Consider the following 288,358-nt stretch of genomic DNA (forward strand, 5'->3'; position numbering starts at 1 on the left):
CTGTGTCAAACATCCAGCAAAGATTTCTTCAGCAAATGGTCTTGTGAGAAAAAAGCCTTTTTTCTTCTAAATATATTTGAAAAGGTGCCATCAAAGGTGTGATAACAAGGTGTGAAACATTTGCATGTATGCCACTTTACCTTTTACAAGGTAGTCAGAAAAAAAAAAAAGCTTCTTGCAAATGCTCCAAGTTCAGTGAAACTATGCTATAGATCCCGCCAGTTGCCTGCTACAAGGTTAAAGGTAGCTTGATCTCCCGTGTAGACATTAGTGTCCTACAAATTTATGGCCAAAAATTCGAGATATAACAGCTGTTAATGAATATGTTAATTATATCCGAAGGATGGTGGCTAATGTGTGTTTTTTTTCCAAATCAATATTTCTCTTATTTAAAGAACAGAAAGAAAAACAACATAAAGTTAGGGTCCATGATTTTCGGACTGAATGCAGTAGCTATATTGTTTTCTGTCTGATGCATCTTCTTTACCTCATCTCCCTCTGTCCTCCTGTCTTTCCTCATTAGAAAAAAATAAAGCACACATATTAAGACTATATAGTTTCAACATAAATGTTTCCCTGTGTATTTCTCACAACAGCTAATGTCATCTTTTTCTGTGTAGCCAGGAAGAGCAGAATGTCATTGAATCTGTTTTTAAATGATGGGTAACTGAATATAGGATACAAGAGAGTGAGAAGCGATTTGTCAGGGGAGTTGAGTCTGTGGATCTGCAAAAGAGGCTTCTTGCATAAAAAATAATGGGAAGTTTAGTATCAGTCTCCAAAAGGAATATTATGCAAGGTAGTAAACTCCTGAGAGAAGAAACACTTGTGTCTTTTTTCAGTAGACAGACTGTATATCCCATAATCTTCATCTATATGTTCAGAAGGGCATATGCTGTGCTTTTTTTGTGTACATGGAAAGCCTTAGTTTTATTGAATACCTGCTGGCAAGTGCTGTTTGAGTTAACTTCTGCTAAGCTCTACACAGCAAGACTCTCTTAAGTGACAGCAGTTACCGAAAATTCTGCTTTAGAGGTACAAAAATGAAGCCCTATTTCTCACTGCATACACTAGTGGGATTTTTCACCTACCAGAGCCTCTGGTTGATTTATTTTTGGTGGGGTTTTTTTGTGGGTTTTTTTTTGTGGGGTTTTTTTTTGTGGTTTTTTTTTTTCCTGTTACCTTGCCTGCTACTTCTTTAATTCTAACAGAAAAAAAAAATAGAAAATATTTACTTTATCAGAAATGTAGGATCATAATATGGTCTGACGTTGTATAAATATGTTGATCCTCTGTTGGGGCTACCAGAAAACAAATGCTAGTAGCAACTTAACAGTAGGAGATGTCATGTTCAACACTCAAGATCTAGGTGACAGCCAGCAGCCCAGAGCTGCACTGCTGTTGAATTGGTAATCTCCAAATGGTGATACTGGAGAGCATTTCCCAGCACACAAGGGTGGTGATATCTCCCACCATGCTTCTGTGCTAAGGGAGACCAGGACATGCACTGGCTTCTTATCAGATCCTGCTTTCTGTAAGGTGGAAATGCTAATAAGGATGCTGAAAACCAAACCCTGATGTATTCTGTCTAAACATACTTGCCATGCGCTTTCAACATGTCTTCAACAACTACACTGATATAGAAGGAAGGCATATGGGCACTGGGGAAACTGCTTTCCAGTAGCAATTATTCTCCTCTTTTCATTGTAGAGATGCAGACTCTGTGGCTCTTTTGTTTGCATCCTGCTTCCTTCATTATCATTAATGATAAAAGACAGCTCAGAATGACATAGGCAGTCAGAAACCACAGATGTGATATTGTGAAAGCCCCAGTCATCAAACATGCACAAGCATTAGCCGGAAGCATGGTGCAGAAGCAGAGGTTAGGGCAAAGTTATTAAAGCTGTTCTCAGTACCTCGTGTATGGCCTGGGAAATGCTGATTGGGAAATCATCTTTGATGTCGTGACAATTAAATTGAGGAACAAAAATGAAAAAGTGTGCTACATGAAATGCTTTTTACATCATCCTTGGCTAATAAAGCATCTCACAGTGCCAAAAGAAATTGTACTCATCTAATACAAATGTGTAATGCACTGTGTGCAGAGAATACAGACAATTTGAATCCTTAATATTCTCTTTCAGAGGACAGGAAAATTTACAAAAAATGAAAGAAGTAAGTCTTCTCTGCATGCATCTTTTCACTCTGCTATTTTATAGTTAATGTTTTTGTCACCTACTCTAAGCTTTCATTATGCTTTGTGTTCTATACAGTGCCAGTAACTATGCGGTCTCATTGCAAGGTAAAAGAAAGTCGAGAAAAATGGTGAATGCATTAATAGACAATCTATTACTGATTTTGTTCAGCCTTGAACTCTGATTGTTTGAAATGTCAGCATCAGAAGAAACATATCCACTTGCTTATGTATGTGAAACTTTTCTTTAGAATGTAGCCTAATTGTTTCTTTCCTGACAAATTTCATATACATGCACTTTTAATCACACAACAAATTCAACAGTGCAATTATCTTTGTGACTTTTACAAAGTTCTCTCATGTACTGAAGAGAGAGAATGAATAGCAAGCCAGAAGGAATTATATAGAGAGACTTCCATCAAGGTTTTCTGGTGATGTTATAAACAAATAAAATGAACATCAAAGTGCCAGAAACCTGAGTCAAAATTGTAGACCCACGCTTCAAAGGAAACCTTGTAAAAAATTAATACGTGAATGTAAAATTAATAGCGCTCATTTTAAAAATGATGCAAAGGAGTGTGTTCTTAAAATGTGCCTGACTGCTTGTCTTTAATGTTGGAGAGGAAGGAATCTTCCATTATTTCCCTCTTGCAAAGTAAATCTGTTTTGATGCTCTTTGGTTTGGAGACATATTTGTGAGTACTTTCAGCAGTTTAACATTCTGTAGGGTTGCTAGCCCTCTAATCCATACTCTCCAAATTATTTTTGGCCAGGCTGAGTTAAAGCCTATAATCACAGGGCACCAACTGTTCTTGTGGTTGCAATGCAAGTGCAAAAGAGATTGCATATGGCCGTAGGATGATATGCAGAAAAAGTGTCCCTTAAAACCACATGAATATATGAGCTTTAGGGATATTTTCAGCTTTTCTCAAACACAGTCAAGCAGTGAGGTAGAGACTGGACTAAGAAGGAACTACGGCACTGAGAGGGGTGGATGGGGCTGGGCCAAGGTTTCCCCAGTGGAATTTCTGAGCTGCTGCAGCCTGGCCGTGCCTGAGCCTACAAAAGATGGCAAAGCTAAGAGGTGTCCCTGAGAGGCCACATTAGGGTTGATGCAGGTGCTTTCTTTCTCAACTGCTGCTCATGCAACAGCCTCACGCAAAATGTCTGTTTATCCTCAGATAACCTCTGAGCACCATCCCTCTTTAAAACTTAATTCAGTCCAAAGTGATGAATGGAGTTTGGTTGCTATCCCGAAGGATAAAAATCAATGAGGAAACAAAGACTAACAATTTGCCATGCTGAAGCCCCCAAAAAACCTTTCATCCCTTAGCATGATGCATTGAAAGTGACAACCATTCCTCATATTAGCATCTGCAGACTATAATTATCCATGTAATCTAACAGCTGGGGTAGAGGTTTTGTGACGCTTTGGGCTGCAGGATGCTTTGGAAGGCTGAAGAGTGCTTACTAATAATAGGAGCTCGAAGAAGTTCCATGGCTCTCCTTGTGACAAGGCCCCTTCTCTCTTGCCCAGAGCTGATGGCAGGGCACCGAGAGGCCAGTGCTGAAGCCCTCTGCGACTGCCCTTTTCCTTCTGCTGCCTGGTGTCCTGCCATTCCCCAATGAATCAGGCCGCCTGTTTTTTGTTGTCTGAGAGGCCTTTTCCTCTTCATGCTGTGAAGGGAAGCCTGCTTTGTCCTTTTTGGCATTTCCAGCCCCAGGATCTGCAGCTGGGACTAGGCAGCAGGGAAGAGGTGAAGAAAGTGAGCCGGGACTGCAGCCTGCAGGGAGAAAAGAGAGCGGTTGGCTTCACAACCTTGCAGAGTGCCTTCTGAGAAAGAGAAATGGGATTGCCAGCCCCCTGCCTGGACCATAAGGGCCAGAACAGTTCCTGGGTTTAATTTATTTTACCCATTAGCTGCCTGTGGTGGCTTAAGCAGAACTGCAGCTACAAAAGGGAAGTCCACAGAGTTATTGCCCCTTAAATCATCTTTCCCTGTCATGTGTTTACAAACAGTCCTTGCTGCCATTGACACAGCTATCACACTGAATTCAAGGTTTTCCTGTGTGAAGTGTTAAAACAGGAAGGAATTCAAAAGCCCCTGAATGCTTTCCATGCTGAGGCACTATGCATGGCTGGCATGTCCAAAGGCTTTAACCCCTTGTAAAACCTTGGTCTAACAAGTGCAAAGGCACAAATTTGCCTGGTTTAAATTGGGGAGAGCCGTGGTAGTAGGAGTATCCACAGTTTGCACCACTCACCACATCCATGGGCTGCGTGGCAGGTTGGAGAAGGTTTAAGGAGACCACCACAGTACAGTGACATAGCAAAGAATCAGAATAAGAAGATTTATTAATGGGTGTCAGAAACGACTGCCCCCATTAGGGCAGTCAAGAAACACTCCCAACAACTGACCACAGATCCAGGACAGCAGGGCATCCCTGTTCATTGCAGGGGAGTTGGACTAGATGACCTTTAAAGGTCCCTTCCAACTCCAAGGATTCTATGATTCTGTGATAATTTTAATTCCCTGGGATTTAACTCTAACCACTCTTTTCCAAGGAAGGGCTCCTACAGAAGGGCTGGTTTGTGTAGCAATGGGAAGAATGGAGAAGGTAGTGATGTACCTTTTCACAACAAGCACCAAATCTGGCCAGAGTATGCCCAATGTGCCCTGTGTCAGCAGACTGGTGGTGGGAGAATCTCTCAGATGGCGAGTGATGCAGGAAGTGCAATGAAGGGAGGGCATCTTTGCCCTAACTGAACCGTTCTATATTCCTTCATGTTAGCTGTGGTGTATCAATACCTTGTTAGAAATTTGAGTCTAAAAATGGAGCCCCAAATAGTTGTTTTGAGTGAGAGGCATATCAAATATATCTTCTCCCCTCCTCCCCACCTCCCCCAGTTTTATTAAACAACTTAATAGCTAGATCTTCACACAAACAGGTTTAGGATTGTCAAAGTCTGAGTACTGTTGACTCTCCTGGATATGTTTAATTTTCCTCTCTAAGATTTTCTTTGGAAATAAGCTCCTATATTCTCTCATGGTGTGGAAATAGTTTTAGAGGTAAAGCAGGTGGTGTGTTGCTTCCTCTATGGGCTAAAAGCAAGTGCTGCTCCTCAGATTTGGGTTGGAGGAGAATCTCTCTCAAAGTCAAGAATCCCTTCTTGACTTTGGAAGAAGTCCACAAGGGACAGCAGCTTGGGTCAGGGCTGTAGGGGTGACAAGGTAAGGAACAGACAGAGCTGAGGGGGGGGGTAACATACCCCTCAACTGGTTATACCTTAAGGGGAATATATACCACACATCCTCGTGCTGGGATCTGCTGGCTGCCCACTTTTTCAGTTATTGATGCAGCAAGAAGGGGCAGGCTCTCCAACTTCCTGCTTTCTCAGCTGACACAGAAGAGAGGGACAGCTTTCCCTGAAAGTAAGCACCAGCAGTGACATGCATCTATTCTGTCTGCTATTGAGTCACAAACGTCTTTTGTATAGAAACAAGTGGGAAGTGAGGAGCACTGTTCAAATGCTGCTTTCTCTCCTTGCACTGGCCATAGGGTGCCTGTGCTATTTTGGGGACAACAGTTACTCTTTGTCCTCAGTTCTGCTTGCTATGGCCAAGCTGAGAAGGAGATTTGCCTAACGGAGAGCTGAACAGTGAGTCAGCACTGGAGTCAAGGAATAACCCTGGGAGCATTGCATCCTGGTTTCCTTCCCTCAACCCTACATAATATCCCAGAGAATTTTGAAGTCAGAGGTGCAACATGAAGCCCTGGGAAAATTAATAAGCAATTTCTGTAATGGCCAATTTTTTATAGTACTGAAACTGCCAACTGAGACCTCAGAAGACAAGGGGATATTCCAACTGAGCAGGATATCAGTTAAATTAACTTCTCCCCCCATCTGCTGTGCTCGCCTAGTTCCAAGATATTTTACCAAGAAAACAAGAACCAGATCACATGAGTGTTTTCCATCTAGATTTTGTCTAAGCTAAAGACATTAAAGAAATCTTCAGGGAAAATAAAGAGACGAGGAAAATTGGCTCTCTCTTCCCACTTTCTGCTTTAATGGAAGGGTTTGCAAGGAAATGAAACTTCAGGCTATAGTTCTTAATCCCAAGACCCATAGCAAGCTGTCACTCTGCGTTTTCCCATGGAATTAGGTAAACAGAGTATACTTGGCCTTTAATAAATGAGAAAATGAACACATGAAAGAGCACTTGATCAGAAGTGACAATAGAAAGCGCAGAATGATCCAGAGGAATAAATAAAACTGTGAAATTTTATAATAATATTCCCTAAAGATATTACAAATTCTTTTCTCACTGTTGTACAGGTTCCCTGAATACATTCTTCCGGAGCTTGAACTGTGTTCCTTCAACATTTCTACTGCTCTTAATCAAGACAAGGAAACCACCTCAAAATACAACTGGAAGATACTTTAAGAAGTTGTTCTCTCATGTTTTCTTTCAAGGTGAGTACAAATGTATGTTTTGAGAAGCCTAATTAAAGCTAACTGCCAATGAAGAAATGATGGGCTTGCTTGTTTCAGCCATCCCTAGGGGTATGCCCTTCCCAACTGAATTAAGTTGCCACTGTGTTTCACTAATGTGCATCTGATGCTTAATGAATTGGGGTGTTATTACCCCTGGTTAGAAGTGGTATAAAATTGAGTCCAAGGCCTTTCCATTCATTTTGCTAATTATTCTCTGCATTCATTGTACTCAGATGAAATGATGACAGACTCCCTGTTGTGCAGGATTTGGACACTTCACACTTGGAACAAAAATTGAACTGATGATCTCTACAGCATTATTGTCACATTTGTGAGTTTTTGTGCCAGGAAGCAATAAGCTGTGAACTGCTCTATTTCCAGTCTCTCATCCCTCTGGGGATGGGAAGGAAAACCCTTTCTTTGTATGTCCTTCTTCAGTTTCATATCTAGATCATTTTGGCACACAGTCCTAAATTAGAGGACCAAATACCAGATCAAGAGTTAACAGTCACCTCTTCAGCCTGTGTTTTTCCAGAAATGCCCAACATTTGTGTGAGTGTGTGTAAGTGTACACAAACAGGCTGAAAACATACAATATATACTCACATCTGCATGTTACAGGTAATAAAGGCACGTTGCTGAGATGCATTAAATTCTGGTGTTAGAAGACAGCAACTTGAAGAAATTTGTGGTTGTCATAAAACTTGAGATATTTATGTGAAATATTTCTATTTTGAAGAAAGATTTCAGAACATTCAGATTAAAAGTTTTTTTGTCAAAAATCTCCCAAAGATAACAAAAGGGAAACTTATGAGTCTGGTGTAGAACTGAACAAACTGAAGGCATCTTATACATGAACTTGGAATTCGATCTTACTTATCTTCCTTGGATATGTGAAGTAAACAAACGGTTTGCTTCATTAAGTGTCTTGTCTGGCTGATGGCTGCAGCACTAGCATATGAAAGAGACTGTGTAAGCTAGGGGACTAAATTTATTCTTCAGCTGTGCTCTAGTAATGAAGACAATGTTGGTAGCAATAACATCTGTGTTATGTGGCAGAGGCAGCATAAAAAATGGCCGTAAACTTCACAAACTGCAAAAACTAGGGAAGTGTTAAACATTTGCATTCCTATTTTGTGATAATATGCCTGTGTTCTTGAAAGAAATAAACTATAATTCCAGAATTTAGAAACCAGACATAATTCCATAGCCGCCCAGAACCTCATAATCTTGGCCAGTATTAACCAAGACATGGACTTCAGGGTAATTATTCCTGGAAAACTTTGGAAAGCAAAACATAAATCCAAATGATTTTTAAAATAGTGGCTTCTAATCCTGGAGTTGAAGAGCTCACTTTGGTATATTAAGACTGAATCTTAGGATTCTGTTTTAGGATTAGTAAGTTTGGAGGTAATTTGGGGGAGGAAATCTTAATGGGATCCACATACTCTTAGCACTGGCCCATGTGTGCTTCCCCCAGAACATGACTGGCTCTTGACAGCCCCAGACATGCACCAGACATGTGCAATCTGCTTTTGGGTTCAAGTGGCATTGACAACCATGAGAAGACAGGCTGGCCACGGGAGTGTGGGACTTAGTCTTAGAAAATCTTTTTGCTGCAAAAACAATTTTGTAGCCTAAGTGCAAGCTGTTCATTGTTTTTTCTGCTGTATGTTAGGAAGATGCAGGCAAAGATGTGGACACGGGGACACGTCATGCCCACTCACTGATTTGCAATCTTAGAACCAAAGTGTTCCAACGTGAAACAGCCGGAGTCCTCAGGGTGTAGCCATGTACCAAATTTTAAGAAAATGTTTCTTAAAACAGTCACTACACTTCACTTTTCAAGTAAAAAATGCTTAGACAGCTTGCTAAACTGAGACTGAAACTGCTGGATGTTATTTGTATGTCTGCTAAATGCCTTCCAAACTGTTGCTACTCTAAAAAAAAATGAAAATAGAAATCACATAGAGCTGTTCTTCTATGAAAATTATTACAGCTTCTCGAGCCAGACACATGCTTGGCACATTTAGACTGTGTTTATTCAAAGCCACCAAAATAAATGTAGTGTTTACGAAACAAGGGCTACATACACTAGCCACTGAGATTAAACCATTCATAGTAACAATGTCCAACAAACAAGTACATGATAATTTTATTGATAAAACTGCACTCAATTACCTTGCACACCATGGTTGCACTGTACTTACCACTTGACAAGATACAATGTGGCAACTTCTTCCTATGAAAAAGACTGTAGAAGTAAATGTAAAAAAAATGCTGCAGGATTCGTTGAGCAGACAAGGTAGTTAGCTAGCTATATTCTGTATGATTTTTGTATCGTGGGATTTATATCTTCCGTGGACTAGCTGCTAAAACATTCTTCATTGGGATGTTAACAAAATCTTCCTGAGGGGCAAAGTAATACAACAAACAAACAGATTCAAGGAAGAGGGAGAAAGTTTTCCCAGCAGGAGCCACTTCAGAGTCCAGAGTTGCTCAGTGGTGAGTGCATTTACAAGGGAAGTGGTATTACTCCACCAGGCATGCAAATACAATTTGCCAGGCATGCAAATATCGTTCTCTCATGTGCTTTTGCATAGTTTCCACCAGGCTGTTGTGCTAGTCAGGGACATGAGACATCCCCCCACCATGTCCCCCAATGTATACGTTGACATATATTCTCTCATGGAGTCTCATGTTTTATAAGACACCCTCGGATACATGATAAAGGACTGGAAATGTTTCTCCTTGCATCAATAGGTGTCCCTCATTGTCAGCAGTGAGCAAGACCAGAGCTTGTGGGAATATTTGGCAGCTTGTTCAAAACTACATGTTTACATCAGATACAAAGATTTGAATTGCAGTATTAGAAGCAACATTTGACCGAAGTGCCTGGAGTTGGAATCACTGATAAAAGCAAGAGTGTCGCCTGTTTATTTTCCTGTTGAGAACATCTTGTGGGCTTTCTTGCTCTGTTGATAGTTATGAATGTGTTGCGTCTTTGAATGGAGAACATGGGCCTGGGACTCTTCATTAGAGAGGAATGATATACAGTATGCAGATGCCTTACATGACATTTCTTGACTGAGAAAGGTTCAGTACTCTTGGAATGAGGCCCTGCATACATGTTACCAAAGCTATCCCAGTACTCAAATGAGGAATCCAAACTTAAAGGAATTTTAGATAGCTCATTCACCCTTAATTAGTTTGCATCCATTAAAGACATAATACAGTGTAACTTGCTGACCAAACATGAAAGGCAACAAATTAGTTAATTGAGAGAGAGCAATCCAGTGCCTAATCTGTCTTCAGTAGCCAAGGCATCTGCTCCTCAAGGAGAGTTGCACCCAGAGGGGCTGAGGGGTTATCACCAAACTGACCCCATGCACCCTCTGGCAACAAAGGCAGTAAACAGCCTGCTGTGCTGCATGGATCCTGCCATGAGCCAACTCTGGTGTGCTTCCTTTGCCCTCCTATGCCCACCCCAGATGCACACCTGCTTCCACAGCCTACATGTCTGAAAGACCCTTGGTCCAAGCAGCAGACATTCCCTTGCTAATGTCCCTCCTCCCTCAAAGCCCCTTTTTGCCCCTCATTCTCCATCCCACTCCACCATTTGTGGGAGCTGGGAAGTGAGAAATGCAGTTGAGCAACAGGATTGCATCCAGCCTGCATGGGACTGGAGCAGCTGTCTTTTTCCCGGGCTCTGAGAATTTCTCCGTATATCCTGCTTCCAGTTGTTTAGCTGTCAGGGCTGCTCAACTCCTGATGCCTTTTACTTAGAATTTCTCTGGAACTTGTTCTCCTAATGACATGTACATCCCTCAGTTCAGGAGGGTCTGATGAGACTTATCATCTTCATTTCTGGGGCACCATGCAGATATCTAAGATAGAGAATTTTCTTTGGAAAAGCTCAACTTTTAATTGCTAAAAAAAAAAATAAAAAAGAAAAGCATTTATTAAAAAAAAAAAAACAGACATGAAAATCTTTTGTTACTTTTACCAGCTAATCCAGTGAGAAGAAGAAAATACTGCTAGTTTTATTCCTTTTCTTGTTAGAGTTCTAAGAATCTGAATACTTGTACTGAATGCTAGCCAATTGCTTTCCTTTGAATCTAAAATGATTGAAATAGCAACCGTGACTTTCAGCTAACTCAGAGTAGCATCACTAAGCTTTAGCCAAGTCTGCTCTATAGCTCTTCTCTAGCAAAAGGGAACTGTAACTATTGCAAGAACAGTGCTCACATGCCATTTTTTTTTTCAGTTTTGCTGCCAGAAATATCGCAGTTAAGTTTCAAACATCTGCAGTCATTCCTGAAAGGCTTGTGATGCTGAAATGCTCAGCGGTTTTCCAAGTCAAGTCTGCAAATCCTGGAAAACTTGAAACTCATTTTAAAATTAGTTTACTAAGGCTTAACTTGCATTTGAGCCTACTTCCAAGCTTCTTCAGCTTCTCCTAAGAACAGAATATCATCTTTGCCAGTTAACATGTTTTAACGCTGAACTAACTTGCTTTCATTGTGACTGACATAATATAAATTTCTTTAGATTAGGTAATGTAGACAGCGGTAGACACAATTTTTCCAATAAGGAAGTCGTGGCTTGAAAATTCCTTTTTAGTATAATGTATCTGCCCAATATGATATTAGATTGCCTGAACACTGAATGAAATCATCATAGTCAAATGGGAAATAAAAGAGGCCTAGACCAGGTCCATTACATTATAGAAAAGTTATGTTATACTGCTCTCGAGCAGAAAGATATGACAGTTTGAACAGTTTGGGGAGTGGGTTTGGAATGTCATTGAACAGACACTTTATTATTTTAAAGGTGTTTTTTTTTCCATTTCCTCATTCTGATGCCTAAGTATACAAGCTTCTTTATCCACATGCTTTTGCCTCACTTGGAGAGGAAAATCATTTGGGCTTGTTTATACCTGTGTGTTCCTAGCAACTTATGGCAGTGCATGCCATTACCCTTCATTAGTGTGACGAATACTGAGAGCAGTGTGTACGCTCAAAATTCTTTGCAGTGTTTCAGACGTTAACATAAACCAGCAAGTTGGACTGTCTGCTGCTCTGAGAACGTACAACAGTTTGCATGGTCACTTGTGCACATACAAATTCAGAGTTCAGCTGAAAACAAGTCCAAGTATCATAATGCCTGCTTCATGCACGCAAAGTGCATTTTAACAGCCTTTGTGTTAGTTACTGCATATGTCTAGCAGCTGGAAGCGAGAGACTGGGAAACTCAAACTGTACCAAAGAGCCATAAGGGAGTGCTTGAGGAATACTTTATAAGTGAACAGCAGAAATAAAATTATAAGTAGAAACCACAGTTACTCTAACACTAACCCCTATCTCAGCACCACACAGAGCCCCCATTAGCTATCCTCTGTGCTTGGCTTTTCTTTCACCCCTGACTTTTGACGTCAATAAGAGATCAATTGCTGTTCATCTCACTGGGATTCTAATATAGACTAGATTCCAAAGGGGCCGCATGAAAGCACTTTTTTTTACAATATTCTGTCCCATACAGATTGGTTTGTTTTGTTTCTTCTCCTATGGAAATAAGCATCATGTAAAGATGGAAACTATCTACTTTTTGTCTTGTTCCCGGATGCTATTAGATGATGTGCTTGTTGGGAGATGTCAGAGATAGAGCTTCCAAAGACCAATAACATTTTTATATACTCTGTGAAAGTAAGTGATGAGGTTAGGAAAGAAGTCTAATTTGGTGTAACATCAAGCGTTAGACTGTATTCACAGTTAGACTTCATTCATAGTTCCAGACTGCATTTTCTTAGGCCTTAAAGTTACTCCACCACAAGACTCAAATCTGTAGAACAAGAATTCAGATTAATTCCCTTAAATACACAGATAAGCAAGTTCAGAACCAATGTAGAGCTGAAATATATTACAGAAATCTCCCCTGAAAGGTAGGTGGAATTCTTATCGGACCATTTGTTTCATACGGTAAAAGATATACGCAGACATGTTAGTAACAAAACCAAAGATTTTACTACCACTAAATTCCTGGTAAAGTAGAAGAGTGAACTAGTAGAAAGGTTGAAATTCATTTCCATCTTCATTGTACACCATCAACAGAATTGTTTATTAAGATAGCAGGACTGCCAGAGAACAGCCTCTTGTAAGATAATATTTACGAAAGCTATAATCATGTAGGTGATACCTAATCGTACATGATTACCTAGTCTGGTTGGGAATTGAATGAGGTCAGTGAAAAACAACTGAATTATCACAGTTGGAAGTAATTTTGGATCAAGCCATCATGTGTTGATTTGGTCTAAATTAAATAGAATTGAATTATAACAAGTTTGGGATTTCAGACAGAAAAACTGAGAAAGTAAGGGTACAGGTCAGTGAAAACACCTGGACTGGAAAAAAACATTCAGTTTAATTATCTCAAGGATAAGAAAACTATCAGGACTTTTTTGGGAAAAAAAAATCCAAGTAGAAATCTGAGATTAAATAACACAAACACAGAAAATAGAAAACTATAAAATAATATAGAAATACAAATTATAGAATTGTGTACTGAAATGTGTATGATTATATTATCTGGCATAGTATTCTTATTTTTGATATTTAATATTGACTGATATTTAATAAAGTAAGAAAACCATATAATGTTAGTAAGAGTCATTGAGAGAGCATAGAGAATAGTTGCCCTCTAAAAATGATTTAATATTGGCTTGTTCAAATAGATTTCAGAATCTTGTCAACAGACACATCCTGCATGCTTCCGCATATTAACACACTGGATGGCATTAACACAAAAATAAAAAAAGAAAAGCACTGTCAGTAGGAAATGATTGCTCTAGACCAGAAATAACGTGAGCTGGTATGCTGGGCTAACCAATCACTGAAATTGCAGGAGGAAAAGAACCCAGTTCCATAGAAAGTAGCTCTCAATACACTTATAACAAAGACTGCATGATCTATTTCTCTCTAAACTCTTTTTCCTTAGTAGTAGAGAAAAAAGAGATGGTGTTCCAGCCCCCCATTTTGAGGTAAGTATGTTTGCTCATTAGCTAGCACTGTTGAGTCACCTGGCGATCCCACCTGATTTCAATGATGCAATAATGTGGCGTTCATAAGGAACAGAAGGGAGGCTGGGGGGGCTTTCTTTGTGGGGGAGGCATTTCAACTTTTGGGGAGTGTGTGGCTATTGGATAGAAGATAGAGTAGGTGAGTTTGGCTGGGTGATAGCTTTTTTTTCTTTTTTTTTTTCAAAGCTTTCCTGAAATAGATGGTAATGCTTGTCTTAATGTCTTCTTGTTTGGGTGCTGTAGTGGTTTGAAAAATGTTAAGATCAATTGAACTAATTGTGTAAAGTATTTCATAAATGATAACTGAAGTCTGTTTTAAAGAGTTGAAGCTGTCTTAAAATATAAAAGTAAAAAATAAAAACTTGGGTGTCCTTCATTTTATTTCTAACATGCTTTGAAAATAGCTAAACATCTATTTGTGTAAAACTAGATTATTTTTCTAGATGCAGAAACTATTGAAGCTTGCTGCAGCCCTTCCACAGTTAAAGCTGTGACTTCAGTTTTGACTGAAGGTTGTTTTCAGCTACTTTTGGTATTCATATCTCAGTTCAAACAGGGTCCTAACTGATGTGTCTGGGTGGAATTAATTTGATAAGGAAGATGGATAGATATGAAATTCCTGAAGCGCAGCTATAGAAAGGAATTTTATCAGTGGGCTCTAAAGCACCTCTCTTGTAAAACTATGTATACGTGGCTATCTCATGGAAGCGCTGATACCCCTATAAGGTGTAACATTATGCAATGGTGATGTGGAGGGGTGGATTTCTGTGCCCAGGTTGCTGTAGCGCTGTGCTCCTGTTATGGGTTTTGCTGTAGCAAATGGCTAACAAACTGTTTCTGTGCTTGGGGAGTGGGAGGAGCAAGGAGAACTCCTGCTAGGGTGTTAGGGCAGCTCCTAGACAGAAGTCTCTTTCCTCAAATAAAACTGTATGGGCAGTCTGCTCCAGGGTGGGCTGAAACCTTGAGGGGAGAGGAAAGCAAAATTAGTTCTCTCTCTTCAATTGCAAGCTGCATAGGTTACACCTTCACTTAAAAGTTTAACATAGATAGCCTTACTGGGCAGATCAGCCTCTGAATTCAAGCAGCTGTGGTGTTGCTGACCAGCTTCCTTCAAGCTGTGTTCCTTACTTTTCTCTCTCCCCACCACTGCTTCCTCACAACAGGATAAGCAATGTGGCATTTTCAGGATTGCAGACCTGCAGGGTAAATACTGGTGGAGGTGAACTGACAAGTTTCTGGTGAGTGTTTGAAGACAGGAAAAAAAAAATTGTGCCAGTAAGTTGTCTTTAGAAAGCTGCTTTTTTTTTCTCAAGAAATGGCTCTGTAAGTAGGAAACCTGCAAGTGAATGTGAGTGAAGAGGTGCTAGCAAAGCTGACTGATATCCTGTCTCATGTACAGTGGTGTCTGAGCTTCTCAAAGGAAAGCCACAGCTCAATGAAAGGCCATGTCTCTGCCCTAAAATGCCTGCAAAAGGGAGGGGAAGAGAGGACAGGAGGATGCTGAAGCTGTCTGTAATTCATGCAAGTTCAAAGCTTCTTTGCGTAGAAAGAGGTGGCTATCCACCATGCATCCTAAATATGACAAAATCATAATGAGGCTCAAAAGACACAAGTCTATTCTTTGTTTTCAAATAAAAAAGATCTGATGGTGAAACAGAATGGGGAGCGATTGATGGCATTAATAAACTGATCCTACTAGGGTAATTGTAGCTGGAAGAAGTATATATCAAATAGACGAAGGGTAAGGTCCTACACTTCTCACAGCTCATAAGCTGGATGCCGTACTAAAGTCACTAGGACAAAGAACTTAGTAAAAAGCAGAAAGTACATGCAAAGCTGCTAGCACTTATACTTCATACAGAAGTATAAGTGCCAAGACAGGTGGAAAAAAAAACATGGTAATAAAGCAAATTTTTAATCTGATTCCCCATGAGGATGAAGAAATCCAACCTCTGTTCAGATCCTTGTATAGCCATCCATACTTTCTAAATAGCTGAAACATGCTAACAGATCGATCAAGAGAAATGGAATATATTAGAGCACTGCATAAACTCACAGGCTAAGCATGAGATTTAGTTTAATGAATGCAAGTTCAGCTTGTAATGCAGATGAGAATACTGATTATACTGTGATTACCATGCTTGAGTATTTCAGTGCATGTGTCTGCATCCAGCTGAAGTCTGAAATAGTTTTCTATCCATTTTGTAAGGGGTGCCCATGTTTTATTTAGAGGAGTGGTTAGAATCCTACTGTTATAGATAATAAGAGTGGAGTGGGGGATGGGAATAGAGATGTAAATGTCTTGATTCAGTTCAGAACCGTTCATGCTCTCCCACTCCTAAGTCTTCCTGGAACTAATGTTTCCTTCCTTCCACCCAACCGCAAAGCACTCTAAATGTGTTGTGCTTTCTATATGTTTATGGCTAGAGTTGAAGTTGGAAATTGTTCCGTTATCAATTATGTGAATAGACTTGAGCAAGGAGACAAAGGGACTGAATACCAAAGAACTGGGTGTATAGGAAGGCAGTGAAGAGGGGTGGGGGTGTTTACTGCAGGGGCTCTATCTTGTGTGTTATTTAACAGATCAGCTGTTGCAAAAGACAGCTTGCTGTCCTGAGCCACCCCTGTGGCTTGGCTGCACCCTTGCTTGGTGGGAGAAGGATGCACAGTCCAATTAAATGCAGAGGCTGTAGTCCAAGCTCCTTGTATCTGCTATGTGTGCTTTTATGGAGCTGACTCTTGCTACCGTTAGCACCCTTGATTGGCCTGGATGTGTTTTCTTCTTTGCAGGAAAACCACTTAGGCTGAGAGTAATTTACTTGTACTCTGTGGAGAAATGGTTTTAACTACCGCGTTGAATCTCTAAGGTGCAAGGCTTGGGAGGTCTGATGTGGATTGTCTTGACCTTATGTGGAAAGCGGCATGCTCTGTTGGCATGGGTGCCATGTGTTAAATATGCTGCATTTCTGCAGCGACAAAGGTGTGTTCTGAGGTGTCTTTATGTTGCTATGGTATCTGAAAGCCATGGGCCATTAGTCTGGTGACAGTTTGTGCCTGGATACTGCTGTGATTGATGCTCTATAAATACCTGAGAGGAAAGAGGGGAGAGAGAGGGAGGGATAGGCTGATAGAAATGACCTTATCCCAGGAGCTGGTCATCATGAGTATTAGACATAGAAGTTAAGGAGACTAAAAATTAATTTCTAATCAACTGCAAACTCAGCACAATAAAAAGAGGAACTAAAGTAGAAGCTCCCTTTCTTGCGTTATAACATCAGTTTATTAAGTAGCTGATTAAAATCTCCTACAGGACATGTAACGTCCTTGGGCGTATGGAGTACTTAGAGCATACAAAGGGAAAAGCCTGTCTGAGGCTTAAAGTGTTAGTTTAGGACTCAGGGCTTGATTACCTTCTCCCTGCAGACTTCTTATATCACTCTAGTCAAGTCGCTTCTGTTTCCCTTTCTAAAAAAAGGTAATTTACCTTTTCTCAGAGATACTGAGCGTGGAAATGTTGCTTTTCATAGCAAAAGTGCTTTGGCTACTATAATAAATTCAAATACTATGTCCAGAAGAAGATGCCTGCTAAGATAATAACTATCTGTGATAGACAAAACAGCATTTATCCCTCTCATGCTTGCTCTGCACTAGACATTTAGTGCCAATTGTGACCAGGATCTCAAAAAAAAGTCACTTTGTATCAGAAATGCAAGGACAGTGTTTCTGCTGGTTTCCTTTGTTCTGGAAAGTCCTCTCTGTAAGGGAAGGGCCTGTGGCTGAACAGACTCTGGGAGCATCTCCTTAAAATATGATAGCTGTTTAACTCCTCTATCCTCTCATTCTGAGATGGAAAATTTGAAACATGTTTTTGAGAAAAATGTATGGTGCATTGGTTAGGTTAAATTTAGGGTGAGAGCTTCTGGAATAGTTGCATCCAGGTCCTCTTGCAAAGGAATGGTTGTAAATTCAGTGTTTATTTTACACACTACCCTTTTCAGGCCATCTTTTTGTGAGGCACAGACGATAGGCTTTTTTTTTGTTATTAGAAAACGCTTCTGCAGAATATGTCAGTGATTCATAAAAGCTGAATATCATTGTCATGTCTACAATTTCATATGTGTCTAAAGGGAGGCTGATGCTGCTTAGTAAACCTTTACTCTTTGATATTTTGGTATTACTGCCAAAATATGCAGTGTTAATGATGGCTTGCTCTCTGTTAATGAACAGCTGGGAATACTGGTGTAGGGGAACTATTTGTTCAGGGCTTGAACTGATGATTGAGCACCTGGTGAAGGGGTGTGTCTGGCTGAGGGAGCACAGGCACATTGTTTGCACCTGTGCTACTCAGGTGACCAGAAGATGTAGACGCAGATTGGAGCCACCTTGGGCTCATATAAGTGCCAGGCACTGAAGGGAGAGTATTTCTTGGACCTAGGCTGCTTCCTGAGAAGGAGTGCTGCATAGCTAAAGAGCCCCTTCTCCAGTTGGGTGAGTTCCATTCTTCTTTCTGTATACGACTACTGGCCTACTTGCAAATACTTTGCCTGGCATTGCCAAGAACCTGTCAGAAGCAATTTTGCTTCTTCATAAGCATAATAATAACTGGGAAGTTAAATTCTATTCTGCTCTTGACTGCTTTGAATGTTGCTACTTGGGGTGTGTGTGTGTGTATGTTCAAGTGACCTGATTTGTTTCAGGTGTCATGTTGAGAAGTGAAAGGGCTCATGTTTCTGAAAGCATTACAATATATAAAATAGATTAACATGTAATTCACAGCGCTGTATTGGGAGCTGTCTTTTAGTCATATATATATATATAACCTAAGCATCTGATGTTTGATTTACATAGAAATATACAGCAATCAATGTACTGCATCTTGTGGCAGGTGCCTTCCGCTAAGCTTTGCTTTGATTTTTTGTTTTACCAATCAATTTTACAGTAAATGAACAAGCGTTTTTCTCTAGCATGTCTACACCACAAACTCAAAATAGGTTTTCAATCCAGATTAAGTAAGTTAGTCAAAAGCTTAGAAAGAATATGATCGCAGCATTGGTTTGTTGTTGTTTTGTTTGTTTCTCCTTCAGGCTATTATGTCTCTTTCTGTATCATGTAGACTGCAGTGTAGATAATTTCTACCTGGTTTGAAAGGGATCTGTTTGAGTTTGTCAGCTGTGTGTCACAATTACTTTCCATTTTGTCTCCATCAACTGTCTTAGAATAAGGCTACTTCTCAGACCAAGTGTCTTACCATTGTATCTTGTATTTATGCATTTGCTTTTTCTATGCTAATTTGATGTTTGGTAAATCATTTTTGGCAAACGCATTCTGTCAGTTTCTTACTAATGTTTGACTAAGTGCTTTCAGGTCATCTGTTTTTTTATGTTGGTAGTTGAGGATGTTGCATCCTTCTGTATTGAAGTAGCTGTGCTAATTTTTAAGATGAAATAAGTATATCTCATCTCTAGGTAAGGTCAGGATTTTATGAGACTTCAATCTCAGTAGGTGGTCTCTTAGGTCACATTATGGGTCACTTAGTGTTGCCTCTTGGAGGAAAAACAAAAAGCCTTTAGGATACAACTAGTTTCAGTTTAGGAAGTTACTGGATTATTTTTGAAGGGGATAGAGTGATAATCCTGTCATAAACAAGAGGAGAATCTGTCTGCTTATAATGTTCTGCTTTTAGCTAACAGTGATTAGCCAAAAAGGTAGATGAAAGCACTCAACTTCTGAGATAGACATATGTGTTCCTCAATACTACAAAGAGGAAAGCCTTGCAGAAACTTCTGTCTGAAATTCTATTCTGTTTTTGCTTGAGAGCTGGGTATAAAAGTATGTGCTTTCTTTAGCATTCATTTGTATAAGGAGAGCAGAGGATCTTGTCAGGGATAAGGTTTATCACCTGTGTTGTGTCTTGGCTCAATGCTGTTGGAAAATGATGTAGCTTTTGTGCTCCATCTTGTTCACCTTTTGTGGAAGCTTCTACTACTGCATCTTTGCTTCTGGGAGTCTCTCTTTCTTCCTCTGTTACTGAGAACTGGGTGCCACTGACAAGTTCTCTCCAAAGAAGAAATCATTTAGGGAATGCTGTCAGAGGTCATGTTGATAAGGAGACTTTTGTGTTCTTCGTAGGTATCTCCTGGCTTTGGCATGTAGGGAGGGTTGTGTCCTGTCCTGTGAAGGCTCCTTGGTAGCCTCAGCATGGCAGGTGGCTATGATTCATCCATTGCTGAAGGACGTTTTTGTACAGGTGGGCAAGTCATGCATTGCTCTTCACAGAAAGCCAGTAATTTCCTTTGCTATGCATGCATCAAAGTGCTATAAAGAAGCACTAGGAAAGTCAGAATTCTCATGGAATAAATGTGATACCTGAGCTTTTCTCAGGTAATGTTCACCCTGACTTTCTAGGCCAGGTGAGAGATAGTCAAGGGATCTGTGCTGTGAATGTGGTGTGGGTGGGATATCTAGGGCAGTCCTCAGGCTCAAGTTCATGTTAATATACCTGCAGCTAAAGGAGTCTATTTTCAAGGCTGAAATTCCTCAAAACACTTAGTAAAATGCTTCTTATTGTGAAATATGAGATTTGGTATACCAGTTCTACTGCCCTAAATCCAGAGGAGAATAAATGTTGAAGCAACCATATCTTATTATAAATTCAATTCTAGCTGAGTATTGGCTTGACTCCTCATGAAGTTGCCAGAAAATTTGCAGGGTAATTTTCTGTTTATCTCAAAACCACCAACCAAACCCAGACTGAATTTTCCCCATGTAAAAGACATGCACTGCTGATCAAAGGGAAAATTTTGAATATGATTATGCTTTGCTTGTATTGAGTGGTACTAACCATATAGGCTGTAGCTACATGGGGGGAGGGCAATAGAATACATTGAGGTCTGTATTTTTATTAGGTAATAACCTGCATTGGATCATGTCATATATGGGTATCGCTGTCTTTCTAGTGATGAGTTTCAGTGTGTAATTGCACAGTGGAGGAAGGAATAGGCTACAGAGGGGCTACTACTCTAGTCAGTCTATCAACTCAGTTTTCCTGGGGCTCTCTCCTCAGTCAGCAAAATTTAAGGTTCCCTAAATCTCCTGTTGGAGGCTGATCACTTCAAGAACCCATAAGCAAACTGAAAAGCTTTCAAAATTAATACTAGAGGAGGACCCCACATTTGTCTATGCTATGCACCTCTCTGACAGAGACCAGCATTCCTTCTTTCCTTGTATTTCTGCTCCTTTCCCTATATGTGTTAAATCTGGTTCTGATGGCTGAAACTAGGTATAGCCACAGTGAGTGAACTTGCATGCTTCATAAAGAGCTCTTTTTTTTTTAAACTTTCAATGACCTTGTCTCTGAACTCCAGCAGCCATCAGTGGTATTTTAAATACAATAACATTTGTGGAAATATCCTTAGGCAGAATGGGCAGAAAACATGCAATACCAAGTAAGAAGACTTGACAGTGGGTGCAAACTTACTTTTTTTGGCTATCCTGCGGCAGTCTGGAACTTTGCATGCATATGATCCATTGCTAATGCTGATGATGCAATCAGCTTCATCAGATCACAAGGACCAGAGAACAATTTAACATGTCATGAACTGCTATAATTTTAAGTAACATAATACTTATCTGTTGGCCTCCAAGATACCATCAGTTTTAAAAGTTGTAAGAAGGTATTGCATCAGATCTAAAAATGTGTTGCCTAATTTAATTTCATGACTAGAAACTAAAGCAGTAGGTATGTGACTATTTTTATTTGCTAATTGCCTAACACCCTTTTGGAATTGTGCTCTGTGCTTTATTTGGGTAACACAGACTGCGATTAATGAGCCTGTTAGCTCCAGATTTAAGTTTGTCTGGAGGCGGGATGCTCAAGTTGGCACTGAACTTTTAAAAGTGTTTAAAAGGTTTTAAAAGTGAAAGCAACCAGTAGGCAATACAGAGTAAGGTGGTCCTAAACACATATTCAGTGAATGCTTATTCTTTCTGTTGCTTTGTAAATTGGGCGATTCTGAATTACTGTATTTGCCTGTGCAAATGGAGAGGTAACGAACATGTTTTCTGCTGTTTTGTGTGCTGAGTGATGCCTTACAGCTAGGAAAAGATAGCTTAATTAAGGCTGCCTGTGCATGGCATTCCCTGTGTTTAGTGTTTTGCCAGCTTGCAGGAAGGAGCTGTGGTTTCTTGCCAGATCAAACATCACAGCAGAATATCAGTTTCCATCAGCATAAAATGTTTTGTGTTTTCTTGGCCTCTACCATTTTGAAAATTATACTCCTTAGCACTTTAAATATTGGCATCATCATTTCTTTGCTTATGAGGACTGGCTTTTAATAAGTCTAGCTGGTGACTTGTGTGTTCTCTAATAAGGAAGACTGTAAAATCTCTGCCAGCCACCTGAACTGCCAGCAGTACTGTAACCCACTGGCTCTACATATGTGATGTCTGTTTCATTGTTGTCACAAAATCACTGTGGTCTCTGTGGCAGTCCAAATCACCTTGGTTGATGGGGCACTGAAGCAGATGGGCTGTGCTTACATGTTTCATTCTGGCAGCTGAGGTGTGGTAGAGGTAACTCCTTGAGAAATATCACAACAACCAACCACTGCAGTGGGGACAAATATCTTCAGTCATCACTGATACATCTGATAGCGTGCTTCTAGAAGGGAGAAAAAACTGCCCATCACACACTTGAGTTTCATCATATTCTCAGTTATGTTCTGGCCTTGGGATAGGTCTTCAATATTCATTGGCTGGCTTTTTTCCCTTCCTCTTGGAGTCTATCTGTTTTGCAGCCTGTATATAAACTCTGCTGAGAGTAGTCTCCAAAGGCTGTTACTGGAATGGGGAAGTATGACAGAATAAAGCCTTTTTATTTTATATACTCCAGTCCTCAAAGCTTTAAACTTTGAATCATCAGTTTCAAACCCAGCTGGTTTTCATGCTTTTCTGTAAGATGGTTTTGCCAAAATACCAACAATGGTCTCAACTGTTGGTTTGGCACAGCTGTGTTCACAGTGGTCTTCAGAAACCAACTGCAATATTTAGAAAAATGCCCAAGAAACTTGAGCCTGTTAAATATTTTTGTACAAGGCATGACATTGAAAAGATTGTGCTCTGTTTTTCTGTTTCTTAACTGTGGGAATTTCCAGTCTTCAATGACGGTTTCTCTTATTACTGTTTATAAAATAACATGTAAGTCAGCAGAAACAGTCAATCCTATTTTAGTAGTTTTAATAATGAAATGATTTTAGTCAATCCTATAGTTTCATAGAAGCTACAAAGGAGTTTCTTATTACAAAACTGCTTGTTCATTCAAGTGGAAAGCAATCTGATTCTGTTTAGCCAAACTGGACTTGCATCTAACAGAAAAAAAGAACAAATCACACGTAGCAGGGGTTCTCACACCCAGCCAAAATGTATTTGCCCCCAGTGTTTCCTCAACTTGACCCTATTGTTGTCCTTCTGGAAGCCCCAGGCCACTCATCTGGGAAACATTTGAATTATAACCCTGGTCATCCCAGCGTCATTGAAATAGTGCAGATTGATCTCTCCCAAGCTTGGAGGGCCATGAGCTTTGTCTTCCAAGTATTTAGAGATCAACTATCAAAATGGAGTAAGCCCTGCAATGCTTCTTATTATGTAGATATAAAGGATGGAGTGAAGCTGGTATCTGGATACTGAAAGAAGTCCTGTGACCACCAACCTCTAAAAGGCTTTTAGCCTCCAGAAGAAAGTGATATTTAGGAAGGAATGAGACTATTGCATGGCCTGCATTGTTCTGTTTTTCTGGATCTTTCACATCTCTTAGCCAGTTAGAGGTTACCTTCATGCTAAATTTAGTTGTAGTTGGTTCTGTGTTTTACTTCTGAGTATGTTACAGAAGTGTCCACAGCCAGTAGACTAAGCTCTTAGTTGGCAAACCAGCAGTTACTCCACTTCTATTTCATTTGACCCATTCTCTTTATGCTGAGTGAAACCATGCTAGATTATTCCTGCTAAGTGAGATGATGTGCTACATTCAGACAATTTCTTATCTTGAAAATTCTTTTCACAAATACTTTGTTTCCAGTCTGCCCCTCAAGTAGTCATCTTGCTTCTGATGGCCTCTAGAGTCTTTCGGCTGCTTATGCCAAGCTATACTGACTGGGCTTCATCTCCTATGCAAATAGGGGAAAATGCCATTAGTTTCCTAGGCATGCCTCACTCTGGCTAATTAGGCCTATTCTGTATAGTGGAGGGTGCCCGTTAATTGGTCTCTTCTAATCAGTGGCTGTCAGGGGAGTGCTTGGTAATAGTATGAGCCATAGCCAGAACCTTATCCCACATTTGGGGGTTTCTTCTGCAACTGCTGCAGCAGACTGACAAGTTATTTGAAAGATAAATATTTGAAACAAATGCATGGAAAGGTCAGCTGAAAGAATTCAACTGAGCTGTAAAGCTACCACTTCAGGGAATAGAGAGAAAATGACCTCCTTTGCTGTGGTGGTTGTGCTGAAATATTGCCAAGCCTTGAAATATTCACATGATTGGTTGGCTGCCAAAAATTTGTTATTCATGAAATGCTGAGTGTATACAAGCTTGTAGAGCTATTAGAGATCCTAATGAACTACAATAGAGACTTGCTTTGCAAAAGGCAGAGGAAGTGGCTTGTCCTTCCAGCTCCTTTGTTTTGGTGGAGATCTGCAAGAGTGGCAAGTGAGAACTAAGTGGCTTTATTTGGGTTGAGGGACTGGCTGACATTGGTTGCTCATGTGCACAGAAAGGTATTTGCCATGCAGACAAGCCCTTCTCTCATCTCATTCAATGATGTTATTACTTTGCCTGAGTACCTGTGCACTAGTAGTGGTCCCCACTTCAGACCAAGTTGCGTGTTTGATTTTGGATTAGTGATCAATGCAGTGCTCCCTTCCCTGAATTCCCCCCTCTCTTGGCTTTGCACATCTGACAAAGATGACAAAGCACTTGATTAGATGGAGAATCGTGTTCTGCTGCTCTGTCACTCATTTTTGGCTTATTCAGCTAAGTAGCTTACTGCTTTACTTGTAATTGCAAGGCAAGCACCATTAACAAGCTACTTGCTTTCTCAAAATGAGGCTCTGCTCCATGTGTTATCATTCACATACTTTCTGATCACCAGAGCCAAAAGGTTTCTTTTATCATTGGTCTTCTATCCTTTTTTGTTTTGCCCTTCTTTCAAAGCATTTACAGTTTAACCCTGATTTATTTTTTTCTCTCCCTATGGCATTAAATTGAGAACTGCAGGTGACCTCCTAGCCAAATGTTCAAACTATTCAGATCTCACTGTGAGAAGTCTTTGCCTGAATTTCCTCCATGTTCTGGCCATTAAGCTAATGCTAAAAAAGGATCTGGAAAGTAGTCTGATATTTATGGTTGGAGTCTTGGCAAAATTTCTGAGAGAGAAACCAAATGGCAGCTTGAGGGTTCTGCTTTACAAAAATGTTAACAGACCGTGGGTTTTATTCATTGTCTTTCCCCCTTCTTACTTGAAAGGTCAGGGCTCTTCAGTTTCTCACACCTTGGATACATATCACTATCACAAGGATTAAATGTTGTTCTTGGGGTGCTGCATACCTCTCAAGTAATTTAATAGTTTCTAGGATAATCCTTGCTATAAAGGTTGGAAGAGAATATAAGCCACATGTAATAAGAATTTATTGAACTGCGTAAGTAGAATAATGTATCCCCAAAAACATAACAGAATCTATACAAGATTTTCACTGAAGGAATGTCAGTCTTATTAAATTAATTGGAAAAAACTTGACTTTTTGAAAACACACTGAAAATATTTCAGTGACCTTTCCCATGAGCTCTGCGCTGTACAATACTGTTAAATGCCCACTTTAGTATGTCGGAGGATAAAGGCTATTTTCTTATGGTATGCTAGTGCTATATTTGAACATGCTGTATTTAAAATAATAAAACATATCTACTAAAAACAAATATACTAAAAAGCCATTAGTTGCTCTGTATTGTTGCAAGATAGTAAAACTGCAGCACAGGAGTGCAGTTTCAGTTTCCTGAGCAGGGATGGTTTCTTCATTTGCTAACTGTCCTGGATAATACTTGAGACTATTCTAAATTCTGAATGACAAGCCATTAGGACTGAAGCTTAAGTTCTGGAGAAATACATACATATATTTCAATTTGCTGGGAAAGATGCTGTGTGTTTGTGACCTTAACTTGGGCAGCACTTCGTGGCTACCTGCACTTCTGTTGTGAAATCAGGGCAGAAGTCCCTCTGACACACAAAAGGAATAGCTTGTCTTCGCTTTTTGCTGGCTCTCCAACACAAGCTAATTGGAAGCGTCTTGTTTGCGGCTGCCTGGCTTAATGTTCTCTCCGTCAGCGTGGGGCTTGGGCTCTGCAGGGGATTTGTCGGGCTTCAGCTGACCCCTGGTGGCGACTGTGCGTCAGACTGAAGCTGGTGGGTCCTCCCGAGGCTCGGGGAGGTGCTTCACTTTCTTGATGCATGTTCTGTCCTGCTTCTGCAAAGCCATACAGAAGGTGGGAAAGATGTGTATGTGTTGTATGCATATTACAAAGATATGGGTGATCCTACTGCTGGATGTCCATGTGCAGCTATAGTTCTCTCTGTCCTCGGAAGGGTGCAAAAATCTGCCAGAAGGAAGGAAAGGCAGTTGCTCTCTGTCTTCCTAATGACAAAAAATTACTTCAGAAAAATGTCATTGACCAATGGAATGGGCTGCCCGGGGAGATGGTGGAGTCAGTGTCCCTGGAGGTGTTCAAGAAACAGGGATATATGGCACTGGGGGAACATGGGTTGTGGGGAAATAGGTGGTAGGTGGATGCTTGGACTAATGATTTTAGAGGTCTTTTCCAACCTTAATGATTCTATGACATCTGCCCCTTGGTTGCTTGCACCGAGAGCCTCAGTGATGTCAAGAGAAATCAAATATTTTGGGAGATGCACTTGGGCTAGGAAGGAAAGAGAAGAAATGATGATGATGGTGGGAAATAATTCCACTTCTGTAACTATTTCTATGGCAGATATAGTTTGGTAAATACCCTCTAGCAAATCTTTGAAAGGGGGCTTTCATCTGCAGCGATAATTACTCTGTTCTAAAATCCCTTACATTTCTGAGGATGTGTTTATTTAAAGCCATGAGGAAAAAGTTAGTTCCAAACTTTTTAATGTTACTCCAGTTAATAGGTGTGTGAGAGAAGTATGCAGCCATAAAAAGAGCAATAAAAGCATCTGTGCGCAGCATGCGTACTTTGGGGCGGTGTTGTCCTGGGACTGGTCTAAGATGATCGTGAAGCCAAATTTCAGATCCAAGCAAAACTGAGAGCCCTGAACTTCTGTCTGGCAGCTGGGCGGTGTTATGAAGTCAGTTGTATTTAATTGCATACTGTAGTTATCTGTAACCGTGACAACCATTCCCAACAACAATAAATTATTCCACTTAGAGGTCTGGGAGCCAATTAAGTTTGTATGTTAAAGTCATACAGTATAAGGGCTTCGGTGGAGGGGAAAGTCAGACCTCAAAAGCTATGGAGAAAGCAGCCACCTCCTGTTGCTGGGGAGAGCTGGCCTGAAGATCAGGTTTCTTATTTGAGGAGATTAGTTTGTTCTGCCACACATAGGCTCCCAAGGTCTTGAGCTGGAGTTACCTGCACATAAAAGAGTGACTAATGTGGCAAAAAGACTTAAGTATTTAAGTCTCTTTAACATAATCTCCATTAATTTTTATGGATTAAGGAATTCTGTGTTAATGCAGTCACAGAGGCTTTTGAACTTCTGGTTTGCTAATTGGTGGATAGAAAATAATTCCTTTTGTATGTCCAGATAACTGTGGACTGTTAGCAAATTAAGGAATTAGAGAAAACTCTGCTTAATGCTGTAGTTGTTGTCCTCTTGATAAACACATAGTAAGCAATGAAGAATTAGAAAAAATACCTAGAAATAGTTGACAGACTTTCACTGTGAAAATTGCCAACTCATCTAAGCCAAGAAGGTCAGAAAGAATGCTGTCAGATGTGAACCTGCACTCTGTCCTGAAAAATGACTCTTCAGAGTAGTCAGTCAAAAGGATGCAGAAAACAAGAAGCTTCATTGAGGTTACAGTCCTATGGCAACAACAATAAAAATAAATTAATCAGGCAAGTCATCTTGTAACTCTGGATATTTCAAGATGCCTTTGCAGTATTTGCTTCATCTGCAAGATTCTCCTGGCCAGAAGGTGGGGTTAAGGATACTTGTTTGCATGGGAAAGTGCATTTATGCAGTGTAGGGAAGGCTGCAGTGAGGAAGGAAGCCCTGTTGCAAATGGGCATGAGTAAGATGGTGGACTTCTTTCTAAAAGGTGCTGGAACATCATGTGTCCTAAGTTCAGCCTCTCTGAAACAGGACTCCAAATACTGTGCCTGCAGGGAAACATAATGTTGCTCAATAATTTCCGGGGAGTGCAGTGGGTGGGAGTGGGCACAAATCCCTCTCCATCCCATGTAATTCACTTAAGCTCTTAGGTGGGGAATTGATGTCTGAATTTATTTCTCCTTATCATTGCTGTATTATTTTCATTTGCTGCTGCCAACAGCAGCATAGAAAAAATGCTGAACCAGCAGCTGGCAACCTCCAATCCGTATGTTTTTATTGGTATAAAAATAGTGACTAGAAATCAGTGCTTTCCAGGATCAGAGATGTTCACTTCCTGAGATTTAAGACAGCATGCTTATTGTTTTAACTACACATTCCTTGTGCTTTACCTCTCCTGTTAAATCTATTTCAATCATTCCAGCCCTTGTCTCTGCTTTACTGAAGCAAACTTCGTAAACAAGTTAGAATCATAGAATCATAGAACGGCTTGGGTTGAAAAGGACCTCAAAGATCATCCAGTTTCAACCTCCCTGCTGTGGGCAGGGTCGCCAACCACTAGACCAGGCTGCCCAGAGCCACGTCCAGTCTGGCCTTGAATGCCTCCAGGGACGGGGCATCCACAACCTCCCTGGGCAACCTGTTCCAGTGAGTCACCACCCTCTGTGTGAAAAACTTCCTCCTAATACCTAACCTAAGTCTCCCCTGTCTCAGTTTAAAACCATTCCCCCTTGTCCTATCGCTATCCACCCTCACAAACAATCGATCCCCCTCCTGTTTATACGCTCCCTTCAAGTATTGGAAGGCCACAATGAGGTCTCCCTGGAGCCTTCTCTTCTCCAAACTAAACAAGCCCGGTTCCCTCAACCTTTCCTCATAGGAGAGGTGCTCCAGCCCTCTGATCGTCTTGGTTGCCCTCCTCTGCACTCGTTCCAAGAGCTCCACGTCCTTCTTGTGCTGGGGGCCCCAGGCCTGGACACAGTACTCCAGATGGGGCCTCACAAGAGCCGAGTAGAGGGGGACCACCACCTCCCTCTCCCTGCTGACCACTCCTCTTTTAATGCAGCCCAGAACATAGTTGGCTCTCCAGGCTGCCAATGCACACTGCTGCCTCATGTCCAGCTTCTCATCCACCAGGACCCCCAAGTCCCTCTCCGCAGGGCTGCTTTCAAGTACTTCTTCCCCCAGTTTGTATAAATACCTGAGATTGCCCTGGCCCAAGTGCAGCACCCTGCACTTGACCTTGTTGAACCTCATTAGGTTCTCATGGGCCCACTTGTCCAGCCTGTCCAGGTCCCTCTGGATGGCTTCCCTTCCTTCCAGTGTATCGACTGCAATGCTCAGCTTGATGTCATCTGCAAACTTGCTGAGGGTACACTCAATTCCATCGTCTATGTCATTGATAAAGACATTGAAGAGCACCGGTCCCAGGACTGAGCCTTGGGGACACCACTCGTGACCAGCCTCCACCCTGACATAGAACCATTTAGTTAGGTAAGCATGTGTTCTAAGGAAATCACAGTATTTGGAGAACATAAGTAAGCACTGATGGATATTTTCTGTTTGTTTTAATGTGAACTACATATGAAGGGTAGAAACCGTACATTACAATGTGAAACATCTGTCACATGGTAGACTTCCAACAGCAAAATGACACAGCAGGATTTTGCTCAGCCTAGCCTATTGCATTGGAATGGCTCAGCTGCATCAGTTCAGTGCTCTGCCTATGCTGTTGCTGGCACAGCCAACAAACGTTTTGCTGTCCTGCTCCTCGGGCACAGGCTCTGTGCATTGCTTTGTTCTTAATGGGTAACTCCTCTTAAAAAAAAGAGGACCTACCCAGCACTGCAGCAATTGTCTTCAAAATTTCCCTTTCCAGGAAACTGTCCATCCTTCAGCATCGTCTAAACATCCTGCTTGCTCTTGCAGTAGCTAGCTTGTAAAAAGAAAAAAAAATTGTCCTGCTGCTCTCTCTGTTCTTCCTGCCTCCTTCCTTTTACACATATACACATTCTTACTAGGAAAGATTCTGAGACTGTTTCCTGTGTTCATGCATACTCTAGGCAAGGATCTGCAAGACTCATGGACGCTTTCTTGTCTCTCCTCTGAAATAAAGATATCATATGGGAATTGTTGGAAGGTGTCAATGACTGTATTGCAGTACATCTCCTGGACACTTGGCTGTAGGATATGGTGAATCTGGGTGCCTAGGCACTATATACTGTGAACACATGCAGCTGATGTTCCTATGGCAGTAGAGTGATGCTGAGGTGACACCAGCAGTAGCTGTGCCCCCTGCCTGAGGAGTGACATCCCCAGGGCTGTGGGGCCTAGTGGGCAGAGGGACTGACCAGGGAGTCTGTGACAGCTCCAGGCGTGGCAAATAGTGAGCCAGGTTCAAAGCTCAACCAGGGAGCCTAGTGTGGGGCAAAAGGAGATGGGGCAGGTCTGCTGTCAGTGGAGGGGCTTCACCAGGGCACGGTGTGATTTTAATCAATGGCAGAATCCACTTTGCTCAGCGTAAGAGCCTCTGATGCAGTTTGCACCTCTGCTTGCATATGTAGTTAGTGAAAAACATGTTTTTCAGGATGTGAAACCTTTAAAAAAGTTGATGTGAATTTATGTAATGATGGTAAACATGCATAAGCAATACTGTTTTCTCCTCTGGTACCTAGGGAATTGTAATGGTGGGGGTGTCAGGTTCAGTACAACAAATGCAAACAAATTGGAGACAAACCTTCTAAAATTACCCATGACAAATTACACAAAGGAACTCAATTTTTGTTTTGCAGCTGTTTATGGATGTTAAGTCTGGTTAATTTTACCTAGTTGTTACTTTATCTGGCTGGCTTTTTAATCTGTCTATTCTGTAATAGAGAACCATGATTTCTGCCTTATTCCAGTTTTCTGACATTGGAGGCTATGTAGAAATAAGTAAAATAAAAATGTGATGTGACACCCTAGTATGAAATTGCACAATTTACTGTCAGTTTACAAAGCTGTTGTCCCCAGATGCCCAAAGGGACAGAGATGCCTCTGCTCTGCAGGGTTCAAGGGCTTTTCTGCATCCTTCCATCCTATCGTAGGACCAGTGTTTCTACCCTTCCTCTGAGGGAATGATTCTAGCAAGCAGAGGGGTCACAGAGCAGAGGGCAACTAGCTGCTGTTAAATTGCTAATGCAAAGTATACATCCATGTCTGCAAGGGAATTTCAGTATACATGCACAGCATTTCTGAATTTTTTTTTGAGTGGGGAGAGAGCTTCTACTTAAAGCTGCCTTCACTTCCCCGTGTTTAAGACCTTTCTTTCATCCTGTTTTGTTGTGAAATGGCTTTCATCCATCCATTTCTTGTTCCAGGAATTGCCAAGTTAATGCTTAAAAACTAAGCGTCCCAACAACCAGGCACATAGCATTATTAATTGCAGAGCTTTAATTTTGTCATAATACTCTTCAAACACCCAGCTTTAGCTTAGAGTTGAACTCTATGAAGTCAGCCAAAAAATGTTAATAGGGTTAGCAGACTTGTTTCCATTGTCTGCATCTGGCTTTGGACGAGCCTTAGAGTGGGTGGGAGGTTAACGCTGCATCAGCAGCAAGCTAGTATGACCTCCTCCTAATGCAGTGCTCTTTCAGTATATCTCGCTAATATTAATTTTCAAAACATTTAAGATGAATGGCTGCTTTGATAGGCATTATTCCCAAAATGTGGAATGCGAAAGACAGTTAATTCTTATCTGAGAAATACTGAATTACTTGACATAATGTTGCCAATGAATTTCCAGAAAAACAACTTTTACACTGAAAAATGTGAATAACCTGAATGGAACTCAGAGAAAAGCCATGCATATGGTCAGGAAGGCTGGAAGGACTTTCTGAGGCAGAATATTATGCTTTTGCTGAGTGATAGCTAAGGAAAGACATGACCGCTATACAAACAATGGAAAAAGACAAAGGAAGACGACCTCTCACTCTAGGAAGATCAAGTCAAGAAAACAAAGTTATGCTCTTCTGATTTGTGAGAGCTATTTCTCAGGTGTTTTTTCTGAGACGGGCTTAAGGTTGAGGTAGAGGTATTTATATGGGACTTGTGCAATTTTCTGGGATTAAGTTCCTTAGAAATAGTTAATAAGATATAAAGCTAAGTTGTAGCTATGCAAAATACACTAATATTTGTCATGTTCTGAAATGAATGCATTACATAGAAAAATCATACTCAAAAGATGGTGGCTTAGTCTTTTGAAGGTATAAACCCTCATCCTTCCATATGACTAATTTAAGAATTTTTTTTCAGCTATTATGTAGAGTCCACCGTTTTCTTGTGGGGAGAAAACTGATAAGCCTTAGGTCTTATCTGACACCTTCTCTCCAAGAGGATATGAGCTGAAAGATGTGGGGTATGTGTGTTGGCTATTAGAAAATTGGGACTCTCCTTAGAAATGGTGAGCAACTGCTAGATGTCAGTGAAGGGAAGGAAGCAATTCAGACTGGTCATCTTAAGGAGTATTTACCCCTGAACTGTCATGTTTTGAGACTTCTTAACTTATGTGGGCATTTTGGCTATTTCACTGTTGCACAGTTTTTATAAATTCTGTCTCCTGCATTTTTCTGTGTTCTGCTCATGAATAGCACTGGGATTCTGCCTTTGGTAGGAACAGCATTTTTTATCACCAACATCAGTGCATCAGCGCAAGATCAAATAGCAAGGTTAAAAGGGAAGAGGGAAGGAAAAAATAAAAAAACAGAAACATTTTTTTACTTTACTGGAATAATAAGTTCACAAATCATGATATAAGAAACATCTTATTTATGTAAATGAGATCATGCTTTACCAAGCCTGTATGGTTCCTTGGAATGGCTCCTTGATGGTGTGATCTGAGCTGTGCATATAAAAATTCAGATGGAAGCTTGATTATCTGTAGAGACACTGGAGAGAGAATCATGTTGGGGTCTCTTCCACATCTTCATCTGCTCCCAAAGACTCTGGGACCCAGAGAAGGTCTTGCATCAAATAAGAACTGGAAAACAGATTAATTTATGCAAGGTTAAATGCTACAGCTTCACCTAGTACCGTAATGCTTGGGGTGAAGATGAATTTGGGTTGCTTGTTTGGCATTTTCATTTGTTGACTGTTCTTCCAGGACTTACAACTCAACTGCAAATGCATTGCTTGTATCTGAAACTTGGCAAATGAATCTTAAATCCTGTGGAAATTAGTTTACATAAATTCCTAACACTAGAATTGCTTGGCAGTCTCTTAACCCTCTGGCCATCCACTAAAATAATTACATAAACGAAAACCCAAAGCACAGTGGTTCCAGATGTTTCTTTGTACTCAGATGGGAGGAAAAAGATTTGTGATTTTAAATGAATTTAGAGATAATTTTTCTGGGAAACGTTTTCATTCAGAGCTTATTAGTGTTTGAACATTCATGCCAGCAGGCCGTAGCTGCAGCAATGCTACTTTAAATGTTGTATAGCTTGCACTCCTGAATTCCAGCTTCAGCTGGAGCTGCACAGAACTTTGTGAAGCAAGTCTGATCTTGCTTGGCTCTGTTCCATTGCGGCCTTGAAACACACCCAGGTGTGCAAACCAGACCTACCACTGCTCACTCACACTAGGATTTGTAGTGGGAAGTCAGGCATGTGAAAGTGGTCTTTCAGTGAAATCGAAAGATGGGGTAAGAGTATAACTTAGTATTTGATGCTTCTGTCACCAAAATGCACCTCAGTATTGTCTCCTGCGGTTTTTTTTGGTGCAAGTAGACCTCTCTTGTATGCCAGCTTTGTCCTAAAATAAAACGAAGCATGTTAATAAGCTACACTAAACTTCTACCTTCTAGAAGAGTTTTCTTAGTTCTTGTTGCTTTTAATTAAAGGTTTTCTACCATTTATCTTCACTTTCTGCTCTCTGTTCTTCTCTTCAGTGAAAACTGACTTTCCCATACAGGATAAAGTTAAGAGGACTGTTTTGTTTTTTTGTTTGTTTGTTTGTTTGTTTTTGTCAGAACTAAAGGGGCCAAAAAGTGGGTGTTAACCTGGACTGTCCTCAGTGGAACTGCATTGTGGCCTTACCAGGCAGACATCCCACAAGTTGAAGATCTGTTTGCAGCTGATGTGCTTCTGAAACCCACATTCAGTTTCATCACTGGGCTTCATAGGTGCTCTTGTGCAGACAAATGTCCCCAGCTCTTGTTTCCAGCTTCTCCCTGCTCTGTTTGTTACTTTTGCTCAGGGAAAAATGAGTACTAGGCTTCCCCACTTCATCTTCCTAAATCTCTTTATGAGTGGTATCAGGCAATTAGCATACAGTGTGATCCCACCCACTGCTTAGTGTTTTGCTTAATTTTGAGGCAATACCCCCTCTTTAAAACCTCTCCTAAAGTATACTTTAGGAGAACTTGAGCCTCTGAAAGATCTGGATAATTGAATCTTGTTCTGCTAGTGCAAGCGGCTTGTTATGGTGTAGCTTTTCAAATCTGCTTATGTGGAAGAATAGCTAGACAAGAACAGTTCTCATGAATTTGCAGGAACACCTGTTTTATGGTATTTGTATCTGAGTCAAAGCTAACTGCTTTACAGTCGAATAAAAGCTTTAATAGAGAAGGAATGCATTTTCATGAAGACTTGTAAATACAAGTGACTCCTCTATTGCTGCAATATTAAAGTTTAGTACATTTGTTTGGGTGATGATGGAGAGGAGGGTGAGTAAAGCTTTTTTCTTCAGCAGGCAATGGCCAAAGATTGTGTCAATCATCGAACAGTTTTCTCTGACAAAACTGCTGGTGTTTGACTTATTTGCTGTTCTGCAATAAGTCTCCACCCATCTCTTCTTAGCATTGGTATAGGCCATCAATTACAAAATGCATGCACTAATAACGTCTGGATTCAAAATAGCTACTTTTAATTTATTCTGTAAAGCAGTATGTTGTACTGTAAAACTCTTAATTCTGCTTAAGCACAACTACACAAAGGAACTGCTAATTGCATAAAATATGTAATGACATTTGAAAAGCTAAACCATTGAAGTTTTACGCACACACAAAAGTATGAAGATACTGGTATAAAAAGTCAGAGCATAAATACCCTGAGTTGCCTCCTGGACCTTTTAATTTCTTTTAAAAAGTGAAATCCAAGGGCTGCAGCTCCCAGTGCAGCAGAAGAGCCTTCAGTCAGAGCCAGGACGTGGATGCCACCTAGTGGGGTTTGGAAGCTGGGAACAAGGAGAGGTGATGCCTTGATTCAGCACGTATTATGCAGCCCTGAATTATTTTCATGTTAGTTCTCCTAGCTGCACTCTGACCTAAAGGCACTGACTTTCCTTACACATGCTGTATTAGTAAAACTACATGAGGTTTTGGATAGCTGCTGTAGGTAGCTCTAATACTTGAGGAAGCAATGGTAAATCATCATTAAGTCCGGTAGATACTTCACATGGATCAATGAACCCTGCCTTACTCAGTAACATTTACTATTCTGATTAAAAAATGAGCAAGTATTTTAAATGAAATATGGGATTTATTCACTTTACGCACTGCATTATGTGTTGTTGGTCTTGTTTTTTTTCTTAAGGTACCCTTGAGAAGGATTTTGCTACAACTTAGTGTCTAGGTTGTTTTATTTACTGTTCTCTTGGCAAAGTTGTTAAAAGAGAGGGGACAGGGTCTTTGAGTCACGTAAAATATTCAAGAATAATTGAGAAATTCACTTTCAGGGCCATGTAGAAAGGCTGCAGACTCTAGTGTAGAAAGATCATTCACCAAAATTCCTGGAGAAGGCTACCCAAGGCACTGACTTGTCTATCAGTATGCCTGCAGGAAGGAAAGGGAATACAAGAGGTATTTTTCACCAGCAAAGAATAAATTAGGAGAAAAATAAGGTGACTGGAGGAAGAAGTTAACTCCTGCAGCTAAGTTAGCCAGTGCCTACTCAACAAAAGATCAAGTCATGACTCTTGTGTGCAAGTGTTTGTACTACCCCCAGAGACTACTGTTAGGTATCTCTAGTCCCTAAGCACGATCAGGATACTGCTTGCTAGTGGAGGGACTCTTAGGATACTATCACAGCTGTATATATAATATGTATATACATTATATATGTATATATAATAATGCAAATAACATGTACTGATTGCTCAGGGAAGTGATGTCCTTCTTCCAACCCATCTGGAGCTGTGACCTTCTCATCAGACCAGGTGCAAGAAATGAAATTTAGCTGTAACTGAATTGGCTTGGAAGCCAGCTCTACATCCCAAGGCTTCTGGATTCTACAGAGAATATGGGCCACCATTCAGAGGTCATAAAGAGATGTCATCTCACTCTTCTTAGCCATAAATCTCTACAAGGGCAGAGCTGTCCTCACCTTGGGATAACTATGGGACATGATATGGGTCCACCAGAGCTGTCCCAAAACACATGCTTGCCCTCTGCTCATGAACTCTCTTTGGAGGTCTCAGGTTATCTGATATTAAAGCAATGTGGTGGCTCTGAAAACTAAACTGTAGAACTATGGCAGGGCTGTGGTAGACAGAGGACCCAGTTCCATCTCCTGTAGCAGCTCATGAAATCTAACTGCTATTCCTGATGCATCAGATCCGTATGTTCTTTGCTTTTTTTAATGTCTGGAAATGCCATCATATTCAGGATTATACTATTATAAAGTGCTTTTTCATCTGTTTGGTTTTTCTTATTTGCCAAGAATTCCCCCCCAAAAATATGATCCTGGACAACATAACTAGTTAATTTCAGTGGCATGGAGGTTTGTCTTCATCAAATGCAAGAACTTACTTGTAAAGCTATGGGAGACTTTCTTATGGTTCCTTCTACCATTTGTTAGAGTTCACAAGATGATTTGCAGTCCAAGTGACGTTTTCTATTCCAATGCTAAAATATCAAAGTAAATTGCAAGTGAAGGAGACAGTGAATTAATACAGCACATGGTTCTGTCCTCTACTCCTACCTCACCTAGATCTGTTATTCCTGCTGTTCTCCCTTGCCGGGCCAGCACGTGGGCAGGAACACGTGCAAAACCTGAAGTGAAGAGGTGACAATGGCTTTGGCAGTATTAGGCTGTGTGTCAGCCACTGTTTGCCATCAAAAAACCTGGTGAGGGTCCTGTAGTTAAAAGCAAACGAAAACAACAATAACAAAACATTGCTACTGATATCTATCATTCTCAGACTAAAGTGGGAGCACAGAAGTCTCCTACTGAAGCAAAAAATAAAGTAACAGAAGGAAGACTTGTGAATTGCAGAGATTGCTAGCATCAGCAATCACTTTGATTAAAAATGTTTTACAAAGTGCTTTTTTGCTAAGCCACCACTGCCTCTTTAGTGTTTTCTAGGGTCATAGACTTAGGGGGAGTTCTTCAGCCTGTACTCTCATTTGGCTAGTGTTCCCACAAAAGTGTGGGTTCTAGAAATGCATAACAGGCTGCATTTGAACTTTCTAGTCAGGTAATGAAGCGTGAAATGCTTGTGCCTAATTCACAGTGCCACTAGAGGGCACAAACGTACTCCGATTTTGATAATTTTAGGCATTACTACTGCCACCATAACAACAGCATGAAACAGTATGTCATTAAGAACACACTGTCATCTGCCTTTTCGGTAAATTTGGCGCAGCAGTCATCTTGAAGCATAAATATTCTATAAATTGCTCCGAAAATAATGCCTCCTATTTATATCCTTGGAAACTACAACAGCTACAAAGACCACAATAGCACTGTTTGATAGAGCAAATTGTCAGCTACAAAACACAGTTTTTTTCAGCATAGTCACCAGTGATGAACAAGATCCTGCATGCTGCGCTAGTTTAAAAAAAAGAAAAAAACTGCATCAGTGGTAGTGACCCACCATCACCACTACGGAAACACACCACCTACTGCCTAACAGTGCTTGCATCCACTGTTTGGTCCCTGTGAATGTTCAGCAAGCGTCAGTGAATGTCAGTGGGTGCCACTGTTTCTTCATGGAGTAATTTGATGATGCACCTTTGTGCAATAAGCACTTTCATGTCAGACACCATTGTGTCAAACTGCCCCTCTGCTGCCATCTGTCACATGGCACCAATATGTAATGGAATGTTGGTGGGAAGGTTCAACATCTACTGCCATACCACCGACGTCTGCCTCTGATGTCACAAGCCAACATAATACAGTAGGTGGCATTACTTTTGGAGCAGCCCTTGTATGTATCGGATCTAAATAGGAAGCCATCAAAAGGAGTCTGACCAAGTGAAGACTCTTGACCGGAAAGTGCTTTTGTGACCTTTAACTGCTGAATTTAAAAACTTCTGGGGCATCCCCAGGCTGAAATTTCTGTTCAGCAGATCAGACTGACAAAAATTTATTTATTTTTTCCACCTCAAAATAATGTGGGAGCAGGAATTTCAGCAAGAGATAGTTTGGATAAAAGCTATGTGCTGTAAGCACCTTCTGACAACTTCTGTGCCTAGGGAATGGCTCTTGCTGAAAGAACAAAGAACAGAAGACAACCTGCTGGGAGAAAGCTAAGGGTGCAAGATGGTGGTTTCCCTTGAAGGGATTATCTTCAGGTAGATGACCTCATCATAACAACATGACCTTCCTCAGAGTTATCTGCAGATTAGCTTTGGCGTGATCCCATGTCTTTATTTTGTAGCACAATGCATCAGTGACCAATGAGTCAAAGAATGGAAATGCTTTCACAGAGATGTAAAAGCTACAGGAATAGGACTGCTCTTTTTCCTGTAGAGACAGTCAAAATTTTATCAGTTCCCTCTGTGCTGGAAAACTTACTTTCACTTTAGAAGAGAAGTGACTGCTTTTCTCAAACCGTTGGAAATCACTTACCTCGAAGTCTTAGTTGTGTGGGTGTTTGGTTCAAAAAGTGAAAGCTCTCAGATTATTTGCTCCCCATTCCACCCAGGAATTTTACCTTGGATGAGAACAAGTTTCAGCTCATTGTGTTGAGTTCCTTTAAGTTTTTAAGTGATAGGACATTCTAGACATTGGATTAGAATTTTGTATGACAAATAAAGCAAACGATTATTTCTATTTTTCTCATGCTCTTGAATTTCTTTGTTGTATAACTTGTCATGCTCAGGTGTTCGTGTGATCTGAATCTAACTTTTCTATGGCTGAAGCTCTTCCTAAACAGAGGTGGTGGTTTCTAATGACCAAATAAGATTGCCAGTTAGCAGTTGTCTGTATTGATTCCCACGCTTTGGCATAACTACTTGGCTGATTTTAGTAATCTAATCCTTCACTTGATTTACTCCTAGGAGATGGTGGAAGCTACTGAAATTGACCTTTTTTGTGAATATGACAAAGGTTTCATAAATCAATCTCTAATGAAGGGTTACACTGAAACTAATGACTTTTTCTTCATTTACTTCGTCCTTCTTCAAAAGAGATTTGAGCAAAGAAATGCAAGTTATTAATTTAGCCTTTAAGGCTGGTTGACATCCACCCCTACATATGGTCTTCCTAAGATATGTCACTTAATTCCTTTATTGATAGATCCAAAGCCTTGTATTACCAGAATTTTTTCTCTAAAGAGTAAGATGCTTGTTTCTCAATGTTGCTTTTCATTTTTTATATATATATTTATATATATTTTAATGTATCATTGTTTTTTAATAAAGATTTTCACGGTCAATCTGCATCCCCAAGAGTTTGTTTTGTAGTACAACATAAACATCCCCTGGAGTTCTGCAAAGCAGACTCCATAATGTTGTGAGGTGATATTGCATGGGTTACTGAAGCTAAGTAAAATGGTCTGAGCTGTCTAAAGAGCTGAATGCCATAAAATAGTGTAGTCACGTGTTCAAAACAGGGTTGCAAAGCAGTACTAGTTAGTTGGCATCTATTATGATTAAGAAAGCTTCTTGTAGCTACTTTAAAATAACTTTGAAGATGCAGAGAAAAGCTTAATTTCTGGGGATGTCAATCACTTTGAGGTAGAGTAATTTAAGAAAAAACAGTATTAATCAGTGAAAACAAAATAACCTTTATCTCCATTCCACCTCTATGCTGCAGTTCATGACCACTGACCACTGTGGGTATGGGGCCCTGCTAAGGTGTGTGGGTTGGTGCCAGCAGTGAGCAGCAGCTCAGACAAGCTGGTTTATACCACTGGCCTTTGAGGTTACTTCTTCTGTTAAACACTAGATGAAAGCATTTATGGGTAAGGGAAGAAGAGATGGGACTTTCGTCCCTTCTGTCTACTCTGTGCTGTGGTCTTATGCCAAGGGGTAATGTTGCTGGGGAGCCTCCATTTTGCTTGATGTGTGTACCATGCGGGATACAAACCATCACCTGCCTTTGTGCCCAAACAACTGCATTTAAACTACTATTTTCACTGTAATGAGAGAGGTCTGGGCTTAGGCACTATCCCCTCTTCCCTGAAAGAGTTATTTTATTGACACCTGTCTGAGAACCTAGGGGAAGCTATGGGCCCCCACCTTCAGCTGGGCTCTGTGATTGCTGTTTGTTTCTCTCTAAACATGCTTTCTTGCTGGCTGCTGCATCAAAACCAATGACATGCATGCTATGCTGATGAAGCAGACTTGTTTTCTCTTTTGTATGTTTCAATCTGAGAAATAAGCAGCTATGTATATCTGAGTATATTAAACCCAGTTCCAAGAAATGTTATTTAAAAAAAATAATATTTTAATTTTGCATCCACCTTTGAAGTTTTATGGTACTCACATGACTTGTGCGTGTTCTTAGGCATTTAGAAATAACTTTTCCTTAAGTAATACATCTATTTTTTTAGTAAGTGGCAGTTAGGAATCAATCTAAGTAATATAATAAATAGGGTAATGGTTTTACATGGAAAAAATCTTTCAACTCATTTCTTTAGTGCCAGCTGTCCTGCCGCACTCCTTAAGCTTTATTGTATTTTGTTGCTGTGCCTTTCAAATTGCATGCTTCCAGCTATTTCAGGTTCCGTTAAGAATATTTTAGTCAAATACACAAGAGTTTAATCTAAAGCTCCCAAGCCATTAAAAATGTTCTGTAACACATTTTCGCAAGGTACGTAGTTATACATCCATGCAACATGTGAGGAGTCCTGCTGGTGGCTTTAGCTTTACAGGACACATGCTTGCCCTGTCCGTGGCCTTCCATTGTATTTCAGGCCAGGTCCTTTGCAGAGGTGGCAGTACGTGTCATGGTAAATCCCACAGATGATAGGTTCATGGCTTGTGGAGGCACTGGCCTCCCTGCAGGCATTTTCTTGATTAAGTGCGATGGCAGGTTTAAGGCAGAATGGCTGCCAGTGGGAGGTAGCTGATTGCACAGCTTCTAATTACAGGCTTTCCACTATACGGGGTAACTTGTGTCACGCATAAACCTGTCAGAATTCCTCTATGATACAAAATATGATGGAAAGTCAAGCTGACCAGCAGCAAAGGATTGAGATCGCTTACAATCATGTTTAGGTGAAAAGGTGGTGTCTTCTACAGCTGGTATGTGGCATGTACATGTTTAACAGGAAATTGTGCAGTACTACAGATGCCAAAAAGCAAAATGACACCTCAAACTGTTTTCCAGCATAAGGGCAATATCCATATTGTTCTGGTAGTGTCAATAAGCACCATGTGCAGGATAAGAAAGGGGTGTTTCAGTTATCACTGATTCTAAATTGAGTTTCTCTTGATGCTAAAAGACTAGGGGATATAGGTTTAGCTGGGACAGCTTTATTTCTCTTAGAAATCAGATTTAATGAGGCTAAAGTAATGTCACTCAATTCCATACTGTATCAGTGGTGATACTTACTTGCATGAGGATGTAATTTTAAATTAAAACTTGTAATTCTTTACGCATTATGACAGATGCTTCAGGAAACATACAGAGGAGACTGTACCCTATTCTAGAAGTGAGAATAAGTATGTGGTCTCTGATGGGCTCCCTACAGCTTTTCTTTCACCAGACTCTCAATCTTCAGTCTCTTTTAGTTTTTGCTTCAGCAAAATTCTTCCATAGTGCCTTCTGATACTCAACTGTAGGCCTTGCAAAACTTTTGTATTTATTAGTAAAGGATGAAAAGACTGGAAACTGTAGCTTCTTATTGCTAGTATGGTTTCTCGTCTCACTTTTAATAAATAAACTTCTCCCACTTTGGGAAATCTGATAAAAGATTTCAAGCACCCTTACCTTAGCTAATCAAAGTATAACACAAGAAGAACTTTTCTCTTTGTACTTTAGTAGTTCAACATCTGATCTTGAAACTAAGCCAGAACTGAAAGAGAAAATAATTGGCCACAACATTAGAAACAAAAGGAAGCTCATTCAGAGTTAATTTGACATTCTGAGGGAGCACTGTGCTTGAACACTTGCAGGATGAAATGGCAGTATAAGGTTCTGATAGCATCAAAAGAAAAGTGGTGCTTATCTCATGGCTATGCAGTTTTGTTTAATCCCTAGGAAGTTGCTTAGAATCTGTGCCCAACTTGATTAGTAAGACAGAGAACTCTAAAAGGGGAAATGAATGTGCAGTGCTCATGAATGGCATGAATCTATGTTGTCGAGCTTTGTGAAATATCTTGATGGGAAATAAAGCTGTATGTTTCTACATTGTCTTAATTAGTATCTCGTGTTTATAAAAGAAAGTTTATAAAATTAGCTGATTGTATTGAGTTCTTTGAATTATTAGACAGTGTGGAGTTTTCAGAGCTCCAGCGTTTAGATATCCTTTGTAAATGGTATGTAGCTTCCTAGGTCAAAACTACACAAGTCAGAATAAGAAATGACAGCAACAACAAAAATTTAAGCTTGTTATTTTTTGGGAGCACACTGTAGGCATTTTGTTTTGATTTCTTGTTTTTTAATTTCTTCTTATATTCCTGGTTCCAGGACCTATACCATCAGCTTTGTACTAGTGTCCACGAGATTGTTACTTTTAAATTGCAAAAAAACTTGAAGCGTTTAAATCCTCAGAGAAGGGAAGTTTGGTTTTTCAGGGTGCTTGTTCTTTTTTCTTCTCTTGAAACTTTCAGCAAAATTTGAAGAGATGAGTATCTCGGAGAATTCACAGCTATATCTATGCTTCAGCACTTCTACGCACGTACCTTTGGGGTATTCTGAGCAAAAGCTATAATCTGTTAAAGTGAAGGACCTTGGTATGTGGGGGAGAAAATAAATTCTCCACAAAAATTGGTTGGTTTAGTTCTGATATGGAGTAAGAAGCTAAAACTCTGCTAATGATGGTATAACTGCAATTACTTGTTTTGATGTCAGTCTGCAGGTGCTGGGATTTCTTTCTGGCAAAAAAAAAAAATCCTTTGATGTTAAAAATGGTGTTAAGATATCCACCTTTAATTCCCTCCTCCTCTTTTTTTGGTAATTTAGTGATCCATTGAAGCACACCATTTCACTGACAAGCTTCAGCCAGTAAGCAGCCACTCATTACTTTTGAGGCTTATGTTGCTTATTACTTTTTTTTTTACTTCCAATTTCTTGGTTCAGCACAATGATTTTCACATCTCTGTGGATTTACACTCAGTTTCCATTAATGTCATGTTAGCAAATATTAAAGCTATTGTTGTGCTGTGTTAGTCACTGTCTAACAAAAGTGTCACATCAATGCAGAATGATAGAATATCTATCAAGCACTCTTTCGTAAGGTGGAGTTATAAACCACCATATGCAGATCTCAGCGTCAAAATCTGATTTGAAACATGTTAATAGAAGTGGCCTTATTTTGGGAAAAGAATAAGAATCATCAGGGTTTATTTCTTCAAGCCCACAACTTTGACTATTCCATCTCTAATTCAGAAGACACACATTCTCATGGCCGGAGGGGATGTTTCCACTACGTTTCCACACAGGAGTGAGGATGATGAGGACTTGCCAGGGTTCCCACATGAGTGGTGAGGAGTGTCTTGGTGACCTCTGGCTCACACAGCCGCTGTGCACCCTCGCCTTCCCTGCTCTAGCTGCTACCAAGTGATTTATGTGATCTGATTTGCTGCTGTCAGTTACCTCTGATTTGTGAACAAGCTGGAATGAGCCTCAGGGAGAGGGTGGGAATGTGACAGAGGGATGCTTGAAAGAAAAGTTACATACCTCCACACACTGAAAGGCTAAACATATAATCTTCTGTAGTAGCTCTATAATTTTTCCCCTGCCTGGTCATCTGGTAGGAAGAAAAACTGTTAACTGATGACAGCCTTGAAACAAGCAGTTGGAGAGGCTTTTTTTTTTTTTTTTTCTGTTTGCAGGTAGGAGTTGTAGGAAAGGAGGGCATAAGGAAGGAGCAGTTAGCATTTCTGGCATGTGGAAGTAGTCACTGCTGGCAAAGAACAGATGGAAATGTTACGGGAAGACATCTGCTCTTAATAGAAACAATACAGCAGCATTTAGTTTTACATGAACTTGAAAATAAACAGGTAATTTACTCTCTTCTTCCTGATGACTCGCTTGAAATGCTTATGGGCTTTGCAAAACTATTTTGCTGGGACTTCTCAGGTCCCAGAAGGCACTGCTCCTGAGGAGAGGCCCTCCTTGCCTTGCTCCTCAAGGAAAGCTCTCAGGGTGTCCCAGGATGGCCTATGCCCTCTGCACTTCCTCTCATCTTGGTACTTGCAAATGGGAGCCTTGCCTCCATCCCTGCCAGCATCTTTGACTAAACCTTTCAGGCATCCATGTTGTGTTAAGGCTGACCCTTTCTGTACAAGGAGGACTCTTCCTGACCCTTAGCACTATCTGAAGGGCAGCTTTTGTAGGAAAAAAGGGTGGTAGCCATGAAGGCAGTCTTGAGCGCAAGACCACCAGCACTGGCATTACCAGCTCCCGTATGCCCTGTCTACACTGTTGTAAGTGCTCACCATAGCATGCTGCTAACCTGCCTACACAGTCCATAGAAGCATGGATGACAGTGTTGTGCAGTGCCAGAGAATAGAACTTGAACCCAAATGTCCAAGCCAGAGTTTCATAGCAAATACCAGACAGGTTAGGTTTTCTTATCTCCTACAGAAGGCCGTTCTTCCTGCATCTGTGATGTGAAGTGTGAGTAGCTCTGCACAAGTAAACACTGTAGGCAGATTAAATAAATAGTTGTAAGCAGAACACAATATTCTGGCATTTGTTAAAACACAGTACTAACAGAACTCAGTAAGTAGTTATCCTTCGTTAATGAAGAATGAAAGAAATGTTCTGTGTTGTGCTACTATTTTTAGTCATATTAGTCCCCATGAGAATTAGAGCTGTTTATTATCCATCCTGTTTTTATAATTGATGTTTCCAGTTCAAGCTGAGAGACAAAAGATGCCAGGTTTGGTTTTTTCCTTTTTTTCTTTCAACTTTGGCTTGGAGCAGCTGTATTGCTCCTCAGAAGTTTATGCAGTGGCAGTGTTTGTAAGCCAGCCAAAATTATCAGCTTTCACCGGGATTGTCACTGGGAGGGCCAGAGCACATTAGATGGGAATTTTCAAAGTTCATCTTGCAGACCAAAATGGACACTGACATGCCCAAGGACTGAAAAAGTTTGGCAACAGAATTGAATTGGCTCTGAATTGGAGAAATATGGAGAGACTCTCTAGCATCAGTTACAGATCAATTTTGGTGATGAGTGGCATTTATAACTCAGTCTACCCATGTCCTTTCCTTCTCATTTGGGACACACAGAGCAAGGCACAGCAAGACTCCATGCCATGTCTTTCTTGCTCATGCTCAAAGCCCAGTGAGCCATCAACAGCGCCCAGCCCTATGGTGGTAACTGGCCATGCTGCCACAGTCTTCTTCCTCTGGGTGATGGAGGCAATGCCCATGGGAAAAGCCCTGGTGTAGGTGGCACGAATACAACAGCAGTGTCCCTGCTGATAAGCCTGTGCAAATGCAAAATCTCGCTGTGCAACAGTGAGTTATTAAATATACAACACGAGTTGGGAGGGGAGGGGAAATGATCGAATGTCCAAGTGTTCCCAGGCAAGAGAGTAGGAAATCCTTGCTTTCTTCCACTTCAAATGAACTCTGGACAGAAAAGTTGTAATTATCTAAGCAACTTTAAGGAGATGAGTGAGTAAGTTTCTATAGAAACAGCACGGATGTTAAACATACGCAGTTACACAGTTCGTAGAATCACAGAATGGCTTGGGTTGGAAGGGCTGCCGAGGATCATAGAGTTCCAGCCCCCCTGCCACAGGCAGGGCCACCAACCTCCAGAGAGTTCAGGTGTTGCCTTCTGTCAGTTTTTGTGTATTCTTTGTAACTTAATTAGAGTTCATAATTACTTTAAACAAAAATGCTTTGAACACTTTTGTCTGGCACATTCTTTTGCACTTTTCCTTCAGACTGTAAACCCTTGTGTTGTGCTGCAGTTTCACTGCCAAGGTAGCAGCCAAAGTTGTAAGAACCTCTACTGAAACTCATTTTAGGTTACTATATTGATAGCCAGTGTTCAGTCTGTTTGGAACTCATTTCTTATTCTGACAGTTAGTAGTATGTGTAAATATTTTATGGAGTGGCCCAGTGGGATCTAGGAGAATTTATGAGTTACTATGTGCCATAAAACTTGTCCACTAATTCATAAATAATCTTCTGAGCAAACAGGAGAGAGGGAGGGAAACCTTGACTGAAACCTGGAAGAAAATCGTAAAGCCCTCCTAGTGGTGTGTGCCAGCTTACCCCTTGCCTGTCCCATGTTGCAGCTGGGCATGGCAACTGTGACAGTTGCAGATGCTACCTGCAGACCTCCTGGTGGCACCATCCCTTTGTCTGGTGCACCCAGCACTCGCTGGGATGGATTGCGTGCTCTCTGCCGCAGAAGGCATTGCACTGACTGTGGCTGCTTCCCTGGCTGTATGTACACTGTGGCTGAGCCAATTCTAAAAAGTACAGATCTAGTTTGAAACAAAACCCAACTTTCCCTGAGGTCAACTTTGCTGTTTATGAAGCAGTTAAAGTCTTGAGAGCACTTTCCAGGAGACATTTAAGACCTAGAGTCTCTTCTGAGGGACTGGGGCTGTACATGCTCACCATTGCAGAGCCTTCAGTTTGCATGCATGAGTACAGCCACTGACACCGGCACAAACTGCCTGCAGGATGAGAGCTTAGCGTGAGGCACTCTGTGGTAAAAGATACAGGCAAAAATGCTAGGAAAGTAAGAAAAAGACCCATGTTATTTTTCCGCTATTGCTGGAATTGTGGCCTGCACTTATTACAATTCATCTAAGAGGAAACAAGGTTTTGATGTTTCTGATATTTTTATTTTATTTTTTGACTGTTTTTTCTTATAGTTGGTGAATAGAGGTATGGAGGAAGCTCTAGGAGGCATGAACGAAGCACCCAAAATGGGGCCAGTTCCTTTCTTCCTCCCTTCTATTTAGTCCCCGCCAGTGATGGCAACACTTCAGAAGGGAAAGCTTGTATCCACTCAGTCCCCTACCACTTTCAGGATTTCCTTTTCACAGCCAGCCAAGTTTTTTGCTCTCTGTTGCATGCTCTTCGTGAGGAGGAAGATGTATGGCAAGGTTCAAAAGCCCAGGGCAGAGTTAGTACTTCCCCTGGTGCCTTCCTCCCTCTGCAAACCTTGGAGCAGCTCAGAAGCAAGAGAGGAGAGGTGGGGGGTTAATTTGGTTTATTGTTTAGGGTACGTTGCCTAATTTTAGGTGAATGGCCATTTGTTAATTAGCTGATGCGCATTTTGATATTGTAATTTGAATTACAGGTGACTCTGCCAAGATTAGTATCATAAAGTGAAATAAGGTAAATAAAAAGGGTTAAAAAAAGTCAGCCAGTCCAATTAAAATTGTGGCTGTCTGGAGCCATGGAAAAATGAAGCATAAACAGAGCCGCAAGATTTGCAGGGTGGAGCTGGCGTGGCAACAAGGTGTACAGGTATATACCTGTCTCTCTGATTTGGCCCAAACAACCCATAACGTGCCCCTTTCTGGGATCCGAGAACAAAAGTCAGGCTATCACTGCCGAGCTGAGGGAGAAGCAAACTCGCACAAAGTATCTGTTTTAACATTCCCCAGCTTCCCAAACAGCACCCATCTGAAGACTTCTAGCTTCTGTGCTTATCAGTTTATTGTCATGCTTGCTGGCAATTAGTGATCCGCTTCACCCCTTGCAAGCTCACATCACCGCTGAGCTAACCTGACAAGATAAACTCGGTGCTTAAAATTCCATTTCCAGTAATAGAAATGTACCCTGTCCTGTCATCTTTAAGCGGCCTTTTTTTTTTTTTTTTGAAGTTATACAAAATACCACCGCATTAGATTAAGCCTGGAAGGCATGTATTTAAAGGGAGAAACCTGTATTTCTGAGCAGTAGGACAGTTCAGAGTTTTGACATTGTAACGTTTTCAAAATAACTATTTTCTAAGGGTCTTACTCATTTACGTTATGACTTTGACACTCGGATTTTTTTTCTTGTCTTTCACAATTTTTTACTTTTTTCCACATCCTTTACTGCGTTTTGTGCAATTAAAGCTGGAATCGGTAAAAATACTTGCACACGTTTCATTATAAGCTTGTATATGGTCCTCCTCACGTGTTCGTATTAAGATCTTGCCTAAGTACCTCACAGAATCATAACCAAGATCTTTGTTCTTCAGGTTGGGTATTAGGAAAAATCTCTTCTCAGAGTGGTGATGCACAGGCTGCCCAGGGAGGTGGTGGAGCCGCCATCCCTGGAGGTGTTCAAAACCATGGAGATGTGGCACTGAGGGACATGGTCAGTGGGCATGGTGGGATTGGGTTGGGGATTGGACTGTGGATGATCTCAGTTGTCTTTTCCAACCTTAATGATTCTATGATTTGGTATTGCTGTGGGGACAGGGTGTTTCGTTGAGCCTGCAGCTCTTGAAAACTATTTAGATCTCACATCAATATGGCAATACCAGGTTTGCTCATTAGCAGCATTGTATTCTGGGACAATTTTAGAAAATAATTTCAAAGGAAATCTTCCTTGAACTTGTTGACATTTCAGCAGCATTCAGATCCCTGGATGGCAGCATTGGCTTAGCTGGAAACAAGCCTGAGTTACAGGGCTGGGAAGTGTCGCACACTCCTAAACATGCCTCAGCCTGCTTGCAGATGAGGGAGCTTGCTGAGTGACCCAGTGCCATCAGCAGCCCAGCAGCTGCTTCTCTGGGAGCCAGTGGCTTGATGTCCATGCTCTAAAGCACAGGCATCCATCATGTGATCCAGTAGTTTTCACTGTCTGAGATCTCTACAGCATTGTCAAAGCTCAACATCTGTCAGTCCCTTCTCGAAACAGGTATTTTCCATGTGATACTTCTATTGCTTTTCTGTATATTCACTGGGAAAATGAATGCTTATGAAAAACGTTATACTATATTCTCTTCCTCCTCATTTTAATTTGCTGCATGAACCAAGACAGCAAACACAAAAATGCTCGTAGAAAAAAGTATTTCATGTAGGTTAACTGTGGACTTACTTTTTTTTTTAAGAGGGCAGTCTGCCAAAGGGTGTCCACTATAAGCTTTTGTAGACGGTAGTTTTTCTACATAGAGCTGAGTTGACAGCTTTCCTCCTGGGATAATCACAATCTTCATTCTTCTGGGACAAAATTGCTTCTGACAGTATAAAACCCGGGACATCTTTGATGTGAGATCTGACTCAAACACATGAATGGTGAGACTACAGAGTCATCCCATTCAAGAGAAAAGGTTGGTGGTGGAAGTGGGATCAGAGGTGCCAGCTGAATTAATCACACTGGTAAAACGTGAGGAAGTATCAGTCCATAAAGCTGCCTAATAAATCTGAGTACACAGTGCTTGAAGGAAAGAGCCTTTGGACACTAAGCTGGGTGTCAGACCAGGGATGGGCACTCTGTGTGTGTAGTTCTGTCCTGTTGGTATACGCATGATGCGCCACATTAAATATTTTGAATGAGCATTTTTCAGAAAGCCCATCTGAATTTCTGGCACTTGTTGTCATAGTGCAATACCCAGGGGCATGTTGTTCTTCCTCTCTCTCTTCCTTGCCCTCATTTGAGATGAGGACCCTAGGAGCTGCTGTCTGGTGGTGAACCTGGAGGCTTTGCTCTGTTCCCTCAGCCTGCCTAGGGCTCATCTACGGATGGCAGAGTGTGGGGGGCCCAAGCATTAATGGATGGAACACCTCTCCTAGGAGGACAGGCTGAGAGACCTAGGATTGTACAGCCTGGAGAAGAGAAGGCTCTGGGGAGACCTGAGAGTGGCATTTCAGTATCTAAAGTGGAGCTATAGTAAAGAAGGGGATGCAATCTTTAGTGGTGCTGCTGTGATAGAACAAGAGGAAATGGTTTCAAACTAAAGGAGGGGAGATATAGAATGGATATAAGGAAGAAGTTTTTCACTGTAAGAGTGGTGAGGCATGGGAACAGGTTGCCTGGAGAGATGGTGGATGCCCGATCCCTGGAGATGTTCAAGGTCAGGGTGGACAGGGCTCTGAGCACCTGATGTAGCTGTAGGTGTCCCTGTTCATTGCAGCTGAGTTGGACTACATGGCCTTTAAGTGTCTCTTCCAACTCAAATGATTCTAGGACTCTAAATTGTTCCCACACACCTAGCAGTCCCAGAACGGTGTGTGAAGTTGGGGAAGGAACCCAGGAGGATGTAGTTCACAGTGTAGGGCACCTCTTTTATCCTCTCTGTAGGTGCTGTGTATACAAGGGCTGTGCAGCTCTTCTGTCTGTGGGTGACTGCAGGTTTGTTTCTGCAATGCTCAGCTGGTTGTATGATAAATGAAGGCACAGTTAAACTAGATGGGCACTGTGGCATCTAGCCCAGCAATGTTAATGGCTTACATTAACTTTGCCATAGATTTGAGCATCGTGTGATTTAAAGACTTGGGAAATAGACATGAATGCTTTAAACCAGAAGCCCAAAAGAGAAGGGATGTTACTGCTCCCTGAGACTGTAAGCAAAGAGCAAGGTGCAGCTGTTGAGAGGGTAGCAGAAGCAGAGCTTAATGGCAAACCCTTCCCTCCGCCAAGAGGCAGGTGATAGCAGGTGGCACCAGGTGGCACTCGCGCCCCGCCGATGGCCGTTGTCGGGCCCTGCCGAGCGCCGCCGGCTTTCCCCCTTCCTCCTCTGAGTGGTGGAACGAGAGGGTCAGCTTCACAGCTGGGCTGGGCCTGCAGCTGGGCTGCCGGGTTCCTCCTTCCTGCCCGTCCTGCAGCTGGAATGAGGTATCTAACAGCATGCAAGCTCTGAGATCTCCAGATTTTTGCATTTTGTTTTCTTTCTGCGCTCACATATTTTGTCATGCTACCCTGCATTTGAGCACACTTGCATCTCTACAAGACCTCTCCAGAAAAGTAATGGAGACAGAGGAAAAGCTAGCAGAAGTCACCCAGACTGACAGGACATGCACGGACATCGCTCCTCCCTCCAGTGTTACTGGAGCCAGTCTTGGAGCACAACCAATTTCCCAAAGAATGGCTGCTCCTCAAGCATGCTCGCTTCTTCATCCTTTGGCTTGCAGCAGCACAGTGCGTGCTCCCTGCTCTCCCAGCTCTAAGCACAAAGCAGCCCCTGTCTCCATGCTTCAGCACAGCATCTAAGCATGCAAGTCATTTCATCCCTGCAAAACACATGCTTACCTTTAATTATGTACTCAAACCAAAGACTTGTGAACTTGCATAATGTTCTTACTCTGGTCTGGTGTTGGACAGCACAGGAATTAACAAGGTGCTTAAAGTTAAATAGGTACTCACTGATTTTTTGGATCAGGACCTAAGGAGAAGATTGCTCCACCTGATCTTTAAAATTAGATTGTGTTTAATATAGAAGTCAGGATGTTTTCCCAAAGTTGCATCAATTTGCCATAAATAGGTCTGGGAGGTGATGTCCCTGTGGTCTCACCCAGGCCCCTTTGATCAGGCTTTTGTTGACTTCTATGAATTTACCTCATCAGGCCTGGGGTCCCTGCAGAGCAGAGGGGAGGACAGAGACAGCTGAGATCACACTCTATTTTTACCTGGCCTTCAGAATTGTGCCGATGAGAACTGGCAGTGAAGACTCACCAGCCTCATCTCCCATGGGTGGGAGAAAGCTGCAGGAGAACAGGAGGAGCGGCAGTACTGAGTTCTGCCTGGTGCAGGAAAATCATGTACTTGCTTACTGCCTCTCTTTAAACCTTGTGTCCCAAATGCAGTTGTAGAGTGCAAAAGGTGGCTTAAAGATGGCCCTCTTGTATGCACAGACAGAATGTGCTGTGTGTGGCTCGGCTGTGCACTGTGTTTGCTCCTAGGATTAGGTGAGACTGAGTGCTTGCAAGCTCTAAAATGAGACAGTGACTTTCATGTGAGAAGTGCTGAGAGCTGACCACTGCCTGTATGATGCGAGTCTGTAGCTGTACTCTGGCACAAAAACAGCTTTGGAAGAGCTTTTGGTTGGTTGGTTTTTTTCTTATAAAGGGTAGAATGAGTAAATCAGTGAATAAACTGAATTAGAACATAGCCATAAATTTGTACAGATTTACATGCCTCTGGATGGTAATATATCCACTCACTAGGGGGGAGGGGAAAGGAAGGAAAAAAATTGAGTTTGTTTTGGTTTAAGTGTCTGAGTGAGGTACTGGAATCATCTTAAAACATGCAAAGTACAGCTCAGTGAGGAATTCACACATAATTGTGCTCAAATGCTAGCTTTTTTTCTCCACGCAAAACATCTATCATCAAAAAGGGGAAACCATCTCATTTAATTTGCATTCCAGGTTACTAAGGAATTCTTTAGTTTGTTGCAGTAAGCCTGTGCAGTGTTTTGCTTAGCTACAGAAGCCAGAGGCAGATTGTATAATTCCCATTTCCTGGTTATATGACATACAAAAGTGAAGGGCCAGAACTTGGACAGGCACTAGTGAATGTGGAGTTCAAAGAGCTGTTCCTGAAGTAATGAGTGTGAAAGGACAGTGTCTCTGAGGACCAACCTGTTCCCACCTCCTGCCCTGATATTCTCCTGAAGGACACCTTCATTTACACCTCCAGTTCGTTGTATAATAAGGCTGAGATGTAGCTATATTTTTATTTATAGGAATGTGTTTGCCATGTCTTAAGTTGTAGTCAGTGCCTAAAGCAGTCTGTTTCTTATCCTCATCTTTCAGCTTCGAGACACTGAAGATGAGCAGAAGCTCCTCTCTGGGACCAATTGTAGAATTGTTTGAGTTGGAAAGGACCCTTAAAGATCTTCTAGTCCAAATCACCTCCAGTGAACATGGACACTTACAGCTACATCAGGTGCTCAGAGCCCCATCCAGCCTGACCTTGAGGGTCTCCAAGGGTGGGGCATCAAGTAGCTGTCTGGGCAGCCTGTTCCAGTGTCTCGCCACTCTTATTATTAAAAAAAAAAAAAAAAACAGCCTCTTGTCTCTAATCTAAATCTCCCTTGTTCCAGTTTGAAACCAGTTCCCTTTGTACTGTCGCAACAGACCTTACTAAAGAGTCTGTCCCCTTTCTTCTTATAACCCCTCCTTTAGATACGGAAAGGCCACTCTCAGGTCTCCCTGGAGCCTTCTCTTCTCCAGGCTGAACAACTCCAGCTCTCACAGCCTGTCCTTGTAGGAGAAGTGTTCTATCCCTGGGATCATTTTTGTGGCCCTCCTCTGGGTGCACTCCGTCAGGTCCATGTCTCTCCTGTCCTGAGGACTCCACATCTGGATGCAGTACTCCAGGTGAAGTCTCACCAGTACAGAGTAGAGGGGCAGGATCACCCCCTTTGTCCTGCTGGCCACACTTCTTTTGATGAGGCCTAGGATACGGTTGGCTTTCTGGGCTGTGAGAGCTCATTGCTGGCACACATCCATCTCGCCATTCACCAGTACTCTCAGATCCTTCTTGGCAGGGCTGTTTTCCATCCCTACATTCCCCAGCTTGTACTCATAGTGGAGACTGCCATTCCCTGGGTGCAGCACCTTGCATTTAACTTTGTTGAATCTCATGTGGTTCACCTGGGCTCCCTGCTAGAACCTGTCTAGGTCTATCTGGATGGCATCCTATCCCTTGGACACATCGACACCCTAGGACATTCTTCATCTTTTTGTCTGTGTTGCCTTCTGTGAGGAAAAAATATCTTCCCTTCTTCTTCCACAGCTGGCAAAAGCCATTTCTAGTTCCCTCTTTGTCCCAGGCACCCACATGGTAGCATATATCAGGCACCTAGGCATAACCTATCCCCTTGGCTGGGTGTAGGTGGTAGTTGCAGAGCAAATCCTCCCCTTGTTTCCCTATCTGTAACCAGCAAGAAGGAAACAGCTAATTTCTGTGCAGCTTTTCTTTGTTTCTTCACCTCTGCCAAAGTAAGTGCCAGCTCCACTGCTAAAGGTCATCCCAGTGGTGGCATGCAGGGAGCACTGAGCCTCACCACCTCTCTCCAACTGCTTTGTCCCCTCATCTGCCTACATGAAGCTAAACATTGAGAAGGCAGAGGCCTCTTGCCATGCAAGTGAAACAAGTTGGTCTCTTAAAAGCTTGTCTGTTTTGCTATTGGAAATGCATTATTTTATGAGTTCATAATTCTTTTTTCTTCCACCCCAAGTTTAATTAGCAAAGCATTGGTTGTCAGATACTCGTAGAAAACATATGCTTGGGCAGGGATTACAGACACGAGCTGAACTCTGATCTGTCAGATAGATGTTGCTTGGAGATGTCATATCCCCATTTTTCATTGTGTGGAGATGAGAATCCGACATACAACCATATGTAGTTTCGCATTTCTATCCTTTTGCAAAACCAGCGCTGTGTCTGGCAGCACAGCGAGTGAAGCATTAAGAGATAGAGGCCTGTGCCGGAAGCCCACATCCAAACAACTCTCAGCTCTGAAAATGCTCAGTGTTGGGTCTGGATCCAAACTTCATGGCTCAGGCCCGTCTCCATAAAGAATGAGAGGGAGAAATTAAACACCCTGTTCCTTTGACTGACTAAGATATTATATTTTGTAATCATAACAAAAAGCAGTGGGGCCAGACTACATCTTGGCTGTTCTTTGTCTATAGTACGAAAAGGCAAAAATCAGATGGGATGAGCAAAGCTTGGGCTGTAAGGCAAGTGCAGATGCCTCCTAAGATAGGAGCTCCTCATAGCTCATGGCTCTGCAAAATGGGTCAGAGATGCACAGTTAGTCTCATTTTGTGGCATCCTGGGTTAAGGATCTGCCAGACAGCTTCAGTATCAAAACAATTGGTGCCATTTGTTCCCTCAGCTTTTCCCCTTTTTTATAAACCACTTTGAAATCAAGCTTGTAGTTAAAATGTGTGCAAAGATATGATTATAGATGTGATATAGAGCAACCTTTCCCAAAATGCTGACATTTTCCTGTCAATACTCTGCAAGTTGGGCCTTCTGTACCATGACTCTTTAACTTATTTCAGCTGAATGCCCTTTCGCAAAAACACCAGTCCAGCAATGTTGCTTTGGCAGTTTTGCTTGGAAAGTGACCTCCACCTTGGAGATCTGTGAACTTTCAGTCTTGCAAAAAGGTGTTAAACTTGCTTCTGAAGTCTTGAGGTAATGAAACACTCAGGCACAAAATTACCTACAATTACAGTACTTGACAACACCAGAAATGACTTAAACAGATGGTTGGTGTTACCTCAGGCCCCAGCAAGCTGTGCTGGCACTGTACAACTGAACATCTTCCAGAGGCTTGTGCTGCTCTTCCAGCAGCTACTCTAATCCCCTCGGCACATTTGCTGCAGCTCCCCAGGTCTGACATTTCTAGGCTTGCTTACAAGCACAGAAACAGTGTTAGGTATAGAATCATGTGAGATGGAAAGAACCATTAAAGATCATCTAGCCCAATTCACCTGGAATGAATAGGACACCTACAGCTACATCAGGTTCACAGAGCCCCATCAAGCCTGACCTTGAGTGTCTCCAGAGATGGGGCATCAATCATCAATAAGGGCAACCTGTTCCAGTGCCTCACCACTCTTATAAAACAAACAAACAAACAAAATAAAAACAACAAACAACAAACAAAAAAAAACTTCCTTATATCCAATCTAAATATCCAGTCTAAATCTCCTCTCCTCTGTTCCAGTGTGAAATCCTTTGTCCTGTCACAACAGACCCTGCTAAAGAGTCTGTCCCCTTTCTTCTTATAACCCCTCCTTTAGATACGGAAAGGCCACTCTCAGGTCTCCCTAGAGCCTTCTCTTCTCCAGGCTGAACAACTCCAGCTCTCACAGCCTGTCCTTGTAGGAGAAGTGTTCTATCCCTGGGATCATTTTTGTGGCCCTCCTCTGGGTGCACTCCATCAGGTCCATGTCTCTCCTGTCCTGAGGACTCCACATCTGGATGCAGTACTCCAGGTGAGGTCTCACCAGTACAGAGTAGAGGGGCAGGATCACCCCCTTTGTCCTGCTGGCCACGCTTCTTTTGATGTGGCCTAGGATACGGTTGGTTTTCTGGACTGCGAGGGCACGTTGCTGGCTCATGTTCAGCTTGCCATCCACCAGTACACCCAGGTCCTTCATGGCAGGGCGGTGCTCCATCCTTACATTCCCCAGCTTGTGCTTATAGTGGGGTTTGGCACAACTCACTGGCTTGCCAGGGCTCTCTGGTTCTTCCTTCAAGCATAGGAGCTTCACCATGCTAATGGCATGGTTTCCTCATGCAGGGCATAAGTTTAAGGGGTGGGACAGTGGGTCTGATGTCTGCAGAAGTGTGGAGGTGCTCCCAAATTTTGTTACTGAAGATGTGCTCTTCAGCTGGTGTTACTGAGGAAAACAGACTATAATGCAGCTGCTTTGCAGTGTCTTGGCCCTTGCTGTTGTCCAAGGAGTCTCTTGATTTGGAGCTCCCAGATTTGCTGGAAAACACAGGGAATGCTTTCAGTCTGATATGTCCTGCAACGTGGGCTAAGCAACCTATTGCTGTGGAGATCAAAATGATTGTACTCCATGAAGGCTCTGCTTTGCAAATTTCCTCAGTGTATGAGGAAGCATTTGAGGTCTGCATGAGGAATGCCATGTGTTGGAGGCTTCCCTAACAACTGCATCAAGAGGGGGTTAGTCCCACTGGGACCAGCCCTGCTACTAGGCCCCACCACTGGAAGTAGATCCTGGCTGTAGGAAGAGGAGCTGTGGTGAAGGCCACCCAAACTCACCCTATCTTCAGACACATGGGGTCCAGCTGCAACCCTGGTCAGGCCTGACACCTTCCTCCCCACCTCACCTGATTTTCCATGTTGGCTGTTGCACTGTGTCTAGGAGAGGGTTCTGTTTCTTGTTCTTTCACAATACTAGTAGCACTTGGTTTAAATTTAATTTTTTTCTTTCCATCGAGCATTTTTTTGGCAGTGCCTTCTTTGCCCTTCAGCCGTTTTAAATGTTTATTTCTCATTTTGAACATGTTTGACAAAGACTTCACTTACACAATTCCTCCCTGAATAATTCCCTTTTTCCCTAGAGCCAATAAAGAGATTACAAAATGAGACACTGCACTTCTGTGCTGAGTATCTACATTGCCCATCTTGTTTTCCTACTCTAGAGAAAGAGTGCTGAGATACAAAATCACCAGAGGACACTCAGATATCAGTTCTTGCACACCGCCGTTTTTCCTTATGCAAGAACTCGCTTTTGGGGAAATTTTAGAAACATACGTGAACTGTCAGAATATGGTCCATACTTTTATTCTGTTCTGCTTGCCAGGGCTTTGAAGCATAGTTAGGAGCTATTCACAATACCTTCATAACACTGCTGTGTTTTCCACTCCAGGTGTTTATTTTGTAGTGCTGCTGCTGAGGCTTGCTGGCATTTTTGGGGCGCAGGGCTTCTGGTTGTACTGACCTGGTGGCTTTGCATGCTTGCTAAAGCAGCACTGATGGGAACAGAGCAAGCATAGGGCACTACCATGGCAGGAACACTTTCCAGTGAATAATGGGCATTAATGAGCACATGTGTGGAGTGCTTAGTGATTTAGCAGGGAGAAGAAATGTCTCAAGATTAAGCTGCTCTCAGACACGCAGTTGCTTAATGCACAGGCGTATATATTTCCCTGAGAAAACTGCAAGCCTTCCAGTTAATTATCTCATTCAAACAAGTCAGTGGTGACTAAATGACCAACTATGTTCTTTAAGTTCTTTACTTATATTTAATTAATGAGAGAAATGAATAGATCCAGAACAAACCCCAGAGAATAGGAAAAAGGGTTTTAACAGAGAGAAACAGTTTGGGTATTCAGGGTAAAATTATCTCCAGATTTGTTCCAAGCTTAATCTAGAATTAAAGCTGATAAATGGTTGGAAAAAAGCACAATTATTTTAATTTGCTACTTCTTAGTGTTGATAACAGTGAAATATTGGAGGGAACAGGCAGTCTTTGCCTTCACACTCATAACACCCTTCTACAAACACAGTACTACTTCACACTGACCCTGTAAGTCAATTTGAAATTTAATGTCATAACAATAACACAACAACTCCTCATAACAGCATCCAGAGTTTTCAAACGCAACCTGGGAAGAAGGCTGCTTTCTTTTCAACTGCCAACTTTACAAACTGGAGAGAGAGCCACAGCATAAGTGATGCATCTCAGGACTTTTAGATCTGCTACTGGGGCTGTGTATATGGAACAGACTTAATTCACTTAAATTCTGTATAAAGTTGGCAAAATTGTTCTGATTTGCAACTGTAGCCTGAGCCAATAACTCACTTTATGATAAGCAACTACTGCTTTTTATTTGTGCACAAATTTCTTGTCCATAACTGACTTAGATATACTCACTGACTGCTTTTTTATTTCTTCTGAGCGGAAATCTTCTTTTTGCCAGTCATGTGTACTTGAAATTTGCAGCTGTCTTGTTTGTTGCATTACAAATGTGGGCTGAAATAGTGCCGCTGGCAACGGTTCCTCTGAATTTCACTGGACCGGATTTTCCACCGTGGGATACTTTCGTTCTTCTGCCATTTATCTAACTAATTGCTATAATGAGATTTGCAAAGGGCAAGCATAAAAGTCAACAGTGAAGTCCAAAGTGAGCTGTTACCTGAAATTCACTTTCCATGAGAATTCTCGCGAAGAAGGCTGGAGAGCTGAAATGCACAGGGAAAATAAACACAAAAGGCCTGCAAACATCATTACGTCCAAACCTTTTTTGGAGTTCAAATTACCTTGCAAAGAAATATATTTTTTTTCAATATTATTTCAGCTCTGCAAACTTCATACTGTAAAACTGCCCATTGAAAAAAAAAAAAAAAAAAAAAAGGAAAATGAAATGTGTAGGTGACATGACAGAGTTTGCCAGACACTCAAGCGCACCTGAGAAAACGCACTGTAAGTCTGTTCTCCCTGAGCTCAGCCCCAGGAATGATTGCACCTGGTTTGTCACTTGCAGCAGCCCCATGAGGAAAGCTGTGTGTGGCTGTGTGGTTCCTGACCTGATTGCATTGTGATGCGATGCCTGCAGCCACCAGGAGTTGGGTGCTGATGACTTTTGCAAACCCAGCAACACCCGCTTGGTTTTCCTCAGAAAATATTCAGGACGTCTGCTTCTCTTGCTTCAGAATGCTTTGACTCTAAGTGATTGCATCGGCCACACCCTAGCCAGGAGGAAGCTCAGCCTTTTGTTGCACTCAACTTTGGCATCCACTTTTATCTCATCTTAAGTTTGAGTGCATTGAGCAGCTGGGCAGCTGTGCTGAACAGTAAAGAGACCATAAGCCTTGTATATATTTCAGTTTTAATGGTGTAATACTTTATTAGGACATTTATCAACTGCAGAACAAAAGTATTTCTCCTGTACAAAATAGTTTGCTGCTCAAGTTTGTTTGGCAATTGCTCCCTTGGACTACCATGTCCATCATTTTTGCAACAAACATGCTTGGCTCTAATTTAATGATTTCCTCTGTGAACTCTCACATGCCAGACAGGAAAACAGGTCATGTTCCCTGACTGCCTGTGCAGGCCTCTTCTCAAAGTCCCACTGCATCAAGGCACCTCAAATCACCCCAGCGGGTCTGTGGCAGGCATGAGGGAGACGAGCAGTGCCTGCAATGCTCCTTGGTGAGATAGCAAACTCCTCTTCTAGATCACAATAAAGATATCCATGTGACCTGATCTAAATCAGACTTGTAATCACCTGCTGAATCAGTGCTCTGTCAACAGCTCTTTACTTGTCTCTGATGCATGTACTCTGGTTTTGCGAAGCAGTAGTTGATCTGGGGACCTTGAGTAAGGGGGAAATCACTGGAGCAGAAAGCTGAAGTATACACAGTCAAGGTGTTTTCCTCTGTAAGTCCATGAGTCATAGAATAGAGGTAGTCACAAGATGCTCCAGGCAACTCCTTTTATTAGAAGTTGCACTCCAAATACCCATTTCCAGGAAGCAGCCTTGCACAAAGAATGAGCTTCAATAGCATTAGGAAATAGAGCTAATTCTTCCATTGTTCTTCCACTACAAAAAAATTGTACAGAAATCTGTGCAAAACCAGACATTACATTTTTCATCCCAAACTGAACAGTGTGTACATGCTCTGAGAAAAAAAGAAGAAAAAGAAAGAAAAAAAAAAAAAAAAAAATGCCTTGCTAGAGAATGCATGGCAAAGCTGAGTTCCAACACCTGCGCTGGTATTAGCCTTCTAGTTCACAGGTACTCCTTCAGAACCAGCACAGTGTATACAAATGTTCCTCGCGGCCTAGTAGGGTGGGCTTAAGTCTTTTGCACGCTGAATTTCGGTGTTGTTGGGGCTTCTTTCAATCACCAATACAGAATTACATGACAGGAGGGGTCATACAAATTCTCCATTCTATCAAAGGATGAGAGTGAACAGCCTCAAGATGCACTAGGGGAGGTTTAGGTTGGATATTAGGAATAATTTCTTCTCTAAAAGAGTGGAACAGGCTGTCCAGGGAGGTGGTATCAGTCGCTGTCCCTGGAGGCGTTCAGGAAATGTGGAAATGTAGCGGTGAGGGACATGGTTTAGTGGGTAATATTGATCGTAGGTGGATGGTTGGATGATGTGATCTTAAAGGTCTTTCCTAACCTTGATGATTCTAGTATCAGAGTGATTCTTCCTGATTAATTAGTATTAAATGTATTACAAATCTCAGTAGCTCTTTGAAAAAAAAAAAAAAGGAGATAGCGTATGTTCTTGTTGAGAAGTTGTGTAGTTAAAAGACTGTAAGTCAAATAATTCAGTTCTGGATAGGGAAGTGTCTCACTTCTTTTAGCTGCTATTGAGTAGTAGTAATGTTATTTGCCCTCAAGTCTTATGGGCATGATGGGAGGTGTGGGAGCCAATGCTTCTCAGACGGCAACTAGGAAGACCAAAGAATCTCCCTGCTAAAGCACACCTCTTGAACAGAAGCAGCCCATCTAATGCCCCTTGGCAACTGCAGATGTGGCACCCAGAAGCACTACAGTGCCATAGCATCATTTTCATTGGTATGCTGGCCAAACTGGAAAGTAAATAGCATTTCGTTTGACCTGAAAAATTTCCTTTTTTTGTCCTCAAACAAGACAGAAAGAAAGACACTACATCAGGTTAAAGAAAATGATAAATTCAACTCAAATTAGGCAGTTTATTTTCTATTTTTTATTGCTTTTTTTTCCCTAGTTTTTATTCTTGTTTTTATGTGTGCTTTCTCTCTATGTAATTCAGATAATCTTCATAATGAAATGTCTAGAATGGAAAAGTGAAAAATTGTGGTTTGAAATTTCCTACGTCTTTTTTCACTTGAAGAAACAAACAACAACAACAAAAAATTGTCTTTTTCTCACTGAAAAAGTTTAAAAGTTTAAATACTTACTCTTTTGTATTCAGTAATTTCTTTCCTTTGGAAACAAATAATGTCTTTCAGTAGGCATTTGCTATTGAAAAATTGCTGTTAGGAGAATTCAGAATCCTAGGACTTGAATCTGTCAGAAAAGCTTCAGGTTTTAAATTGTGAGATTTATGACAGTGCTAGTGACTTTCTTTCAGCAACATCTTACACTGCTGTTTGTGGTAAACTCGCCTAAAATCATTACTTGTTATAAGTTTAATATTGCTGATGTGCAGTTCACTTTCTTTTTTTTGAAAATCACCAGGTCTAGCTTTGCTCTTTACTATTTCATGAATTTTCCACATGGCCTCAAAAGTTTTGCAACATTAGGTTGTGGTTTTCCTTCTTTCTTACTGAGGAGGTTTTACTCAAATCATTTTTCTTCTGTGTATGCATAGCAGGCGGAAGATGGTTATTCAATTGAAATTCTAGCACATATATGAATTTAATGTTCAAATTCTCCATCATTCTCTTTCCACTGCCTCACTGCGGCTCCGTAATTACTTTTCCTGCCAGCTCCAGTGCTGCCTTGGATTTTCAGGAGCAGCATTTGCTCCTAACTCTTTGCACGCAGCTATCAACCATATTAAATACAACATCCTCAAGTTGACTTATCCGGTTGTACTTGTTGGAACAGTTCTATGGCATTTATTCAAGGGAGTAAGGAATTGCTTTTGCAATCATGGCTTGGCAAAGAGAGTACACTAGAAAAGGATGCCCAGATGAGAATGAATCTGTCAGATAAATTTTCTTCTTGCTCTTAATGCTGAATTTATTTTGTCAGCTTCTCAAGGAAGTGGAACATACAGATGTTTGATGCTTAGCTGGAAAGTGAAATTCATTTATATTCCTGAGATAAAAAGCTAGTCTGCTTCACTTCTTCTTACCATAGTCTGCTGACCAAACCTGGAGGACAGCAAGGTACCTCTTTGTCCTAGTAAAGCTGCCAAAGATTGGGTTTGAATGTTACCAAGAGCTGAAAGAGCATGGATATTTAATTGAAATAAAATATTTGAGCTTTTTGATATCCAAGACTAAATGACACGAGGATGAAAAAAATACATGACTTCCAATACCTGTTTGAATTAACTGGCTGCAGTGTTCCTTGGTGATTCCTGAGGAAAAGTCCCATGTTTCCTGGCAGTGCCTGCATTTAACTTCCCTGATGTGGAATGAAATCCATCCTAGGGCACCTGCACCCCTAACAGCTGTTCATGCCAACCTTCTGCTGGCTGCTTGTGCAGAAGTAACTTTAGCCTTACTGAATCAGTAAAAATAGATACCTTTCTTCTCTTCCCGTGGGAGGCATGCTCACTGAATTTTCTCTGGGTTGTGTACGTCTAAGTCTTTTTTCTCCCTGTCTCTCACATTATCTGTCACCTTCATCCTATCTCTTGTTGTATCTCTCCAGGAATTATTAGCTTTCCAGAACAAGATCTGGATACTTTTTTCCATTTCTTGTAGGGTACCTCTTGTGTTTTTGGGAGCTTTGCAAGTAATCAAGATGATTGCTGTCATGTTACCTTTCTGCTGGAGCAGCTGTGTTTACTTTGGGACGCTCCTTTGGGTATCTACTAAACAGTGCTTCTCTTTGGCATTGGTGTATGTTATCAAACCAGTGTGATTCCTGGAGGATGTCAGGGCTTTTAAAGGAGCTGGTTCCTAGGTAGAAGTGTTTCTGAGGGAGCAGGAAAATGGAGTAAGCTTCCTATAGGAAGAAGTTCTTGCTCAATGTTGATCTCCTTCATACTGTAGTGCAGTGTTCAGCCTCACTAATTCTTGCTCACAACTCTAAAATTAAACATTTGTTTGTGTGCTTGCTGCACCAGGGCCCAAGCTGCTAGTTGAAATTGATGCAGTAAATCATAACATTAGGAAAAACATATTATTCTGTGCATATTTCTCACTAATAATATATGCTTAGGGACCAAATAGGAAAGAAGAGATCATATTTCCTACCCCTTATCTGTGAAGGTCTTCACTAAGTTAAAATGACTAACATTTCCATATGGACTCCAGCTGTTGAATGCATAACTGAAATAAAGATACAGGACATAAATAACCAGCAAGATCATTTTCTAAAATGCAAACCATCAACATCCTAGATTGGTCATGGGATAGACCCTGCAAAGAAGAAAAAGCAGCATAGGAAGTTTCAAAAATAGATGTAAGAAGCAGCTTTTCCGTATACTGTCTGCTAGTGATTTTCCAGAGAGCTGGTGAGGCTGGGGTTCCCACAAGGCAGACAAGGCTTCATGCCACTGTACCTTCAGCAGACCCTGAAGAACCTGTCAAGTTCCAACAGTAAAAGAAAGCTAAAAACCAGAACGTGCACCACCCTCTCAAAGTCTTGATGGAAATGCTCAGCAGCTTGCAACACACCAAAGTTAAAATCATAGGAGTATGGTAGCTTTGCCAGGAATATTTTCTTATATCCTTCTGTGAAACCTAAATGCTTTCCAGATTCAGAGTCCTGCCCTTAGAACAGGAGACCTAAGTAATTTGAGCGTTTATAACAAGTACAGTTTCACAGCGTTACCCATGCAAACAAAGATCCAACTCAAATTAGGAGAAGGTATGGAGTTGCAGTGGATTTATGGATATTTTATTTGAATCCCCTTTCAGTTATAGAATCCTTTTATTTCTGTAGTTTATCATTGCAGATTTAGCACTGAATTGTATAAAATATTTTGATTTAAATCTTTATTGTGATTCTTCTAAAGTTATGATATCATCTTCTTTGCGTAACTCCTACATAACATTCAAAGTTGTGCAAATTGGATTGCGCACTCAAATTTGATGAATGGTAAACTTATTCTTTATATTGTCCTTTTGAAAAACAAAGCATTTGAATTACTTTATTCCTTTCCCAAATCTGTTTGGTTGCCTTATTTTTAAAAAGTTTAAACAAAAACTTCCAGCTGCCTGAGTGCATGTCTATTTTTAGAATGAGAGATTCAATCCCATTTCTATGTGGTAACTGATGCTTTAATTGTGACCACTGCATAAAGCACTTCAGATATGCAAATAGCAGGACAATGAGAAATGTAGCATTTGTCAGTGCTGCAAGGTTGCCTACAAGTGATAAATGAGTTTAGACAACAGTGATTGTGCTGTAGAAGAGAATACTTACTGTGGTAAAAGAAACTTGCATTTCCAAGGTCAATATTTTCCTGTATGCCCCATTCAGAACCTGAGAAAATCTTTTCTGCATACCCTCTAATTTAAAATTTGAAAGAAATGTTGACTGAAATAAATGTATTTTTATTGCATGCTGCTTTTGCATGTCAATCTCTTTCAGCAATACAAAGTGTTACCTTGATTGTCAGGTTCATTTTAGACCCTTCTGTCTTCAGTTAAGGAAACCTCCACTGTGTGGTTTGAGTTTGACTGGTTTTATTAATTTACTTGGTCACTTGTTTGGAAACAAGATCAATACTTTACAGAAACAAGCTGACATACATGATTAACAAAGTTATAGTGCCAAAAAATAGATTGCTAACTACTGAAATGGCATGCGGCTTTTTTGGAAGAAGAGATGTGTGTGCCTTGGCTGTAAAACATGTTCTCCTGACAATTCGTTTTTTTATACAGAAGGATTAAACATTACTTCATAACTGGCAGGTCCATGTCATGATTATCTTGAAGAAATCACCCCTTTGGTTACTGTGCCAAAGAACGTTGTGCTAATGAATCCTGGCTGGACAGATGGGGAGCAGTGAGAGCCTCTGATGGGACAGCCAGGTGCCTTGGCATCCTGTAGGCAAAACTGGGAAAGCTGTCACAACCAGTAGCTCAAGAAAGGTAGCTTCTTTTTTTTTTTTTTTTTTACTCCCAGAGGAAGAAGAGTGAAGGCAGCATGATAAACTGAATCGCTGAATTCTGCTATGTGCTGAGTAAGGCCTTTCTTGTTGAGTAATTAGAAAAACATGCGCAGAATGTTTTTCTCAGTGAGATTGAGCGATCAGAGTCAATGCATGCTTGGGACAGGCCTTCCTGCCACAGAAATCAGCCTGAGTTAGCCTTGCAAAACTGCAGCACAGCGATGTCCTCACTCACTCCAGTATTTTCATTGCACTGGGTGAATTCTTGGAGTGAAACCACTCAGGCTGGAGGCAATGTTCAGTTGCAGAATAATCCTTTTACTTAGAAAGCTGTCTCCCCTTCTTCCCAGGCATGATCCATGTACCACCGGCTCCCATCAATAACAGACCATAAAAGCTGCCCCAGTAATGGTAGTTACTTTATCAGAGTAATTCAGGACACCAACCACAACATCCTGCTTCAGAAAGAACCAGACTGTCCTATATGACAGTCTCATGCACAGATGTATACTTACACATTTATACATAGATACAAATATATTAGTTCTGGTTATTTAGCTGCTAATTGGATGATTAGCAAGGGTTAATGCGTTAAATGAATCCCTTGTGTAAGCACATTGTTTTTCATGAAGTTATACCAGAGGTAATTAGGCCCCTGCTCATTTCTCCCAGCTTTCCTATCTCATTAGAGACATAAAAGATCTCCCCAGCCCAATTAACCAATCTAGCTGGGAAAAGTGTAAATTTTGGAGGCCATTCTTTTCTCAGAGTTAGCTGTCTCCTCCTTAATTGTTATAAATTTATTAGTTACAGTAGTTTGTTTTGGAAGGTAAACAGAAATAAAACATTATGAAAAGTGATACAGTAGCACAGACCACAAGTATGTATAACTCTGTCTGTGGATTCCCATAAATGTCAATATTTGCATTAGATTACTGGTGTTCCTACTGAAGCGGCCAGCACAGTTCCAGTAATTCATTATTTTCCCTCTTGTTCTCCTCTGAGTATGAGCTACCTCCTACTGTTTGTTCATCTAACCCAATATGGTGGATTGCTCAAAACATATGAAATACTTTCACACTGAGATCAGAAAACAAAAAAATGATTTTCCTACAATCACAAGAAGCCACTTGAGGATTTTCAAACAGCTTGTTTGTGGCACCTGGAAAGCAGCCCTTTCACTAGCACAGATTGATAGTGACAGCTTAAATCCATCAAGATCCTGCCCATCACATCCAGTACACAGTAGAGTTGCCTGTGTCATATACATCTTGATGCCAGCTGGGCTGGATGTTTGTATCTGCACAAAGAGCAGGAAGGAAACTGCCCTACACAAGGCAGGAGGACTTTTAAAAATATGTTTTCACGATGAAGAAAACTTCACTCTTAAAAAAATAAAAAATAGTTACTGGAGAAATCAAGTTCTAGTTGCAGAATAGAAGTTCAAGACCTACTATTATTTCCTCTAAGGGATCCAACACTTTCCATTGAGAAGTATCTGGAAGATCTTCTTCCATCCAATCACATGCTAAAGCTCTGTGTACTTAACAGCTTATCAGTAAGACAGAAAATCTACACTGTCTCAGAGAAGGAAGGAATGATACTTGAATTATGCTTTTTCACCTTATTTCTCTTCCCCATTTGTGTTGTTGTTTTTTAATGAAATATAGACATAGCAGAAAAAAAAATGTCCAATTTTGTGGTACTACCATTAAAAGCTTTGGAATCAATGTTTAGTAATAGCAACCAACTGCACAAGAAACAATATTTTCTAGTAATATTGTGGTAGTAAGAGATGAAGAAGTAACTCTCAAACCTCTGCAGAGAGAGAGAACGAGATGGTTTACTGAAATAGTTATTTTTCACTTCAAGAAATAATCAGCTACAAACTCTGGAGTTCCAATATTGGTTCAATATGACATTAATATTTCTGGGAACGTGTAGATTGAAGTAACATTCAGAAACAGCAGATGTATACATTATATCATGTCTTAACATGTCAGGAATTAGCAGGGTAGATAGTCTGATCAAGTGATAGAAGAGTCATACACAAATCTCACTTAGACTTTACTCTTTACCACTAGGTTTCAGCTGCTGCAGAAAATGATGTCATGCATGTCCATCCTTGTGCTGCTCTTGTGTACCCTCTAATCAGTTTTTGATGTTATACAGTCAGCTCTACACACTCATTTCCTTGGTTACCCCGTGGCATCCCTAACATGGCAGATGTTTGCCTTCATTCTTGATTTGTCCCAGATGCCCCCATTTTATTTGCCAGGGGTACAGAGCTATGAAGCTCTTTAGTATCTCCTGACATTTGTTAAAAACCCATCCCATTTTGTATTTTTATTCCATTTAGCATTTTAGAGGCGTTTTCTTTCAAAATCTTAAGATGTCTGCATTCATGTTTCTGGGGGATGGCCAGGTTTCATATCCAGATGTTCAAATGGAAATAACATTTAAGACTTGTAGTTTGGTCTATAAGATGCTGATTTAGCCTTCAAGTTGAAGATTTTCAACAACCAAATCATGTTTAAACTGGTAAATACAGATGCCGCCCTGCCAATTTGTGACCTTATTTCCTTCTGGATATCCCCACGGGGTTGCGTGTTTCTGCCAAGGTATGTAAATTGACCTACAGGTATTCCCTTGCCCTCTAAAGTAATTCTTCAATTGAGAGTTGCTGGGGTTCTCATTCGACTGACTTTAGAAAACCGATTATGAGTCTCATCTGTTTGTGATTAAAAATAATTTGTTGTGATTACATAATGAAATATTGTTACTTTTGTAACTGTTTTATAACTGCTTTTATAACTGCTGTGCTGTAGTTTGTCTTCAAGATTTTTAGCTACTCAACACCTGGTGTGCTCCTAGCTCCCTTTCTCTTCTACCAGCTTAATGGAAAATATATGCAGCTACACTTGCTGCATTTCTTCCCTCTTGCTAAAAAGAGGCCAGAGGCATTAATAAGATGGCAATCCAAATTATTTCGGTTAACTTGCAAACCTGTGAGGGCTGCTCCCAAAGTAATGCTTCCTATTGTATTATCTTGGCACATGATATCAGATGCAGATGATGGTGGTATGGCAGCAGAGGTTGAACCCTCTTACCAATATTCTGTTACATTTTGTTGTCATGTGACAGATGGCAACACAGGGGTACTGTAACAAAATGGCATCTGACATAGAAGCGCATAAGAAGCCAAGGGGTGGAATTGCATTCCTCCATGTGGAATTTCTCCAACTTAAAAATAAAGTAAAGCTAGGCAAGAAAAAGTGAGGGGTCCAGGGGACAAAAAGAGAAATAGATAAAGAAATCATATATTCCTTGTAGTCAGATACGTTCTAAAAAGAGAGTTTTCAACTCGGGCTGAACTTCTTACTTGAGTACCCAGTACTACTGTTTAGTGTCTTGCCTGCAAAATAGCCTTTCACCCTCCACCAGTGGGAAAATGTTTTAGTTTATCAGTGTGATCATAGCTATGATGGGCCAGGCACCATGTTAAACAAAAATTACCACATTTTCAAAAACAAAATATTCATGAGCTCCAAAACTGTGGACTAAAACCAGTGTTCTTTTTTGCAATTGCTTTTGCGTCATTGCAAATACCTCAAAAAGCATCTTTCATTGAGTTTTAATTGAATACTTTATCGAAAAGTAGTTTTTTTAGGAACCATGTCACTGAAATATAAAAAAGAGAGAGTACTGACCAACTTTGACGCTTAATTGTTGAATTAATTGGGCTCCTAGTCAAGTCAATGAAAATAAACCAACACAGATATAAATTCAAACATGTTCTTTAGACTTTGCCACAATCTTGGTAGAAAAGATAAGAAAGTTTTCTGGCAAGAAAACTGAGCAAAGCCAACTCTGTTTAGAACTGCTGGGGTCTGCAAATCCTTTACTTGTCCTCTCTTCTCTTTCTCACCAAATGTAATTACAAACACTTCCACCCCAAGATCACAAAAGAATCTAAGCATCAAATATATTTTCTTGTAGCTCAGTCTACAGTTAAAAGCCTGTGTCTATAAAAAATGGAATTTCTCAAAAGCTATAGGTTTTAATGAAGTGGGAACAGGTTCTCATAAGCAAATCACCAGATTAGTGGGATGACCACTTATCTAACCCTGAATTCTCATCAAATCTGTGTGTCTACTGCCTGCATTTCAGAGCAGAAACATTGCAGTATCTGATGGTGAGACTTCTTTCTGACCTTTCTCCCTTGGTCTGTTAGTGTGTAAGATTTGGTTTCCCATTCAAACTATCGTTTTAGCAAGTTTACTAAATACTGGTGTTCCCAGAACACCATCACCTGAGCATACTGCTGCAGAGATACGTGCAGGGATTGTATGTGGCAAGGGATTATGTACCAAAAATGGATCTCTGTGTGCTTTCCTTTTATTTTCAGGTCTTCTCCTTGTCGACGTGCACAAAGAGATGAATAAGAGCCCCAGATCAGTTTTCATTATCATAATCCTTGTTTTATTCATTTCCATTACTCAAATCTTTGAGTGAACACATAGAGTATTTTTCTTACTTGTCATCTTAATATAAACTTTCCCAGGAACTTCACATCATTTTTGTTGCTCTCTTTGGATATTTGCAGTTGCTATGCAACTAAGATAAGGCAATCAAAACCAACCTATCCAGAATATTTTTTTTTTACCTAGGTGCATAGGAGTATATATAGATGTAGACAATATAGAGATATGAAAGCCATATATTCTGCATTATTTTGTTAAGATGCACAAAAGAAGTTATGCAGGCTCTGCACTGCAGCACATTGAAAGCTGTACAACTGTTTATCTGTTTCTGATCAGCTGGTGCTCTTGATTGTACACAGAAATACTGCTGCGAATCAGTGACACTTTTCCAGATCGTTACTGCTGGCATCCAAACCAGATTTTGGCTTGGTAGTGGCTCTTTTATATATAGTCTGTGTACCTGAAAAGTTGCAATTATGATTTTCAGGTTGTCTTGATTTTGCTCTAATCCACATTAGTCTTTTTTTGTCACAGAGATGCCAGCTCCAGTCCAATACCATCACAGTGGTACCCTCAGTGCCCGTAATGTATTAAAGACAGTGAACATTAGCCTTGCTTAGTTCATAGAATGATTTAGTTTTGAAAGGACCTTTAAAGATCATCCAGTTCCAACAGTTGCTGTGGACTGGTTGCCACCCACCAGCTCAGGCTGCCCAAGGCCCCTTCCAGCCTGGCCCTTGGCACCTCTAGGGAAGCAGCACCCACAGCTTCTCTGGGCAGCCTGGTGCCAGCACGTCACCACAGTCTGAGAAAAGAATTTCTTTCTAACATCTAACCTAAATCTCCCCTCTTTTAGTTTAAAAGCATTTCCTCTTGTTCTGTCACTATCAGACCATGTAAAAAGTTGGTCCCTCACCTGCTTGTAAGCTCCCTTCAAGTACTAGAAGGCTGCAATGAGATCTCCCTGGAGCCTTCTTTTCTCTAAACAAGCTCAACTCCCTCAGCCTTTCTTCATAGATGAGGTGCTCTAGCCCTTTGATCATCTTTGTGGCCCTCCTCTGGACCTGCTCCAGCAGCTCCATGAATCTGGTGGGAAAAAAAGCCCATGACTTTCTTAGGCTGATAGGCATCACCCACCCAGCTGCCATTTGAAAAAGCATGTGTCAAGGGCAGAAAACCAGCATATTCTCCACCCTTAGCCTTGAGATGGTGTAAGTGGGGATGTTGGGCAGTGATGGAGTCCCTCAGTTCCTCTGCATTCCCTGGCTTGGCCTGCAGAGCTGTAGGGTCTGGAGAGCTCTTTGCCTGCTCTCTTGCCGTGCTGAAGAGCCCCATGGCTCCCAGTGACTCATTAAAGCCCGAGTGTGTGTGTTATGTGGTTGCCCAGGCAACAAGATAATTGAAGTAATTACCTCCACAACTTCCCCCGTATATATGTGGCGCGTAAGTCTGCATGTCACTGGGCAACCCGAGGCATGCACATTGCAGCCGTCTTTTCTGGAAACCAGAAATGTGTTTCCAGCATGAGGAGTGCATGCTCTCACAAGGGTTCTCGTGTTTTTTTTCCCCGCTGCACCAGGCACAGCACTATTTCCAAGTCTGTCAGTTTTTGCCTTGGGTACTCCTCTGAGACTCATGGCAGATACAGCAGTCACAGGTCTGGTTCTCTCCTTACATTCAAATAAACATTCCTGTCCTGACTGGCAAAATCCTGTCTCTAGTTTCCACAGTACCTGCAAGGGCAGGGCTCTTACTGCTACTGCACAGACACTGATGCTATCAGCTAAACATGCTCCAAGAGAATACAGGAAAAATGAACTACAAAGCCCTACCCTGTTGATAAGAATAGCGGACGCCCAGAAAATGTCCAAATTAGCAGCCAGTAATGGAGATTGCTTCAGCAAAACATCTGGGTCTCATCTCCACCAATTACACTAACACATGTTTCTGCTCGTGCACGTTTGGTGAGGCTGGTTCTCCTGAAGGCGTGCAGCTAGTGGCGCAAACCAGAGCCAGACAGCTCCACGTGTCCCATCTGCTCCGCCACCCTCTACTCCTTGGCATCCCAGACCAATTGCATGGAGAAGCTTTTGCTTTGGGTTTGGTGCAACATTGATGGGCCTGAGCTGTGCACTTCTCTGGAACTTAGAGAATTAATTTGAGTCGTGACTTGAAGCAAATTTGAACATAGGCTTCCAGGAGTGTTAAAGCAGTATAGACAGAGTTTAATGGGCCAGACTCCAAGCTCTATAAATTTAACTATTCCCATATATCCAGCGTAAGTTACAAGTTGATTAAAACACATGTGAAATGATTCCTGTAGACTGATGCTTCACGGGTGGCTTTAGGCTGAGGAATGATCTGGTTTTGCTTTATATAGTGCCCTGTATCTCATTTTTATGGCTTGGAAGTTGTCTTTGAAAATCTCTGTGGCTGCTGATCTACAGGACCAGCTAAGCTGGCATTTCAGCTGGGAGGCAACAGGCAGATCACTGTACTCCCAATCACTTGGAGGTTGCAAAAAATGCAAACGATATGGCCTGAGAGAGAGAGAGTGCGAGAGAAAGAAAGAACCATCAGGAAAGAAGGTTTCCCTTGCTTTTTTGAACAAAAGTTTACTCTGGACTCAGACAAGTATATTAAAATTAATGACATAGATACTCTAGAATGCTTCTTCATCAATGGTAGCACAGCCATATTGATCCACTCTAGAAGAAATGGGAGGCTCTGGACAAATTTCCATATGCGTGCTGAGGCAGAAGAAATGGGCTGAAGGCCTCCAATGGAGATGGGTGTCCTTCCAGTTTGGAGATCCATGGGCTGTATGGGCAAACCTGGCAATGAAAGGAAGGCTCGCTCTTGTGCCATGCGATGGTTTCCCTCATCCTTGCCATTGTTAGCTGGAGGTCAGTCCCCACAGCACACAGCTTCTTCCACATCCCAGGATGCTCCCAGAATGCAACGTGCTGGGGCCATAGAGGGCCCTATATGAGTAGGCTCATGCACATCTACTGATGCAAGAGTGCAACCTCCTGTGAAGGAGTTGATTTCAGTTTTCATTTATGTACTCTGTGTAGGGCATGCATGAAAGACTAAGACTAATGAAGTACAAAGATGTCTTTTTTTTTTTAAATCATGTGGCATGATGTTATTACTATTGAATCAGACCTATGTAGTAAAATTTTTCCTGAAGAGGGAGTTATAATGACTTCAGTACTGTGTTTTCCTAAGAATGAATAAAAGGCAAGTGGTGGGTTTTGTGATTGCTCTGAGAAATTCCAAGCAATGCATTCCTAGGATTTAGCTGGGAAGCCAGAGGAGTGCATACTTGCCATTTATAAATCATATTACTTAAATTCCTTATTAACATACATAACTCACTATCTATCTCAATCAAGCATGCTGGACAATTTCCAGATAACCCAAACCAGATGGAGGGTTTGGACATTGCTTCAATTACTGAGACTCTGGAATTGGATACCTAACTCCACACCCTTTTTGTTTTGCATGATTTTTAGGCCTTAAAATCTGCTTTTAAGTCTTGAAGACCATGATGTGCCTAGTCTCAAGTAGGGATGCCTGCCACATAACATTGAACGTGTACTTAAAATTAGCAGAATGACAAGCACCTGTTGAATTAAATTCTTTGTGGTGGGGAGATATCATAGATGAACTGTGGAATTGTTGTGGGTGAGAAAGAACCTCATAGACTCACAGAATGTCTTGGGCTGGATGGAAATTATCTTAAAAGATCACCTAGTTCCAGCCTCTGTGTAGCATTGGGGGTAGACAGTGTTGCCACCCTCTAAGGAAAATTTTGTGGGCTGAGTTCCTGGTGTACATCCACAAAGCTACTTACATCCTTCTGCATCTCTTTTTCAACTCCTCAATTTTCACGTGCCCTAGAAATGAGAAGTTTGGCACCTGAATTGACAGGATGCTCTCCCTTGAGTAAGACTTAAAATATTTTGCCACACATGCACTGTTATCCCCAGAGGCTGACTCTCAGGGGAAGTGTTTTTGCTTCCTTGGATGGTGGTTCCCCCAGAGCTTGGATTACACCATCAAGAAGTGAGGATTGGGAATTGGTAGCTATTTTAGCACAGTGAGTGTTGAGAATCATAGAATGGCTTGGGTTGAAAAGGACCTCAAAGATCATCAAGTCTCAACCCCCCTGCCAAGTGCAGGGTCGCCAACCACTAGACCAGGCTGCCCAGAGCCACATCCAGTCTGGCCTTGAATGCCTCCAGGGACAGGGCATCCTAATCTGAAATAATTAATGTGTTCTTAAGATTGAGAAAAAAAGATTTCCCACTATTGTCCAGTAGCTTCATTTCACAGCCAAATGCTGTGATTTTTATCTCGATTGTCCCATTTCTTGTCTGAATAAACAGGCCTGATGGACTTCCTTCACCTTTTCTCTATGTGAGGAGCAAACAGGAAAGTTACCATCTGTTTAGCTTTCAGTTTAAGATGGCTAGTGCCATCCCAACTCAAGGGTCCACCCTTGCCACCCTCCTGACTCAGGGCCTTCATCTCCTCCACTTATTTTTTTTTTTTTTTTTTTTGAAACAAGAACAGAAAAAGTATATTCTTTGTAGCATTCTCTCATAACCTATTGTAATGTTGTAATGCTATAATGTCATGGAAAATACAGCAAAAATAGCAGAGCGGCACAATCCTAGGCTACAGCAAATTGGGAACAAGCCCAAATGCAGCAGCCATAGACTCAGAAACAAAGGAAGAAAAACTGCTTACCTTTAGAAGGCCTCAGGTACACAGGGCCCTCCAGTGAGATCACCTCACCTCCACTGCCAACCCTTAAATGAGGTCTGGGAACGGGTTGATCCTGGTTCCACCCCTTCCAGTCACTCAGGTGCATTGCATGCACTTGAGCTCCACTGGGTTGGCCCTGCCTTCCCACCAGGTGCTCAGTCACTGGTTCACGCCATAACTTAGCATTTCTGCTGCACCTATGGAGATAACAGACCTATTTTATGAGTTCCACACATGCACAAGTGCAGCTACAATCCAGCTTATATACTTAAAGTGAACTAAAAAGCATATTTCTATTCAAGGCATTTAAAATCTGGAGGTGTTTGTTTTGGGTTTGTTCTATTTTTGTGTTTGTTTTGTCCCAGGACCTTGAGGAAAAAGAAGCTCTTTTAGGAGTGTGTGGTTTTATATTATCTAAATTAAATGAATTTTTTTCTATCATATTAATGTTTATATAATATAACTCTTGCCAGTGCTGGAGGTAATGGGTGTTGCCGTTGTACAATATTTTGCATTCTTTGATATTTACGTTATTTATGAACATATTGGCCAAAATTCCAAACAAGTGCATAGTCGCACTGCTTCAAGCCTAACATGGAGTTTCTACCCTCTAATCCATATGAGAACAGAAGAAGGGAATAGTGAGCAGAGTCAACTTTCCTATGTGTGCTGAGGTTAGAGATCTAGATAGGATGCAGATGTGTAGGTCTCTTCAAGCTATTTCACAGCTACGGCACGCATGCAACCAGCCTTAGATTTTTCACAAAGTGCAGATAATTGTTGAACACCTGCCAAGCCATTATGTATATATGTATATAAGTGGAAATTTTTTTTTCCATGATCCTTTTCCTGGTCTTCTCTTTTGTAAGAGACTATGGCTCAGTTCTTGCAGTTACCTAGAGTGAAATCTAGGGCCTTGAAAATTGTAATTTTAAGGTATTGGTAATAGTATATCCTAATGATCCAAGCAATAACATTGCAAAAATTTTACATTAGCACAGCAAGTAAATCTTCTCTGGTCTTTGCCCAAGATGGGAGCTCTCCAGTCTCTCTTGTATCCTGATTCAAGGCAAGTGTTCCTCAGGGAGAACACAACTGAACCTCTAGCATCTTCTCTCCCTTGCATGAAAAAGGGTTTCACTTGGAATGAACTCCCCAAAATATTGCAGCTTTTTAATTTATACTTAATAATTTTTCAGCCTGATAAATACAATGTAGAACCGTGTCTCAAAAAAAGATTTCTCCTAAGACATCAACATACCCTCCTCAAAGGGTATGCATCTCCCTTAATTTTCATCATAGCACTTTTAGCCACTTTGCTTTGTGTCCCTGCTGGATGCAGAACTGCTAGAGGTTCATAAAAGTGAAAAATGGGGAGTGAAATATATTGTAAATTTAAACTTTCAATCCCAAATAAGGCTTAATTATGATTTCATTGAAAGTGACTTGCATAATAATTTCTTTCAGGTTCTAATGCTGTAAACCTGTCTCATGTAGCACGTATCCACATTTTCATTGACCATGCCAGGGACTCGCTTTACCACTCGAGCATGAAGACACGATTCTATAAAACCTGCCAATTGCTTGAAAGCTAAGTATCATTGCCTCAGTGCTAGGAGTATTCTCTGAAGTAAATACAAAGAAGTGTAGGGAATACTGAAGAAATGGAATCTATTTATCTAAGACAAAACTGGAAAATTTTTAAGGACATCTTTTCCAGGTACTGTCAAATAGCAATTGATGTCCTTACATAATTTGGACCAGAAATGATACACCATTAAAGAAAGCAAAGTGTGTGTCAGAGATAATTTCCTTTTTATTGTATGTTGTCATTCTGCCTCACTGCTTCAAATGTGATACATGTCATCACTAATAATTCCTGCATCCCACAGCATGTCTGTTTTTCCCTTTAATTCAGTGGTTAGATGAACCAGCCAAATTACACACAGTTGTGAGTTCCAGTGGGGAAATGGCTGGTATATGTGAGAGACGGATTTCACAGGTCAGGCCGGGAGGGGAGCAGCACTCCCAGCCCCACACCACATCCACTCCCTTGGGAGCCCAGTGGGGAACCACAGGGCCCTGTGGCCAAATGGCCACTGGCTCCCTTGCATGGGAATGGAAGTTCAAGCGATGGAGGCTGGGAGGGAGAGCTGGCCATCAAATGTTGTCTGAAGGCAGACCAGAGGATTTGTATGTAGTGACCTTAACTTGGGGAAATGGTGTGTGGTTTCCACTTGGAAACTCTTAATTAAATAGTCTGCCTAGGCTTGCGACTAGGTCTGTCTTTATCTGAATGTATGTTTTGTTTTAGTGGGGGTAGGCAGGAACACGCACTCCAGAATAATAATGTCTAACGTCGACTTTGCCAGCCCTGCAGTGAGGAAAGCAGAAGTGCAGAGATTCTGCTTGGCTTCCAGTTTTCCTGTTCCTGGTTTGAGCACTTAATTTATGCTGTTTATCTAGGAAGCCTGCTTTCCTTCACCTTTGGAAGGCAAAACACTTTGAAGGCAGGAAAGCAGCGATCCTCATGAATTAATTCACCCTGGGCCGGAGAGGCAGGGCTTTGTTTAAAGTCACAGTCCATCAAATAGGATTTGCATTCCCCTTGCATCCCTCTGCCTTCATTTTTTTTGTTTTAGTTTTCTTTCTTCCTCAGGGGCACTCACTGACTGAATTGTCTAAACACATTGACCACGACTGCCAAGTTATAAATACTTTTCTTTAGAGATGATAATCTAGATAAAGCAGTTGGCAAGCTGCCTTCAGAGGAGGAATATACAGCAGGGCAAGTTCCTAGCACTTTTATTTATCATCTGGAGTATCTAAATCATTATCATTAGACAAAGGCTTGGGCATTTCCAAGGAGCTGGGGACAGATGTGTGATTTATGCTGGCAAGGCATCCATGTGTCACCTCATCCTGCCCCAGCCCCAAGGTGGCGGGAGCCATAACCCCAAAACATGGGATGGCCACAGGCAGAGCTGCTGGGACTGGATGTGTGGCTCCCGGTGGTGCATCTCTGCTGCTGGTGGGGCTCACTGCCAGGTTGGGGGTGCTAGCACCTGGTAAATGGCGGACAGAGAGGGAAGCGCTTCCTTCTTCTTGGCCTTTGCTGCTCACACTATCTCCAGTGCCAAAGAACCATTTTCACCTAGTTCTCTAAAGGTGACTTTCATCAGATAAAAAAATAGATGTGGCAGGTTTACAAGTGTGTAAACATCTTGTTTTACAAACAGTAATATAAAAGCATGACTTGACCTGACAACTTTTCTTTAAGGAAAATATTCTCTGGCTCTAGTGATTCTGCTGTCATTGATTCCTGTTTTCAGAGACAAGAATGTGTTGCACAATGAATTAAAAATAAAGTAATCCTGAGGAAAGCAGGTTCCTTACAGCAAAGCTTTTATAAAGCATCACAGACACAGTTATTTTAAATTCTACAGTGTCTCTATCAGCACTTCCCTTCCTCCAAGCAATTTGGACCAGAATGACAGCAGCAATAATTGCAGGATGAGTCACTGGCTATATTGGAGGTGAGACATCATCGTAGTGGAAGGCCAAGAAACAGGGCTTAAAGATGGACTTGTTTTTATATTGCTTCTTTAAACACCAGCTGGGCAAGCCTTACAATAGTGCCATGAGGGTCACTAGGCATCACTGGTCTCGGGGTTCACTGGCACTGCTGTACCAGTTCTAGGTCTTCAGGGCACCTTCAGAAAATCACTCCCAGCCAGCTCCTATCAGACAAGATCGTAATTTCTGAGCTCATTTTTTTATTTCAATTTTATAATTTTATAATCAAATGAACACACTCTTTGTGTGCTTCTTATCAATTTGTTACATGAAATATATAGCAGGCTGTTAGCTATCAATTCTGACTAGAACATTTGGTGATCTTTCTTTGTGAAAATTAATCATGACAGATGTTTAACACTGCTTGAAGGAAATCATTTTTATGTAAGTATCTTTAATAACAATAGCTGTCATTGCATGATCAATGCAAAGTTGTGTTATGATACCCAGAAAACACCTGTATGATGGCATTTGCAAAGTACAAGTTCTTACAGCAGGTCACAACATAACCTCTGTGCCATAAACAGTGTCCAAATTCAGAAATGTGTATATGAAGATGGATGGTCCTGGAGTGGCATCCATGCAGTCTCAGAAAGCCAGATTTGATCTGGTTTGAGATAATGTAAGGGAGGAGGTGAACACAGCTTAAAACTGCTCTTGAGATTAAGATTCTGCTCCGGCCAGAAATTACCATCAGAATTTAGAAGAAGAGGAGAATGAAGCTGAAACTGGAGCCTGAATCATAGAGTCATAGAATGGTTGGGGCTTGAAGGGACCGTTAAGATCATCTAGTTCAATCCCCCTGCTATAGGCAGGGACGCCTCCCTCTAGACCAGGTTGCTCACAGCCCCATCCAGCCTGGCTTTGAATGCTTCCAGGCAGGTGGCATCCACAACCTCACTGGACAACCTGTTCCAGTGTCTCACCACCCTCACAGTAAAGAATTTCTTCCTGATATCTAGTCTAAATCTACCCTCTTCCAGTTTAAAACCATTTCCCCTTGTCCTGTCACTACATGCCCTTATAACAAGTCCCTCCCCAGCTTTCCTGTAGGCCCCCTTCAGGTACTGGAAGGCTGCTGTAAGGTCTTCTTCGAGCCTTTTCTTCTCCATGCTAAAGAGCCCCAGCTCTCGCAGCCTGTCCTTGTAGGGGAGGTGCTTCAGCCCTCTGATCATCTTTGTGACCCTCCTCTGGACCTGCTTCGACAACTCCCTGTCCTTCTTGTGTTAAGAGCACCAGAACTGGACGCAGTACTCCAGGTGAGGTCTCATGAGAGCAGAGTAGAGGCGGATAATCACCTCCCTCAACCTACCGGTCAGAATTCTCTTGTTTCAGCCCAGGATATGGTTGGCCTTCTGGGCTGCAAGTAAGCATTGCCATCATGTTGAATCTTTCATCAGTCAACACTCCCAAGTCCTTCTCCTCAGGGCTGCTCTCAAGCCATTCTCCACCCAACCTGTACCTGAGCCTGAGATTGCCCTGACCCAGATGCAGGACTTGCACTTGGCCTTTTTGAAGTTCATGAGGTTGGCATGCGCCCACCTCTCAAGCCTGTCCAGGTCCCTCTGGATGGCATCCCTTCCCCCTAGTGCGTCAGTTGCACCACTCTGCTTGGTGTTGCCTGCAAACTTGCTGAGGGTGCACTTGATCCCACTGTCCATGTCCCCTACTAAGATGTTAAATAGCACTGGTCCCAACACCAATCCCTGAGGTACGCCACTTGTCACCAGTCTCCACTTGGACTGTGAGCCGTTGACCGCAACTCTCTGAGTGCAGCCACCCAGCGAATTCCTTATCCAGCAAGTGATCCTTCCACCAAGTTCATTTTTCTCCAACTTGGTGACCAGGATGCCTTGCAGGACGGTGTCAGACACTCTGCACAAGTCCAGGTAGATGATGGCAGTTGTTCTTCCTTTATCCACTGATGCTGTAACTCATAAAAGGCCACCAAGTTTGTCAGGCATGGCTTGCCCTTGGTGAAGCCATGTTGGTTACCACCAATCATCTCATCTTTATTTTCCATATGCCTTAGTAGGGCCTTCAGGAGGATCTGCTCTATGATCTTGCCAGGCAGAGTTGAGACTGACTGGCCTGTAGTTCCCTGGATCTTTTTTTCTTTTCTTGAAAATGGGGTTTATGTTTCCCCTTTTCCAATCAGTGGGTACTTCACCAGACTGCCATGACCTTTCAAATATGATGGATAGCAGCTTGACAACTTCATCGGCCAGTTCCCTCAGAACCCGTGGATGGATCTCATCAGGTTCTATGCACTTGTGCATGTTCAGGTTCTTTAGATGGTCTTGAACCTGATCTTCACTTACAGCAGGCAGATCTACCTTCTCCAGGTTCTTACCATTGCATTCTGCTGCTTGAGTGGTGTGGCTAGAGCCCTTGCTGGTGAAGACTGAGGCAAAGAAGTCACTGAGCACCTCAGTTTTCTCTGTATCTCTCATGACCACATCTCCAGTTTCCTTCCTGAGAGGGCCCACATCCTCCCAGAACTTCATTTTATCACTGATATACCTGTAGAATTTCTTCTTGTTCCTCTTTATGTCCTTGGCTAGATTTAATTCTGTCTGGCTTTTAGCTTTCCTAAGCTGATCCCTGGCTGCTCGGACAATTTCTTTGTAGTCCTCCTAGGTAACCTGTTCCTGTTTCCACTCCCTATAGACTTTCTTTTTGAGCTTAAGGCCAGGAGCTCCTTGTTGATCCACAGAGGCCTCCTGACATTCTTGACTGCCTTCCTTTTTCTCAGGATGCACTGCTTCTGGCCTTGGAGGAGGTGGTCCTTGAATACCAACCAGATTTCTTGGGCCCCTCTTCCCTCTAGGGCTTTCTCCCATGTCACTCTCCCAAGGAGTTCCCTGAAGATTTCAAAGTCTGCTCTCCCAAAGTCCAGAGTAGCAAGCTTGCTGCACACCCTCTTTGACACCCTAAGGATTTTGAACTCCACCGTTCAAGTCAGGGCTTTTTGGGAGAGGGTCAAGAGGAGGATCATGAAGATGCTTGGAGGATGGGAGCACATCTCCTACAAAGACAGGCTGAGGGATCTGGGCTTGTTCAGCCATGAGAAGAGAAGGCTCCAAGGAGACCTCATTATGGCCTTCCAATATTTGAAGGGAGATTATAAACAGGAGGGAAATCAACTTCTTACATGGGTAGATAGTGATAGGACAAGGGGAAATTCTTTTAAACTAGAGGGAAGATTTAGGTGAGATGTTAAGGGGAAGTTGTTCATGGAGAAGATGGTGAGGCGTGGGCATATGCTTCCCAGAGAGGTTGTGGATGCTCCATCTCTGGAGGCATTCAAGGCCATATTGGATGGGGCCCTGGGCAGCCTGATCTAGTAGCTGCCAACCCTGCCCATAACAAGGAGGTTGTAACTGCGTGATCCTTGAGGTTCCTTCCAACCCAAGTCATTCTATGATTCTATAATTCTTTCAATCTTTTTGCAATCTTATCAAAAGATTAAAAAAAGCTATTCTACTGTCTGAAAACCCTACAGTGAGATATGGAAAGAAAATGCAGGAGCTAATGATGCAAGAACCCAGAGCAAGAAAGTAGAAAGGACAAGGGAATGAGCCGCCTGTTGCCATTCCTGCTAGAGATTAAATGACTAGTTCAAGGTCAGCAGTCCTGGCAAAATGAGTTTTGCTGGCCATTAAGGCTAGATGCTTTTGTGGCTTGCTAAGGAAGAGAAAGAGCAAGAGAATCCTGCTTTGCTCTTACCATGCATTCGTACATAGGAAGTTAGCATCATTCCTTCTTTGTCACAGAGCACTGTTGAGATTCAAGCTTTTCCCAGGGTGGAAACTGAGGAACGTTTATCAGATAAAGGAAGTGCAAGAGCAGGGAGCTGCAAGTACCTGGCACTTCCAGGGCTGCACTCCCTGGCACTGGGGCCCAAAAGGAGCAGCTGAGGAAGGTAACATGATCTATCTGTTGTATAAAGGGAGTGAGTGGAGCCGGGCAGCAAGAAGGGAGGGCTGAGCCCAAGAGGAGCATGCACCAACTAGCACCAGCACAGAAAACAGCTCTTGGAACTACTTCCATAAATTTTATTTTCCTTGAAGCATGCAACAGAAGTAGAGTGAGAAGAAGGGGAGAGAAAGGGGAGGGGGAGGGGCATGACTGGAAACGTGAGCAGAGCCACAAGCTGTTAGCACAACCTCCCAAATGTGCAGATAAGCAAGCATTTCCCACTGTGACACTGCTGCCCCCTGCAATGCCTACAGAACATCATCTGAATATCTGGCAGCTCTTCTCCTCCACCAGCCATCCCACAGCTTGCCTGTGGCTTGGAGTCAGTCTTGGAGAGCTCTGTACTGTGGAACAAATGAACAGGTCAAGCTAGAGGAAGAAGCAAGCGGGCAGATGCCTGCGGAATAGTGGGATGGGAAGCAAGCAGGGATCCCCCCAGCAGCAAAGCTCCTTCAATCCCAGCCTCCCCATATCATGGAGGAGCCCTGAGCCAGGCACAGGGAAGCATGGCTTCATGCCTTCTCCAGGAACAGAAGGAGACTCCAAAGGGTCTACCACCCAACCACCTGCACAGCCACAAAACTGGGGCCAACCACATTTGGCCTAGCACAGCCAGGAGAATGGCTCCTTCCTCACTTTCAAGTCCCAAAAATTGCAGAGAGGAGCCCTTATGCAAACTTTTGTCCTGTCCTTTGAAACCTTGCTCTGCTCCCTGCATTTCTGTGTTGAGGAAGTATTTCTTCATGTTAGGAAAATAGGGGTGGGAAGCAAACACATAAACGTGTCATTCATCATCAGATATTTCATGTTTTAATTTTGAGTACTTTAAGCAACAGTGAATGTAAACAAAACATTACTTCTTTTTAACCTGTAGTTATAGTGGCTAGATCGTTAACTCTTTGCTTATCTGTTATCATAACAACATGTGGTTAGTGGTATGGCAACTCCCAGGCAAGGAGCTTGAAGTCTGATTCCTACTGCCATCCTTGTTCCGCAAAAGTGTGAGGCGAGCAGAGGGGGTGAAGAGATTCCCCAGGATGGTGAAAAAAGCAGGATCCAAACCCTTTTGAATCAATGAAATCAGTTACATTGACTTTACCTGGGAATTTGGAGACAGCCTGAGTCAGAGTACGGAGAATCACAAACGCATCTACTGATGCCCTCAGCATTTGTCTTCTGGATTAAATCATTCTTTTCTTTTATTTAGGGGCAGGGAAAGGGGAAGGGAAAGGGAATGTAGGAGGTGCAGTTGCCAAGGCAGAGAACACGATTGGCTAAAGCATATAAAAGTGTTGAAGTGCTTTGTAATATAATAGTTCTAAGAAGTGCTGGGTGAGAGTATTTTGCATCTAATAAATGCATAAGAACACAATAATATTCACAGAGCCATAACTCCTTCCAGCATAGACTGAATGCAAAACACATCTGATGGCTCCCAGGCAGAGAGAAGCAACTGGTTGTTATTGAGGCCACAGTGGAAACCTCTCAGCACTGTACTGTAGTTCTAGATGAGAAAGCAAAGGAGCAAACCATGATGTGACTGATACCACAGCAAAATCTTAGCTCTGCTTGTAGTATCATAAACTCTTACTACAGGGCCACAATGATCTCTTGATTTTAGTACTGCATAGGTAAACCCCAGCCATTACATTTTAACAGATGAATGACCCTGGAAACCTAGGTGAATAGACTTTTGGCTAAGTTAGGGGAAGTTTTGGTCCAGAGGCAGACGCAAGCCTATTCCTGGCTATAGTAGTCCCAGTGTTCACAATACCACTCTCCAGCTGCCAGGGACCTGGGGCCCTGCTGTAGACCCCACTGCTGTACTGGGATTGCTATAGCTCTCAGAGTAACTTCAGCAGTGAAATAAATTGTTTTGTAAATGCTTAGGGGCTAAAAAGTCCAACAGTGTTGTGAACATGAGTGCAAAGAGAGGCAAAGTGGATAATGACATGTACATACTGAACTACTTGTTCCCTAATGTGTAGGACATGATGGGGTCTGGAACAAGGTACTCCAGAGTAAAAAGGAAAATGCAAACAGAAAGCATGCTGCATTAAAGTGAGAAGATAGAGTGTGTATTCATTGCTGCAAACAAACGGCAGTGCTGAAATGAAGCACCTCCTGTGTGATCTAATCAGGAGAGCATTGGGTAGAATCCTTGCAATTTGGGTGCAAGTCATTCTTCTGTTGGGTGACCTTGGAAAAGTCACGTTCTTCAAGTCTGTGCAGGACAGGAATAGTCACATCCTTTTCTAACTGAATTATTACCACACTAACTGAAAGAATGAATAATTGTGTCTGTTGTTTTGGTCTTGTCCCGTCATTTTTTTCAGTCAGTTCAGCTCTTGTATCAGCTCTCCTCTCACGTATGACACGCTGGACAGGCTTAATGAAATGTCATTTATGGAATGAAGTGGGATTAAATTTTACTTGTAGTTTAACAAGCACCCAACTCTATTGTCCAACTCTAATATCCACAGTGTCAACTTCTTAAAATTTACTTAGCATAAACAAACCATAGACTGTTGCTAAGGAAGATATTATAACATTGTAATAATCATAACAGTAAAGTGTTGTAACACTTCTCTGATGGAGGCATTGTTGACTTTTCAGATTTTCCTCAGATTTGTATGGATAACACTTAATTTGATTGCCTTACACAGAGCTTAGCACAATGCTTATCCTTTATTTTAAAACAATGCATAAAGATATTTGTCAAGGGCTATAGAAAATCCTGGAAGTGAAAAGAGCTCTCAGTGTTTGTGCTTGGTCCAAGCACACGACTGCATTAGCTTATGCCTGCTTACAGTCCTTTTCTGTAAAACACAGTTGTTAAAGTAGAATATAGCATTTGGTATCATTTTTTTCTTTTCTATTTGCCTAGCATAAATGAGTGTCAGCACAGCTGACTGAGGAATGACACATGCATTGCTTCCCGGTGCCAATTTGAGGTGGAATACTACTCAATACATTTCAGTTCAGTATTTTAATGCCACTGATGGTCACGACTGAAAACTTAAGAGAGGTTGTAGAGATTCTGAAGCTTCTTAAGTTTACCATTAAAAAGCATTTAATGTGTGTTTATTAATCACAGAATGCACTTCCTGCATTACCCAGCCCAGCCAGCTTTCTTGGTGCACAATTTTGTTGTATTTATTGCATATCCTCCAGGGCTGGGATTTAGTGTTTGGACGGCTAACAGGAACAGAATGTTTTTGTCTATGACTAATGTAATGACTAAGTGCAGGGCTCCAAATGGATCCCAGATCTACTGGGACAGCACAAAGCAGGATATGAAGATGATAACATCTGAAACCACTCTTAGTCTTAGTGAAAGGGGGACACAACTGTCTTTGTCAACACATCAAAAAGGTCTTTCTTACCAGAAAGCATTTCAAAGCTCTTACAGAGGTGAGGGTCAATTGAAAAGATATCCAAAGCTAGTAGTAATTTACTGTATTTTTAATGAACTTCCTGTGTACACTGATCTGTGAGTTGCTGGGGCATATATGCACCATACTGTGATAATGACAGGACAACAACATGACCTTTCATCTAAGTAAAATGAAAAAATAACAACCAAAAGCCTCAGTGACTGATGAAACAAGGGCTGACAAGGAAGTAGAAGAACATGGTTATTTATAGTTATTTCTACTTCTCACTATTTCTTCTCCCAGATTGTTCATGCAGATGAACCAGAGATCTGGGGTATTAATTTCTCTTTGTAGAAACATATTTACTAGTATCCTTTAGTCTGCTAGTGTTTCTCATCTCATGCTAAAAATGCCATGTGAAACATGGGGGCATTTTGAAATTCTTTTATATGTAATAAGAGTAAAAGAAAATAGTTTAAACCTTAGTTTACAATACTGATTGCAGGGTTTTTCTTTAATGGACAGGGAGTGCATTATCAGAAATTCACCACAGAACAGGGCGATCAAAAAACTTACCAGAAGCATGGCAAAAAGTGCAAATTCCTTAACTCCTACAGCCCACTTTTTCCATTCTTTCCCACACAATCACCCTCTAAATTAGGAAATCTGTAGGATGAATAGATGGGCTTGTATATAGTCACAGGACTATTTATAGGGATAGATCTTCCACGTGAACTTCAAAGAAAATTGATTGTTTAATATGTGTGTTGTACTGTAGGAAATCTACAGAAGTTTTAGACTTTCTAATGTTTCTCTAACTCAGAGACAAGCAGAAGATGCAGCTGCTTATCTAACAGGGAGTTTCATATCCTTTCTTGAATAATCTGACATGCAGGTTAGGCTGTTCTTGAGATTTTGTCAGATACTATTACCTTCTTGTGAAAGTATGTATATGGCTCTGTATTCCGCATAACCCAGGCTTGTGTAAGGATAAAATATTTAAAAATATGCAGTTGGGTTTTCTTTACCTTGGCGTTATTAAGCACAGAAATAACCACTCATGCTTGTGTTGAAGGAAAGTGTTTCTTTATGGGTTACTGAAATGAACTATTCAAAACCACCAAATCCTTCCAAAATATCCTTGCAGAGTTGTCAAAGTCAGTGAGACCTTGAGCTGTATTATCAACAACATGCTGTAAATGCTGCCAGAGACTGAGGGAAGTATGAGCTTGACACTAAGCCTATTCAGAAATGACTTAACCTTCTCTTAATTAATTAATGGACACTGTCAACTCGGGATGTTACCTTCCTATTTATGTTCTTTTCAATGCTCTCGCCCTTCCAGCAACAGGCCATTGTGTCTGTGTGTACCCATTAATGAAAGGAAGTACCACGAATATAGAAGCCGAAAGTCACTTGAATTCTTCTTCATGCATTTTCCTCTTGGTTGTAAGAGAACAGAGCAAATCCTGTGGGTGTTTCTGTTCCATGAGGTCCCATTTTCTTCTCTAGGACTTATCTGAGAAACAATAGTTTGAAAGATCACGTCTTGTAATTACCCACAGACCATAAGAACTCAGCTGTCATACTAGAAAACAAGCAAAGTGTCAGCACAAAGTAACAGGCAACATGCCACACTTGCTGAAAAATATGTTATCTGTATTAACATAACAACAGCAAATAATTCCTGTAATATTTTAAGTATTGCTTTTGAGAATTCAAGGGCTATTATCCATGGATCAAAAACTAATTTCTACATAGAAGCTAATTGCAAATTTTCCTTTGTTACTTATCACACCGAAAAAAAAATGCTACAGTGTTGACCATTGTCTTTCCCAGATTGTTAGCAATGAAATAATCTCTTCCAAAACAGATTTTTTTTTCTAATATTTGTGTCCCACACACAATGAAACCATGAGCTTTTGGTGTGATGGGAATGTGATAGTTTCTTTCTAAACTGGATTTTATGATCTGCTCACTAGGTAAAAAATGAAACTCATTCCAAAGGGGATCTTTAAATTGCAAATCACTCCTATGTGTGTACTTTAAGAACTCCAGAAAAAGAAAGCAATGTACAGAAATGTGCACCTTGTTCAGATGAGATTTCCTCCTCATATGGGATGGAGGTTTGTGGATTTTATTTGCTTGTTTGTGTATCTTACAAAGTTTTCCCATGAATCTAATATTCTTATATAATTTTCAATTGGGTATGTAGTTTTAGGATCTGAGCTTATATATTTGTATCTAAAAGAGTGGCTACATTTTTCAAAATGCTGAATACTGTGCCACTTTCAGACAACTCAGTTAAAGCACTCAGTGGTGCTAAAGTTTACTTTCATCTAGAGCTTGAACTAAACATGAACAAAACAAATTGACAGGTTTAATTAGTAATTACTAATATTTCACATAAGGTTGAAGCCCTTTCCTGCTTGGGCTTTGAGGCAAAAGTGATGACTATCAAGTTAATACTATACATATTACTGTATCCTTGCTGTTCAAAATCAGTGTTGGGTATCTCACATATGCAGTTGTTGGCAGGATCCCAACCTCTTTTGAGGATAGGCTACATTAAGCAAACTCATTCTGAACAGATTTTAAGGCCCCTGTTGAATTTGGGACAGGTCTTATTTTACATGACCTGATTTACCCAACCCTGCTTTCTTATTTGCATTATGTACTTGTCACACTACTATGTTTATAGAATCATAGAATCATTTGAGTTGATGCCATCTAGTTCAACTCCTCTGCGATGTACAGAGATGCCTACAGCTACATCAGGGTTCTCAGAGCCCCATCCAGCCTGACCTTGAATGTCTTCAGGGATGGGGCATCCACCACCTCTTTGAGATGTGCTGCCCTCTTGATACACAAAACTTTTTAAGATAAAAAAAAAAATTGATGGTTGTATACAATTATTTTCTGATTGTCTGATGCAATATCTAGTTCATTTTAAACTACAGAGTGCAGTACATCGCTTTTGTATACCATGGACATTTGGTCAAGTTTAGTGAAACGGGTCAGTACCTAGGATAAACCCTGTTTTTTCCTAATTAGTAATTTCAGAGATTGAAAATTAATTAAACACAAAGACAGAAGGCTGGTTTGGGCCTCTGCAACCATACAGGCTTGCAACTTACTTTGCAGTGTCTTAGTGATAGAAATACCTACCAAAGGGAAGTTGTTGGTCTGGGGAAAAAGACGGTATGTAGCATCAGTGGCTATTCTCTGAGTGAGTACCTGTTTTCTTCACTAGTTTTGAGTACACCTTAAACCTCCTGGAAATCTTTGTCACACCAATGTGGGTATGGACAAATTGGATGCTTTCAAAGTTATGAGAATTATATGCTGTACTTAGTGTTTGTATTGAACTACAATGCACTGATTTCTGTCTTACAGATCTGACAAGGAAGCAATAGATTGTCTTATGGGACATGGCTTAGGTAAAATTAAATGTGAGATATCTTCAGTGCATTGCCATCTTATTGCATCTTTCCTTCTAAGAAAAAGTCTTTGTTGAAAACATCTTAAATCAGCAAAATCTGTTCTCATTCCTAGCGTTTATGGTTTTGTTTCTCTTATCTCCTAATTCATCTCTAAAAAGGAGACTTCAACTCATGGTATAGAAAACTAGACATTGCAAAATACGTTCAGTGCCTACCAGTGCTATTGATTGTTTCAAGCAAGGAGTTTTCAGTGTTGCTGAAGTATAGGACACGTTGCTGCCAGAGGAAACACATTTTCATGGTAGATAATTTTAATTCCCTGAAAGAGATCTGCTCCAGAGAAATGTGTGAAATAGTTTTTAATTATTATTGCCAATAACATGAAATGTGTCACCTCAGAAGAGAGCAAATCAAACTGAACAGATGAGTGTCACCCCTTTGCAAGTAGCCTGCACTCTAGAAAAATGAGCTTCCACCAAGTCTATAAAATGTATAACAGACTTTTGAGACTTAATAGTTAAGTTGATGGCGGATAGCCAAAACTACCAGTGCAGTGGATTAGGAAAAAGTCTGCAAGTACAACTTGAGGTACGTGAAATCCATACACCATTTGGAGAGCAAAATAAAGACTACGCAGAAAACTATGCTGCCAGCTGAACAGGCTCCTATTTCGTTCATAGTCTCAACAGAGCAGCTTGGTGCAGTTAGAAAAATTCCTGTTCTACTGTGCTGTAGCCTAGCAAATGAGAATGTAGGAAAATTACAGTATCCTGTACCTAGTAGCCTTCTGTGTGTGGGTGAAAAAAACTCACCTTTCTGCTATTCTTCCCAGTTTCCATCATCTTTGCATCAAAACACTTCCTTCTTGCCTGTCCAACTCATATTTGTCTGATATCTTGTTAACCATGCCAAGGAGTATGTCTTAATAATACTTATCATGGAGGGTTACTGGCTGCTGCTTGACTCTGAATTGCCTTGGGATGCCTGAGACTGTAATTTTCTTTCTTGTTGGTATTCCTGGGTTGTATCTGCTACACCCCTGCTTCAGAAGAATTATCTACATGAGTTAGGCCACATGAAGACCACAGTGATTTCAATGTGCTCTGTTGATTTGACTCCCAAAATACCATTCCTTTGGGTGAAAAAAGTATTGAATATTTAAGGCAGTTATTCTAAAAGGAGACAATAACATGTCTCTATACCAAACTGTAATTATGAGAGATTCAGAAGATGTAACAGTGATAGTAACTCAAATGCTCTGCACTGACTCCCTTGAGATGCTAGAAACAGTATTGAAATCTCACTTTTGCCACTGTTGTTTATTGCCGAAATACACAGCCAGGGGAGGGGGAAATGTGCTGGCACCAAGCTCAGATGTGGACCCATGGCAGAGTAGTGTGGCCAAGCAGGTGTGGGTAACCTGCCCCATGGTGCTCATTGCTGGCAGCCCCCATTCCCATTAACAGAGGAATGGCTCGGTTTGTAAAGCAGACAATGAAGCCCAGGGAAGCAACATCAGGCAGCTTCATTTTACAGAGCACTCTGATATATTCCATATGGTGTGAGAGCAGTTTTTGACTCTTTATCTAGGCAAGATTGGATGGAGAAATTTGAAAGTGAGGAAACAGAAGGCAAAAGGAAAAGTCAGAAACCATCGTCTGGTTTCCAAAGAGGCTGAACACTATTTGGTTTGGCTTTCAGACATGGCAATTTAGCAACAGGAAATGTCAGCTCATTAGAGCCATCGCATGGCATCATATGATGATAGCAGTCATTCCCACTGGCTGGGGTCCAGCAGTCACCCTCAGTGGGGAAACAGCATGATTTGATATGAATGTCTCGATTTCATTTTTAAGACGGGATAGTTTAGTGGGCTAGTTGACTTGGCAGGCTGTTAACAGAATTAATTTGATTGCCTTGGCAGTGGTAGGAGGATACATGAAGGAAACCTTCTGGCTCTGCTGCCAGCATTTAATACCCAATGATTATCATATACCATCAAAATGGTACTGGACGAAGCATGTGTGAGGGCTTGTAACAACTTTACCAAAAATAGTAAGTGCCATTTGAAGCTGGCAAATGTGTACTCAAGAGAAAACAAGCTTTCCAGTTAAAGCCAGTTGGGACTTCACCCTGCAGGCCTGTTACTTTTCATGTTCCTGGACTGTAATTTTTCATCCATGCTCCAGTTGTGAAAGTGCTGCTTTGTATTATCTGCTGCTGAATTACATTAAAACCATGGCTGTCTGCTGTTGATGGAGGCCATTTCCACTGGAGGGTGGATACCTGCATTAGTGATAGGTGGATTTTCTGTTGAACGACTTGTAGTTTTGGCGTACAGTGTGGTATTTTGCTTGAAAACACACTCAGAATAATATGGCACAGGGAGCTATGCATTTTACATATGCAATCCTCACATCCCTGTTTGGAGTGAAAGAAAAATGTCACTTAGCATGTGACTTGTTTGTATAATTGCCATTTCTTTAGATACTTAGCATAATGCAGAGGATGTTCAAGAAGAAGCTATGTATCTAGCCGAGCTTAGCTCTGGGATTTAGTCCTCTGGAGCCAGCGGTGGCATTTCTGCCTTACTCCAAGTGGATAATGGTAAAACAGGCATGAGCATTTTTCATCCAAAGGACTGAAAGTGTTTAAAAGCATTCAGTAGAGCTGAATGCCTCTCCAAATTTAGAGTTGCAACTCAGTTTCCATGATCAGGCCAGCATTAGCTTCACATCCAAAACCAACATAAAATGAAATATCTATCTTGAAACTGGCGCAAGACCTGTGTCTGAAGAAGTTGTTTTCTGCTAGGTTTAAGGTGAAATGCAGTCAAGGGCCTCTGATTTTGAACACCAGGAGGGAGCTGTGCCAGATCTAACCCAACAGGCTGTTTGCCGAGCCAGCACAACACTGTTGCTAATGTGAAAGGGTCAAGGGCATTTTTTTCTGCAGTACGGGTCAGCTCCAAGAGCACCAGATCTGCCTGAGTGCTAGGAGGGTTGGTGGGTCCCAACGCATCTCCTAGCCCGCATTTTTAATTAAAAGTGCTGAGCAGTGTTATCATCAAGATTGCTTAATGCTTCCGATGAAACACACTAGTTTTGCAAAAGCCAGGATTTTCTTTTTCATGCATGTTTGATGAAAGAAGAGGGAGGTGTTTCTGAACCATTGCAGCTAATTTTGTTCATTTTTTTTCAGTTTGTTTCATTTTTGCACTTAAAAAAGTGATGATCATTATAGACTCTTTTAATTATTTGCTAAAGGTGTAGCAGTGTAGCAAAATCAAAACTATGGAATTTAAGGAATATCAAAATTTATGTATCTGTTGGGAAAAAAATGGGGGGAATGGAACTGGAACGGCAAACAAGTATACGACTGAGCTTATGTCTTCTTTGCTATCTGTTCCTGATGCTGGTTTTTAGTGGTGTTTGGTTTTAGAATTCATTCTACCATTTCCTGTCCTTTATGAGCCTTAACAGTCGCATTTTTGTTTTAGTGCTATATACATTTGCATTTTTTTTCTGGCAGACCGCAGCTTGCACATGTATGGGTACACTCATCCACACACACACATGGGAGCACAGAAAGCTCAGGAGCTCCTAGCAGAAATCATTACTAAACTAATATTCTAATGGCCATTTATGTGTAGTAGATATATATTTTATCCAGATAAATCATCTCTCCTGCAACAAGGAAGAAGACAGTTCTTCATCCAAGCATCACCAATTTATATCTGCAGTGTGGATTGTCTGCCTGAGCTCATACAGCTGCAACCATCTAAAGGACTTCTGGTACCTCGCACTAAATCACAATGATCTGCTTTTGTTGTTTACTACGCTATTGAAGGAGCCACAGTGTGATTAGCACACCACAGCACTGCTCGCGTGCTTGTCCTTCTGCACACCCGCAGGGGTAAACGGAAGGGGAAAATAAATGGAAAAACAGTGTGAGGTATGTTAATTTTAGACAGAGAAGGAAGGAAGGAAGAAGAATAGTAAGGAGGGGGGAGAAAAAGGGCTGATAGGAAATAGTGAGGTATTTATGTTTGACGTATTAACAAGCAGCAGTCAGGTTCCCCAAGAAATGTCACAGAAAGGTGTTTTCTTTTGAATGTCTTTGGGCTTGAGTCTCCTAGGATGTACTTTAAATGTATAAAAATAAAATAATAATAAAAATAAAACTAAGTTCAGAGCATGATGAGTCTGCCAGTGCAATGGTAACAGTATCAACCACAAGTTTATGCGAAGATAACTCAGAAATAAGTTAAATGCGGGTTGAGAGTCTGCACCTGGCCTCAGGGATGACTGCCATTATTTCTGTGGTTTTTCATTCACATTTTCCTAGGTTCTCTCATGCCTGTTTTCTCACACTCACATACAGAGCCCACACAACAGGGGAGCTGGCTGACTAACGGGTGATAGAGAGGAAACTGTGACAGTGAGTAAAGCGCTAGGCAGCACCAAGTGTGGGGAAAAAAGGGTGGAGGAAGAACGGTCTGAGTCGTAGCAATCAAAGAAATTACAGTAAATGTCAACGGGTGGAAATGTTCAGAAAACTGTAAGCATTGTGCAGTTACTCCCCAAGGGCACATGGATCAGGAGGGCATGGGGGTGCAGGGGGCTCATACCCAGCTTCTTCTGTCTTCCCAGGGATGGCTTTGGCACTCCTGAATGTGGCTCTGGTGTAACTCCACAGCTCGGCATTAAGCTCATTGACTCAAGCAGGTATTGGATGCGGTGAGGTGGCTGTTGTGCACAACATGTCACGCGTTGTTAAGGCTTGTGCTCTAATTAATTTGAAATTGCACAGACCAGGAGTGTTTAATTATGTCATTATTAACACATTAGGTTTGATGGGAATTGCTGGGCTTGGTTATGTCCAGTGTCCTTGGTTATGTCCAATGTCCAACAAGTTAATTTGACATAAGTGAATCAATACCTTTCCCAATGTCATGTTAAGTTAAGCATGCATCAAATAGCAAAAAAGGCTATTTTTTTTCTTTTTCTTGACGCTGACATGCCTTAGGTTGCTCTAAAAGGAAACGAAGGAATCCATTCCTACCCATAGCACATGAGATCAGATCATCTGAGGCTCTCTCTCCTTATTCAAGCTGAAATGCCCCTGACAATCTGTTATAGGGTTAGGCCACCGCTTAGTCTTTGAGAAGCATTCCTTCCTACAGACATGTTTTTAGGCATAAAATCTATTGAATGCTCCATTACAGTTTTGAAGTTCTGGTGCCTCCTGTATCCCTGTCATTAATCCTGAAAACAACTTCTAGAGCTGGAATTAACATTTTTAAGTGCATCTGCTGTCAAGGGGATGGACTGATGAAATCCACTAGCTGAGATCACAAGTGGGACAGCAACACAGCATACTGATATGTACAGCACTGACATCCCAACAAGCTCAACGGTTGCTCAGCTGAATCCATCTCCCTTGAAGAACTTTGCCATGACTTTAAAGGGAGCTCTGTGATGTGCAGAAGAAATATACAGCAGCCAATTTGCTCCTTTTGCACATCCAGGAGCCAGATGTTGGAGGCAGAACTCAGTGCACAGTGGGTAAATGCAGGGAGGGATCCCTGAGTTGCCTAGAGTGGACAATGCCAATCCTCCCTCCCTCTTGGAGATCACTATCTATAGTGTGGTGTGGGTTTTGATTTCTTTTTTTACAAGGGCAATTTTAAGCTCCCTGCTGCTCACTTACCGTGCTTTCTGCAAGATGGCTATGCTTGTATATCTTTGGTGTTTCTTACAATCAGTGTATTTGCATCCATACGGAATTCAAATATGTAGCATTCAAATGTAAATGTAACACCTCAGATTACCTATGTTCAAGGAGGGGCCAACCTGCGCTTAAAAGCAGGTCATCATTCCACACCTCACTCATTCGTATGGAATGATTTTACCCTGGGATTTGTGTGTTGACTTGCAAAGCTTTTGCTTTCTTCCTTTCCCATTCCAGAGATGACAAATGCTCTGAAAGCACAGCCCCACGCCCCCTAATACCAGGCTTGCCAAGTATGAACCATCACCCTCTTTCACTCACTTGTGGAGGGGAGAATATCATGCTGGAACCGACACTGCACCGGCTGGGAATAGGAAGAGATTTTTAAAACGTCCACACTTTCTTGGAAGCAGCACATTTTTTTTTCTCTTTGGCATGCTTATAGAGGACTTGATGTACTTGTAACCTGAGCTCTGGCAATTGTCAGAGCAAAAAGCAAACAGGAACACTCCGTTCCAGTGCATATTTTTCAAACATATTCAAAAGGCAAATGGTGCTGCAGAAAGCATATTTGCTGCTGAAATACAGATCATTCACTATGTCATGACTGCCCTGCTCCGAACACTTGCATGCAGTCTGAAGGATTCTTAGGATGGCTGAAGCCTGTTTTTCCTTTGCAGGATAAATATATAGGAAACAAGAAAATTCAAAATCAGGCAAGGGATGCTTTGCAATACTTCTTTTATTTAACAAGCACAAAGTTTCCTTCGTATCAGGTTGGATATTAGGAAAAACATCTCTGAAAGAGTGTTGAGGGGTAGAACAGGCTGTCCAGGGAGGTGGTGGGGTCACCGTCTCTGGAAGTGTTTAAGAGTGGTGGAGATGTGGCAATGAGGGACATGGTTAGTGGGCATGGTGGGATTGGGTTGGTGGTTGGACTGGATGATCTTAGAGTTCTTTTCTGACATTTATGATTCTAGGATTCTATGATATATGAAGAGGAAGTTACCCCCATTCATTCCTTTATAGGTCATCAAGTTTCATGGCTCTCTTTGGTGGATGTAGACTATATACTATAGGATTTTTTTTTGCTTGTTAAATATTTACAAGTGTATAGAGACTATTGTATTACTTTACAAATATTTTTAAGAACATAAGGTGATATCTATACCTGTTGCTTAAGAGAGTCACTTGGGTATAATGGTGCAAGGAGACCTAAAATGTATTTAGATGTCTAAGATTTGTATTTGTGTGAGCAGAGATCCCAGGATGGGAAGATTTTGAGTGCAATGCACTGCACAGTCATCCTGCCCTTAGCACCTGAGTCTGAGGGGATAGAGTGTCCTTTGGTGCCAGTGGAAGTTGCCTTGCTTTTGCCTTTTACCTCCTTTAGATCTCAAGATGGCTGAGTGCCTCTCCTGTTATTAAAATAGATTCATCCAAGGGATTCTTCTTTTCACTGACTGCTTTCTAGATGTTAGCTAGCCTCACGCTGGCTAGTTTTGATGATGGATAATATTGCCTCTGACCACATCAGTATATGTTTTTTTTCTTGTTGATAGATAATTTAGGCTTAGAAGTGCAGATTAGAATTGGTCCTTTCTGCTGGTTTTATTTGTTTGTTGGAAAAGTCATTTGAAAGGAAGGAATGGGGAGTGAGAGGCAGCCCTGAGACTGCCTGTGGAAGAAAGGACTGTGTCCAGTGCTTGCTTCCCTGGCTCCATCTGAGACTTTAAGACAATGAGCTGCTTCACTGCCTCTGCAGTTTCCTATACATGACATTTTACACCCACCAGGTACATGGCCAAAACCCTCAATTTCAAGACAATGATGAGTCAAATACAAACAGAACTCAGTATTTTTCCATTCCTGACCCTTCTCCACTGAGCATGTCTCTGAGTAGACAGCTGATGGAGGAGGATGGCTGTGTTCCTTTCCTTAGGCTGGTATAATCCAATCTGCCATTTTGACTCTCATTTCAGGAAAGTTTTATAGGATGCATCAAAACCTCTATGACATAATTAAAGAAAGTAAAAGTGTTTTTACACACCCCTACACACATACATATATATTTTTTATATATATCATTTCTTTTTGGTATAGTGTATACACTGAAGCTAATCCAGGACAATGTTCATTGGACTGCCAAACAGCTAACCATACTGCATAATGTCATTTTTAGGTTTTGTTGTTGTTTTGGTGTTTTTTTTTTTGCAAACGTGACTTAATTTGACATTTGATGGCAAATATTCTTAGTCTGTATTATCTGAGGTTATGTTACTACAAGACTGCATGGAAAGTAATGCAACAGCTAGTGGTTCAAGGCTGCATGCAACTACCTTTCCCAAGAGCATCTCTGAAGATGCTTCTTCATGTTTCTGGCACAGGAGTGCAATCTTCAGTGGCATGAGTGCAATAATAACCATCGTAATAATGCTACTTCCATAGAGCTGTAATAACAATTTTGTGGCTAATCCTTGTTTACATTTCCCTTTGTGGTGCTGTCTGGCAGGGATGCACAGCCAGGGGGGCAGGCACCACAACGGGGTCTTTCCGGCATGCACCATTATTTCCAGATCAGCAGTTTTCTTTTGACCTGCTCTAAACTCTGCCCTATTCAGAGGAATAATGTCCACAGGGGAGATACCTCCAGCACAGCTTTTAGTCCCTTTGTGATGCCTGTCCCAGATCCTTTTTTTTTTTCTTTCCTTTCCATCTTTTAAAATAAAGAAAACCTTTGGTATAGAAATGAAGCCAAGAGATTTATGTGACAGGGTTGATTAAACCCCAGCTGTGCCATTCAAATTTGGGTCCCAAAAAGACAGAACAATTTCCAAGGTGGGCAGCATGAGGCCTGCCCAAGGGACCAGTTTCTAGTTAGGGAGAGGAGTAGCATCTTCCTTCTTCATTGGGGCTAAAAAGCCACTAGGAGTTATTTCCATACAGCACAGGAAAATTTAATGGGAAGGGGACAGTGCTTGTCAGCAGCATGCTTATACTGATGGAAGCCCTAAAAGTTCATTGCAAAGTACAGGTATTGTGCTATTCCCAGTAGCTTCAGGAGACACCTAAATTCAGGAAATGTTTCAGAAGGAAAGTGTAGTATTGAATTGCTGAGCAATGATCAGCAGTCAAATAAGTTCTTGAAGCAACACCATTTGGGCCAGAATTAGAGTTCACTTGGGGGTTGGGTAGATCTACGTGCAGCTCCCACCAGCTGCTATGCCAGAAGATGTATAAGGCTTTTGGAAGGTGCTGCCCAGGGATAAGCCTAGCAACACCACTTGTCATGTAGCTTTGCTGCATTTCACTCCAAATATAAGTAAAATGAGTGTAACAGATAGCTTTTTCATCGTAGTGGTCTGAGATAATTTAGGATGTTCTAGCCTGCTGAAAACCTTTAATTAGCTTGTGAGGACAAGTTGCTGAGTCTGCTGCCTTGTTAGCTCTCCCAGGAAAATGGGACTGGCCTTCTAGAGACACTACTAGGGAAACATTTTTCCTTGTCTTTTTGAGAAAACTGATTTTTGCCCAAATGAGAAATTTCTGTTTCTGAAGCAATACTGTATTCTTTCCCACCTCAAGTACATCAGTTGAAAGATGGAGAAAATCAGAAAGCACCAGAAATACTCACACTGGACTTCGTGGAAGTGCTGGAGTGGCTGTCTCAGGATACTGTACTCCTCAGTGAGCCACAACATTGTGGCAACAGCCACAGGATGAGAAGCCCCAGTTATCCCTTAGGAGAGGCAGTCCAGCCAGAAAATCCTTCCCAGAGACCATGGCACTGGGAGGTTCTCACACTGTGCCCAAGGGAGCTGGCTTAGCTCTGCCAGTCAGTGTTTTTATGTTTTGTCAACACTTTTATGACATGGTATTTTAATGAAAAATATAGGCTGGTTTTGTATACAGAAGTTCAGGTCAAACAATCTTTTTCCCCTCATTTTGTTTCAAAAAATACGGAAAAAAAATCTTTAAGTTGCATCTACTAAGGCTTTTCTCAACAGCAAGAAGATCATATTGCAAAGAAGTCTGTGGAAAAATGCATAGTATTCAAGGGACTGTGACCTGTTCATTGTCATTAATAATTCTCCCGTTGCACACTAATACTGCTATGCCCCTTCCTGCAGTTTCACATTTGTTAGTTTGCTACCCATCTTTCAAGATGATGAATAAGTGAGAGTCACTCATGTGCCCTGAATCTGGAACATCACTGGCACTGCTCTCTGATGGTAGATGGGCTGGCAATTTACTACATCAACACAATGAATAAACATGGATGTTTCTCCAGCATAAACAGAATATTTTTTTCCAAGAAATACTCATTACCATTTTTTGAGTCAAAGTGAAATCAACATACTTGTTGGATTATCTTGTGAACAGAATAATCAGAGACTCCAGAAAATTGGGTCTTATTACTGACTCTGCTGATGAGTCATTCTGTAACCTGAAGTAAATTACTTACCACTTCTCTGCCTGTAACTCTCCATATAAACCGAAGAAAATCGAAGAAGATCAATATCCTTCCCCACCCTTCCCTATTGCTAAGTGCTTTAAAATATTCAGATGAGAGGCATTAGACCAGTGAAAACCATTGCACACCGGAAAATATTTCCACTGTTTCTAGTTTAGAGCAACTTGGGGGGACTGGTAGATGGGAAGCTGGACACGAGCCAGCAATGTGCCCGTATCCTGGGCTGCAGCAAAAGAAGCATGGCCAGCAGGACAAGGGAAATGATCCTGCTCCTCTACTCTGTGCTGGCGAGGCCTCATCTGGAGTACTGTGTTCAGATGTGGAGTCCTCAGTACAGGAGGGAGATGGACCTGCTGGAGTGCATCCAGAGGAGGGCCACAAAAAATGATTCGAGGCATTAAACACCTCTCCTACGAGGACAGGCTGAGAGAGCTGGGACTGTTCAGGCTGGAGAAAGGAAGGCTCCAGGGGGACCTGAGAGTGGCCTTTCATTATCTAAAGGGGGGCTACAAGAAGGAAGGGGACAGACTCTTTAGCAGGGTCTGTTGTGATAGAACAAAGCGAAATGGTTTCAAACTAAGGGAGGACAGACTGAGATTGGATATAAGGAAGATGTTTTTTACAATAAGGGTGGTGAGGCACTGGAACAGGTTGTCCAGAGGGGAGATGGATGCCCCATCCCTGGAGACACTCAAGGTCAGGCTGGATGGGGCTCTGAGCACCTGACGTAGCTGTAGATGTCCCTGTTCATTGCAGGGGAATTGGACTAGATGGTCATTAAGGGTCCCTTCCAGCTCAAATAATTCTATGACTCTAAGCTGCAAGAGGGAAGCAACAATTTGACACTATCACTTTGAAAAAAAGGGAAAGAAGCAAAGCTGCTTGAAGTAAAAAGGGATTTGTTTTATTTTGTTAATTGCAGTCATTTTGAAAAATGATACTTAGCCTGCCAGTGAAGTGCTAATTAATGTTAGGATGTGGTACACCATATAATAAAGGCTGCTGTTCAGGAATCCAAATGAAGAAGAAATTGTTCCGGAGATGTTGATGGGTAAACCAGATTGGTGTAGAGGTGGGACACAAGTAAGCTTGACTACATTTTTGCAAGCTGTTGTCTTGCTCTTGATGTTCATTATTAGATACTTCCCAGAGTGGGAAACCAAGAAAGAGAAAGCACCCCCCTTTTAGCTACCACTAACTTTCCTATTCAGAGCCTTAGCTATTTAGAAACAGATGACTTTAGGTTAGGAAGGACCTCTGAGTAGCATCATAAAAATTGTTATGTAATGAACCGTCATCATTTTAAAAATGTAATTAAGATTCCACTTCTCACAATGCAATTTTTATTTGGCAGTTTGCTCATTTGTCTGATTCTACATGCTACTGTGTAACTTTGGCCCCACATTAATGAAAAGCTTTGTACTCAGTTGAGAATTGCCTGCATTTGTCTTTAATTTCATCAGTTTTCTTCTCATTTTTTTTTGTTGTTCAGACAGAAACATGCCATGTAGTACCTTGTCCAGGGAGTAATTTTTGATTTCTCTCTACTCCTCAACTACTTAGGGGAATTTTCTTTGTCTATCGTAGAGGCTTCTGACTTTGCATTTGAGACTTTTGCCATGTAGATACATGGAGGAGCACTTTGCTGATACATGTTATTAATAATGTGCGGCACTTTGTGGCAGTACCCCCCATGATTGTCTTCCACAGTCATCCTTGACTTCACTGATGGCAATGGGTACCCCAGGAAAGCATGAACTTAAATTGAAGACTACTGAATTGATTTTTGTAACTAACAAAAGTTGGAGAAAGAAAATGTTTATTGCTCATGGATTGTATTGTTGCATACAAAGCTTCACAGCTTCCCGCGTAGCTTTTTCTTTCCCCTCTCTCTCTGCCGTTCACCTCCTTATGACATGAGGAGTGATGATCCTGCCACCGGTGGATACTCTGCTTGGAGCCAGTTCCTCTTCAATATGAATACTGAGTGAAATTAAGGTTTCTTATGTGGCAGGAAGAAATGCCCCTTGGACTGTTTCTTTCAGCAGTGCTGCCAAGCCTTTTTGTCTTGGGTAGCTGAGGATCAACTCTGGTCCTTCACTAGACTGCTTCCCTTGATCATGTCTAGCTGGGTGACTTCAGCTGAGCACAGGAGACATCTCAAGATCAGCCTCAACTCCCTTTTCTTCTATATCATATGGGAGGTTGAACACAAAGAAGGCATCTTTCTAGACAAACCAGAACAGTTCTGCAGGTAGTACTACTATAAGATCAAGCTTTTCAGCAGGTGTTCTTTCATTTCGGTATTCAAGAGAAAGTCTTCCAGCCACAAGGATGTTGATGAAACAACCTACCCAAATGGTACTGAGTTTAATGCTATGACTGAACTTGCTATTCCTGAGGGCTGACTCTTACAGGCTGCACTGGGAACAAAGCATGTTAATGCTTCTGCAAATGTGAGCTCAATAATTTAATGAATCGTTCCCAGTGGATGGAGCTCAGGCTCACCAACCACCACAAGATGTGTTTACTTCTATTATGAGTAAGAGCGGAATATCTTCTGTGCTGGAAGGAAAATAGGAAGAAGATATATTGAAATAGCTGGGAGTGCTTACACATTACTCAAAGCCAAAGGAAAGAGCTGAGGGTCAAAGGAAGGACACTGGGTCCAATCAAGGGTGTGTGTAGAGACAACTTTTTGCTGTCAGCTTGCCAATGTTAGTGTCACCGTGCTATCTGCAGTCTTCCTTCATTTCATTAATGAAGTGTCCAGCAGCGCACAGCTGCGTGAGGATACTGGAGAGACTGCTTCAAGTGAACAGTTCAGTACCTCAGCAAAGAGCAATGTTCTTGCAGCTGCAGTCACTTGGAAAGGAACAACAGCTTCCACACAGTTACATAATGATCACCAGCCATTATGGTGACAGCCCATGCCCCAGCATGGAACACTTTCAGCTGGGAGCTGAAGCTTATGTGTTTGATGCCCTCTGTGGCTTTCTGAATATACTATAGGGTGGCCACCATGGATTTTGACAGCACACTGCAGATATTTTTCTTCCAGTGTGATATGTAGGCAGATGAGAAAAAAGGTAAGGTACTGAAAAAACTTCTTGTGAGAATGTTTTACATGGAAAATACAGTTTTGATAAATGCAATTGTATTGTGATCAAAATTCCTACCATGCTGAAAATATGTAGTCTTGGAAGGAAGCAAAGCGATAATATCATTCTGACATATGGAGGTGTTACATAGTAGGTTGTATCATCTAAAAGATGCTTTCGTCTTTTCTAGAAATATTTTGGAATTCTCGTGCCATGACTTCCTTAACTCCCTTATCCAAAGTGATAAAAACTTTACAATACTAGAAAAAATTAATGGTTGATATAATTCATGCATTTCCCCCTCTACTCTGCCGTTTGTGAGGCCTTATCTGGAGTACTGTGTCCAGGCCTGGAGCCCCCAGAACAGGAAGGACATGGAGCTGTTGGAGCGGGTCCAGAGGAGGGCCACAAAGATGATCAGAGGGCTGGAGCACCTCTTCTACAGAAAAAAAAGGCTGAGAAAGCTGGGCTTTGAAAGCCCAGAGAGGCTGTGGATGCCCCATCCCTGGAGGCATTCCAGGCCAGTCCGTGGCAGGGGGCTGGAACTGGGTGATCTTTGAGGTTTCTTCCAACTCAAGTCACACTGTGATTCTATAACAATGCTATTGACTGATTTCTCTGTAGTCCTATAGCCCTGCTAACTTTAAGATCCACAGCTTAATAATTTTTACAACTGCACCATTTATAAGGCGTTGAGATAGCTTTTTTGGCAGTCCCAATATTCCACTGCTGCACTGTATTTCATGTGGAAAAGCAAAACTTTCCCAGATGTGCAATCACAAAATTTTGTGATTTTTGAGATTTACTTGACATGGCAAAAGCAAAAGTATACCAATGATAAACGACTGTGAAATTATTTGATCAGCACTGAACAGAGTACAGAAGTACTTTGTAGTTGTCACTGTTTTCAGTCTCCAAAGGATCATTAGCTATTTTAGACAATGTAAATGTCTGAACAAAACTCTCAAAAAACAGAACTTAGACAAGAGCTCCTTTTGTTTCCAAGGTATCTCTCCAATTCCCATACAAATTCAGCCCACTCCTGTATATATATTTAAGGAGGAGGGAGCTTCAGGGTGTTTGTATAATGAAGCTGGCAAGCAATCTTTCATTCAATCACAAAATTGTGCCCTTGTAGTATAAGCTATGAAAACAACTAATAAAATAATGTAGTGATTTGAACAGATATCTCATAAAAATAAATAAGCTTCACATCAACTCAGTAATGAAAGTAATCTTACTTTCAGACAGTGTCTTTTATCTTGAAGACTACCAGAGCCTCCACAGCTGCCAACACTTTGCACATGTCCAGCCATACATCACAGCCTGGCGAAAGGCACTCCTCTCTGCATGGAGGACAGCCAGCGCTCAGCACTGCAACCCACTGATGACAGGAGATCTCAAAGCTAGTTTAGGCATAGAAAATGCATGACTGTTATCCAAGCTGTTTCTCTGAAAGTGTATGCTGGTACAACCAGAGCCACTGCAGAAGCCGTACCTCATGCTGGGTCCTCTGCATTCAGAGCTCTGTCTTTGCACAAAGGCATTTTGAGTCTTCATTTGTATACAGCCTGTTGGGCTTCATAATTGCAGCCTGGATGTAAGGATTTCTCCTATTCTAGTGGGGTTTCTGATGGGCTTACAGTAGTCTGCAACTCATCACTAAGTCTAGAACTCAAAAGAAATCTGAAGAAATGCTTTACCTCAAGACTTTTTTTTCTTTTTTTTGCAATCAGAAGTGGGGATGTTGCCTATCCCTGTGTTAGATTATAGTCCTGAAGACCACATCCTGGAATAACACTATGACACAGCACCAGCATGTTTTTCCATCTCTATTTTTCCTCCTTTGAAAATGTGATTCAGAGCTCTCTTGGTTGACTGAGAGGAATATTTATCCAAACTCCTCATTCAGAGCGTAGATAGTGTCTGCTCAGTCACAATGGTGTACTCATCATACTTTGGTGAGCCTTGGCTTGGCATAAGTTTAATTTTACCAAGAACTGTGTTAGTGATCAATAATGATGCCTTAGGTTGCCTTTCAATGAGAAGTTTCATGTTCATAGCCAGGATATTCTCCTATTGCTACGTAAAACTTTCACAAGCACAATGAAATAAGAAATGAATTTTAGCATTTCCCTGCTTCTTTACCTTTGTCTGTTCTGTTTTCTGATTCTTTTCATCCTTCCAGTTTCATAACACAATCATGGGCACTTGTGTGAGGCCTTTGCAGTCTTGCTATAAACTGAGAGTTGGGGCATCAGACTCATTCCTCTACAGGAATGACCAAAAGGTGCTAAGGTTGGATGCATCTCTTAGACACAAATCCCATAGCCAGTTCTAGTGAAAGATACCATTTTATTCCTGTTCCTGCTCCTTCTGTGCAGTATTTTTCTTGTTCACCCTCATACAAAACACTTTTCCACTAGTGTTTTTTTTTTTGTTTTTTTTTTTTTAAAGTTAGTCTTGTGGAGAACAAATCATTTTGCTAGTTGCATCCACATACTGTGGGTAAAGATGAGCACAGCGGTGTAACTAAGTCTACTTGTTATCCTGTTGTAACTGTCTCAGAGGTAGACAATTTCCACAGGTTTAGGTTTTCTAAAACTTTATGTATGACAAAAGGGATCTTGTACAGGCATAAAGCAGCAACTTGATTTTTCCTAGAGCAGCTTGCCATTTAAAGCAGTTGTTGGCTTAATAAGTGAAATTGCTTAGGGCTATATGCATGCCATAATGATTGTATTTTGTAAGGAAAGACTGTACCTATGGGTCTCAAAGTTTCAGAGCCAAGACTAGTCATATTTGTGGTCTTTAAGTTGCAACCCCAAGCTATTCTCACCACCACAGATATGCAGTTGCTGATCACAGAATAGCACTGATTTTAAAGTAAACATCCACAGCAAAATTTAAATGACCTAGTCAAGTAATACAAAGAGTATAAGATTGACAAGGTATCTGCTATGTGAAATGTACTGCAGGCAGTAAATATCACCTATGCCCATAAGCAATTCTCTTCTTTAAGGAGGAATAATGATCTGGCATCTGTGCTTCCTGACTGAGGCTTCAGTTCTGAAATCTGCAACAACCCCCTCCCAAACGCCTCTGAAAATGACAACAATGGTATGCTAATGGATTGTAATTATATCACAGGACTCTTCTTTTTTTCAGTAGTATTTCTCTCAAGTGTAAACAGCTGTGCAGGGCTAAAATGGGAATTTTCATCTCTTATGTTTGTGCTAAGGCAGGTTTAACTTGAATTTTTGGGGGAATGGGCAGTGAGACAAAGAAATGCAATACCAGCAGGTCCAATTTCTAAGTTATCTTTGTCACCATCATAATTGGAGGGGGCAATTAAGGTTTTGTTGAACTGCAATCTTGATAACTTTTCCCAGTGCCACAGAGTTCAAACAACTGCCTAGCTTTACTGTACATCTCCTTTCTGACAAAGAAATAAATTGTATACAGTTCAGATGCATATGATTGGATAGTATTCTCTCAAGGTATGTATTCTGTGCAGTGTGATATAGGCTGTGGTCTATGTGTATTGCAGCATGAAATGTTGGGTGTTTGCATCATGCCTCAGACCTCTTACATGAGAGCTTTTTATTTGGAAGTGGTTTTCTTTCTGTTTGTGTCTTAGCCAGGCCAGGGAATGGCTGCAAAACATAAAAGTTGGAGATCATTTCCGTTCCTTGTTTCTACTGAAGTATATAAAATCACAGAACCATACAATTATTAAGGTTGGAAAGGAACACTAAGATTATCTAGTACAATATGCAAGATGTTGCTTTTTCACTGTAATGCTTCCATCCACTGCCCTTTTGTGTTGCCTTGTACAAGTATAACAAGACAGGATGGGAAACACTTCCTACCCAAACAACTGATGTGAAGTGCAGAAGAGCATTTTTCTCATTTTTTTCATGCCACTGGTTGGGGATGTGGTCATGGCAGGATCTGCCCATGGCAGCTCAGCACCTGAACTGCAAGGCCTTTCTTCTCTCAAAGATGGAAGGGAAATCCATAAACGCTAATAAAACATGAAACTTCTGCCTTTTGTTTTTTTAAATTTCTCTAGTGTATCTTGGAAGGCAATCTGATGAGCAGAAAGCACTTGGAACATGTCAGGTAGAAAGCAAAACACTCCCTCTTGCAGGACTGGTATGTTTTCTGATGTTCTTGTGGGTCTTTTTCCTTTTTTTTTTTTAAGGAAAAAGGAAAATTGTAACTTCCTTTACACCAGTACATTAGCATAATACGTTCCTGCCTTCAGGTACTGTATGTCATTGTTTTGAATACATTTTGACATCTCTCACACTTCCAGCACTCCAAAGATCCATGACAGAGCTGAATGAAAACTCTTTTTTTTTTTTTTTTTTTCTTTTTGACTTGGCAGGAGCAGTAAGAACACATAAAACCTGCCAGCTGTCAAGGATGTAAATGGTGATTTTGTTTCACTTTTTTAATGAATTAAAGCAGGACTGAAATCCGTCCAAAGGCAGCATGTTTGGCCTTGCAAGGAAAGAAAGAGATTTTTTTTTTCTCTTTTGGCACTTCTGCTCAATACAGTGTTTATTCTTGGTAGCATGGTATAAGACAGAGCTGCTCTGCTGAAAGAGCCATGGTCATCAGACTCAGACACCTTAGCAGGGACTTGTTCTTGAAAGAGTAAGCGTTCAGAGGATCAAAACCAAAAAGTGCAGTATTTCAATATGTGCACCTGAAAAATGCAGAACCCGTCGCTGTTTTGGCGGAGAGTGGCAGCAAATAGCTAGTAGAAATCATTTTGCATGTTAATTACACCACACTGGAGCTAAACTAACATTGTAGGGCATGTGTCTTTCCTCTTGAATATATGTGTGTGTTGCTGTCTTACTGATGCTGTGTTTTTGTTGGGTTTTTCTGCTTATTTTGAAGGGGGATATTTCATTTGTAGAGATGGCATTTGAATCATTCTGTAGCTCAGAGTGAGAATATTCTTTCTGGTTTTCTGCTCTCAAAATCTAAAACTGATATGAGCTGGAGCTTCTGGGAGGAGTTCTGAGTGTTCATACTTACTCTTTGTGATCTTGGCACCCCTCTCTGTGGATAAAAATGTTCCTGTTCCGAGTTTGTCCACATTGCATATCCTTAACCTAGATTTCCTGCTAATGAAAAGTCTGCCACAATGCTTGGTTGGAAAAATGGCGAATTTATGAGTTGGCTGCAATTTCTCTCCCATTTTCTTTCTTACCTTCTTCAGTTTTGCATTTGAAATAACTTTGGCCATCATTCATGACTCAATGTCATTGTGATTGTTATGTAGTAAGTGCTCGTATGAGGGCTGTAGTGAAAGTAATGCTTCCTATTTATTGGCCCACAACATCAGAGGTGTACATTGGTGGTATGGCAGTAGAGGCTGAACCTCCCACCCATATCCTGTTACATGCTGTTGTCGTGTGACAGACGGCAGCAGAGGGGCAGTCTGACACAATGGCATCTGACATGGAAGTGCTTATTAAGCAAAGGTGTGTGATTGAATTCCTCCACGCAGAAACAATGGCACCCACTGACATTAATTGACATCTGCTGAACATCTGTGGAAACCAATGAGTGGATGCGAGCACAGTGAGGTGGTGGGCGATGCATTTCAGCAGTGGTGACAGCGACAGTGGGCCACCTCTGCTGGTGCAGATTTGTATGAGTGCAGCATGCAGGCTTTTGCTCATTGCTGGTGAAAATGCACAGCTAATCATGATGGCTATGTTGAAAAATAGTGTTTTGCAGCTGAGAATTTGCTCTATCAAGTCATGTTATTGTGCTGTTTGCGTCTTTTGCAGTTTCCATGGAAAAAAAAATAGGAGGCATTTCTTTCAGAGTGATCTATGTATATCTTTTCATTTGGTTACTCAAATTGTACTTGTAGACACGCATCCATTCCTCTGATGAAGTCTTACTCTGTATCACATGTACACAAAAACACAGGGCACACCTTTCTATATAGCAATATATTCCCCTTCAAAGGGGAAAACATGGTAAAGTATTTGCTAAAAGTACTTTGTCTTCTACTCCAGAATTTCTGCCAAGGATTTTCAGATGATGTTCCATTCAAGAACTAGTTGATTTAAGATCACAGTTTCATAGCCCTTATGTTGATATCAGCTACCTCAATCCTTTAAAAACTGAACTGCAGTAATTTTAACACAAACAGGGAGAAATTGAGCCTGTTCTTTTCAGCAGTTCGCATCAGAATAATTTCATATTGACTGATATTCAATATCTGTTCTTGTGCCAGTGATCATCCGAGCAGCACAGTTCAGATTTGGAATTGTGTCAAACCCAGTGCAAATGCAGCTCAAATAATTTGGGCTGACCTGGTCTTTCATGTATTGCCAAAGAGGTTCCTGTGTGCCCACAAAGAGTAGATGAGCTCTTGCAAGGATTTGCAAACAGGCTTCATCTTATGCCTTGTGAACAAACCTATTAATTCAGTGTAACTCCTCATGGAAGTAAAGCCCAAGCTGCACTTCAGCCAGATGGTTCAGACAAAATAAAAGTGAAGAAATTTGTTTAGACAAAACAACAGTGAATCGTAACCGCTTCCCAAAACTCAAGATGAACCCGAATTTCTGAAGAAAAAGTGTAACTCTCTTTTGCTTCCCTTGCCTTTCTCTCAGCCTTCTAAAACCCTGGCACCTACTCATTTCAGCTGGAACAGAACAGCTCTTCTCAGATTTCCAGCCAGTCTTCAAGTAGGAAGTATAGAAAATGTTGCAGGAAAACTTAATCTTATGAGCTTTCCAGGAAGATTTTCGTAATAAAGTCTTATGCATCTGCTATTTACCAAGTCTTCTGAGAACCTTCTATCCCCAGCTTTAATATAAGTCTTGAAACAAAACATGTAATTATAGGATGAAAGGCTGCTAAACCCTACAGTCACTTCATTAAACTTCGTAGGATTGTAGGTGATCAGAAATATATTGAAATTCAGAACCCTCCTTCCTTTGTAGGAACAGAGACCTTCATTAACTGCAGCATGCCAGTTAATTGCAACACTTACATGAAAGGACAGAGAAGGGTAGCCCCATACAAAGAAAATGTGACAGCTCAGTAGTCACACATAAATTGAGTTATTCTCCTCGCTTAGGGGCAGTTGTACACTTTCATTAAAGATCCCGTTCCTGGAGACATTCAGAGCCAGGTTGGACAGGGTCCTGGGCAGCCTGATCTGGTGGTTGGCAACCCTGCCCATGGTAGGGGGTTAAAATTGGATGATCTTTAAGGTTTTTTCCAACACAAGCCATTCTGTGATTCAGTGCAGGTTTCGTGGGCTCTTACTGAGCATCACTTACCTCTGGCTGTGGAATGGGGAGAATCTAGGCACAGGTGGCAATGCAAGCAAAGGGAGATGAGAGGAATGAAATCCTCTCATGAAATCTCAAGGTCATGATCTTTTTACAGTGATGTCTGGGGGAGCTTCCACAGATTGCAAACCATGGAGAGGCAGAGCCAACTACATCCATACTCCTGAACCCCACATGTAGGAGCTGAGTGCTCACAGCCACCAAGGGAAGCTGTGAAGCAACGAAGTACAATTCCCTTCATAGAGGTGTATGAAAAAGGTTGTTAGGCACCTCAGTCTTGCTGGTTGGTGGTGCCCCAGGGCCAAGACCACCCTGTGCCCTCCATTGCCCCCAGCACTGCCTATTTTGCGACACAAACACACCATCCTGAGTTGAATGTTGTCAGTGGTAATTACTTACTCACCTGCTGAAGTGGTCATTTGTGCTGTATTATGAAAGTTTTAGGTTTCCCTATGTATTGGAGGCAAAAGGCCCGTGATTATGACACTTGGGTTGCCATTGTCAATGAAAACGAGGTGCATGACGGTTAGCCTTGCTTTCTTTCATGCGGCTGTGCCACTTACCCATGTTTAATCCTTTCTAATGAACACTTTGCTGATGCAAATCAGCTTCCCAATCTCTATTTAAAGCAAAATACTGAAAAATCTGTTGAGAGGCTGTGACTCTGTATGGTAGACTGTCTGAAATAAAAACTGCGCTATAAAGGGGAGCTCAAAATAACAGCGAGTTAAAGATAAACTTCTAATAAGCTCAGGGAGATGTTTCAGAGGAGAATGTTTCTGTACATTTTCATTTTGTTATTGTGAAAAGAAAAATAAACAAATCCTACTCCTTTCTCCAAGAATAGTTCAAAATAAAGGAATACCAAGACTGTTTTCAAGTAGAGCTTTCCTGCATTTCAGACTGTCTTTCTTTCTAAAGGCAGGAAAGAACACAAAGTAACACTGACTGTTTTGCCAGTTGGAAAGCATTTAGAAAGTGTGAGAATGTGGAGGGGAAAAAAAATCACATCCTTAAGCTTTGTCACTGTTTTTCAGCTGGAAAAATATTGGAAAGCAGAAAGACATTCCTTTTTCATATGTTCTTGCTTTGTTGAATGGTTCCACAGGAAAACTCTTATCTCCTAGGCAAGAGCGTCAACTGAGAGCAATCAGAGATTTCTAGCACTTGCTTTTCACATGGCTCAGTACCGTTTCTACACAGTGATTCATAAACAAGGCATTTATGAGGCTGGAAATTGACACCTAAGGACAAGCCACTAAAAAATAAAGGACAGTGGCAAGGTAGATCCTTTTGGCCACAATAATTCTCCTTTTTTGCTGTGAGCGAATTTTAAAAATGAGTTTTAAATAAGCACTTCCATACAAACATGAAACAAACATTTCTTACAAAACGGCAACATTTCAAATATTGTCAAGAGCAGAATAATGAGCAGCACATACGACAAGAGCGTATTTACAGCTTGAATAATTATTCACTGATTTGGGAGCTCAACTCTCAAACTCTAATAATTCTCACTTCACTGTTTTTCAGACTTTGCAAAGTTTGCCGGGAGGCTTAATTAATTAAAAGTTTCACACTGCTTAAAAATTATACTTCCTTAACCGATGACCTCCACTACCATCCAGCTTTGCTTGGTGACCCTTCCCACTCCCACTGGCAATTATCCTAATCAAATAGTGTTTGGGGTAGTCTGGAGAGCTGAGTGATTCAAATGCATTTTGCTTAAAATCTTTTGCCCAAACCACTTCTTGCAAACTATTGCACAGGGTGCTGTGCTTTCCCCTTACTCTACCAGGGGCTATTGCTTAAAAGATCCAGTTCCTGTAAAAACAATCATAGGTCAGAAACTGAAAGAGTGATGGAAAGACCCATTTTAGTCATGTATTTTTTGGCATGGAAGCACTGAAAGTGCATAATCTGTATAAATGTTAGCTTTCTAAATAAACATAACCTCTGATTGCATGAAAGTAGGGAATAAAGTTGAAACTTGTTCTCTCCATTAAGCAACCCTTCAAAACTTTCAATGCTTGTTTTGTTCTAAACAGACGTAAATCTTGACAAATAATGATCAACGAATGGCAACAATCACAGCGAAGCCAACACGGCTACCACAGGCTCTTCAACTTGTTCCTGTCTCCAGGTATGACTGTATTTTGCCCTCTGTACAACTTAGACTTCAGCACAGGGGATGGTGATGGGGTGGTGAGGTGTATGGGCACGTATGCATGTCATAGTTTTGTGCTGAGGTGATGTGTGTCCAGCACTGCTGTGCTGACAAGCAGTGCTGTGGATGGGGTTGAATTTCATCCGTTGCTACTTGTGGGATTTTTTTGATGATGTAAACTTCCTAATCTGAATCTGTGAAGGTTTTGGCAAAAGCTGGCTGTTGACAGTAGTCACTGTTCAGTAGTTTGTCCAGTTTTAACTCATCTCAAAGCTGCGGTAGTACAAGTAGGAATTCTTCTATTTCTGGTTGCTATTACGATTCATCATGATGTCACTCATAAATGTAAGGGTTTTTTTCTGTACAAAAAGGACAAATGGAGCATTCTGCTTATGTTATTAAAATAGTCTGGAAAGTAAAGAGGGAAAAAATAGAACTGGTCCACCTAACACGATTATAAAGAAACGTCTTTGAGTTATTAGTGCATAGAGTGTTTTTGAAAGAGGAATGTTACTCAAAAATGCCTTAAAATCCATATTAGCATATATTAAGGAAAGCAAAGCTTTGTGGATGAGAGGGCACAAAGGCACGATTTTCAGTGTTAAACTGTGGGATCCAGTCCACTTTTTCTCTCTGCTTTCTTAATGCATAGAGGTGACCTTGCACAACACAGAACAGCATTTCTAGGACAAAGTTTCTCAGTCTTACTAACTTTATAAAATCAAATAAATCAGAATGAATTCAGTACTTCCACTGGACAAAGTGTAACTAGCTGGTAAAGTACGCTGTCCCTCAAGAATAATGTCAGGCTGGCAGGAGACATAATTTGTGTACACCCAGCAATGGAAACTTATTTATTCTAGAAAAGCAGGATATTTCATTTCTAGTGTAGATGGGTTTTACATCACTCGGCAGTTTGTCAGAGGCAAAGATGCTATATATGGCTATTTTCTTAAAGAGCACTGAAACGATATACTGCTTGTCGCATAATGCTAGAACAATCCAGAGTTACACCTCCATTTTAAAATGGTTTTTTTGGGGGGCCTGGGCTGCAAAGGATTGCAGGAGCACAAATCTTAGCTGCTGAGCACAGATTTTTTTCTTCTTGGTGTGAAAAGACAGCAGAACCAAGCCAGGCAACGTGAGTTTAAGGATTGCAGAGCTGACTTAGGTGACTGTTCATAAACTGCCTACCAGAGATAAGCTTCATACTCCAAATAAACAAACACTAATATATATATATATATATGCATATATACACCTTGCTCACTCAAAAAGCCTTCCAAATAACTACAGTAAAGTTTCTGTCCCTTCAACACGATTGACATGCAAGAATCTGTTAATGTTCTGAAACAAGCACATCCTGATGAAGTTATCTAGTTAGTGGTCATGGAAGGTCATGTCTTACGTCTTCACTCCTTTATGAACACAGCGTTGGGTGGCTCTCCTCCCCCTTTCATGTCCACACATGATTTCACAGTTTATTAACTGTTTGGTGGCTTTTATTGTGCTATGGCTATTTTTGTTGAGTGCCATGCAAGCTTTGACGAAGTATGTCTTGATCTGCAACTGTGACAGAAGGGACGAGGGCAGAATGTGACCCGTGCTCTCTTCTTGTCACACAGAAGATGTTCAGAAAGAAAGGGATAAGGATTAGCAGATAGAGCTTGTTGATCTGCTCCCATTCAGCATGCAGAGGCAGTGAGGCTGTGGAGCACACTGATTGCTGAGTTTAGCTCTACCAAACCCATAATCCCCTCTTAATTCTTCTCAGGACAAGCAGAGTTTGAGGAGCCTGTCTCTGCCTCACCTGGCATACAGGACTGCTGCACAATCTTCCCTTTTCCATAAAACAGGATAAGAGCCAGCGTCTCTGAGTTTTGCTTACTTCCAGAGGTATATAAGCAGGGCACAGGATTTCCCACCAAGTCACTCAGGGCTATTAAGAAAGGTAAAATAAAGCAGAGTGAAATATACATTCACTGAACAGCTAAAACTGTTCTCATGCAGTTTACAGCTAAAGTCTACAGCAATATTCATTTGGTAAACAAAGCCTTTATATATTATTATTTGAAATCCCAGAAAACTGCAGTGTACGCAAGTTCTCATCACTTGACTGCCCTTTCAATGACCACTTGGTAAGACTATAACTCAAGAGCATGGAAAACTCAACTATCCCGATAGCACTGACTTTTCCTTGTTTTGAAAAAATCACTCAAATATGTGAAATGCCAAAATCTCTAAAGGCATTTCTAGCATTTCAGAAAATATTCTGAGACTCTCATCATCATGGAAGACAGCAGGCATATCATTAGTAAAACATGATTAAACATCATTTTCTCTGAATTAAGTCAGAGTTTACATTTTTTGAAGTAGGAAAGAAATTTAGATGAAAACACTCCATTCTACAGACAACTTGAAAGTTCAGAATTGCCCTGGAGACCTTGGTTTCAGCCAAAGCAGATGCTGTAATAAAATTACACATACAAATACTTCAACGGGTTGTTCCAGTATCCTAAAACTGGAATCCTATTTATTGGAAACTCCCTACCTTTGGCAATTCTCAACAGTTGCTATAATAAATACTCAATTTTCTGCAGGCATGGTGTTCATTTCATAGAAGCTCTGAAAGTACTAGTGAATTTTTGGCATTGTCTTCCAGTAGCCCCCAAACTAAACTGCAGCCATTAATCCATCCTTTATCCTTGTTTAGTTATTAAATGTTTCTGTTAGATCTATTTCCAAGACACTTGAATTTTCAGATGCAGCTTTAGTCATTTGTAACACATGCTAAGTTAATTACATACACTTTTCTAGTAAGGGGCTTCAATAAGGTATGATGGCATTGCAACATTCTGTAAACCCCCTAAATCCTACTTAAAACTATCAAACCTTTCTTATGCAACTCATAAGCATTTTGTGGCACGTGGGTTGATTTGATCATGTCTTTTTCTTGTTTAGAAACCAAAATATTATAAGAATATTTAGTTTGCATTTTATTTATCAGCCTTACAGACAAAAATATATAGACTGTATTATCATCATATACAACATAAAATATAAAAATACAGAAAGAATGCTAAATCTGGCAACACTTGGACAATATTTTTTACTAGTGAAGGTGTAGATTTAGTCTTACAGGAAGACCTTTTTCTTGTAGCCTATTTTCTTTATCAAAAGTGGCAGAATTTAGGGCAGTATAAAGCAGTCTAGCTGAAGCCATCATAGAATCATCAAGGTTGGAAAGACCACTATGATCATCTAGTCCAACCATCAAGCCATGGCCATGACTGCTCTAGATCATGTCCCTCAGTGCCAAATCCACCCTTTTCCTGAACACCTCCAGGGATGGTGACTCCACCAGTTCAGAAAGAGTGCATCACCACTATTTCTGAGAAGAAATTTTCCCTAATATCCAACTTGAACCTCCTCTGGTGCAATTTAAGGCCATCACCTCTCATCCTATCACTGATACCTGGGAGAAGAGGCTAACCCCTACCTCACCACAACCTCATCTCAGGCAGTTGTAGAGAGCAATAAGGTCTTCCCTGAGCCTCCCTTTCTCCAGACTGAACAACCCCAGTTCCCTCAGTCGCTCTCCATAAGAATTGTGCTCCAGGAACTTCACTGGCTTCACTGCCCTTCTTTGAATATTCTCCAAGACAACTACACTAGAGGGTTTGCTGTTCCAGTTCTAGTGAACATGGAGCGGAGACATTTTAAATGCAGATTGGTCCTTATGGTCCCAAGGCTCTCACCGATAAAACCAGTCTATGATAACTAGTGATCCTGGAGGAAGACCGTGGTTGAATTTTGCCTTGTACATCAATAACAATATTCTCCAGAAAAGCTCTGTTTTTGTCAAGTCCTAAGGTCAAATCCTGAATTTATGAGAACTCAAACCATAACTCTACTGAAGGCAGCAGTTGTGAAAGACCCACTGCCAGGGAGATCAGGGCTAAAAGTGTTGACAAGAGAGTATGTAAGCTGGGTGGCTTAACTTTTGCATTCACTTTTTGATTTGGTGAAGCTATCACTTAAATCACATTCCTTTATTTTATGAGCCTTCAGTAGGTCATCTAGATATTTAGATCAATTTCAAAAAGTGAATAGCTGCATGGTATTTCAATGTTAAAGTCTCAGCATGTCTATAATGTTTTCCTTCGTGCCATTATTTCTCACTGACAGGTACGGGGAGGTTTTGACACTGTTAATATAACATAGGGTGTTAATCTTATAATCGCCCTGTCAGCACTTTGTGTCAGGGTGTTAATGACCACCTTTCAGCCACTCAGAGCTGCCTGCCAATAAAAATAGTACCGGCACCTATCCAACCAGCAACTATGCAGCTACTTTGCTTTTTCCCCAAAGAATAAATAGAAATTTTCACTAGCCATGTGGCCATAAAGACACTCCTCTTTACTTACTCATTTCCTTTTCCTTCTCCTCACCCACTGGCAGAAAAAAAAAAACCCAACTTTGTCACTGGGCCCTTTTAATGTATTTTGCAGGCTTTATTTTAGAATGTACAAATTAGTTCTCAACAACTTTTAAATAAACACAACACCTTGGGCAGGATAAAAGCCAAATTTTTAACAGCAAGAAGCGCACTTATTTGCCACAGTTCTTTCCTATGTAAGTAAATATAACTCAAAGGCAAATGGTGAATATTTCTTTAATTTTTCAGTGTTTCAGATTAGCCCATATTTTTGTCTCTGCACGAGAGAGAGGCTTTTCCAGCTTCCTGGCAGAGGGAATTGCACAATTCCAGATGACTGACTTACTTTATATGCCTAGAGGAACTTTACTACACAAATAACAAAGAGCGACAAAGAAAGGAAGAGGGAAAGCACACACTCAAAATAATAAACAAAGAATAATAAACATTCCTGCAGTTGCCCATAGGGATTCCAGATGTGGGTCCATCCTTCTGCAAATCCTGTCTGTGACTTCTTCACAGGCTGCCTTAGACAATCTCACCTGCAAATCTGCTGAATCTTGTGGGATACTCAGGAGCTTTCCCGCACAGTGACCTTTTAATTGCATTAATATGTGCTTGCTTTCTGATAGACAAAATTCATACAAAAAGTACTGGTCTGCACTGGTGTGGCTCGTCCTGGGATGGGTGATTTCTGTGGCAACACTCTCAGCCAACTTCTTCAAGTGCACCATTGCTTTAAGGACAGTAGGTCCTTGTGGCCCTCTGTAGTCTGATGACGAATTTCCTCCTCATCCTGCTTATTGTGTATCTTGCAGCACTGATATTTAGGCCATTAATCACAAGCTCCATACATGCTTAATGTAAATGGGTTAATTTGCAATAAGGTATGAGAGGGCCAACCAGCAAAAGTAAAGCAATGTTGGAATCGTGATGAAATCCCATGCTGCAGCCAGTTTGCTGCTCTTACTACTTTGTTGGGGTTCTATTTTTACTTAAATTATTATAGATTTCTTTTAATCAAATGACGTGGCTGATTGGCCAAGGCTGCTTCCAGCCTCATGTGCTATCCATCTGGATTTTATATGCATTGCAATTTCCCAGCTGAAAAGAAGCAGACGTACTACCCAACTTATTAGAACTCGGTCCTAAAAAAGTAACATTTTGTTCCTAGAGAAAAATTTGTTTCTCATGTGGGATTTTAATGCAGACCAAAAAAAGTAGCAAAGCATAAACAATCACCAGTTTCCATGTCAAACAAAGCCAAAGATACAGTCAAAATTATTTCCATATTAAACAGAATTTATCTGGCTTTTGCTTGCTATATTTTATAGTAAGCATGAATGCGGAATTCCTATTACCTTGGATGCACAAAGGTGTTCAGTATACCGACAGATAAGAAATGGTGGCTTTTTTTCTACAGTCCATAGTATTTAATGTGCTTTGCAATAGTAAAATGAATGTGTAAGGATAGACATTCAAATTAGATCAAGATCTGCTTTGTCTTGCTTGCTAGACAGTCATTAATACTGAAAATGCTTACTATTCATTCTGACATAGTTATATAATTATTTTTATAATTATTATATGATTCATTGTTATATAACCATTCATTTCAAGAAGCACCCTCTCCTGCAGTTACCACTTGATGTAAGTCACAGTGGCCACTGGAAGGTGGGCTGCCTGTCCATTTTAATAGCTATCATCCAGGCTATCATTTTTCACTTCTGCAAAATTACTTATTAGTGTAAATCTAAATATTTATGTAATCGCAGTTACGCCAAAAGGAAGGCAATTCTTTTATACATATTATTACTCCGAAGTGCATGCATCAGCATGGAAATAGAGTCATGATTTAGTTCACTTTTGTAGCTTTCCTAGCAACACAGAAGTATGTATGACTCCCACCAGCTTACTGAAGAAAGGAGCATTTCATTCTGCTTCAATCTTGATTTTTTGCCTTGATTGTCTGAGCTGAAATAGATGCATCTGAGCTCAAAATGCCAACCACATCATCTGTGGAGTAATGCAAGATTTCCTTTTGCATCACAGTGAGTTCCCATATGTCTCCCCTTGCAGCATGATCTCCAAAAATGTTCACTACCACTTCACAAATATTTTCATGTGACAATCTGCAGTAGGAAAAGGCCATGCTTATTTGTCCTGGTTGTATTCCCCAACTAAGATAGAGCACAGCCTAGTGAAGAAAAAGTATTTAAGTGCTAGGGCACTGGAGGTCTATCCCCACTTAAACTGATTGACTAGTTTACCCCACACCTTATTTCTCTTATTTTACCTCTTACTGGGGACTCATAAAAATAACTATACTTGGCAGAAGGGAGGAACTTTACCATCTTCAATAAGAACATTAAGTTATTTGGTTGGATAGTGAATGTAGATTCAAATCTGCATATATATGTATATAAAAGAAAGATATGTATAGAAATGGAGGGGAAGAGGGTAGCAGAGGAGAGTGAGAGATAAGTCCTTCCACCTGCAAATCCCAGAGCATCATAAACCAATCACTTTACCCAGGTCTGCTTGGCAGGCAATTTTCACATCCCAGTCATCAGCTGTGCAGGGATTTCAGAGTTTCACATGATGGCAAGGCTGAGCAGGTCACTACAGTTCAAAAGGAAGAGGTCCAGGACTTCCATCCAAACAGCTGTGGTTCATATTTGAATTTTAGCCTTGTGGACTGTAAAAACCTCAGACTCTGTGTTCCCGAAGGAAGTCTTGCATAAGCTTTGGTCTCAATTAGTGGAGCACAGAGAAAGTAAAAGGTCCAGACTTCAGCTAAACTTGGAACACTGAAAGTGAATGGTCAAACCTCTCTTAGATATGTGTGTATATATGTAACTTAACAGTAACAGGACTAACGTGCATATTGAAGGTCAGCTATTACCCAAAAGTAAGCAAATTAGGAGAAGCCAAGAACAATCAAACTTTGTTACATTTTAGAATTTTGCCAAAACAATAGCTATTCCAGAATTATTTTATAGGTTAAGCAAATCTGTCTATCTGCAGTGGGATTTCATCTTTCCAACAGAACTTGGTTATTTACCAGCTTTTCAGTGGTTTAGTTCTGATAAGTGAAGCAAGTCGCCAAGAACTCTTGTGCAAAAGGGAAGCAGCTGTTCGCAGAGATGAGACATTATGGTTAAGGAAACCTCCTGGGAGCACTATGACAGGCACAGTGCTTACAGATTACAAAGATGTGAGAAGAAGGGAATGCTGTTTAATTTTGTGATCCCTTCTTCCCTGTGGGAAAGTGGTTTTGGAAGAGTGGGAAATTCATATGAATTCGATTTGATAGTTCTGAGGGTAGAAGTTCTTTACTGACAGCCTGGGTGGTGCTGACACAAATGTGCCTCTTTGCACTTCATTGCTGGCATACAGACAATATTTCTAGGGAAGAGACAAGTTCACCCTCCTTGTCTTTAAACCCTTGGTTGCCCCTGAGCTTTGAGCTAGCATTTATTTTGGAGGAATTTGCTTGGAGATAGTGAGTTTTTGTCAGCAAAATCTGGTCTGCATCCCCTAAAAGAATTTCTACAAACTATCATTCAATATAGCCATCAGCTGGTCACTACCACCAGTCTTATTTGACTAAATAGGCTAAATGGAGGGCTGAGACCCTCGAGGTTAAGCTGTGAGATTCAGCCACAAGTTGAGGTAGCAGAAGAATGATGCTGCACAGTCAATTCCTTTATAATCTATAAAAATAATGACCAAAACAACAGCCAGACCTTCAGCTTCCCATCAATTACACATCAAGCTATCCAGTCTCCTTCTGTCATTCCCCAAAGAGATCATGCATGTTAGCATGAGAAGCACAGGGGCAAGAGTGGAATTTGTGTTCTTGACTAAAATACTGCTATGAGACCTCTAGACGAGAGTAGTCTATTTCATGTAGGACTTTGTAGGATGACTGGAGAATATGAAAGCTGTCTTCTGTCTCTTCAGTAGAAGAGTGATGTAAAAAGGCATATATTAGGCCAGTAAATATCTACAGACAGAAATATAAGCCAAAAAAAGAAAACTGTCTGTTTCACTGAGACTGCATGGCTGGTCACATACTTCCAAAACCAAATGAAAGCTGCCCTATTCACATAGGAACTCAACACATAACGAACAAAAGAGCCACTACAGAATAGGAAACAGAGTGACCTCAGGAATCAGTAAAGGCAGAAAAGTGGCTGCGTTATCTCCAACGGTGTCTAGAGTGGGATGAAGCAGAAGATAGGGGCAGGTTTAATAGGTATGTATGGTATCTCTGGGAAAACAGAAAGCCTAACCTACAGTTAGCACTGGAGAAAACACTACAGATGATTCTTGGTAGCTTCATTTTGCCTTGATTTATCTGTTTTTGTTCTTAGGTAGAAAAGGTGATTATAGCCAAGGCAATTTTTGTAGCTGCAGGAACCAAATCAGAGAGCAAGTGCCAATAAAAACTGTGACCTGTACATTTTAGGCAGGAGCTGGCTGGCTTTGCTTGTGGCATGGCCTCCATTTAATAGAGAACATACAATGCCCTTAAAAAAATAAATAAATATCTCTATTTGAATGAAAAGACCATGGAGTAGATGATTGAAATCAAAACAGTACCTAGCATGAAGGATGCTGAAACATCCAAACAAACAGCAGGTTAGTTGGCCTATATAGAAACATATACATATACAAATAAACACATAAATATCTAGGTTTTCAGTTCCCCTCTCGGCTCTTTCCAGGGTCCCATGTTCCACTCCTTCCATCTGCATGAGCTTTAGACACCACTACTTGTGTCACACATTCTGTAAAGAACAGCATTTTCCCTGTAAGCCTTTATTATTGTTGATACTGAGATAATACTTAGCTTTTCCAAATAAAACACAGGCTCTGCAGAGCTAACAACAGCTAATACAGGCAGCTAGTAAGGTAAAGGTCTTGTCTCAATAATCTGCAAATATGGCTGAGATTATCACTTATGATTTTTGTTTAGAAGATTTCAGAGTGTGCGGTGGCTGAGGTTGAAACAGTAATGAGGAATGTAAGCTCGTTCATTTAATAAGAATAATTTATATCTTTGGTTTCAACTCTACGTACTACCCACATATAGTGCAGACTATAAGCATTTTCCACACTCAGAACTCTCATCATATTTGTACAAGTTGACTTGTCCTTGGGAAACCAGAACACTTTTAAGAACAGTGAAAAAGTTCTCCCTTGCTTAAATGTCATGCAATAAGGTGATCATTCTTACAATCCTGGATCAAGGACATTGGTCCCAGAAGTCATTTCTTAAATGAATCAATGTGTGTAATATTTTTCTTCGAAGTAACAGTCTAGAAAATAGTCTGAAAGCTTCTTTATATTCAGTAGACTTTTAGTTTGTACCATTGCAGTTATTCACAACAAATATTACTGGATACATTGTCGGTGCTGTTCTTAAAGACTTTTTCAAGGAATTTGTTTCTTTAAAGAGAGAATAGAGCCTTCTGAGACTATGACTTGGAGGAGGAGCTATTATTTCCAGCTTCGTTAAGCACTGTGATCATGAGAAGCTCAGTCATTTACTTTTCTTTCCACCCACCTTTAGCTGTTCCTCTGTACCACTGGTTTTATCATTCTTATTATACACTTACTAAAAAGGTAGTATTTCTAATAAATATTTCAGCAAGTTGGAAGAAGTTTTGTTTTGTTTGCCCCCATAATCACTTTCGTATGTGTAAGTGATGATTCAAATGATATTATAGTTTTTGACTGGTTGAGATGCTACTGATTTTGGCATTAATAAGTGGTTTTCCAAACAGGGATAATAGAGAAACAGTTATTTCTTCTGTGTGAACGAGAATAGAATGCATCTTAACCGAATGTTTATGAATTCACACGTTTAATCCATTCAATTTAGTTACATTAGAAAGCATTTCTAGTAAGCATTTATTCTCATTTGACAGTGGATTTCTTCATCTGTTACACCTCTGAAACTGGATTTTTTTGGGGTTTTTTTCAATGTTTTATTTTTACTTAACACACTATTTTATTAAAATCAGTAAAGACAAGACTTCCAATTAGTTATCAGAATGCCATCATTTGTTACAATTAAATATTTATTTGACGTATACCAACAGCTTTTTTTCACTTCAAGATTATTCATCACCATCGCCTTGGAACAGTAGCTTCCGAGGGGGTTAAAGCATAGACTAAGCTTCATTTTGGGAGAACATGAAGAATCATACCTTTAAGTAATTTCAAGTGTCGGCTCTTCAAAGCAATCAACTGTTTTGTTCTGAGCTTGCTCAGTATCCCAATGTCGTGCTCAGTTTTGACCAAAACATCTACATGTTTTAAATAATAGAACATTAAAAAAAAAAAGTGCATTATCACAATAGTTACCAAAATCTATTTTCAAAGAAGTTGATGCAGGCTTTAATTTTCAAGCTCTTGAGTTGTACCGAGGATTTGAAAACTTCACCTTGAGCAGAGAACCTGCTCAGGGTGGACAAAAGAGTGACCCTGGAAAAACTTAATTCTTCTACAGAAAAACTTGGTAAATAGGTCCCTGCCTGGTTTCATTTCATCATTTACAAACAAGATTAGTTTCCAAATACAGCTAAACGGATTGTTGATTTAGTTACTGCAGAGAGGAAATGATCTCTTACCACAAGTTGAAAATCATTGGAAAAATAATGATGGCCCTATATCCCAGTATAAAAACTGGCCTGAGAAGAGTAGTAATTTAAGACTGACCACTAGTATTCATACCGATATTTTTCTCTTCTGTTTACCCTGTTTATATAAACATTCCCTAAGTGCTTATTTGTAAGACTTACTTCAGTTGGCACCCTAAACTTTTGACTTCAGTAGATGTGTAGAAGGATGCCAGCTCAAGCATAAGATATTGAAATATGCCTTGCAGATTTCTTCCTATCTGAGTGAAAAACTATTAGTATACTGCCCAACCTAAGCGTAAGGCCGCTGGTCAATAATATTGAAAGTCAAAATCCACAATCAAAGGAGAATTTCTGAAAAAGGCTAGATTACTTTGGAAATTCTGGTCTTAGTTACATAATGATTCATCAATTCTCTGCAGTTTTGAAGCTCACATAGCAAACCTGAGGTCTAAATTGAAGCAAGTAGACCGAAGTTAGTAGTGGTGTTTTCCTTCCTATAATCTTTGCCAATCTCACTGAGGCATGTTTATTATAAACTTTTACAAATTACATGCTAACATAAACCCAAGCTAAGTCCTTGTCTGGAAAAAGTTCTTGTGCTACTAGTAGAACTCTTCTAAAAATATAAAAATATTACTCAGGCAAGTGTACAACTTGAAATAGTTATTTCAAGGGTAATTTGTGTTGCTATGTCTTCAACACAGCTGAGAAATCTGTGATGGCTGAGCAGATGAGGTTTCTGGCTACTCTTTAAAGTGCTTATATTTTCTGAAACAGCCTTTGGAAATACTGTTAAAGCTGAGTCAAAGTGTAGGCTTCTCTTATTTCTGTTAGTCTTTGCCATTGGAGAAAGACACTCAAGGACAACTTTGCCTTCAATCTGATTTCACTCATCACAACGAGCTTCATTTGCTATTCATTGTCTATCTGTACAGATCTCAGTTCATGCTTGTGCAAATTAGCATATTATTTTCTTAGTTTCTTTCAAAACGCATAGGATAAGTGAGTATTTAGGGCATAATTCATTCTTCTGGGCTTATACTCTGAAATAAAGAATTTTCCAAGTCCAAATTTGCCTCTAGAGGTTCTGCATCAATAACAGTGTAAACAGGTACAGAAATTAAACATCTTCATTTGCTATTTTTTTTTTAATTTTATTTTATCTGCTTGTCCTGTACCAAACACTGAGAGTCAGAGTGTGAATGTAGAGCACGTCTGGTGTTTTCTAGTGACTTGTTCACAAACTCGTTCAGTTTCAGCCCCAGGAAAGTTTTAGGAGTCTTTCATTTTTCTTGGTAGCTGATGGATTAGGCCATTATATGATTCAATTTTTTTATAACATTTATGAATCGTGTGGTTTGCAAAAGTGTACCACATAAACACAAGAATACCTCCAGTACCAGAGGAATGCTGAAAGCCAATGACCATGGGTAGAGGAGCTGCTGCAGCTGATGTGAACGTACCACCACAAAAATCTTGCTTTAATATGTTATTCTACCTCTGAAAAGACATTTGAGTGGAAAGCACATCAAAGGCTTGGCGCCTTGTGTCAGAGACTACTATATCACAAAATCCTTTCACAAGCGAATTAAGTTTTAAAGTAAAAGCAATGAAATTTTCCATCTGGCTGCATCAGTCCTTGTTGGTGGACATATCTTTGAAAACTGTCTTTTCCATTAGATAACATTATTACATTTTTAAAGTCTATGTTGTCATCAAATCCCACCACTTCTCATTGGTGGTTTTGGGAGAAAGTACCATCAAAAATAAAATATTTATTGTGGAAGTATTACTCTTATTCCCCTACCAGAGTTGATCATAGCAAGGCCTTTTGGTTAAAACTTCTAAGACATTTCAAAACATTGAGTTAAGCTGGAAAGAACTTCCATATTTATTGTTGCTTGGAAGTCTTCCTGCAGCATCTCTTCTGGCCTTTCAGTCACCCTAACAAAAAAGCATGAGCATGTGAATGCAAAACGTGATATATCCTTGACAATTTTCATGCTCTGTCTCTCTTCACAGCTAGGACATTCAGGAAATTAAAAAAATAAAACAAAGTAGTTGATATTTGTTGAAGGGAAGAGGTTATGGAATTATGTCAAACAGAACACTAGCAGAATAAAGCCTGCCAGTAAGTTTAACTCCTTCTAGAGTTTTATTGCTCATCATAATTATTAACATCTTTAGTTAGAACAGCATTTGGATATCATTAAAATAAATGCAAATGATCTTGGACTGTCCTTAAAATTTTTATCAGACATGCTTTTTTTTATCACTCAGCTCACTAATAGATCATTTTTATCATAGAATACTAAGTTACAAACATTAAACAGATTACCAACATCCAATGTCCTGTTGAGCTAGAAGATGGCATAGATTTATCACTGTATTCCAAATTACTTGAAATAAATGCTTGTGGAAAAAAACCCTGCATCTTCATTTAACTATGACTTCACAGTGTATCCTCAATACACTAAATTCATGTTATGAACCTGAATCTTCTGGAACTGAATTCAATCTCATCTGGATCTTTACCTTCAGCTGGTTTGCAATATCCTCTCCACAACATTCTCCTGTCCGTGTAGCAACAAGGAGACAGGAAATCAAAAACTGACATGAATTCTCACACCATTTGAAAGTGATTTGTTCGCTGCTTCCAAAAAGTCCCAGACAGTGATTTAAACTAATCTGGCTCTTTTGTCACTGACATGGGCTAGAAGTACTTGCTGGAGTATATACCACATCTCAGCTGTGGCCACCAGCTAGAGGGTAGGAATTGAGAGGTCCAGGGGATAATTTCTTAAATTGCTCCTCTATATCCACTAAAGGACATCCAAATGCATACTCACCAAGGCTCTTGCAGTACTGGCTAATTACTTCTTCCAAAGCCAAGAGCTTAGGTTGTTTTTTTCATATCACTTTTCTAGAAGTATTAATTCATCTTAAATTGATTTTGTCTTTAATGCAGCCAGATAACTAAATGATTTCCTTGCACAGTTCACCAAACGGTCTTCCAAAGCACACAAAGATTTTCTGCATTACAGATAAAGCCACTTAGCTAGCAGTACATTTCAGTATATATAACAAATATGGTCCCAAGGGATCATTTTTGTTATAGAACACAACAGTCATGATTAATAAACAGAGTTTTTATATAGCATGTTTTGCAGATAATGGCAAATGAGCAAAATAAAAAGTTAACAAAAGATAATATTCTTCCCGCTGTTTACATGGGAAAAGGAATTTGAGGAAAGTACTTTTGCCTTTTCCTCTAGAGAATAGCACCAGGAAATCTATGTGGCAGGATCTTTGTGATCTTTTCCAGTTTGCTTCCTTTGTAAATATTTCCTCCCATAAAGGATATGTGAGAGAAAGATCAAGTTGGAATAACTCCCTTGAACATCGTCTGAGCAGGAGTGCTACTTGCTTCTGGGGGTTGGGTTTCTTTCTTTGCCTTGTTTTGCATTTTTTTTAAGGTAAATGCAGAATGAGATGATTGAGCAGATTCAATGAGCAGTCTACATGCTCTCAGGGATACAGAGATCCACATAACTTCTCAGTGGCTTCCAGTCTTTGTAAAAAGGGCTGAAAAGTCATTGTTTTGCTATTGTTGTCCTAAAAATCTTAAAGTGGATAAAGTGACGATTTTCTGCCAAGCTGAGTCCAATGGTTTAGTCTGGAAGAAAATACATCTGCTTAGCATTTGTGTTTCCTGCTGGAAATCTCATTGTGAATTCTTCCAGAGCAACGTTCCACAGACATCCGTAGCTGGTCATAAACAGGGAGCCTCTCCAGCCCCACATTCACACAAACATTCAACTATTTGCTCTCATGAAACAGCAGGAGAATGGTACCTCTCCATGTGATATGTGTCTGCTTTAGCAGTGATTCCTCGCTTTGCCAGGCCATTACAGCTCAACTCACTGCAGAAATAGTCAAAACAATCTGATCTCTCTGCCAGTTTGCACATCTGTGCTCCCCTAAGGAAGCACACAAAGTAAAGGATTTAACTGTTTTTCCTTTTATTATCTTCCTAATGTTTTTCTCATCAGACAATGGTATCTTCCACGTTTTTTCTGAACTTAGCAGAAAAGTTCAGAAAAGACAGAAGTACTTACTATCATTTTGTCCTATGTACTGAGACAGTACTCTTCGTGGTATGTGTGAAGAGAGACAATTTTTGACTGGTCTCTGGGCTAGTATTCTGTCTCCATACATATATGACCCTGTGTTTGAATGCTGACGGCACTAATTTCCTTAAATTACATTACTCTGAGCTGACTTAGCTCTTCCTCTGCATTCATTAAGCAAGAGAAGTGCCTAAACTTTGAGCAAAAATTCTTACTAGCTGGCAAGATGCCTTCAAGTTAGGTGAAGCATTGTATTCTTTGCAGACTTAGCTCTGAATTTCTTACATGCAAAGCTGTTCCTTTCAAATATTAACTGATTAAATGGTAATTAATTAGAATTAGCTTTCACTTAATATTCTTCAAGTTAGTTTAAGATACAAATAACAGTGAGCTGTACGGAGAAAAAAAATGGTGGCTTCTGTTGAAATTACAGTTAAGAATAGCCAAGATACTTCGCTGTCATTTTTCCCCTATGCTATCATTTTCTGAATACTATTATCTATGCCCAACACTTTTTCTTCTCTTGTTCTGTACTTTGACTTATACAAGTTTGTTTAGTTACACTAGCAAAAGAATCCTGCTGTTATTTTGAAAATCTTGTACATAATATATCATTTTAACTTAGAATAAGTATAACAATAAAGTTGTAAAAATGGCTTCATTAAAGTCTAGTTTATGAATATGTTTTAGATATGCAAATATTTTATACATGATCTCATCATTTCCAACTGAAAGCGAGACTACTGTTGAGAGGGTTAAACCCATGCATTTATTGCCACACTTAAATTTCTACAACTAACTTGAAAAAAGCCTTTGCATATGCATTACATGTGTAGATCTATTTGTCTTTTGAGTGTTGCATTTAAAATATAATTTGAGGAATAGCTTGATTTTTTTCTGGAACCTGAGTTTATCTTAAAATTCCTAGACTCTGACAACATAACCAGGTGTATCCAGCATAAATCTCATCCACTTAAATAAAAAAGAAGAGTTTACCAACATTCTTTGGAGTTTATCTTTCTTTTACAAAAGTGTCTTTTGAGGATATAAAGACATTCAGTAGTGAAACAGACATCAGCAGACCAAGATATAAATTTTACCACTTTTACCTCTATGACTTGTTTTCATCTAAGAAAAAAACAACAATTTGATGCTGTGCTTATGTCTGGCAAGGCTCCTGATGGCAGAATTAGTTTTGAGAAGCCAAACATCTTCTTGAAATATTTACTAGCATTTTTTGGCATATCTATAATCACATGCCTTCCAATAGAACGGAAGAAATGTTTTGTTGTGTCTGATGATAGCTGAGGCCTCAAATTCTTTTGGTATCAATAATAATTCCCTTCCTGTACTCGACTTCACTCCACTTCATGCTGACCAAACTTTCTGGCTATGAAAGAACTCGTCGACTTCTGGTCAAATCCTATATGAACGTGTATGGCATTATCTAAAAATTACTTGTGAATGGAACCAAATGATGAGTAATTACTCAATCTTTTAAACATTGGTGATGCAACACAAAGTGTCAGACTTGCAATTTTTTCTAGTTCCTCAGTGACAACCCAGTTCAAGACATTTTGGGTACGTAAAAATTGCTCCTCGGATCACACGTTTCTGTTTAAAAACAAACAAAAAAAAACCTGATAGGATTTCAGACCATATAGATCTTTTCCCTAAATGAAAAACAAGGAATATAATGTCTGATCTAGTATTTGGGATAGGTTATCCAATATTTTATGTTCTTTTTATTCCTGCCCTCTTCCTATACATGTCATGAAAGTTTGGGGAAGTCACTTAATGCATAATTTAGGGTCCTAAATAAGAAGTTTGAAAGTTTGAGTATGTCAAGACTCTTCACATGGTTCCGAGCATCAGGATTCCCTGTCAGCTCAACCCTCTCTCTTTTCCAAGAACATAACTTTTCAAGAATGCATATTTTCATATCTTCACTTTAATTTCCTTTGCTTTAATTGTAAAAATGCAAGCAAGAAAATACTAATTGCCATTTCCACCAAACATTTTGGGAGTCATAAGCAAAGAAAATATGAGTGGAAAAGATGAATATCACCAGCTGGTGATCTCTTTTCCCCCCTCCTGGCAACAAATGCTCTTAACTCAAACTGAACGACTACACAACCATTTTTCTGAGAAAACTTCTGAAAAAATTGGCATTTGCCAAATGTGTCAGAAATCATTTAATATTCATCTAATTTCCAGATCCATTCTCTAGATGGGCTACAAAAAAACAAATATGAACCCCTCCTCTTGATTTCAGTTGGGCTGAGGGGCAGAAATTTCCGTTTTTTTCCCACCATTTGGAAAGGCAGGCAGGCTAAGAAGGTTTCAGAGATCATTGTTTATCTATCTGACATTTAAGAAGGCCAGGATTAAGGGTGGGATTTCAGAAGCAGTTAATACTAGCCTAACTTGCTTCTGTAGGAGTCAACAGTAAAAATTTTATTGACTCATGGCAAAAGAATCACAATCTTTGTCTTTCCTTTCTTTCTCTCTCTCTCTTTTTTTTTTTTTTTTTTACTCAAACACCATCTAAATATTAGGGTACTTGCTCATGTTCACTTTTAGCAATTTATTTCTAATAGCTATGATTGTCAACATCTATATCTGAAGAGATTTCTCAAGGCTAACAAATGTGCATTGATATTAGTAGCAATGGGAACATGCTCGGCATCTGCTAATACTAATACCTCCCATGGACTTCTGCAAGGGAGATGAGGTATTTGCCAAGGAATTAGGGCAGCCCCGCTCACCAACCTCCACCACTTTTCCCTGTACTCCTTTCATGTGGCTTTAAAAACACTGGCAAGGCTCTGAAGAGATTTACTGTATGTGAATCATCTGAAGGTACATTTTCAAAAGTCTCCTCAGTAGCTCAGATCAGAAAACCCATAAAATTTGCAAGGTCTAAAGCTACCTGTCCTCAGATCTCCTAAGATACTGTGTCTGAGGCAGGCATTATTTCTGCAAGAGGAAGCAGAGCAGAAAGTTAGCATGCCTTGCCTTCTGCCCTGGGAAACAGGGCCCAGCTTCTCGTTTTCAAAACCTTCAGTCAGAGAATAAAACTAGTATAAATATCTACCTGTTTCTTTCATCTGCACTCCATCACATGGACTAGCAGCAGAGGTGATGTAGCCTTTCATTCTGGAGCAACTGAGATGGATAGCACTGCAGCTGAGAAGGTTATAAGTAAAATTGACTAGCTGAAATAACACAAGCATTTCACTGCAATAAAATATTGATTTACTCCTGCTATCTCCTTATCCTTCCTTCCTTTCCAGACAATGCTTACCAGTAAACAATTGATGGGGCTTCAGAGAAATGAGTAACACTCCTATTTTTAGAGCAGTTAGAGAAAAAGAAATTAAAGCAAAGTAGATAAGATGCTTTATGAATGTTGACATTACCGAACAACCAAGAAATCCAACCAGGAGTGTTATCTGCAGCTGTTGCAATAATGTACCAAGAAAAGGTTTAAATTTTGCAGAGATGTGTCTGCTATGTAAAATGTAGAATGTATGTTAAAATTGCAATGTAATATTAAGCCAAGTGTATGTTAGAGCTTAGAGACAGCATGACAATTTAAGTTTCTATTTCAAACTTTGGAAACCATTCCTGTAAATATTTACCCTAGATGCAAGTTTGTCTCAACAGTATAGACAATAATACAAAGTGTGAATAAACTTTCTAAACAAAATTCTCAATTTCTTTTAGATAGTGACATCCTTGAGAGTAAAAAAAAAGAATTTGTGTAAAAAAATATACAGTATTGCCATTCATAAACTCATCCAAACAAAATAAGTCATAAATCAAACTGGTTTTATTAACTCCTGCAATATGTGTGACAAACAAACAACCAAAATGTATATATATCTGTATATTGCAAAACAAACTTCACAGGTAGAGATGGATGGTATTTCTTGGTAACTACGAAATTAATTGAAAAGTAGAGTGTGGGAAATACTAAATCCTTTTACAAATTCAGAACAACTTCTGTGAGTAGTTTTGTTCCCAAAACTAGGGTAAGTGAACTACGTTGCTTTGAAGCGAAAATAAGAAAGCAAAGAAAATTCTGAATTGTAAAACCAGCATTACCATTTTGAAATAGATTTACATTTTTAAAGGGGAGATCTTGAAAAAAAAATGGAAGCTCAGTTCCTTTGAACACACGAGGACAAGAGAAAGCATCTTGCTCTATTCTGAAGGAAATAAGCATTGTGAAATATTTTTATTAATTGGAAGTTTTTTGGCTACTAAGCACATACAGTTGATGTTTACTTTTTTTGAGTTTTGGAAAAAAAAATATCCTGTATAAAAATGCATGTAATGCAAATCAATCATACTAGTGAAAAATCATGAAAAATCATGGATGTAATATAGCTTTTTTTTTTTAATGATTTAATCTATTGACACACATTGAAAGAAAAAGAAATTTCCACACACCAACTGGGTTGGTGTTTTGAAAATCTGAATGTCAATGATTAGAAAATTAAATCACTAAGAACTTTTATGTAGGTAATCTGTAAAGACAATCTATCTGGACATTTACCTAAAATAAATATCAAACTTCTTCCATTTTATTTCTCATTTGACAATCACTTCAAAAATTTCAGCTGACAGTGTTCCTGTAATTACTAAGCATTCCGCAATAAAGGTTGTAATTCTAGGAAGAATAGGTGATAATACTATTTAATAATGCAATTGTATCCTTAAACTCAAACAAGCTTTTGTTTTAAACATGGATGACCTGACAAATTTCCATAATACATGCATCAGATATATTACAATGCACTTTGGAAAATGGCCAAGCAGTGATACATTTAGGACTTCAAAATTAAAAACTCAATTAATTCTGAAAATGTGACCACGAAGCCAATCTTCCATATGTGGAGATAAGGACATCTCTAACCCAAACAGGTCTTAGAATTATCAAATTACTTACATTTTACAGTCCATGCATCTCTGAGATTGCCACCTTCTCATCCTTTCGATTTCTTAGCATATGTAACTATAGAAATTAGTCAAAACATGGAAAGAGGTTTTCTTTGCTTTTTTTCAATGATTAACTAGATAAAAGGAAGGTGTTAATACTTAGCTGTGATTTAATTTCAATGGTTTCATAAGAAATTACATCTCATTTGGAAACCTGTAATTGTTACCACGTGAAGTAAATTTAGAAAGTACAGAAATTGGCTTCATTTATCTTAAATGCAAAAGATGGAATGTTATTATTTTCAAGACTACAAGAGTGATCTTCATTTGTGAAAATTACTCTTTTGAAGTCAATGCCCTTTAGTTAGTTTAGTGGTTAGTTCTGGAAGACGGTTACACTTCAGCATGAGCATTACAAAAGCTTTGAATTTTTTTATTAGAAAAAGTACATATCCAAGTAATTCTCAAATAACTTACGCACAGCAACACTGAACTGGTAACAGGATATAGATTGTTTACTATTAAATACAGTTCTTGAATCCAATACTGTGTAATGTGTTAAGCACTATAATTGTGCTGGAGATAAAAGACTGGTTAGAAAATCAAGTGCAAAAAGATTTTTGACAGAGTATTACTGCATCTGAGATGTAATGGAAAAATGGAAAGACAGAGAGAGTGAAAGAGAAAAAAAAAGAAGAGAAACTGAAAGATCATGTTACAGTAGAACCAACATGAAAAAGAGGAAAACACATTGAAAAATCTTCATCTACAAAAAAGTAACATGCTTCCATGGGACTTGTACATGAGCGCATTACTTATTGGATTCTTAGATATGACAAATTAGATGATAGGAGACACAAGCAGGAAAAGGATTCTAATACTCATGACAGAGATAAGGAGTACAACATAGAGCTCAAGAATAGAAAATAAGACATCTAAAAAATGAAGCAGCTGCCACAGAAAGAAACATTCATAATACTGTGAATTGCAAAATCATGTTTGGACCAATAAAGATAGGAAAAGCAGTTCTATATTACTCAATGGGCACTCATAAATCCTTATTTCTGTATTAAGTCCAGAGCAAATTCCCAGACATCTGGAGTCTGGGGGACACTTCCGCACAGCTGAGCAAAGCCCAGGGCCATCTCCTGGCAGGACAGAGACAAGGGATGCCAAGTCTGAGAATGGCGTACATGAGAAGTCTGCTGATGAGGGCTGCCTCATGTTAGAAATAACTTAAGGAAAATTGGGGGGGGTTCGAAGGAATAGATAAGGAATGTGGTTGGGAGGAGGACTGTGCTGAGTGTTGCAAAGGTCTATTGATGCCTTGAGAAGAGAGCTGAGAACCTGACACATCACTTAAGATAGGGTAAGTGGCTAAATGCTGTCTGTAAGTAAGAAATGCCGAGATGGTGAAACCGGTACTGGCAAAATCTCCTATAAACCGTCTTCTTCTCCCAGACAATGCTGTTTCCTTGAGCATCTCATGACAGACTCCTTATGAGTGGGCAATCTTTGCAGCCTCAAGTCACGGGTGTCTCTGAACAAGGGAGCCTGTGTGTGCAGATGTGACTATTCTCATGTGCACATAACCAGCTACTGTTTAAATAAGTGGTATTTTGCTCAGACATGTTACAGATCTGCACGTATTTTTAGATGTGTACAAATATGTAAGCTTAACTTCGACTATCTAGCCCTGTCACACGAAGTAGTTCAATACATCTCTTTAGCCTCCCACCCCTCTGCCTTACTCCTACGTGAAAGCAAAGACAGCATTTAATACTCAAATCACTAAAAGTAAGTTCATTGCTACACTTCAAATACATGTTAAAATACCATGCTGTTACCTTGTGACAGCACCACAGTATGCCCTTAACATTAGTTTTAGTTTATTTACTCCTCTAGAGCATCACATCTTTTCATGAATGGGCAATGTATGTTGCAGTTCTGGTCTTATCACAACATGTGTAACATCTGGAAGAACTGCCACTTGTCTAGCCAACCAAGGCCCTGCTGATGGACAAAGTGAGCATTATACTGAAATGCCATTCCTCAGCTGTTTGCAGAATTGATTTCCCTGTAGAATTTTCTAATTAGTTGGCTCTTTCTAGCCCGTTCCCCACAGAGGAAGCAGAAAGGAAGCAAAATGCTAGCACCTGCTCCTAAAGCTCTGGCTGGGAAAAAAAAAATAATTAAATTTAAGGATGACATATACAGTAAGTATTTAGGCACTAGAAATTCTTCTATCCATGCAGCTGTGGGGATGAAGTAAGTCTGCTTGAAAGCTTAATGGGGATTCTTCTGTGGGGAAGAATTTCCAGTGGCTCACATTCCAGACAGTTAACCACATTATCGAGGGGAAGAAAAAGGGATTTGTTCAAGCGTTAAGAACAGTTGGGTTTTTTTTATTTTTTTGTGGATTTTTTCTTGTTTTTCTTTTTTTCTTTTTTTTTTTTTTAAAGGAAGAAAAAAAATCCACCCTGATCTGTACAAAAGAGAGACATTAATTTAGACCTGCAGATGATTTTATATGTAGCTCTTTCCATCGCCTACAGGTTATTTTCAATCAGCTTCATTTCCATAATTTCAAATTAAAATTCATTGTTATGACGGAACGTACTGTATGATATTATCTCAGGGGTAACGACTTAACACCACAGAGTTTGTTCCTAAGTAAAGTGAGTCACTGGAACAAAAGAAATGAGATAGTTATTGATAATGCTTTGAATTCGTGTGCATTGCATTATTGTACAGGAAGAATAAATGAGTTCATGGAAAATAGAAGTAATAACAAAACAATCCAAGAAAAGCAGTTTGCATTATTGACTACACATGTTTGTTCACAAAAAAAAAAAAAAAAATCAATACTGAATATAAAGGGAGCCTTCTAAGGATAAAACACACGATAAAAAAGCTCCCTTGATGTCCATTAGAATAAGGCAAAACTACGTCAATAAAATACTTCACTGGTAGACCTTACAAAATATATGTGGATAAGAATGAAGGATTTATAATAGTATTATGAACACCATCTCACCAAACGGATTTGCTGAGGGTTTTTAATTCTACAGTATTAACTAATTTTTGTATAATTGCAAAGCTGTATTTAACAGAATCAGTGCACATATACCTTGGAGTAAGGGATGCGAAGAATAAAAGACATTTTAGTTAATAATGTAATGATTTCATGCATCAAGAGACAGTGTTACTTTTTTATAAATTTACAGTTCTCCAGTACATCTTTAGATAAATAATCCCCACAGGGAGTGTAGGTAGGAGTACGGGTTCTTTTAGACCAAAAGAGGAAAAAAATGATGTTGCTTGCCTGGGACAAATGCTCAGACCTTATTCTTCCACTCAAAGAGAGTTTTGAAATAAAAATAATGAAATAAAAAGTGGAGGTGTAAGGCTAGAATGTTCTTGTTCTTACTGACGGTGCTTGGTAATATTTCCCAGTATATTGTTTTTACTGTGGAAAATTAGTGCATGCTGGCATTTATTCTGGTTATATTAGTTGGTGGTAATGCTTTTTTCAAAAAAAATCTATTATTATTTCAAGTGGAATTACCCCTGAAACTCATATTCAGGAGGAGAACTTCAAACTTAAGAAAACTAAAGTAAACAACACATAGAATTGGTACAGCTAAATTCATCGGCAGCTTTGAAAATCCCCCATGATACCTTAGTCTGGCCCATTAACTGCACCTGTTCCTTATTCCTTTTATTTCTTCTTATTTTTCTTGGTCATCATTTCCCTTTCAATAGCAGGTGTCTGGCTTCTAAGAACACATAGAATATTTTATTTCATTATGTCTCGGCATTTCAACTGAAAAAAAAAAATCTTCATCCTATCCATCCACTCTCTCCTTTGAAATTCAAAGTAAAGAGTGGAAGGGGAGAGAAAGGTTTTTATGTTTGGGAAGAAAAATGAATGATAACTCATAGAGAAATGCAAAGTGAAACAGTAAATATGTTTTCCACAAATAACAATTAAATTAACCGATTTTACACATTTCTCTTTTTTTTTTTTTTCCTTTGACAACATAATTTCTTACATGAACAAAGCTTCACTACAGTCATTTTGAATTGCTTCTAGTTTGGGTGTAGACTTTTCATGAATATGAACACATACAGGCATGCTACAGGCAGCTGTTCCACAGAAGACCTTTCCTGTCAATCGTAGAATCATTTAAATTTAAGTTACCAGTGGCTCATTCAAATACATGTGGTGGTTTTTTTTCTTAGGTAAAGTGATGATGAATAACAATTTGAGCGTGAAGAAGGCATTTTTCCCAAGTGATTACAGTTCACAGTATTTTTATCTAAGTGTGAAGTCAAGAAAACAAGCTAAGGATACCTTGGTTGATTTCAGGAAATAATCTCTACTTCTTTATTACAAAATAAAATTAAAAATATATTAAAACTAAATATAGCTGTCTTCTACTTTGCTTCTAATTAGGGTACATTAATTTAAAACACATGAAGAAAAAAGTCTAGAGAAAGAAAACTAAATTGGATTTTCTCTGGGCAGCCTCTAACCTATTGGAAAGAATAATTCTACATTATAGTGCACATGATTCAGTCCTTCTTTCTCTCTGTTACCAAGAAAAGCACAAAGGTCATCTTCCGTGCCTTCCCAAAAATTTAGAAAAATACCATGTAGATCTCTGAAAATAAATGTTTGACTCAAACATCACAGTATTGTTTCAGGAACCATTTCTTATTGCAAGTGCTATTTTACCACCATTGGTAGGTGTTACCTATGTTTTAGGACAGCAAAATGGCACCTATGCTAAAAAAGGAAGGGCAGAAAAATACTGTCTTGGCTAAAACTTTAACAAGTATCTACAAGTGGTGAGGATAATAAGAAACAAAATATAATTTGTATGGTTTGATGTCAATTAGGTGACGCCTTTCAAAGCCTTGGGTTATGGCTTGCTTTCCTTCCTTCCACTTTCAGCTGACAGATTTTCTTTTCCTACTCCAGAGGAAGCCATCAGAAACACAGTATTTCTCCTTGCTCCTGCTCTGTCTTGCTTGTTCCTTTTTCTTTTTATTATTTTTTAAATAATCTATTTCTCCACTGAGAGGATTCGTACTGTTTTCCCTGAAGGTGTGCATCTTGGCTAATGCTACTGAATGACATGTGGTGAGATCCTAAGTTCCTGAGCCGACTCACTGACCACCTGTATTTACAACACAAGGCATAGCTGCCAGAGAGAGGCCAGCAGGTTGCAACATGCTTATTAATATCACTTTACATTTCATATCCTTATCTCTAACAGTAAATCTATGTAGCTCAGGATATGAACTACAATTGAGAGATGAGGAACCTTTTAGTACTTATCAGGAACAATGATATTTGAGAATTGGAGATGAAGAGTTTTTTCTTTTTTTGTTTCTCTTTCAGGGGAAAGTAGAAGGATTTGGTGGTGGTAGATTTTTTTAATGAGAGGACTGACTGATGTTTATCACTGTTTCAGGTAATGAAGTAGCTGGCAGGGAGCTATTCGTAGTGATTAGATTAAGTGAGCTGGTATTCAGATTTAACTTCTGATTTCCCCAGTATTATTTGTACAAGTTCTTTATTGCTCTGGATAACTCTCCACTTCTTGGTTTAGGAAGTGAAACTGACATCCTCCTGGACCATTGCTACCAGCTAACCATCTTTTATTATGTGAGATGACATGATAGTCATAGATCCACCCAGCCTACCATTTTTTCAGCAGTAAAATTAGACTTCTGTGAAATCTGCTTTGTTCTAACCAAAGAGCAGTAATGCACAACTTGATCATCTAAAAAGGATTTATAGTTCTGAGAGTAATCAGGATATTACTTTGAACTAACATTTCTGTGGCTAAGGCAACTGCTGTCTTCTCTCAGGAACAGAATGTTTGTTTAACCAGGGCAGCCTTCAACTCTTACATGTGCTCAGAGTCCCACAAACTCCTCTGCTCTGGCTGGACGGATCTATGATATTCTTTCCTTCTTTTGCTATTGCTAAGCTCATGGCCTGCAGTAACTCTGGGTCTCTTTCCGTTTTCACAAGTAACCTGTTACTTGTCACTGTTTTGTCTCAGTTGCCTTCCACGAAAGATCTTTGAAGTGATTCATCAGAGGGGTAGATTCACAACCAGTTTTCCAAAAGCTCCCTCACTGCATCTGCAGGTCCAGGCCCAAGAGACCCTGCAACTACAGATGAGATTCACCAGAGAGCAGGCAGATGTGTATATTAGGATTTCTACTATGCCAGTGAACACATTTTCACTGACATTTCCTTTTCCACCCTTCGTATTAAATCTAGTATTTCACATATCTGCACAGAAGACCAGGTTTGGTTTCAATGAATGGGCCACATTATGTTTTTATATGTTATCCAGTCTCCTACAGGCTTTTATCCAAACCAAGCAACTAAAATAAAACATGGCTTCCTTCCCTGAAATGGTTTCATAGCTCAGCTCTCCAACTTTCTCCCCCACCACAAACACGCAACACAATTGTGCAACAGCCTACGAAGGAATGGTGAGATCAGAGCTGTGACTGCAGACATCCTGACATGGGGATCTGGCAGCTATTCAACACAAACACAATTAGAAGACTTACCCTTGCGTGAAGTATTTGCTTTCTTGATAGTCACCAGCCTTAACCTCTAGGAATGCTTACGAATCAGATAGCATTCCTTGAGGAGGGTGAGCCTTTTCAAGCTCCTCTGTCTTGTTTTAGCCAACACAGATATAAAGAAGAAAGAAATTCCACCACATCATACAATTTCTCCAAGTGAAAGCATTTCAGAGGACAGAAGAGCTGTGATCTCAAAATCTCTGCCAAGGATTCAAGAACCAAATTCAAGAACATGATACTTGTTCCTTTCCCCCTTCATTATGACCAGCAGGAAAAAAATAACAGCACAACAGACAAGCTTTGGAATTCACAACAAATGTGAAAGTAGGGGACTCCCTGAGTCCTGCCTATTGGCTTCAAGTTACTGTAGGCTTCTTTTGCACTGCTGATACCACAGAATGATGGCAGGGCTTTGCATATCTTAGGAATCTTGGAGGATGCGTGTCTCTGCATAGCTCTTTGTAACCTTGTTCATGCTTTCAGAAAATGTAGCCTAACGTACATGTGTGTTATCCAACATAACACAAAACCTAAAGCATAACAACACAAGTATTTTGGCACCAAAATACTTTCCTTCTGCTAGTGGTAAACCCAGGACTTTTCACAGAGGTAACAAAATCTTAGCAGTGGCAAAAACAGTTGACCTTATGTAAAAGAACTGCTAGCAAATAAGTCAAATGTCAGCCTGGGAGAGCAGTTACAAAGGGAAAATCACATTTTAAAATGCCCAAAGACTTATATTATTTTCATCTCAAGCTGTGCTAGTGACAAAAAAATTACTGGACAGAAGAAGTACTCAACCTCAGGGGTGTAACACAGCAGTTCTGAGAGGAAGGCTACATAGGGGGATATCCAGATGATGCCATGTGAAGTACCACGACTACCACGGGTACTACAATTTACACTTAATAGAATAAATTAGCCAAGCTAAGCAGCGCACAACACAGAAGACATACTACTGCTACCACTCCATGTAACTTACTCAGTTCGTGCTAGGTGACTCTATATAGTACTTATCCCACAGAAAAAAAAAAAATCAGAGAAAAATTTGCAAAGTCTATCTTAATGATATAACATAAAGGAATATAATAATAATAGAAAATGGTAAGGATGCCTCCAGTGCAGAAATTCTGGACTGAACTTAGAGTTGCTGAACTGGATGACCTGCATGAGCTAACCCTCCACCTCAGAGCCTGAGCGCTAATTCAAGAAACGACAGTCAAATGTTTTATGAACTTAAGCAGCAGCTTAACATCTGTAGGAGGAACAGTTGTGCATTGTAGCTGCCTTCCCAAGCGATTAGATGCACTCTTCCATTGTAAGTAACTTTCAAATAACAACAGTTTGAAAAGCAGTAGAGAATGCCAAAATATTAGAGATCTGAATCCAGTCGGAACAAGATGCTCCCAGTAATATTTCTAACACTATGAAATTTCCTCCCCTCCCCAGATATCCAGGGAAATATTTTGCACGGTATGAGGAAAGTAACAATAATGCCTCAGCCTGAAATTAATGGTCACAGAGTTCCAACTAAATGAGCTGATTTATGTTATTTGGGTGCACATGGAAAGAACAGGTTATGCTCAAGAAATGGACTGCCTAGCTATCATAGCATCGGTCTTAAAGCAGACGCATTAAGCAAGCATATACAGCAAGAAGAAATTATTTCTGGGGTAGCTCTATTGACATCTGCAGACCTACCCAAGCCAAGTAGTCATCCCAAAATAAAAAAAAATGTCAACCAAATATGAATGGTTTCTGGTCTTGACTTTTTGTAACTCCACTAAAGAAGCACAGTATAAATCTACAACTCTGTATCCGGGCAGTAATTGAAATACATCAAGAAAATGTTTGCAGTCATTCCGGATGGAAAAAAAAAAAAGAGATTTCAAAAATCTATCAGTACTTATAAACAAGGATGTTACTTTCCCCTTTCTTATCCAGAACCGCCCTTAATTGAAAGGATCAGTATCTAAAGCAACTGGTGCTGCCCTGCACAAGAATCCCCTTTTCACCTCTTCCTTCTTATTTCTTCAGTGTTTTTATTAACGTTAGTAACTTATCTAAGTATTAGAATGTTTGGCTGCTTGGAAGCTTATCAACAGCAAATTTTATGGGCTGTTTAGTGATGGAAACAGGAGGAGTTCGAGCTCTCCCCCCCCAGCTCCCTCGATATGGAAGTCTTCAAGAAGCCATGGAATGCGCTCTCTGGTATTTTTGGTATCTTTAAAGTGTCAAGAGTGCAGAATTTCTCTTGTCAGTTGTCACAGTGTGACTCACAATTAGAGCCATCTGCTCTGCATTCACCTCCCCAGGGGCACTGCTCATTTTTCACCAACTTCCTGTTGTTGACAGCACAGTTCCTCCCTGTATCACTCTCCACCAGCACCCATACTCCTCACAGACATTGCAACAGGCTTAAGCAGATTTCCCTTGGGAAAGCCTTTAGCCTTGTTTTGCTAGAGGTTGGGAAAAATATAGCCTGTTAAGAAAACTCTGAAGGCAGAGGCTGGGTTCCTAAAGGAACCGAACAAATTACATTGATTTATTTTTTTTCCAGGAAGACTCCATTGTTTTCAGACCTCCTTCAAAAATCTCAGCATTTCTCTAAATCCCTTTTTCTTTCAAGGAGCACAGAAACATGAAAAATGTGATACTTGTGCTAAGTCCTTTTAAATAACTGACAGAAATTACTACCTAAATAATAGGCAAATCATTTTTCAAGTGCTAGAAATAATTTTGAACAACAAACTTCAGATGGGGATTACACTGCCTTCACTTCACTTCCCCCCACCTCTCCCAAAATAAGTAAATAAATAAATAGAACAGTTGTACTAGAGATTTTTCACACCAAATGCTTCTGCTGAGTGAGACAAACCCCTACACCCAACACCATGCTAATGCAGATATACAGTTGCCAGGGTTCATGTCCGAATCATGCAGAAACACTACCTAGGCTGGGTATGCCTAGTTGAACTCAGGTATAACTGTATGGTGTAGATCTACCCCTGGCATTTTGCCTTTAAAGCCCCGTGGGCTGCTTAGGCTCTGCCTGATAGTAACTACCAGCTTTGGCCACATATACAAGCAATTATTTGAGTGATAATAATATTTTTACCCTTTCAAGACTTCCTAAACTAAGGGTTACATCCATTCAAGGCCTCAGAAGGCCATAATGCCTGATGTCCTAGGTGCACCTCCCTTGGCCATAGAGTACACAGAGCTAAAAAAGGTGCAAGCTCCCATGCAGTAAATGAAGAGAATGAGTGGCCATCTCAGAACAGGAATGAAAACAGGCAACTGGTTAGGTGTCACCTCCTCACTCTTTGACCAACTGAGTTAATGGAAAAACAAATCTGCGATTTTGCTTTTCATGAGAACTCTTTTCCTGAGACTATCTCACTCCTGCAGGAGTGTAAGGTCTTAGATATTGTCAGATACTATAATCATTTTTTTCTTGTTAGGCCTATTTTTGGTCATATGCTTCTCTTTACATGTATTGCATAAGGAGTAGCCTAATAGAAAACTCAAATACTCAATATAATACGCATCTCCACAATAGGCCCATAATACAATTGTCTGAATCTTTAGGGCAGCTCCAAGTCCATGTACCTGACCTAACACTGATGATAACCTTTAATTTTGTCTGTCATGTTCATAAGCTTTGAATATACTGATAAATCATCTTATTTTGTACCCCATCATAGCAATAGATTAACAAAAGATTGCAATACATAGTAAAAGATTAGCTGCGTAACTTCACCATGATATGCTGGGATCTTTCCAGAAACAGTAGGCTTCCATCAGGAACAGACTCTCTCTTATATTCACACCCCACTGAACACAAGTTTAGCAGACTTCAGATCATGATGCATCTGCATTCATTCAGTCACATCATGTCAATACAATGCACAGAAGCCTTTCATTTGCTTTCTAGATCAGGATAGCGTGACAGCTGAAATATTTCTCACTGACCCTGATCTCCAACACAAAACTGAGCTTCACTGTTTCAACATTCTCTTCACCAGGATTCTATTTAAGGTCAACACAATTTGGGCCCTGGATCTGCACTGCTTAAATTATTCCAAAAATATGAGTTCTCTGCCAGTTTAAACAAGAAAATATGTTCTAAAGAGAGATAAAACACATCCTCTGTTTAAAAACACATTTCCAAAAAGCAACTCTAAACGCATCTCATAAAACTGTTATGAAATCCCTAGTTCCTCCAAACACAAGGAGGAGAACTCTCTGCAGACTAGAATATTAGTTCATATTTGTTGGGTAATCTAGTAAACCCAGATGGAGAGAAATTGGAACACGAAAAATGAAGGATTCTTTCAGTGTTGCCTCATCTTTAGATCTTTAGATAGATTGTTCATCTATCCTACATCCCAGGCATGTAACTGCATTGAAAGTTTTCAATTTTTCACAGCTGAATCTCTACTCAAAATCAACATTTACTGAAGGCTATGAAAATTTTGATCATAAAAGATCTCTCTTTGCAGGATCACTTTTGGAGCTGCCTCTGAATGCATTTGCTACTCTATAATAATTATTGTTCAGATTGATAGGCTGATAGGAAATTCTGAAGCAAATTCTTTTTACAAATGACATAACCATTGACTTGGCCACCTCTTAAACACAAGCCTCTTGGCCTGAAGACTCCTTCTGATAGCTGTTAAGTATAGACAGATATCCAGCTGCTAGTTGTGGTTTAACATTCAGTGCAAAACAAGGGCAGATATTTTCCAAAATCCTTCCAGTTTATCTTTCTTGTTTTTCTTTCAAGTTCTTCCACTTGAAGAACATAACATTCTCTCTGAAGGTGGACTTGAAATGACTGGGAAAGATGTTCTACCATTTGCAAGGTTAGCACAATTGGATGTGATGGTCTATCCCACAAACTTCATTCTTTTTATCTGTTTTTGTTTCCTGCTCATTATTTGCCATACACTTGTAGTTTCAGCCCACTCACTGTAGTAATGTCCAAATGCTTTAATTATGGAACCATAATCAAAGCTTCACAACTAAATAGCCTATTTCTAGCAAATAAAGTTTTGTTTGCACCCGAGGTCATACTTGCCAGAACTTGAGTATTTTAAAAGGAACATCCAGTCATAAAGACTAAGATGTACTTTGAAATTTAATGGAAATGCACTTAGTTAATAGTGCCTCGCAGAAGGGGAAAATGGTAAGACAGTTGATTAAAAAAGCAAAATTATATTGAAGGATCTCTCTTTTCAAGTAGATACTGTTTAATATATAAAAATTATTGTGACTGAAGGGATCTGGTTTTGCTCTGAAACCTCAAGCATTATGTCACAGATAGAGCTGAGGCCTAGCATTTTAATAATTAATTTCATAAAAGATCCCAAGAGCAATAGAAAGGTCAGAGAAGCTACTCCAATCCATGGGCAGTTAAGCAGGAGAATGCTTCCATGCTCTTTAGCCTTTGAGTGTGCTGAAGGACAGGGGAGTTTGGTGCTAAATGACAAATTGACTTAGAAATATTTGAGCCATAAACCATAGTAAATCTTTTAGCACTTGAAACACCATGTGACACTCCAAACTGAGAGCAAATGAAGTGTTAGCCTATGCATGTTTAAAACGCATAGAGGCTATGTTTACTGGATTATTCATTTCTTAACTATGTCTCCTTCAGGAATCTTCAAGCTGATGTCCAAAGTCCTACCAAAGGAAACCATTTACAGAATGGTTCTCTAGCATGATTTAAGATTTAAAATATATAAATTGTATGCATCTCCCTGGAAGCAAAATTATTTAGGCTGCAAAGTCATGCACAGCCAATTTAGGAAGTGACAGATTTATGTCTGCCTGCATAACCTCTCCTCAGCCCTCTTGTAGGTCCTGTGCCCTGGGTGAAGCAGAGGTCCTTTGGAAAAAATAGTATGTGATTATGCAATTAAAGACTATATTTTAACATAAAAAGAGGCTGAATTAAGGTTCTGTTGGCAGCTATAAATACAACATTTCCTGACATTTAACTGTTTGTCTTTGCAACCTCAGCACAGAATTTCTAGCAGGTGATATCTTTGGATAGTTTTTATATGTAGTTATAAACTAATTCTAACATGATTCCTAAGCTTTTGTTGTTGTTGTTGTTGTTGTTGCCACGGAAGAGCTCTCTAGTTACCTGAAGAAAGATTAGGAGTCATCTGGAAAAGGACGCTATTCCTAAAATGTTAAGAATTGCTACGGCCTTGGAGTGGGGTCAGCAGAGACTTGATATAGGCTGGTTCTTCATCTCTTGTTTCTGGACAGTGCTGTTGTTAACATGGAAATGATAACAAATGCTCTTGCAGCCATGATCTGAATCTTACCACACACATTCTTCTTGTGTTAATTATTCCAGTAATCAAAGTCCTCAGACTAAATTCAATAACAATTATTTCATATTACCCAATTTTGAGTGCATGCTCAGAATTTCTTAGGAAGATTCATATTGTCAGGAACCTTAAGCATTACCATCAAAAACCTTCTGATAACAAGATTACATATGTCCAGGAAAGAAAAGGTCTGAAGAGGCCAGCACCAATTTTGCTGCCACTTCTTCATGGCCAATCCTTCTGGGCCTGTCCTGTTCTGGCCCGACTCTTTCACAAGAGGAGAGACTACGAGCATTTCTGCTGATGCATTCACCAAAAAACTTCTGTCTTCTCTGCTAAAAGTACACAGTGGAAGCCAGCATAAACTTTGAACTGAATTTAGGTCAATGTACTTCTTGTTATTTTAATCTTTCTCTTCTTTGTTTTATAGATTCAGTCAAGGAAATTAAGTATTAAAAAAGCATGTTAGTGCTATGTTAGCCGAGCCTGTAAAAGTGCCAAATTGATGAATGAAAAGTTACAAAAAAGTTGGCTGTGCTGTACAAGTATATGAATGTATAAAATCATCACACTACAGACTAATAGAACATGTCACACATCTCTGAGGCATCATAGTTGCAGAGAATAAGTGCTTTTCATTTCCTTACTTTTCCTTCTAGAACCTTAATCCTTTTTTTGCATATGTGGCATTTTTGGTTTGAAAATTTAGCACAAACTCTGAATATTCTCACAGTCATATGAACAAAAAACAAAAAAAGATTCTTGCTGTAGATCTTAAATGACAAGCAATTTTTAACCAGGAAAAACTATTTATAGATAACACTTACAGATTTTAAATACTTTGAAAAAAGGTGGGAAAGGGAAAGCTGCTCAAGTTTGAAAATATTTCCATAATAAAAGTTGCTCCAAAACATTGTGGTTCTCCAAATATTGTGTGCTCCAGAATACTGTGGTGAACAGGATGAGTGCAATTTAGGACACTGTTGTCTTGACAACATCATGCAAGAAATGAAAGAGGTACTTCTGATTTATGAAAGAAAATAGCAGCACTGTTCTTTTAACTCAGAATATTTCACTCAAGAATCTCAGAACTGTCACTCAAAATGAAACAGCAAAGTAACTATCAATATGAACAATACTTTGAGAATACAGTACTAAATCCAAAGTGAAGGCATCCTCCACTGAAAAAAAAAAACGAAAATAAAACTGAAATAAACCTACAGAATAATTTGATAATGGAACAAGCCAATAAATGTTGCAGAAACATTTTTATAGATATATTCTTTTTTATAGATAATTATCATGATGGAAAAACTAGATCCTGGGGTGTGCCACTCTTACCCAAAGGCTCAACCTCTCAGCTTGGTTTCAGCGGGCTTCATATCTGGTCATATCCTCTTGTGTTGCTGAAATAGAAAAGGGATTAAGGAAAGTTCAGGACTAACAGTTGAGCTTCCCAGGACAGCAAATTGAGCATCAGGGCTGTTACCAAGCTGAACCTCACAGGACAGAAATATGTCCTGTCAATGAGGAACAGATGGAAGAACAGCAGTGAGGGTTGTATAGCAGATCTCATTAGAAGTTATCACAAAATACTGTGTGCAACACATCTTTCCCTTTCTAGATATATTTACCTAAGAAATTTAATGCATTAAAAAAAAAAGAGTGAAAGGAAAGGAAATATTCAAACACATGACAGAAACAGGCTTCATTGTTATTTTATTCCCAGCCAGTGCTTTGTTTTCTTCTGGTCAAAGTCTGAAAGTCATAAAAAGCTATTGTAGTTGTAGCCCACTAAGAAACAAACCACAGTCCTCCCTGCAATGCAGAGGGTAGGAACCATTACATCGTTAGTGTACCATTTGGAATTCATGCAATGCATCCACTCACTCCTCTATTAAATTAAAGCATTTCCTGTAGCAATTTAGGCAGGATAAAGAAAATAGGTGCAATTATGAAAGCATTGTTTGATTGGCTTTTTTCTCTGCAAGCCATTAGAACATGGTAGCTTATACATTTGAATTGCAGGACCTCTTACTTCCCATCCATTACCAACATGACATAAATGAAAAGGGCTGCCCCTGAAGTCAACAACGTCCCTGAAGATATACAAGCTGTAAATGAGACAAGGATCCATCACCAGTGTATTTCGCCCTCTCTCACCCTCCCCAAGCTGTGCATTCCCTGCACGGCAGGTTCCTATCTCTCTGTTAGTCACTGTTTTTCAGAGCTCTTCCTGTGGGACTCTCCCGGGTGTCTGCTCCTCCCTGCTTTCGATAAGGAGATTACTTGGAATGGAAGTAGACAAGCACAGGTGGCAAGACCACCTGCTATAATCTGTTCAGTGTTTTTGGACAATATAAGATGGCTTGCATTTAACCTTTTGATTTCCTTTTTCTTTTTTCTTTCCTTCTTAAGCTAACATTAGCTTTCAATTCATTTATGCAGAGGTCTGAGAGGAGTAATTATGCTATAAGTCACTATTCCCCTGGCTCTGGCAAAGCAATTTGCAACAATATTGTACCCATGACAACAGGCTCTCCCTCTGCATTATTTTTAAACCTCTGGCAGGCCCAACAGAAGTGTAAACCAAAAGCTCTTTTTATGGAACATTGACACTCACTCTTTCCCTACATCTGCAGCAGTGATTTACTACAGAAGTGGGCTTCCCTTCAGTGCAAATTTGCTTAGCACCTGTGTTTGTCATCTTCTGGCATCCTCTCAAGTTCACCAGAAGTGCAGAGATGGTAAGGTGCCTTGTGATGGTAGGGTGAAGGTGCAAAGATGAGCATTAACGTTATACCTGCAGTGCAGGCACCTCCATCACATCACATCCCTCTCAACAGATGCATCTTGCCTGCCTGCAACTGGCAACTAATGCAAATTTCACAGCCTGCAGAGACATAATCTAGGCATGAAGTTCTTCAACCATAAGAGATTGCAATTCAGAAGAGTAAGTTACTAACTTGCTTGACAAACAGTGATATTGCAAAATCACTCTGGTTTTCATCAGGTTCTTGATTACACTAATAATGATAATACATAGATAGTCTTGTTTCAAAAGGAGTCACATTTTCCATGAATATCACTTGTATAGCAGGACTCTGTCAGCTATTCTCATTTTAGCCCAAAAGGGGAAGAAGAAATATATGAATGGCATGAAGATCCAGAACAGTTGCCTGAACACCAAAATATTAAACTGCGCTTCACAAACTTGGAGTCCAAATTTGAATCAGCAAGAATGACCTGAATCCTAGAAAGCAAACTGACAAGGAATACACAACAGACAAATAGGCTTAAGAGATACAATTTGAAGTCAGGGGAAATAAATATTTCCTGCGCTTATTTCACATTCAGATTTTATCATCATGGGAACTCTTTTCTATATTCAGCAGAAACCTTTATGCCAGATTTTAACATATCTCAGGGAAATGTCAGTTAAACATATCTGAATAACTCTGGTTTAAAGTAAGGTTGGGTTTTTGTTGTCATGTATACAGTGCCTACTGCAGGAAGCGCTCACAAGCTCTGAGGTCACCCTGTGGCATATATCTCTGGGAGCACAACTAGTAGCACCGAATGCAAAACAAGCCTTTCAGGTGCACTTGTCAGAAGTGCTCTTTGAGGTCTAGCAGTTAACAAAAAGCAACGGTTTTATAAAGCCACTTGAGAGGCTGAAGATAGAGAATTTATTCCTGAGTTTATATGTAATCTTAGGCAACTTGCTTTTCATCTTAGTATTTGTTTTTGCCTGCACAACCTAGGGATAAGTTTATTTTCTTCTGTCAGCTTTGAAAGAAAAATGTCTAGTCATATAATTATTCATGACTCACTTGCATTCGTAGATTAGATCCTTCTGTTTTTTGAGGTGGTGTTTTGTAACATCTTAAGTCAGATGCATGCAGTGTTTCATTTATGTTGTGCATATAAACCTTCACTGGGATCCAATACTTTTGCCCTGAAATTTACTTAACCCTTAGCTCTTAAGATGACAGAAAATTGGACTCAGCAAGTCAACAGTGACTCCTAATTGAAAACACAACTTTAGAGTACACCACTGATGCAAAGATTTACCTGTGGTTATGAAGGGAATGTATGCAGACTGTTTCACAAAGAAACACTGTGTATGCCATTCTCCTCAAGAGTGTGTCTTTTGTACCTTCAGTACCTACAGGAGTGATCAGGAATGCACAGAGTTGGAATTCCTGCAGATATATTATCTGAAAGTGTTGCCTTTTGTTTGCTTTCCTTCTGTTTTGTTCTACTAGCCCTTCATTGTAAAAGAGACTTGTTTATACATTCCATTTTTCTTGGTCTTTTTGGCACCTAGCAGTCAAACACTCCTCCAGATTGATCCCTTCATTTACAATGTTGCATGAGCACAGCCTAGTAAGTTTTAGGAACAGACAAAAGAGTGTGCTTGCCATCTGATGATTTCATTTCTAGTTTTCCAGCACCTTTTGTTTTTTCAGGGTATTTTTTCCTGGCGGGAACAGGCACATTCAGCTGTTGTTTTCATGTCGAAATTCTGTGTGGAAGCATTTCCTTTTTTTTTTTTTTTCCAGACATGTCTTTCAGCATGTTTCCAAAGACTTGGAATCAGCGCATTGTGCTGTGACATGTGCATACTTGACATTGCTTTGTTCTCTGACTTCCTTTTGCTCGCAATCTTTAGGAAGTTATCTCACAATTAGCAAGGAATTTTGAGTCAATGTTATTGCAAACCCAGCATATTGTCCCCTGTCATCTGCAAAGAAGAAAGCATTGAAGAGTGAAAGGGAAGAAAGTAATTTTAGTGTTATTAATTAACTGAACAACATGGTATTCTAGTTTCAATTCACTGCACAGAGAAGCATAGCTGTGACAGCAGCAAATGGAGAAAAAGAATTTTGGTATTACTACAAATATCTGGAATTAAAGGAAAAGCTAGGGCATTACAGTAACTGTCCATAGATTTGACACGTTTTTTCTGTGTTTTGCTCTGGTGTTGTGATTCTTTCATCATGTAGCCTACAAACGAAGTTGATATAGACTAAAAATCAGGTATTGTTTTTATCTCAGTGACAAATATATTCATTTTCAACTGGCTTTTTGGAAAGCAAATATTTTTGTGGTGTTACTTTCCTTGTTGGATTTCACACCATTCGCCTACTGGAACTCAGACAAGAAGTCAAGGTACTGAAATCCTTAGCATTGTGCCAGGAGAAGAGTAAGATTAGAAACAAGCAACTGCACCAGAAAGGAAGTACCTGTAGATAAGGACCCTAGGTTACAGTAACACAGAGATCTTCTAAACCTATAACACTGCACCTGGCTTATTCTGAGTACAAATTTTATTGTGCCTGCACAAGCCTTGAAGAATTGGCCTGGTATTTAGAGATACAGAGGTCTTTACATCTCAGTGACTACCAAAATTAGGTTATCACTACTGTCTGAATCTGGAAATTATTTAGAGACATACAGTGCTAGCTTCTTACACTTTAGAGAGACATCTCATAGAGCATGATGTTAAGAATGCACACTAGACCTTGCTGAACATTTCAGGTTGGATATTAGGAAAAACTTCTTCTCCGGAAGAGAGGTGAGGCACTGGCACAGGCTGCCCAGGGAGATGATGGAGTCACCATCCCTGGAGGTGTTCAAGAAACATGGAGATGCAGCACTGAAGGGACATGGTCAGTGGGCACGGTGCGAATGGTTGAGGGTTGGACTGGATGATCTGAGAGGTCTTCTCCAACCTTCATGATTCTAGCTTATTCTGGATATAAACACTCAAGTTCTAACATATTTGGCATTATCGTATAAAATATGTATGAATTGTAGCAGCATCATCCAGGCAAATATTGATTATCCAATACACGAGAGGTGGGGGGAAGAGTCTTCTAGTCAGCATTTTGAGAAGACTTTTCTTTATGTGCCAGGAAATGCAGATTATATTATTTGGAACACATTTTGTCCGGAGGCTTCATCTTCCTGCTGAAATGGAGAGATTCTATGAAAATGCAATGAAACATCTGCTTCAGACTTCAAGAACAGACCTGAGGAAACACTCTTTTTTTTTTTTTTTTAAAGATGCCCACAGGGGCTTAATGCATCAGTAACGAGTCTCTGTTTTCCATTGTACTAAAATATATCTACATGAACTCCCCTAAAAGAAGCATGACTTGAGTGTCCAATACACTACACAGTCAATTGGAGTGTAATGCAGCGACACACAAATAAACAGCAGGTAAACCAGCTGCTGAACTGGATGCCACAGGAACATGTCAGTGCAGGGCTCTGCTTGAGTTGGGAGATCTACTTTACGGTTTCTGAACAGCATTGTGTAGACAAACCAGGATTTCTCAGAGACAGACCAGGTACAACAGCAAGTCCCAACACTGAGTAATTATTCAACTAATGAGCAACACAGAACGATACAGATCCCAAATTTTATAATGCTGCCTAATATTTGTCATCACAAACTCTCCCACTGAAATATGAGGGCATGCACATTTGAAATTCTGTACAGGACCACAAACTTGCAACAAGAAATAGAGTCTAAAATGAAGTCTAAATAAATATACTTGTCATAAACACAACACCAATAATGTGCATAATTTCAGCTGTAGGAAATGAGATTATGGTGTAAAATCTAACAACAACAACAACAAAATCAATAACAACAAAATGGCTAATCCTTGGAAAAGAGGGCTTTTTTTAGTATTGGAGACTTGAGGTTTTGTTTGTTTATGGTAATAAACCCCCACAACTCATTTTCCTAACTCCATAATCTATGGATTACAATGTACAGAACATAAAACAAGCCAGAGCAAAAAGAAAATGGTCTCTCCCTTGCAAATTTGTTTTCAGTCATTCAGTGGATGTTTTCTATCATTGCTATTTTCCTCCAATATAAAAGACATTGTGGCTTCCCACTCATGACAGCTGCACAAATTGGAAGTTTGTATAATATCCTTTCCTGCATGAAGCATATCTGACAATTCCTTAAATATTAAATAATTCTTTCTGTAATACATTTTCCACACACAGACAGCTAAGTTGATATGCTGGTATAGTAAGTAATCGCATGTAGTTGCAGATACTTTCAGAATACTCCTCTAAAAACTGCTGTTTCTTTCTTTTTATTTTTTTTTAACATAACACATCAGAATAATCTATCGTTTTTCAGCACCAGTGTCATTTGTTAGTGTTATCTAAGTTGTACTACTTTCCTTGTCACATCATAAGTTAACCTTTCCTAATCACTACCTTGGACATTTACCAGGCTTTCCCTGGGGATGTGTTTAACTAGGGCCACGATTTTCCTGTTATTATGTACTCCAGGGCTCTGAAAGCTCATGTTGATTCTAGTCAGAGACTGTAAATAAATCCACGTGAGTCTGATGCTAGGGAACTTAATGCACTAAGTGGATACGTGCCTAGTTTAAATAAACTCCATAGTCTGTAGTGTGGTAAGAGCCTAATACTGGAAGAATCTTGCCTTTTGCTTCATTTACTGAACAGTTGAAGTCCTCTCTTTTGGAAGCTTAACAGAAATGGTTTCATGTCTTTCTTCTTTTTGAAAACACCCAGCAGTTCTCTTTCCCTAGATACACTTCAATGGTTGTGCAAAGCACTGTGGCCCTGCACAGGGTGTGAAGGGCCAGTACACAACTGCTGCACAATCCTCTTCTTCAAATCTGCACTGGACTTAAACTACGTTCTCAAGCATCTGCACAAGCTAAATGTGTCATTTTCCCTATCAGCACTTTCCTATGAGCCCTCTTCTGCCACTTGCCATGCACACTGGCTAAAAGAATGCAAGGATTTCTCCTGAAATCTCCTTAATCTGCAGCCAGCTTCTTAATTCTAGCACCAGCAAGCAACAACACAGCAGTCAGAGATCCTGGGAAAGGAAACACTCCTGTGGAAACTACTGCAAGGGAGTACTTATGCTACAAACAAGAAACTCATGTGATAGATCATTACAGTTCAATACAAAAGGTAGAACAATACCTTGAAGACCAAGAGGCTTGGTTCAAAAAACCAAAACCAACAACGCAACAGTAACCTGCAGTTTTCATTAGCAGAGATATTGACAAAGCAAAGAGGTGACCATTCAACATCTATTCACTGAGGGATATTTTTCTGCCTTAACAGGGCAAGTTCTTGCCAATACATCTAAAATACATCTGAGTATAGGAGGGGATCCAACAAGATATGTCCAGCTGTGCTGAATTAAAGCACTCCACTTAAAACATCCCATCAATCACAGCACAGGAGAGTGCTGACGTTATTTGTATGAAATGTAAGAGTGCTATTACTCACCTGCAATTAAAAAGAATAGTTTGATTTGGGTTCTTGCCGAGGGTTATGTGAATATTTTCGCTTTTGCCAGGTTATGAATTTTGCCAGCTTCCATAATCTGAAGGTAGCCTTCCAGGTTCTGACTAAATCATGAACAATGTCACAATACAAGTCATATAATTTAGAGGGAAAATCTTTTTTTTTTTTTTCTGAAACCTAAGTCATAAATCCATTTTATTTATCCACATTCTCTGCAATGTCATGAAAACACACTTTTAATTGGCACACTTGTTGGCATAGTTGACAAGAGTCCAAGGTCTGTATGGAGACTGAATTATTCCATCCTCCCTAGATTTAGACCCTCAAGGCGTGGATTAAGATGAGACACTAATGGGGCAGCATGCAAAAGCTTGTATTACTGAGACAGATCTCCTTCATGGATAAAAAGAAATAGGAACCTGCAAACTTACAATTCTAAATGAGAACAAAGCTACAGATAAAGGAAATGGGTCAGACAAGGATCTAAGCAAAGGCTGGTAAAGTAATGAAAGCATCAGAGCCATCTAGAGGGGATTTTGGCTAGATTACATCTTCCAACATTAGGAACAAGAAGTCCACAAGGCTCTGAGTACAGGCTTATACCAGGTCTGGCAATGGGAAACATTTCACATGCATTAAATGCGCATGCAATTTAAAAGACAGAAGACAAGCAGGGGCAAGTAAAGAGAGCTGTTCTGAAGATGGAATCTCTTTGGGTAAATGCTTTTGGTTCGACAATTTTTTCACTTTCAAATCCACAGCTTTCTACATATAACAATTCTTTTTAGCCTCCTACAAGATTACTAAAATTTGACAACATTCACCAGGGTAATCCCAAATAAAACCTTTGGGGTATCAGAAATTCTTTTTGTCATCCCCAGAAACATTTGCCAGAGGATTTCCCTCACTGCAGAGAAAAAATATTTGGAATACTCATAGGAAACAATATGTAAGAGGAACATTTGCACAGCTGTTTTAAAGCAATTGGTTGATTCAGGTCACAGGGGCACCACCTTTAGTTTCTGAAGGTAGAAAGTCAAGTTTGTGAGCCTGAAGTAAGCTGCATCATGAGGCCCCTGTTTGCAGTCTTGCTTTGGAAGATCCCACCAGCACTGTCCTAACAAGCAAATATAGCCAAGAAACATCACAACTTCTATGCAATGCAGAAACAGGCCTTTTTGCTAGTCACTAGAGAAAAAATAAAAAAAAATTAAAATTATACTATGTTCTTTTGTGAAATATATACCTCAGAAAAGAAGGTACACTGTGCTTTTGAGCCATCAGCTCTGTTTTCTTTTCAGCACATGGCTAAATTCTCATGCAGAGCAATTGCCTGAAGGCATATTTTCTGTAGAGCTTACCCCATGTTAAAATGCTAGCAGGAAGTGCGCATAAACATTGCTTCCTTTTGCTGCATCACTCACACTTCCCCAAGGTATTCTCAGAGACTTTCAGTCTCAAATACAAGAAACCATTTAAATGTTTCCTTTATAGAGCTGATATTAAAAAACAATTACTAGCCAATGTCTTACAAAGCACAAGTATTTTGTCATGTAAATCTCTATATCAGCTCCTTTCCTTTTGATTTTTTTTCCTATTTCCTGAACATTCTTGAGGATTTTTGAAGGGTTAGATAATACAAAATAACTTGTCATCTTGTAGCAGACAGACAGAATGATTTGAAACTAGCTTATCTTAGGGTCATATCCTGCTATTGATTTTTTTCTGTGCTCCCTATTGATTTCAGAGTTGAGTTCCACATGCAGATCAATACCAGGATATGGTCTTTATTTACTAGTATACTTCTGGTCTACGCTAATGTCTCAAAACATACGGAGCTAATCATGACATTCAACATCAGGTTGGACTTCTTCTCTTTAGAGGAAAGTCTTAATTTGGTCAACAGAATGATTTGAAAAGGTTGTTTGGTGGTTTCTGCCACTGGCCCAGAAATAGATCCTGTGACGTACATTTCAGGGCAAGACCGAAGAGTAGCAGAGTAGCAGAGACACGTGAATAAGTACATCCTTTGGCTAACTTGCAGTTACACACTAGCACCAGTACTAAATTCCCAGCAGAAAACTGGTTAGACAATGAGAAACTCTGTATTAAGTCATGGGTCTGATTAACCAACGTGGTCTGATGTTTTAAAGACTGTACTAAAGGAATACATGTTGGGCATTTAAATGAAAGTTCACCTACTGTAAATTTCTAAACTCCATCAGTATCTTTTACCTAAGGGTACTGGAATAAAAGATCTGCAATTGTCAAGAGGTTCCAGAGTTTTCACTTTCTGGTGCTTCGAGGCCTAGCTGACCTGGGAAAAAAATTCTGTATGTAATCATGAAATAGCTGCCAAGAATAGGGCTGAATTACAATTACATTTTGTCATTGGCTTTGTTTCATTGATAAGCCTTGACCCTCATCTTACAGTTGCCCCCTCTGCTACCCAGAGCTCTACTGGTTGTATGAAAGCTGTGCAGTGGAGTGCAGCTCACCTGTGTAAAGGGGGCAATGGCAGTTTCCAAGTTCCACTTTAGATACAGATTTTGAAAGGCACAAAAAGCAAGATGAGAACTGTCTTTAAAGAAGTGATACCATTTCATTGTTCTCTCTCTGTCCATGGCATTTTCTTCACAGACGCCATGGGAAAGTGTTAGCCAAGGGCTGAGTTGAAAGCTCTGCCTCTTCCAAATTCAAATCTTCTACACTGAGCTATAGTGTTTGCAAGGCTAAAATGCAATGCAGTATTAAACAGCAAGGTAAATAAAACTCTTCCTATACACTACTCTTACATTATCCTTCTATATTCGAAATAAAACACCAAAGCAACCATTCTCTGCATTCAGAAGGCTTTTTTTTTTCTTTTTCTTTTTTTCAAAGAAGAAAAACAAATAACCTTGTCTTTACCTCTAGGTTTACATTAGAGCAAAAGACAGGCAGTCGAGACACTTTTTCATCTATTATGTGGTCAGTTCATTCTAGTATTCAGATACAACAAATGGACAGCTGCTTATATACTGCATATATCTAGGTATGTTTGATTTAACTGGAGAGCACAGGAACAAATGAGCAGAGTAAAAAAAACCATAGAGGGAAAACCGAGCTTCACCATTTGCTCAACTGCCTTGGAGCAGTTAAGGAACATCAGAGCCCTATTGACTTTGCTTCTCTTGTGCTCATTTACATCACTAGAGGGCCTGGCCTGTGTTTTAAGAAAATACTGCTCCTTTTCAATTGTTAAATAGTGACAAAGTCCAGGTGACCCTAGCACAGAGTCTGAGTGGTTTATGTCAAGTCTGGAGACGGTGACTCATGGAGTCACAGATGATCAGTTGATAAATGTCACTGGTATCTGAAACTTGGCCATTAACATGAGTGATGTGAGAACTATGAGGTTAAGTAAAAGCTACCTTCATAATGAGTTTGTGATACCGAAAAGCAACATTATGAGCTGGGCTTGGATTTTTGTTTTTGTTTCTCATTTCCCTTTAAAGTGGATTTAGTTTGGTAAGTTTGCTTGTCGATGGATGCTTTGCAAGGCTGTTTTAAAGTGCCATACATTTTCACGGTCTCATTGTCTGGGAAAAGTCTACAAGAAATGTTAGAAAGAGGTACATATGAATCACTGAGTCAACTACAGTTTTTTGCAACACTGTGGTACATTTGCAACAAATGCTAGGTTTCAGAATTGCTGTAGCTTCAAAGTGAATTAGGAGCTGGTTTTGGAAATGTTCCCAGTAAACAGTATACAACATTAGTACATTCATTACAAGCAGTGGGTTCATTTGTCTGCAGTTTAACATAAGGCTAAAGTCTTTGCTGAAGCAGGGACCTGACAAAATCTTCCAAAATAACTTAAACATATTTTACTTGCTTAAATTAATAAGCACAAGACATCACTCCGAATATCCTTCCTATTGCAGTTCAAGACACAATGTCAAAGTGGCAACGCGCTTAAGGCACAGATATTTTTCTAATCATCACTGGTTTAAGGCAAAAAAAAACAACAAACAATTTAGAAAAACTCTGGGGTCCTTCGGCTTTTTACATGCAAAATCTCACAAACTCACTGTTGTACTGCTTTGCAATGTCCAAACAGAAGCTAATATTTCATGGTGGTAATGACTATGTAAGAAGCATACACACTTTACAAGTGATACATTTAGGACACCATCTTTTTCATTCATACCTCTTTTCACCATCTTATCAACTACATCTTATTGAAAAAAAAACGTTTTAGGCCTTTAACATTATAGCTAGATTTACCAGAACACAGTACAGTCATCAAAGAATTTAAAGAAAGAAACAGAAAGAGAATAATAATTTTCATAGCCCATGGAGACTTCAGGCATAACAGAGAACATCACTTTCCAGTTTGAGTATTTAATATTTATCAAGGTTACCCTTTCTCTTCCAAAATGAGTCTGAAGCACAATTGCTCAGATATCCATCAACAGATAATACAGAATGTTATCAGAAACATAGTTTGCAGAAACATATTCATTTCTGTTGTATTTCATTTTGAAATTAAATTAATATTTATCTACAAATACAGGGAAAGAAAGCAGGCTTTTCTTATCACTTAATTTCTTTATCATGCAGTAAGAGATTTTAAAAATAGTCAAAATCTGAATGAAAAGTCTTATATGATATTTTCTCATCCACTTTGTGAAGAATTTATTTTGGCTGAATCTTGGCCCCTTGGAAAACTCGGAGATTTTGTCTCTTTTTGGTATGGAAGCAGGCAAGAAAATTTTAAATAATGGGTTGGAAACAATTTTGCCCTGTAACCTCTATCCTAACTCTGTTCTTCCTCTGCTCCTGAAAGCACATTCTTTTATTCATTCCTTCCCTTTTGTAGCCATACTGGATTCAAGGAGTGCACCTGATTCTCTCTCACATTGGCATTTGTACTTTCTTTATCTTTATGCTCTCCACACCTTGTTTTCTTGCCCCAGTAAACACACTTGTAAGAGTTCTTGCCAAGTAAGACGCCCCAGCCTAAAGATTAGCGCAGAGATGGGACAAAGCACTGTGAACATAAGCTGGAACTGCACAAGTTCAGATCAGATACAAGGAAAAGTTTTTTTGCAAGGTTGATCACAGAAGCAGGTTTCCCAGAGTCTGAGGAATATCCATCCCTGAAGATGCATAAAGCTTAACTGAACCAGTCCTGAGCCATCTGGTCTAGTTCTGAACAGAGGGATCACACTCATCCTCTGCATGAGTCAATCATTTTACTTCTTAAATCGCCAAAACAGTTTCATCACAACCACCAAATACTTCAGTAATAATACCAATGGTAAGCAGACAGCACTGTGCTGTGTTTTCCCTTTCATCAAAGACAACTAGACCAGAAACATCAGACAAGAGAAAGTAGATATCTTTCAAGAAGCTGGGATACAGACAATCTAGCAGGTTTCTGCACCCTATTCAGCAGGTTGGGGAATGATGGCTGCTGACTGATGACCCACTGAGATTAGTAGCATATATGCTGACAGATTTTCTAAATCATGCATCAAAGGATGATTTCCAGAAATACTGTGTAAAACAACTGGGGATAATTGTTATCTGAGAAGTTACTGCACGTTACCAATTGGAACAAGAAACACTGAATCTATCTGATTTCCTGTTTGTAAACCTCTAGAGCATTCTATAATTGACAGCATTAATTTACCACTGATCAAAATATCATTATCTCTGTCTAGAATAAATGCACTGAAATAGCTGTTAGTGGCAAAAATAAAAAAAAAAAATAGTATGTTAGACAATAAGATTCTCATAGTAAAATTAAAGGAATAAAATATTGTGATTGGACTTCAAAACCAGATGCTGAACTTACATCCCAAAAAGCAAAACTGAAGATGCAAATAAGTTTTACATGAGAAAATTAGAAAATGCTGGGAATGAAAATTAAACTCATACTATGCCATTAAAAGGTAGTCACACTGACTTTTTGAAAGCAATGATTTTCATAGCAGCCAGTGTTTTGAAAAAAGATACCTAATACATGAAGCTGTTCTTAGATTTCTAGGTAAAATACTTATCTCTTAAGAAAGAAAAGTATAATAAAGTTCAAATTTAGTTACAGAGGGCAAGATAGTAAGAATTTAATTTTAAAAATGTAAATCTGTTTACATGTGGTGTTTTTTACTTGTTTCTAAAACAACATCCTGGATTTCTGTCTTCATCTCCTTGAAATTGCTGCACCAGGTCAGTCAGGTCCATGATGAACTCAGAAGTGGTATGACTTTTATTTCAATTCAAATGATATTTGGCTAGAAATAATGGGGGACTTGCTCTACGACTAGAAAGCAACTTCTAGTTGCAGAAACAGCAAATATGCAAATCCTTTCAAGCAAGATACAAGAGTGCAAGATGATTACACCTGGAATTCATAGCATGAAATTTGTCTGTTTTAGATATAATTTTGGAAAAGCAGGGAGCACATATTCATAACAGTAAGTAAGAGCAAGAATGGTTTACCACACTTACAGGGAAAAAGAACTGTCTAGTTAATGTCAGACTAAAAAGAAAAAAAAATGTAGAGAAGGAGAGTTTTCTTCATGAGGAGAAAAGCAAAGGAGTGTATTTTAAAGAATACGTAGAATCTATCAGAGCCGATGGGCAAGCTAGAGCTGCTTTTCAAGTGAAGCAGGAGGTAGCCTTATGCTAATGCATCTGTATGAAAGCCACCTTCTTGACAAGGAAACCAACAAACACAAAAGCACATACTGAGCTGATTGGCTGGCTTCTCATAAATACCCAGAGCTGTCTGCAGCACCAGAGCACTCACCACTCTGAAGATCCAGAATTTTTTTCCAGAGATTATTCTGTTTATTTCTGTTGCACTCATATCCACTTAACATGGCACTGAAATAAATACCACTTTCACTTAGGTTGTCCTGATAGTCAATAGACTTATTACCAAGCACTCTCAAAATATAGTAAATAGTTGTCTCTCTCAGCCAATAAGAAGCTCGAGTCTGTCATGTTTTCCTAACTTACTTGCCACATTGCTACTCTCATTTTGTTGTTCAGTTTTGTTAGCTATTAAACATGGACAGGTTTCATAAAATGGTAAGCATTTTGTCTAATGCTCAATTTTACAGCTACAAAAGACATCAGAGAACTCAAAGCCCCACATTAGTAATTGTCTTCAGAAGGTCAGAAGGACTTGAAATCATAAAGGTCTGATTTGAATGCAGTGTAGGAGTTTATGGTTACGGGTCTAAAGTTAAGCGTGCCAGGGTGGACTCATCTACCTAAGTAATGATTGATCTGACATAACCAGTGGTTTCTGAGCAACTTAACACGGGATTGATGAGACAATTTATAATATTATTTCTGTACCAGAGTGAGATAAATACAGAAAACATATTCAACTTTGCAGGAAATTCTGAATAATATCTGTTCATATGAGTATAAGGTGAAAAAAACAGATCCAGAAAATGTCTCTAAAACAGCTTAAAGCTCATTGTTGGTGTCTGTATGAGGCAAATGTGTCCTCCACTTTTCAAATTCTTGACATTCTTGGGCTAAACTAAATTGTTCAGTTTACAGCTGAGGCCTTCTTGTTAACGAGCAGGCTTCTTTGCCAAGGGGAGACACAAGGACATGGTCTGCAATGTCAGCCAGTTTGTATCACTTGTCAGCCTCATAGCCAGGTTTGTCATTGCTAATTATGCCCTGCTTTGAGTTAAGCTTGCATAGCACTAGGATTCCTGTCATGATGGGCTTCACTTTGAACCACACTTGACCTTGATTTAGGACTAGTGTTTGTCTGTGATGGCAGCTTATGGTTTTGTTTTTTTTGCCTTTTTTTAAAGAAGCATTACAGTAAAGACTTCTGTTAGTAGAGGCTCTTAGTAACAGGATGCATATGTCTCTTCTTACTAAACACAACTGTTACAAGAGGGCGAAGGCAAAGGCAAATATTATTTCATCTACTGCTGAATAAAATAAAAAATAATTGATCTAAAGCTTATATGACATTCAAACACTACTGTCAATCTGCTTTTAACAGCACTGATTTGTCAGTGTTCTCAGATTTTTTTTTCCAATCAAAGCCATGAACTTAAAGTTCAGTTTTAAATGAGTAAAAGTAAAGGCAAGACCTTTACCTTGTTTGGTTTGACAGAAAATAATGAAATATTACAGGACATCCTCTTTTTTACTAAACAGAAAATGACCTGGTCAAAGAAAATACTGGTAGTAATCTTCAAAAGACTCTTTCCACAAGCAGTGGCGATACACCAGTGGTGCATACAAGCAGGCCAGGACATCGGTCAGAGGACCTTTTGACTCTGAGGAGCAGTGTGATGCCCTATTGCTGGGACAGCTCTTAGTCCAACATGATCGCCTTGTCGCCTTGTTGGCAACTTGATGCCGACAGATCTGAGGATGCCACACTCCCAACATCCACATTACCCACAGGGAATGGTCTCCTACAGTTATGTCTGGCCTTTGCCCTCCTGCCCCCAGCCACCACAGCTATCTGCTACCTGGGGCATCAGACTCCATTTTCACAGCAGGGCTCCTAAGCTGGGCTTTCTCTGCACCCATTACATCCCTGTGTTATTGGAGTAGGGAGTTTGACAGCTCTGTGTCTGCTCATCACTAATTTTTATCATCTAGTTGAAACGCATAAAGACAGAGAACGGAGTAGCCATTTTAGCATTTAAGTGAGGCTGCTGTAATTGTGAGTTACCGATCAACCCCTATAATTATATGTAATTTATAATTTCCTCTCATAACCAATAACATATTTTCCTTTCCAGTCATTTAGCACAAAGGGAACTCATGCTTTTAAGAAAGACACAGAGATGAGTGCCCGTCAGAAACAATAGGAAAAGAATTGCTATTCCCTTTTGGTCAGAGACAAACCTCATTCCAAGAAAAAAAAAAAGACTAAAACAATTTAGTTTTAGTGCCATAATAAACTAAAGTTATATTGCAGTGGTATCTGCAGTGCCTAGTAAAAGCAAGCACCCCCACCTATCAGGGTAGACCCCTGTCTCCACATTAATGCTTACTAAAAAAACTAAATCACCTTAAAGGAAGGATTTTACTGTCCTCCTGCTAAATGAGCTTTATGAGCCATTTGCTCAACTCATTCCTGTGTCTTGTCAAGAGTGCTGGCTGTATACGACACTTGTCAGCATTTGTTCTCACCTTCCGTTCAGTTGTATATTTTTATACATTGACAGCTTCTATCACCAAATTTAATGACTTCTTTTAGACAAAGAAATAATTGACTAATGAGATCTTTTATTTGTAGTAACTCTAACAAACCAATTTCTCAGCAAGCCTTCAGATGATTAAAAAGCATGTCAATTTAAATTTGGCAAGCATGTGATGCAGAAACAATTTGCACAGCACCAGGACAGGTGCATAAGGATGAGACACAGAGGTTACTGACTTTTTTTTGAGATATATAATTTTTTATCTTAATCCCATCCTTTTCACTGCCTTCAACAAAAACATGTCTTCTGCAAAATATTTTATACTACACTAATTTCTCAATGAGCCTGATCCATATCTTATGCATAATCAACTCCTTTGAAACATGCTTTCTGTAACTATTCTATCAAATATGTGTATATATATATGGAAGTTGGGGAGACTGGTTTTCAACTTTATATCAAACATTTTTAATATTCCTTGTGTTCCATGTAAGCATATATTTTCTTCTTGAAACCTAGGCAAGACAGTGCAGACCTTGGGAATATCCATGTATTTGCATCAGAACAAAGTCACCTTCTGTTATGCATACCCCAACAGTCAATGATGTCACACAAAATAAATGTACAGAGCATCGACTGCAATTATTATGATTATTGGTTAGAAGAGGAAAGGTGTAATTTCCATCAGCCACGGAGAATCCAGTATCTGAAAGAAAGGAAATTGTATAATACTAGATATAGTTAAGTGAAACATCCTTCACAGAATTGACTCAACATTTGGGAGCCATTAAAATCAGAACAATTTGTGCTACCTTAGAAATGCATTCCTATAGCAGCACAAATGATTAGCACTGAAGTGTCACAGGTCCTGATAAGATGTCAGAGAAAGCCCTTCACTCATTTTGATCTATACATTATTTCCTCAAATGCAGTTATTTAGTAATAGCTTCTGAAACTGCTAAAAAGACTTTCCCAAAGGAAGTGCATATAAGTCTCCTTGTTCTCAACAAAATCTTTCTTCTGTAGGGTAGGGGGAGCTGATGGAATGCTTGCAAGGTCTGTTTTGGAAGAAAAGCATTTTGGTTGCCTGTGAGTGTTCCCAGCCAGCACTACAAAGCTTGGAACACGTCTCTACTAGACAGCAAGGGTGGAACAAGTCTTTGCAAAACAAAGAGCTGCTTCCATAAAGTAAGAATACCTGATCTACCACAAAAGAAAAGGAAATGGAAGGGGAGGTAATTTCTTCAGGCTTTGTTGTAACACTAATTTATGAGATTAGTTCTCCAAAAGAGGAAGCATACCTGCTAGATGGTACAGCTTGTATCGAGTGGGGAATTTAACATGCATTTAAAATTCAGCAACTTCACAGACTGGTGTGCAATGTTTTGTTATGTCACTCATGAGGTCATGAGAAAAAGTCACCCCGAAAAACCATAGTAAGCTAGAAGTCAATTTAATGCCTATTTCCAGCTCACTTGTAAGGCCACAGTAGACCACATTTTTGACTGATCACCCAATGTCACCTGAGATGGACAAGAGTCTGGTTTGCACCAGATTATTTTCACCCCAAATACTGGTAGCAATTCAGATCCCAATTGTCTCGTCCGCACTACGTGTCCACAAAAACAAAAACATGAGCTGAATACCCCCAAGGACAACCAGAAACCGAAAAGGAAGTGGGAGAAAAGGATAACCTCCATTTGATCTGACAGTAACCCTTCCAGTCCCAGGGCTCTAACCGGCTCTGAGGATATGGCCCCAAGATGTGATGACAAACTGCTTCCACAGCATGACATCGCCATGTGAAGCACATAGATAGGACAGCTCACAACCCTTCCCTAGGGATTTTCTGTTACACTCCCCTCCCTTCAGTCTTGCAGTTTGTGCCAACCATGTTGCTCACCCGACCTCCTGCTTATTGGAAATGCAGATAACAATGTATGAAACAGCTTCAGATAGTTGGTAAATACATTGTTAGCTGTAGAGCTACAGTATAAACACATTTAGAATCAAGATTTTAGGTCCTCCACAGCACCTATTCAGGACTGCAGGAAATGCATCACCTATTACCAGGAACTATATTTAATTGGTGGAAGTGTACCTTGCAAAAAAAAGGACCAAGAGAAGTAATGGAAATGCTCTCCTAAAAGCTGGATTGAGCTCTGTGTCACAAAGTGAAGCCTGTGCAGTTGTTACAGGGCATCTGAAGTCACTAAAATTTTACCTCCGTGGAGTTAGATACAAATACCAACATTCATAGAAAAGGGTGCAAAGTTCCTGTGCTTCCATCTGCTCTCTGCTTTGAACACTGGTTTGGCCACTGGACTGAAAATTTCAGCTAGCAAGAAAACATAGGTATATAAAAAAAAAAAATAGTATTTTATCCACCTTAATAATATTTCAAAAGCCTTAAACACCAGGTAACAAGCCAGGCTTCATGGGGCAGTATAGTGCTCTTTAGTCTCCTATGTAACAAAATAAACACATGAATGATTATATCAGTTATAATGAAATCCTACGCACTATTAATTTAAGATAGGAAATACAGCACTAAAGAGATAGTATCTCCTACTGTAATTCCTTTCCCTGAGGACTGTGTTGATGTATGCCCAGAATATAAGTGACAGACAACACAGTTACACCCTTCTCTATTTTGCTACCTAGCAATCACTTTGCAAGTTTATGGTGTTCCTTAGCCTTTTAAATTCTAATCTTTTGTTTTTCTGAACATTAACAAGAGCTTCTTACTGGTACATAGAGGTTTTTTTACAGGTGTGGTGGTATCAGTATGGCCTAGAAAACACAGCGTTACGAAAGAACAGAATGCACACTCAGAGGAAAGACAACATAGATTCCTCCCTACTCTGACCCCAGGGCTCCCATCTGAAAACCCTCCTTTCTTCTGGGCATGTAGGTACGCTCTGGTTTTGCTCCATGACCTTTTCCCAGTCTTGTTTCTGCCACATCACACTGCTTCACCAAATGCACTTGCCATCACAGCAGACCCTTTCTTGAACAGAGAGCATTTAGGATGTTACATGAAGATGTCTAGGGGATTTCTAATACAAAGCATCATGAAAACTTTAGAGAAATCCTAACCCTACTAAAATCAGCAGAATCATTGCCAATGATTCCAAGCTTCAGTGGATTCAGAATTAAGCTCCCTCTTTATGTTGTTTTGGTGATAAGTATCACTGAGGGAGATTTTGCTGAGTAGCCAATGAAAATCATGTGTCAGTCCAGTTTCAGTTAAGCCTTTTCCCTAATTTGCATAAAACCTGACTCAAGATTTGAGTTTCTGTGGAAAAAAAAAAAACAGGTAGGTTTGGTTTAGGTTTAGGTTTCACTGGAAAAGTTACACTCAACTTTGGTATGTCACTGTTTGCTTAAAAAACATTCTTTCTGAATTCCACACACTATTTTTTTTTTCCTCTAAAGAGTTTTAGGTCATTCTTGCTAGAGACAAGTGGATTTCATCAAGCTGAAGAACTACTTTGATGGTCTGGAGTGTATTTTACAGGGTCATGGATATGTTGCCGATAACATTTGCTTAAGGAGCATGTCATCACATCTCAAATGATAACAGGACTGTCATTAAAGCACTTTTATCAGGCTTTGCTGTCCTGGCATGCAGTGAACCACAAAACTTGTTATGTATGCTTTTAAATTATTGTTTTACTGGGACAAGTGAATGAATTTAAATTGGTATTTTGGGCTGCTTCCCTGTTTTTCTGGCTGCCAGTTCTGTGAAGTTTTAGGCTGTGGTGGCTGGCAGGTCAGGGTTGCTTGTCAGTTTTCTTTTCCCCATATGTACATGTGGTGAATGTGTGTGGTTTGCTGTTTCCACGGCAGTTTTTTCAGGTCAGCTTGTTTGGCTTTTGTACTGAGAGCTGTTGAATCCTTATTTAATCTGGGTCCTGCCATCACACAACGATGCAAGACCCACATTATAGTGGATGAAGCAAAGTATGAGACTACAGGTAGAAAATAAAACCAGAGAGCCTTAGTTGCCTAAGGTAATTGCTCTATTGAGCTTGTGCCTTAAAGACTTACGAGTGTATCTGAAAACTCAAAAATAATCTATTCATAGCACTACGACACTTCATCCCAAGGCTGCTTATTATTGACAGAGTATCTTCTAGATCCTTTACCTAAGAATATCCTGAGAAACCAGCAGAATAAGCAAGCAGGGCTTATTCTAAATAAAACAACATCCAACTATATTTATACACAAAGAAGGAGGGCATCTCCCATTTTAGTGAAGCTGAATTATTTAAAAGGAAGAAGTGGAGAGCAAGGATCATAACTGAAGTATGTGCCTTATCAAAATTGTCAGGGCTTTTACATTCCATTTCCTTGTGATAAGCCCCTTGTGCTGAGCTGGTATTTGTAAGTGAGCCCAAAGGGCTGACTGATAAGTTTACATAAGGAAGGAAATAATCAATTTAAGGCTGTTACTGAATGAGCTCTTATCATGTTCATTTCCTCACTATTGCTTCTCAAGCTAAATATTACATGTTTAGGAGCAACTTCAAAAGACTTACCATTCTAGCCTCTGCATTTTATTACGGAAAACTGTTTCAATAGCATGAAGCATTTGTGTGCACCACAAAGGGTACAATTTACTCACTGAAAAACTCTCGTTTTAAGACACTGATATTTATGCTGAAGGAAGCAAGATGTTCTTGCAGAAGGACTACATTTTTCCAGCCCAGTATTTAGTATCTCATGCACAGGAAGACTTTAAAAAGTAGTACACTATATTCTCTTTCCACCTCTTAGTTTTCCTCCTTCTGTAAAGTACTTTGTCTAACTGCTCTAGTCTACTTTTTCTCTAGGAAGCATGTTTTTTTAAGACCCTGATGACAAAAGCGTGATTTGTGGGTGTAGAAGACCCGTCATCCTAAAATTAAAAAATGTGGCTCTTATTTTGAGTCAACATTGAACTTAAAAAAAAAAAAAAACAGTGTCTGCTAAGCGACCCACTATAGCCCCTTTGTCTACTACAGTAGCTTTGCAGGGCTCCCATGAGCTTCCCTGAGAGCAGAACTGGATCCACAGGATCAAAATTCAATTACTGGGAGAGGGCAGGGAGGGAGACTCCCAACTCAAAAACACGCAGGTAGCAATTAACAGATTTCAGCAAGCTGGTTACCATGAATTGGTACTCAAATGTAAAGGACCTATGCATTTAATACAGTACATTTGTCATATGCCATTATACAAGGATAATACTTGTTTCTCCATACTTGATCTAGCACATACCTTGGTCACAGTCAGTACTGATCAGAATTTACCTAGGTCTTAGCTGGGATATTTATTTTTCCACAAACACAGATTAAATTTGTACCCTAACATGTTTGTTACTGGACTGTGTCCAATGATTAAGAAAAAGCTTTGAGATGCTGTAATATTGTCACTGCTGTAATACATTCTATACTAGTGCCCAAATGCTCTAGAAAATGCTGTGGGATAAGTCAGTTATGGCCAATTCTCCATGTCAGTGAATTTGATAATGATCCCATGAACAAGTAGCAACTAAAATAAGGTCAGAAGACCATGCTTTGCAATGGCATCTGCAATGCAGCACATTTGGAACCAAAGTACGCTAAGTTTAACTGTTTTTTTGAAATGAGAGGGAAAATGTATGTATTAAGTGTTGAAGTTTTGAAAACACAAGTAGAGAATTGGAGTGTTTTTTGGTCACAAGTTAAATTAGGAACTGTCTGATGTTTTGCCACCTGACAGTAGCTGGCCTGAAAACCACAGTAAGAAAGATTAAGTTATTTTCTATGTTCCTGGCCAACACAGAGACGTTGAACTCACCGTTAATTATTCCTTAGACTACTACAGTGCTTCTAGGGCTGGATCAAATTTTCATGCTCATGAGGAATTGAGAAGAATACTGAGAGAAATGGGCTCAGTATCTAGTAGAGCAAGTAACTAAGAAGAGTTCTGTGAGTGCTTATCCTCTTCTAAAGGATGCAGGTTGTAAGAGATGGCCTCTCAGAATATAATCCAAAACTCTCCTTTTTGGTGGGCCTCTTTGGAAGTGTAGTACTGCAGTATTTTTGATCTGAGATCATGCTCAGACAGGAGCTCAGTATATAGCAAAAGAGAAATTCTGGCAGGGCCTCCTCCCTGAGAGACCTTGTTGCTGGAATGTATTCCTTCCCCCAGTCCAGTGCAGCCTGGATTTTTAGACCATCGGGGTGCTCCATAAGGTTCATCCATTCCACTGTGAGCAGCCTCCTTCCCAAAGCTACCATTACAAACAGTTGCCTTGCTCAAGTTACAGCACTGTTGGATCCAGGTATTTCATTCTAGCACATTTGTAATTTACAGGGCTAGATTTATTTATGGAGTGGACCACTTCCCTCCCGGAAAGGTTATATACTTTTCACCACCTATAATGAATATATAGTTTAATGAATTCATCAAGAGCCTGATCCAAAGACCTGAAAATTAAGGGGCATCTGTTCAACAGTTTGCTGCCTCAAGAAAATACAGAATGCTCAGCTTGGATTTTATGTAATACAAAAAGATGATGCATTTGCATTTAATAGCCAATTTTAAGGAAGAAATTTAATGCTTCTCTATTTGGGCCCCATGATGTATGCAGTCTCTGAATCTCAGGCTTTGATCCAAGCCTCTTGACCTAACTCTTCAAGGTACAAATACTCCAGTACAGCAATTGTTTGATACAGATGTTCTCTAAACCATTTCCCAGAAAACACTTGAATAAAACAGGCATTGTACTTCAGTAGGTTGTCCTACGCTTCTGTAGGATGGCTGACATTAATTTACAGAGGGCAACAAAGCTGTCCAAGAATAATCGGGTGCTACAGAGATAGGCAGATCTCTCCTCTGTCCAGCACGTTCAGAAAGTTGAGGAGATCACTGAAACAATGCAGTAATGAGTAACCAATTGTTCTGAGTGAGATTTTCCCTGGTATTATGTCTGTACACTTTATAAATCATTGACAGGTTTGTTATGCAAGTAGTCCCCAGTACCTTGTATAATCTGAATGTTGGCTTCTCCACACTCTGTTGATCTTTCCACTGCAATTTGTTGCAGACCTAATAGCTGCTTAAATCACATCTGACATCTAAAAGCATAGCCAGATCTAAAAGTACAGAATCAGAACACATAGGCTTAGCTGCAGAACTCAGGCACCTATAGCTGAATTTGGAAAATCTTTATTACAGCACTGATCGTATCAGTGCAGCACGTACAGAATCTCCAGAGCAAGGTTATTCTATTAAGTATCTAGCTCCAGTTCCCAATGTCTCCATTCAGGGAATCAAAATGGTAAACTCTGACGCAAGAACAATCAAAAAAGGGGTGAAAATCTGGAGCAAGTAAAATTGGTGTGAATTCTCTAGATGAAAGTACAGTTCTGCAGAGTGATAAGGGCTTTACATGGCCCAGCACTCAAGTCTTTTCTGAGCCTTCAAGGGCCAGACTGCTAGCAGCGGTCTTCTTGGAAACAGAAGCATGAAAGTGGCAACAAACTCAGAGACAAAGGAAAAAGCCCGTTACGTACATACAGAAAATACTTTTTCAGAGCAGTGAAGCAAAGTTTTGTTACTATATTAATCTCCTGTGTAGCACCTGGTGGAGTTTCATCTTGTAGGGAAGGGAAGTAATCAGTCTTGGTTTGATTTCCTCCACCAGCTTTAAGATGTAAGTACAGCAAAGCTTGATGTAAAATTCACTAGTAACACTATATACATGGCATAGATAATCACTGGTCTACACGTGTTTCATTTCCATCTTATGCAGAAGTGCTAGATGGATCATTTAACCTTTTGGATTCAGTTTGTCTGCATAAAAGAGCCATTAATATTCACTATCCTCTGGAGGATATTCTTGTTATGGTTGTTGCTGTTTCAGTTAGTCATTATTACTAAACCAGGTAATGGTCACATCAGTAATATGAGCTTAGCTCACCTGCTTAGGATTGCTGGGTTGTCACTGTGCTCATAGTTAATTACAAAGAGGGCTAGCTTTTTTGTCTTTACTGTCTATTATAACGACAAAATCTAAATATATACCTAGCTTGGGCAGATAACACTGAATATTGGGTACATTTGCAAATGCTAGAAATAAAAAAGTTAGCCAGATGGCAACCGATTTCTGCAAGACACTCTGGATTTATACCAAGAGAAATGAAATCAGGCTGAACTTTTATTAGATTGGCCTGTGTTTTGCAATCACGGGCTTACTAGCCTACTACCAAAATTTGACCTAAAAGGCATGAGTACCAGTGCCAAAAACTGTACTCTGGCCAAAACAAATATTTTACTTTCAGTAAATAAATTTTCACTTTCCTGCCTAAGACTAATGTTGCTGAATTACAGCTGAAAAGCTCAGAAGCCCTTCACTTCCAACAGAAGCTTCTAATCAACATAAAGGACATTCTGCACGACAGCCCAAGAGCCAGCAGGATCTTCCAATAACCATCTATGAACACTCCACAGAAGCATGATCTAATGGAAAAAAATATGACCAAATGTAATCCCCAGTAGAAATGTTCCCTTATATCTCTCCTTTTCAAGAATCATTTCTACTGGTGTAACATTAGCTAGTTCATAGAGTTCTCAAGTCTGCCTGCAAAGCCTTAACAAAAAGGGCTTTCGAAAAATATAACAAATAGCATAGCATGTAACTCTGCACAAAACTGCAGATGATAGCCTGTTTTGTTTGTATTTTAATTACTTATTTATTGGAAATTTGCATCAGTGATTTTCCCTGGTATCCTTTTAGTGTAATTTGATTTTAAAAAACACACTGGAAAAGAACAGGCAGCAAAATGCTGATTAAGATGGTAAGCTTTCTAACTTCAATATAAAACTGATATCCCCAGAGCAAATCTATTCTGGAACACAGTCTGAATATCAACCAGCCCTTTCAGATGTCTTTTCTTGTATTTTTGTTTTTCAGAACGCAGTCAACTGTGCAATTTGAAGTACTAAATTAGGCATCTGTCTTCTTGATGTTAACAGTACAATTCAGGAGATCGTTCTAGCCATGAACTTAAGGTTCACATTCAGATTCCCTGTTTTAAGAGCATCATACAGCTGCAGAAGGCAGTTCTGTAGATCACTCATGGTGCAGCAGGAAATTGCTCACAGCATGGTGTACATTTCTCTTTGTCATTATCATTATTTTCATTCACAGAAACGATTTAATAACCAACAAAGGAAGAAACTGCCATGAGCATTTGGCTGTTTTGTCTAGCATCTTGGCTCCAAGCCTTGAATTTTTGTCGCTAGGTGATTCGATATCATTAGCAAATAATATTGATAATACTGCTATGGTAAACATATCAAGAAGATAGAAATAAACACGTCTACTGTAACCGCTCCCTGATTTTTGTCTTTTTCTCACTTGTATTACGGTATTCTACTGATTATCTGTTTTCCTGCATGAGTCACATCACAAATTGTATCCTTTACCCTTTCACCCAAACTCAGCTGATACCCTAAACCATGGATAACAGAGCTTGCCTGGCACCTCAATGTAACCAAAAGTGTCCAGTGGTATAACTCCCTGCCTGTTGACTGTTCTGTTAATAGGGCATTTAAACCAAAGAAAATGGTATGTTTAACTGCATTTTTTGCTTTGTTTCTACCTGTCTCATTCTTCCATACCTCTATATCCAACACTTTCTTCCACATTCTCTTGCCTACTTTTCCACTGTTAGCATAACCTCCTGGTCCTTTCCCTTTCCATCTTCCTTTCTGCTTAAGTCTCCAGGGATAAATGGATCCTTCCTGTTTCCTACACCTGAAACTGAAATAATGTACACAAAATACTGTAAAAGTCATTTGCATCTTTTAAGTATGTGGTTTCAGTATTCTGCAGTTTTCAACTAGCAGCCATAATAATATCAAATGGATGCAAAATGCTCTGGGCACAGTGTCCAAGTCTGCATGCAACCATCCAACCAAAAATGTACAAGAATATTCTGAAACATCAGCTATGCATCCCTCCCTAAGTCCCCCTTTTTTTTTTAAGTTTTGAGTTGCAAAGGCAAAAGATATATAGTTCTGCCTTTCGTCAATCATTCTAGTATAATAGGACTAATTTGCCCTAACGAAGTTGAGTTATAAAAACATTTTTCAGAGGTATACCTACAGTTTCTATGCATTACACTTCCAGATTGCATTACATGGTTTTTGTTTTTTTCATTTGTGCATGCACAAAAAAGTTTGATTGCAAATTGTTTTTTCACTCCTTATGCTTACATTTCTCTACACATTTTTATTTTCCTAACTGCATTTTAGAAATTGTCAAATATCATTCCATCATACTTTGAAGCTGGTAAAAAACGTTTCCAATATGTGGGCTGCATCTATATTACTCGGATCTGACATATATTTTATATGTCAAAAGTCATTTTAAAAGTCCAATAAAAATTATATTCAGCAGAGCTCTGCAACAATTAAGTGGTAGAGAAAAAGGAGGCATTTTGAGATGTTGAGTGTTAATTAGTTGCTGTGCTGTGTGCTTCAGGAAACTCATTTTGGAATATAATACCTGTCAAGGCTGTATTTTAGAAATATTTTCCCACAACTTCCGAATGGTGAAAGAAGTGGCCCCATAAAAAAGTATTCTTCTCCGACTCTTCATGTAGTGCGTGTTATGGCATGACCTCTACTTTCACTGTTCACTCTTTATTCAGTAAATAATACGTAATTATACATTATATAAAACTATAATCATTGTTAATTTGTCGTTTTCAAAGAGTATTTGGAAAACAGAGCTACCTGTGAAATGTATTGAGTATTATACGATTTCCACTTAGGAACAGTATTTCTATGATCACCGATATGTGGAAACTTAATTTTCTGGTAAAAAAAAAAAAGCAGAGTGTCCATTTTAAAGCCTGATAAAGGAGGAACTCCTTTTCTAGACTTTTCTTCATAAATACACCAGAAATGCAACTCTTTCTTTCTATACTTGTATACTTCCACTACTATTTAGTGGAGCAATTCTGCATGTGATTTTTCTGGTATTTTTGCCCATGACTCACAAAATGGGCAAAAACAGCAGAGAGCCACAATCCTCAGTAACTATTTAGATGGGCTGTCCCTAAGTAGCTTTTCTGCTTCTGCGTAGGCTTTCACAAATCCTAGGAAGAGTAACACCACTGTGGGTTGGGAAACAGTTACCAGTGCCGTTGCAAGCCTCAGTTGTAAGACAGTGGCACACAAAACTCCAGGCTATCAAGCTCACCTGATATAACCGCGCAGAGTGGAAGTAACAGGAACAAGAAAGTGGGGAAGTGAAGCAAGCTGCTATGTGCAGTTATCAAAGGATTTTGTTGCTTTCAGCTCACAAGTTGGGGCCCACAAACTGCCTCAGGAAACTCAGTTTCAAGGAATGATGCGAGAGGCTGGGAGCTCCAAGCCCTGCTAGGCAGTGATATCCAAGCATCTCTCACAAGTTTTAATGAATGAATGAAAAGCGAGAAAGTGGGGAGCTTGGTTTTTCAGGTGTTTAAAGCCTGACTTGTGCTAACAAGAATGTAGAACAGAAATGTTTTTTTTTTTTTCAAAATCAGATTCTGAGCCAGTGCTTCCACCCTTACAGCAAAATGGCACTGGACTTCGGTTCAGGAAGCAGAAAATACCAGAACACTGACATGTAGTGCCTCTAAGTGTCTGTTAAAAGGCCCATATTGTATATATGCCATTCCATATTACAGACATGTCATACACCATCATTCACAGAAATCATAGCATTATCCAATCTCTTCTTGGTTGTCTTCCTAGCAGTAAAAGGTGCGTCTCTAGTGTCTCCAATAACATTTTTGAAATAATAGCCTTTGGTTCAATTTGTACCTGGAGGAACAGGCTGACAGATCTGCATTTACACATATTTATGGTTTACATTCAGCTTTCAAAATGTGGTTCCAAACTACCAAACCCACAACAGCTGGTTTCAGAAACTAATGTTTTTTATCATTCAGTATCAAGAATTAAGCTCATAAGAGCATGGAAGGAGTGTCACAAAGGAACCAGGTTCCTAGAATCCCAGGAGATTTGTCTCAATTTCTAATCAAACTAGTTTCCATAATTAATTCAATCAGCCCTCATTTTTCCTACGTGTTGGCAGGAAAAGGACTTTTTTTTTTCCCAGATGCAATTACTGAAAATATAAATGGCTAAGCATCCAGACAGTGTATTAGTGACTATAAATCCCTTTCTTCTGCTCTTGATCATAAAAAACTCTCCTTCCAAGCAATCATAATGCCACTCTTTATAGCGTAAAATGCATGAAGACAGACTATCTGTGCTAGCATGACTTTGTTTTCATACTTACATGGATTCAAGAGTGACCTCTTCCAATATTTCAGATTCTCCGATAACTTTAGAAATAACTGGAGACTTCTTACAGCTTATCTTATGGCCAGGATCTTTTGAAGTCTGTCAGATGGATTAGAAGTGATGGAAGAACAGGAAGGAGGGGGAATGAAATGAATTGATACTGTGTTACTACCCATGTTTATTTCAGCCTCACTTGGGAGAAATTTGTCCAGCTAGAGGATAGTGGATTTCCGTATTACAATCAACAGGGGAACCAACCACATAAGAAACGCTTTCACTGCTACGAGCAGCATACCACCTCTTTAAATGTTAAACATGTGGTGACATGACATGCTTAAGTGTTGAAAATACACTGCCCCATGATAATGGAAAGTGACGTACTGCAAAGAGAACCTCTTTGCAGCTGGCAAAAGCATTTGGTTTGCATAACAGGCTTCCCACATAAACCAGCACAGACAACTGGAGTTATATATATATATATATATATATGTATGTATGTATATGCATATATACACACACACATACAAAAGGAATGATATAGAAAAAGTGGGGGATATAAGTTAATTTCAAACCAGTGCAGAAGCTGGTTTCTAGTTCTTGAACTATCAATACCCCGCACTAGACATAACTATGATTGCAGCCCATACCACAGAAGATCTGTACAGCTCTGGAGAGAAACTTGTAAGTGGTCCAGTATTTTTATGCTGTTCCCATTGCAAGTTTGGCATAGGCACAAAATACTCCTTAATTACATTTATGTCTAATAAACAGCATTGATTAGTTAAGACAGAGGTGAACCCATGCATGTATACCTAAGATACTGACTTCTACAGGAAACGTTTTTTTCCTGTACATCAGCTGTATCAGCCTAAAGGACTGTTGCTGTCCGCAGACCCTGATAGAGAAAAGAAGGAAGGTTACTGGAAGGCAACAGCCTTCCACTCCCAGCAACTCTGCAGAGAGCCCTCTCCTTCACGCAATGTAACATTTTGGTACCTTTGCTTTGGTTATAATTCCCCAGTTTTCATAATCCACATTATAAGAATATTAACATTATAATGCAAAACCACACAGGACAGAAATATAAAGACTATATACAACTAGACAAACATTATCCCTTTTAAGACCTCATCTGGTGTTGGATAGGTAGCAGAGAGGTGGTTCTCCACTTTCCATTTATAAGCTTATACCATCATCCTCATATCTCTTCAACATGGTTTTTAAATTCAAAAACTAGTCCTACGACGTTTTCATAGCCAATGAAAAGACTGAATACAAGCATGGTAACCTGTTCAAAAAAGATCTCAAGAACATGTGTCATGGTTTTATGATTTTCGGTTATTGGTACTCCACATCATAACATCATGTAGCGAACGTACCTGGTTCTCAGAAGAGAAGGACTACTACAGTCCCCACGGTACTTTGCTCCTCTGTTACCATTTTCCAGCCGGAGGGAAAAGATAAAAGCTCGCAGTATAAAAACTTGCAGATCATGAGACCTCGTCCCTTTTTCTGCCGTCTCTCATCTTGGCAGCACCTCGCTCTCCAGCCGTCTTATCGTCGGTAGTAGAGTAAGGCCTACCTTGATTTTGGGACATTCTCTCTCTCTGTATTGGATTTATCAGCTTAAATTGTAATTACATTGTATTATAGTGTGTTGTTTTGCATTCCGATATCTTATTTAGTAAATTAGTTTGTTTCTCCTCAGATAGTTGCCGCTGTTCTTTGCTCTCAGGGCCATCTCCTTACCCTTTTCCCCTTTTTCCCTTTTTTCTGGGGTGTGGGCCCATGGATCCCCCATCCCCTTCGTCACAGAACCGGGCCGAACGCCTGTAAACCGTTGACAACATGTCAGCATTACAAAAATAAATAAATAAATAAATATAGACACAGCATGATGTTTACATGTCTATTATCATTTTTCTTTAATGACTTGGTTTCATTATCTTTCATGTAAACACCCTACCTTTTGAGAATTCTTCGCTTATTTATTAACAGCTATTTGCTTTGGTTTTCTTTTCTTCCATGAGGGAAGTGAATGACATTTATCTCAGCTTCATTTAATAGAAGTCATCTTTACGATGGCAAAAAGTGTTACCTAATTCCTAAATGCTAAAGAAACTATATTTAATTTGCAGGCGTTACTGAGATTTACTAACGTTTCCTTCTTGTTTATTCAACTGAATATCTGTAGTATTTCCTTATTCTACATTCTCATCCTATTTGATCATTGTAAAGTCAACTCATCACATTTGAAGGAGAACATTTTGTATTTACATGACTTTTAAAAACTGTTTAATTAGACATTTTAACAATGCCTTATTGTTAGGCAATAATTTACAGTCAGGATTTATTACAAAGGAAGCTCCAAGATCACAAAGACCCCAGTGCTTTTGAATGGTTTCTCCGCGTTTTCGTCCATGCATGCTGTTGTATGCATAAAGGGTGACATCACTCATCTGCATTATTGTGTTGTACATTCATCAAAGTACTGATTAGAATCTAAAAGTTCTCAAATAGCAGTAGGATTTAGTAATTTGTAATCAGATACGTAAGAGTGAACAAAAGGAAGTATCAGAGCTTTCAAAGGGAGTTTGTGACCTTCTTGTGTAGGTTCTGGAATGACTTTCTCTGCCGACTTTAAATTGTACCTGAATGGCAACATTAACCAAGCAGCTAGACCTACCTTACAGGTGAGGGGAAGTTTTCTGGTCATCTATTCTGTAATCAGATTTTAATGTTTTACCATGTATTTGGGAATATTAGCACACGAGAAGGAAGATGAACAGCTCACTATGATGAGACCACGAGACTTTCAGTTTGTTGTGGCTAACATTTCAAGCAGTGATATTCTCATTTCATGAGAGCATGTGGCTGCATTACTGCGGTGTTTTTTAATTAATTTTAGGCTGTGAAAGCTTTTTGTTGAGTAATAATGAGGAACACAGCGAGCACATGTTGGATATTAAGTGAAAAATGTCATGCTAGCTAATGTTACACATCTGTAGAGTATATGAACACTCTCTCTCTAAGGACACATAGAAGATTGCAAGCTACATTGTGATAAACAGCAAGTCAAGCATTTTATTTTTATTTCCATCAAAAAGAAACCTATTTCAATAGGGCATTTGTCTCTCTTCAGACCAAGTCTTCTATCTGCATAAAATGCCAATAAATCATTCCATGCTTGATTATTCAAGTGCAGAGTATATCCCAAAGAAAGTTTACAGTTTCAAGTCAAGACATCTTTGTCCCAGGTGGAGCACAACTTGCTAGTTCACTTCTCACTTTCAGCCTCCTAGGCAATACCCATTACTTTCAGGGTGTTACTAACTGCTTGTTAGGCTTACAAAACACAGATAGGTTTAGATGATAGGCAGGGGTCTTTACACCCACTCAGAGAAGCCTGTCTCTCTGTTTTGAAGGCACTGAGGGCATATTTGGGCACAGATACACAAGCGTCACCTCATGCAGCAAGACGCCAACACCACAAGTCTCAGACCTCCCACCCCACGGGGGGAGTCTGCAACCTACTCAGAGCTGCTTCCAGCTGCAGCATCCTCCCAGAGGCCCTTCCTGCAGCTGGGGCTTGCCAGAGTTCACAAATGGTTTCAGAATTCCTCCTGCTTTGTCCCAGGCACGGTCCCCCCGAAAAGCAAAGCAAGAGGGGCTCCCACGGCTCGGCAGTGCTGAGGAATTCCCTCATGCACCAGTGGTATAAAGGCAATGGATGTCAGCCAGAGATCTGGCTCGGACACTGCTTATTTTAGATAGCGATTATCCCCCCACGTGCTGCTTTTGTTAAATAAATGTTACCATGTGAAAGATAGTATCAAACTAAACAAGTCAAGGAACACTGGGAAGCATTTCCTTCAACTGACTGGATACCAAGAGGTCTTAAAAATTCAGTTTCAAGCAGCTTTCCTCAAAATGCATAAATGTCTGTTGCTGCAGTTTGAGGGATGAGAAGTTCCTGCTCTACTCCAGGAACAGATACTTGTCTGCACATAGACAAATTCTGGAAACACGACTGATTTCATCTATTTACAGTCATTTATTCCACATAGCGTTATAAGGGATCTCCTCCCTGGGTCAGAGGCAATAAGAATTTAGGATCTAGAAGAAAGATCTTCAATGAGACTGTGTGAGTCTGTTGTTTTCTGCTGTAGCCTTGTTTTCTGACATCTGCCATCACCAGCAGTTTCCGCTCATAGAAAAGTCAGTAAATTATTATTTTTGGTCCATTATCACAAAGCACGTGGTTCCCCCTCTCTAGACCATATTCTGCCTTGGTTCATTGTCACGAAAACTTCATCGACAACAAGCAGATTGGAAGGGGTGCAAACGAATGTAGCCTCTGCCCCCTCTTCTGTGTCCTGAAATCCAGCCAAAATCATCGAATTTCATACATCCTGAATAAAATCATAAATCCTTCCCCATGGGGAGCAGGGTGTTCCCCTTGAAAGTTGGCCTGTGGTTGCAAACCACTTCAGGAACATAGGCCAGGTTTCTCAAGCTCACTCTGAAACTGAAACTGAGGCATACCCAAGTTTTCTGTAATACATAACTTTTGTTTTGTTTGTTCTGAAAACAAAGTTTGCATATTTCTTGTATAATTTTCCTCCCTGAGTTTATATACTTATAATGTAGATGTTTGAGCTGCCAGATGCTATAAATTGTCCCAACTCAGTTGGACATAAGGAATCTATTCTGCTTTACGCAAGGGGAGGATGTGACTGTTAATGCAAAATTTCAAACCTATTTTTACATGCATATTACTTATGCTGATAGGTTGAAAATGGCTTGAATCTGACCTTTATGATATATTAAAATATTTTTGCTTTATTTTGCAAGGGGTTTTCTGTGCAATCTTCACTGCATGGATAACTAGAAGAATATGTTTATTAACGTCTTGTAAATATATTGTTCACATTGAAGGACAGCACCACAGTCTCGGTACCTCAGCATTTTCACTGCCATGAGAATAATTCAAGCATTCTAATTTTGCCTTTACATGCCCACCATGTCCAGTACACTCTCACCTCTTTCAGCGCAATGTTCTTACCAGGGATGACACATGAAACTATTTTGCACCTCTTTAACATGGTGAGTAGAGGTAAAGCAATACAACCCAAACCTCTCAAGTCTATATTCCTTCCAATAAACTTACTGTCTCCCTACATACTCAGCACAAAATCATAGGTTTTTCTCACAATTATCACTATTACTCTTCTCCTAGATGGTATATCTCACAGTACCTTTATATGTTTGGGAAAGTAAGTTTCAAGAGGGAGAACACTTAAGCAAATCATCTTTCAGTTTTTGAGTATTTTTGAGGGAATTCACATGAATAAATCACCATTTTTCCCTACATACATGGACTTTAAGTTGAATATCAGGAAAAACTTATCTGAAATAGTGACCAGGCATCGGAACAGACTGCCCAGGAGGGTGGTAGAGTCACCGTCCCTGGAGAGGTTCAAGAACGGTGGAGATATGGCACAGAGGGACATGGTCAGTGGGCAATATTGGTGGTAGGTGGATGGTTGAACTAGATTATCTTAGAGGTTTTTTTCTTAATGATTCTATGACTTTTCCCAGAAAATAAAGAAATGGTCACTCTACTGAAATTCTAGTAGGTAGTTATTGTCCTATATTATCTGAAAGTAATGTTTTATCATAGCTTAGTAAATAAGTGAAGTCCACTAAATAAACAGCTCTTGCCAGAAGTCAGCATATTTTTTCTAAAACCTGCCTGCCATTCTTGATTCAGTAGAGCAAGTTTATTGAGTCTTTAAGCTTCTTCTGTGAGTTAAAGATCTTCTGCTGTTCTTGGCGTCAACCGGCATTATGTGCTCACCAGGAAATTCCCATCTCTTTAACCAGGAACACCTCTGCTTCCTTTTCAGCTTGCACTGCAAAATCAGCAGCAATGGCAACCCATTCTGGAATAACGTTCATCAATGAACTGCACCAGGAGCTCATTCAGGTTCAGAACTGCCATGGTTTAAAAGTAAAGGGGCTTTGTTCTCTTTCATACTTTGTACTATTTATTATTTTTTTCTCTCTCCATCAACTGTATTTGAAGTAAAATGCCAATGCACTGTAAAATCTAGTTTATTATAATTTAAAAATACTGGTTCCAGTAGTAGTTACATTGTAGAACTTTGAGGTTGCGTTACAGTATTGCACAGGAATGGATTTACCATGTTTAGTATCAAGAAAATTCTTGATATTGAAATTAAATTTACTGTGCACCAAACACTAACACTCCAGCTGATATAGGAAGGTCAGACTCAAATTATTTGAAGTATTATTTCTGTATTCCTATGTGCCTTGGAAGATAACCCTACCTGTTCAGAATTTTCTGGTTTCTGTCCTGGGACTCAATTAAATAAACATTGGCCAGCCACATTCTGACCTCAGCATGCATCTCTCATGATCACATTATTTGTCCATTCATAAAGTGATCAAGTCTAAGGCCACAGTTGTCATAGTAACTTGGATATGGTGTGCAGGGAATTGCCAGGTCACAGCCTGAACCAACAGTTGTGCACCATGTGAGAAGATATGGCTAACCCAGGGAGCTCAGGTGCAAGCAATGCACCTGAGTGACCAGAAGGGATGAGCCTGGGATCCACCTCTCCTCACCTTCATTTAAGGGTTAGCAGCTGAGGGAGTAGCATCTCGCTGGATGCTATTGCTCTATAGTAGCTGTATCCCATTTAAAGGTACTGTCATTGCCTTCCTTTGCCATACAAGGTATCGAAGTGAAAACTGCAAAATTGATGTTATACAGATGCTGACCAGACTTTCTAAGAAATAAAAGACATCTAAAGGGAACATTATCTGAACACCACAGCCCTCCAATATACTTGGTCTTTCATGCTTTCTATCAGTACCAAATACTATCCTCAACAACACACTTCTCAGAAGGCAATTTTCCCACATATTTAAGGGAGTTTCCTTGGCTCATACATATCAGAAATTATTAATCTAATTAATTAAAGTGTTTGCTACCCTTTTAGGAATGCACTGGAGCCAAAATGAGGGAGAAGGAAAGGAGAGGCAGAGGAGGAGACGGAGAGAGCAAGGAGAGTGTGCACCCATCATGACTATGGACAGGAGGAGGAGAAGCAATCAGAGCAGAAACTCATAGTCTTTTGCCACTTGACTTTCAAAAAAGTTGCAATTCATTAATTCTTGTTTTACTGTACCCCATAATCATCTGCAGCCACTAAAAGCTACAGAAAAACAAACCGTAATTGGGAGTAGCATTCACTGGAGGCATGGGATAGACTCTAGGAAACCACCTTACATTTTTCATTTCTCATTCAAGAGGCTCATTTCTCTTTCCAAGAGGCATTGGTGCATGGCATGATGCAGAGCTGGCATCTGCTAGAGAAGAGCCAGCATGCAACTTTCTGTGCCTAAGCACTTTTAAAAGCATCCACAGTGAGCCTTTGACCAGAGCAAAGAGAAGTCATTATGAGACCCTAAACCTCTGTGTCACCAAAGCCTGAGCCAGGCACACTGCCCTTGTAGTCTGTCCCATTTTTAAAGCCAAATGTGAAGAAGGACTTCCCCTTGCACCTGCATTCCACAGTAATGCCTAGTGGCTGCTTGCAACTAGCTCGATCCAACAAATATCATCTCTGATCAAACTATGTAGTAAATTAGTTAGCATTTGAAGGGCTGGAACATAATTATCTTAACTACTATACCCCTTATGCTCTGTGAAGGAAAGGAAAACAGCTGTGGTAAATTCACCATTATAGAGAAATGGGATGTCTAGTTTAAAAGGTATTTTACACTTTTTTTTTCTGGCTCTCTCTACTTGCAGCATCTCTGTGGTGAATTTCTGAACTGCATGGACTGGTGGTTTTATTGCTTCCTAGCAATAAAATGAGGAAATAAAGTCAAATTTATAAATCAATTAGCTGTAAAACAGTGCAGAAATTACAAGACTTTTTTTCCTTTATTTACTCCAGAAGGTTAAAATCCTTTGCCCTAAACGCAGTCTCTTTCTTGTGGAAATATAACAGTTGTATCTTAGGGTCATTTTCTGTTGGCCACGTGAGCTCTGAAGAATGGAAGTGAACGTTATTTGCTTTTGCTGAATTATGGTAAAAATGCCAACAGAATAAAATCACCTTAGCACTAGTGCACAAACAATTTGGAATAACAGCAATCAGTCTGAAGATTACAAGAGTAACTGTGGATGATGAACCTTACAGGAAGTGCCATGCCAGCATATTTTGCCTTCGAGCTACACACTCTGCACACATCAACAGCTAAAACTGCAAACCACTAGGACCAAAACTCTCTCATTTATTATCTGTCAAACATTACCAAGCACAAATTTCAGTTCTCAGGCATTAAATGCAAATAGAATAGTATTGCACTATTGATGTGCCACTGCCTTATCACTATGTTGATCAGTTATGCTCAGCTGATGATGAGCACAAAATGAAAATCATTGTAGGCTGTCTGGCTGAGGATAAGCTAGTGGTGACGTGCTCTTTTATAACCCGATGTGGAAAGCTTGAGGTTGAGTGTGAAAAGAGTTCATGTGTAGGAAAGTCCAATTAGTCAAGCTGAAATAGAAGTATCAAGGTCTACTCCAAATAAACAACTCACAAATCTCCTGAGGTGCAGGAACCTCTTCAGTCCCATCTCAGAAAGAACAAAATGGGAAAGAGGCAAAGGAAAGGAGAATGGGGATAACAAGAGAAGCAAACTGGTGCTCTTCCAGAAGGAATGTGAGTCAGTGTTGTCTCCTCCTAAAGTCTGTGGATTATTTACCAGTGTAGCTAGCCCTTAAACCAGGAGAGGGCCTTGAAGTAGACACATGATGAATTCGCTCTCTGGAGTGGGCTACTTGAGCTACACTCTTGCAGGTTTTGAAACAAGAAGAGACACTCCAGTGGAAAACAGTATGAGCCATATCTTAAATTTCAATATTTATATTTTCTATATATTGCACTTGAAATTCAGGCTGCTTATAGGACACAATTTTGAGAGAAATGAAATCTAGTTATCATAGTTGGGAAATAATGACACAGAATTTAGCAAACATTGAAGAGCTGCTTCGTAACATTAAATCTCATCATTAAGAGAAAGCTGCAAGTCAGTAACTGACACAGATTATAATGCGTAGGCTTAAGGGGAAATGAGATGATAGGGCTCTTATACTTAATCTTAAGTGGATCTGCAGCCAAGTACTCTAAGGAAAAACACAGTAAGTCAACTCAGCATCTGCAAGATCAATATAATTCCTTAAGAGGAAAAAGTTCTGTGTTTAACTTATTTTTCTCCCACAGGGGACCGTGTCAGACTGTTGCAGGAAGCAGTAAATTGCAGAGTTTGTGGACTCTGTTCAGGCACAACAAGAAATCATTGTAACGCAAGTGATGAAGTCGAAACTACAGGAATCCAGTGGAAACTATTTTTCATGCTCTGAATTGCAGCTAGAGTTGTGGCTTTAAACTGTGTCAAACAAATGGCAGCACTTGAGATCCAGATCTGCACAGCCTTAAGTACCAAGCTGAATCCAGCTCTTACAGCCTATAACAAGTCCAAGAATAAAAATCACTTTTCTTGGGACTAATTTGTTTCCACAGAGTATTTCATGACTCCAGGAAAGCTCCTGTCTTTCTCAATAAGGGAGACCTAATCCCAAGCAGCTGCTGAATTCACGTTCAATTCATGTGAGTATGGCAAAGCACTTAACCTGCTCTCAGCTCCTACCCTGAGCCTTGCAGTGCTTTGTGTCTACCTCAAAAAGTTTCCAGTTGATTGGATTGAGTTCCACAGCCCGAGTTTCAGTTAACCAAGCATGTCAGACAGACTCAGGATGCAAGATCTGTTACATAATATAAAACTGTTTGAAGGTAAAATAAATAAATAAATAAATAAACCTGGACTTTAGTGCTGATCAAGAATATATCGTAATTAGGCCAGACGTCAGTCCTGGGTGCCAAACAGAGGGAAACAACTTATTCCATTGAGAGTTTCATCTGCCATGGCCAACATTACAAATGGCTCAAACTTCCAGTCTCACTTCTAAGAGTTTTTCCAGAATGCTGCTGATCTTCTTCAGGCCTTTATCTCCAGGCTTGTACCTACTCATGTGCTTATACCTCTTCCCAATGGTTTCAAAATTCCCTCTCTAGAAATATCTATAATTTTTCTAAGTAAAAACCATCTGTCATTCATTTCTACTACGTAAGTTTGGATTACAGCTGACAACATCCAATGAAAATGGGGCACTGGAATTATTACACTCCAGTGGAAGAAGCTTCACAAGTGATGTTCAGTAATATAACATGTGAGAAAAGGAATAGATCAAATAAAGCAAGTTTTAGGATACCGATTCCTTAGAATTAGTAGCTATAACTCATTAGAAAGCTTGATGAGGTGTAATAAACCATGGAGATTTTTTTTCTACCTTTCCTTGAAAGCTGCTTTTAGTTGGCAGGGCTCTGTATAGCACTGTGCATGTCACTGTGTGCATTATTAGCACTACAAAATTGTTAGTGCTAGAAAATTGCATGTTGTGTTCATGAAGCATAGTGTACAATAAGCTGCAACGTGTCAGTGCAAATTTTACAAGACGAAATAGCTCATAAGAAGATCATATGAAGATGTAACCTCAAAAAAAACTTTTTTCTTTATGAAAGTTGAATTCAGTGATTATTCCAAGAAAACATCTCTGTCAGATTGCAGTAGTTCACAGATTTATCTCTACTTAAAACTGCATTACAACAAAGCCATTTTAAAACCTTTAATACTTGTTTTAATGAAATGGTTTTTAAACACAAATACTTCAAGCCCACAAAAATGGAAAGCAGTTGTGAGAGAGAGACAGAACTAGAAAGAGAAACATGACATCTCCCAGTCTTTATTCTGCCTTATTCTTTTTAGATTTTGGGAGGGATCTGAGAGGAGATGTGAACAGTACTTCCATGACTGTACAGAAATTATACACTGTCTTGGTTGTACCAATAATTGTTCCAGTTTAGAGAATTTGACCATCCACAGAAAAGCACAGAACTGATCCCAGTTAAACTAAATTTGAATCCTGTGATTTCCCTTTGCATTACCAAACACAGGAAAAAAATATGTCTGACATAAGTTTAATTTGCAACCCCATTCAGAAAACCCTGTATTCATTTGTGCACACCTCTAAAGTTCATACCTGCAAGCTCTGAGGACTATAGGTCTGCTCTCTCAATTTTGTACCTGTCACTTTCTGGTCAACACAGCGATAAACACAACCTCAAAGTTAATGAGGGGCTAAACCTTTCATCCCCTATCTATGCCTGTGACAAGGCTCTTTGAGGTGGAAAGAGACACAAAAGCATGTAAGTTGCACAGTTAGTCTCTACAGAGCAGCCAAATGTGTAAAAACTGTCAATGTCAAGTGAGGAGCAGGAAAGAGAAGAACACTGATTAATGGGTTAATTAGAGAAAGGACAAAGTCTCCTTTGTTTTCCTTTCCCTACTTAGATCTTCCCATCCAACCCAGAAGGGTGCAGCCATTTCAGTACCCCATATCACTGAGGATGTAGATGCTCTCAGGCCACAGACTGCGGGGCACCTTGTTACAGAAATGTGGGCGGCTCTCATTTGCAGGAAGATTCCTCAAGGAGCCTTCCTGACCTCTTTCCAGGTAATATTCTCCCTGGAAAACCAAAGCCCAGAGCTTCCTCAAGGAAATCTCTCTCATGATATTCTTTCTCAGAAGTTAAATGGAAGTACAGAGGGCAGGCCTTTCTTTATGTCTTTTACTCTTGCAAATGGATTGCTACCTACAGCATGTTCTCACTACATCACTGATTCCCCATTCCATTCAGTTCAGGTTAGATGGGCAATGCAAATTAGTTGAGGAGCGCAGCATAACCCTAAGCTTCATGGTGAAATTCTCTGTAAATCAAGACCCAGCTTAACTAACATCCTAGGGACCAACAGAAATGGCATGCAGATACCCAGCTGACATGGACCAGGACCATCTCTTCCTTAAAAGAAGCTTACGTGATGACAGTGTAATTTTGTTTAATTGATGGTACACCTGGAAGACAGAGGAGCATTGGTGTTCAGTACTTCCTCTGCCACTCTCAATGGCATGCAGACGCAAAGTGAAGGGCCAGACCACAAGCTGTGGGAGAGAAATGAGAACTGCAGATAGGCATGGAAGCTCACAAATACGGTGAAACAATCCGGCTCATCACACTCGCAACATCACGCTTCCCAAGGTGGTGGACTGGTGACATGTTTATGATGAGAAGTTTGAAGGACAGCAGTGAAGTCACTTTCCGTGTGTTCACAGATTGCTATTATCACACATATTTGGATAAAACAAGAGGTCAATCATAAGGCATCACACATTGGATGGAGATACCACAATAGTGACTAATAGAGGGGTGAAGCAGAGCCTTCAGACTGCAGACAAGCAGATAGTGAAGGGATGCTGAGGGAAGAGGGCTGTACTCAAAACTGTGGCCTAAGAGCGTAATCTTGGCAGCCACACACTGAGGGAGCTGCACAAGGAAAAACTGCAGTTGTCATGGAAAAGATGCAAGGAAGAGCCTAGTTCGGTATTTTAGCTGGATAAAAAATGCCTTACGATTGAGTTGATATAAAACAGAATCTGCACAAGCTACAGCACAAGCATAGGTCAAACTGCAGACTGAACTCAGATTATGTGTGACAGGTTGGACCGTGGCAGTATGCATTGTGATCAAGAAAGGAAATGCATTCTGACTTGGACTTGAGCAAATACATCATTTTACCTTTCCTCCCACCCCATCCCACCCCTGTTTTTGAAAGAGTTAGCATGGAGTACTTGATATCTGCTGTAACAATTTCCTGGCATTTCTTCAGCTGTAGATGAAGAATGTCTAAGTTTAACTAAGCCATCTTTAGAGAAAAATCAAAGATAATGGTCAAGAAAGCCCTAAGGAATTCATCCAGTTGATAACTTTCCATACAGTATCATGATTCTAATCCTTGATATCTTAGTGCTACAGGAGGTCAGAGGACTAAAAGTTACTTCTGTCTACTTCTACGTGAATGTAGAAATCCTCTCTTTGCCATAATCTTAACTTCCTACTTCTTGCTGTGAAGCTGAGTTGGCCAGAAGACAAGAATTTCTCCTCATGATAAACACTGAGGTTTTGGCATTTGCCATTCAGACAAAAATGAGGGATTTCAAAATATTTCACCGCAGGGGAAAGAATGTCTGTGAGTTACTCCAGAGCAGCACTGAATGCACTTGTCTAGTAGTGATTCAAGTCTGCTCTTCTCCATTTCTGTAGCTGACTTTTCAAAGAAAGAGGGGAAAACATCCAAATCTTCCTTTTGGATTCAGCTGTTCCTCTGAATAAAGTTAAAATAGGAGGCTGAATGTTTCCTTCTCTATTTATGAAAGGCCATTATTTATGCATTCCTAAGATAAACTATGGGAAACATAAAGCAGGGTGATTTCTAACGGAATCAAGAAAGATGAAGGATGATGAGAACAGTTTTTTGTATCTAGTATACAGAGCATAACACCAGTTATAAGCCATGCAAACTGTCATGTGACTTAATACTAGACATACTTGATGCACAAATGGTGACTGAGTACAAATTTGTCATGTGCAGCCAACAGGGACACTGGGGCAGGAGGTGAGCCCCTATGCGCCATGCAGCGAACAAATCCAGGCAGCACTGTGCAGGGGATGACAAAAGCACCTCAGCCCTCCTGGTTCCTCAGTGTTGCTGCACTTGCACCTGGGAAAAGCTCTGCTAAGAGATGAGACAGCTGTGATTAGGTAGGGACATCACTAAGTTAATGGTTAACAGTATCTGTGTCGGCATCCTGTATAATTGTGGAATTTAGCCCATGTTGTTGGATAATGGCTGAAACCAATTGCATTCTGGTTAATCTTCCTTGAGTAACTACAGCTGGCTGGCTGGAAGAAAATCATTCTGAAATGAATTTGTATCTTATAATAAAGGTTACGTTATCCAGTAAGACCTGTTCCTGGGCTAGCCCTGCCCTGTGTCCTGAAAGACTCTGAGGAATGTGCGGGAGGAAGAGAAACTTTCCATTTAAATACCTCCTGAATTTTTTCATTCTTTGCTTTGGTCCTCCTCTCCTTTTCCCATCCACCCTGTTCACACTGGGATTGAGAGTATCCCATGAAATGTGCTTAGTTATCTGGATATTTTTCTCTTGATAAATTTGCCTTGTGGTTAAATAGATAAGTTTTCTTGTTTAAACCTGTCTTTGAAGATATCTGCAGCAAAAAAGAATGAGGCTACTCTGTTTCTCTATGCACTTAGCAAACTGGCTAACTGCTGCATGCTTCTTAAAACTCAGGACACAGGAGTACAAATGCAGTTTTATAAGGTTACATAAAAAGTTACAAATGTCTTATGTAAGTATTTGACTTGTTCGTAGTCAATGGGAACTATTTGTACATGTAAGGGAAGCAAGATTTACCCTGTAATGGATAATCCTTGCTTCATTTAATAAATAATCCTTTGTTTACTTTTCCCCAGTTCTCAAAGTCAGTCTTCAGAACCTAAAAAAACAACCCATGACCTCATTACCTTCTTCCATCATGGTGCTGGAAGCCTAGAGATGACTGAGCTTACAGTAACATGTTTGCCAGTAAGCATGTGGCCCTTTTTCCCCTTCTTTGAAACAGGTCTTCTGACAAAAGCCGTTCAGAGAAGAGCTGTGATGTTCCATATGTGATTTGCATGTGATTCTCTTTCATCCTACACAGAACCCAGCAAGTCAGAAGCTTCCCATGAAAAGTGTAGACCTCGTGCCTAGGAAGAGAATTTGCCCACAAAAGGAAAGATTCAAGAGATTCACTTGCAGCCACAGAGCTGGGAAAGCAGCTTGCAGGTTACTCCCTGCTTCCAGCTAGTCCCAGGTGGCCACAGCATCAGGAGGGCTAGTAGGCACAGCTATGGGATGCTCAGCAAGATGCTGAGAGCTGGTCAGCCTCTGCAACCACTGCCTACCCTGTTTTAGCACCCCACAGCTGCATGGGGCAAGATTTGGACACAGAGGAGGAAAGCTTAATTCAAAAACAAAAACCCAAACCAGGAATTTCAGAATTAATTTCAATGGCTGCCATTTCTTTTTCGTGTTTCATGTTTCACCATTGTATGGCTTTGTGTGACTTACAGTTTTCCCAACTTCAGATTTTGAAACCTCCCCTCTGCACATCAGGGCCATAACAAACTCGACTCCTTTAACTTAGAGGATTCTGCTGTAAAGAGAAAGAAATTCTACTTGGGCTAAATGATTTCCTATGCAGACAAAAGCCTCTTAAAGCAACAGCACTTTGCAATAGATCATCATAAATATTGACATGATTTATTTGTAAATGGTTATTAAAATTAGGTTCCTAATCCCACACTGAAGCCTTTAAATCAATGTCAACGTTTTCAAAATGGCAAGTATCCAGCCAGTACCCCCAGAAATATATGGTGACTTTGGTGGCCAGCACTTTTGAATGTCAAGCCATTAATTTATGTGGTTATCTTTCAGCATCTATTTTTGCTTCACCTATATTTCAAAGATGTCTTAGAAAGCTGGAGAAGGAAGAATTTAAAATTCTGGCAACAATACAGCTGTTGCTATCAATGGGGAGTTGATTTAGTAATAAAGCTGTCGTGAAACAGACCATGAGAAGATGTTTAAACCAGGACAAAATAACTTTTAAGGTCCCTTTTCTTTTTGGTAAATTATGTACAGTGCTGCCTGTATTCCAGTTCCTGTAGCATGCTTCCTACCATCTGTTTTCCATTTTTCTTTAATTTTCATTCATGTCCTTTGGCCTATCCCCTGTGTTTGGAAGAAAACAGTAATTAAAGTTGACGTTATCTATGTGCCTTTTCCAGACAGCATAAGTTAGAGATTTTTTTTCCATGTCCTTATACTCTGGCTCCTATCTTTTAATACAAGATCAACCCTACTGTTATTTTTTAAGGATCAGCACACAGTGACTGATTATGGACCGTCATCAACTACAGAGAAGAAGAGTAAAGAAGTTTTATAAATCTGCTTTGTCTACAAAATTATATTCATGATTATATACAGTGATTTGATAATACTAATGCTTTTGTCCATAGGCTAGCTTAAGAATAAAGCAATGCTGAACTATGTTGTTATTTGATCACAGTAGTCATAGCATCCAAAGGTGCACAAGTGCATAGGTGTGCTTGAAACAACAAAAAACAGAACCTTGCCAGCTCTGCTGCCACAGGAGCTATCTGCAAGGACAGAGAAGGAGAAAGACGTGCGTGTCTCCTTCTCATTATGAACGTACTGCAGGACAGACGGAGTTTGATTCTTCAGATTCAGAGTCATTTGCACACTAATAAAAGTAAATGAACGCTTTCAGCTTAAAGCTTACTTTGCCTTGAAACTGAAAATCTGCATGATCTTTCTTACATTTCTTAATTTTTACTTTTTAGTCTTCACAGTGCCTAATCAAAAGGTGCGTATGTAATGTACCCCAATCATCACTGGTACTTTACTTAAGAACAGGAAGTTATTGTCTCTCTCTTTTGCAAAACAACATTTGACTTTCAGTTAGTCTCACATTAAGCCATATTTCACGACAATGGTGTCAAAACACTAAAATATAGCCTTTCCTTGACACTGGAGTTGTGTTATATGACCACAGTCTTGTGTTTTGTGGCTGCCTTTCTGGAAGTCATATATTTTAAATTTGAGATATGTATAAATCACTTCTTGGGAAAGGGAGACTGTACCACTAAAGTCATATATATAAACTCTTAAAAGATTTTCTGAATAGATACTGCCTTACAATAGCTCCAGATAGTACATAGATGTGGCACAAAAATACATAAAATTTATTTGCCGTATATCAGTTAACTGAAAATACCTAGAAGTTGCCTTCATACCAGCGTTAATAGAAGATAAGTAGAAATTCAGAAGCCATATATTAGATTCTCAAATATATGTCAAAGAATGACTTGCCTTCAAATTCAAACATTTCTATGTGCTGCATAAAATAGTTCAGAACTCATAAATCATCACAGAAATAATCTGACTTCTTAGCCATCTCCAAAACTTCACAAAAAGCCAGCACTATAACAAGAAGAGACAACTTCCACCATCATTCTGATCCCAGTAAAACAAGCCACAGGTATGACCAGCACAAGACCTGGTAGAGTTGAGCAGGAGGAAGTTCTTCTTTCCCTCACAGCTGATTCAGTGTGAATTACTCCATTCCACACTTCCACTTCCTCTCTCTTAATTCTCCTCCCCTATCTCCTTACTATCTTCCCTCTGCTCTTTCTTCGTTTTTCATTCACCATCTCAATTTCATTTCACCATTTTGTTGTCTCACTTCATATTCCTAAGGCGCTGCCATACTGTGGTAACGATCACACTGAAATGAGGCCAGTGGTGAACTGCAGATGAGGAACTTGTGCTCTGGGCACTGCCATATTGTTCACAGACATTCTGCTCCTAGCGGGAAAGATCCATCTATTCATCCATTGCAATGGATTTGTTCCTTCCCTCACTCCCACTCTGCTTTACCAAAGTAAACTTCAGGTACGTTTGACATTTATTTAAAAACAATACATTCTCTTAGCAATGTCTAATAGGTCAAACAAATCAATCTCCATGCCATTTGTTTATTCCTCCACACTGATTTCAGACAGATGTATATAAAATCAGTGTAGTTTAAAATGTAGAGGTTCACTGTACTTCAGCTCAATATGGTTTAATAGTTGTTGACAGAAACAGATAGATAGCTAAGTTGATAACAGCCTTGATGGCCAGCACTGGGTTTGGGACTACTGGTTACCCAGAAAGGCTGAGGAGTCTCTTTCTCCGGAGATATTCAAAAGCCAGCTGGACACAATCCTGGCTAATGTGCTCTTCCTGCACTGAGTAGGGAAGTTAGACCAGATGACCTCTAGAGGTTCCTTCCAACCTCAGACATTGTGATTTTGTGAGTGGAATCATCCAGCATCTGTTGTAGGTACTGCCTTCAGGGGAACTCCTAATATACTCAAAGCTATGCATACAAGTATTTCCTGAGTCAAAGGCACAGTTATTAAACATAATGTGAGGAAATATTCTTAAAAAATGAAGAAAGTAAAATTAATATGAACCTATTATGGTCATTTTTTATGCAATGGTAAGGATATTATTTTGTAGTCTCCTACATTGCAGCCGATTTTTGGATTTAATGTCACTTCATTATTTGTTATTTTTGAAAATGGTTAAGTTAATCTGTCAATATAAATCATGATACAATATGTGAAGCTTTGTCAAGTTTCTGGATAATGAATCTTTGGTGCAGGACGTGATTTTTGAGTACAGAAAAAAATGCTTCTTTCATTGGATTTTCTTTGGTCTGACTTACAAAATGTATTTTAAAAGCCTACAGAGAAAGACGGAAGTATTGGATTCCATATTTCTCCAGTTCCCCAATATCATATCCTCTGCATATTTCATCTTTCCTCCCCCTTGCTCAAGGATACAGTGAGTTGATGCCTCTGCTCTGATTAAAGCAGAGTGTGGATTTCTTTCAAACATGAGTTAGTGATACACAGAATGAGAGTGTATTTAACTTCTTAGAAATACAGCTTGTTTCTGCAATATTCATTGCATACAGGTCAAGAAATCATTTAAATCCTATGGGACTAAAACTTCCCAAGGTACAGAGGTCAAACTGCAGTGGAACTAGGAGATAGCAATTTCTCACAGATGTGCAATTAGAACATCTGTTAGTGTCCTCTACGTCTATTAAGACGTTTATTCTCTTAATTGTAGGCAAAACATAGCTGTTGTATTTTTGTATTTGTTCTAATACGAGGAACTCAGCATCTTATATTCAGCTTAAGCAGAGTAATTAGCCACTGCCATATTTCTAATGGAAGGTATCAAGTCTGGCAGAAGTTTGGATCATAGGTGTGAGTTTGCTACATTTTCTGCCCTAAACTCAGTACAGCAGAGACATCAGTTCACCAAAACATCTTCTTTGTATATGTATGAATCCAATGAGTTTCTGTTTTGTAGCTATAATGAGAAGCTGGTGGGATTTCATATGGCTATTGATCTCAGGAGAGTGAACTAATCTGATGTCTCTTAGACTACAGTCTTGCAAACATGTTACATGTGTGTTTAGCTTCAAGTTTGTGAGTAGCACGCACATTCTCATCAGTAAGTTTGCACCCTGCCAGTGCTTGTATCATACAAAATGAATGAAAAGGTTGTAAAGAAAACTCTGTCCACAATGGTAGATGCGTGGTAAGTGGAGCCAAGGCCTCTGAGTCTATTTCATGCAGAACAAATATTTGCAGGACAAAGGTATTACAAGATGAAGGAAGGAACACCAGACTAAGAGTCCAGAGTCATCTTCAAGCTTCTGTTTACTTATGACAGAAATTTGGCATGCTATTTAAGTTCTCTTTGTTTCAGTTCCTCTGTCTATCTCTGCAAAACCAATTAAGATCCAAAGACAAGTACCAGTTTTTCTAAGTGCTAAACTTGTTATTATTGCTCCTTTGGGGGGAAAAACTCCCTTACTAAAGAGGATTGAGATGCCAGTTGGCACTGATTAAAGCTAAAAACATGCAAACAGCAAATCCATGTGCTATCGTTGACAAATAACTGTAGCCTCTTAAAAGGATGCATAGTCTAACTGGTTTTGAACCAAAAAACATAATTTCCATTGGTGCTCTTGCATTAAGGAAAGTGACATGCTGGCCTGAAGCATTCAAGGCAGGAATAGTTGAAAGCATGCTGATCTTCCTACTTTTGGTACCACCACCCATTTCAGAAGGTACCAGAGTAAGACACTGGTTCATGACAAGGTTTCTATGAAGCATCATCTTCTTCACTTGCCCTATTAAAACATAAGTATTACTTTTCAGCCAATTATTTCCCAAATGCATAATCATTAGAAATGTCAGTAAAATAATAACTGAAGGGTGCTTCCTGTTAAATTTGTTAATAACCACATCCTCTGCTAATAAACACCTAGGCCTTTGGCCTCAAGTTTATTTAGCCCAGGATACGGATATTATTACCTCATTAAGAGGAAACACCCTCAAGATATTATTTAAGTATCTCCAGAAGGAAAAACAGCTGAATGAATGGGATGTTTTGGCCAGCTATTTAAAATTCACTAGGTGAATTTTAAAACATTCTGCTGCAACCAAGGCAATTTTAGAGGTAAATCATCAAAAATTAGATTTACATTACACAAATAATTATTTCTTACATTATAGCATTCAGTTGTCTTCGTATTTATAGGAACAAGCTGAAGGCAGGAGGAAGAAAGATCTTCATTACATTTCCTGGGCACTGAGAATTTATCAGCAGGCTGGTAACTACTGGCTTTTCCATTCTCCTGTCGTTTTTGCTATGCTGGGAAATGTTGGAGACACTGAGCTTTGCCTTCCCCCTTCAGAAAAGGCTGTTTTTAAAGGAAATGTGATGAAACTGCTCTATAGCACTGTCGCTTCAATTCACATGTTCAAACCTCAGCATGCAGTTAAGTTTTTGTAGATCCAAATCTGGGGTTTTAAGCATTATAACATCCTTTCAAATGGAAAACTATTCAAAAAAATTGAATATCTTCAAATAGCACGGCACTGTTTTAGACATCTCTGCAGATGGGCATTCAGTTTTGAAATGAATATTTCTTTACACATTTTTCCCTCTTTTTTTTTTTATTTTTCTTCGCTATGAAACAAGATTAGTTCATAGAGAACTGTATATGCAGTACATATCAATTCAAGATCATGACAATTACTTCAATTGAGCATAGATGTATGTTCAAAAATATGTTTATAAATCCCTTAATAATGACAAGTATCAGAACGGGAATTGAGAGAGGCCTATTTCCCTGCCTGCTGCTTTTGCTGAAGTCAGTGAAACACAATATGGAAAGTCAAACTCACTGTCTCTGACAACATCCTCGCTGGCAAACAGATAAAGCACAGCCCAGACAGGTGGACATGAAGATAGGTGGATGGAAAACTGGCTGAGCTGCTGGGCTTAAAGGGATGCAATCAGCACTACAATATCCAAAGACAAGTCACCAGCAGAAATAAGATGACACGCTAATTTTGTACTTATTTATAAGTATTAAGTCTCAGAGTAATTCTGCACAATATTTGACTCATCCGCAAAGATTGATTCTTCAGCAGAATCAAAGACACTACAGAGGACTCTGTGATGATTCTATGACTCCTGGCAACCATTTTACTTCTTAAATGGCAGGCATGTACAGTGACTCCACAAAGGCTTCACTCAATGAGCAATAATAACAGCCTAAAGTGAAACATCAATAGTGGCATTCATGCAATTATTCATACACTTATTGCCCCTCCATTTTCAACTCAGCTCACTCATAGCTCCGCAACCCAATTACTCATCCCACTTCCTCATCAAGCATTTGGAAAACAGTTAAAATACAAAATGGCAAGGATTCCTTTATGTCATAAGATTGACAGAATAAAGGAAACTGTACGCTAATTTTTTAAAAAATTGGTAATTATTTTTTCTACAGATAAGAATAGGATTATGCTAACAGCTCCAAATTTTTGTGTTTTTTTTTTTAAACATACTTTGTTTATATTCAAGTATCCAAACATGAATTAAATATACAGCTGTCGTCTTGCTGGTAAAGACCGGCACATCATTAAAGAAGAATTTCCATGTAATCACAGAAGCTCCCAAGCTATATAAAGCATGAAAACAGACCCCTAGGCAGAACTCATTCATCAGCAGACTCATACTGTTTTCCTTTCTGATTTTAAATATAAGATAGAAAATATTTCACAAATGCTGGGATTTTGCTTTCCCTTTTCCTGCTCCTCTAATCAAGACTCTAGCACAAACTACCAAAAATCTCAGTCGAAGTCTATTCATTTTTTTCTTTTTTTTTCACCCTTTCCTCATCATTGGGCTTTCTGCAAGCTTTTCAAGGTTTCTGATTTTTTTATGCAGGTGTCAATGAGAAGATGAAAGGATATAAAATACAAGCTTTTGAGTTTTGGATCCCATAATGTTCACAATCTGAAAATCAGAAAATGAAGTTTGACTACTATTTTTTCTTTTTTTCTTTCTTTTTTTTTTTTTTTTTTAACACTGACACTTAAAAATACAACATTAGTGCAGAGGTAAGACTCAAGGACATCTGTTGCGGACTTTGGAGAATGCAGCAGTATTGGAGATGACTGGCCAGTAAGTGGAAGCTGCAAAGGGCAGCCAGGGAAAAAAGTCAGAAAATAGAGCTCATTAATTTGAAACACCCAAGGGATCTCAGGAAGGGAATGGCACAGCCTAAGGAAGGACTAAGAGCTGATGACTGTCCTGGCACACAAAAAACCTTACCAAACTGTCCATTAAAAAGGTGGGGAATGACAGAGGATTTGCAGAGCCAGCCACAAAGAGCTGGTTTTGCAAAAGCAGAGGTTTCTGTGCTGGGAGAGAAATTGACAACACTCCGACCTCTAAGCTCTTCCTGACTTACTCATCAGTGTTTATGGCATTAAGGACTTGACAGCGGCTTTCATAGACCACATTACCCTCTTACTAAATATTTTCCTCCAGAACTTCACAGCCAGGTTTTGTAAACAGCGACCCCGTCATCCACAGATAGAATATGAGCACAGGCAAAGAATATTTGGGAAAAGCCACTTTAGAAGAGAGGTTCTGCACAAATGGAAGTGGTGAACAGAGAATGGTGAACAAAGTAAAAAATGCCATTTTGAGAAAAGTAGAGAAATGTGGTTTGGAAAATGTCAGTTCCCTTCAAAATAGAAATTGTTTCTTTTTCTTTCCACAGCACCTTCCTCGTCAGCACCTGACCTTCTTTCTCCTCCACCCTCAAAAAAGGACAATAATTTCAATTTGATTTCAATGCCTTAATTGTGTACTAATACAAATACAGTAATTTTAAAATAAAAAACTGATCTGTTTTTGAAAATGAAAGGTTTAGGGTGGATTAGTCACATCGTTAGCTTTCCTAACATAAAATGCTTAAACATATTACTATTTATATGAAAAAAGGAGGCCTTTTAGTGAGAAAGTCTCGTCAGAGTACATCCATGTCATATCAGCTGTTAGGAAATGATGCCACTGCTGTTATGAGATATTCATTCTTTTTAATAGGATTAATATGAACTTACCAGTCAGTTACCATTCTTAAAAGGCAACGTTTTTATTTTGTAAGGCCATGACTTTATTTTTAGCTACTTATAACGTTCATTTACAGAGCGTGATGACATTACCCAACATGAATTTTAGATGGATGTCAGCACAGTCTCTCAGGGTGGAATTACCCCTAAAAAGTGTCCAAGACCACGTCAGGCAAGATCACCTGCTTGTGAAAGCTGTTTTCTAGGATGTCTTAACACATCATGTCTCTCCTACAGAGACAGGACTACCACAAGGGATATGAAGCACTGCGGATTACAACTGTTCTGCTTATTGCTCTAGGTTGCTAAATTATTTTAAACTTGACAGCTGTCCTGAAGATACTGCAGCATTTCTGCAGATGTTTCAATGAGAAGCAGAATGCAGAGGATCTGCCTGCCTGCACGCTGGCGTGCAGGATGAGGCACACATATCAGCCACAGCTCAGAAATCAGCATTTTGATTATGTGAAGTACTTTTTGCCTTCATTTTCAGTTTCTAAACTTGTTATGATTCAACAGAGTGAAGTCGGACAATGCAAAGGGAAGCCAAAACAACCCTCTTTATTGACTGGCAACCTTCTGCCAGAGGACGTTGTTATAATTGCAGGGTAACTTTGATGCAATTGCTCCGCAGTTATCACATATATTACATACACACATATCCAAAAAAGATAGAAAGAGGCATCACCTCAGGCTCTCAATAGGACAAGAGGTAATGGCCTTAAATTGCACCAGGGGAGGTTCAGGTTGGATATTAGGAAAAATTTCTTCTCAGAAAGGGTGGTGATGCACTGGAACAGGCTGCCCAGGGAGGTGGTAGTGCCACTGCCCCCAGGGGTGTTCAAGAAATATGGAGGTGTGGCACTGAGAGACATAGTTTAGTGGGTAATATTGGTGGTAGGTGGACAGCTGGACTAGATGATCTTAGAGGTCTTTTCCAACCTTAATGATTCTGTGATTCTTCTTAAAATTACACAATTCATTGTTAATTTGGGCGTAGGCTCCTCTGGAAGTAAAAGAGATTGGGAAAGGAGCAAAAAAACCCTTCAAAACTAGAAGAGAAAACCACCCGAGCGCACTAAAACTCTGAACTTGGAATTCATAAGGCAGATGTAAGTGAGCCCCAGAGGGCAAACCTAATCACTAGGATTCTCAAAATTCCCTGTCTGCCATTTCTTTCTCTTTGGGGCTTGCTTACCTTCCTGTATTCAAGTCAGTCAAGAGGTTGGGTAGGTTTTTTTTATTTTCAGTAAAAAAACAACTGGCAAAATGCAGATCATTCTGTAAGGGACCCTTTTAAGATCTGGAGTACTGTGTCCAGGCCCCCAGAACAAGAAGGATGTGAAGCTGTTGGAACGGGTTCAAAAGAGGGTCAACAAAGATTATCAGAGGGCTGGAGCACCTCTCTTATGGAAAAAAGTTGAGGGATTTGGCCTTGTTTAGCTTGGAGAAGAGAATGCTCAGAGAAGACTTCATCATGGACTTCCAGTAGTTAAAGGGAGCTTACATGCAGAGGGTAATGGACTTTTTACACAGTCAGATGATAGGACAAGGAGGAATGGTTTTAAACTAAAAGAGGGAAGATTGAGGTTAGATGTTAGGAAGACATTTTTTTACTCAGAGGGCAGTGAGGCACTGGCACAGACTGCCGGGAGTGATTGTGGATGCCTCGTTCCTGGAGACGTTCGAGGCCAGGTTGGATAGAGCCCAGGCAGCCTGATCTGGTGGGTGGCAACCTGCCAACAGCAAGGGGTTTGAACAAGATGATCTTTAAAGTTCCTTCCAACCTAAGCCATTCTGTGGGTAGAAAGAGCCACATCCTGTCCCTCCCTCTATTAGTCTATTAAATTAGACTTTCAGATAGTGAGCTGATGCTTTCTGCCTCAAAAAATGCAAAATAACCCAACAATGTTTCCCATTAATTTCCCCATGTTCCCATGTTTTGAAGGCTCACAAGGAATGAGCTCGGTGCTGCTGACACCCCAGCAGACTAAGCTTCCAGTTGGGCAGTGGGGCAGGAGCCAGGCATGCAGAGCATCTCAGGGCACTGCTACCTGCACTCCTTCCTGCTGAGCCTCTGCCAGCAGCCTCCGCCAGCACAGCAGAGCCATGGAGGAACTGAACGGCATGTTTGTAAGCTAAACAGGAAGGGGAGCATGCCAGACACTTACATCACCTGACAGATGTGCTCCTCAAGCATGCAAGTTTATTTAAGGCTTTTTCATGGTTTGTGCTGACCCAAAATCAATAAATGAATAAATAAATAAAAGGGGGAGGGATGGGGGGAGAAAGGAAGGAAGGAAAGAAGGAGACAGAGAATTGGTGTCATGCTCAACATGTTTTGCACCCTGTAAAAGGGAATTAAGTGACTGAAGCTCCCCGCCTCCCTCTCCTTTATGTCTGGAAGTGAGCCCTTCTGAAACACTATAGCTACTGGCTGCACAGCCACACATAATAACATGGTAGCAACACATAAACCTGTCAGTCTTGGATGGAAATAGATGGTTAGGCTGAGGGGGTAAACAGACTAAATCAATTTGAACATGCATGTTAAGGACTGTGAAAGGGCAGAGTTTAGTGCTGCTAGGCTGGAAAACATTTGTCTCTGTCTCGTTGTATTTCCCTGCCATTCAGCGGCATCCACCCACAGGCCTCTCGCTTGGCTCCAGTCGGGCTCCATGGCTGATTAATGGCAGCTGGAGGTGTCCAGTAATTTCCTCACCTTATAATAAACTACAACCCAAAACAGAGGTTCCCCCCAGGCCCACATTTAACATAGCTCTACTTACTAGCAGGAGAAAGCCAATTATCATGTGTCGGCTCACGGCTTGCAGATAATGCAGGTTTAAGTGGCTTTGAGAGGTTACTTAGCTGACTTTGGGCCTATCATCTTCATCTATGGCAGAGTAAACAAGGCTCAGATAATATCTGCATCACTCTTACCAAGGAGTTGTAAAAAAGAAGAAAAAAGGGGGGAAAAAAGTGGGGGGGCATCCTCACAACTGGAATGTAGCCTCCTTTAAAAAATCTTAACAGCAATGTGATCTTAAAAATTGCGTGATTTTCTTTCTCTTATCCGAATCCCAGGGTCACCAACACACACAGTTATAATTTCAGTGGCTGAGGCTTAAGCAATCAGTCTGGCTCACCACTTCCTACCCAAGGGTGCCCAATAAAGCAGTTTATATGAAGAAACATCCTTAACAAGAACTTTTCCAGATTTTGTTAGCAATTAAAGCAGAGCCTTGTTACTGAAGGAGTGGCATGGGTTTGTGCCTCAGTATTAAGAGTACAAAGGCAGTATTGTTTACATGGGCATCATTCTAACTACACAGTATTACCTCTACATTTGTAACAATACCTATCTAATAATCAGCCATCGAATCATGAGACAATTTTTTTTTTCTTTTTCTTAATGTTGCTTAGGTTTGCAACAACTTATCTACTTGATATCTACTTATCTTCTCAACTATCTACTGGACTAACGGGATGGAGGCCTGGCTGTCAACAATTGGTAATGGTATTCAGAGCATGAGATAATCTATTATTCTAATAAGAAACATTTACTTTATGAAAATGTAGTTAAAACCACAGAACTATTCTGTGTACACCCAGTAGACCCCGTGTAGTCCAGGTGTCCCCAAAATGCCGTGCAAGGCATTAGCCAGCATAAGAAGAGTTTCTTTTACCAGTGGCTGATTGCAGTTTCTTTTCCCCAGGATACAATGGTGAAGTTGACAAAACTAACAAGTGGTAATGAGGTATTCTGTATACAGAAGAGCTTGTAACTTCATGTGTTATATATATTTACCTGTTCAGCATCATATTTCACATAAGGAATAGTACTGCCACCAAATTCAGATTTCTACCTTTCATGCAGATAAGTGAAAGAATATTAAATAAGATGTTCAAAGAATACTGGAATAATATTTGGTTTATACTGTCCTGCAAAAAGAAGGAATAAGTCTGAGTATCCCACTGTCTCAGTGCACAGGCTATAGCAAGCAATGGAGATGCCAACATTCTTGCAATAGCACTTCCTTTCTATAGGGACAGGATACACACAATGCCAAAAAAAAGGAAGTAAATGGTGTTCCATATGGTTTGACAGGCCCTGTTAATACCTGCGGTTTTTAATCTCTGTCAAAACGTGAAAATTAAAAAAATGCCTGTGTTTATGTGCACGAGTGTGCTTTTCCACAGGAACAAATCCAATTAGCATGTGGACACTGAGGAAAGATTGTCAGACACAGAGCACTGCTGGCAATGTCTGGTCACACGGGCAACTGCTGGCACTAGGGGTTTAAAAGGTAACATAATGATTTCTTCAAAAGTATTACAACAGCTTGGGAGGAAACCCATTTTCCAGACATCTGTGCAAATGGATTTTCCATTCTCTTCAAAGGTTTTTTTCTATCCCTCCTCTGTCTTCCCTCCCTGAGGCACAGATCATCAGAAAAAAAATTAAAACAATTCTGGATGTTGCTTTTATGCTATCCCATACATAAAAGGCATAATGCCATTTCTGCCATAGAAGTCGCTACATGCAGCTTTGCAGTAAGCTAGAAACTCAGTAAGAAAAAAGTGAACAAATGCATATACAAAAGGCAATACTTTAGGAATTGGTGTTTTGTTGTAATTAAGTAATTAATTTGTTGTAATTAAATTAATTAAGTTGTGTTAGAGAAGCCATTTAATGTAAGGTACTGCTTCTAACCACTAAGTTACAAGCAAGGCTAACTTCAAGCAATGCTTTCTAAAGGGCTGGAAGGAGAGAAGCTTGTTTTATCAAAAAGTGAAACTGATTTTGTCTTTTTTCACTATTGTTCTAAATGCTGAGGCTCAAGTGTACAGACTATATCTCTTCTCAAAGAAGGCTACCTACATAAAATCTCACATTAGTTTTACAATCTCAGAAGCCTATATATGTGGCAGGTCAAGCCTACATATTAGTGATTACAGGACCACACTGGAAATTACACTTCCCATAGCCACATAATTCTGTTTAAAATTTCAAATGTCTTAAATTTAAGGCCATGTGAAATATCAATACTTTCAAATACACACACTGTACATAGCTTATTTTCTAGGCATATTCTAATCTTCCTGGCTGATGAAGAGTCTTTCTCCCGCACCGGACAACAGAAGGTAGGTATAGAAGCAGGTATAACAGATTCCCAAGTATTGCCTCAGAAGCTTAGCAATTTTGCGTGCATTTGCTTCAAGAACAAGCAACCATGACAATTTAACGTCACAGTTAAGCAGCTTCCTAATACAAACTGCAATAGGCCCACTAGGAGAAGTTGCAGAAAGGTCTCATCTCTAACTAGCAAATGAGCTGTATAATTAGCATGAACCATGTAAGAATTGAATCTGATGAGTATTCTGCCATCATCAATATAGACTGATGGTGACTGGTTATTAGCACTTACTGTATTAGGTTTTGCATTACAGAGAAATTAATATTTTTTCTCTGGATATTAATTATACATTTTACATATGGCATTAAAACAAATGCTTTGCTTTCTCCACATCGAGAAGTATTAATAAGTTCTGTACTTTTCTTACAGCATTACACCAAATGAAAACTGATCTGTTCTGTAACTAGGCATACCAGAAGCAAGCTCAGAGAGCGTACAATGCTGCCCAAGAGAAGGATATTTAGGGCTTTGTAGAAGTAAGCTTTCCCATGCCATTTCTGTGTTCACTGTCCTCATTGCTCACAGTCAGCCAAAGAACTCCAAGGTAATCATAGAATCAATCACAGACTCATCTAGGTTGGAAAGACTGTTAGGATCACATAGTCCAGCCATCTACCCATGCCTGTGACCACTCTAGACCATGTCACTCAGCATGACATCTACCCTTTTCTTGAACGCCTTTGGGGATGGTGACTCCAAGTAAGCTGCTGTGCTGCACATCACATACTGATCCATAAAGGGTCAGTCGATGGGGCAAGAATTTCTCATCAGCTGGCAGCCTTCTGGACTGAATGGGCTCTCCATTCCTCAGGAGAAACAACCAGGGAAAAATGGAGAAGATGCCTTAGTTTTCCACCAAAAGGAAACCAAACATAAGCCTAATGCTTGTGTTACAACTACAGAAGGAGGTGAGACCTCAATCCCCTGGTGCGGGTAACTGCAGTTCAGGGCATGTAGCCTTAGTTACTACACTCCCATATCTACAGCCAAGCTAGTTGCCTTAGAAAACTTTCCAGGGTCTATGAAGAGAGATGGTCCTTTTCATTGAGGAATTTTGTTGGGAAACACAGAATTTCTTCCTCCTGTCAATTTGTAGAAGCTATTATCATGGATTTGCATTTATTTTTTTTTACAGCACATGTACTGCTGAGACCCTTGGGGTGAGCTTTGTGATCAATAATAGTCCATCTATTTAAAAGATGAAAAGTGATAGAGAAAATGAGATTTATAGAGGTTATCCAGTATTTCAACAGCCTACAGGGTGATAGAGAGAGCAAAAATGCAGCAGAGCTTACATGCTGTGCCAAAGTGACTAGTGAATCTGAGATATTAACAATGATATTTCTTGTTATCAGTGATATTCTGAAAAAAAATATAAAGGCTCTACTTTTATTCTATAGATGGTTAGACCTCAGTGAATACTTGGAACACATTGGAGGAAAGGTGTATGTTGTTGTAGAGAAAAACGAGCCATTTGATTCTTTTTCTTTCAAGACGTATACCAGTAAAAGTATTCAGAAAAAAAAACTTTGTGTTACTGAAGAAAAACATTACTAAAAAAAAGAAAAAGACTAAAAGCAACTTTTACTCATAAAGTTTCCAGTGTTTTTTTTTTTTACTGCCAGTATTATTTATATGGCTAAAATGCTCGCAAATGTAAAACTCAGCTCTAGAAGTTCTGACCTGTTAATCTTGCAGACAGTGAGACAGCTCTGTAACAGTTAATCTCCACATTAAATTCAAGTCTGATTTACTTTTCTCTCCAACTTCACCTTTTCCTGATTTCATAAAATATCATGTACTTATGGCATTAGAGTCAGATCAGTACAGGACTGTTTTTAGCACAAAACGCAGAGCTAATGACCGCCATCCATATTTATTAGGAGGGACAAGAACATCCAGTGATTTCCTAGACAACAAGGAGCTACCTTACATTACTCATCAGTGCATAAGCAAAGCCAAATTTGAGCATAATCGTACAGGCCATGCAAGTTCTCTCTACAAACAAGAAAAACTTTATGAGTAGAGTTATATTTTCTCTTATGCTATGCTACGTTAGGAAAAAAAAGTGTTTCAGGCACAGAAGTCCTTTTTAAGATCTTGTGAGTTTTCCTTTCCCCCAAATAGGTCTATCCAACTAATAAAATCTGCTTCTCCCTTCTAATCTTTCCTCTCTGATATCCTCTAAACATCCTAGCTATAACAACACTGCACTTTTTTATATATCTTCTGGCTCCCCCTTCTCTACCAAATGAAATACGAGCTGCATGTCTTGCAAAAACTGGTTGTAAAGCTACCTCTGCATCCACATTCAAATCCCCTCTGAACCAACCATGGGGGACTGCTAAAAACATAAGCTGCTGATGTGCTGTGACAGCTGGTCTGCCTCTCCCTGTACGTAGCCTGCTGCTTACAAAAGGCCTGCAGAAACCGGTTTTTCATTATTCGTTTTACTGGTTTCGCATCTAGTCCAACAGGCCTCTGGTTCATGACCCGAGTTCCTAAGTGATATCATTAAACAAATGGTAGTCTGTATGCTGCCTGGGCAATCTCTGTGTGGACTGCATCTCGTGTTATTTGCATTTTTATTTTTCTAAGGACAAAATTTTTCGTTTTGAAATAAAGACCTCCCTCCATATCATAAACTTGGATGTTTCCAAAAGAAGGTGTTCGTATAATTGCAAATGACAATGACATGAAAATACAGTTAATTTATATTTTGGGCATGTAATTAACCTCACTTGTAGCACACTCCTTTCTTTTTCAGACTGCACACAGTTACTGGTCAAGAAAACTTCCCCCCCCACTTACAGCAGAGAAGTATATGCACTGTTGTGGAAATTTCCCCCCACAACAGAGCCACTTACTTCAGACTTGCTCTAAAGCCTGCCAGTGTCAACCAGAAATTTCTATCAGCTTTAATACACGTGAGGTTCTCTGACAATTTTAATGGAATTAATGTGGAAGAGATTTTCAGGCTTAGAAAGACTCCTTAGTAAAGAGAGCTGGGAAAAGCTAACGTCTTGGCATTGAGTTGAATCTGCCTTAAAGATGGATGCAAGCCTACATTCGTTAATTTTATGTACCAAGGCTCCAGCTTATAAGCCTGCCTTTGAACCTGGGAGCCTTGCAAAGCTGGCTGCACAGTCAAGGGGCTGAGCTCTTTACCAACCTCCCTAGCTCCTTCAAATGCCTCCCAAAGCCATAATACTACTCCTTCTGTTCCAAGATTACGTGTTCCCATACTAGGGAAGGGGCGAACAAAGTCCGAAAGAAAAGGGAAAGCTGGTCTCCTGTCAGAGCCTCGGCTTATCTCAGCAGCCCCCTATTTTTAACTCGATTGCAAACGATATCTGTGATCAAAGGGCCAGAACCCCCTGGAGGAGCTTAGGCGAACAGCGTGGTGGCCACAATTCTTCCTGATGATTTGTAAGCAGGAAAGGACTTTTGACATGAAAGACAGCTTAAACAGCACAAGAATAGCAATAAACCAGCTGTAAAATGCTTAACATTGCCCTTGAACTAATGCAAATTGTTCCAAACAATTTTCTTTTCTTTTTCTTTCTTCTCTTTTTTCTTTTTTTTCCTTTTCATTTTTTTTTTTTTTTCCTTTTTGCCGTCCCTAGATGCCCTGCTGGGACATTTAAACAGTCACATGCTCACCATACAAAAGCCTATATAAGTGGGGAAATACAGTGTACTAATGTGTTTAGAATAAGGGAACCAAACAAGGGCCACAATTCAGATCTGCTGCCTTCCTTTCTTTTGTTCGAGGAAGTGTTCATTAATGACTAGCTTGTTTTGGATACTGACTGAGCTTCCAGACAGAAATGTTGAAGGGTAATTTATTAGCTTAAAATACTCCATTAAGCAATTGAGGAGATGGTTAACAAAGTAAGTAAAAACGGAATATTCTGAAAGTAAATTAGTTGGGTCACGGAATGTTTTAGGCGCTTAGAAAACAAGAGTATTTACACTAAGAACTTCAGCAATAGTAAATGAAGGTAATAATATATGTTTATAGAAATCATGTTTCAAGGGAGCGCTCTCTACAATAATTTCTCCTCACAACAACTGTACTGCAAGAGTCTTACAGAATCCTTTAAATTCACCTTTAAAAGCATTTCTTTTTTTTCCTCTGCATGGATCTACAGCAGATTTTTTGTTTCAAGCAATAACACATATCCTTATCATTAGCAATTAGTTACAATCTTTTTAAAAACATCCTAAATGGGATAAAATATCACTTTGTATCAGTTAGAAACAGGAAGGATCAATGAGATCATTGCTTCAATTTCCCAAAAATGTTGAGTACTGTGATAGCAGATATATTAGCTTTTACAAAAATATCAGTAATTAGAAGTTGTTTGGTGTGCATGTGTGTTTAATAAATTAAAACTCTCTGGTACATCCATTCTCTTTTATTTCTTTCTGACAAAACTTGTGGCCTTAGAACACCTTTATTTTTCCTCAAAATCTTTTTCATTCCTCTCCACTGTTACTCATGTCACTGTGTGAAATATTCATATTAAGAAATGAAGAAGCATAATGAAAGAAATGGTATTTCAAAGAGCTCTTAAGTAGAGATTTAACTCAGATGGAAGAAAGTGTCGTTTAACAAGACATTTGAAGTCAAACTATGTTAATCTTCAATTTCTCTACTTTCTTATTAATTCAGTTAACTTCAGAACAGCATGGTATGATAACACTACCATTTGAACTCAACAGGTGAGGAGTAGAAAGAGAGCTGTGCATCCATGGTCGTAAATACGAGCCGTTTGTGACCAGCCTAGGACACAACCTTGGGAATTCACGTCCCGGTATATCAAGCCGTAATTCTTCTGATGTCATCTCGGATTTCTCTTATGATGACAAGACATGCACTTGTACTAATTCTGTGCTGAGAATAAGACTTCTTTAGGTCTTATTTCTGGCTATGCTGTAACCAGTCCTTGTCTTATGGTAAGCACTGGGTCTTAAGAGTTAACTAGCATTCTTCAAGCTCCTGAATTCAAACTACAACATAAAGCATTTAAAATGTTTCTGACCCTCAAACATGATGTCAAAGAAATGCAGTTGATTAACATTTTATATTAAGACTCAGAGTCGATATGCTTTAATTGTAATAATCTTCCACTCAATAAAATTACTCTATTGTTCTATTTTATGTAAAATTTCAGTGACTTAAGAAAAGCTTCAAGCATTTTACTGACTTCTGTTCTTACTTTGTTTCATTTTAGATTTTTTTTGTTAGTTTGGATACATTAATAATATTAATAACTATTAAATTTGCAAAGTTTTACAGCACCTTTCCCAGCTAGCAGAGAAAGTAACTGGTCAGCTTCGTTTCTGTTTTCCTTAAGACTAATTTTTTCAAGTGTTAGAGGTTAATAACACTTATTTCATCCATTGCTGGGATCTAATAAAAGCAGTGGGGCATAACATTCTGTAAAACCAGGCAATAGAGGAAATAACACTAATGTTAACCTCTAACATAAATGTAGTGGTAATTACCCCGGTCTACTTTTAAAATGAATGCCTTTTGTAGTCTCCCAAGTGGCGTGGAAAAAAAACCCTCTCTATGTTTAGGCAGCCACCAATTTCCCAGATAATGAGCAATCTACGTTATCCATTTCGGCTTCTCACATACCCTTTTTAAGACATACTTCACAGTAATAGACAAAGATGTCACACGAAGAACAAGCACACTAATGCAGATACAAAAAGAGCAATGAGTGATAGCTACCTCAAATGTACGTATTTAAAACGCAGAGGCAGCTTCCTGCCAAAACATTTTCCTTGCTTTTCCTCTGTCTGAGATTTAAACAAAAATTTACTCCAAATGAATTCACAGTGAAATAATGGAGACAACATCTGCTCGTGACTGCTTAGATATACAGTCTTCATTAATTAAAAATAAAATGCAATTTTATTTTTAAATAAACTTTTAAAAACTCTCTTGTATGACAAGAAATGTGTGGGAATATTCTTTGTCACCTAAAAGTCTCCACTGATCTGAAGGCACAGCCCGGCCTTTGTGTGTTGATACTATATGTCAAAAACAGAATTTCACTTACATTCACAAATATATTCTTGGGATTTATCTTAACTTCCAAAGCTCTTCATGTGGGAGAGGAAAGGCCATGATCACTCCATAGATCGCTACATAGAGGTCAAAGCAATTACACAATACTTTCTACCCTGTGTTTAGGAGCTCAGCACACTACTGTACTGCAGTAGTATCTGTATCACAGGACTAACCTAGAACAACATATTCAATTCCAAATATACTATCATTAATCCAATGTCAAACCTTCTTCTTTGGTTTTAACAGCATAAGATCCAGTCACTACTACATTTTTTTCTATTACACAACATAATAATAATTCTGCAGCCTGCAGCAAGAATCTCACCAACAAAGCAGAATGTCACTGCACGCTCAGATCCTGTTGTTGGTCTAAGTATATATTCTGCTAAAGCAAAACAAATCGAATTTGGATCAAAAAGAATATTTATATACATTTAAAAAGTGAAATTTCCTCTCACTCAGCTTAGACCTGCAGGCACAGAACTAGTCACACATTTCACTTTTTCCCAAGAAAAAATGTAGACAAGAATATGTCTCTAAGGTTTAGAAAACTTCACAAAGGAACGAAAAATTTGTATTCTGCCCGACTATGTTAGAGATGCACAGCATCACAGGGAGATCAAACTACAGGGCAGAATACTAGAGGGAGGTTAATATAAATTTGCATTCATTGAGAGTATTTTCAGGTTTACAGCAGTTATTTTGTTTCATTCTCATATTTGCCAAGGAGCACCCGAGGAATGAAATGCATACAGCTAGATTAAGGAATATCTAGTTTAATGAATATTCATCAAAATACATTTCATATGGCTAAAGTGCCCATGAATGTGTGTACATACTTCCATAAATGCATGGACACACACATAGAGACATATAGGCAGTTACACCAGAGAGATACCCTCACAGCTCATTTTCAGAGAGAGATTGTATGAGGAGGGAGCAGACCAAACTTGACTGAATGACAGTGTTGTAGCTTGCTGGGGCTCACCTAGAACTCTGGACCACTGTTCTAAAGAAATGCTCTTATCCCTCTCACAGGCTTCGAGTCATTAAATAATACTCCAAATCAGTTATTAAAAAAAAAGTGAAATGCTATGTCCGCATATTGCAATTCACCAGAATAATTACTGTACTATGTTTCACTTTGTTCAAAATTTCTCTTACTATGTGTTAGGACCATGAGACACTCAGGAGTCCTGAATCGGGTATTTGCTTGATAGATACAGCTTAGTGACTGATGATGATCAAGAGTGCGGAAGGAAGAATAATTTCTGGAAACTGGCACCCTGTTAGATAGGTATGAACAAGTAGAGCAGACAGGAAAAAGTTGAGTGCAGTGTGATGGTGATTGTAAGCATATTGGTAAATAATATTTTTGTTCAAGCAGATCAAATGAAAAGCATATAATGATAGGGGAAGAAAAAAAAAAACAACAGAGTTGTGGGTAGCCTCTGCAGAAAAGTCAAAACGTGGGCTGCAAAACAAAGATATTCTGAGACATATGCCTTACTTCTCTGAGTAAGCTTATGTATATAGCATAAAGTCAAAATGGATAAACCTGTATATCCATCTATCCACCATGAGCTACCTGGTACAGATGGAGACTGGGACTGTTTGCTGTGCTGCCACACTAATACTCTTCAGACGCATTACATTCACTAAATTCTTTTCTAATAAGGCAAGACAGCAGAGTTCTTTTCTCTTGACATTTGTGAAGCTTGCAAAGTGGAAACAATCAGTACTTTGTCAACACTTGACATTTAGTCTGACCTTTTTTTCATAATTATATTAGAAGGCTAGACTAGACCACAGAACATTTGGAAACCAGCTGGATTTATAAACAGCAAAGTATACTTAGGTCCACTATACTCAACAGAACCAGTTCAGACTGAATTCAAACCTTAGTAGAGATATTCACAAAATTGCAGCACTGGAAGGCAGTTTTTTTTTAAGGAAATGGACCCAAGGTCTTTGCATAAAGTATAGGTACAAACATAATCTTTTCACCACTACCTTCACAGACTGACTTTTCTATCTGAACTACAATCTTAAAGAGAAAGAACAGTCTTCTGAAAGCTTCACCTAAAATCTCCAAGATCTTTTCTAGGTGGTACACCTCTCCCATGTTACATGCAGCTACGACTGCACTAGAGACAAAATTATTTAGGGTGGCTGATTATTACATTATTCATGCATGTATTTTACTTATTTGATAATTCTGTTATATTTGGAGGTCCCCTGCAAAACATGCTCAAATGGAAATATGCCCAATAGCTTCACTATATCCAGGAACTGATTACATCTGCTTGCAGAGGAACAACTTTTCATATCTTCTTTATTTTGTTATAGGACATGTTTGGACACCCCAATGCAGGTATCAACCCTCTCTATGTAACAGGTTTTCACTGCATTTCAAAGCAGAACAGTAGTTGAATAATCTCAGCCCTCTACAGCATTACTGTTAACCTTGCCAATAGCTATGTCTGTGGAACCACAGCTTTCCAGCACTTGTTGATTAGGAGAGGTTCTCCCCTGCTCTATTAAAAAAGCACAGCCTGAAGTAAAGGAAGAGAAAGATGACTTGTACTGGAAATATGGGTTTCTTCAAGTACAGGAAGAGCTATGCCACAAAGAAGTATTTTATCAAAACAATCATTCTGATGCATGAGAAATAGTGCTATTGCAGTCCAGAGGCTATGAAAGAAGGTATTCTGCTGTACCTGCTGTGAACAAGGCCCCTACTTTAATTATGTCTGAAGTTTGGTGGCAAATATCCAATCCCCAAGTGAAGGAAAGAAAAAGAGCTGGTATTTTTTTTTCTATTCATTTTGTTGGCTGATTATTCTGAGTCTTTGACACTTTGACCTTTTGTTCTCTATGAATGTGCCCTGGGTATACCTATAGGGTCAGCTGAAACTGACTGAGAGCAGTTAAGTCTGGCTTTCTGCAGTTCTTTAAACACTCTCCACAATGCCCAGTGTCTACCTCACTCCCTCCCTCTCTTCTAGCACCAAGGGACAGACGCCAGTCCTTTCCATTGAATATATTAAAAATGCAAAGGGTTTATTTCATAACTACCTTCTATGAGACCTACTGCATACATCAAAGCAATGTGGGCCAGTGAGGGATCCAGAAACAAACACTGCCAGACAGTCATGATAATAAAAAGGGCTTAGATACCAGTATGAAATTGTTGGCCTGTGCACAAACAAGACTGAGTTGTTCCTCTAAGGAACTGCTCTACTTAAATGGAATCTCCAGACAGGTTTTGGGGACAGATAGCTCATAAATGACTTCATAAAGCATAACAGAAGGAATAAAAAGAAAGGACAATTCAGAATAAAGTACTTCAGAACACATCCTTTCAGAAGCCTAATTGCACAGAAAGTATTTGATCCTAAACATCAGTTGTTCATTATATATTTGATATACTGCTAAATTACAACTGCCCTAATTGAAGCTGAAAGGAGATGCTCTGGCAAAATCTAGCTAAAAGATTGAAAAGTAGGAGTGTGGAAAAGCTTAGAAGAACATCTTTGCTACTGATGTCCACCTTTTTCTTGCATTAAAATATACTGGGGAGCTTGAAAAAGAGTTTCTAAATCAGCATCTGACTTGCATGGCAAGAATTAGGCCATAAAAATAACTTGTTAATACTGCCCTTGAAGCTGTGATAAGCAGTATCAATTCGGCAGGACTTCTCTTATATCTGTGTCAATGACAGAAAATGCACCATGTTTCGTAACACATAAGCAGCAGAAGTGCTAAGCATATGCATAAGTCTTTTCAGGCCTATGAACCATTGTACTCACTCCTTTTCCTTCTCTATTCACACTCCCTCCATTTGTATTTTCTCCCCCTGCTGTTACAGTTTCCAGGTATTTCAGCGTCCCTTTCATCCGTCACATCCAGGGCATTCAAAGGTGTCATATGCTTCCTCTAAAATTACTTTACAATTTAAAATTACTTTCACAATGAAAAGAGTTGAGCAGTTACAGCAACGCCACTGCTACTGATTCAATGCAATTTAGCTTTGTTTTGTAAATAAACACCTATCACCTATTCTGATAAGAGCCCCACAAATAAATACATTACTATGTTAGGTTATGTGCCAGTACACTTCAAAAACAACAGTTCAGTGGGAGAAATTCATTCCTTTCCCAGTTGCTGAACCACAGACACAGTAACTGACTTTCAGATGTAACCGAAATGATCCAATTTCTTTCTTGGTCCAATAAAAGTTATACTGTTGAAAGCCTTGTGGGAAAGCTGAGATGGAAATTCACAAACAACCTTTAGGTTACCGGCCTGATCAGGCACTCTTCTGTCGCAGAAAATAAAGAAGGAATTGCTAGGTTTGATTCATAAGCATTGTGAAGAACAGCTTCCTAATTCATTATAAATGGCAAATCGGTGAGGCACTGAGTGATTTTTTTCTCAGTAATAGATTAAGGATCAAGAACAAATTAAACTAAAAATAAATTAATAAATAAAGATAGGAAAAAAGACCTGACAAATGGTACTTAGTGTAGAGATCAAGATTTACATTAAAATGGGCGGAAAGTATAAATACTATCCTGGATAGTTCTCTGTGGAAAAATACTGAAATCACTGGGCAGGTAAGAATGACCTAGCGTCCAGTGTGTAGCCTGTCCAAACAAGGTTAGTGTTGTGCCCAGTCTAGTCAGAAAGGGGACTTGAATCATTCTGTTTGTTAGCTTTAAATAACCATGACATTTGGTATTCAACAATTGAGGAAAATACTCTTCATTTAAAACTGTTTACAATTTAAAAACAGGTTATTTGAAATCAAATTGTTGGCATTTGATCTGTGGAAAAATGTCTCAGTGTTGGGTTTTCATCCACCCTGTAAATCTATCTTCATCTATCCTGCAATAAAACCATGTAATTCAACTGTCAATCATTTAGGAAGGTGGTATGGATCTATTACCAGACTTCCTCCTCAGAGGCCACCACATATTGCTTTCTCTTCTGCTGTGGGTTTTTTCCTGGTGCATACCCTATGGGTAGATGTTCCAAGAGAACTGCTGTATTTCTTTAACTAAAATTAAAAAAAAAAAAAAATCTGTGAAGGCAAGTAATGATGAGAAAAAAACACACACAAGTTTTTCTACATCTGCTTTGTTACACATGGTAACCAGGGAAATGAAAATACCCATGGTCCTTGGTTCTGCTACACATAACTAAGTGCTTCTGCCTTATACACTGAATGGTTTCATTTTATTTTTTTAAGAGACTGAAAATAAACATGATCTCTATGCACAGTTTCCTCTGTTTTCAGGAACTATGACCTTTGACTTCTGTAAATCTATTTAAAGCTAATGTCTAAAGTCGTGTTGTTCCAAGGATGTACAAAATACACCCAAGATTTCTCTAACAATAGATCTTTTTTTCTGCGCTTTCCTTTGTCAATTCTATTTCTTTAACCAAAAGAGTTGCATATCCTCTGGTAACTATCTAATGGGTTATTTGTTTCTATTATAAACAAATACTCATTTGTATCTCATATTAACCTTGAAAGCAGGTGAAGACAGTTACGATTTACTGTCACCCACATAAATATGTGCAGTAGCATTGCAATCAAGAGTTATTAGTACAAAAACTCACTTGGTGCCACAATAGGCATTCATCTCTGAAAGCAACTCCATTAAAATAATCCAGATATGAAGTGTGTGCTACTGCAGGTAGCAGGGTTTCCACCACCCACAGTCTATCATAAACTTAAATTGTTCAAAAAAATAATTTCTCTTCAACAAGAACTATCACCATTGCAATGGTTTGGATACACCATCATATCATATGGGAAAAGGCCACAAAACCATAACCAAAGACAGTAACTTAATTAAACCACGAGTTGGATCAAAATTAAGACAGCACTGGAGGAGAACATACACAGTACATAACATGGGGAAAAACAGTAGACAGCAATCCATAAAGATTGGAAACTGGAAGTTCAGCACAGTGCAGAAAACTGTTGAAGAAAGCTTAAAAATGAATAACAGCAATGTTAAGGACAGCAAGTGTTTCTGAATAAATCAGTAACAACTACAATAAAAAATCTTAGTACTGAGATCAGAGTCCACCATAGCTAGCAATGGTTAAAATGTTAACATCAAAGCAGAAACAGAACCCTCAAAGCTGGGGAAAAAGCGGGGTGGAAGAAAACAGCACTGGATGAAATTTATGGTCAAGGAAGATGCTAAGTCGTATCTGCTACATATAAACACATTAAAAGCAACTGACTCTTAGTTCGTTGAATAGACACCAGGTCTGATGAAGTAAATTTTAATAAATCTTTTAATAACGTGGAAATTCAAGAAGACGGGAAGAATGCTAATGATTTGCCAGTACCCACAAAGGGCAAGCTGGATGACCCAGGTAATTACAGGCTGGTTAGTATGACATGCATTTTAGGCAAAATAATGGAAAACCAATAGGGGATTGAATTGATAAAGAACTCACAGATCAGAACTTAATTGCTGCCAGTCAACACGTTTTAATGGAAAGTAGATCTTGTCAAATATATTTTATCCAAATCAATCTTTTGAGGAGATTATATATTTCATTAATGGAGGCAAACTGCACAGATGCAGTGATCTTGGACTCCTGTAAGACATGCAGTTCTGATTTCTTTAGCACTATCCATGAGACATATCAATGGACTATTTCTCAATGGAGAATAATCACTAAATTGAAATTTCCTGGGAAAGTTCTGATAAATTGGTATTAGATACAGTGCAATTCAACATTTTCATGGATGATATATAAACAGTAATTATTACTGATCTAGGTAGGGGACTTTCAAAGAGATACATATACAGATCACAACAGAGCTTTTGCAGTGGGAGATTAGATCCTTAAAAGCAGGATAGAAAGGTATTTAGATATCAGAGAAATTAATTTAAATTGAGCTTGAAGTTTTGGTGAATCTACAGAAAGAATCCTTAAGCGTGCAAACATGGGAGTAGAAGTGTTTTTTAACCTCTAGACTAGAGCTCATTAAACCAGCAAGGAATATTTACCCACGGTTTTGATGTTCACTTTCTAAAAATAAGATTGGAAAACTAGAACAATTAAAGGGGGAAAGCTACAAAAATGAAGGCTGGAAAAAATTCCTTACACTGAAATTAGCTTGACTTAAAAATCTCACTACGTTCATTTCAGCTGATAGTACGTGAGAAGAATCATGATGTGTAAATACCTTCAAGAAGAGAAGACACCAAACACTAAAGGACTCTTAAATTTAAAAAAATAACGTTTCAAGATCCCATGGCTGGAAGCTGGACACATTTAAATAGAAATAAAGTACATTAATGTAATTATTTACTCCTGGCTGGAAAAAATAAGAGGGGGAAGGTGCAGGTGGAGGGAGAGAGGTCATAGATCCTCCATCTCTGTGTATCTTCAAATCAAAGTTGGTCTTTTCCAGAAGACACACTTTAGTCAAACATAACAAATAGAGTTCAATACAGAATCAACTGTCAGAAGTTAGCGACAGATAATCTTTCAGTCTTTCTTGTATTAGGTTACATAAGCCTATGAGTGAAACAAAACTGTGTTTCCAAGCCAGTTAGAAAATTTTCAGGGGAAATATATAAGAAACTTAAATAGTAGATCTGAATCTCAGAAAGCTGGCTTATCGCTACTTCACTGAGATGTAAACTAATGGCCACTGACAATGCTTTCCTAATGACTGGCTGGAGAAAAGCTCCTACTCTGCTGCTCCTCAGAGACTTTGCAGCTCATCTCAGTTTCACATCCTTTCTTATTCATACACTATATCACATTCTGCTATGACAAAACTTAATTCTGTGTAATGTTCAGATTCAACTTTCCTTTAGCTCGCACTGGGCAGGCACTGGACCCACTGAAGCCAACCAGTTCAAACAAATTGAGCTTGTAAATAGTAGCTCATAGTCTCTGATTACGCTATTGCCCCCTTTTCTTTACAAGATCCTTTTATAAGACAGTTCTACGTTCCCTTCTGTCTAGGTGCTACCATAGATTATGCCACTTCCCATAAGGACCTGCAGGATGTACTGCTGAACAGGTCAGTTCCAAAAGACTATCCAAACACTGCCTCCATAGATCAAGTGGAGTACTTCCGTGTAACCTCCTGTCTTCAAGCAGGAAATAAGGACAGAAGGTAGGAGCTTTTAATTAAAAAAAAATCACAAGACCTTTTTAGTACCATCTCTCAGTGCATTTAAGAGGACATTCCCAGCCTTTTCTTCCTACCACTATGAAGATTTTTTGTTTCTCATCATTGGGCAACAGATGTTCAGGAAGGAACTGTTCCTGCCTTACGGGCCTATGCATTTCAGAGGAGATGAACAAAACGGAATAACACAGAGGGGTCTTTTAAAGTGCAAGTCACCAATAAAACAGGAACCTTAAAAACACTTGAGTATAAACATATAAGGCAAAACTCTTACAAACCAATTCAGGCCTGCTCTTCTGTTCAGCAGGGATGGCATGAAAAAGAGATGGTGATAATATGAGAAACAGATGGATTTGGCAATACTGGAGGAGCAGATGGGGAGGATCGGGAACAGGAAGTCTGATGTGGGAGGACAGCTAAGGAAGGCAAGCTGTTTTTTACACACAGAGCTGTGAAAGTGGTGGCAAGCTGTTCAAGGCTGATTCCATAACAGTTAGGAGCTGGTAGAGAAATACAAAAGAAGGAGGGAATGTGATCAAGCTAAGCAAAAGCTCACCAGATGCACTTTGTGTTCATTGGGAAGGCCTCTACTTGGTTTTGGGAAGTGAAAGTAGGAGATGGCTCAACACTCAGGGACATGCAAAAAGAGAATCTGTGGGAATCAATACACGTGGATTTAAAAGAAAATGGTGAACTCATGCTGCAAAAATTACTCATCGTTAGATTTGGGGACAGATGTTTAATTGTTGGAAAGCAGAGGAACTGTATAAGTTCCAATGGAGCTATAGCAACTTATGATTACTAGCGGGTTTAGATCTGTTTCTCATTTACTACCAACATCTCATCAACAAATAGCACACTTTGTATATTAGCAGCTCTAAAGGACTATTATTTTTAGACTGAGAAAGTTATTTTATTTTCAAAATGAGCTAAGTTAGCTGATGTTTCCTCCCTTTCATAATTCTGCTAATACCATTGATATTCATTTCCACTGGCTTTAGCTTAGTAAATATTTGATATTTTATCAAGTATTGTGTCATTCTCAATCTTTTTGCTCAAGTTTATATGGCATGTATTAGTCAAGTGGAGACTGACATATGCATTCGATTTAGACTGAAAAACATAAACCAGAGCAGAGGATGAAGAATTCCATTTATAACCAAGAAAATTGCAAGGAAAATGCAATCAAGAACAATGTTGGCATTCCTCATAATATATGTGTAGTTGCGGTGAGGAGAGGGAATGCAAAGGGGAAAATTTTTCAGAGTAATGGAATAGCAATTTTACAGTGGTTTTTCTGGTCATTCTATTCATGGAGTTTGTTAACTACCTAAAATAAATAAGTACAGAAGATCATTTGCATTTTGAATGATTGTTTTTGCAAACGGTTTTTTTAATAATCAAATAAGTAAGTAGAAAATACATCTAAAAATTAAAAATTAATGCTAGTGAAACATCTTCAAATTGTAAGGCTACTCCATATGATCATCCAAGAGTCCTTCCACTTCAAAAAAAAACCAACAAAATTTGAATATTTCCTCCCTGCACTAGCAGGGTAAACTTTACTTAAAGGTTTTCGTAACCGAAGAAAGCCTTCACCAAAAACTACTACCTGAAATTTCTCCAAAGTTGGCCTAGCTCAACTGTTCATATGCACTCACAAACATGTACGTACAAGAGACTAAATTCTCATCTCTATCCAGCAGCAGTTTCTAAATGGAAAACAGAAATGAGGGATAAGGAGACAGGTGCCTTCTGAATGGACAGTTTTTGTTTTTCTCACCAACTATAACAGGAAGTTTGGTCATTTATTTTCCTCCCCTCACTTTACTGATTAACATCTTACTCTACATCTCTCTATATTGTACAAACACACAATCTAAAAAACACCTACTGTTCAACAATCTAGAGATTGCTTTTTGTCTCCTTTCTTATCCTTACCTTCACCTCTATAACCAAAACAGGCAAAGTTTTCCTTCCTTTTCCCAGTATTTTTATTCTGTCTCCTTTTCTAAATTTCCTGTCAAGTCGACTCCTGTTTTATTTCCTCTCAATGTGCAAAACAGCCCAAGTCTGTGTCTTTGACTGCAGTGAGTTAATCCTGGTAGGCAGCCGAACACCAAAAAGCTGCTCACTGACTCCCCACCTAGTGGGATAAGGAAGAGAACTGGAAGAACAAAAGTGAGAAAACACGTGGTTTGAAATAAAGACAGTCTAATAAGTAAAAGAGAAAAAAAAGACAAAACAAAACAATGTAAACACGTGATGCAAAAAGCCGTCAGTCACCACCAGAGTCATCACCCAGCCAGTCCCCAAACAACAGCAACCCCTGGCAAACTGCCTCCCATTTTTATTGCTGAGTGCAATGTTACACAGTATGGGATATCCCTTTGGTCAGCTGGGGTCAGCTGTTGCTGCTGCATTCCCTCCTATGTTCTTGTCTACTCTCAACATACTCACTGAAAGTGAGGGCAGAGTGAGAAAAAGAGAAAGCTGTGGTGCTGTATAAGCACTGTTCGGCAACTGCTAAAATATCAGTGCATTACCAACACAGTTATGGTCGCAAGTCCAAAACATAGCATCATATGAGTAGCTACGGAGAAAATTAACTCTCAAAAGAACTTAAATTAAAAAATAACTTAAAAATCAATTTTCAAGCCCTCCTCACCTCTCCTACATTGCTCATGATTACTTGAGTTTACTTGTACAAAAATCATCAGTTTTGTTATCCTGATCTCCATTTAAGGTCTTTTACAAGACCCTAGTATGTGCATTTGGGAAGTGAAGTAAGGAATAACCTCTACAGAATCATTAATAAAATGAAAGTAAAGAACACCACACACCACACTTACACAGGTATATATTTCTAATTATGATGATGATTACGACAGCGTTCAGTTATAGTCCCACTGGTAAACTCATAGTTTGTGTGGAAAGTACCATTTGTTCATCTACTGATGACTTCTGCAGTCAGATCTGGTGTTACGTCCTGTCATTGAAATTCACTTCAGAATTAATATCAAGGTCTCTGGAAGCTAAAAAGTGTACTACAGGTCTTAAGTCAAGGAGACACCATCATTTTCTGATGCTGCGAAAGTGGCAGACTGTCAATAAGCCACCCCATCTGTAGTTGCCTTCACAGGAATTCCTCTCTACTTCTCATCTCCGAACCAAAGAACCAGATTTCTCTCCGCTCCAATTTTCAGTAAGTTGAGAAATAGGAGATAGATAACTTAAATTTTTTAGATCTCAAATTCACAATTTCTATTTAGGTCTAAAACTAAGGCAATAGAATGCATTAAATCCCCCAAAACTGTTACTGGCAGCAAACAACATACTCATCAGTATCCTAGCAAACAAAAGGGATAAGAAGTATCTTTTTAAAAAAGATAGCTCATTTTCAAAGATAAATACCGTTTGTTGTATTGATGAGAGTCATTTTTCATTTTGACGATACACTGTGAAATAAATAAAGCAACAGATGCAGCAACTACGGTCCAGAAATGTCTTAAAATATTAATAGCCAAATATACTTAGATGAAGATACAAAAGCACATCTGCTCAAGCTATTAGAAAGACATAAAAATGCATTTGTACTGGACATTTGCAATTTCCTGCTGGTCTTCTTCCTGTTCCTCACTGACGCTTTAACGTGTTCACAGAATCACAGAATCATAGGGGTTGGAAGGGATCTTTAGAGATCATTGAGTCCAACCTCCTGCTAGAGCAGGTTACCTACAGCTGGTCACAGGTAGGCAGCCAGACTCGTCTTGAATGTCTCCAGAGAAGGAGACTCCATAGCCTCTCTGGACAGCCTGTTCCAGTGCTCCGTCAACCTCAAAGTAAATAATTTCTTTCTCGTGTTCAGATGGAACTTTCTGTAATCCAGTTTGTGCCTCCTGCCCCTTATCCTGCCACTGGGTACCACCAAAATGATCTTGGTCCCGTCTACTTGAGATCCACCTTTTAGATATTTATAAGTAAATATAAGTGTTGGCATTGCTCAACAAGCTCTTGGGAAGAACAACTGAACAGAGTGTATTTTATTCCTCTAAGCCCCTCTCGTACCTTGCAACCACAGTTCTCTTTGAGCTTCTTCAAAGCAGCGATGTGTCCCTTGGCCAAATCCACACAATCCAGAAGCTAAAGAGGAGGAACACAAAGAGAAAAATACTTAGCAAAAGAAGGTTTTTCTTTTCAATGGAAATGCTAGCTGTGGTCATTCTAGATCTAGCAAAGAATGTCAATATTTAACTCACTGGAAACATTTAATTCTCATGAGTGCAGTATTCTAAAAGATCCATAACATCCATAAAAATCTCAGGTCAAATTAAATAAATCAGGAAGGCAGCATTGTTGGAGTTCTGTTTTATAATCTACATATAAGTTCAGAGCGCTGCAATAGACTTTATGCCTGTACCGACAGCCAACCACTTAACATCTCATAGTTTAATCAAGTTAGGAAAACAAAGCCATACATGCTATACTCGTTTTAGCTACACAGCTCAAGATCATATTTGGCCAGTTTCCAAATACTACCTTATTCAGGGTACTCAAACAAATCTGTAATAGCTGCAATGATCTTCTCTCAGTTGGTAGGAAAACAGAAAGTAATACGAGTATTTAAGGGCATGGAAAGGAAGTTACCCAATCTCTTGTGATAAGAACAATATAGTAGGGAGAAGCTATCAGAAGAGTAAGCAAGATCAGAGATACACCCATGTGTGTGCCGAGCATGAAGATAGCTGCAGACTGCGCACTTCATGATTGATTTCTAGGAATATACGGTTGCTATGACAAAATGCTCTTTTCATCCTGTTGAATGGTGATATTCAGTCCACACTGCCACATTTTTGCCTCTACCCTGCTGACTCCAAATCTAAAGAGACAATACAACATTGACTATTTTCACTCAGTAGAAACTTGAGTGTAATGCCCAGATAAAATGCAAACAGAATTGGATGCAATGGAATAATATATAGAAGAGAAGATAAATTCTTAGCATCTGGGAGCTGCGATAGCACTCTGAGCATGAAAGATACGACTAGGTTATAAGATTTAGAAATAACACCAACAAATCAGTTTGTAAAAAGGACAGCTGGGGACATGTTTAGGGCCAGGCAGCTAGATATTTGTCCTAACTGCTACATAGTTTTTCTGTCTCGTGGCGTTATGGGATTTTTTCTGTTCTTTCTTATACTCTTTGTTGACTCATATCATCTGATTTTTTTTTCTACAGCACTTACATTTCAACAATAGTCCTAACCTAAGAATCAGTGCAGAAGTCAACTTTTCCTACGTCTTCCTGGAGATTTAGACTAGAATGGCCAATAATTCAACTTCTTTCTTTTTCCCCACTCCACTTACTCAAAATCCTATGACTTTTCTTGTTAGCAAAGAGGTTCTTCGTGATCATCATCCTTGGAAAGCAGTATTCCTACACAATAAAAATGCATAATAGTCTGAAAAGTGTGTATTAGTGTTTTGCACCATTGTTTGACCATTTATTTGCAGACTTTCTGGGAGAGATGGAAGTACAGATCTGCATGTCCAAAATGCTTCAGAGGTAAGATAGGAGATAGCAGTAGGAAATATCATGTCTAGAATATTCTGTCTTCTAAAATGCAACTTTAATTGCTTGATCACTTTCCTCAGGCTCATTCAAGGCAAGGTAGTCCATGTTTCAAAGTTAGTCAGGAAACAGTCTGTGTATTTTTTTTCTTATGCTGTTATCTGTTACAGTAAATAAAATCATCATCACCCAACACTAGTAGCACTGAAAATGCCTTCAGCAGCAGCAGCTGCTTGCAGAAATGTTTGAGCAGTAGACTTCTTTCCTAGAGTTCATATCAGAAGGGAGTCTCTTTCTTTATTCATAGTACTTTACACATTCTCCCATAAGATGAAAAAGCAAGCAACAGTCCTGAACACTGTGATAGGGCAGATGACTGCCTTTTCGCACAGTTTCAGATTTAGGGAGGATCTCTTTGCCTTTTTTTTCCTCAGGTAAGCAGTATGCATTAGACCCTACTCATAAAAACTGCACATGAACAAGATACATAGAGGTTTTATAGGAGTCCAAACAGCAAAATGTAGAAAGGTCTACCATCAGGTAAAAATAGAAATTAAGGAAGAAGCTGGCATTGTCCAGCAGTGAGATAAACTGTGTCCTCCATCTCAAAGACTGCACAGCCAGATAATTAATGTTCAGTAATATCCACTCTACTTGAAAAAATGCATGTTTTTTAGGACAATGACATTGACTGCTGGAAAAATGCACGCTTTGGAGAGTGAGGACATAGACTTCCTTTTTATATTTGCTATTGTAATTACACTGTTCTGATTTCAAGACATAATAGCTTTTGCTATTCCACTATGTAATTATAGATTTTGCTAAACATTCTTTCCGTTGGTGGTTTGCTCTGTGCACACATTATTTTGTAAACACATAAAACAATCAAAATAACTTCTGAAATCAAAACAAAGAGAAAACAAATGGCGTCTCAAATATTCCCTTAAAAATAGCTCTGTGCATCCTCCTCAGGCACTTTTGTCATCCGTTGCTATAATAGCCACTTAGATTACACGAACACTCACCAAACTGTGTTTGGCTGACTACATGGCACTTCCCAGCAGATAAATGAATAGTTCTAAAGTACTGCTCATTTCCAACTCAATACCAGATTTTGTCCTATCATATCAACAGCCACGCAGCCAAGAAACTGAGCTCTCTTGCACATGGTCTCCATGGTGTTTATGTGTTTCTTCCCCAAACAGGCAGATGCAGATTAAGCAATGCATGTCAATCTCATTATGAGACTGTGAAATGTGCAGAAAGTTTGTTACACACTCATGCAATCATACACATTGTGAACATCCTGTTTATTTGGCCTGTTCTCTGATGATTGGCTGTGGTGTTTCAGCACATTACTGACAGCTGGGAATCACTCCAATGGAACATGCTTTTCCTATGACAAAGATCCAGAGAGCAGCAGTAACATGTGTCTGCCCATTATTCCAGCCATATGAAAAAAAAAAAAAAAGAGAGAGAAAGAAATGTCGCAATCCCTCCAAATGAATAGCACATTGGTTGTCTCAGTTGTGTTGAAGCTCCAGTAGACAGCCTTCAATGACCTTTAGAGGCCATCTGAGATAATAAATCCTTGGACCCCCAGTTCCGGAATGCTTTGGGCAAGGTCAGGATGGCAAATTTCCCACTTCCACAATATCAGATGTTACGGTAATTCCTTTTAGCTAATGTGTAAGAGCAAAGGAATGTCTTCAAACCTCATCTAGGCCCTGTGGAATCTGTTGAAAATGCAGGACAGCTGCAGGCTTTGGCCAGGGTCTGCCTGTGAATATATGAGATTTGGAAGCCTTTCAGATAAGGGAAGGAGGGAATGACTGTATATTCAGTGTGCACCACTGGTCTCTTTCCCACTCTCTCTTCCCAGCCCCATTTCACATAACATAGCTGTTTCACAGCTCTATCGTCATGGATGACACGCATTCTTTATGACACAGTGTAACAGGTAACATTCAGCACAGAAAAACACAGGTGTACACACACACACACACACAAGAAAACAGATTTCCCTAAGATGTGAGAAAAGGAAATTGAGTAGTTCATCCATTTTTCATAAAATGGTAGACAGCAAAGTATTATGCTGTTACTTGCTGTGTCTGCATGATCAGGATGACGCAGAATCCAACATGAAGTCACTTGTTACCTGTTCTCCAGAGCCCAGGTAAGAGACCACATCATGCTAAAGATCACAACCTTCTCAACCTTATTTTCAAGCAAAAGAGTAGAGTCTCTTACGTACTTGTTTTCACATCACTAAGCAGCAGCTAGAATATTTATCCCATTTGTAGCCTCATGTTTTCCAAGGACATCGTAGTTTCAGCTTCTCTAATTTGATCCTCAGCATGTTGGCAAATCCCACTTTCCACATACATACATTACTAAGACAACAGCCAAGGAAGGATCAGAACAACTGCCTTAGTGAGCTACTTCCTCTATATAGCTTTTTCATTTTAGCTAACAGTCCAGACTAACACAAACCTTTGACTGTTTTCAAACCTTTACAGTGTGAGAAATCTCCTAGCACATGGGGCTTCTTCAATTATAGTTAGTATTCCTTGTAGTGTTTCATAAATTTTATTATATTGCATTCCACCATGAAGCCACCTGTCCACACAGCATATTCATATTTTACACTGAAATTTGCAGATCCTGTTTCATGCGCAATAATAGTCACTACAAATTGTTATTAGTAGTAGTGCAAAATACAGATTCAACAATATTTGGATACAATTGTCAACGGTTTGTGGGCGTTAGGCCCGGTTCCGTGACAAAGGGGACGGGGGACCCACAGGCCCACGTCCCGGGAAAAGGGAAAAGGGTAAGGAGATGGCCCTGAGAGCAAAGAACAGCAGCAACAATCTGAGGAGAAACAAACTAATTTACTAAATAAGATATCGGAATGCAAAATAACACACTATAATACAATATAATTACAATTTAAGCTGATAAATCCAATAGAGAGAGAGAATGTCCCAAAATCAAGGTAGGCCTTACTCTACTACCGACGATAAGACGGCTGGAGAGCGAGGTGCTGCCAAGACGAGAGACGGGTGGAAAAAGGGACGAGGTCTCGTGATCTGCAAGTTTTTATAATGCGAGCTTTTATCTTTTCCCTCCAGCTGGAAAATGGTAACAGAGGAGCAAAGTACCGTGGGGACTGTAGTAGTCCTCCTCTTCTGAGAACCAGGTACATTCAATACATGATGTTATGATGTGGAGTACCAATAACCGAAAATTATAAAACCATGACAACAATGCCCTTGTCAGTGACATACTAGGAGCAAGTGTTTTCCCCTGATTCCAAAAGGGATCTTTTGTTTTCAAAAGAAGTACTGAAAAAATAGGGTAGAGAACTTGAAAACAGATCTCAATGTATGTGTGAGACTTTAATATCTGAGATGTGGCAAGAGAGAAGAGGAACTGGGATAGTGGAAGTACATTAATTATAAAGACTCACGTTGGCATGCTCATGGCTTCTGGCAAACAATTAAAAAGGACAGCAAGGCCAAACTTATCAGCCAAAGACTGGGAGCAAGAGGTAACAGTCTCTGGTAAAGTCGAAATATACTAAAAACATTTTTATTTTCAAAGGGAAGAGAGTCAGAGAAGTTGTCATTTGTCCCACATTTTCACTGTAGTAGGAAGAAAAAAACAATTTCATTGATTTTTTTTTTTAAAGGGAGGTGAAAATACTGGCTTAAGAAGAAAGATGTAAGAAAAATAAAGTTTTACTTACTTTAGAATGCCAGTGCTGAATTAGAGGGCTGTAGCTGCTTTGTTTTATCATATATCTAACTAAGATCTACCTATATATACATAGCTCTACAAAATGTGTTTTAAATGAAGGGCAGTATAATTATGAGTCTCTGAAAAATGACATTGTACTAGATACTGCAAAACATTTCAGTTTCCCTACTTAGAGGATTTTAACCAATATCTACAGTGTAATCTGTTTAAGTTTATCAAAGTCTGCAACTGCAAAGATACAATTATCTTTATTCTTGCACTGATCACTGTGTTAAATATCATCTCACAAAACTCTACCCTCTGGCATTATGCTGAGTGCTAGCATGTGTAAAGCGCTGGCAGAGGGAGACTCTCTGCCTGATGATTGTTGCCACTTTCTCGTTCACCTTTTTTTCTCCCTTTCATCCAAATATTGCAATAAGCAAGTTTAGCTATATGAATATTACTATTATTTCTTTCTTGGGGCTCATTATTCTCAGAGCAAGCAATGTTTTTTGAGACAAATGAATTATTCATTTGTTAATCTGCCTTTCCTCAGATGAAGGTGCCTGCTTTCCCTACCACGTTACCTTGGATAATCCTTGATCTTCATGGCAAACAGGCTTAACAGCCTGATGACACCAAGCTGAGTGGTGCAGTTGCCAACCAGAAGGATCTGAACAGGCTTGAAAAGTGGGCACATGAAAACTTAATGAGGTTTAAGAAGGACAAGTGGGTTGAGGCAATTTGAGATATGAGTACAGACTGAGAGATGAACTCACTGAGAGCAGCCCTGCAGAGAAGGACTGGGGGGTCCTGCTGGACAAAAAGCTGGATGTGAGCCAGCAGCGTGCTCTTGCAGCCCGGAAGGCTGACTGCTGCCTGGGTGCATCAACAGAGGGGTGGTCAGTAGTGCTATGGAGGTGATTGTCCCCCTCAGCTTTGCCCTTGTAAGGACCCATCTGGAATATTGTGTTGAGGCCTGGGGATCCCTGTACAGAAAGGACACAGTGCTGGTGGAGCAGGTCCAGAAGAGGGACATGGAGATGATCAGAGGGCTGGAGAACCTCTTCTACAAAGAAAGGTTGAGGGAGTTGGGCTTGTTTAGCTTGGAGAAGAGAAGGTTCCATGGAGATCTCTTTGCAACCTTCCAGTACTTGAAGGGAGCTTACAAGAAGGTGAGGGATAAACTTTTTAAGTGGTCTGATAGCGATAGGACAAGGGCAAATGGCTTTAAGCTAAAAGGGAGGAGACTGAGGTTAGAAGTCAGGAAGACATTTTTTACTCAGAGAGTGGTGAGGCACTGGCACAGGCTGCCCAGAGTAGTTGTGAGTGTTCCATCCCTGGAGGTATTCAAGGCCAGGCTGGATGGAGCCCTGGGCAGCCTGATCTGGTGGGTAGCAGCCTTAGCCCATGGCAGGGGGTTGGAAATAGATGATCTTTGTGGTCCCTTCCAACCAAGGCCATTCTATGATTTAACATGTTCCACTTTTGATGTAGTCCTTGTAAAGGATACTATTACATTGGAAAATACTGACACAAACAGTGGTTTTATCCAAGCATACAAAAAATAACACAGTACCATGATGACTTGACCACAAGGACATCATTATAAATTGTACCTGGCTTTACAGTGCTTAAGACACACTTTCATGTTTTGTACTTACTGATACGCTTTGGAGTTCCTAAAGCTGGGAACCCTAACTCAAATGTTGACCCATTTGTGAAGGACCATTTGCATACCAGTTAATTCAAAACACTCTGTAACATCAATGACAGGAAAGCAAATGGATATATAGCATGTCAGGAAAGGAGATATTACATACATTGGTATTAAACTTTGCTCAGTGACCCCTCTACTACTCTCTTCCCTTCCCAGCGCATCTGGTTCAGAAGGAGGACAAAGACAAGTCATCCAGTCTCTTCACAGATTTTGTTAGTTTCTCCTTCTTTGGATGAGTACTGTAAAGTGACATGATTTCATATATAAATTGCTTACATGCTGATTTTGCCAGCAAACACTTAGTCAGGGAGCCACAGACACGTAGTATTTCTTAATCCATTCCCAGATATACTTCTCTTAACTGTGCACAGAAAACTGATCATATCATCAAGCTGGGAAGTCCTTATCACTCACCTGGATGGAATTTTCTCTGGAAAGAAAGAGAAATGGATGACTCTGAATTCATCCAAAAGATTAAAAAAAAGATCACAGGTCACAGAATAGAACAACTCCCTTCTTTCAGTGATCAGTAGGTCTAATGAATATCTACCAAGGGAACATCAGCAATAAAATACATTTTGCAGTTGACATAGTCAACGTGAATCAGCCACACTGCTCTAGTTCTCTGAAGCAGCAATACTTCAGAGCTGATGTAATCTTAAAAAACAAAGACCAATTTTTCTTTTATCATGCCCATGGATATAGAAGCCCTTCAATCATTAGCACAGGAGAAAGAAAACAAGAGATGTGTAAAGAACTGGTACAAAACCAACCTTTTGAACTTTCATTTGCTTTTCCCAGTTCTCCTGGGAACACATATCAACAGATTAGTTTTTGCCTTATCAAGGTAGAGTCCTTTATATACAACTCTTATAAAATATTGCAACAGTCTAAGAAATGAACCATAACCTTACCTTAATACTGCTGTAATTGTTGGTGTAATTAACACAGATTATCATATCAGATTGATTTCAAGAAAATGGGATGACAGTATACTAAATGAAGTGCAATTCAATTTTTAGCGTGGAAAAATTCTTCACAGATAATACTGGTCTGTCTACTGCATTGGATGTAGTTTGTAATTCTGATTCTGCTTAATTGAGTGTTTTACCCTTGATTACAGAGGGATTTTACCTACTGTCCCTGCTTTTATACAAACTTTCTGACCACTGGTAAAGTGCAAAAAGTGTCTGAAGAAAAGGAAGAGCTCCAATTTGAAAACTCTCTCGAAATTCAAAACAATCCATTTCTAGAATTACAGCTACTGGAAACCTTCTTTTCACAAGTCTACAGGCATGCTAATTTTTTTCCTGACTAAATGGTCAGCCAATCCCTCCCACAGTCACCGTTGATTTGCTTCTACATTCAAGAATTTTCAGCAGAGCTTAATAAATTCAGCAAAAGAGAAGTTGCATTAAAAAATACATGAAATTCATGAGGATAAATTTTCTAGAACCTTATCAAAAAGCAAGAGATTTCTTGTGTGATCAGTGGCTCTTTCAATTATGTCACCGGGTCAGATTCGGCACTCTAAATCAACAGTAAAAATGTAGAATAAATCCACGCATTTAACTTTGTCTCAGGGGAATTCACCTAGATTTATACCACTGAAAATAAAATCAGAACTTCACTCATTGTTTAGGTTACATCATTTAAATAATTTGTCTGCAATGTGATAACATTATTTCACAGCATCTACTGTCAGGAACATGTCAAATAATAAACCCTGCTACTGTATATTTCTTCAAAAAATGCAGAGCAGAATTCAGCTTGAACACTATTACATAATAAAAACAATTTTTTTAAAAAAGATGAAAATAGCTATCTAATTAAAATTGTATAATGCCAATATGGAAATATGGATTCAACCTTAATACAAGAGAAGCCGCAAATTGCTTTGACCATGGCAGCCTTTCCCCCTAAGCAAGATTATTTCCCAGTACTGCACAGGAAATTTCCACAGGTTAATAAAATAAAGAGACTATAGAATTCTCAGCTAGGAAATGTTTATTGAATGTCATGTACTATGAGCATTCAAGATATTTCTTCAGTCACAATAACTTCCAAGGTTCTTTGGTTCTCATTTTCTAGTCTGCATTTAGGTAAGATTTCTCCTTAAAGCATAAGTTGAAAGAAATTGTGGCAGCCTTTCCAAACTTCTAATTGCATAAATAGTCACGTTTCCAAACTGCATGTAATAATTAAAGTAGCATGTTCTACTTTAGGAAAACCCATTTTTTATATTGGACGTTACCCTTGGTTACACAGAGTGGAACAACATTTCTGTTTTCTGTTACACATGCTTTTCATTTGTTATCTAAAAGTGATTCTGCCATATGATATGTAACCAAGCAGCAAGTGGGTGGAAAAAATACTTGGAAAACTAATATTTAAATCTTCAAGGACTGCTCACAGCACAGGAGATACCACTTTTAATCAGCTTATCCCAACATCTACTTGAGAATATTATCCTATTCTGACAGGTTCTAGGACACGTTTACATACCTGAGAACCACTCTGTGAGCACCTCGCCCAGCACAGGCAGCCCCACTGCCCTTTTCTTATTTCCCTCAGCCCAAGAATTCTATCCTCTGATGAACATCTTCATTTGCCTACAATGAGGAAGTCTACACTGAACAAAGTCAAGTTTATCATGGCCATCGCTCAGCTTGCATGTGATGTGACACAGAAAGAGCAAGACTAAATAGTGACAAAAGGCCGAGAGGTCAATGCTTAGCAGGACTTCCTCACACAGCTTCTGTTGACAAGGGTTTCCCAAGGCAAAAATTCTCACTTCTGCTTTCTTTAACTCATAAAATTTTGAGTGAAAACTGAGGTAAATTCCAGTAACTATTTTTATCTAACACTTTTCTCACTGAATCGGCTTGTTTTAAACTAGACAAGATTACCAGTACCATATATACATTCATGTCTGTACTGGTCTAGCTGCACATTTGACTCTAGACAGACTTGTTTACATTACCTACAATTTTTTTCAGTAGAAGGAGATGCATAAAATAAATAAAATATTCATGACAGTGTATTGAATACACTCCTGTTAAGAAACACGGTATCCTAGGACATTAGCTATTGGAGGCTTATAAAATAATATTTTAAAGATGTGGCCTAGAAAATACAAAAATCCAGAACAGGAACAATAGAATATCAACAGCAATCCCAAAATAAACACAGGAGTTAGCAAATTGGAGGTAATTTGAAAAAGGGGAACTTCCTTAGGTAAAAGCACTTAGTATTCAGCATAGTTCACATTTCCAGTAAGCTGCTCTCTTGAGATCTGCTTTTATAATCATTCTTGTCTTGGAAAGAAATATAATATTTCCAACAAATCTATATCAGCAAAATCATTTTTTTGTACCAAGTCTGACTGACTAGCTGGCAGGCTGTAATCTGCATATGCACTGTTTTCAGTTGGATTGTGTCTTTTGGGCCTCTTCCATTTGCAAGGGACACAAACAAGAAAAGTTTCAATGTACAGTAATGGATGTTTTTCCAGGCATTACGAAGCAATAGTCCACAGAAGCTTTAACAAGGCAAAGTCAAGTGAACAATCAAGGTTTCGAGTGGATTACCGCAAGTCCACACCCCACCAAAACCAGCTTAAAGCTTGTCTTCTTGCCACAATGATTCCATAAATACAGCACTAATCGTATTTTCTATTAATACTTTCTATTATATTGCCATGCAAACTGTCTCGGCACATTGAGTCCATAATGCAAGTCTTTGTAAGACTTCATGGCTACATAATCAGATAGTTTGCTCTAGTTAGCCTTAATTTGGGAACCAAGAAAGCTCTTTGAACTTGTTCTCTAGGAACTAAGAGCTTTGTAGAATAGGAGAGAAAATCATCCTCCTAGGATCAGGCTCTGTGAATTTTCATAATTTTTATTTAATAAAAGAAAACCATAAGTAGATATGTATCTTCTCCTTTTCTTGAAAGTTTATGACAGTTCAACTAAAATTTAGTTTAAACTTTTCTTCCCCTCTCCCACAGCACACTGGATTTTCAGATCAAATACCACTGTGAAATCACAGATACAAAAGCATGAGAAACTTAGCTGACATCATTCTGCTTATGGTGCGTTCTAAAATCCATACTGCCAAAAGAAAAAGTCCCAGTTATTCATGCAGTCCCGTAACAGGTGAAATAAATTATTAAATTCTCCTTAATGACAGAAATGACAAAAGAATTATGATCAGACCTCATTAAACTCAGTTGCATTTGGTCCGAGACTATCAGACATCTAATACCCTAACATCACATCCTCATATTGTAAAGGACTTTAACTATGTTTTTTCCTTGAGAGCAGCACCCTCACGTATGCTGTGCCCCACATCCTTTCAGAAAAGCAAACCATCCCACAGTGCCTGAAAAGATTTGAAGTGTTATCTTAACACTGCTGTATCTAAGACAGTTTCATGTCAGAAGAGGCTGGTGAGAAGAGATATTTCTCACTATCCTTGGTGTTATTACTGCAAAAAGAGAGGCAGTGAACACCAGAAACCTGATCACATATTTCAGCTGTATCAGTTGCTCTGCCAGAAGCGGACCCCTAGACATCTCTGTCTGTTCAGAAGCACTGGGATACTTTGTTGTGCTGCTCACACAGCTACAAGTCTTTTTGACAGCCCACTACTCAATGGGCAGAATAAATCATTCACGGTCCTCCTCCAGTGCAAATCAGGCAAAGATCTCAATCTGCAATGTGTTCTTACAGAAAGAAGTATCAGAAAATCTGAAAGCATTTACTCACTTAACAAGGGACAGCAAGGCAGGGCTGGAATTCCCTCCTGAGCAAGCTCACCATAGTCTGTTAATACACTTTACAAACGTACAGCAAGCAGCAAACAGCATCTCTAGAACCACATTTCTATTTGGTCTTCCTTTTTTGGATCCAGTCATATTTTGAGGAAAACAGCAAAGTTATGACCAAATGAAATAAATGAAGTGTGCTTCATTTTGAACCTGTATGTTTCGTTTTAATACAAGTGATGGAGGTGTTGTCATTAGGCACTCTTTTCTGAGATGCAGAAAATAAACTGTGAGGTTGAGGACAGTTAAATAATGCTGGAAGTTAAAGGTATGAAACATCTGACGGATTGCTCAGTTCTACCAGCATCCATGTTCTGTGTGTTAGGGCATGCTTCCCGCTAGTGATAAAGGGTTCAAAAGTACCAATTTTTGTCATTTTCTTGAGTGTTTATTCTTTAGTAAGAGATAGCTCAGCATTAATCTTTATACAATAGCCATTTAGAATTTACTGGAGATGGAACCAACATGCCACAAAAAGAATTTGAGAAGTTTCTACATAAACTAATCTATTAAATGTAGCAAAAATTGTAAACCTTTTAGTCAGGTTTTTAAAACGGATCCTAAAGCGGGAATCAGAGTCTTTACTCAGTTGTGGGAAGGTTCAGAGACTCTACATAAAGAGTATCAAATCCAAAGGCTTTTCTTACATATGCTTACAATGGTACAGCACTTATTTCACAGCATTATAAGTAAGTAATCTTCTCAGTTACCAGGGATAGAGGGAGTTTGTGGGTTTGGCATGCAGCCGAACAGGATATGAACTGCAGCGCAACAACAGGCACGTAACAGTGGCATTCTCCTTGCAAAATCCTTTAGTTCCTGTAGCTAGACCTCATAGCTCCAGAGACTCTCAACACTTTCATACAGGCATTTGGGAGTTAATAAGGTACTTTTGGTTTGACGAGTCTAAAAACAAATAATAATTTTTTAAAAAAGTCTCTATGCAGGCTTAGTTCCTGTCACAGCCATGTTGTTACAGATCCCAAAGCACCATCACTGTAACCAGCACTGTGAAGGGTTGCTCATCACTGGTCCCCTAGTTCACAGTTAACTCTGGCTGTGTATAGGGGAACAAAAAAATCAATTTCAACCAGTAAAAGAGCTTTAGTGGACAAACAACAAGTATTATAGTAGAGAACGGGAGAGTATAGCTGGCTTCAAACATGCATGCCCTGCTATGCTGCCTGTAAAGATAAGATAATCTGTTTACACGTATAGATAACGAACTTTGCACATAGAGTTCAAACCTCGGGCTTTCAACCCCACCATCACAAGGCCTCCAGATCCCAACTAAAGAAGCAACAAATTCAGCTGTGAGATGCAGCAGGCTGTCAGCACACAGGACCAGCTGCTAGACTAATTACACTGACTATGAGAGCATGCAGTTTTTACCCTTAAATGTTGTTTTAGATAAGTCAGCAAAATTCTGTCCTTCTCTTATTGAGTATTCAGAACAAGAAGCATATGTTAGAAATACTTACCTACCTATAGAAAGCATAATAGACGAAGTCTAAAGGGTTCAGTTTTGTTTCACATTTGTATTGTATTACTCTTATAGTTCACATCTGCATTGCACAACAACTTCTAAAGGCAAAAACCACTGAGATTCACAACACTGACACTGCACATTAATCAGACTAAGAATGTACTGCAACAGGGACAGGATGCAACAGTCCTGTACTCAGTGATACACCTCTTTCCCTCCTGCTTCCCAAATTTCACTATTATTAGGTCAACATAACTGTTGTTTTAATAGAGAATAAAAAAGTGAGCAAAATCTTGAAAGAACTGAATGGTGCAGCTCTCATCAGGTCACTTTCTCTTTCCAAGTATATTGCACCAGGATCTAATCACCACATCAACCAGATGCCAGCTTCTTTGTGAACAACATCACACAAAATAAAACAATTCCACAGAGCTACTGGGCTAGGGAAAGCAACTTTTCAGAACTCGAAGTCTCTTTTCTGCCCAGACAGTTATGTGCAAATGCAAGGTGATAGAAAAACCTGACTTTATACGCTCATTTCAGACTGCTCTCTCTGAATAGCTGTATGCAAAATACCTTATTTTGAACCCAAAACCTTATTTACAATGGGATTTTATTCAACTACAGATGGAAAGACAAAAAAGCAGGAGTGATTTTGATTTCTTAATTGCCAATGGCCATTTTTGGGTGCTATTTTGCAAACATAAGATCTAGAAACTCCTAAAGGCTTAGATTCTACTCTCACTGTTTTGCACTTACAAATTAGGATTGCATTAAGATGTTTTTAATATTCAGGAATGTAAACACTTCCCCTTGTCTACAGAGAATACACATTACAAGAAGCAGGGAAGAAACGTATGAAGATCATAGAATCATAGAATGGCTTGGGTTGGAATGGAATTCAAGGATCATCAAGCTCCAACCCCCTTCCATAGGCAGGGTCACCAACCTCCACATCTAATACTAGACTAGAAGATAAATGCTGCCTTCTACTTAAACGTTCAGGTACCCATGAGAGCTTAAAATAATTTCATATGGAAAGATAAACAAGTTAAAAACACAGAAGCCTCTATTAACAATCATCTACCTGAAACCTTTCTTGCATGTACTCATTTGTTAAGTTATAGATAGGCTGACACCTCATTGGACATCTGCAGATTTTCTGAATAAACATACAAAGTAATTTCTTCACTCAACTCCATGTAGGTCAGGCTTCTTCCAGAATATCATTCTCACTATTACACACACTGCCTCTGTCTATGTATTTACCTATTAAACATTGAGCAGGTGTGGATAAATGAGTGATTCTTTAAAGCAATGAGACTATGCAGAAGACAACATATATTGGTATATAAGATAAGATAGAACCCCAAGACTGGGTCTGATTTTTGGATACTTAGTCTAGAGAAGGTACGATTTAGGAAAACAATTTAAATCAAAAATTTACAGGAAAGAACAGAATAGTCCATTCTCCTTGTCCCTGGCAAACAGAGTAAGAAAAAACACAAGAGGACAAAGTGCAGCATTTTAACTTCTGAACCTGAGAAAGCCAGACAACTTTGCAGACTTTCCCATGCACAAAGAACGTCACTGATACACCTACACAAATTTCCTAAGCAGAACTGTCCTGCAGGCAGTTGTCTGTAAGTTAAATTACATGGTCACAGCATCACAAGCGCTGTGACTACACCAAAACCAGCACAGCTCGGAAGCAAAGTCTTGGCTTTGTACATACTACCTGGTGACAATCACTGCGAGAATGAAACATCCAGATTTCCTCTGCTTCCTTTTTGTTCTACTAGAAATGACAATAGATGAACAATGGAAAAATAGCAGAGACATCCCATATTTTGGAGCTGCTGAAGGCCCGGTCATTTGTCCCCAGCCAGAGTGCAAGGGTGTCAAAAGATGTGACATTCGGTTGCTGTTTCGATGCTTGCCCTGAGCAGATGCAAATCTTAAAAAATAGGCTGAAAAGGCTCTTGGGAAGAACACAGTAATACTTTTCATATTTCTGCCTTCTGCCTCAGCCAGAAGCAGAATCACAATGGGAGCCAACAGAAAGCACATAAAAGCATTTCAATACCATACAATGTTGTCTAAAAACCAGCTACAAATACAGAGTGACTCAAGGTGTGCCTTCACATTTACCCAATGTGATTGGCTTCTCCTCACAGGGATGAAAGTCTCTCTAACCAGTTCGTATCACAGACATCATTGCAAGTATCCCACTGAGATCAAATATCTCATCTAATCAAAAGTGGCCTGCAGAGATCAGTAGAGGAAAAAAACGAACAAGTACAACAGGAAGCATTTTCTTAGGAGAGTTCCATTTTTATTTGCTTTTTGTTACGCACCTGTAAGCCTGTGCTTAAAGCCATGTGCTCTAAGCCATGGCCTAGAAATGCTGTAAGTTTCCTTTCTTCATTGAATTTCTCCTTCATTCCCATTGACTGGCAGAAAACACCCCATCTATTTTAACGCAAGACCGAGGACAATAAGGTTGATACCTAGAACAGAATTACTTCAAACTGGAGCCACTTCTGGCCATTGCCTGCCAGAAAACCAGCACACTTCATGATGTGCCCCCTTATTAAAACACTGTACTTCACTCGGGGAACTTCACCGTTGCTCAGGGTTACCAAAGTTCACTAGCAGTAAACACTCTAATAAATGCATTGACTTTTTTTCCATGAAACACAGAAAGCAAAACACAAAGATCCCAGAGAATGATAAAAGAGAGTGCTTCAGTGAAAGGGGCTGGTTTCGTTCTGAAGGGTTGAAGCAGAAACTTCAACCGTCAGAATAACCGAGGTGCAATACATACACTTAACTCCAGCTTTCTTTTACTCTGACCCACCCCCACTGCAATATCCTTTTGGTTTTTAAACATTTGGTAATAAAAGAACAATCCATCAGCTGTCAAGAGAGCTATCAGGAAGCCAGTTTCTAATCCCCACTCATGTATTGCAGGCATTTCCTGGAACACCTGCACTGGTAGTTTCAGAAACACCACTGGGCAAAGGCAGAAAGCTTTGAGAGGGCACAGACCAAACCACATAAATAGCAGCAGCAGCAAAACCACAGGAATCTATGTGTGTGTGTGTGCGCACATGTGTGTATGTGTATTTGAGGACTGTAGACAAATTTGTTCTGGGATCAATATGGTTTGTGGATACAGCCTTTTCACCACGCTACCCTGCTGTTTTCCTGGCTTTTGGTAACAGATGATAATTGGATACACTACTCTAGAGTAGGAAGCACATAATATGAGAAAGCTGCTGTTAATTCAACACACAGGTCTTTTTCTGAGCTGGGGGACCAATGGTTATGAGCCTCATTACAGATGACCGAGGGTTGCAATTTGGCAGCAGCTTTGGAGATTTTATCATCTGATGCTATTCCTCATAGGAACAAAACCAAAGCCTTCTGAGTGCTTATGCAAAATACAAATTTAGCACAAGACTCGTTTGTTGGGTTGCATTTGGGTTGTTTTTTTTTTTTTTCTTTTCCAGTTTTTGTTTTTTCCTAGCCTAGACCTGATTTTTTCAATTAGGAAAAATGAGTGAATGTTTACCCATGGTCAAGGATGTGAGAGGCCCAGGTTTGACTGCTCAAAGCAGACATTTCCCCTATACCACAGACCAGCTACAAACCAAACCTCTCTTTTGAAATGAATGCATCTCACTGCCATTCTTGTTGGGTGCTATTGGTGGGGAATGAGGGGAGGTGGAGGGCCAACTTTGGCACCATAAATTCAGAGAGCAGAGTAAGCAGTATTGTGTGTCTTAGATGAAAATGGATAGCTCTGTCAGCACAGACTCTCACCATAATCACACAAACTGAATGACTGAGGCTGTTCTGTAGTATACAGTTGTTTACTTTTATGCAACTACAAAAACTGGGTCCAAGAAACCCAATTCCTAACCCTATCTGATAGCCATTTCTTTTTCTATTACACAGACTAAATTCAAGATTTCTACCTAAGGATCACACTTGCTGACTTAGAATGACACCATTCACCTCAAGGAATCTTTCACCAATTCAACACATGACGTTCATGGAGAACCTGCAGAAATAAAAGTCTCCAGTGTAAGCACTTAACTGGCAGCTGCCAGACCTACTGGACACTTTTATTCATGGTAGTCTTGTGTCATCTTCAAAATCTAGTACTAAAAACAGGGAGTTACAAGCCATCAACTTCCCAAATCTATCCTACGAGGTTTAAAACCGATCTAACAGATATCACACTTTGAATTATGATCACATTTTAAACATGTTTTTCAGTACTTCCGGAGACACAGTTGAAATTGCATCCAGCCCATTTCTGAATCTGATTGTTCCATAAAAAGGGCTGTAAGGAGCTTGTCTTTCTAGAGCAACCAAAAGCTTTGCCTAAATAGTTTGTTCTTGCTTATCTGGCTATGTCATGGACTGGAATAATACAGATTTGTTCAAAAGGAAAGAAAAAAATCACACAAGAAAGTAGAAATAAAAGCTTGCCTGGATGCCTTCCCAAAGACACTAAAGAAAGCTCCAACTCATGAATTTAGTCTTACAAACATCATTTTTCTAAAGGAATCATATTATCAGATACTCTTAATTTACCCATTTAAATGAGAGAAGACTAATGTTCCAGGTATCCGTTTCAAGTAGGTTATAAAAGTGAGGACAATAGATTTTTTTTTGTCTAGCATTATAGGAATATGTGGCAGACATTTTCAAACAATCTAGCTGATGTCTGAAGAATGTCTACAGAAATACATTTTCCATTATTTTTTGTAGTCCTTCTTTATTTTCAAGGTCCGTGATGGCTGATTAAACCTGTGTAACTTTGGTCCCAATTATACTAGCAAGTCTTTCAGTAGTTTCAAACTGTAGAAAAAAAATAATATGCAAATTTAGCATAAAACAACCCAGATGGGGAAGCATTACATAAGATCCTCTAAAGCATGAAATATCAGAAAAGAATGCTAAAACGGACACCCCTAATGATTAACCAAATCCTTGCACATATATTGTTACCCTTTTCATTTTTAGGCAAAATTCAAGATGAGGTGGTCTGTTTCCAGTAGGAGACAAAAACAGCAATGGAGCCAAGTGTCTTTTAAAATCCTGCTTAATTACAAAGTGCATGTACAGCCCTGTTTTCTTGCTGAAACACGTCAGTTTTGTTAGACATTTTTCTTTCAGTTTTGATGACCACTAAGGAGCTAACATTTTGATGCTCCTTTTCACATGTTTATACAATAGGTTCCTGAAATATCAAGGAAGCCTCTTCTGTAATGCCTTCTAACATAAAGGAAAGTCTGCTTCTACACCCACTTTGCAAGAAGTCAAAGACGACTTGAGTATCAATTAGCATTTATGGTTCCCCATATAATCAGTTGTGAGAAACAGAGCTTATATCAGCCTATGGTAAGACCGAACACAGGTTAGGTGAATGAATCAGCCTAAGTGCATATAAAGGAAGTCTAGACTAAATTTCCATGAGATAGACCAATAGACCCTACTTTTTTTTTTTTTTTAAACTCAGTCATGACTTCACCAAAGAAGAGAAACATTATTCCTTACTTTGGGAAAGCTCCCATCAAAACTACGATACTATTATGTTAAGATTTTTTGTCTTTCAGAAAAAAAAAATGTACTGGGTAGACAAAATTAATCATTCTGACTGCAAAATAAGAGAAGGCTTCAGTACACAGCAATATCCTGGCATTTTTGATGTCCAGGATCATCAGTAAATCTTCTGGTGGGAATCACCTGACTGTTGCATTAGGATTATGCAGGCTAATATCCTGTTCCTGGCTGTAGCTGTTACTTATGCTGCAAACTACCTCTCACAAAGGTCAGCTTATACTTCTGCTTCTATGGGAAATAGTTAAGAGAATAATCAAGAGTAATATGAAAACACATACAACAATATAGCAGAAAAAAAAGTATTACCCAACTTGAGAAGAGCTAGAAAACATTATTCATCATTTGTATTATAAATTGTACAAGCACATACTTACAGCATATAAATCTAGGCCCAGTGTTGGGCTCCAGTTCTCTTGGGACTTAGGTATAGAAAACAAGTCTTCTGCAGAAATAGGCATTCCCTATTTAAGTGGGACAGTTTATCTGTCCATAATCTTGTGCCTATGTTTCAATTCCTCAAGAACTGCTATGCCAGTGACAAGTACAAGTGTGAGTTGAAGTGACATATTCTCTCACTCTTATTGGAGCTTATGGGTATGGTTTATCACTTCAGAAAATGAAGACAGCCAAAGAAAACTAAAATAAATGAGTAAAAGTTGTAACAAAAAAGGAAATTATGAGCTAAACTTAATGATAGAGTTGCTTTGTCCTATCTGCAGTATGACACCATATTCCAGTACAAGAAGCCATCACACTGATGTTGTTTGGTTGTTTTTAATAGCAGGAGTCATCTGTCCTGGACTTTTCTGCATTATAACTGAAAAAGTTTTTAACTGAGTATACATTGTGCTTGTGTGACCTTGTGCTGCCACTTAGGAGTCCATTCTGTAAGCTATCTTGACACATCAGAGGTTCCAAGTACCTCAGCCCTTCATTTGGATATTATTTGACATTTTCAAAACTGCTACTCACTTTCTGAGCCTCATAGCTCCTACTAATTATTCCAAAGGGAAAAATACATTTATTTTAGATGCATCAGAGAGGCACAACATGTTCGCCAACTCTTCTCCATGCAGAAATCTTGCATGAAGGATAACCAGCCCACATGCTGCACCTAGCACACCAGTACACAGCCCAAAATAAAACATTCCGCAAGGCAGCACAGAAAGGTTAATTGCTGAAACACTGAATCAAGCAACAGCTCACAACTGTCAAGATTTCACTTGCCATGCACAAGATAACCCAGCCTGCTTTCATAGCAAACAAGAAGAGGGTGTTCAATACTAAAAGCAGCAGGATTTTGGAAGAAGCACAATATGCTGGTTTGCATGAGAATTGGAGTGAAATTCTGGTTCTGCTGAAGACAACTGGACTTTTCCATTTAATGTTATTGAAGATGAAAATCCATCCTAGAAATCTCCCATTAAAAGAACTTTACTATAAACTTTCTTTCCTCAATCATATGTGAGAGAGAGGGAGAGAGAAAAATACAATACTTAAAGCAGATGAAACAAAGGCAATCTCAGGCATCATTACTTACACTGCAATAAATAGAACTTCTGCTTTGAGATTTTCTTATGCAAAATGTTTCAGTTAGATTCCTGAATTCATTCTTTTATGCATTAAAAATTATCCTGATTTATTAAAATCAGCAGTTGGATGTATGTATAAGACTTAAGCCCTTAAAAAGATGACATGTTTTTTTTCTCTGATCTTATCAAGATGAGGTAAGGTTAATAATCTCTCATGTTTTGAAAGAGAGAGAGCAGGTACAGAAATTGGTTTTGACGATCACTTATTGCCTACATTAGAATAACTGGACTGTGTCATTATCGGAAGAGATGAACTGATTAAAAAGAATGAATGACTGTTCCATTAAAAACAGATGAATTATATATAATTCACTAGCTATGTTGGCACTGTACTCCTATGTGTTGCATGCTGTATCTTGCATCCTCTATGGCATAATTTACATCCTCAATTTCAATATCATTATAGTGGGAGTCAATGGATGCCATTGTATGTTACTTTACATCTTTTATTTAGCTGGCAAGTACCATTCCATCTTTCAAGACATGCTAATATTTTCAAGTTTAAGTTCATATTTTTCCTGAGGGACCTGTCACAAGTAACAAGGGAGTTTGTTCTCTGCTGTTGTACCTCTAACTAGAATTAATACTTGAAAGAGTCACTGCATTGGCATTGCTCTTCTAGCAGCACAGAAAAGAAAACAAGGATAAGGGAGAACATCTCATATACACTTTGAGCATCCCAGTCACACAACTAGTGGATGCAGTCTTAAGTAAACTAAAAATATACCCAGACTCCACCTCACTGATTTCTCATGCAGCAGGAAACCAGGCTGCATGACCAGGAACATCAGCTACCACTCAGCCTTGGGACGATAAATCTTACATAAGCAACTATCTTACACTGTCAACAATTCTGTCTTTCTTTCAGTGTTCAGGTACTGGCCACTGCTAAATAATTACAATGGGATTTTCACAAAGAGCAAGAAAGTGACCCCTTTCCTGCACGTACAGATTCCAGCATATCTTCCCTTCATTGATAACCCTGACTCCTTGAGTATGAATAAATTTTATTCAGATTAAGATGTAACATAAAAAACATCCATCCCTGGCTGCTGTTCCCACAACTATGCTAAGGCTGGATTCTCAAGAACAGGAATGTTGATCTGGATACTTCAATAGTACACAAGCATATTCAGCATTTCAGTACACACTACTCAATGTTTTCACATTGCATTAGAGGCCAGCAGAAGAACATTGTATTTAGGTCTCAGATCAGCCAAGTTTACAAACTGTCAAAACTGGTTTCAATGAAACACTTTCATGAAAAGGATATAATCTTTCTTTCCAATGGCTGCAGGGTTGAGGTCTTCATTTGAATGCTACAGGAACAGTATTTGCATTACAGTAAATCATGTATCTAGACTTTTACAATAACATTCATTACTCCACCTCAACCATGAAACTTCAGTGAGAGAGAAGGGATATATACCATTTCAATCTAAGCTTTCTGACTGCATCTACATTACTTTTGTCATTCATATCAAAAGTGTAGAGTATATTGTACACAGTAAAACACAGTCCAGAAACATACCTATCATACTCCTTCCACTTAAAGAGAGTTTAGCCCCCAGATCCCAATTAAAGGCACCATAGCACTGGCATCAGGTCCTCAGTACAAACATTTTTGCTTTCCAAATCTACTCTTTCTGGGATCACTACTTGCTAACAAACACAGCAAACTCTGTCTACAAACTACTTAGAGTAATCTCCTGTCTACACTGTTTCTCTCACAAATACAGAAATAACAGAAACTTAATGTTAACCATTTTCCCTACGTGTGATGGGGGCCATCACGTTTGATTAAACAAAACACAGCAGTGTGCACAGCTAATGGTGAATTTTGGTCTATTTTGCCACAAGCAAAATAGAATACATCCTCAGCAGTACTCTCAGCATATTTTCTGAATGCACTGTTCAAAAAGAACAAAAGTTGTTTTTAAAATCATTTCTACTGGCTGAAAAGCCAGTTAAAGCTTAATGTGAACCACCATCTCCTTTTTCCCACCTGCCAGAAAATCAGTTTCCTTGCTTTTATTTCTACTGTTTCCTGTTCTTCCTGAGATTACTTTTGCTTCTATTTACCTCCTAGCAAATGGCAACAAGTGAGGAGCACCCTATACCCCCACACCACAGAGCACCAGAGTCATCCCAGCCACGTGCTGCCCTTCCCTGCTGCTCTTGGCTGCTTTCACTCTTTCAGGTTCCAGTCTCTGGTTTCAGCTTCCATGGCATGCTTTATTTTTCAACAGAGCAGTAATTGTACATGTTGAGCATTAGAAACAGCAGCCCATTAGCAGTGTGAAACAAATCCCAGAGATGAAATTGCTACAAGGTGGCAAAACCAAATTCAGCAACAAAGTTAGGCCATTCCAGGTCGGAGTGTTCCAGAAAAGGGTAATGAGTGGTTTTTCAGTTACTGGGCTTTTCTACAAGAAAATTGCCAAAACTTTTTAGAAGTACATTTATATATATATATATATATATATAAATGGAGATGGAATAAAAGAGAAGTCTAGCGAAGAGTTACTTGTACAGCAAGGAGTGCTTCAGCAGTAGAGACAATCCAGGAAACACTCAGCACAGTATTTACTGCATGCGGCTGCAATAGTAAATACAATAGGCTAGCTCTATGCTCTCTGTTAGGAAAGGAATAATTCTTGGAGCCAAGTTCTCCCACAGTATATTGCACAGGACTAAGCATTAAGTACTCAGAAAATCTTGTTCTTCCTTTAGAAAAAAAAAATAAATGAATTTCAGTTTCACTCTAATGGGAATTATCATGGTAGCAACATAATATGTGCTTTTCTTCCATCTCTGGCTTCCTCCTTTTACTGAAAGCCAAAGGTTTCACTGACAAAAGTGATGCAAAGTTTTCCTCATGAAGTGCGAAGGGCCAGATGACACCAACACGTGAATGAGATCCGTCTCATCACAGTTTGCTTTGTCTTTTACTCCTATACGAGGTGGCAGTGATCTCTGCAATTCCCATGTGGCAGGGAGTCTGCCAATTGTGTATGCAGTGAGAAATTCCAGCTGGCATATCCTGTAGCTGTCTGTCATCTCCATCACCTGCTTCAAAATCCTTCCACTGAACGCTGGTTCTGGCGTCAGTTTAATTCTTTGATCTCCTTTCAAAGCAAAAAAATTAACAAAGCTCCAAAGATCCAGAAGACTGAAAATCAGGAAATACTCATCTGGATTTTAGAGAACTTAAAACCCAAAGACTTAGAAAGCTAAGAAGAATGCAGCTTATTTTAAGACCTGTGGGAGATCTATCTAGTCTTAGAAAAATTGTCAAGGAGATAATAATTTTAAGACAGTGTGGCTATCTTACAAAATACAATGAAATTCATTGAGGATCACTAAACATAAATGTACAGAATTCATCTCAGGATACATCACTAAATCGTTGTCCTGGTTTTGCAAACTGTCCTAGAAGCCACTATTGGCAACTGCTGGAAATAGCATATTGGGCTACAAAGGACCTGAGACCTGAGCTAGTCTGGCAGTTCTGTTAAATCCTTTCCGAAACAGCTATATTCTCAATAAATGAAGACTCATGGTATTCTACTAAACCAATTCCAACCAAGTGAATATTTATAGCCACAGCTTAAAATAAAAATAATTGGAGATTTTAACCCTGAAAATAGAGGCGCATTAGAGACTGCATGAATTCAGTAAGGTCTCCATTATTTTCAATGAATTGATATTAGATTCTAATTAGATTATCACAAAGATCCTCAGCTGTATAAAATAAATGGAATATAAAACTACACATCTTAGAGGAGAACCATCAGCATCAAAAGAACAATCTTACAATCTTCAACCTCAAAATGCTTTCCACAGTTTTTCTTCTTTTAAGACTTCCCTGAGATTACTTATCCTACCATCTTCAAATTCTTATTCCTGCATCTTTCCACTTTCTTTTTTGACACATGCTCCTCCTTATAGAAAGCATTAAGTGTGTGACCAATTAGCCACCCCAACCACTGGGCAAATCCTTGAATCATTGCTACAGTCACCACACACAAAATAAAGTAAAATACAATATCAATATCAGGATCATTTTGAACACACATACACAAGCTAAATTCGTATTTTGTTTACAAGCATTCATTGAATGTATATGAAATAAAGTTCATTATCACAGGCTGTCTTCATGGTATTAGCATACTTTATCATATATTTATTGCCTCATTCTTTTTATTTCCCAAAAAGTTGCAGAACAAAATGTTTGTGACCAAAATAAGATCACTTCTCTCCTTTCTTTCTAAAAACCAGCCTGGAATAAGGAGTATCATCTCAAATAAGTGTGATTCATGAAAACAAACAAGAGGAAAAAAAAACAACCATATTCTTCAGAGACAACTGATTGATTGACTAATAACTGGTCAATATATAATCTGCTCTGCATGACATTTGAATAAGTATTTCAAAATTTCATTTTAATACATACTCCACTAGAAATGACAAACATCATCCCCTCATCTGATGGATGAGGGAAAGGCTGTTGATGTGGTCTATGCAGACTTCAGCAAAGCCTTTGACACTGTCTCTCACAGTATTCTCCTGGAGAAACTGGCAGCCCATGGCTTGGACAGGTACACTCTTTGCTGGGTAAGGAGCTGGCTGGAGGGCTGGGCCCAGAGAGTGGTGGTTAATGGAGTTAAATCCAGCTGGCAACCAGTCACGAGTGGTGTTCCCAGGGGTCGGTGCTGGGGCCTGTCCTCTTCAATATCTTTATTGATGACCTGGATGAGGGCATTGAGAGCACCCTCAGTAAGTTTGCAGACAACATCAAGCTGGCAGGAAGTGTCGATCTGCCTGGGGGTAGAGAGGCCCTCCAGAGAGATCTGGACAGGCTGGATCTCTGGGCTGAAGCCAATGGGATGAGGTTCAACAAGACCAAGTGCCAGGTCCTGTACATGGGCCACAACAACCCCAGGCAACGCTACAGGTTTGGAGCAGAGTGGCTGGAAGGTTGTGTGGAGGAAACGGACCTGGGGGCATTAGTTGATGCTCGGCTGAGCATGAGCCAGCAGTGTGCCCAGGTGGCCAAGAAGGCTTGGATCAGAAATAGTGTTGCCAGTAAGAGTAGGGAAGTCATTGTCCCTCTCTACTCAGCCCTGCTGAGGCCCCACCTCGAGTACTGTGCCCAGTTTTGGGCCCCTCACTGCAAGAAAGACACTGAGGCCCTGGAGCATGTTCAGAGGAGGGTGACGAAGCTGGTGAGGGGTCTGGAGCACAGGCCTTATGAGGAGCAGCTGAGGGAGCTGGGATTGTTCAGTCTGGAGAAGAGGAGGCTCAGGGGAGACCTTATCGCTCTCTACAACTACCTGAAGGGAGGTTGTAGTGAGCTGGGGGTCAGCCTCTTCTCTCTTGTAACTAGTGACAGAATGAGGGGGAATGGCCTCAAGTTGCGCCAGGGGAGATTTAGGCTGGACATTAGGAAATTCTACTTTTCTGAAAGAGTGGTCAGGCGCTGGAATGGGCTGCCCAGGGAGGTGGTTGGATCGCCGTCCCTGGAAGTGTTCAAGAAACATTTAGATATAGCATTGAGGGACATGGTTTAGTGGGGTTATTGGTGGGAGGTGGATGATTGGACTGGATGATCTTGTAGGTCTTTTCCAACCTAGCTAATTCTATGATTCTATGATTCTATGAACATGCTGCCACTGATAAACGGTTTTACCAGAAGAGCTTGTGGTGAAAAGGCTTTGAAAGAAGGAAATAGAAAGAGTACGGCCTTTCATTACATTAAGTAAATCTATTTGACCACAGAGAGGTTGAGGCTGCACTGCTGAGGTTACAAGCTAAACAGGCCAACAACTTAATTAATTTATGACTTTTCAGCTGAGGGTGCATTTGAGCTACACCCAATGATCAGCGTAATTCCTTTACAAGATGAAACCTCCACCACCAGGGCCGAAGTTGGCAGATGGCCCATGAGCAGCACAGCACTGCTCGCCAACATCTCCTGCAGCACCTTGGGGGAGCAGGCGGTTCTCAGGCTGCAGGCAGACAGCTGTGGCCAGCTGCAGGCGGAACACAGCCCCCGGACAGGCTGCCAGCTATGTGCCAGATGGCTCTTTTCCCTCAGAAATGGTGGAAACAGCAGCAGGCCCACTGTCTCCAAAGCCTGCCTTCCCCTCCCTTGTCACAAGAGAGAAAGGTGGCCAAATCTGGGTGATTAACCAGAAGATGTTTCCCACAGTCTTCCAGCAAGCACATCCTGTACAGTGATAAGTACATTATCCTATTCTTCAATTCTGCCTTAAAGTCCCATTCTTCTGCCTGACAGCTCCTGCCTCGCACACAAATCCAATATTTCGGATGTTGTCACTGGGCACTGAAGCTGGAAACTCTTACTCATGCAAAAGGTTTGTACTGAAACTTGAAACCAGGTGAAAATTCACTGCTGCCTCCTTCCTTCCCTCCCTTCCCCCAACCCCGGATCTCACTGGCTTTGCAGATTTTGTCAAGTTTGAGAAGCATTTGAACACACCTGGATTGGGCCTCAACAGCTGAAAAAGGATGCATAGATGCTGACGGAAATTACACAAAGTAAATCTAACCCACCCAGGCATTTCACGTCACCTCTACTTTGTTCCTGGTCACTTCTGCTATACCCAGAACAGCCACTCTGATTGTATGAATGCTGCTTTTAGAGTGATATTTTTAGCCACTTTGGCTGCTGGGTAGAAACACATTCAAAACATGCTTGCCTTTCCCTACTTGTAAATACTCTGAAAGTAACCCTTCCTATTTTATTATGTTGGTCCACAAAGTCAGAGGTGGATGTTGGTGGTATGGCAGCAGAGGTTTGAACCTTCCCACCAGTATTCCATCACATGTTGTTGCTGCATGACAGATGGCAGCAGAGGAGCAGTCTGACACAATGGCATCCGATATGGAAGCACGTGTGGAGCAAAGGTGCACCTCTGAATTCCTCCATGTAGAAAAAAATGGTACCCACTGACATTCATCAATGCTTGTGAACATTTACAGAGACCAAACAGTAGATGTGAGCACAGTGTGCCAGTGGGTGGTGTGTTTCAGCAGCGGCAAGAAAGACTGAAGACACACTGCAGACCCCCATGCAGATTTCCACGAGTGTAGCATGTAAGCTCTTGTTCATCACTGATGAAAGTGTACAGCTAATGGTGGTAACTCTATTGAAAAATAGTATTTTGTAGCTGAGAATTTTTTCTCTATCAAATTGTATTATTGTGCTTTTTATAGCTTTGACACATTTCCATGGAAATAAATAGGAAGCATTACTTTTAGAGCTACTTACACAATTCCATAAAACTGAAGTTTGGTGTCATTAAACACAAGAGCATCATTAAATCCAAACCACCTTACACTGCAAAGCAATTGCATTTTCTGCACACACTGGGGACCTGTTCCAAACAGTCCATGGTCACCCTGTGCCTCATTTCTCCCTCGGTAAATCCCTGTACTGGGGGCCCATGGCAGAGTCCACGTGCCCAGGTCTTACCTCCTAGATTTCAGATCTAACTTTGCCTCAGAATACTGCATCCAGCAACTCTGTGTGGAACCTACTGGTCATGTTTAGCTTGAAGTATTTATCTTTTTAGGCAAGATAAATTTAAGTTTTGTTTTGTAGACATTGAGTGACAGAGGCACAAAGCCAGATTACAAAGGAAACAATCTAAATAAAACCTAGACATGATAACCATAGCTGAGGTATAGGTGCTTTGCTCCCTTCTCTGAGACACTCATTTTCAGAACAAATTACATGTTCTGAAAGGGTGAAAGGAGGTACAAGAACCTAAACAAGTGAGAAAATCCAGTGCTGTGAACAGAATTTGCTCACATTATTAGTGATTTATGAAACAATTAGTGTTACATACACGTTATCTTTACCACACTGAACAAAAACACTGGGATTACTTCCTATATTTCTCTCTTCATGTAGGGCAGCTAAAAACAAAAGAGAAGGTGAGGCAATTTAAAAATCTTTTCTCATCTGCGAGCACAGCAGAATCACACTTTCCTACTCCATTGCCAGTTGAGTTTCAGCATCCATAATCAAGCAGGTTCCTTCTCTAAGAGCAAAGTCAGGAATTTGCACAGTCTGACTTGGAATCTGTTTTTTTTTTTTTAAACACCAGCTACTGATTTCACAGAAGTAAGCAATCAACCATCAATCACCTCTTCACACTTCAGGCAGAGAGAGCAGTGCAGACCCTTCATCACTTCCTTCACCTTTGGTCGTTCATTTCTCTGCCCTCCACATTCCTCGTTCCCACTCTCCTGCCAGCTTCAGCACTGGCCAGACTAGCACTGCAATAGCATCACAATTGACGTGATTGAACTAGAGCTGGGGACAGATGGCAGTTTTTGAGTAATTCTTGGAAGATCCTCATTTCCTTTAAAAACACTTTTGCATGCATCTCTCTTTCCATGTCACTGAGACTGGCTTGGTTTGGGAAAGCCAGTAGTAAATGCAATCCCACTTTGAGTAAGACCTTGCCTCCTTTCTTTTTTAGCATAATAAGAATGGGCCAGACAAAGCATCCTGATTTACTCAGGTGTAGGGATTTCTTCAGAGAGGAATGGAAAAGTGGGTGCGGTGGCTTATGCTAATTATCATCTATTTATTTTGGGAGATAAGCTACTTATACATGGTATGTTTGGTTTGGATTAACTTGGGCAGACACAGAATGACTGCCCACAGTCTGACCTTGACATGAGTAACTGGCCTTTGGCAGGGAGAGGGGACATTGACGGATACTGCCTGAAGAAAGGGATCAGTCACAACCCCAACCACTGCAGATGTTGCTCTGGGCAACAAATGGACACTGGGAAACACTGGCTGGAAATGGCAGAAGAGTAAGGGGAAACCACAGACCCTGGCTGGGAAAAAGGGAGAGCAGGAAAGAGAAGGTTGATGTGGGGCGCAGACACCACCTGTTAATATGGTTTGGTTTGGAATGACAATGTCTGCACTGAGCTGAACTTGAGGACAGGAAAAGGCAAACAATAACACAAGGCTGTAGCATTGTTCATTGAACGTGCTCTTTTTTTTCCCCTTGGCTCACCCAGCTGATCATTATGTAACGGATCAACCGGGCTAATTTTCAACCTGTTCAGGATATTCTCAGTTATGCATTCATTACAGAATGCCATGGCTTATTTTTAAAAGGTCCAGAATATTTCCTGTGATTAATGTCTGGATTAGCTGTTGTTTTACATGGTATATAGACTTGGGTAACAAATCTTAATCCCAGCTGAAAGTGCAGTTCAACATGAGCACGCTTTTACTTTAAGTATCTTAACAGAGGGATTATATATTTTTCCCCTTCCTTACAAATCTTCATCTGCAATGGCAGATGAAGTAGGACATGAAACACATTGTTTTCTGTTCTGGGAAGGTCTGCTAAAAAACTGAGCAGATTTCAAAATGATAAAACAATTTTTCCTGGCAAGTTTGGTATCAGGCTTTGTTTTGCTAAACCTGATTATGTACTTTGGCTGCACAGCACAAGCATATGTTCCAAACCAATTTAGTCCCTGCTCAGAACGAGTCTCCTTATTTGTCCAACAGCCTCGGAAAAAATCATTTTTTCATGCTGACTTTGAGTGACTGTTCTGCACACACTGCAAAGGTATTCCAGGGACAACAGACCTCTGCAGTAACTGAAGGTCCAATTCATATATATGTATTTTTTTAATGCTTCTGGATAAGCTGCTTTAATAAATCCCTTCTCTTTCTTTTTGAACATGTTATCTGTATCACACATGTTCCAAGGGAAGAAACGCCAGTCAAAGACTGCATTAGCTATACAGTGAAACATCACAGACCTGGACAAAAGAGTTAAGAAATTACAATGGCCAGGATTTCAAATATAGCCTTAATTTCCACATGTTACTACAATATGAAAGTCTTTGTACATGCAAAACTCAGAATTGAAGATGGAAAAGACGCCCAGATATCTGATCTGATATTTCTCATATCCTCTTTCAAGTTCTTGGCTTTTCCAATACACTTTTAGTGCTCTGCCCAGTTCAGTTTCTAATTCCTGAATGAGAAGATTTCTGTACTCTCTTCAGAAAGCCTGGATGAGAGTGAAAGAATGATGCACAGGTTTCACTAGCCACAACTGCTACCCACAGTTTGCAGACAAATTATTCAGATTCAGGGCACTCTCATCATGACAAAACTACTAAAATCCTGTCAAATAGTGCTTTATCTTTTGCAAACACCCCTTCACTCACACTAAGTACTCCCCTCGCTCATATTCATGTGTTTCCCATGCAGTAAATACTTTCTGGGCATCTTCCAGTCTGAGAGACAGCTGCAAGAATACAACACACTTGTGTTTGATATGAGAACACCACATCTAAATATGGAGATCTGAGAAAAAAAAAAACTAACACCTAGTAGAGCAGACACCCAGTTTGACTAGGCAAAGGAAACCAGTCTCTCTGGAGTCAACAAAGTAGTGCCAGAAGAATTGGGTCTCTCTGTGTCTAGAAAATCATGGGTCACCAAAGTGCTTAAGTTAGTCAGCTCTGCTGTACTCTCTGACCATGATGAACACCTTTGTTATATTAGAAAAACTTAGGTCAGGAGCACTGCTGGAAGCTTAAGACACACAGTTGAGCTAGAGACCACTTCCCTGGCAATTTCATTGTCACAGCAGTATCACCACCGGACCTTATCAATGGGTTGGACAGGACACTCAAGATAACCCATAATAGGCAGGCAGAAGCAGTGGATACCGATTTTCATAGCTATGCACAGTGACAGTGAGCAAACAAACTCTATTTAACACTTTGGCCAGAGCTAATATGACTTGGCTAAGATTAACCTCTGCTTCAAATCACTCTTCCTGCAAAGGAAAAGACTTGCACACCTCAGGTGAAAATCTTAAGCTAAGCAATAGTGCTTGTTGACAGATCAGCTACGTATAGTACCACGCTCATTTTCCTCACTCAATGGGAATATCAGAAATTTCAGAGTTTCTAATTGCCTCTCGATCCCATGAAGCAAGGAGGACAAGCAACCCCAGCACAAATAAGTTCAATCCTTTTGCTTCCCCATAGGCCTGTTTCTGGAAGGAAATATTCAGTTACACTGACTACTGTGATAGTCTGGTTGACTGGTGGTGTTGGATTTCTTATGAAAAAGATTACTAAGAACATTTCCAAGGATGCTGAGAAGTGTCAATGCCCCACATCTCTACAAAGGAAGGGGAAGGAGGCAGAGATCTGACATGCAGAAAAACAAGAAAGCTTCACTCCTTCATTTGTACCAAATAACCCCTGCGTAACAGGATGAAGACAATCTAAAACAAGTCCTACCATCCTCACTCCACAAATCTGGGTCCCATCAAGCTCTTGCAGTGCAACCTACAGTGAATTTGGGAAAAGCCATGTAGTTCACGTGGGTCTTCTGCAAGAAGAAAACCACTCAGCCTACTTTCTTGAAAGTCACTTACTGAGCTGGTCACATATACATTCCTCCCTTCCCCCCAAAGCCAGAGACAAGATATCAGAATAAGGTGCTATGTTAACAGTCTTCAGCATCACTGCGTACAATTCTTTGCAGGAGATTACAGCTTTGATTAATATTTCCAGGCTTTCCCCCAGTATCCATGCTGCCTTCTGCCTCCAGGTACCCAGCTGAGGGGAAGAGGCCAGTCATACTGACAAAACATTTCTCAAACATGACAGGTTTCTGCTGCTTGTGCATGAACTCACTCGAGGATCTCCTTGTAACATAATCTGGCTGAAATAAACTCTTTCAGTCTGAAGTAATGGCTTGTGTTTCTGCAGACTTAAGGAGGAGAGGCTTGGAACAGATAATCTTTTGTTGTTATCATTGCAATCCCACCCAGGGTACCCTCCAGGGACATGACAGTCTTTGTTCTCAATCAGCTTCTGGCTTGCAAAGTCTGGGTGGTCGACCACACAGCTCCTTCTGCAAAAGGCCAAGTCTTTCCTCTGGTCCACAGAAGTTCATCCCTGCACTATGGTTTCTCCTGGAGAACAGTAGTTGTACAGGCCAAGCCCAAACTGATCTGCAGAAGAAAGCCAAAGGAAGCATAACTAATGGGCTCTTAACTGCCCACTGTGTCCAACAAGGTTGCACTCATGGCTCAAAGCACTGTACTGTCTTGGCAAACCACAACTATTCATGCCCCTATCCTTATTCCATGCAGTCTCAGCCATTTTTGTAAGACTCATCTTTATCCATCAGTAGCAGTGAGTTTTTAGGCCAGAGACAATACCTTCCTGTAGCTCACTCCAATTCTGACAGGACACCTTGATATTTTCACAGCACATACAAACCATGGAGGCTGAGATTTTCTAATAATAGTTTTCTCTTGGGCGAGGTAAAGGAAGAAAAGGAAAAAAGAAGGTTATTTCAACAGCGCGATTGTGATTATTCACAGATATCATGAGATACTTACTCTCTGGCTACCTATGTCTATCCCATAGGGTAGAATAGTTGACAGCAGTCAGCTTAATTCATTTTCTTATGTGGAATATCAACATTTGTGCAATAAAGATCCTGTCTAGCAGGTTGAACAGCTTGAGATCTAAAGTCTGTAGGATGCTCAAGTGCAAGAGTGACATGGAAATGGAATTTGAAGGCAAAAGCAATGGAGTGGCCCTAAATGAATGATATCTGCTCCACCATTTCTTTTACTTTTCCTTGAATGCTAGGTAAGGAGGGTTTTTTCACCAGGAAGTGATGAAATTTGTCAAAACCAAGTACATAAGCATGAGATCATTCAAATACATACCCTATAATCTTAAGCACAGTTATTTACATTCTGCTTGTTTTAAAGCTTTTGCAACTAACTTCAGGCTTTATATTTGTTCTCATAAACTCCTTTCTTCTGGAGTTTTGCTACCAATTGAAGATGTCACTGTATACTTCAGAGGTAACTGCATTCCAGTTTTGAGTGAATTGCTTCCTCAAAAGCAATTGTGTTTAGTTGGCATGAATTGAAAGGTGCTAGTGTGAAGCACAAGATGCTGCACACACCTGAATATATACAATCAAACTGAGAGGCACTGTTCACCTTTGGCCTCCTAGAGCAGAACTAAAAGTTTTTGCTTGGGGAAGGAAGTTACCAAACTGTCAGAGCTGTCTGTGTGAATAAACAAGTCAGGGTTGCACAATCTAAGAATAATTTTCCATTTTCTCCTGGTGCAGCACTTAGACACAATGCTCCCTTGCTAATTAAACAGAATTCTGCTCTCTACCAAACACATTTTTATTTCTAAGAATTTGTTTTAAAGCAGTTCCAAGAAACAAGCTTTCTTGACTGTTCCTCCCCTTCTATCCTCCAGAAAGATGCCTTTTAATTCTGACACTCCATGCATCTCCAAGCTAATCCACGAACAACTACACTAAGGGGAAAAAGCATGACAGCTCTGCTAGGGGCCCAGGGAGGCCAGCTTTGCAGAGGCCCTTTTGTTGTCCCCCAGGTAGGATGTTTAGCTCTCCATCCATGCAACCCAAATTCCTTTCTCACCACACCCAAGGTCATTTTAATGAAAATTCCAAAGCCCATGCCAGAGGGATAGAATTGCTCCTAATCCTTCAGCAACAGGTCATTTGATCCCCAGGCCCACTGGGGTTATTATTGTGTGTCTGCAGAGCACTGCAAAGCAGACAGGAGTAGAAAAATGGCAACCACTGCAGGAGATCTGCTTCCCTTTCCCAACCTTTTTTTCAAATGACTTTTTTTTTTTTTGTTTCCCTCCTCAGCACCTTCACTGCCTGCCAGTTTTCAAGGGACAATGCCATGCTTTAAGCCACACTTCGCAATTCCCTAGAAGCTGCACAAATTTTTAGTGAAATTAATGAGAAATTTTAATTTTAAAGGCAGACTGCATTTTGAAAGGAACTGCATGTCTGTTGTGGTCCACATCTTACAGTACTGTACTGATGTTTTACATCTGTGCTCAAGCATCGTGAAAAACAACAAAAAAATTTAAGCAAAATAGCATTTTTGGCAGTATATATAGAGAAGAGAAAAGGAACTGGTGAATTTAGTACAACTCAATTTTTTCCTGGAATCCTTCCCACATTGATCCAGGGGTCTGTGTTTTATACAGTGAGCTTTCGGTAGATAAGATTTATTTTCCTTCTTGGACTTAGCTTCCTCCCCGTGGCCTGTGTGAGCAGTGATTCCCTATTGTGCTGAGATCTAGAAATCCACTGCATCCTTGTCTTAGAATGCCCCAGGCCTCCTATACTTCTGTCTATTTCTATAAGCACTGCTTGCCTCCCTGGCACAGAGGTCTCCGAGATTTCCACCCCTGCCAAGATGCATATACATAAATTTGCAAATTTCCTTCCCTGGATTTAAATAATTGTTAGGCTGGGCTCACTAGCTATTTCCTACTCTTTCACCTCTTCCCAAAAGATGAAAATTTCCTGTCTGTTTCCTACAAGGAAGTAGGATAGGGCATTTCCTTCTCTAGAAGCAATGAAGCGATAGTCACCCTACTCAAAGGCTGCAAGTGCTGCAAAACATACACAAAAAGTCAACATTTTGTGTAAAATTTGCCCACTTATTTTCTACCACCTTTCCTGTGTAAATACCAAAGCTAGGCACAGCCAAGATGGTTATCATTATCTCAAAGGAGAAATGGTAGCAGGAGAAAGGCAGTTCCTTAGCCAAGGTCATCAAGCATGCAATGAATGAGAGCAGAAAAAAACAGAAAACTTCCAATGCAGGCTGGGAATGTGCCCCTGCTTGCTTTAAACCCTATCTGGACTGTAAGGGAGCAGTACCCAGAGCACCTCCTCTTCCAGATATGAGGGGCTAAGCAGCAAGGCTTGGTGCTTTTCTGAACCCATCATTGTTTCACCCAATCTACAGGAACTTAATTTTCCTAACTGCAGTCAGCTAATAGCATATTGGCTTTACTCTGAACAACTAAAGAATCATAGCATCATTAAGGTTGGAAAGCACCCCTAAGATCATCTAGTCCAACCATCCACCTACCACTAATATTGCCCAATAAACCATGCCCCTAAGTACTACATCTACCTTCTCCTTAAACACCTCCAGCAATGGTGACTCCACCACTTCCCTGGGCAGCCTGTTCTAATGTCTGACCACTCTTTCTGATAAGAGATTCTTGCTAGCATTGCTCCTACAGGTTTATAATGCACAGCTACTAATGGTACCCTGTCCCACGCTCTAGGAAGTAGCACATATGAACCAAGTAGTTAAGCTCTCCTCAGAGAGTTCTCCTCAGGTGCGAATCCAAAAACTTGAGTATTATCCTTGCACAGCTAAGCCCAGCTCTCGTGCTGCCCTCATTCCCAATAATCATTAAACTGCAGAGGGACAAATTTGATTACATTGAATCTTATTTAAGTTTTCTAAGGCCAATTCAAAATACATACTTGCCTAGAAAACTGGCAAATTGATGGTGCCTTATGATAGACAAGCTGTTATCACAATTACTATCAAATAGATTACTGGATTGCTATTAAGGGCTAGGGTAGTCAGAAGAGCTTTTCTTCCCATAACTTTACAACACATTTCAGAACTGTTAAAAACTGAGATTGATTCACATAAATTACAGAATTTTGAATGCATTTATAAAGAAAATACTAATTTGTACCTTTTTTCTCCTGAATGTCCAACAACTATCACATTCTTTGTCCACATATGTAACACACTATGCATACTCTGTCTCTTTTCAGTTTAGTTTCATATACTACTACCCTTTCCTAACAACTATTATCCTGTAAATCATTCTTGTTTTATACGATATACTTCACTATTAGCTGTAAAGAAACAATATACAGGGCCAAATCTACTGATAAACTGAGCTCTAGCCAGGGATGATGTAAACATGCCTGCTCTGCCAATCCACCTTCTTCCATCCCAACCCGTCGTGCTTTTGTTATTCTAGGCCTGGGCCTGATCAGATACAGTTCTTTATGCCAAACAATTAGGTAATCACACTCACATACACTCAAAACTTATAAAAAAAAAGATAATTAAAAGCATTCATCAGATTTTAGTTCTAAAAAAATAAAGACAGCAAAATAATTGACAGAAAAGAGGAGGAGGACATCACTGGGACTGATATGCAAAGAACAGGTGGATTTTTTTTGTCACTATTTTACCTAATTTTTAAGGGTTTTTTTGTTTGTTTGTTTGTTTTCCCCTTTTAGGGGCAGTCTGGCTTATGTTATCCCACAGCCGTTGTGCAGCATAATAGGAGACTGATTGATTGATCACAACTTGGCTTGTCAATGACCAACATTATAAAGGTTGATGTATCCCCTGTGGAGGATCTGTGCAGACAGACTTGACTGATGGATTGAGTATAACAGAGTCTCACACTAGTCTGAATTGTAAAGGTTAATGCCATACCATGCAGGGGTCCTCCTGATTGATAGGATGTTTGACTGGTTGGAGCCCAGTCCCACAAGGATCACAATTCTGGGGGCTTGTGACATGCTGAATTCCTCAACCCAACGCGAAGCCAGGCTCCAGTTTACATGGCTTTCTTACATGCTAATCAAGAAGGTTAATTCATGACAGGTGAGGATTGCTGTAGCTTTCTATTTGTTAAGTAAAATGAAGAAGTGACTTGACGTGGCACCTATATTGTACATGTCTGCACAGTTTTGGGGACAATGTCTGCAATGTCACTGCTCCATTCACAAAGATGCATCATAAAATCATGCAAGACAACTTTGAGTTGTCAAACCTTTCCTCAGCTCAAGCAGTTTGTCTTTGTGAACTGAGTCTTTCTGCCGAAGGGTCCTCAAGCCTTCCACATTGCCTCTGTATAAAACCTTATATTGATGCAAAATTAGGGTGGCTAATATTGTCCGCTTCATGCCTTTCCTGCCCTACTGCATTCATACCAAAATTTAGTGCACAATAGTAGCAGGAAATAACCATGCATACACACTAATCAGATATTCTCCCAAGATCTAATATGCTTTTAGTATAAGGACATTACAGTTAATTTAAAAGCTAATAATAATGTGAAAGCTAATTCCAGATTTATTTAAGACGTTCTGAAGTTCTGTAGCAAGAAAACACGCTCTGAAGTACAGGTGGCTTTCCACAAATTTGGGCTCAAAAGAGTCTTGGATGTATTAAATTTCAGATTTACTGCTACTGTTATGATTATGAGAGATTATAGCTTCAACCTCAGTCAATATCTTTCCATTTTAATGACTAGTTTTCTAGTATGCAGTCAAAAGACAACTAGAACCTTGTTCCTTTTTAGTAATTTGCCTATCCATTAGTGTGACTTTAATATGCAACAACACAAATATGTTCAGTCAGATTGGGGCCAGACAAATCTACTTACAAATGTAACAGTCTGCAAGTCTTCCAGATGAAAATTCCACCTCCAAACTCATGAAATTCTCTCCCTGCCTTGATTTGCCTAAGCCTGTCATCTTTCCTTAGTACTAGGGTGCATGATGTACTTTGTATCCAGATCTTTCAAAAACTCAAAAAGCAAAAAAGTGATTAGTGACAGCTCTGCCGATTATTGGATAAGAATCTGCACAAATTAAGTACTAATACTTTGTTTATATTGAAAGTACAGCAATATATTGCAAAAATCCATTCAAAATAAGAAAGAAAAAATATAATTACAAAGTTTATGCAGAACCAAAAGTGCAGGGTGAAACAAGTTAAATCCCATGTAGCCTCAGAGGTTTCCTGAAGTCCCAGTGACCTTGCTAATGATGGGGCCCCCAAAGAAGGAAGGTGAGGAAATCCCCAGCTGAATTTTTGGGGTCATTCCATTAAACTCTCTGGAAAATAAAAATAAAAAAAAAAAAAGATAAAATCCAGAAGAAAGGCAAGTTGGAAACCACAACCTTTCCCCCACATAGTAATACACTCTAGCTGTCAAGAGAACAACAGCAACAGAAGCAGTAAAAGGAGTGGTGCTGCTACAGTGGAGTGAAGCACTATCAGCCATTGGAAAAGTAGATGTAGATGCAAACCTGTAACCACAATTGACTATCACCAAATAAGCAAAAGACAAGCTGCAGTTGGAAATACTAGGGGATTTAGCTGAAGATACAAGAGAAAAGTGAGAAGAATTAACATGTGTCATGAGATCATCATATGGTCTCCATTCCTCTAAGACAAGATCCTATGGCCAGGATCACTGGGAGACAGAGGCTGGTGAGAGGAGGAGAAAGCTCACACCTTCAGCAGGAATGCCAGGACCGGCAGTAGCACCTCAAATGAGGTCAGCCCACAGTTCTGATTTTGTTCTGCTATGAGAACAAAGTTTTGTTGTGTCACTACCCAGCTCACACCATAGGAAAGAATATCTCCTATCCTAAGCATCCATAGAATTTGCTTTCCATGTCAACTGTTTTCACACAGATCTCTTAAATATGGCAGAGGCAGCCCTTTACCATGTGTATTTTCCACACTCCTTCCTGGATAGAGGAGAGATTTTTGTTTGACTGCTGCTCCAGAGGGCTTAACTGGCTTACAAATACAGTTTTTAACAATGAACCAAGCCCAAGGGTTTGAGGTTTATCACAGATACTTTCAGCTTTAGCAAAAAATATCTAGCATTGATACTTTTTAATTCAGAACGCTAAAAAAAAAAAAAAAAAAAAAAAAAAAAAAAAAAACACACATAGCATCCATCAGGTAACAGAGGGGCAGGATCGCCTCCTTTGTCCTGCTGGTCACACTGCTTTTGATGCAGCCCAGGATACCGCTGGCTTTCCAGGCTGCAGGGGCACATTGCTGGCTCCTGTCCAGCTCGCCATCCACCAGTACACCCACGTCCTTCCCAGCAGGGCTGTGCTCTATCTACCCTTGCATGCCCCAGCTTGTACTGATAGCAGAGGTTGCCACAACCCAGGTGCAAGATCTTGCAGTTGGATCTGCTGAACCTCATGAGGTTCTCCTGGGCCCACTGCTCAACCTGTCTAGATCTCTCTGGATAGCCTCAAGTTTGCTGATCTCATCACACACATGACAAAAGGACACCCTCACCCTCCAAATGGCTCTATAATCTCCTGGTCCTGCAACCCTGACTGACACAAATCACTTGACTGAAGCAGCACATTCAACAGAAGCCAGAAAGTTTCAGCGGGTAAATGGATTTAAATAAAATCTACATTTGCTGCAGGAGAAGTAGCTGATGGCAACTTAGTAGTAGTGTGTACAGGTGGTATTATAGGCTCTCAGTTCAAATATAAGATCACTAAACCCTAAAGATATTTTAGAACTCCACACCTTTCATCATTTTAATGATTAAGGTGGAGGGCCATTTGTTTCCTTTTGTCTGGAGCAGAGGTAGGAGCTTACAGAAGGGCACGACCAAGCAGAACACAAATTCTTGTAATTCATTTTGAGCAGAAAAATAGATCTACCTTACCTATTCCCTCTGGTACTAATATGTGAAATGCAGAAAGGCAAGAACTGTATGGTGGAAAATGAATCGGGGTATACTTGCTATTAAAAAAGAAAGATACACATAGTTCCAATTTTGATATCTGGAAAAAAAAGAAGGATTTATTTTCATGTAATCATTTTCAGAAATACACGTCAATATTACTGTTGCTATTGACAAAGTATTACTGTCAATAGCAAGCATAATTTCTATAACCTCGCTGAAGTGGTTTAGATGCAGACATGTTCAGGAACTTGCACGATTTAAACAATAGAAAAAAATATATATTTAAGTACTAGAGCCTTTAGAGCAATAGCAAAACCTTTTGCAAGACAGTTATTCTGGAAACAACTGTATATTCATGACCAAAGAGTATTGTAACAGCCTGACTTTAAAATTAGAATATTCCAGTATATATCACAGAAAAGCATTTCTAGGCATGGAAAAGACTGTGGACAGTTCATACACTATTTGTACTGAATACTCAGAAAGAAAACATGACAGACCATCAAACTGCATATGACTTCTTTGCCATGAGACAGATTTTTACCTCCATGTTTGTATTCTCTCACCGTTAAGGAAAAAAATATTTTCTCCATTTGTGGATAGAAATAGGCATTAGTTTTACCCATGACTCATATCTTGCTTTCATGACTACTTCCAGCTGAACAGTCTGAAGGTGCACACAACAAAGCATAATTAATTGTAAAGATCCACTTTACCAGAGCAGTTCTGTCCATCACTTACCCAACATACTTTGCATCATTCTCTTGCTATAGATACTGTTCTTCCCTCCTACACGGTTATGTTCCTCCGTTACATTTTGTTTTTCTAGCTGTGTTATCTTCTTCACTGGAAGATCTGATATAGCACAAAGAACTTGCATTTCATATACTACTAGACAGTCCTGGCACAAGCAGAGGCATTTTTTTTCCCCCTCACCAAGAAGTTTTTGAATCCTTCTCTTTCCCAGTCAACCTCATCCTCAGGTGAACTTTAGCAGCTGCAGGGCTAAATGCAAATATGCTTCTTCTCAGCTAACGTGCCATATAGTCTAGAGAAATTGTATTCCCCAAGCTGTAAGTTAAATACAAAGAGTGAGTAAGGCTTGATTCTACATCTTCTGCCCAGTTATGAGGCAAGACTTGAACCTGGGTCTCTAGAACATGCCCGATTCTAAAACCTAATTCTTCTCTTATTTTCATTCTATTTTGTATAAATACACCAGCATTCAGTGGTTATCACAAGAATACCTTAACAGCAATATTCGTCTCCCTTACTCTCTCCCCCTCCCATATATTTTGCCTAGACAGCTCTTACTACCTCTTTTCATTGAAAATTTTTGCCTTGGGACTGGATCTTGCCCAGATCCCAGCCTCAGGCCGATAAGAAGCACGGATTCCTGATCGAAACCTGCAGATTCCTCAGGATAGGAGGGCACCCAAAACTTGGGCTGCTCAGCTGCCTGTATCTGCCTATGCTATAGCTTGATTTCCTTCCCTCCCATCCTTTCTAGCAGAGAAAGAATCACCTATAATATACCTCCAGGAAGAAAATAGATGGAATTAGTGTTTGCAACTGGCATTTTCATTAATTATAGTTTTATAAATGCAAAAGGGCTATTTCAACCAACTTGGAATCGAAGACTTCCTTTCACAAATACCAAACAACAACAACAAAAAGGAAGCTTTTATACTTGCTGAAAAGATCAAAACATTCTTTAAAGAACAGGTGCCTTACCACATCTCACTTTGTTTAACAAGGAGTTTTGTACTGACTACATTTAGTGAAGTGGGGTCTCCAAATGGCATTTGGAAAGAATGCGGTTAAGACTTGAGTGGAGAGCAGGAGGCCTTCTGGAAAATATTTTTCTTCTCTATTCACGTAGCTACTGTGAAATCTTCCTTCCTGGAACGTAATCACTAAACAACTGAGTCTCCTCCCATTCTACCCCCAACATATCACAGGTTTGACCCTTCCAAAAGATGTTGCCAGCCAAATTACATTTTTCCTCTTCATGTTCATTTCTGGTATAATCAAAGGTGTGGGAAGAACTTCACTTTAAAGAAACGTAGTCAGTCTGGCTTTTGGCCAGGACACATTCGCAAATAGTTGCCACTGGAACTTCCGTGCTGAGGCTTCTCTGTCTCATTTATTTTTTTTCCAAAGGAAGTACTTCAGAGAAGGTAAAAGAAGGGAAGTTGCGTGCAGTTGCCCAAACAGACACTGAAGGAAAATGACAGACTTAGGAACAGAAAAAAAAGGAAATTAATCAAGGATATGATGCTTCTGCTTGAATTTTTTCACATCTTCATCTTATATATAACACCAGCTAAAGCAAGGAAAATCAAAACTTATAGACATCTGTTGGCTCTTTAATAACTGACACAAAATCAACCTAAGTGATTGACTTTAGTCACTTTTGAATGCTTGTCTACACAACTAAAAATTACCACTTTAGTCAGTAGAAATGGAATCTCACAATCAGTTTACTAGAAAGACTAAGAACTGGACAGCCTCCAGCACTGAACTCCTACTGCAGTCCTTCTCACAGATCTGACAGGTAACAACAAGGCATCTGCTGTCCATACTGTATCTCTCCCAATGATAAGTTTCAGACTCCAAACAGAAAAACAGACATCTTGCCTCCAGTTAGCTTCTGGTTTTATTTTTCTAGTTATTTCTTGTACTCATCAATTCACACATTTGATATTCTCATCCACATTTTCAGAGTGCCACTAGAGTAACAGCCGCTGCTGCCCTTGCAAGGAAAACTGTAAGTAGATCACTAGGTACTATTTCCCTGCTGCTGTACTGGAAGAAGTTGAACATGTTTGGTCCTTTTCAGTAAGTCCGGAATGAGAACATTTTATAGTGCCTCAGGATCAGGAGGGGGCTTTGGAAATGAATTTGTCCATCTTTCCCCAGTTAACTGCACCATGGTTTATACTGTAAGCCTGCCTCAGAGCATGCAACCTGGCTCCTTTTTGGTGAAAATAAAGTTATGCTCCAAACGCACACCTAATATGCTTCAACTGATAACAAAAATTCCATTCATAAGACGTATGTAGAACTAGTCTACAGTGTATGAAACTGATTCAAGGAAGATGAAATTAAACTGGGACATGAACACCAAGAATGCATCCAACAGTCCAGCTGATAACGGACACTCACTCAAGACTAGAGGTAGTCCAAGAGGAATGACCCTGCAGTGCTTACATTATAGATGCCCCGTTGGTCCCAAGCATCATTTCAGTCTACAGAACTCATCGCACAGGACGTCACTTGGTACCTGGTCTCTCCAGCCCAGCCTTAGAAGATCTATGAAGTAGAGCACTAACAGTTTACTTGAAAATGAATCTTCTCTGTTGCTGCCTCTAACCAGTTAGGCACTCTGGTCCGGTTTTATAATTGCCCTGTTACAATGCTCAACTGCTAGCCAAAGAAATAAGCAAAGGTAAAGCAGAGAATAGGCTTAGCTCCCACTGGCAAACCTGAAGAGACATATACCACAAGTAAAAGCCAGAACATTACCTCATCATCTCAACAAACATTGATGCAGGCTCTGACAACCTCTTAAAGTTCCTGTTTTTTCCCATTTCATTATACTCAAGTCTACTTTCCCGTTACACAATGGGTAGCACTTTTTGGCTACATTCAGTTGGCACACTTCAGGTCAGGCAAGATGAGTGGGAAGGGAAAGTATCTGCTTTGACAATCATGCTAGCTGGGGTCTAACAATTCAGTGCTCTCAGGATTTGGGTGGCTGTGCAAGTACAAACTGGCAAAAAGAATTAACAGAAGTTCTCAAGCAGTTATTCTATCAGCTGGCAAATAAAGAAGGGATTTTGGAGACCTAAATGGTAACTCCTTAAGCATACAAAATAAGGAACAAAAAGGTTAAAAATTGTATACTACCTTATAAGCTCTAATCAAAGGCCCATCATTTGTAGTACTGCAACTACAACAGTGATCAGTAACACATATTAATAACAAAATAGGAGAACTGAAAAAAATAATGGTATTTTCCTAGTATCCTCTCATGGCCTTGAATGAGAGGGTATAGGATACAGGTCAGTGTCTTCAAGCCAGAAACAAAATCTAAAATTTTTTTTTTCTCCCATTAATTTGTTCAAATTTATTTTTTTTTCTGAATTTCTGAATATCACAGAGGTTCTACATTACCACTGGCAAAAATTGGAAAAGATCCCATAAATCCTAACTTGCAGTAAAACTATTTTTCTCTATCATGGAATATTTTACTATGCCCCCAAAGAGAAATAATTTCACATCCAAACTGGGTAGCGTTATTTCATTTGTGGTTAGAAACTAACAAAGGGAAGGATGCAAAAAAGGTATTTTGTGTTCAGGGTGACATATTCTTCCTCTGTTGATCTAACCACCAAATGATGTTTCCACACCTTAGGCCTCACATTATTAATTTAAGTTAGTTATTGAGTTTATAAAATGCCCCACTTTTCTACTGTTTGGCTAGGTACACTGAGTTTCTTAATCATTTTGGCACATTAATTTTGACCTTGTGCTAGAAGTTTGTGACAAGATAAAGAATTACAGTATCACAGAATATCCTTAGAGTTTGAAGGGATCCACACGGACCACCAAGTCCAGGCTCCTGGCTCCACACAGGAAAAAACGGAGTTCTGTCATATGCAGGTATTTTCTGTTATCTTGAATAATCTATAGATAATGCTATCAGAATGAATGCTACCACTCAGAGCTACGATATTATATTGCTGTGTGTCAGCTTTTTATCAATGTGCACGGATAACATTTGCATAAATTGTAGTCCTTAAGAGAATTGTATGGCCTTGATTTTTACTTATAGAAGAGGATCCTCAGAAAGAGGATCAGAAAGAAAGTTCTGGAAATCTTATTGCCATATTTAAATTCCTTTTCCTCATGACCAGACGATGTGCTTTTGAAAATTTCCTATGATTAACAGTGTCATCTGTGAAGAGCAGAAATAAAATGTTTCGAATTCACAAACCTACACTACAGCACCACATCAATGAAGGCCTGAAATCCAATTTTAGAAATTCATCCTGCTTCTTCAATCATTTGCTCCTATGGTTGTTGATAACTCAGATCCATGCAAATAGCCCAGGTAAAAAATATATATATTTAGAAAAGACAGTTTAACTTCTAGCATTAGCAATATTGTCCACAGCAAGAGGCCTGTGTGGTTACAGTTAACATCAGTGTATCTTAGCAAGTTCCTTCTTTAGTACATAGTATCAAGAATAATGGCAGTGATACATACACAGTTTCTAAAGGTAGGTGAAGATTGCCACAGACAAAAGAGTATAGTTATACTGAGTCCTTGAGGGCTCTGGCTGGAAGTTTTATCTTGCCCTTTCTGTTGTTATCAAGGTTCTATTCCAGGAAAGATAAGATCTTCCTTGGAATTCAATAAGGAAGAGAGCAGAGAAGTAGCATAATGAAAAAGGGGCGGAGCAATAGGGAAGACAGCCAACACACTTAGTAATAAGGAAAAGTGTTGGGTAATTAATCAGTTATATTTCCAGAGAATATTCATTTTTCCACAGAATGGCAAAAATAACTCAAGCTATCCAAAATCCACGTGACCAGCTTATTTCTAAATTCAAATATTTAAAGCTGGCCAGATTAACACAACAGTTGTTACTCCCTCCTTTTGTTTTGTTCACCAAATATTGAGTTTCTAAAAACTTACTCTGCTTCCTCTGCTAAGGGGAACTCAAATTAGGATGCTCATCTCATGGGGAATATATTTCTGGTTACGGATATTGTCAGTCAATCTTGGTGAAGCTAATACACTTTATAAAGCTGGTATCAGATACTTCAGCCTAAGAACTCACTGGAGATTTCTTGAACAACGTACATTGTGAAAATGATTCTCTTAGATCACTTGCTACATGGTTTAGAAAAATAAATGCATGCAAAAACTGCAGCTCATAGATAGCTTACTTTCTGAATAATAACCTTTCTCTCTACTAGGTCACTGGACATTGCTTTTACTCCATATCTAAGAGTGCATTAACCAGAACAATGGTAAGACAAGGAAAAAATAAAAGAAATGTTCTAAAACTTAAAATAATAAATGACATGGAAGGCAACAAGGTACTTAGCTACTTTTGTGAGTAATTCCACCCACCAAACTCCTTTCATAGGCAGTCTCACAATTTCTGTAGGAAGCTTGTATTTTCAAAGAGAGAAAAAAAAGTGGGATTTGTTTTATGCACAGCAGGATTGGGTAAAATTTCAGATTTACTCACTTTATGAGTAATAGATCCAGAAGTTCCAAAGTAAGATGTCTGCAAAACAATGTTACCACAGTAAGATCTAAACCAGGTTTTTGTTAGACTCAGAGATCTCTTCTCATCTCATGTATTTAACAGGTCAATTAACGCTCAGTTATTCCCAAGTATCCTTTATAACTTAGTCCTGGAGTCATTGATCTAATCTCTCCAGAAAGAAGGGTTCAATAGTTCATTTTCCTATAGATCCTTTTATACTGAAGACACAGCTCTTACAAGGCTCAGCCAGGCAGAATGGATTTCCTGAAGCCCAAGAAGAGATGATACTATAATAGATAAAGCTGTTCATATATGGATTTCAGAGAGATCCTAAATGGAAAGGCACCAAGAGAACCCAAAACACTGGGAGAGAGCTTCAAATTTTCTTACATTGATCCATTTGGCATAAACATGTATTTTAAAGTAAAAGTAAAACCATAAAGTAAACATGGTATTACAGAACAGATATTCATCACTACATTACAGAGCTTGTCACTAAACACTTATTCTCATACTAAAACTAAAAACCTTTTTTTTTTTTAACCAGGAAACTCAAGCACATTGACATGCAGGTCCATCCAACCAGCTTATTTTGTACAGTACAATCATTTGAACTCAGTTCCTGTACACTGAAGAGTGCTATTTGATCAGAGAAAAGACAGCAGTCTGGTGCTTAATGTTAGTCACAAATCACACAAAAACTCAAGCAGTCAGTCTATCAAGAGGCCTACTGCTGCAGTTTTTGTGACTCATTAGGAAGTGTGTATGCATCTACTCATGTAGCCATAGAGTTGGTTTTGCTCTGGCATCAGTGGGAGCCATGCTGCTAGCTCATATAGGGGATTACTATTTCTTGAAATTAAATGGTTAATCTTGCTACTTGCTTCAATTTCAGCGAGAGTGAGTAAGCAGAAAATGCATGTTTTCAATAAAGCAAAAAATATGAGCATCATTATTGCTAGATGAAGCTCTGAAGTAGCAAGAACTCATCTCTATCCTTAGCTGTATAGGCTTTCTCACAGCAAAAGAAAGAAAAAGGAAAAAAAGGAGGAAAACAAAAAAGAAGTAACACAACAAAAGGGCAATCCTCTGATGTAGATCATGCAATCATTAGAGAACTAGCCTGAGAGAATGACGCACAAAGGCCCTTGGAGAAGCTAGCTGATATTTCTGCAGGCACTGTCCACAGACTGTTACCATCCACAAGTGAGAACAACCCCATTTTTTCTTTTGTATGACAAAGGACAATGATGACCTTAAGAATTAGACCCAAAAGGAGAAAGTTCGAGCTAACTATGAAAATGCAATTTATGTGTTTTTTTCATACCAAATCTAAAAAAAGCCAAATTTCAGGATAACTTGTGAAAAAGACTTTCAAATCTCTCTTTTGGGTAAAGAGGACTTACTTCCTCTAGACAGAATCTTTCCTCTTCCCTAAATCAAAGCACTCACTTTCTCTTCCACCTGCAGAGAACATGATTCCCATCCCTCTGAATTGCCCCAACACTTGCTGTAAGGACACTGGCATTTGCATTATCTTGATAGAACTTACGATCTTTTTAGCTGAAATAATAAAACCACAAAAAGCTAAAGATTAATCCCACAAACTTCCCACTGATTCTTCTTTTTGTAGCTTTCTCTTTTTTGCAAGCGGCATGCTACCCTGCCTCCTCACGTGGCTGTCCTTATTCAAACAAACTTCTGATGCTCATATCATGACCACAAAATTCTTCTCAGTTGAGCTCCTAATGAAGGGGCATCCTGTTTAATTGGCAGATATTTTGCAGTTTACATCCTAAAATGGCTGCAGGCTCTGAAACTGGGGACAGTGAATACCTGTAAAGTCTCTCTGATTGGGCTGACATACACCCAATATTTTTTTCTGCATCGTAGATTCATCCACCGTTAATATCCAAATTCTCTATGTTCAGAAAGTTTTTCAGAAAGCCCTTCTATTGCTTTCCTTCTCACAGTAAGTATCATGAACTTTCACCAGTCATTTATGCTTTAGAAAAAGAAAATTAAGTTCAAAGCATTAAAACAGCAAGTGACACGTCAAAAGGAAGATTTTGTAGCAGATACTGTGACTTGACTCGTTTATTTATCAGTATCAAGTGCAACTGCTAGTCTCGGAGATAAAATTATTGAAATTCCAGCACCGCATGAACAACGTGCTGCAACTTGTTTCCCCATACAGTTTATCGCCAAGTGCTTCTTGTGAACAACTCAATGGATGTCTGTCTGGAATTGGAGCATTTTCTCTCCCTGGACTCAGAATTTAGCATTCCAGATGATCAGAAAGTGTCAGAAAATAGTTTTCTCCATTTTCCAAGACACAAAATGAGTGAAGCCTCTGCATCTCCAGTTTCATGATTGGCAGGTGCAAAGAGAATCAATAATATTTCTATTTATGTTGAAAGAAACATTACTAATTATAGTAATTCACTTTTACTCTCCACAAAATAACCTGTTATTTGCCTTTAAAATATAATTGGAATGCTAAACATCAAGAATTCAAATATCTTCTCTTAAATTTCTCTCACAAGGGATGGCTTAGACCATTACAGATGCTCCCAGGAAGGAGTACTTTTGCAACAGCATTTCTTCTCTCAATAACTGAGGTTCTTTAAGAAATTCAATAAAATGCAAAAGAGAATGGAAATTAAAGATGGGAAGAGAGAATATCCTGGAGGGGAAGCGAGAACAAAAACACGCAGGCTAATGCAGCCAGCCATCTGCAAAGCTGAAGGTTGCACAAAGAAAGAAAAGCCTCCACTGTTCCTGAATCAATGACTTCCCATTTACAAGCTAGCTGTATAGAAAGAGATTCAAAATGGCTCTCAAGGAATTCATGCCAATCGTGAGGTCCGCTTTCTCAGCTGTATTTTCCCCCTCTTTCTTTCACAGTCACAAGGATGTAAGTATTTATCAGTTCTGTACCCCTGCCAGCATACACTGGAATGAGTCAAAGGGACCTGGCATTGAATCACACGGATTTGTGTTGCTAATAAATACAGCAGGCCCCATTCATTGTTGATTAATTTTGACTGAAATCTAAACACCAAACAACAAACACTCTTCTGAACTGCTTTGGTACCCATTAGCTTGATGTGTTTATTAGACAAGACTGTATTCTTTCAAGTTTATTAACAACAGATTAGAGAATCTTCGATCAAATATAGGAGTTTTATTATTTAAAGGTGTTGGCACCAAACAGTAACATTTTTTAGGATTTAACAATAAATCAAAACAAAAAAATCTGTATCATTATAATTAGCAATAAAAGGAAAAAAGAGGGGAAAAAAGTTAATGTCAAAGAGTAGCACAGTGCCAGCCCTTTATATTTTAGATTTTCATTTACATTTCATCTATATTTTTGAATGCTTCATTTCACAAGATGCAGAATAACACCTCTGGAAAAGCGTGAAGGCCAAGAAACAAAAACAGAACTGAGGAGGAACCACAGAAAATGCATTAGATAATGGGGGGTTCATAGTAAACAGTAGGATTTGGGTACCTTCATAGTATATTTTGTAGCATAAGAAATTCCTCAAAACCCTGCATTAAGTTTCTGATGATGTTGTTTTATGTGCCAAATCAATACTTGCAAAAAAAAAAAAGTATTTTGGCAGAACCCAGCAAAACTATCAAATCTCACTAATTAATTTTTCAATTTGTCAACGGCTTTCTCCCTAAGATGGTACATTTTATGAACAGATGTTTACTGAACTGAAGCAGCCAGTAACTACCAAAAAAAAAAAAAAAGAGAGAAGAAATCCTGTTTACAAATCATTTATTTGATAGTTGAACCTCATAAACTCTTTGGTCCCTCCTCACCCTCTGACAGTCAGTTTCATTTTTATCTCCACAGAATATTCTCTCAGCAGCACTCTACACTTCATTTGCAGAACTCAAAAGTGCATCAGAAGCCAAGAGAAAAGCTATTTCGTAGATGTTCTTGCACTAGGAGTAACCGGACAACATCTCTAAAGCTATCCAGGAACTGGCTATCTCGAAGAGCTGACTTCTCCAGGTAACGAGATGGTAGGAATGCCCCAACAGATCCTACTCGAGCTTCATTCTCAACTACATGGTCAACCTTAATATGTACTCAAATGGAGCAAAGAGCTCCTAACCAAATAGTGTCATCCCTTGCCTATAGCATATTCATAGCACTGTCTGAATACAATACAGAGGAGATACCAACTTGCAATACAATTTGTAGGCTTAGAAACCTTTAAAACTTTCCAATGCACTGAGAAAATGATTGCTTTTCCAAAGCTGGTGTTTCTCACAGTTTTATGAACTCTTGAAATATTGCATTCCTCTTCTTCAAAGCTACAAAGCCAAGAAAGGCAAGCTTCCTTAACTAGTCTTGGTAAAATAGAAGCAGGTTGCATAGCCACTGATGGGGATACCACATTTCTAGGATTATCTACCCTCATTCTCAAGAAAAAAAAATATATATATATATATATATATATTAAAAAAAAAGAATCTCTCTGCCAACATCAGATAGAGAGAAAAGCATTGACTAGGATGAGAATGACCACTGCAGAAGAAAAACAGGTAAGTATTGATCAATTTTCTACTTCCTTTACCTGTTCAAGTCTCTAAACAATATAAAATTTCCTTTAATCTCCTGACAGAAATAAAACATTGTGTTTTGTACTCTTATTTTAATTCAGAGACCAATGGGATACGTCAACACACTTTTTGTTTCTGTCATAAGCTTGATTTTATTTATTTCTCTTCAGACATTTAGAAGCCTTTGAGCTTTGATGCCAATAAATTAAAGTGCATCATTATCACTTAGATGGATGACAGCACTAAATAATCCTCTCTGTTTTCTCATATGGCATTTTAACCCAATGAAGGATCAAACCAAGGACAATACAAAAGAATTAAAATAGATTTCTCTGTTTGATACATTGAAGCCAAATAACGGTTTCTGCCTTGAGGGAAGCACGATTCCTAACCACTACCTAAAAATATTTTAAGAACACATACTACTAGAGTTGACATCTTAAGGTTTCCAGAACCAGCAAAATCCCACTCTGCTGATATCTGTGCAACCTCAACAGGAAGACAACTGTTATTTGGTCACAAACTCATCCAAGAGAAAAGAATATGCTGATCTGCGCAAGACTTATTAATTTTCATTGAAGATTCAAATTTTATAAATGTCATGGTTTTATGATGTATTGTTCCAAATATGAACCCTACCTAATAGCAACTTTAAGGGATTTAAGGGGCTGTTTTGTTTTACAGTTTCCAAAAGATACTCTGCCAAAAGGTTTCCATATCTTCTCACTGTATCGAAGAACCAGTCTTCACAATCAGATAGAAATATCACTACAGACCAAAGGTCAGAGGAGGGCTTTGTATTAGAGGTTTATGTGTTAGGGTTTTTTTGCCATCTCCACTCTGGATAAAGCAGGTTGACTTGCACAGGAGAATAATTTTTGCATTTTCATTGGCACATTAAAGAAAACCTATCCAACAGAGTTCACCATACTCCACATTAATGTATGCAACTAGATGCAAATCTAATTTTTAAATTATTTTTTGTATCCAATTTCAACTGAAACATTCTTGCTACTCTTTCTGGTGTAACTTCATTATACTAGTGCCCTATAAGCCAGGCCTCTCATAGAAGCATTTGTCAGCTTCTTTTTTTTCCTGCACAAGTTGGTGAAAAGCTCCAGCTAAAGCCCACAGCAATACTACCTAGAAAGATTCCAACAATTCTGCAGACATTACATGACAATAGCACACCTGTACTGACATGGTCAAACTTTCACATTTACTTATGAGAAAAGTTCAGGAAGATAATTTCAAGCCACTGCACCAAATTTGGAAATGACTTGCCTGGAAGCAAAGGGAGATAAGTCATCTTGATGCTTTAAAATTTTGCAACACTCCCAGAGATTATCAAATGTGACTATGTTCCAAAGATTCTTAAAGACATTCATAGCTTTCAGTAAGTCGACAGCAGGCATGCATTGCTGGTTGCCCCCACCATTGTTCCGATTTACCAGTATGATTGTCAAGTATAACTAAACATTTCTCATAGTCTACGTATTTAGGTCTACTAAGCTGTCTTATCAAACACATTGAGCAGGTTGGCTAATTACCAATCTCTGAAAGACCCTCTGATCAAAACAGAGCAGTAAGCAAGCAGCCTTTCCAAAACCAGTGCATTCTTTCATGCTATTTTTTTTGTTCTAGTCTGGATACATTTACTCGACTAAAGGTTAACTATCTTTAAATGCTTGGTGAAGTAGATGTAGTTTCTTTAGACATTGCATAAGTTTCAAAACAAAAAGAACCAGTCCCATTGACTTGAAGAACAAAATCTTAAGAAATATTTCTACTACATTTCTCTTTTTCAGCTATATCTCAGGATCTGTTACCAGGTCAAGAGGAAGAAATACATTATACGTCAGACATCTCAGTAGGTTTTTCAAGGAATTTCTAAACCAGGCATCTTGTCTTGAACTAGTAGTCTTCCCAGCCACTTCATTAAGCCACTTCTTGACTAAAGCCAATACAATCACAGAAGGGAGAAGGGTCAGCAGCTAAGTCAACATGTAAGTAGCATATTATCAATCATGACAAAATCTTTACGATTTTTTAAGATAGCTCCAAATCTACTGCATGGCAGCAGGAGAGGGAGAATGGCCAATTTACACATGAAGGATTTTGATTTGATTGCTTAAGAAGCCCAACTAACTTGATTGTAACAGCAGCTCTGTTGAACACTGACACGAGTATTGCACTTCTCATGCTAACCTTTAAATAATACAAGGTGGAAACAAACCACCTCTGTTCAGTGATAACATACTACAACTAAGAGAATAGATTTTTTTTTTTTTAAATTATGTTTCAGTCATATAGAAGACTTAAATACACCTAGCTTTAATTTGCAGACCTTAAAGTTCCAGAGCCATAATCTGGGAGTCAAAATAGTCTCAAACCTAAAAGCAAGCCAGCTAAAGTCCCTATATGTTGCCTTGCGTTGGTCTACTATTATTAAAACATAAACATACACTTTCCTTCCCTTTTCTAAATGTTTAAGTTGCCTGCTGACTGCTTAGAAGATCACTCTAACTTTCCTCCTAAAAAAATAAGCGAAGGCTCTAGGCTAACCTTTTCTATAAGTCCCTCTAGCAGATGAGATGTACATAAGGGTAACTTGTGTTAAGCTTAAGATAGTGCTATAAAACAAGAATTCTTGCCCACTTACGGTTTAAGAGTGACTTTTGCATTTTTTTCCTATGCAGGTTAACTTGGCACACACAGCATTAATTTTGAAGGAGGCTAACTGCTAAAAAGGGATTTTCCAAATATCACAAAGGAAACATTTAATTACATTTGGGCCTGCTGAGCATTCAAAGCCTAGTAAAACTAGTCAAAAGTGAGTTGAGAATAATAAAACAGCATCTGTGTTTCACTCTGATTCCCTGAGTGAAATGAGGAATTTGTGTAACATTTTAATGTAGAATAAAACTGCAACTCCTGAGGTTAACTCCTTTTGGCAACACACTAGTGAGACAAACAGCTTACAGATAATCATATTACTGATGCAGTAGCATCATTCCAGTGCCCAACTACCCTCTCAGTGAAGAATCTTTTCCTGATGTACAACACGAACCCCCCCTGCTTATAAATACCTGAAGAGCAGGCTCTTTCCAGTGGTGCCCAGCAAAATGACAGGGTGCAACAGGCACAAACTCAAACGCTGGAAGAGAAAGAAATTCTTTCCTATGAAGGTGACAGAGCACTGGAACAGGCTGTTCTGAAAGGCTGTGAAGTCTCCTCCTCTGGAGGATATACAAAAGCCACCTGTATACCTTCCTGTGCAACACACTGTAGGGAACCTGCTTTAGCAGGGGTTGGATTCTATGATCTCCAGAGGTTCCATCCAACCCCTAAGATCCTGTAATTTCTACTTTTAAAAATCTTCACCACAATCATGAAAACGTGATTAAAAGCGCAACGGTATCCAATCATTATCATGCCATTTACAAGGTAATCACACAACAATCTTATCTTAGGAACATACAGTCCTTGTACAGTCAGCGAAGAAAAATTCCCCCAAAAAATGAAGCTCCTTCTCCAGATCATACACACACTACAGATTCTTGCAACATAGTATGATCCACTGCTGTTTTCATATCTACTCTCTAAACATTATGCATCATCTTGCATACGTTATAAGAGCTGGCACAGTTCCATGGGCTGTTCTGCACACTGTAACCGAGTTTTACATGCCATTTTCAGGTATAACTACTTTTGTATCATGGGTTTTCTATCAAGTCCTGGCACATTTCAATTGTTTTCTCTAGGGTTAAAAAAAATGAGTATTCATTAGCAACTCCAAGAAAGTTTCATTCCAAAATATAGCCTTACCTTTTATCAAACACACAGTTCACCTCCCAACACTGTAATATTTGCTTTTCAGCCCTAAAGCATATAATTACTTAGGAGACCCTCTTTGTGTCGTCATTACTCTTCAGAATGTTATGACAGTGCTTTGGTTAGCTTCCTTTGCCTAAAAGTTAACTGAAAACTTTTCAAAACCTCAGGGATTGCAGGAAAACTGCCAATTGTCAGTGGTCGTTATTTGAGATACAGACTGAAACATTTGCCATCTGTATCACCAAAGATTCTGAGTGTTGGTAGATGAGCTAACTTTTGTTCTTCCCACAATAGTACCTTTGGTCACTGTATTTTTGCCACTGTGTATTTGTTCAATAATCACTCAAAGCTTTGGATAGAAGCCTCTCCAGTGTGCCTGTGCTCTACAGCTATCGCTGCTATGTAGTATGGTGATTTGCGCAACACAGCAACTGCCTTCTACCAAGGTTTCTTAATAGCTCTTCCCAACAAGCCTCTTTCAAATAATTATTTTTGTCAACCCTGGTCTTTAAAAAGAACTTAAAGAAATTAAGCCTACCTACCTGTAGATGTACAGAAAAGGAATAAGACGTAGTAAAAATATTTTATTAAAGCTGTACATGTGTGTACAGTACACACAGATCTCTTTATGAAAACATCATCATTTCATACCCTTAAATTTTCATACACAGCTGAGATCTATAACCCTCACAACATCTAATCATGACGACACAAAAACAGCCTCTGAAAAGTTTAAGAGCAGCAGAAACCTCTGATAGTTTCACGGCTTTGTAGCTGTAAGTCCTACATATCTTACTTCTATAGCTATTAGTTTCAGGACTTGTGAATGATTGTTTCAGGTTCTGTACAAAATGCAAATTTTTTCTCACTATAGATTATTTCAAGGCAATAAATAAATGAATAAATAAAACCTCACGGTAGGATTACTTGAAAGAACAGTTAAGCAAGTTGCTCAAGTTATCAAGATTTATCTTCAAGTTGCTCAGAACTTTATTGAGATGGAAGGCCAGAATGAAAGACTTCAGGTCTAAACACTAGGAAAGTCACTAGGAAAGTTTACTTTCAAAGTGGTTTCAGTTCAGCAAGCAACTCCCTCTACTGAGCCTTTCCAGCATGGTGTTACAAAATTGGGAAGGTACAGTTTGCTGTCTGACTGCAGTGGAATGAACTCAATAAGCAAAACCAAGGGACAAAACAGCAACACACAAACACACATACACCAGGACAGACTTATGTACTTAATGTACTAATGTTTACTAACATCAGGTATACCTGCATACTGTGCTACCTTGGCAGGTTCCCAAAGAACCAATGCAGCAAATGACTTACTACCCAGGTACAGACTTGAGACCTTTATATTTCAATTAATCCCAATCCATCATGCCACATACACACTGGAAAAGGTATTTCAGACTCCATATCAGTCACCATAATTAATTATAAAGAATTAGACTCATGACAGGCAATATAATTTAAAAAGCAGTCTTAAAAGTACTTGGAGGGGAAGGTAGTTGTGTTTGGGTTTCGGTTTTTCTTGTACTTTTTTTAAAACAATGTCATCTTCCAGTAACTTTCCTGTTTCATCCTATTCCATCTCAGCCTCGGAGGTTACAGACTTTGCTTCAAAGAATTTCTTGGCACTCTCGTAGTCATAAAACAAATATTCTGTAACTTCCAAGATCAAACAAACTTTGGCAGGATGGAAAATAGTTACCTCTGCTCCAGTTTGGGCAGACATGCTTGTAAAGTATTGAATTTTTGCCTCTGCACCTGAGTAGCACATGATATATCATGAAATATGCAGGTCTTCATTATGCTCGCCTTTCAAAAACATTGCTTGTTCTTCCATACAATCAGAACTACATCTATTTGAATCTACTTTTCCAAAACAAATTAAATGTATGAATAGCATTCATAAAGAACCTTTTCTACTTCTGAAACTCCAAGATATGTTCTAATTCCACTTGCTCCAATTTAATATTGTAAAAGTTCCTGTCAATATAAGTTCCGCTCCCAGAGGCAGAGACAGTCTGCTAAGAACATTGTTCCAAAATGCTCTTATTTTTGAAGAAAGGACTTCTTATTTTGGAAGAACCTTTTAGATTTAGGAAAGAGAACGTGGTGATCTGTGGTACAAGGTAGAAGGACAGAAATATCAACACAATTTAAAAATAAACACCTTGTATAGGTATACGTTCAAGCACAACTGCTTCTTCTCCCTCTTTGGTCAGTAAAAACTGTTCATGAATAAGTTTAAGAGTGAAAGGTATGTAGAAGCCTTCACATTAAAGCAAAATGAAAAGATGAAGACTGAAGATAAAGTAAACTACACAGAGATTTCCAGCTATTGGAGCCATTCATGTCCCCAGAGTCCTTTTCACAGACATGCTTACATTTAAAAGACACATACATACATACATGCAATCCTCAAGACGAAACAGCAAGATTAACATTAATATTCCCAATGGACTGCATTCTGTGCTCCAGAGAATAAAGAGAAAAACAAGATTTCTAAGCCATTCTGCACTATCTTCTCTTTATTGCTACCTAAGTCTGGGTCAACAGGAGATAAATAACACAAAACCACAGAGCACTCCTCCTGCTCCCACCCTTCTTCCTTCCAGCTATGCAGTGACAGACATCACAAGCTCCCTTTAACTCAATATACATCTTCCACTGTTTCATGAAGTCAGTTTTCAATCTGCTCTGCACTACACAGACCAAAGCCACGGGAGCGAAGACTAAGACAACTTCCACTGCTAAAGCAATCAAGAACGTGTCAAACAGGTACACAGCCACACTGCAGAGATGGCTTGCGCAGGTGGCCACACACCAACCTCCAAAACTACTGTCAAACAGTTAGACTGCACTGCCAACACTCTTGACTTCAAAAGGAGTTGTTTTTAAAACATACTATATGCAAAACCAAGTAACTGAGTTACTTTCCGCATTAACTGCTAAATTCCTCAAGTTCTCTGGTGACATGCATGGTAGGTTCCCAAATTCACTGTGCAAGGTCAGGGTCTTAACATTACAGCATAACATATATAAATATTTCTGCTTTTTTTTTTTTTTTTTTTAAGACCAAACACAAACATGCTAATTACCAAGTCAAACTAACAGCATTTCATGCAATAAGTCTAAACAATTAGACTTTAACAGACTTTTGAAAAGAAAAATATTTCAACTTTGTAATGCAAATTGAAATCAGACACATGAAAGCTAAGTACTTTTAATAAAGAGTGTTATATGTGCACAAAGGTATGTGCATATTTACATACACAAACACACATATCCCTCCACTTGTTCTTCCAACATTTAAGTTCAATTTTTTTTTCCTATAGAAAACAATGCCTTGGAACAGAAACATTTTTCAACTTTCCAAACTACCACAAAACTCAAATACTGGTTCCCAGCATGGTTTCTGCAGTAATAAGTGTCATGGAAAAAAAAAAATTAAAAAATAAGAAAAAAAAACAAGGAGAAAATTAACAAGTTAGTATTTAAAGCAAAGTTTGAAAATACACAGTGAGCCACAGGCCATGTTTTGAAGGAACAAAAAAAGAAAACATAATATAGAATTCAATAAGCACTGATGTTCTGTATGATGTAGAAACAAAGGAATTCAGAGGAAAAAAGTCTGGGCTAACAATTTTGGCACTTCATAACTGGTTGCAGAGTAAAGTTCTCAAACGTTCTAAGTGTTACTTGAGAGCAAGAATACAGATTCAGAGGGAGAGTCTAAGCCTCTTCCTGAAGAGAAAAAAATACTTTTTTCCTGGCTTTTTAGCATTTTTCAGCAAAATTCTAAATTACGTAACCATAACATGACTTCCTCTTTCTACACGTATCAATACAAACAAATGCATTTTAGCATAGATTATTACAGTTTGGAAAATTGATATGCAGAGGTGAAATGAGCTAAGGTCAGAGACAAACTGAGTGAGCATGTAATGCAGAAAAAAAACATCCAGTCCTCCTTATCGCATAAATGTCAGAATCCCACCTTTTCTTCACAGTGGTTTATTCCAGCTATAAATAGGGTGCTCCTTGAGGTGGCAGAAGTCTATCTAAAGTCTTCTATGTTGGCTAGTACTAACAGTAACCCTCAGTCAGTAATTCTATTAGGGTAACTGATACTGTACTAAAATACTCTGCTGCCAAAACATTTTCTGAATTGTCCTACGGCTGTGCTGCAGTGGCCTTCCAGGCACTCCACCATCACAACTGGAAGTGTTTATAATCCAGGGCTTGGAAAGGCCATCTACATTGGAGATTGGTCATACACAGAGCACTTAAGTGAACACACAGTGCCACAGAACGGCTTCATCTGGAAGGGACATTAAAGATCATCCAGTTCCAACTCCCTGCCGCAGGAGGGCTGCCACCCACTAGCTCAGGGTGCCCAGGACTCCAACCAACAATTTATGCGCTCCCAAAGCCTCTCCCCAGGTTAAAGGAATAAAGCTAATACACTGTACTAACGAACAGGCTTTGTAGGTCCAGAGGACTGGTAAGAGAATGCTGACAAGCTTTAAAATAACCAGACAGCATTAGATAAGGAAGCATAACAAGACAAAGATTGGGACGGGCTTGAGACTCATCACTTATCTGAGCTCTCCTCTCTTCCCTAACAGGAAGGTCCCTGAAGGCCAAGAACACAGAGCTGCTCACCCTCATTGCATTCAGTCTTTAGAGAGGTGCACCAGAATGATACCCTTCATATTTTGTGGTGTAAGACAATGGATCATGCTACTCTGTCTTTTCAGTGGTCTATGTTTCCCCATAGCATCACACTTTCCAGAAGCTATTGAAGCTTTGAAGAGGCAGTTGGCATTTAGACAACAGAATATTGAAAAGGTCAGGGCTTTGTGGCTCAATGCAGACATTCATAGGGCACATCAGCTACTGAAATGCCATTCCTTTTTTCTAAAGACAAGGGCCATGGAACATAACAGCAAACAAACCAGCATAAACGCATGCTTTCACAAACTAACAAGCTTCGATTTGCTTCATACATCATGAAGTACAAAACATCATCACATTCTTTCAAATGTGGCTTCTTGAGCTTCCATCACTCACCACTGACTACTATGCATTGTAAGCCAGTAGCTTCCTGCCATCTTCATTACTGACTGATTTGATTCCCTGCTGCCTCATTGATTCTGGAGACAGGAATATTTCTTCACACCTGTTAGCACAGACCATGCTTAACTGTAGCAAGGTGTCCCAGGTACCGCCTTGCTAAAACCTTATCAGTCTAGTTTTTCCTACTGAAGCTCCCTAAGAAGGGATACCAGTACAACCTCTTTTCTAGACAGACTTAAGATCACTAAACCCCTTGAGATCTTTCAGACAAAATGTAGCTTTTGCATAATTCTCTTGTTTCTGCACACCTCAACACATTTCATGGTCAGGAGTAAGTCATCCACTAGTGGTCCTAACTTCCTAGACCTCACCAATTTTCTGATTGTAAAAAATAAGATTTTTCTCCATTTGAAAATGAGATGAGTTGAAAGAAAAAGGTCTCCTCACTACACAATGATGAGGTCAGCCCACAAAATAAAAAAACACTTTCCTTGCAGTCAAAGCTGCATGTTGAGTCAAAAAAAAAAAAAATCAACTCCTTCAGCTAAGCCTCCCGTAACAAGAAATAGATGTTACTTGCAAATGAGATTGAGGACAACTGATAAACTGGAAGGTGAGGGCTCTACTTGACTTATTAAGGCATGAAGTAGGATGCTCATATCAACAACAATCCAGCAACATTTGCCACATCCAAACCTCTGTTTGGAAGCACCACAGCAATTCTATGATTCACAGATACCCCTATAAAATTTGTAGCATTTCTTATTCTCTCATATAATACACTTAGACTTGAAATTAAAATACTTGAATATTTTGCTCTGCAAATCCTCACAAATCAAATATCATTAGAATACACTCCAAGGCAAAGTGAGACAACCTAACTTAGACTTGAAAGATTTTAGATCATCATACACTTTGACTCCAATTTCTTCTATTTCATCGGGTTCTCACATGCCACTACAAAGGCCACTATGAGGAAAGACTCTTAACCTTTCCAGTAACCAAGTTAGTAGTATGGAAAAAAAATTCCTATTGCATAATTTGGTTGTCAAGACACCTTTCCATTTCTCCTGCTTCAGCACTCTTGCAGAATCTGTAGAGAAAATAAGGTTATCAGTCCTTACTCAGTTTTTATGGCACTTCTTCACAACTTCTGCTGTAAAGAAGAGAAAAAAAATCTCAAGACCAAGTCTGTGATCCTTTTAACTTTTTTTTTTTTTTTTTTTTTTTAATACAAGACAATGGACATACAACCTAATGATTCCACAGGCTTCACATTTCTAACTACCCTATTTCCAGGGAAGCAGTGATGCCTGAAGTCAGGTACAGCTACAGCCTCAAGAAAAAATCCTGGTTCCTCACAACAGCATCAAAAAAGTTATAATCCATTACCCTTGACAAAATGTCACTCTCAAGAGCTTTCAAGAAGTTTATTATTCCACTTGCTTAGCACACATTAGAGCGCACTTGGAATACTGCATACAGTTTTGGTAATCCTAGCACTAAAAAATGTTGATAAACTTGATCAAATACAGCAGAGGTACACCAAGATGGTCAGGGGGAGGGGATCACGACATACAAATACAATCTGAAGAAATAGGCTTATTTAACCCAAAGAAATAGAAAGCTTTGACAGGACCTACCAGATGCTTACTTGTAAGTAAGAGGTGGTTATTCAGAAGACAGAGGCAAGTTCCAACTAGATTATCAGAAAGAAATTATCAGAATGAAAGTAATCAAGCATTGGAACAGGTTGGCCAGGGAGGCTGTGAAAACCCTGTTCTTGAAGGTTTTCAAAATCTAATTAGCAATAGGCTAGGCTGGACTATGACTCTCCTAAGGTGCCAGATTATGAATCTACACTACCTGCTACTTCTCACCTTTCAGAAGTACCCCAGTCCCAAAAGTGCTTCACAAGCAATAGCTCTGACCTTCCATGCATCGCCAGCAGATTGGATCAAAGTCATTATGATTCCTGGTTGCTGATTACTCATACTGAGCAAATGAGATTCAGAGAAGAGCTGTAAGTAGTAAAAGCTTAGAAGGTATCATTTCACATGCTTTGAGTATTGCTCTCCCTGGGATTTTGAAATATAAGTGAAGAGCATTACTTTTCAACTGAAAAAGGAAGCCATCAAAACCAGATTTGGCCAAGTTACATGACAAGATAGTTATAAATATCATCTCTGTCACTATCTTTCTTTCACTGCGTGCATAAATAGTTTCCATTTCTCACATTATGGGATGAAGGGATTTCTATAAACACAAAAACTCTGAAGCACACAAAAATTATTCCCTATTCAGCTCTCCTCATACTTCATGAGTTCTCCATCCTTACTGATTTAAAACATTCATGCACACACATCGTCCTCCTGAGCACCCATGGTCTGTTTCCCTTTACCCATTACTTTTGGTAGCAATCTATTTTCTGCCAAACTAACAGAAACAAAATTTTCACTATAGTTCCATCTGCCTTAGTCATTCTCCATTTATTTTTCAGTAACATGATTTCTACCCTTACCTAAACCTTTCAAGTTTTCTTGCAATCTCTTATGGGTCTTCAACATCTTTTTTTTTTTTTTTTCAGTACATGAAACCTTCTTTTTTCCACCATTTTTTTTTTTCAAATTTAGATCACATAGTGTTGGAAGTTATTTAGCTACTGCAAAGTGCTTAGAAATGCAGACCACGTGAAAGACAGTAAACAACATAAAATACTGTTTTATTTTGAATCACTATACAGTTACTCACTGGATACACTTAGTATTTGTAGATATTTTATTACAAGCTGAGAAGCAGATGAGGATAGGATAAAAGGTTTATTGTACTTCCTTTAATATAAAAAGAGGGAGCCTGATTTTATTTATACTTGTTTTGGGACTGACATAAAATCTGGGGTAAAGAGAAGACAAAATGTATTATCTTCCATTTATTTAAGTCTAACTTCTCACTAAACCACACGTATAGCCATGCTAGATTTATAGCAGCGGAAACATGGTAATACAAGTTTTGAGGCTGCTTATAAAACTTATGCTTATTGCTCACGCAGCAAGCCTGGAGAAATAGTCAATGCCTCTGCAACTTCATAGCTATTGTCCATGCAATCTGGACTCATCAACATACACTTTCACATACTCCAAGCCAGCAGTCACAGACTGGTGGGCTCTGATGTATAAAATCAAGGCTTCCAAGCATCCATTGCAGGCCAAGATTGATATAAAGCCTGCTTGAATTGGCTGCCCTGAATCCTACCCTAGCGGTCAGTAAGCACATGAAGAATTGCCATCCACTTGGAACCAACATCATGTTCTGGTAAATTAACCAATATCACAACTGTACAGAATGTAATTAACGGCAGAACTTCATATTTGTTGAAAGAGGTGTTTTCAAAGTCTAGAGGTGCAAACAGGTCTCCTGGATCTCACTTTTCAGGCTCCTCAGGGAGAAAAAAAGCCTATTATGATTAACTTCAGGTTCTATCTTCAGTTTTAGGCTATGTAGTTTTTAATTAACTTAAATTTTTCGTTTGCAAACAAGGCAGCATTGTACGTAGTTCTATTATTACAGCCTTAAGCAGTAAGCCTTCACCATCCATTTTCAGCTAGCCATTCTGAATCACAGCTCTGGTTCCTAAGGCTATACACGTCTTTATCAAGGACCATTCAAAACTAGGGATCAACATCCTTTCTAAAAAATCTTTCTGATTTTTAATTCCATGTCCTACTAGTCTGCTTACACTATCTCTAGCATTTCTTTAGGAAATGACTAACAGTACGCTATGATTTCTAGTGAAGAAGTTTCAGCAGAACCACACAGGAAAGAAAAAAATTCCACTTTCATCCAGACTTCTTGATTAAAATCCAAAATCAAAAGGCAGAAACTACATATAAAATTGTTTCCGTTTAAGTTGGATAATTACACAGTGTGTTTCAAAGGTACATTTCCTTCAGAACAGCACAACTATAGGCTTTCATGTCTCCTCCAGCTAAACCTTCCACACAATGAAGCATAGAAGCCTCAACATAGAATAGATCTGGATCAAAAAACACTTGTTTTATTTCATTGTAATCAAGGTTTGTTCACAAAGAAAGCACAACACTAAAATGCCTAATGCATTTTTAACTCTATGAGATTATTAGAGTAACAATAAAGATTCCGTAAAGAATGAAAACCATACGGTGACCCTTAGTGCTCAAGTTCCTCTCTAAGCATGAACTGAAGCTAGTTCCTTTTCCTTTATTAAATAGTCAAAATATTTTCCAGTTTAAACTGTTAGAAGACAACCAGTATAGAAGGGACAACTGAAGCTGACATTTTCACAGACAAATATTTAGAAGTCCGCTGTCCAAACTGTAGCTGGACATACAGCTTCCAGTGACGTACTGCACTGTCCACTCTCAGAAAAGCTTGAAGACACTGCAGTGTATCTACCACCTGAGAAAAAGCATACTGGTAAGTTGCTGAAGTTTTTAACATATGAAGAGACAATAGCAGGCAAGTAAATTCAGAAAATGGTCCAGAAGGACAGACACAAAAGCGAGATTTTTTTTTTTTGTCACACACAGAATGTCACAGCCAGTTTAGGCCCGCAGCCTCAACAAGCAAGATGTACAATTTCCTTTCAGTATAGTTTTTATATAATTTATTTTCTTTAGAACTACATTTGAAGTCTGAAGTAAAAAGATTGCTGCAGGGCAATATATTTCAATCCATGTGACAGTTCCACAGCTGAAGAATTTTTTTTTTGTTTCCAAATTTATATTTCATTTATAATTCAGTTTAACATGATGTTTATCTGTTTGTTTTCCCACATCATGTTCTCACTAAAGTAGCTTTGTAAAACAGACCTGTCAAATTCTCTCTTCAACCTTAACTTTCCTCCAGATGTAAACTGAATGCACTACATAAAGACCTTTTATATGAAGCTAGAGCTAATTCTGTAAAAACACCCATGACTGATTAAGAATCTTCTCATTTCCCTTGGCTTACATGAAGAGCAAAATAAGAAAAACAAACAGAGCAGGTACTGTGCTCTGTTAAAAGATAATGCTTCATATAATAATTGTCTAACAGTGTTGAGTGCCACTGCAGTCAAGAATGCAGTGAGTACTCAGTAATTACATTCACTCTTACATATAAGAATGATGCTCTGATACAGGTTAAAGTCATTTAGAAAAATTCCCATTCTCCAAGGCCTCAGGCCACAATACTGTGCCCCATACTAATTCTCTTGCAACAAGGGATGCATTATTTAGAGAGCTATCAAGTTCTGACAGGGCCAGGCAGCAGACCCCCCCAGCATATTGAGGAACAGCAGGTTGGTGTGCATGGAAGAAGGTGTACATGCATGTGTGCATCTCTGCACACGAGGAATACCTGTCAAGGCTTAAGAAGTCACAGGAACAGAAATGGTACAATGGAAGGATGGAGGAAGGGAGCTAACAAGCTTAGGTTTGTTTCTTCTCTGAAACTCTTGGCTAGGGGCACTTAATGATAATACAGAATGGACTGTGCTGATTCATTTAAAAAAAAAAAAAGAACCTGAAACTCAAGAAAGCTCACTTCCTTCCTATTACTTTTATTTATTTTATTATAATGGAGTGAGACTAGACTCACAAGGTCACCAAAAGCTAGAGAAAGATTTCTTTCTACCTCAGTAGCTAAAACTCCTATGCGCTTTTCCATCTCTTTCTCATTTTCTACACGTTAGTGAACACAGTAAGCTGAATATCCTCCCAACCACTTTTCATGTCACTATCAAATATATTTTTATTTAAAGGCGCGTTCAGGTCTTGAGCTCACTTCTGTTTTCCAGCACATTCATTTTGCACCAACCAGCCGGACAAGGTCTGCATCTGCCCACCCAGAATCATTTGAGTAGGAAGGGACCCTTAAAGATCATCTAGCCCAACTCCCCCGCAATGAACAGGGACACCTACAGCTACATCAGGTGCTCAGAGCCTCGTCCAGCCTGACCTTGAGTGTCTCCAAAGACAGGGCATCCATCACCTCTCTGGACAACCTGTTCATTCCAGTGCCTCACCACCCTCACTGATAAACAACTTCTTCCACACAGAAAGTGGCTTCACTGTGCTAACAAGCCAGCTTCAAAAGATCAATCTGCACATCACCATATAAAGCCTAACTGATCAATACTGCTGTCACCAAGAAGCTGGAGCAAGGGGAATGCCCCAGCAGTTTGTTTGTATTTCTCTCCTCAGTCTCCATGCCACCTCAAGTTGTTAGTTCACAGGATTTCTTAAGTAAGTGTAGGTAACAGAAAAACAAGAACAGAAAACATTGTCATATTGCCAGGGACCTTCCAGGCTTATCAGTGCAGCAAAAGCTTTTGAAATAAGTTTCTTCAGCTCTGCTCTGAACAGTTAGACAAGGAGAAAATAAGACTATTCATGAAGCAGGAAATGAGATCACAAAGACAAGTAGAGGGATGAGGTGGGACAGCCCAGCTACCCAAAGCTTGTTTTCAGAACAGTCCGTATCCCTAGCCCAGTCAGTAATCTCCACTAGGCACTGCAGAACCCTAACTCTGAAGACCCTGTGCGCCGCCACTGGACCCGAACCTTTATGTGAGGCAAGTGGCTTTTCTATATGGATGCCAACTATGGTAAGGTACCCTCCTGGGGCTCTAAATCAGAGTCGAGTCACAGAATCACAGAATGTTTGTGGTTGAAAGGGACATCTCAAGAACATCTGGTCCAACACTAGCAGGGACCCCTACAGCAGGTTGACCAGAACTATATCCAGACAGCTTCTAAATAATCT

The 288,358-nt window shown here is 39.6% G+C and overlaps 3 long non-coding RNA genes across 16 annotated transcripts; 1 reads left to right on the plus strand and 2 right to left on the minus strand.

Annotated features, from left to right (window-relative positions):
* LOC110397572 lies at positions 18,121 to 208,711 on the plus strand. 14 transcript variants are annotated; one of them, XR_002437856.1, is made up of 8 exons: positions 18,121 to 18,255; positions 111,981 to 112,075; positions 181,003 to 181,106; positions 184,417 to 188,910; positions 192,495 to 192,689; positions 195,405 to 195,477; positions 201,725 to 201,812; positions 202,018 to 208,711. It is a non-coding gene; the product is annotated as an uncharacterized LOC110397572 (long non-coding RNA). The 14 variants fall into 14 exon arrangements; XR_002437860.1 differs by lacking the exon at positions 195,405 to 195,477 and having other exon boundaries at positions 201,725 to 203,446; positions 203,869 to 203,975; positions 208,228 to 208,711; XR_002437849.1 differs by having other exon boundaries at positions 201,725 to 208,711.
* Positions 71,123 to 74,943, minus strand: LOC110397574. The gene is made up of 3 exons (XR_002437863.1): positions 74,890 to 74,943; positions 73,991 to 74,033; positions 71,123 to 72,965 (listed from the first exon to the last, which is right to left on the minus strand). It is a non-coding gene; the product is annotated as an uncharacterized LOC110397574 (long non-coding RNA).
* LOC110397575 lies at positions 126,130 to 130,734 on the minus strand. The gene is made up of 2 exons (XR_002437864.1): positions 130,421 to 130,734; positions 126,130 to 126,869 (listed from the first exon to the last, which is right to left on the minus strand). It is a non-coding gene; the product is annotated as an uncharacterized LOC110397575 (long non-coding RNA).

Source organism: Numida meleagris, chromosome 4, assembly GCF_002078875.1.
Source record: "Numida meleagris isolate 19003 breed g44 Domestic line chromosome 4, NumMel1.0, whole genome shotgun sequence".
NCBI lineage: Eukaryota > Metazoa > Chordata > Aves > Galliformes > Numididae > Numida > Numida meleagris.